Genomic DNA, 288,358 nt, shown 5'->3' on the forward strand with positions numbered 1-288,358 from the left:
AATAAAAATCAGGTTATATCTGAAGCTTGACTGGCAGATTTGTTCTCATTTTTGTCTTAGGTAATTTTAAAAGAAAATATTTATTTTTTTTTACACCACAAAGAGTCCCAACAGTAATCCTGAAACATTACTAGGTATTTTAGAAATACTTTAATTACATTTTTTCCACTTTATGACCAAGATGAACACTCTGTCTAATCTGGTGTCGAGGAGAGTTGTCACTCCTGAAACAGCAGGATCCTACAGGATCCAAGTAACATCTGTCAAATAGGCATACCCTCAACCACTCTACAAGCAAGCAGAAGGCATAACCTGGTAGCCACATTGGGCTCTTCTGATACTCCTCACCCCCTGCACCCTTCACTCCTCGAAAAATTTTAGAATTTAATGTAGACAACGGCATCTTTTCTGACTGCTACCACAGATTTACTGCAAAGCCAGGGAACTTTTTACTTCACTTTGCTCTCACCCCTTGAACAATACCAAAGGAAGGAACTGGACCTCTCTGACTCAGCAAAGTATAAACTTAAGACCAGACTAGTTTTCTTGAATTTATTTTGTTACTATTTAAAGGAGATGAGGTTTCCATCCTCCTTTCAAATTCTGTTATCAAATATACAGAGTAAAAACGTGAGCAGCAGCAGCAAACATGAGAGACTAGCAGCAAACAACTGAGAGACTAGCTCTCCGACTGCACAGGCACATTGCACAGATATCACGAAACATCTAACAGGCAATTTGGCAAGAAAGAACATTATTGGAATGAAAGACAATACACAGAAAAATGCATCAGCATTTTGAGAATTGACATTTTATCTATGCAGTCATCAATTCTCAAGGAGTTTTTTCAGGTACAAAATTAACAATGAATGAATCAATATGTAATTCAGAATTAGTTTCACAATATGTGGCTTTGATTTTATAACCATGAAGCAAGGCACATTTTAAAAACATGATTCTACATCAGTTACATACTGGAAATTACAGTTAATTCTGAGAGTTTGAGAAACAGCACTTCATTCTGGGACCCACAGCCTAATTAACGTCTATTAGAGCAACAGCTACTTCAGATACCTCCTACTCTGACTTTTGAGTTTGATGGCAGTTTTACTAGAAATTTAAGAGGTTATTTGATAAGGTATTTTTATACCAAAATATTTCAGCAGCTAAGCATAAAATCTATTACATTTAATTATCACAATGTATTTGTCATTTTCTATAAAATTACTGAATAACAAGCTTTCTGAGAGGTTTAAATCACTGTTATTTTTGCACCATGTCAATAGTAGTGTTTTGTTTATGGAGTCATTAAAAATGGTAATACAATATAAATAAAAACATGGCTTCATTCTCCTATGGCTCAGCAAGCAGAGCACAAGTCAAACTAAACTGTATGCTTTACTCTCACCCATTTATCCTCCTTGTACTTCCCCTCGCTTTGTCCATGAATCAGGCAAATTACTGAGTTCAAACTGCAAAAATTTCTATAAAGAATCGTGTTTAATGGCAGTGTAAGCGCTGTTGTGAAGGATCCTGGAAGTGATGACTGAAACAACCCTTAGTAATAAAACAACTTAACTTCAAAGATATTTCAAAGATAACAAGCTGTCCAAAATCTAACTACCTACTATCTAACTACCAAACCTCCTACCAGCTGCAATTTGTCACTGCTGTCAGTGACTCTGGGTCTTTCATACAGATGGCTATAGCAAACCAGTGTTCAAAGAGCATCCAAAGATTTAAAAAAAATAATTAAAAAAAAATTCAGACCTCAAGGTTCCGCATTTACTGGAAACATATTTGGGGAGACAGAAAGAAATCATACCCTTACCGACACAGAATTTTATTTCTCTCCCCTAAATCACCTCCCTCTCATGACCACCTCTAGTGCTACAGAAATGCTCCACAAAAAGGGATGCAGCTGATAAAAGCAGAATAAAAGAGACTGACTTTCTCTTTGAGAAATCAGACACACATAACAGCAAAATCATCTGGTTGTCTATCTTAGAGTTACTCTCCTTGAAAATATCTGGCACTGCAGAAATGGTTATGAGCATGCCCATGCTTTTCTTTTGTCTTATTCCACTATTTGTGGTACATCTATTTTACCAAGTGCCACTAAACGGATGACACAAAAACAAAGATGCCCAAGCAGTGACAGTCAGGGATACTCTTATCCCTCAAGTTTATTACAAACCACACACAGCTTTCTCTGGAAAGCAGCATCAGAAGAATACAGAGTAGATTTCAAAAGAAGAGAACTTCAACAGGAATGCCAAATGAAGTTCTATTTTAAGCTTCACCACAGAATCTTTAATATTCCAATGCCCTTGGGCTCAAATCTGTCAGGAAAAAAGCACTTCTACTTTTAAATTTTGTAATTTTATCAAACTCAAAAAAGGAAGGTCTCAACAGACCTGTGTTTGATTGTAGTATTCCAAACCTAGGGTTTAATCAATTCTCTTACTCACTCTATGGTTGTATGCATGCTAACAATAAAACACCATAAAGCTAAAAATGAAATGACATACTAAGAAAAATTTTGTAGAACAGTTTGAAAATGGGGATCCCTACTTGCTACTTGAAGAAAGCAAGATACTGAGCAGAGATATAAGTTGTAGTTTGTACCTACTGTATAAAAAAAAATCCTCTCTAGTCAACAAATCTCTATCTGAAAAATTAATCCAGTTTTAGCTTATGGAAATTAATCCGGATTTAGCTTCTATTTCCTACTTTTAAAGCAGTGTACACAAACATGTGTTTTTTTTTTTTTTTAACTCCTCAAAGTTAGATAAATATAAATAAAGCTCCCACACAGGATGATTTTCAGAAATAATTTCCAATGTGAGAAAAACCTGTTACTCTATGGGAAATTAAGGACTGAAGAAAGGGAAACCACTCAAAAGAGTGCGTAGTAGTATTATCCCACTTCACTGTTATTTTCAGTTTTGCTCCCTTCTTGCATATACTTGTGCAGAGGGTACAATAATTAATTCTTAACTTTCATGCCTACAAGAAACAGCTTTGCACACTGAATCACAAACTTTAACAGAGTTTTACTGAGTGAGTAACACTAACCCAGTATTATCTGGGACCCAGGATGTGTCCCGAGGTGTTCAGAGACCTCTGGCAGCATCTATTTCATACCTCCTACAGAATAACTTGGGCATTCAGCGTTGCTATCAGATGCCTTTGCAGCCTGCATGCAGGGCAGAAGGGGCTTCTCATGAAGCTGTATTATTCTCACAACACAACTGCAAATTCATGGAGGATAGAGGATAACCAAATGAAAATAAGTACCACAGATGGGAAAAAATACTACCCCCTACAACTTCAAAGGACAGAGGAATATGGAACACCATGCACAAGCCAAGCCCCTACTCCCAATACATAAAATTCCTGAAGCTGAGTGACATACAGAGATTTTTCTTTTCTTCTTTGCAACTTCAGTTGTGGCACACTTTTGTTGTTTGCCATTATGGAATTTCTATGTAATCTACCTGATATTTATAGACTTTTGAGATCTCAGTACTATTATAAAAGTAATTCTAAATTTTGGACTCTAAGCACATGATAACATTACATCCATTAAGCCTCTCTTAAAACAGCTCAGTCCTCATGTACCTACTAAAAACACATTAGAAACGAATTAAGATGCAAATCTGCTTGAGCCTTATTTGGCAGATGTAGGACTAAAAAGTTGGCACTGCAGCCTCTGTGCCCATTGCATTCCTTCCTTTCTGAAGTTTCAGATAAGCAAAGCATTTTGCAAGGTTGTGTTACAAGCCAGAAGATTCAAGGAAGTTTTCAAAAATTTTTTTATGTTATCATTGAAGAGACATAAGACTAAGGCACTTCAAAATTAAATAAAACAACATGGAGAAATGTTTGCCTTCCCTGGGGACAAAACTGTCAAGAAGTCTCCTATTATATTAAAAGAACACTCTTGCACACTTTTATAGGAACTACATGATTTGATTCTTTCTGCAGAAAACTTGTTACATTTCCGGGCCCACCAAAATAGAGCCTGCTATACACAAAGTCTTTGATTTGTACACCTGGAACTGAGAATGTTCCCTTTACAAGAAGCCTGGTTTCCCCTAGGTTACATGTTCTTTCTTGATGAATTGCCATGGAATTACTTATTGCTTTTGAGAACATCTGTTACTGTTCCATCTCTCAGAATCACACACACATCCATTTCTAGTTGTCACATACATGAGAAGTCTTGAAACTTCTCTGTGCAGTGCACATGTCAGGAAGAAAGAAGGAAAGGAAATCTTGAAAATTTTATAATCATCCTTTGATATTGCTAGAAGCTATCTACAACAAAGAGAACGAAATTCCTTCTGAGACTATCACGGAGAATAAAAATACATGGAAGAGGAACAGCACTAATTTGGGCATACAGTGATCTCACACTGTCTTACATCATATATTAATTAATTTGAACTTGAGTACAAATTCAACTGCTGAATTAGTTCTTGCTGTTTCCACACCAACTGAGCAATTCTGTGTTTCAGTGTTAAAGCCCCAGGTTGAGCGTTAATTAAAAAAAAAAAAAGCACAATAGGTAGACTTTATACAGAAAAGATTTCTTTATAAAGAAGTCAACTCAAGTTATCTAGACACCTAGGTTTTTTAAACATGTGACATGCTCCTTTATCACAGCCTTACCAACTAAACCTTCTTAACATTTTAAAAATAAACAAGTGTCTGAACTTTAATGTCTGATCTTAGATTTTTTTTGCCCACAGTACACAACAGTAAATTATTTGTCTTTACTATCTATACAAAATAGTCACACTAAAAAATCTAAAATTGATCACAGACATTTATGTTGTTTATAGTAAAAAGAAAAGCAAAATAGGAGTAAAAAAGATACCTTCACTCTTCTACCACTTCTTCCCATAAAACACAGATCCCGAAGTGAGATCTGCCACTAGCTGAAGAGTCAGTGAGTCAGATCATTTGAGGAAGACTGTTCCAAGTGACAACAGCTCCAAAATACATATCATATATCACTAGACGGAAAAGAAGACGACTACGATACCCAAAAACTGCATCTAACATGCTACTCAGGCATGTACTTCAACTACTAGCATGCTTGGATGAAGAAAAATAAAAATTTTGTCATTCATAAGGATCTACTTATCAGCTAATTTATCTACATTTGGACAACTTCCACTTGAAATTAACTGAGGCTAGATTTTCAAAACATAACCTCATATAAGGAATTCTCATAGGAATAAGCACTCAAAGTCTCCTGGACTGTGCCTTCAAATCCTCAACATACCCTTGAAAAAAAAAAACAAATCCAAACCAGCACTGAGTACCTGGGACAGGAATATTGACCTTGTCATAAGCTGAATCAGATGCTTGAAGTATTAAGTCCAATTTGCTGCCAACAGTGCATTCAGCTCAGTAGAGTAGCTCTGGAAAAACATTACAGGACAATGTAGGTTCTCAGCAAGAGTAATGAATTGTTATTTCTGCAGCAGTAATGCTGAAGGGTGCCTGTGAGAACTCTGAGCCCATGTAGCAGCTCCAGGATAAAAGACCCACCTCCTATTCTGGGTAACTTCAAGGAATAACAATCTTGTTTGGCATTCCAAGTAAACTCTTTTGTTCCTTTCCTTGGACACCATTCACAGGTTTCTGTTGCTTTGTTTCCTTAGGTTTACAATATAAGGATTTATTAATTCCTGCTGATGAATTACTCAAATTTGATTTTAGATATGGTATGAGAAAACAAACAGGAAGTCTGGGAGAGAAGAAATCCATAGAATATGGATTTTATCTTAAAAGGAAACAGGAGAAATTATTATGCACTTTTTACCAGGAAACCAAGGAGGTACCAAACCAGCATAAAAAAACCACATTGTTTTTCCCCTGTTCTCTTTTGAAGACCAAATTTGTAGCATATTAGACTGCAAATCTATTTTACTATTTGCATGCCCAATGTAAATTGGTTTTATCCGTTTGTACTGCCTCCTTATCACGCAAACTAGCCTAAGCCTGTTAAAGCTGAAAAACTAAAATGCTCTGTGATTTCAACTGAAGAACGCTTGTAACATCATATTCAGTAATACTTTTAAACTTGCTACCAGAATTTCCTGAACTGAATGATACCCGGTCCTTTCTTACTCATCTCTACAACCTGCAGAGGCACTCCATCTTGTAGTAGAATTCAAAAGCATTTTTTTCCATTTTTATCTCTCACGGAAGAACAGCAGGAGTTTTGAACATACTGAGACAATTTCTTAAAGACTCTCTGCCTGAAAAAACAGACATATGCAGTAAGCAGACTATACATGCACTCCAGAAAATAACTGCTGACACTCATTTTATGTTATGAAGAAGTAATAACGTGAGCCATTTGACAATAAGACTTGTTATACTACTAACCAAAAAAGCCCTCACAATCTCACAGTTTGTTCTGTGCCTAAATACCAAACTCTAGAGTGCTCTCAGTGTTTTAATTTTAAAATCTTGATTAAGATTACACTCTCACCACAGTTTAGCAGTAATATATGGAAAAACAGTTATAAGTAGATGAAAATCTCATTTGCAATCTCATTATCAACAGAATAGTAATTGCTAAAGACAAAAAGAAATCTTTCATGACTTTCTAATTTTTTTTTCTAAATCCTAATCTATTACATTGATTCAGAACAAAGAATACATGGAGCATACACGAGCTTTTGAAGGATGGTTAAGTAATGGCATCATCTTTATAGATCCTCATGTGTCTGTCATGTCCTGGGCTAATAATTAAAGGAAAAGGTTAAGAGAGTAGGGAAAAAACAACAACAACAAAAAAAACAAACCAAGGAAAACCTCCAACTTCTATGAGCTCCATCAACTTCCCTTATTTCCCTCCCCATAATTGATTTCATAATTGATTCAAATTACTAATCTAAGGGGTGAAAAAATGATACAATCTTTTTACAACGATGCAATGCTCCTATACATTTCGAGATTTTCAAGAGCCTTGTTTACATTTTCTAGACAGTCTTTGCATCCCAACAGCTATGCCTTTCATCCTTCAGCCACCTGGTTCTTTGGTAGAAGGTTTTACCCAGCTTCACTGGATGGCAAAGGGTTAAAAGAGGTTTTGAGAGCAGTTGGCTGATTTTGTGATGTTCTCCAGCAGCCTGAACAAACAGGAAGCCCGGAAATGAGTGATAATTGTTAAATAAGAGCTCTTAAAACACCTGCTTAGCTCTAACTGCTAACTATTAAACCATTATAGCAAGTTAAAAACAAAATCCCCCAGAGAGATTTCCACCTGTTTTCTCCATCTATTTTCTTAATTTATACAAGAAGACATTCAGAAACATCCAGTGGATCTGGAAGCATAACCCCTCCTTGAGCAAGCTCAACCTGGAAGGCCGTCACACTCAAGCACCCTCCCAAGGTGATATAGATACATCTCTTTGCTTTTCAGAGAAATCTATGTTTTTAGTCAACTTGGTGTTTCCGAAGCTTCCACCCAAAGTCTTGTTTTCCAAACACGACTGGTCTGCATTTCTCTCCTGGAGAGAATTTGTACAGTCATTCATCCTACATGACGAGGAAGTGGTTTTGCAGGAGTAGGCCATTTTGTAAGGCAATTAAGAAAGAAGGAAAGGATTTTCAGGTCCAAGCTGGAAAGGCGTGGACCCTCCCTGACGTTACACTTGGTGGAAAGGCTTTCTGTATTGTTGTAGTCAGGAATACTGGCAGAATCACAACAACGTGGTTTTTTAAACCCCACAAAATTTAAAACAAAATAACCACCCCCCCCCCAAAAAAAAACCCTATACAGAAAAAACAATCATTAATAAAATACAGCTTTTTTGGATAAAGGAGTATGAGCATGAAACAAAAATTATATCCATTTGGACTGGTGTCATGAGTGTTAGCTCCATGCTAACTGCCCTCTTCCTAGGACCGTGCTTTATGTGAGAAGAAAGAAGAAAAAAAAGAGAAGAAAGCTTCTTTATGATTTGCATGTCTGTATATATCTTGTTTCCTAAATAACCTTAACAAACCAATTCTGAGGACTAAAAAGGAAATTATCCTCCCAAACTTCAAATAAATAAACAAACAGATAAATGAATAGGGAGCTAAGAAAAAAGGTAGCAATTCATTCACTTCAAAGAATACCTGCAATTCTATTTTCAAAAATTATCTCATTTGCAACAAATAGGCCTTCCATACACACAAGGTTGTTTACTCCAAGCAGAATTCATGAGTTTTTTTGTAACCACATTGGTTTTCAATGAAAGAAGAGTTACAATTTAATCTCCTTTTTTCCCCAACAAACAAACTTGTGGAAAGTAACAGAAAGCAGCAGATGATTCAAAAAAATGTAACAAGCTCATCAGGACTTGACCATCACTAGAATGCTAGTCATTTTTAAAAAAGTTATTAAGTGATAACTTTTCAATAATTCAACACAACTCAAAATACGATTTAAAAGTTAGAATTTAAAGTAGAATGTATATTTTAAAAAAAAAATCAAGTGTGTTACTACAGCAACTTGGAAACACTTTATTAAACATTTGTGCTATTAGTCTAAACAGAACAACTTAAGCTGCAACTCCAATCCAAAAACCTGTTGGCCCTGTCAAAGGTCAATATGAGACTAACACATCCAAGAAGACTTATCCTTCCCAGAAACGAAATAACCAAAATCTTTCCTAGTTTTAGTTTCATATACTTTGTTACACATAAAGCAAATTGAAAAAAGCTAATATGAGCAGTTCTAGTCTACAAACACAGAACAGTATAAAAATTATAAATGGGTGACTATGTGCTTAACTTTTTTACTAAAATGAGTTTTACTTTAAAATCCTTAATTTTCTTCCATGATTTTGTTTAATCCTTCCCATTAGGAACATCTACAGCAGAAATCAGATTTAAGAAGAAAACACATGAAATAAAAAAGTCCAAAATCACTGGTCTAAATACACACCTAATTCCACATGCCACCAAAGAAAACCAAATTAGACCTTGAAATGCCTAGCATACCTGACTGCTGCAAGGTGTTATATTTCTTAGGAGGCTGACGTATAGCAGAGAAAACCTCAGACACAAAAGACACAGGAGAAGAAATAAAAGTTGAATGTGAATGCTATTTCTCTGCACAATATTGTCCAATGCCTTTTCTTTCCCACCTTCTGCCATGGGAGAAGAAACTCATGTTTGTCCCAGGTCTTGAGGCTTTGACTTCCCACAGCATCTGCAGTGGTGCTTTGCAGTTTTTCAAGGGAAGAGCTGTTGGGCCTCCAGCTTTTGTAGCAGCATCAGCAGCACCCATGGGTGGCTCTGGGTCCCTGTGCTGTCTAACCACAGAAATCCAGCTGAGGTGTGGGAACGTTGTGGCATTCAGCACTCATCACTGAAGTGAGAGCCCTGCACAGTGCAAAGATCACAAGGATCTCTTTCCCCACCACTACCACCTACAGAGCAGGAGTCCCAGCAGCAACTCAGTGCAGCCATGGTCGGCACTTTGTGTGAGGCTGGAAGCCCACTACTGTCCAGGGAACTGCCACTACCAGGGGCAAGCATAGAGTTGCACAGCCTAAAGCTACTACAAGAGGTTGGATCAAGGGCTGTGACAGATATCAAGGAGCTGGTCTTACACCACAGAGGACCAAAGCATAGGATTTCATTGATGAATCCCATCAGGTGCCCAAGAGCCTCTGTCAGCTCTCATGGGCACAGACTTTAAGATAACCTGCTCCTCAGACAGCTGAGGCAGCTGGCAGGCATGAACCTGTATCTCACAATTAATGCTTCTTTCTTCAAAAGCTGTACTTCAGCCAACAAAAGTCATTGCCACCTTGTATAGAGGTACTGCTGCACACTGAACACTAACTACTCCAACCTACCTTGTTTACTTCTCTGCCTGTACCAACTCCACACCATACCTCTACTACCTCATGATTTGTCCTCCAGCCATTGAGAATGAAGTGCATGAGACCAATTAACCTTGTTATCAACCCCCACACTGCAAGAAACTCCCACTGCTCTATTAAGCTGTATTGTTGGATTGCTGGCAGCACCTGTGGGTGTCTGACAGCTGGGGACGGGACTTAACTCCTCACCTCCTAGGCGCCATAGGGGCCAACCCACCCTACCACCAGTAAGAAATGGTAACGTAAAAAACTTGAACAAAACCCCAAAATTAAAATGTCCCCCAAAACAAGCCTGGAAAATCTCCTTGAAAGCCTGAACAGACGTACAAGCAAGGGTGGAGCAGGCAAAGAATGCTTAGTAATTAAAACTGGCTAACACTTCTATAATATTATCTGATGCTCTATACTCTTTTCTGCATTTTCTCAAAATTTCATGTGGTAGATCAGTCTTGACAAACACAAATATCTCTACTTTCTTTTAGCTGCAACAACTGACATATTTATGTATATATTTGATGCTTTACAGCCACTGCAATATTTCTAAGTTTTGCTGTTCCAGTAAAGCATTCTCTGGCTTATTATGTAGCAATAACATTTTTCAACCCAATTTTCCTTTCATTGAAGATCTGCCTAGAGAAGGACAGATGCTTTTAAAATTGCAGCTTAACTCCTACAGACTCCTATTTCAACAGCGCCCAGTGATTCCTGCTCAGATAAAACTTATGTGAGGCCACATAAACCCTGCTAAAATGTAGCACCAAACCCAACGCCAAAGTACAAAAGAAGTGGACACCATAACCCTGTGTCTGCAGTGTGTCCATCAGTGAGTCATCTCATCTTTACTTATTACAGTGCTAATTCATCTCAGGAATTTATTCCTCTTCAATTTCTTCTTTGTTATGCTCTATAATTTTTATATTAACAACTGACTGGCCTGGGGAACTTCTCAAAAGATAAAATGATGACAGGATGCTTTTGTGCTTGCGATATCAAACATAGTTTTCACTATCAGACTAACACTAAAAGGATATTTCTCACATTAGTCAAAGTAAATTCAATAACATTTTACAGGAATACTAATATGAATGTACAAATAAAACTTGCTGCAGTGGGAAATAACCAGGTCAGAATTATCATGCACTTTCTAACTGTTCTGCATTTTATTTATCGCTTCAAATTGCAGTCATCTCATTTTTTATTAAAAAAACATTTATTGCCTTTTTCAAAGTGCTACCTCCATTATGTGAGAAACAGAAGTTTCTTAAGAAATTTGACTCTGCAGAAGAACTTTCACACTCCAAGTTTAGAAAGCGTTTCTAGTTCATGTCACTAAATACTTCGTAGAGGACATAAAAATTACATTATTGATTATTCCTCAGAACCCTGTGATTAAAAACAGGATGGATTCCTATGGCACAGAGAATTCCATAGAAGGAAGTAATTATTTGGAAAATTGTATCAAAGATGGAAGTACTGTGTGATAATAAAATCCCTGAATATTTCCTACTTCTGTGCTGTATGCATCTCTAAATCTCTGATAGATTTTGGTCATGTATCAGTCCATCATATGTTGTAACAATCTGATGTGGAGAAAACATTAACAGTATTTTGTTTATAAGGTTAAACTCTGACCTAATATTAAAAATAAAACATTAGTGGTATTCATGTGATTTCAGCTGCTGTTGAATACAGGCAAAAGCTCATGAATTTTTGCAGCAGCACCTTCCCCAACCTGGTTCACAGACTGTTCTCCAGGTTCATCAATCAGAAACAGAACATGAATTTTGCAAACTGCCAGGCAGGCTATCAGGCAGGGTTAACCCCACCTTGACAACAAGCATTCATGAACTCCTTATCTCTGCTTTTAGCACTAGTATAGAACAGCATTCCTTTTCAACCCTCCCCCCACAGCACACTCCTCCTAATTGCCAGTGCTCTACTTTTTTTTCAGCTCGTAGAGAAAAAGAAAAACTATTCAATCTAACACTTTTATACAAAGGAGTGGTATCTTACATTAAGTTCCTTGCTGTGCCAGGCTTCTTTCACGGTATGCACAACTCAGGTTTACAGCTGACAGATGTTTAGCAGGGGGAGAGAGTTACACTCAAAACCACCAACCACTGTTAGGAAAACATGGTTCTCGCTACCCTGTTGGTGAGTACTCATGGAGAGTACTGAGAGTCTTAGTTCAGATACTATTTAGCATGTGAGCTTGTGTTACATAACTTATCCTTAAAACACACTACTTGTCATTTTACTGGAAATATCACAGGAAAGAAACTGCTGTTTTGTTAAGGTTAACCTTAAGGTTATCAGGGTCCATGCAGTGGTAAACATACCAATGAAAGGCTGGCTACTAAGAGTGAGAGTAAAAGGTCTTCAGTTCAGAAGGTCATTTTCTCACTACAATGTTGAAGGGTATTTGGTCTACAACCACTTGAGCAAGGATGCTAATCCAGACTGTTGAGATGGGGCAGAAAGCTGCTTGCTGGTGGGCAGGCAGAAGTCCTTTTAGTTAGGGCAAAATATTTAAGTGAGTTGGGACTGTATACCTGTAAGCAGAGAGCCTCAGGGCTCTTGTGCTCAGAGCTGCTGAGCCCAAGAAGTTTTGAGGCTAGTGGCAGAAATGGCTCTCTCACTGTAGTTGCCACTGTAGAAAAGCCATGGAAGTCTACTACATTATTTTAGATTTTTTTTTTCTCTGTATGTTAAGTCCTGCAAATGGAAGCAAGGCTCAATTTACAATCCCTACGCTTTTTCTTTTTCCAGTGGGTACTCAAAAATTCTGCCTTCAAATACTTTTAAAAAACAAACTGCTTCTTTCATAGAATTAAGACGGTTTATGTAGAGTCACAAGTGTTAAATTCCTTCCTGTCCTTCTCATCAATATATTTACTGATTTTACAGACCAAATCCTCCCCTTGCTGCTTCATTATTCATAGAAGAGACAGAGGATGCTCCTTGCCATTTATTTCTGCTGAACAGCAAATATTGTGCTGGTTTAGAAATAGGTCCATGGGAGCAATAATAAGAAAAAGCCAATCGCTGAAAGCTGAAAAATAAGTGAAAGATAAAAGGGCTGTTATTCCAAAATCAATAGCACTGCTCCCTAAAAGGCGTTCTACACTGAGGTAATCACATTTGCCGTGGTGGAGCTGCAGCAGCTGCACTGTCCAGAGGGTTTGCAGACGGGTGCTGGTGCAGGTCAGCACCGTGTGCAGGAAGCAGTGGGGGAGTGTAAGGGGGCTGCAGCAGGGCAGAACAGACTCCACTGCCAGAGTGTCTGTTAGGTTTGCTCTCCCAAAGGCTACCTGTACCGCACAGATGAAATTCCCTGGCAAAAACGTTTGGAAAGGTACTTTGCAAGCTTGTAACCTATGGGATCACATTCTTTTTTTTTTTTTTTTTTTTTTTTTTTTTTTTTTTTTTTTTTTTTTTTTTTTTTTTTTTTTTTTTTTTTTTTTTTTTTTTTTTTTTTTTTTTTTTTTTTTTTTTTTTTTTTTTGTTAAATCAGCTCTTGCTCTGAATCCTTATATTTTCAAACACCACTGAAATGAGTCATTGGAATTGAGACTTCTGTAAGTCTCTGTGTATTTCTCATTTAATCTGGATTTACAAGCTATATATTATACTCCCATTAAATGCTTTCTGGAAGTAGGAACCTGTGGATATCCTATTCATGACACCACAACAAACATACCAATACCAAGGAAAATTATTTTTGCAAATTCTGCAGAATAAGACTTTTTCATAATGTAACAGTTTCCCAGAGCCACCTGAGATGGTTAGAGGATTCAGCTATTGCTATAGGAATTATTGATTCCATCTAATAGAAGGCTGTATCTACAGTCCTTGAAATAGTTCCAGAAACAACCTTCACAATGTGTAGGGGCAGATAGAAGGGAAAGCAGCTGGTAGGCGTTTTCAGCTTTTTCAGTGAGCCACAGAAGAACCAAGTGAGACAGGGAGAATTTGGAGTATTTTCTCCACAACAACTCTAGGCATATGAGTGGAGGATACCTGTGGTGATTCTGTGGGTCTGATTCTGAGCCATGTCCCATCCGAGATGAAATTCCACAGTACACGCACAAGAATAAGAACAAACCTCACTGAAACCTGCATGTAATTATCGATGCAGACTTATTATGTACACTTGAAAGTCATCTTGAAAGTACATGAAAAATAATCTTTTAGGAACAAAATTTTTCTCATGTTCATTTTTTACCTTTATAAGGACAGGAATTCCATGAAGTGAGAAATACCAAAGAAGTATGTTTCAGGAGTTTTGCTTCCTTTTATCAAACATTAATAAGCAAGATTTAAATTCTACTCCCAAAGAACAAAATCAGCAGAAAATCCAGTTTACCATTAGTATTGCTGTTTAAACACCTTAAATTCAACTGCAAACAAGAGAAGGGATCAGGATGGAAAGCCTGTTAACTCACCTAGAATGAAGCCTCATTAATGGATAAGCTTAGATGCCTTTGATAACACTGTTAAAATTCAGCTTTAAAGCTCTAGAACGACTTTGCAACTTTAAAACCACAAAATACAACACAGATCACAGACGACCACTTTACTTATGTTGCAGTTGAACTAAAATTAATTCAATATAACTAAAGGCAGCTTTTTTTTTCCACAATACTTACTGACAGGTGTTGCAATGTAACAAACTTCAGAAGCCAAGTCCAAAATCACAAGGAAACCAATAAACATGCACACACAAACAATACTGAGAAAGACAGTCCAGGCTTGCAAATGGCACTTCAAACCATCTACGAAAATAAATGCCATTCACCATACTATGTGTTGTGAACAATATATACTTCTTAAGACCCTAGGATTGGTTAAATTAGATATTAGGATTATTAAATTAGAAAAATTTTAGACTTAACAGAAGTGAGCAAAGCTTCAGGCTGACTCCCTCAAAAATTCCCTGATCCCAGCACTTTGTTCTTGAGGTTCCTGCTAGCTTTGGCTTTTGGAAATTCTCTCCTCTGATGGACATGCACCCAGTCTTCAATTTGCATGTGTCAGTAATAATTATTCTCATATCTTAGAAAAATATGTTCCCTGACTTCGCACTGAGCGAATTTTCTGAGACTGAAGTAGAAATTTTAACTGATTACAGAATACATAGGGAGTGGTGGAGTCAGTTTTTTGCTTGGAGATAATTAAATTTAAGCACCAAGACAAAGACTGAAAGTTCCTGGAAATTACAAGGCAAAAGGGAATAATCATTAACAGGGAAAATGGGGAGGGAGGCAGAGCAAAGAAGTCATTTTACCTCAGAACAGCTCACAAATAAAAGAGAAGTGGGAGCTCATGAATTTCCACAAAAAGGAAATGGAAGAAGAACGGGATCACTATTATTATTTCAGAAGATAATTATTTATGCACATGGTAGCTATAGCATACAGATCTTTGTAATTTCAGAATTTATTGTCATAGTGGAATCTACGCACAGCAAAACCCTTAATATATTGAATGTTCCCAGTTATCCAATTTCCTTTCCCTGTATTTCAGTGGAACAAAAATTTTGTAGACAGTAGGCTAACTTGGCAATGTACATTTGAAGAAATATGGACAAAGTTTCCAATACATCATATTCTACTAAACAGCACAAAACCAGAAACACACAAATGCACAGTAAATAAGAGAACAGATTCAAAGTTGCATAATGTTTCCTGGCTTTTTTTCAAAACAATCCAGCATTGACCTAAAATAATTTTTCATTCTACTCTCCCAGGTTCAATACAAAATCTCAAGACTAAAAAACTGTCTGGATCAAAAGTCATTATTGCAGATTTTTCATGTAGTTGTACTACAATTACATCTCCAGGTAGGAATCTAAGACTTCTCTATGGTTTACTAATTATCTCCAAGAGATAAAATTCTGCCCTGCTTAAAAGTTCCTCTCCTGTAATCAAGTACAAATGTTCTCTGTTGTGCTATTTCTGCATCCCACGTGTTCTACTGGAGTTGTTCCTTGGCACCTGACATGGCTCTCTAGCTCCTTTACAGAGGTGATCACAACAGACCAGAACGTGTTCTAATTCAGCTTTTTATCTCTCATTTTCAGTTCTATCAGTGAAAGTCCACCTACACGACAAGTGGAAGGCAGCTCCTGCGGTAGCATTGAGTGTTCAACTGATGGACATTGTCAAAAGAAAATATATGGGCAACACGACACCTGCAGAAGTAGGAGCACCAATGTCTTGCTGAGCTCGTATAGAAATTACACTGAAAGCCAGGAGTTCAGTGCCTTCTGTGTTTCCTTCTGAAACTGAACATACCAGTGTCAGCACGCAAAATCAAAGAAGGAGAAAGATGTTTTTTTAAAGGCTTCGCATATCATCAAGGCCAAATTTTCTAATACATAACACATAGATGACACTTTCCAGCACAGCTGATCAGTGCACCAGACAATAGTGAATAGGTACAATTTAAAGAAACTATTCAGGGACAGTATGGGTGACAGAATAAGGTCTTGAGAAATTAAAAGAATTGCATAGGAAATGTACTTATAATTAGATATCAAATAGGATGTATCATAAAATACATGAAGTGCAATATAATTAGCCATTCCAAAGTTGCAGTAATTTTTCCTGTTTATATTGTTTATTTCTGGATCTTGCATTACACATTATTATTATTCAGGTCATTCAGCTGCTGTCTTAACTATTTAATATGTGTCCTTGCAGACATACAACGAGCAGCAAGAGGGTAACTCTATATGAATAGTAATGAGCTATGGAGCAGTGATCAGGGAAGACAAATTTCAGAAAGAGGGAGGGGGGATCTTTGAATAGCTAATATACCTGAAAAATACGTGCTCAAGAAATCAAGGTCGTGGTTTCTCAAGCCATAAAACAAGGTAATTAAAGTAGGTATGCAATCCTATTTTTTCTTAGAATAAAAAAATAGTACCTTGGGATAAAAGAAAACCACACTAGCAACAAACAGAAAAAAATGTCCCTCATCTCAGTTTTTAGTAGCAGATAAGAGGAAATGAGATATTTGAGTTGCCGATGTTACTAAGTTCTTGATGAAAAAACATTCATCCTGGGAAAGGAGGTTATGAATAGGAAAAATACCCCAGTACACTGCTATTCCTAGGCTAAGGGATATTATATATCCCTTATAACTTCTGGCATATTTATTTGCATATGCAAAATCTCTCTAAAAAAGAAAAAAAAAAAAGAAAACCAAGCTCAAGTAACATTAGCAATGTAGCTCTAAAAGCATAGAGTGTAGGATGGATTGGAAAACCTGCAGGAAAATTAAAAGGAAAACTTTGGCAGATGGTCTGAGCTAAATTTTGTTCTCTCTCAAAGAAGTTTTTTCCAGAATAATCAAGGCAGTAACTTCAAGACACCCATGTCCTCTTTGAGAAAGAAGATCAAAGAAGGAAGACAGAAATTATTCCTACTGCAATATATCCATAAATGTTTGTCACATTTTTGGGGAATAGCTCCTTAGAAATACAGAGGGATTTGAAATAGGGACTGAAGAACAACTCCTCCTTTTATCAAGCCATTTATTCCCTTTAATACAGTTTTAATACAATAAAGGGTCTGTTTAAAAGATGCTGACAAAGAAAAGTATGGCAAATAAACACAGACTTATAGAAATGCAATCACATACTACTCTTCACATGACATATATTTCACATATAAAAGCAGAGGGAAATAATATTAATAAAAGAAATAAAAGAAATAAAATTCAAACCTTTTTGATCCTTATTTTCCAAATTATGCAAACGTTAAAAATTGCAAGTATTTTTGTCAGTTCTCCATCTTAATAATGTAACAGGACTTGCTGATAAAGTCTAATTACCTTTTATCTCCTTAAAAATTATTTACTTTAATCAAGACCATTGGCTACTGACTAACTTATTTTCACACTCCTTATCAGCTTTGTTCTCTTTTCTCTTGGTTGCAGAGTGCTATTAAACACACTATTTTAGCATTTAACAAATTTGTCCTAGGAAACACAGAAAGATGAAGGGAACATGGTTTAGAAACCAGGACAATATTTCAGAAACATTGTTCTGAGAACAAGAATCTGTTTCCAGCAGTAGTACTGCTTCTGAAATATAAACCGATGTGATCACCCAAACTAGAGCACGTCGTATCTATCAAGCCTGGATGACAACTGACAGTAAACAAAATACAGCCTTCACTGTCTTTGTCCAGAAGCAGTTACAGTCTGCAAGAAACAGAATGACAAGAAACACTGGGAAAGTTATCCAAAGAAATAATATGAAGGTGCCAGGGTCATTATGAAAAGGAACACAGCCTGTGAGAAGGCTTAAGGTTACAGAGTTTTACCAAGAGTTTCATCCTCAACTACAGGACAACCTGATTCTGCAGGGCTAAAGAAACAAATGGAAAATGACAGACACATGAACTTCAAATGCCACCTAAACAGATTAAGCTGAAAGGTGATGAGTACATGGTTTTCACCAGTATCCAACACTAATGCAGTCATTTATGTCCTCTGTATACTTCAGCACTTGTATGACAGCCGCCTTCTTACTCCTCCTCTGTTGCAGACATTATGGATACCAGGTCCTAGACCAAGTTTTCTCTTATCTTTACCTTTCACATACTACAAGTAAAATGTGAGCAGTACTACCACTATAACAAATACTGACCTATAATAAATGTCTTCTAATTACTCTGAAGTCATGTTCCAAATAAAGAAAGCAAAACATACAGTGCTTCTTATGAGCAAGCTGAATCCAAGACATTCATCCCAAGCCAACTCAATACTTTGAACTTAATAATTTTCCCTATCCAAAACCCTAACCTTCCCAAAACACACCATAAATGCCTCACCCAAATACAAACAGTAAGAAAGGGCATCAACAGTGACACAGCACTGAGCACAAAAAACCCCCAGCTTTACAGTACTGATTGGATTGATGAAAAACCGACTAATATACTCAAGCTAAGAAAGATAATTAGTAGTCAAGAGTATTGAATATTATGAAACCACATGGATTGGCCTCTTTTATGGATTGTATAGGTTTTCAGAAAGACAGGTAGCAATTTGCTTAACAAGAGATATGTAAAGCATTCTAGGCCTAATTCAGTTCATTGCTAGAGGATTGGGGGAAAAAATGGAAAGAGAAGAAAGAGTGATAACACTGACACTGTCATAACTATCACTCTGCTGTTGTTCTGTGCTTTACAAGCAGAGCAAGGGTAGACCATGTGTTAGAGATTTCTCTTTTTGCACTTGATTCAAAGCCGTGACGATTGGGCATGAGAATTAACTAAAACCGTCACTAAAATGCATTTAGAAGTAATGCTTAAGTTCTTAGGACCCTGCATTGCTAAGCTGCAGACTGATGACTAAAGCAGGGAGATTATTAAATGCTATGATTAAATCCAAGAAAAAAACCTGCTACTTAGCCGATTCTAGCCAGCTACATTTTCAGAAGAAAAAGTGTAACAAGGCAACAAGAGCTGAATATAGTGTTACAAGGCAACCAGAAAATTATTTTAATCGGGTGTTATCCTATCTCCATTTCTATGAACTCCGATTGGGCCCTGATCTGAAACAAGGGAGGGGGAAAGGGAGAAAAAACATTCTGGAAATCAATTTATCCCAAAGCTTCAGCCAATCCTACCTTCTGCTCTATTTCACTGAACATTTTCAATATGTTCTTACACATATATCGAAGAACATTTTCAACATGTTTTTGCACTTGAAAAGCAGCTTGAAAAGAGATGTATTTTTCTGATAGCCTTTATGAGTATCAGAAAATTGGCACGTTTGAAGGCTTAAATTCATCTGCGTATTGCAGAGGCACTGACACAGTAACATTATCCACACAGGCTGTAGCATAGAAACTTATTCTTCCTTTGACAAGGTACTTTAGAAGGCACCTTGTAAAGAGCCAGGTTTGGCTGTCTACACCTGCAAAATATTTCTGATTATCCAGCAGTGCATGCAAGAGTAACTTCAGCAACGAAAAAATGAGGTTTTCCACACAGTTTGGGTAAAGAGAAGAACTGCTGCACATGCAATAGAAACATACGTTATGCCTCCAAGAGAACTGCTGGATAACAGTCATCTAGAGGGAGGAGCATCTGACAGGTCAAAATCTTCACTCCCACTAGATGGCAATATTGGTTTTTTTGCCAGTGTAGAATATGCTCTCATCGAAAGGAAACTGCAGTATTTTTCATGGTTTCCAAAGTTGCATTTTCTATTTAAAAAAAAGTAAATAATCCAAACCAAGCTTTAGTAATCACAGGAGTAGGGGGAAAAAAGAGTTTATAATATATACAAGTTAGCCAACATATGCATTAAAATCTAAATAAAGTATCTAAAAAAAGCACTAAATTAATAATAAATGCAATATACACTCTTAAGGCTGCTAGGCTTATAATTAGAATTACATCAAATTAGACCTTCAATTTAATCCTTAACCACTATATCAGCACATTTAAATCCTGCAGGGGAACATCTCAATTTACTCTCAAACAACCTCCTGTGACATTAAGCAGGAGCTTAGAGCAGTATTAAAGAAGCTTGAAATTAAAGAGTGCTCCAGTCGTAGCCCTCATCATCTGAGAAAGGGTCACAATGACGCTAGGTCTAGAAAGAGCACTCTGATTACTTAAAAAACAATAATAATAAAAAAAAAAGCTAAAAAGTAAAACTTCCCAGTTTTTGAAAGAAACCAAATGTCTTCATGCATACACATGAACCAAAATGCATGAAGACTTGTTTCTAAATTCTTCAAATCATTTCACAAACAACAATTTTGGAAGGTTTTATGTTACCCTTAAAAATATTCAAGTAAGACTAGAGCTAACATAGAAACCTATTGAAATCATCACTCAAGCACAAAAAAAAAAAAAAAAAAAAAAAAAAAAAAAAAAAAAAAAAAAAAAAAAAAAAAAAAAAAAAAAAAAAAAAAAAAAAAAAAAAAAAAAAAAAAAAAAAAAAAAAAAAAAAAGAGACTCCATGCTCTTTGAAAAAATGCTACAGCTTAAAAAAGAAAATGAATTTTCCATTGTGAACAGTTAAAAAGTAATAGCCAGATGTCAGTCATCTTGTTAATCTCTATGTTTAACTCCGCCCTCTAGCATTCGCTGAAGAAGCAGGTACAGACACCTTGAGAACACAGACCATGTGTTCCATGCCACAGGGACACAGGCAGCCCAGCAACAAGGACACATGCAGCCCCCCAGATGAGGGATGACATCCGGGGATTACAAACCCAGGACTTGGAAGAATCAAGTCCAAGGTTACACTGACTTGCATTCCTGTGCTAATCAACAGCCCTTACTTACAGACTGGAAGGTGATGAAGAACGGGGACTGAGCTTTGGAAAATAAATGTTCTATGAGGTGATCATACCCTACAACAGGGGACATATTACAATACTAATCCCAGTTACACAGCATTAGGTTCAAGAGACCCATTTCTGGTATACTAGAATGCTGCTACATTCTAGAGTTTAATCACTTGCAGAAAGCTTACACTCTTGTTACAAATAAAACCACCAGCTCACAACTTCAGGTACGTCTTGAGTCCTGGACTGAAGCTATTTCAGAACATGAGACAGACAGTCATTTAAGTTCTATTCATAATTTATTACTCTGCTTTGACAGTAATCTCATTACACAACTTTCACACAATTGAATGAAGCTTGATACAAAACCATTGCTCCAAGTTACTTCCCAGATACTTTCCATTATGTCCAGTCTTGAACAAGGCCTTGAAAAAAAAAAAAAAGTGAAAACCTCATGGATCCTTTAAACAGTGCCAAAAAAAAAAAAAAAAATAAAAAGGGAGAAACGTTTAGTAGCAGTTAACTGTTTCAATCTCAGAATGGCTTACTTAAAGGTTTTGGGAAGCATTTTGCACATTATCAAAGTATCTTCAAATTACAACTTAACTTATGTTCTGGTAGTGGTAAATTGGTTTCCAGAAAAAAATAATTTATGATCAAAATCTTGTTTAAGAAATGGACTTTCCCCCTTCCCTTCCCCATCCTTTTTCCTCTCCTCTCCTCTGGTTTATATTTGCTTAGCATATGAGAGACACAGAAAAAAATGCTCTCCTCTAGGAGCAAGTAGTACTGTCACACTACTTCCAATCAGCAATCCAGACAGGGAGCAGAAATTACATGCAGGGTAATTGAAAATTGCTCTCCCTTTGGGCAATCTAACTCCAACCCAATATCCGTCCACACAAACCTGCATGCACATACATGTCTAATTTACTGTGTTAAAAATAGAATTTAAGAATATTGTACAGCTTCCCAAGTATTCTTAGAAAGTATTAAAATTTTCCCAAAGCTAGGTTTTATGTGAAAGAAAAATGTTTATATTCGAGGAAGCTTCCATTTAGTGCTCCCTCACGAATTCCCCACTATCTGCAAAAGATGCCCAAATCCTACAAGGTTGGCTTCACAGCTTTTAAGTACTAATGCCAAAGGCAGTTCACAAATCCGTAACTGACAGCACCAGTCAGCTCCCTAACAGTAATGGTGACATAGAGATCTGTCCCAGACTGAGGATCTCCTTCAACAGAATTAACCTAAGTGCCTTCATAAGGGCATGCAGTATTTTACAACAGGCATAACTTCAAGACCATATTATACACAACAAAAAGGAAATGGTCTTGTCTCCAGCCCTGTATTTTCCATCAGCTGGTGGTGCTACAGAAGATCATGCTCCAGTAAAGCACAGAGGCACTGACACACTTCATGAAACCAAGCTTTGTTAATGCTTGTGAAAATGAGAATCATCATCAATAACACTACTGGGCCACAGTAATCCAGTCTGAAATGTGAATGTCATTCTGGACTGCACTCAGACTAAGGGTAAAGTATTCAGAAGTGAATGAAGGTGACTCAGATGTACCCATGCCTATAAAAAAAGCTCAAATGCCGTCCTATGTAACACTGACTTTACTCATTTCCCAAGGAGAGGATTCTGCAGGAGCTGTCAGCACTCTGCCCAATGAAGTCGTAAGTGATACTGCTTATGCTGCTGTCACACAGCATTGCCCATCAGATGCTGTGCTATGCAGGTATTTAAAATCAGTTAGTCTCCAATTAACCAATCAATACTCTTCTGCTGCTTTTCAACTGCATAAATCTCTTCTTCCTAGAAACCCGATAATAACAATGGACTGAGACATACTTGAATATTCTGGGTGATATCAGACATCAGGCACAGCCAGACACAGAACTTTTAGGTTTAGAATCCAAACCAATTGTTCTGGCACGCTCCATTCACACACATCACGGAGACCAGTCATTTCGAGTATATTGTTGCATACTGCCCTAGCTTTACAATCTGTCCTCTTTCTTACCATGTAGCAACCATGTAGAATACCCACCCTCAGCTCACACAGTCATTGCTACCACCTCTTCCTAACATGTTAATAACACATTGCTCTCTTTGTTTGGTGATTAAGGCTTAGAGTCAAAACCCAGGCACTTGATAGTTGTGCCAAATATGTGATAATTTTGTTTTAAAGGCTAAGAACACCCACTGTGAATTGACTGAATTTGCCAAAATTAATATTTTATTCTCACAATAGCCATATGCTATTCATTTCTACCTTAGCCTGAAAACAGCCATTATAAATATAAAGATCTCAGTAAAAACATTTTCCAGCAAATTAAAACAATTTATTGCACTAATGGAGAAGGGCAGGACAGAACCTGTGAGGTCAAAGAAAGTCACTAAGCTTTACTTTAGAGAATTCAACAGAAAAAAAAAAATTATCAGAAGTATTCCAAGGCCAAAACAAGAGCTTGCAAGCAAATCAGAAGGAATGTAGGTGAGTAAGTCGCTTGGATCAACTTGGTTGCAAAGAAAACAATCTTATCATACAGAGCTAAGACAGATTGGTCAGCAAAAGGATAGAACACTGCACATGAGAGTCAAGTTTAAAACACTCTGTGTTAGGTTTTATTGTATTGATACAGAAAAGTAAATGCAAATATTGTCCAGACCCTTAAAGAGCAGGCAAATCTAAACAGTCTGCCTTCCTTTCTTGAGCAAATGTAAACATTTAAGGCAGAACCTGCTTCAACTAAGAGCCAGCAATCTTTCCTCCATGTTTTCTTTGCTTGCTCTACACAGAAAATCCCAGAGACAGAGAGTGCATGGGAGGTGGGAGGGAGAGTTATGGAAGCAGAGTGGAAAGCAGAAGGTAGGGAAAAAAAGTTCATTCTCTGCAGATAGCCCAGCCCCAAAAATACTTCCATGCAGTCACCTCTTGAGCTGAAAGGAAAGATCAGTCCTCCCGCTGTCTGCATCCCTGCACCTCCCACACATCAAGAACGGAGAAGGACAGAAGGGTAGAAGCAAGAATTCCAGTGTTACCACTGCTAGACTCAGCAGTAATACACTCATTAACTTCAGCAAGGCCAGGATTTTATGCCAGATTCACAAACAGATCATTTATAAAACTCCAGAACAGGTCCCTAAACTATCTGTCAAGGAAAAGCAAGAATCTGATGAGATAAATTCCCCCAAGTCTGTTCTTTCTGTATGAGGTTTTATTTTATTTGGCTCTAGCTGTAATGTATTGCTAAATGTCATTGTAAAACACAAAAAATATTCATTCATAAATATTCAGTAACATACTGAACTTACAATGAACTACACTGGCTGCAGCAGCGAATTTAACTCACAACACACAGAATCCTAGAAGCCACACAACTAGATCTAATTTATTTAGCTGCTGATAAGGCAACAGTTAAACAAAAATAAAGTAGATTCTTGCTTTTAGAACTACAGAGCACATACTAGTACAACAGGCTGGTTGCCAAACTACAAGGAAGGTACTCCACTAACCTTCAAGACCTGAAGCTGTGGCCATAAACAATATTGGCTCTTTTACAGATGTATCTCTCCAACAGATTCCACCACTACCTTCACAGCCCCTCATTTTGTTTTCTCTCCCCATCACACACAAAAAAATCCAGGCTGTTTATGAGGCGAGGGATCTCGTAAAGGCAAACGCACCTGATAATAATGTCGGGATGTTCAGTTGGGGGGCAACTGAAAACACGCACCTACCATATGCAGTACATTCTCTGTTGCAGTTGTTTGACTGCAAGGCCTTACATGTGCAGGAACCAGTTCAACTGCTGCACAAAAGGAGCCTTTAGGTGTGAAACATCGGCTGCCTGAGGACACAGAACTAAGGTTTGAAGAGGGAATCACGTCACAGAAAACTAACATGAAAAGTTGGTTACTCAGTGACTGACCTCCTTATGAGGAATGAGTATCCTTCTAGTCCAACACTATGGACTGCCTGGATGTTTGCAGGAAAAAGAGATGCATCATCTCAAAACAGGGAGATTCATACTCTGAAAACAACATAAATTTCACATTTCTATCATGTAAAATGAGGCCTGGGTGCCACAACTACAAAAAACAAACCAACAAACAAAACTACACAAAACAAATCTCTTCCCAATTATGTTCCAATCACAAGGGAGTATTTCCAACTACTGTCTCTCCTAAGTCCCTTCTGAAAAACCGGCACTGGAAGAAATACAGGGAAGTCTTGCTCACAGGAATACTAACATCTGTTTCAGTAATTGGAAAGTTTACGTTTGCAGCCTATCAATTTGAGATAGATGCTCTGGTGGCTTCTAAAACAGTCATAACAAGGTTTCAGGGATTTCACTCTATCAGAAACTACTGAATAAGGTATTTTTTTATTGATGTTCTTATTTTGATACTCATGAAAAAATTCAACTTTTTCCAGCTGATAATGAAAACTGAAGTTAGGGATAACGAAGATTCAGGGATAACAATGACCTATTAATTTACTGCAAAACAAAAGAAAGATCACTTTGCTTCTTAGTTGAGGGATTTTCAGCTCTGCATTTCTGTTGCATCAGTAATATTTTGGAAAAATGAGATTCACACCAGGTATAAATCAGTGCAACTCTAGCAAATTCCAATGGAATTGCACTGAACTCCACATACCATAAGCCGTTCTGTGAAGCTGCCAAAAAGGAGAGAATGGAATTCAGCTACAGAACAGTTTGGCTCATGTTGCCCTCATGGGGAAGAAAATGTGCATGAACACTCCTCTTCAAACCCAGGCTAAAAAGGCAGGACAGAGAACGTTTAAAAGCTAAGCCCAGTTTACTCAAAAGTGACAATTAAGGAGTTTCTGAACTTTTGAAAAAGAAAGACATTGGATTTATAATTGTAAATGCTAGAAGTGGAAATATGTCTCTACTACTAACAGATTCTACCTGAAAATAAACATAGGAAAATAGCAGCAGCAATCATTATAAAGTCCCTAAAGAAAGCAGGGAAGAACTTCCTTTTCAGCAGTTACCATTCAAATGCAGAACACCTTTAGCAGCAATTTTTCCAAGAACAATTTTTCAGTTGTCTTACTCTACTTCATACACAGCTAAATCCCAGCCCCTAGTGAGAGTGCAGATGGCAAAACTGAGGACTTTGGAAGGGAAAGAAAAATGGTAGAGAAAGATATTTTTTGAGTCATAGCCAAAATTTTACATAAAAGGTTTTTAATTTCCTTGTTTTCCTGATTCAGTAGTATAGTTGGTGGCCCACCTGCAATCATTTTATATACAGTGTGTTTATTTTCAAAGGTACGTGAATAGAGAGTTGGATTTGTAAAAGACAAAAACCAAAATTCTCCTTCATACAGGCAGATTCGGCAGATTGGGCGTAAGGCTGAGGTTGCTGGAGGGAGGGCAGAGGGAGGAAGTGTGCAACCACAAACTTCGCAAGGCTGAAAGAGCATTTGCTGTATGCAGCAATAGTAGATAAGAAAGACAAAGAGACTTCTGCTTCTGCTGGTAAGCAGGTTCAGTTTACTACAAGAATACAGAATCACAAAAAAGTTTCTCCACTTTCATTTGCCTGGTAAGGCAAAAAAACACCTCTGCTTTTAAAAAAACTGCCCTTGAGTATGTTCTGTCCCAAAACCAGGCAAGTGAGCCTCAGCAGAGAATTGTACAAGCCACTTTGAAGGAGATATTCCCCTTCAGAGATAGGCTCAAACAAACACCCCAAATCTTCTATTTAAAACCCTGTATCTTTGATCCTTCTCCAGGCTAACAGTGCTGTAATATATGCTGCCCTGCTGCAGAAGAGGAACACCTGGAAAGATATCTGCAGAGAGGAGAATCTGTCACAGAAGGCAAAATAGCTGTCAGACCACACTGAGTTCCACTTCCATGCCTTGCAGTGCACTCACAGTGACAGGAGGCAGGCCTGTCTGAAGGCTGCAGGATCATCACTAGCAACAGCTTAACACAGTTAAAGGAATCCCTTGATCAAAGTGAAAGCAAGTATTCCTGTACACTGAAACTTTATCTTCTTTTGGGGGCTCTGCTAACTCCATTTTATATGGAATGCTGTGTACTATTTTGAAAAATGTATTGCTTTTCAGTTTAGTTGGCTACCTCCAACTTCAGGAGAAGAAATATTTCTATATTCTAAACAACAAATTTACTCCTCTACATAAATGACCCTATTAACTGACAGTAAGATCCGTGGCTGTTACGTTTAGGGTTAGACTTGACCCTAATTTCAGCAACACAGGCAAAGAATTCAAACAAATCATCAGGAACAAATATGCTGCAACACTTGAACCACTATGAAAATTCATGAGAAAAATTCCTACTTGCATCTTTTGGCCAGTTCCAAATAATTACACACCACTGCCTTTTGCTCTGTAAGTACTTATCCTATTACTTGAATGCCTTCTGTGAGGAACTCTGTCAAAATTTATCTAAGTCTAAATTGTATCATCCTGTTAACTTGCTATATATCTCACTATTTGTATATCTAAAGCACTTCATTAAACTGGAAAACTCGTTTTTCCTCTGCACAAAACATAGTGATCTGACTTAGACTTAAGTCTGTTTAGGCATTAGAGAAAATTATTCAGATGAAACCATCCAGACTCAGTATTGTAGTTAATTCTGACTGGGGGCATTTGGACTTCCCAATAGCAATTCCAGTTAACTCAGTAAGTCTTCTGCAATATATGCTTTCTAAAGAAAGAAGAAGCTGGAAGGCAATGCTTTAAAGGGGCTATGGGCACAAAAATGTTTTTTCACTTAGTTGGCTCAATCTGCTTGACAAGTTATGAACAGATGCTCCATATCTTCCCAAAAGTATTTTACCAGTGACCAGAAAAGTCAATTTTTCAGCAGACAAAACATCAGCATCCAGAGGTGAAGACCAACCTCTTTTAGAACTGTTCCCCTTTGAACTGGAACAGTCTGTTCAAAAACAGATGCAACAATCACAGACAGAAATATGGACCATTAAAATAAATGGAGGCTATTTTTCTTTAGTCTGGAGAAGGAGTTTGAAAAGAAAGGAAAGGACATAGAAAAGAGGAAGAAACAGGAACATCAGAAAACAGTTTTAGGAGAAAGGGGGACAAGGCATTTGCTGTTCAGTGATGGAGCAAAATAAGGTTGTGACTGTCATAAGGTTGTGACAGGCCCAGCATATGGGCCCAGTTTATCTTATTTTGCGTCTATGAGGAACAGTCCTGATCAGATCACCACTTCTCTACTCCTACAAATAAAAAGGAAATGAGAACAGAATCACAGAATATCCTGAGTTGGAAGGGACCCATGAGGATCATCAAAATCTAACTGCTGGTCAAACACAGGAGAACCCCATGTGCCTGAGAGCATTGTCCAAATGCTTCTTGAACTCTGTCAGGCTTGGTGCTGTGACCACTGCCCTGGGAGTCTGTTCGAGTGCCCAACCACCCTCTGGGGAAAGAACATTATTCTAATATTCAACCTAAACCTCCCCTGACACAACTTCAGGCCATTCCCTTGGGTCCTGTCACTGGTCACCACAGAGAAGAGATCAGTGCCTGCCCCGCCTCTTCTCCACATGAGGAAGTTGTAACTGCAATGAGGTCTCCCCTCAGTCTCCTCTTCTCCAGGTTGAACAGACCAAGTATCCTCAGCTGCTCCTCGTACGGCTTCCCCTCAAGGCGCTTCACCATCTTGGTTGCCCTCCTTTGGACAGTCTCTAATAGCTTAGTATCTTTCTTTTATTGTGGTGACCAAAACTGCCACAATATTCAAGGTGAGGCTGCCCCAGTGCAGAGCAGAGAGGGACAAACCCCTCCCTCAACCAGCTGGCGATGCAGAAGAGCACAGGGCTCAAGAAGGAGCCCTGTGGAATCCCACTAGTGACAGGTCGCCACTCTGATGTTCCCCCATTCACTATCACCCTCTCTGCTTGACCCCTGAGCCAATTGCTCACCCACCACATGATGTGTTTATCCAGCCGTGTGCTGGACATTTTGTCCAGAAGGATCCTACAAGAGACAGTATCAAAAGCTTTACTGAAATCCAAAAAGATTACATCAACTGGCTTCCCTTGATCAGCTAGGTGGGTTACCTTGTCATAAAAGGAAATCAGGTTGGATAAGCAGGACTTTCCTCTCATGAAGCCATACTGGCTGTGACTAATGACTGCACTGTCCTTCAGGTGTTTCTCAATACCTCCCAGAATAATCTTCTCCATAACTTTACCAGGTACTGAAGTGAGACTGACAGGCCTGTAGTTCCCGGAGTGCTCCTTCTTGCCCTTCTTGAAAATCAGAATAATGTTTACTAGCTTCCAGTCAACTGGAACTTCTCCAGATTCCCAAGAGCATTCAAAAATCATTGAGAGAAACCTCATGATGACATCAGCCAGCTCTTTAAGCGTTCTCAGATAAATCCCATCAGGCCTCACAGATTTAAAGGAATCCAGCTGGAGCAGGAGATCCCTCATCCCTCACAACTTCAAGGTCATCTGAGAGTTTATTTTGCACTCCTGGGCCTCTAGCTCAGGCCATTGGGACTCCCTTAGCACATCACGAATGTTGAAGACAGAGGCAAAGAAAGCATGAAATATCTCTGCTTGTCTATATCCCTGTTTGTGAGGTGACCATCCTCATCCTCTAACCGACTGATGTAATTTCTGCACTGCCTTCTGCCTTTAAAGAATTTAATTTAGTAATAAATAAAGTCAATGTGCATGTCTCTGCCAATACCTCTATCTTGCATGCCTCTTCTTAAAAAAAAAACCAAACCCCGCTTGTACTGCCCCCCCCCACTCCAACCAAACAATGCCACAGTCAAACAACTTCTTTTCCAAACTGAGTGCCCACTTATAATAAAACATGCCAGTCCACTAATAATAAAACTTGCCAGTTATCCAGCCCTCTTCCTACCTGGAGATCCGCTGATTTCTCAAAAGCTCTTGATCTTTCATGAGAACATGCACCTCAAATGTTCTTAACTTGCCATCCAGCAGTTAAATTGCACCTGTAACGCTCAGTCTTTTTGGTCAAGCTTGCTATTTGATTCACTGTGGCCCCAGAGGCAGGATACAGTCCCACAGTTGGGACCAAGGCAAGCCAAGGATTTGCTCCAGGATTATCCCACACCCACAGGAAACCACTTCATATCTGCTCCACACAAGCAGAGGCACAGCAAGTTCAGCTGGGAGGCTCCAGAAGCCAGCAGTGGCCAAGTTGGGATATCCCCGGAGTGAATGAGGAGCAAGACAGAATCAGGGTATAACAATGGGTTAACACAAAACAGTATTAACTATCTCATTAGCTACCAGGTGTTAACAGGCAAACTCTACATTCAAGATCCAGACAACTAGAACTCATGGGTATTAAACAACAGTGGTGATCTTTTTTACCATTATCATCCTCTAACAGTGAAAGAAAAAAAATCTGTTAAACCTACAGAGATTACACTTGGAGTCTCATCTGCAGTTTCTTCTACAGCAAATAAACCCTGCATGTGTCCCATTAGAGACTATAAAACACAGCTCAAGGTTAACAAAACAAAGGTACAGTGAAGAAAAGACCACAGCAATTTAAAAGGTATTTTCTCTGGACCTCAAAAGGTTAGGAAAATAGCCAAAAAAATTGCTGAAGTCCAATTCAGCATTCTCCCTCATAGTGTACGTTGCCTTTCCCAGCACTAATTCAGATCCCCCGTAAAGGCGACCTATACAGAATGAAGCATTTTTCAGAGAGGGCAGATTTATGAGAGCAGCCTCTCAGGGTAGTCACTGTCCCAACAGCAACAGGTAGAGATTACTGTAGTCGTGCTTCAGCCTGAAAAGGTGTTTTTTCATGAGGCTGAGCAAGATTTCAGTCCCAGCCTAACAGAACTAGACAGATATCGCGAAGTGTCGTCATGCTCATTGGTCTGCCCCACCCTGCAACATAATCTTTTCTTTGGTAGTAGTGGGTTTTCAGGAGTATCTGTTATCTGAGAGGTTCTTCAAAATTCGATAGGGGAAAGGAGAGAGACTGAAGATAGTAGCAGAGAAGATGCAGCGAGGTAAACTCCTAATGCTTCCCAAAGTGCATACCACAGAACATCCTACTGTTAGACTAAAGCAAGATTTCAAAGGACATGCAGACAGGGTGAGACACAGCTGTCTTAACAGAGGGTAATCCTTCACGTCCAAATGAAATTTTCTTTAGTCGCTTCTACTGTGTTAATATCTTCCTTTGCAAATTTCAGTTTGGAGATTTTCCCAGTTCTCAGTATGAAACATGAGCCAAATTATTCACATTTCCAGGCTACTGCAGTAACTGGATTCCTACAGAATATCAAACCCTGCAATTACTAACGATACCTGTCGCTCTAGCCCCACTGACCAAACTCAGAGCTAAGCAGACAGTCAGTCAGCCATTCCTGCTACTGTTTGAAACCGAAAAAAATATCTTTCCTTAAAAACATAACTTTTATGCTGCTGCCTTCTGAAAGCAAAAGTGAACACAAAAGCATAAACAAAAAATCATGTTAAAGCAGTGACCAAAGAAACAGAACTTTGAACAGTGGTTTAAAACAACTTTCTGCGGTTGCTGCACGTGTAGCCACAGCAAACACAACACTGGCTGAGGTTTCTAGTGGTCAAAAGCAAAACACAACCAATGACAAGAGTTTTTACATGAGAGCTGGGCACAAAATTATGGGTGCTTGGTAGCAGCCACATGATAGTTTAGGTTCTATAAAAAAGGCTCCCATCAAACCGAAGAAACAGGCTGTAAGACACACCTTATTTGTTGTGTATTTTAGATTATTTTATTTTAAAGCTTGTGAAACTTCAGAAATGCAACATTTCTTTGTTTATCTTGTGCAACTGGTTGCTCTATACACAACGCTGATACTGTGATGTCCATGAAAAACTGAATTAAAAAAGCAGAGTGTTATGTCTTTTTCCTCAAACAAGTCCAGTTCTAATTTACCTTTGGTCTGGTTTGGTATGAGGAAAAAAGACTCATTATGTTTTGTTATCAATATCCAACAGTACGGAGCAGCACCAGTGAAAGAATCTAATAAGGCCTCTTCTAATCCCTAATTCAGACGAGTGAGACATAAATATTTTGTACCTGCATTAACAGTTACCTGCTTCTCTGTCTTCTTTTCTCCCCCACCTGCTCACTATTTGTACACAGTGAAAAGTAAGGTATGCAGCCTTTTTGCCCAAATCAAGTGCAATGTGTATTTGAACAGGGCCGCAAGGGACAGTCAGTACACCAAAAAAAAAAAAGAAAGGTATCATCTCTAGCTAAACCATTTTACCAGTAATTGACTTAACTGGAAACTAAAAAACCTGCAGACAAGAAATTCAGTCAGACCTGCTACAAAGATGTGAGTTATGCTGTTACTGTGTCACAACTGTCAGTCAGAGACTATGTCCTATTTCCCAAGGATTTCTGCATAAACTACAGAACCTGCACTCTAGGGGGTTATGCAATATATACAGCTGTGATGAAACCTCCCAGCTTGGCCTGAAGAGTTTAATTCTAAGATTCAAAATCATTTAATGAAGATGAAATACAAATTGCATCTTTTAATGAGTCTTCAGAAAGTACAATGTAATCCCAGCCTATGAGCTGTTTGGTCGGTGACCTCGCTATGCAATAGATAAATTTTATGTTGATTTAATACTCCAATTGCAATAGTTTCACACTGAAAGATTTAGAGCCTTGAAGACATCGTTAGAAAGGTTGCTCTGCATTCAGAAGACACCAAAGACTCCTGCAACGCTGAGCTCTGAAAGAACAGCTGTGATTCCCATCTGATCAGACAGCAGGTTCAGCAATTCACTGGCCTCTCCGTGTAAACCAGGTGCCAAAGTTAATTCTATCAAAGTCAATACAGTGGTACAAAACAGACCCTAAAATTTCCAATAAAATTTGCTTTCATGCGGTACAAGAGATCTGGCTGTAAAATTCACACAGCAGTTACTTAACATCACACATTAAGCAGACTGGTGGTCTATTTCATAATATACCCAGGCTGTTGCTAGTAACAACTGCCTTTCTAAAGAAGGCACCTCTTTTAGGAACAATCACAATATAACCTTAATGCAAGAGAGCTAAATTCCTCTTAACACTAGGCCCTTGGCAATGGATTTATATTAATTAGCATTCCTATTTCACATTTGTTCTGTACAGAGGAATGGGATGGGGGGAAATTTTGGTTATCTGCACTGAACATCAAACATCTGGCACAGTGCAGGAAAAGAAATGCAACATGTCTGCAGGAAGAACAAAGGATAATGCAGGTGGTGTAAAAGATATTTCATGAAAAAGGAACATTAGAAGCCTACACATGCTCTTCTTGTGCCCTTTCAGTCCCAGTTTTGACCATCAGTGTGGGTGAAATTAGGCCTGGTTTCACAGAAAGAGACTAAAGTACATATATTTGTTCACTCTCTCTGTTAGAGAAAAATCCAATCATATCCTTAAACACAAAAATAATGCCCTGACTAGACTCATAATCTTGTTTTCACAGAAGAGCAAATAACCACAACAGTTATTCAATGAAATCATTATAAGGCAGGAATACTTCACGGGATGCAGATTGTCTTCCCTGTGACTATGGCAACATACACTGTAGGATAATATTCAGACAGTCTTCTTCAGACATCTAAATTTGGGTGCCTGTGTTATGCACCTACTTTCTTTATAAAACTGGTTTAGAGACAGACACCACTTCTCTGAGTTGTTCTGCAAAAGCACACTTAAACTTACTGGCTCCACAGGAAACTTACTATCACAGTTTAGCTCCTAAATGAAACTCCTTAATAAAGAAATTCTGAATACCTCTCCTGGCTGAATAGCTGCATTTCCGCCTCTAATACCAAAGCTGGTCCTCTTTACGTCAGTGCAGTTTACAAAAAACCTTTTTTTAACAACTGCAACTGGAAGAAAATTATACCCAGAATTACAGTACCTTGTTGAACATACCTCCTCCCGCAATCTTAAAAATTTAGTTTGAATTTTTCTTCTTGGCAACAAAGAGAGATTCAGGCTGTGGATGGTGAACACAACTTCAAAAGCCTCCTTCATCATGCAAGTTTGACTAGTATATTACCACTTCTTTAAGAGCCAAGAAATGCATTTTCTGTCTAACATCAGTAAAAATGTTTTCCATTCATTTTATTCAGAAGCTATCACAACTGATGAAGAAGATACAGAAACATACAGATAAGGCTCACATGAAAGGCCTTATCTTTTCCTTTAGTCAAGGTCCAGATTCCTTTGATAGGATAATAGAATATTTTTTTGTTATCTGCACTTCAGCTCCATCAGCCCAAAGGATAAACTTCATTGTTTTATTTGAGGTTAGCAATAAAAAAGGTCATGCAGAACGAAGCTTGTACATTTTTAAAGAATGCTCAATCTTTAGACAACCCTCTTCTGTTTTCCTCCACAGGGTTTAATGCCCATTGTTAATCTATATAAACTTTTATGTGTGTTCATCCTCATGGTACCTGGACATTGTACTAAATCAGAGACATAGACAGTGCAGCTTCCTGTGGTGTAGCTAACTCACGCTTGAGTTGGTCGGGAAAGCCAATGAATTAAAGCTGTATTCTGCTTATTTCTATGAGCTATTTTGATCAGCTTATGTTTATTACTTTACTGCCTGTATTATAGCAATCTCAAGCAGACTTGCCTAATGTTGTACAACCTCACATTGTATTTCAGTTGGTGGGTTCCACTTTACTTCAGTAATTTCTCATTTTCACATCAAAGTTTGCAGCAGTGTGCTACAAACAACCCACATCCCAGTCTCTCGATAAGTGGGACTCCTACACAAAAGGAAGACTAGCAGCATTGCACATACTAGATGGGCAATCTCTCACCTACTTCTCTACTTTTTGCCCTCTAGAGGATCAGCTTCCCAGATTCCCTTCCTCTGTTTCTAGTGTAGTGCCAAGGCCTAGATATTCCCAATGAAAAAGCCACCAGTTTTCCACTTGCCGACATCAGTTTTTATCAGAATTGTCAAAGACTCACCACTGAAGGAAAACATCATGAGGAAAGGGAGTTTCCTCTATAAGCCATCCAATCTGATCCAGTTTCACTGAAACTGTTGATATTATAAATCTCGTAACAAGTCATAACTGCAATACAAATCCTCTTTGCTCCAGGGATGAGACTTGCATAAACCATGTTACAGATGTCACAGGAATTTGCAAATGTCCCTAGAGAAAACTGAGACCCACTTTCCAGAATTTGTATCAAAGAAAAATTTTCAGCATGTACTGTTAAGAGCATCATCTAAATTTACCTTCCATAGTGAAGAGAGTCAAAACTACTTGCTTCCTATGGTAGAAAAATATAGTCCCAGCATAGAAACACTGAAATAGATCTAAGAGTCACTGTGGAATAGAGTCCCTGTTTACATAACAATCTGGGTTACTTAAGCGATTGGGGAATCTGGGAAAGGATGATGGTTACAAATACTGAAGAAAGTCCTGAAACAAGGATTTTCATCGGTCTGAAATAAAAAGGCATAAATTAACTAAAGTAGGCTGCCAACTGGCTCTGAATGTGACATGCTAGTAAATACAATAATGAGTATTTGTTCTTTCCATTCAACGTATCTGTACTCTTGTATATTTCCAGGTATTGTATCATAATTCATCTAGATGTTTAAAGTTTTATTCAGCTTTAATAATTAAGTTAGATTATATTTTTCCTCATTTTACAATCATGAGTTTCTGATGCCCCTACCCAATTCTTTTTAAAATCAGAATAACTGTTAGAAATGCAACTTTTATGACCCATCTTCTTCAATCTCTATTTTATTTCTTTCATTCCTACCCTACCTCACTTTTTCATAAAGCATTACAGTAAAATTATTATACACCTGGATAATCCACTCATCCTAATCTACAACTTTCCCAAGTCAAAGCAGGAGTTAAAACAGCTACAAAGCAATGGAAAAAGAATGTCAGTCTCAGACAAAATCAGGATCGAAAACTTTTGCTAGGTTTTGTGCATTTTGGTCTTTACATGAATTCATTTGTAAGTAAAACTTAAAAATACTACAAGTCTCTATGAATAACCCCTGGAGGCAACGCAGTAGGAGGACTAATTGCACTTATTTACAAAAGGCAACCAAATGAACCAACTGTCATGTAGAGGTTGGGTTTAAAGCACGTCCTTTTCAACCTGCCAACTTTCTTCTTCACAAAGAATCTCAACCCCATGTCTTTTGCATTTAGCATGCACACTTCCCAAAACTCTGATCAGAAAGATTTTGTCATCTTTTTATAATATCTGCTCTTCACAGCCAACTGTCTCTTCCTGGAAAGAAGAAACAACGCAAAGCTACACTGATTTCCTCTGCTCGCTGGGTGTGCAGGATGCCAGACACCACCACTGCCAGGAGAATATTTTTCAGAGAAAAAAATACCGTAGGTGAGTGTCTCTCACTTGCATCTATCTTAGCTTCATGCTTAGGGTTAATGAATTTACATACATTTTATCAATAAGTCTACCAAGTGGGGATTCTTAAACTGTACTGCATCATCAAGTAAATGCTTGATCTGTCTCTATTTTCTTAATAAACTTGGTTTGCTCTTTTTCAGCCTGCAAAATTACCAAGCGCTAAGACACCATGGTGATGGGAAAAACAGAAAACATCAAAACAGACGGATTCTGTTCTCTGTAACTGAAATGCAAATTCCTTGTTTCACACAGGAGATTTTAGTCAGAATGACTACGTAGACACAAATCTTCCCAAAGGTAGGTCTTGTGAATGAACAGTTATGTAACATAAAGCCAAGCATTCCCCACGCCCCAAAGATGCAAAGACAAAATAAATAGAGAAAGGGGAAGTAGGAAAAAAAATTTCTATATAAAAATAAACTGAGATCAGGTCATACTAATCTATGCAATCAAATAATGAAACAGAAATACAACGTGTTCTGGAAATTACAGTTGCAGAGCCATCACCGATTGTACTCAGTGAATCATTTTTTTCTCCAAAACTGCTGGAGGTCAGTCCTACTGGTAAGTTTCATGAGCATTTTAAAGGACTGGCAAAACAAGCAAAATGCCTCAAACTTCTGCCTTTAAAGTGACACAGCTATACCGCAAGCACAAAAAGCACCATACAGACAAATCAAGTGTAGTTACTTGGGAAGAAGTTCAAAGATCAATTCAGCATTGCTTCATTTGTGGGATTTGTTAAAATGCTTTGGTCCACACAAGCTACATGGAAATTTCAGCTTTCACCTGTATGTTCTTTTTTTAAGTTTCTACCCTTCAAGCTCCTGTCAGGAAGACCAAAGTTTGAAAACACAAGAAAAGAAGTCTTAAAAGGTCTTCAAAAACTAGAAGACAGATAAAAACTCTAATTATTTAAAACTTACAGTGTTTAGGGTCATCACATGTTCTTTGCAGTCTTGACTTTGAATTTGAGAACACAGATTAGAAGCAATATTACCATTAGTTGTAATATTAGCAGTATTTAACACAATGAAAAACATTTCAAGCAAAATTGTCACCCTTCATGACACAACATTCATCCAGCAACCATTCATATGGCCTTCAATAGATACAAAAGCCAAACCTCCTCCTTTATATTTCCCCTGAACAGCTGGAATAAGCAAAATTAGACAAACACAAGCCATGAGGGAAAAGAATTGTCACTGCAAATTACTGAAAGCTCAGAGCTGCAGGAGCCTGTGGTGCCATCACCCTCCTTTATATGGAAAACTTTCTTTTTCCAGTCATTCAAATCCAGTGTTATTGCCACACTCCAACACGAAGTCTTGCACACAATGTTTTGCATGCTGGCTCAGAATCTCTGTAAATAGCTCCATACACAAAATAGTTGAGCCATCTCATACCCTGTAGGTGGTAAATTATTAGGAACTTAAATATATTGCAAGTCATGTCCAATATTGGTTTACCCTCAACTTAGCTATGCAGCTGTCAGCAGACAAGCCACCAAGTTTGCACCTCTGTTGCTGCATTTGTAACTGTGTCAACCAGCATCTGCTAACAAGTTTAGTCCCCTAAGAAGGATTTAAAATATTTTATCACATGAATTGAACATTTTATCATGTGGATTTCAGAGTAATATTCCTTTTGATTTGCATGCAGCTTGAAAACACGTCTTTCAAAATCTCTTGCCAACAGCCTATGAAAAATGGATTTTATTTCAGGCATCGAGGACTGTTACTGACAACACAACAGTGTTTCAGCCTGCTATAAGAGTTTCCAGGATCCCAGGTTTATCTCTCAATCTCCACACTTCTTGTTCCCTAGCAGCTTGTGCAACTCACCAGTGATACATTTCTCAGCATAGGTTGTCAGTTCTGTACCCATCCGCAGCAGCGTTTCCAAGTCACTAACAAAATGACCTGATCAGCATCTGTTCTTGCTATGCCCGTGTGCTGCCACGACATTTATTTCTTTTTACCATGAATTTTTTTTCACTTGCAAAATGATGCTAGGAAGTTCTAATATAACATGCAAAAAGGCAGGTTTTTCAGAAGTAATATCCTAAAATGGTTTCAGTGGCTTCTAATTTTTATCTATACTTCATTTGTCACTATGAACAACAGGGTAAGTGCTTGTTTTACTTTTGATCCTTTATTTTTACCTCTCCTTTTTTAAGAAAAGCTCTGCTATATATATAGCATGCTACTACAATTGGTTTTCCCGTGCTATTATGAACAGTTCTGGACTTATCTGCATTTCTAGCTTATCTGTACACTAGGTAAAAATTAATGGCACATTACATGAAATTTAGGGGATTTTTTTTTTTTTTTGTACATTAAGCCTAAGATAATCTTTGATATGGATTTAATTCCAGGATGAACTGTACATGCTGATGATAGAAAGCAAAAGACAGATCATGTTTCCAAGAAGACAAGAAGATGCTGACATGCAAGATGTAGGAGGAACACACTCAGGAAAACACTAAGAGAGAACACAGACGATGGGTAAGCCAACAGATGCAGAAAAGGCAAATCTTACATGGTATTTACAAAGATCTGTTGCACACAACTATCACTGCAAATGTACAGGAGAAGACAGCAGATCAGAGCCTTCATCAAGGAAGGGGCAGGAAAAGGTACTGCGCTGCAAATCACTGTAGGCATGGCTAGCCTTCCTAAGCACGGCACGATCTCCCCTGTGTCACTGTGGCTCACTAGCTGGTATCAAAGAGGAGGAAGAGGAAGATAACAACCCACCAACCACCTGTCCCCTCTGAAGCATCTGGTCCCAATATTTTAAGAGAGCCTCAAATTCAAATTCCCAACCGTACAGGCAGATCATCTCCTTACTCTCAACCACCCATTCAGAACTACCTCTGCCTTTGTTTGAATCGTTAGGACCTACGTCTGGTAGCAAGGACTCAGGTAATTCAGAAACGTAACATATTTTTCTTTTTCTTCGCTTCAGAGGAGCTGTGTACAATATTACATCATTATAACACATACAAAATGTTCTCTTTTGGTTGTACCCTGTACACAAAGCCCCTCTTAAGCCACCTCATACAATGGTTAGTGCATTGCACACTCGTAAGACAAAGAAATAAAAAAGTTACCCGCATCTCTATCTCATTAAGCACTAAATGCAAAAGCATATTCCGTAACTTCAACACTGTAACCATATATCCCTACAACCAGCAGAGCACAGCAATCAGCTCAAATCCTTGCAACGCAGTTGTATCATGATATATTTGCATTGAATGTCATGTTCCAAATTGGAACTGGCAAGCATCTTAGCCGCACACAACAATGCCATATGGAGTTACATCTGATACAGCTCGAGCAGAACTCCCTTCCTATCCAGAATACATCAAACAGTGCCACAGATATGATATGGCATTTAAATAGTAAAAATGCGGATGTGAGGGCTAAATTAAAAACGTGTTGCATATTAGAAACCATTTGCGCACTAAGATAAAAAAAGGGATTCACGGGCTTTTGGCAGCAGTATTTACAGATATGTAAATAACCATTTTACTTACCTATATGTCAGCTTTCTGAAAGGAACAATTATGGGTCTAAAGATGCAACAGCAGTATTAGCACAGAGAGAATAAGCTCAATAAGCAGCAGAGATTTTGTGGCAAATGGATACAAGAGGAGCTGAATATTAGAAGCTGTGCATCCAGTTAGAACAGGATGCAGGTCTGGCTGTCAGAGATGGCAGCTCCACTTCAGCCACTGCTTTAAAACTCTGCAGACATGAGTTTTGTGCTTGTGCAAATCAGGTTCATGGCTCACGTTTTCCACTTGCACAAACAGCTGAGAAGTGTGTGTTCCCACCAAACAATGTCACTCAAAGGGAAAGAAAAGCAGTTCAAATCTCCAATGTTACTGCTTCTGCAGAGCCCATAGTTAATACACTTGCAGTGCACTGTCGCTCTCAGCACAGTTCAACCACTTGCTGTCAAGAAAATTAAAATACTATCAGTTATAACCCATTGCAAGGATTCTGTCTTTCCAACACCAGATCACTTGCCCAATTTCCACCTACACCAGACAGCCATCAGGCAGAACAACTCACCACTGTCTAGAACAGAATTTGAGAGCTATCATGTCACTGGAGTCCTGTTAGCAAGTGACTGGGCTGCCCATCATTTCTGGAGAAATTGTTTTTCAGTGGAGGTCACCATTCAAAGCTCCAGTGTTGCTCAACAGAACTAAAAAGCACAGTCTCCCACTTTTATGAAGGAGTAGATTACTCCAGAAAACCAGACAAATAAGGTTTTGTCCCAGGATCATTTAAACTACTTTTGGGATTTTTTCAAATTAGTATGTGACATGATATATACTTCAAGAACATGAAAATGGATCAAGCCCTGAAGGTTTTTCTTCAGCTCAGACAGACTCACTAAGGACTCCACTGGGAATGCATGTTGAGTGAAAACAACAGGATTCCTTCAGTAGTTTTCACTTCCCGGAGCACACTGCTAACTTGTATTTGCAACCTGTTTTCTGTGAAAGTCTTCAAAGGTCAGAGCACTTCCAAGATGTCCTCTTCTACCAACACAGAAATAGGCATTCCTCAGCCCTTAAACAAGGTGACCACCTACCTCAGCCTCTACCTGCTCTGCAGTAACACCAGCCCTCAAGCACAGTAAAACTGAATCTGCTGCATGTTTTCAGAGGTCTTCAGTTAAAGCATTGATGAGATAACTGTGCAAAGTTCAGCAAAAGCTCAAAACATACAAACAAAAATTCTTCGAGTTACTTCCTAATTGTCATTAATGCTATAGCTTCAGGTATTCAAACCATTCAGAGCATCTAGAAAACACAAATATTATATTTTACAAAGCACAGCATGTCCATGCCTGCCAAGTCCTGAATTCCCACAATGAAGCGCAGAAACTGGCTGCTCTGAGGCATACTCCCAGGGCCCAACGAACCAGACCCACCAGGGCCAAAAAGCCAAAGTACAATAACAAATTACAATACATTTTCATTAACTTCATCCATGTCAAAGGTACTGCTGAGTACCTGGGCCACTTCTAAGCAGCAACCCAGGGGCAGCAGTCAACCTAGCTAAGATCCACTTTGGCCATGCCGCTCACTAGCACAGGGATCGGTGCAGGAACCCCTCAAGACAAGTCTACAAGAAGATAAGCCTTGAATGCCAGAACTCTCACAGGTCCTTTTCCACATGCTCTATCCCAACAGTTGGTTTCTGGCAGAAACATCCTGCTGCCTGTAATCAGGTTTGCATTTTTCAGGCCACCCAAGCCACTCCACTGTGCCTGATCAGTACCTGCAGTGGAGGCAGACTCACCCCCAGTGGCTGATCTTTCATGCTGGTCAGTGCTTCATCGACACTGTGCAATTTAGATACTTGAATTTTATCTTTTTTTTTTTTAACATGGGGACTCAAGAAATACATAGGAAATTGCAGTTTTCTGCACTTGTGCTGCTTGGTGACAATTTTGCATTTTTGGACAGTTCTCATCACATGCAGCCAGACAACACAAACCAGTGCAATATTAAAACCCAACCTTCTAAGGCTGCTATTCTGACTTGGAATATCAGTAGCAATACTTCCTGTGTATGAAGATAGTTTAGTGTGAACTATGGGTGTGTTCAAGATTGTAAAACAAATTAGAACAAAATTTGAGTAAGAACTTTCCGCAAGAAAGGATTCCCATGAAGCAAAACAGTGGAATAAAAGAAACTCCAATTTCCATGGGAATGTGAGCCAGGTGTAAAACAAAAATGTGCCAAGTACAAGAAGGTGCCAGCATATAAAGTTTATCAGGTGATCGTTTTCACACATTTAGGAACTAATTGCATCATAAAATATGTATTAGATATAACTTGTCTGTGCATGAAACCCTTTTGACATCTGAGTAGTTATCATTGAACCATACCTCCTTGAACAAATTTTAACCTAACTTCACTTCCATGCAATAATAGCTCTATGAAAGTAAATGCAATCTGTAAATCTCACAGAAGTTTTACCTTAAAATACCAAGTCTTTGCTGCTGAATTGCTTTAGACTAGATCTGACATCTCCAATTTTGCTGACTGATGTAAAGACCATATAGCTATATGCTAAATCAACAAAATTATATTAAAGTATGTTTGCTTGTAGCTGCTGCTACATGAAAAGACAATATTTGTGCTTGCTGGTTATAAATAACCAGACATTTCCTAACCTTCAACTGCTAGTAGGTCAAAACTACGACATTCTGACACTGCCAGCAGTATACACAAACTAAGAAAAACAGAACAAGGACCTAATGGTCAAATTCTAACTTGTAACAGTCTATTATAAGCAAGTAACAGCAAGTCAGGAGTTTTATGTGCCATGTAAAACCCTACTATCCTCAGGCAAGCCGGGTAAGCTTTTCAAAAGCAGCTAATGGTTTGGGATGGCTCATATATTGGCAACCTACAGGAGGAACTGAAATGGGCTTGATTTTCAGAACATGAACATTTACAATGTCCTGAACAACGTCCCAGTTTGCCAGTCAAGCTTTGGTCTACCAGCGACAAATTCCTGCAGCTCAGGAGCAGTTAGCTAATCACTACCACTCCCAGTCCTGTAAAGCACAGCTGTTAAATATGCACATCCAGAATAAAGTTTGACTCCAGACAAGAGATTTTTCTTTCCTCCCTCCCCACAGTGGTTTCAAAAGACTCAGAAGTCCTTAGCAATATTCCTGTGTGAATTTTTACAAGCAGATGAACTAACACGAGCTACACTGGGAATTGCAGTCCAGAAACACCAATAACTCGTATTTTTCACTGCAGCTCTCATTTATCTCTCAGATAAAATCATAAAGTTTCCCAAATCTATAATTTTAGTCACATAAATTTCAGAAACCATGTAAAGTTTTCATCCATTGGTCATCTTCATCCTTCTTTCAATCAATAAATCATCATTTAATTTTATATATATCATTTGCATATGTAATAAAGTTATCTTGGAATTTAAAATTGCTGATTTCACTTTCTTCTGCTGCATTTCATAACTTCATCTGCTATGCTACTAGTATTTTGATCCATATTTATAAACAAATAATTTTCCCAGAATGCACAAGTGATTTAGATGTCTAGGTCCTATTTTCTAAAAGAAATAAGTGGAGTGAATATGGATCCCTAGATGATGAACTTCTCTTGCAGACCTTACCCACAATTATCCTAAAAGTTTTTGTTCCCTGCTCAGCCTTGCTGCTGTTTCCAAAAATCCTGTGTAATAGTTTTCCTCCATTTCTTATCTTTTCATTAGTAGACTACTTGTATTAGTGCTTGACTATAGGCTCAAACCAAGCTTGAGAGCTTCATCAGACTGTGTATGTGTTTGTACAGAGTTTAGAAAGAGGTAACGGAAACCATAACCTCTCTGCGTCACAGAAATCAGGCCCAAAACCCTATAAAAAACACCAACAAAATTAAACAGGCAAGGTGCATTTGAGAAATCATAAAAGTTATCTCTGGAGGTTGCAGGAATTAAACTCAAGCTGTTAGTTTCTCAACTTGTTGCCATAAATATTTTTGGTTGCCATTCTCATGTACTATTTTCACTTAAGCATGCGTAAATCTCTTTTGCCTTGGCAAAAGCCCTCAACATAATAATAACATGGCATGAGTGAAAAGCTGTCTGTAAACTCCCTGCATCTTTCCCTACAACCCGCTTGTCCTTAAAGAGAGATGACAATCTCACCTTTATCGAACACAACTGCCCAAGGAAAAACTGAAACGAAAAGTTTTAAAAAATCACAACATCTCACCCACTTAATTTATTCCTGTTTTACTAAGCAACATCTGGTCCTCTTTGTGTTGAGTATACATAAACTAAAAAAGAAATCCTAAAAGCTGCATCTAGCTATAAGTGTTTTAGTATCAGCACACACATATCCAAAACACTTTGCTAACGAAGATGGCCAAAGCCTCAGTCTCATTCCCAAACGAAAAGTAAAACCATTTGAGTGAAAGATTCTCAACATACAGAGGGTAGCTGCTCAGTTCCTTATTAAGAAGATAATGGCTAACAAGCAGGTAGGATTAAGCTGTGCAGAATCTGTTGTTCTATTTTTAGAATCTGCAGCCCCAGGCTGAATGCTGAGGTACTGCGAATTACGTGAATTATGCTAACATGCTCCACAGTTGCTTACTAGGCATGCTTCCCATTATCTAGACAGGATAAGAGTCTAAAAGAACATCTGTACAGGCTGAATGAGAGCCAAGACCTCAGTGGATGATCCAGTTAACATCAACTTTTTGTTAAAATTATCTGGACTAGACATGCTGTAAGAAAACTAACAATTTGGGGGATGTTTCTTCTCAAAAGAAATTATTTTAAAAGATAGTTTAGAAATGCCAAATAAACAAACAAATGGCATTCTGTTCACTTTTGGCAGGATGTAAAAGATAAATAATCTGATCATGTGGAAAAGGAGCTGACTTCCAGTATAAATACATATTCTAATCCCTTTGTGTTGTAAAAGGAGAAAACGAATAGGATTTAGGTCATATCCTCTACACTGCAGAGAACACTGAGAGATAGGCCCTGCATCTGACTTCCAACACAGCCTCTCTCCCCATGACTGTAAATGGGCCCACAGTCAACTCATATCTCTGCACTTTTCACAGCGTAAGACTGGTGATGCCACCACTTCTCCCACAGATGCTTTTTCATTTCAGAATTCAGAGCAATGCTCATCACTGGACACCTCTACTCAGATCACTCAGGATACGTATTGTTACACCTCAAGTTCGGATGTAGAGTGGAAAAAGTTCCTGAAAAAACTTCCAGAACACAGTAGGGCCTACACAAACTCTAGTAGGAGAGATGAAATTCAGTTTGGTGGGACTTGGAAGAAGCCTTGGAAGAATTAAGAGACTGCCTAGAACACAGGAAGCAAAAAAACATCTGTTGTCAGCAAGGACTAGGAAAGCATCCATCAGCTCTACCAAACAGGCAGTAGGAAAAATATAGGACAAAAAGAGCAGAGAAAAGAAAAGAAGCTTTCACTCTAAATAACCATCATGTTACATAAGGGAACAGACAAGTTTGATAAGCTGGATGAAGTTCATTTGATTCCCAGTGAATTGCCATCCCTATTTTCAGGCACAAAAAACATAAAATAATTCTTTTCTTCCACAGTGGCTTCACAATACAATTTATTTATATGAGAATGGTAAACACCAGAGATGCTTATTTTCATCTATTGCTTGTGGGAACTCCTCCAAAAATACAAACAAGTTCCTCTGAGCAACTTCACAACCTTTTTCAGCATTGCAAATGGCACAGCTGATCCAAGACTTAAATTTCTAATACCGCAAAGCCAACTCTTCACTGAGCTGGATTTGCAACAAATCCTTTATATCCAGAGGTAGAAGTTCAGCACAACATTTTGTAACATTTGCAACTGGGAATCATGTCCGTACCATCTATATCCAACGCTTACATTAATTCCCGTCTGTTTAGATGGCGTGGTGCCTACTTTGAAGTCTGCTGAACGTGGTCTCCAGGACACAGATGCCAAGAAGTCATAAATGATTTTCGTGGCAACACTGTGGAGACCATACATATTGCAGGAAGGCCCTTTCTCCTTCTCATTTACATGGAAGCACTGTTGCTAAAGAAGCTCAACCGCACTTCTTCAAAAGACAGAAAAAAATGAGTGGAAGGCGACAGAAAGACTAACTTCATGGGCTTCTGGCTGCCAATTAGACCATGCTGCTGCAGCTATAATGAAAAGATAATACAATACAAATTACCAGTCGCTGTCCTCCTCACTCTGCAAGTGGGCATGAGAAGTAAAAGCAGAGATGAAAGGCTCACTAGCTATTACAGAAGAAGATAGCTGACAGAGCCCTGAACATACATCAAAGCTCCAGCTCCAAGGAATTGATATTCAAAAGAAATGTATTTCATAGGGCTTTTTATGTCTGGCACTGCTTCATGCAATCTGTTAACAAACACGATACATGGGAAAAACACACACACTTACGAAGGACTGCATTTCAAGAACAATTTTCAACTTATGAATATGGAAAATTCTTAGCATAGCGAAATGGAAACAAGACCGTGGTCTCCACATTATGTTAACTGATCCAAGATAGAGTAGCAGCATCTGAAATCCCAGCCTTGAGGAATACTAAATGCAAGTGCACACATTGTTTCACACTACAGACTGGCTAAGGAAGCTAAGAGAAGATTTGGCTGAAAGCAAAGATCATGGCATAGCAATGTCGGAATTTTAAAGTACACTGAAAAAAAAAAAAACAACAAGAAAAAGAGTAAAATCTGTTAAATATTAAGGACATATTTCAAGTAGGAATTTTAACAGTGAACAGAAGAAAAACACATCTCTCTGCATGAAATTCATTGGTCTTGTCAGATACACACAACAACAGCATCTGTGTCATCCTGTGAAATCACTCCTTTTAAATGGCATTTTGCAGATGAAACACAATTTTTGGCTACAGTCTTATGTAGTTTTGAACTGAACTTTATATCCACTCATATTTCCACACACACAAAGGACTGACTAAAACACTAAATGAATTTCATGCAAGATGTGCCTCAAATTAAAAATAAAAACTGGTATTCCAGTTGAATTCAAGAACTGAGGAGAGAAGCACTGACACTTAGGCAGCAGCAGAGATGAGATGGATTCTCAGGCACATGGTGTGACTCTTAGGGATGGTCCTGCGTGCAGGGCTAAGGGCTGGACTTGATGATCCTTGTGGGTCCCTTCCAATTCAGCACATTCTGTGATTCTATGATTCTGTAGATCACTTCAATCCTCTTCAGATAAAACACATGGTAGTCCTCTGCCTATTTGTCTGAGCACCCTCTTCCATTTAACAGAAATTCGTAGATAAAGTATTTTCAAGAAGGTGATAAAAAATAGATTGAAATTTTGCAAAACCAAGACTTCTAAAGTACAAAAGGTAGATTCCAGAGAGATGGAGGGAACCAGAGATAGCCTGAATATCTTTGAAAGACTAGACAGGTTTAAAAAAAACAAAACAAAACAACAACAACAACAAAACAAAAAACCAACAAAAACAAACAAACAAAAAACCAAAACAAAACACAAACAAAACCAAACTAAACCCAACCCAAATCTCCCAACCTGGATGGTCATGAAGTAGATCATATCTCTGCAAGTACAGTCAGGCCTAAAAACACTCCCTAGCCTCAGAAACATCAATCAGTATAACAGGTGGCATAAACATACGGTACAACTAAACAGTCTGAATGACTTGAACAGCACAACCATAGTCTGAGTGCTGTGTGTTTCTAACTGAGACATTTGTCCAAACTTAGGAGAGGTTAAAAAAAATGTCAGAAGCAAAAATATGTTTCAAAGATTAAAAAGATTTTTGTTCCAGCTTTCAGAGGTGACCATCAGAAGCCAAACAACATGTAATTTATATAATTAGGCAAGGATGGAAACAAAACCAGTGCCCTCTTTCAATGACACTGAGAGACACCAATACATCAATTAGCCAAGGATATAACAAACTCAGTTTTCTATATCCTGGAATTTTCCTATCTTAGTTGAAAAAAATTATTACTTTCCATCTCCAAAACAGCCCTTCCATCTTGCCACACCATCAGGTCAAGAACACTCTTCCTTAGCTTCCCTCCTTATGTGACTGGAAGCTTCTTTCTAACTTGCAATATTAATTTTACTCATGACTACTATAAAACTTGCATGTGACGATATTATACTCTTTCTTTGATAACCAAGGTGGCATAAGGACTAACATTATTTAAGGCACGGGAATGCAATTATCCAAGAAAGTGTTGTCCTTAACCCCATGTCTGCACCACTTACATATTCTACTGACCAGTACAGAACTGCTCTGACTGGCAATGGGCTTTGGTGCAGATTCAAAATGAGCTTGAATTCATTATTCTGGATTTGGTATACTTCTCTGGCAATAGGGATAGACTAAAGTCCAGCTCTATTTACAGCAGAAAATTTCCAACTTGCTTGCAAATTTGCCAATTAACAATTCTTGTGTATGTAAACTCACATGTTTATTTGAGCTATGTAATTTTGCCTCTCTGGTGAAACTTTTCAGATGATAATGACAAGTATCTAAAATTTTCAAACAATTCTACATTTGTTCCAGCATGGCTTGAGATGAAGTTCTGTTCAAGACCTTTAATTTCTTCAAATGATGTTTAATACCATCTTATGTGATTAATTACAAATGAACAGTTTCTTACTGTATTTTAAGGCTTAAAGCTATTTCAGCTAATTACCGAAATATTCTATTAATTAGACTTTAAGAAGAACTTTATTTTACAGATACTTGACATTCAAAAACTACAGGACAGTCATTCAGCTCTCTTCATTTAAAAATATTGATTAGCAAATGCCTTAAGAAGTAGAAGCAAAAGAAACCTCCTTCAGGATTATAATTTTTTCAGGAGAAGAATCCTGTAAAATGTTACAAACAGGCAGCTTAATTGTCAAAGGTACAGACTCATAGTATCAGACCTTACTTACGAATATGGCTCTTATTCATATTGTTTTTATTGAAGTTGTATTTTCCAAAATGCAGAATACTTTATGAAAGTGTTCTGCACTAGTTATTTAACCAACCTGTGTAAAACCAATGCTCTGATCTAAAAGAAACATATGCTGAATTTTTATTTCAAGAAAAATGCTTTTTGTTAATTTTCAAGGTGAAGTAAATTAAAATATGTAAGTATACAAAAATGTTTGGGGTTTACGTCCTCACCTAGACAGAATAGTAATTATTCTAGCTAGAAATTTTCTTTAATCTGTGTTCTCTTCAAACAATAAAGTACTTTCCTGTAAGGATCAAGGGCCTTGAATATCTTCCTTCCAGTTAGAAGTTTCACACACAGAGATGTGTGAAAGAGATTGAAAATATCAAAAAGAGCTCATTGTTCAGCTAGCTGATACCAAATGTGCCAAGAGGTTGAAAGCCCTTTCTATGTGCTAAGATATTTTGTGCCACCTCAAATTCTTCAAAGCATGCACAATCACTCCCTTAGAAAGAGATGTCCAGCATCAATTTGTGCAAGATGTATTATTCAGCATGATTTCCCATAGTGAAGATGTCTCAGAAATGTGTTTTTTGAGTAGCACAGTTGTGTCTCATAATTTTCATGAAAAATCCTTTAAGAGATGGCATGTGTAGTAATCACTGGGCTGTTACTGAAAACATCACAAGCTGAAACAGCAACTGCTTTTATATGGCAATGAAGAATCCTATATATTGTTGTATAACCTTCCAAAAGACATTGTAATTTTATAAGTCTTCTATTAAAAACCTACGTTTTTAATGAAATAATTTCATATTAGCAAAATTTGCCATGAGAGAGTTATTGTATTATCACTCCTTGCATAGTATTACCTCTTCCTACATTCCAGTCCATATTGGCTTTTGCACTGGGCACCACTGTACTCAATCTGCACCACTTAAGCCAATAAGAATATTGCTACTGGGACTTACAAACATTTCATTTTTGCACCCAAACACGTACAATATAACAGTTACACAATAAGGTACAAATGTGACAATGCAACATACCAACAAATGTAATTTCTACTCTAAGTACTTCTTCCTCATTGTCTTAATGTGCTGTTACAACTGGACACTATTGCAATAAGATGCCCATTGAATCCCACATATTTTCACAATATTACAAATATTATTCTCTTACCTTAATTCAACAAGTCATTGAAAGTCAGTAAGCCACACAAATACAGATGAACTTCAAAAGAACTAGTATTATGACCTATACTGGCATTCCTCAGAAAATGATGATGTTAACCAATAATTTTCTCTTGTATTACAAGCCAGTGGTAACAAGAGTGTGGTTTGACATATCATGCTACATGTAACTACTATGGTTAGAAATGCTTGAAAACTTTCAAAGAAAATTAATACTCTAATTAAGTTACAGATTGCATCATTACAGTGAGATAAACCCAGAAAAGTGCTTCCAGAATCTGTATTGTAGAATAAATAGGTTCCACACTAGAGTTCCTTTTTGGAGAGTGGCTTTTATGTAACTGTTACATAAACTATATATCTGGAATAAAAAAGAATCCAACCATTCCATACAACTGACCAGTATTTATTAACACTTTTGCTTATGCAAATAACTGTTACTGTATCGTTTTATCCTAATAAGGTATTAAAAAGATTAAACAGAAGAAATGTTCACTAGTTCTGTGAATCTACTTTCTTATGAATCCAAGTTTTCCAGAGTACACCAAAAGTGTCCCAAAGCGCCAGAAAATAGACATAAAAATTAGCATACTGAGATACCTCTTTTGCTACCCACCTATCTTGCACATTCGAAACAGAATTTCAAGCAGCAATTTCTATGCATTGGTTTGCTTAATATGTCAGCTTAAAACAGCTTAAAAGTAGTGCAGTTGTTATTTGAGTAAGCATAATCTTAGATAAGGGAGCTGCAAGACTCAAACTTGTAACAGCAAAGAATGCACAAATCATCTACCTTCTGAAACACCTCTGAAACAACTCTGCTACAGGATTACAAGTGAACAAAACGTGATTACCCTGCTCTCTTCTCACTGCCAGCAGAAAGGCAGAAGACCTGCACCCTCTGTGTGCTAACCACGCTATGAGGCAGTGACTGGTTTTAACCTCTCAAAAGCTCTATGTGCAAAAAATATGTCAGGGAAACAACTTCATTAAAACTTTCAGTTTAGAGGACTATTTTAGGGACATTACAATTGGAACTGATTGTAATCTGCTGGGTTGGTATAAACCCAAGGTCTCCACTGCAAGCAAGTCAGTATAAACACTACACTATTTTTTGGCACCACTTCATGCACTCCTACTCTGATTCCTCCTCACAGTTGACAACCTTCTTTTAAGATATGCAACACAGCTCTTTTTCAAGGAGCTTAAGAAAAACTTGTTATTAATTGTCATGGTTTATTTCTTGAAGGGTGACTCCTCTATGTCCACTAAAGCCAGTAGGAATATTTCCACAAGTTCATTCTACTCAACGTAATTTGATATGGAAAATATTAATTTAATTTATTCATAAGGATTTATTTAATGAATTATTGACACGGCCTTTCTGTCTTGAGAAGGAGATCTGGGACAGAAAAAACAAGCTACCTGCCAATGCATCTAAATTTATCAGCTTAGTAATTCTGAGTGCACAGTTCCCTCCAATTCTGCAAATTAGACCATTTTTAGTCATAGGTGTTCAGGCAAATTTCACAGCTGTGAAGTGTTCCTAACTCAAGTCAAGAATGTCTAGACCTAGGTACACTTTAAATATGAAAAACGGGTATGTGAAAAGACAGTAAGGGTGATAAGTCACCCCAGCCAAATCTGATACTGGGTGTAGAGTAGAAAAAAAAATCGACGGAACCATCCCTGAAGGAGCAACACAAAGGACTCTATGGCAGTAGCTTTCAGCTCCCGCACAGCTGCCCTATTGGCTTCCCAAAGAACCTACCAGTTCAGATTGATGAAGGGAATGCAGGGACAAAAGCACAACACCCAAAACCTCTTTTTGCTTCTGCTTTACTTAGTTAAAACACACAGACAGCAGAAGCAACTTGTAACGGAGCATTTTTGTTTCCAGGATCCATTATTTCACGTTTACCTCCTGTACATTCTCATATGAAATTCTGCAGTTCCTAACAACTCAGTGGAAATTACAAATCGAATTCACTGACAACTATGCTACTGCAGATGTTACTTTTCAGAAGAATAAGAAACCTGATATCCATAATAATTAAAAGTTCTCATTTGTTCGTGTTGGCAGGACTTGGACGCTGTTTTTTAATATAAAGGGGAAATAGCTGAAGAACTCTGCTTAAAGAATCTCACAAAAGCTTCAAGACAGGAAATTAGGAGTATTTTTAAAATTATTCTATATATTTATGTGAGCTACTCAGCTTTACCTTCTAGCACAAAAAAAAAAATGTATCTCACCAATATCTCAGCATATCTAGTAACAAAGAATCAATGTGGAATCCTTCAATACGAAAAGTGGTAAAAATGAAGAGTGAAATCCTGGTTCCACTGAAGTTCAGGCAAACTGCCACTAATCAAAGGAAATCCTCAAAACTTTGCTACTCATTTCACTGAAAATAGAATTTCACTCAATATTTTTCTTTTTATATTCATATCCGTGAAGGTGTACTTTTTTTTTTTTAAGTTTCTGCCAAAATAGTTTAGAACACAACAACATTATTTTTCACTTCCTCCCTCACCAGGAATTTAGAACCTGCATTTACAGCTTTACCATCCTAAAGGTTTAACACAATTCTGCATGGATGCATCCTACATCACATGTTCTATGGGCTATCTCTTGCAGTTTACACACTTTTGCAAGCTCTGCTCCTCACAGACCAGCTTCACAAGAAACCTTGAAGAAAGAAAAAGTATTTTAGCGTAGTTTGGGAACACAGCAACAGAGGTTGTGCTGGAACACAGTGAAACAGGGGAGAAGAGGTGAATACAAAACAAAAGAAGCAGAAGCAGCTTACAAGCAGTACACTTGGTCCAAGCAGAGAATGAAACAGGAGACAAACATGAACACTGGACCAGGAACACAAGAAATAACACATGCTTTATACAGTGTCCCTAACAAATAAATAACTTCCTTTCGAAGAAATACTATGGTATCTGGTTGCAGTGCTCTCAGCAGTTGCTTTCCATGGACAAGATTATCATATGATTTAACTGAACTCATAACCTGCTATGCATGTGCAGCAAGGAAGCTTAGGTATGTTACTCATCATTCTGAGTCACATCAAAATTCTGAATTAGACTACTTTCTGAACATTACACGTGCATTTATGCTTGCTATTATCATTACACACTGCTGCTAAATAACAAAATCCATAATATCAGAGTCATCACCTAGAATCTTAAATGAAACCAGGAAAAAACTCACAATCAGAGGTTGGGCATCAAGCAATACAATTCAGGTTCTCAAGGGGAACAGATGGTGTTATTCTTTCACATGCCAGCGACAGTGTTGGAGATTCCCTTCATTGTTAAAAGATGCAAATTGAAGAAGAAATTAACCCAAGCTCTAGTGTGAACAAGACTATCTTAAAAGATGGCATTTGGCTTCCAAAAAAACCCAAAAAAATTGTATCAAGAAACTGAGTCACAACTATAAAAGGTACTAGACTGGCAGCCTCAAAATTATTCAGATTCTTAAATTATTTAAGCATGCAACAAACTTCTAAAAAGGTCACTGTTTTCTAGAAGTATCTTCTTTTAGCATGCAAGTATGGGACTCCCGCAAAATTAAAAGACTCCTTAATGTAAAAATAATTACTTCTAGGTTAAATTCAAAATTAGGTAAAGAGTTACATAAAGAAGCTGAAATCAGAGGACAAATAGCTTTTTCCTGCATTTCATTATAGCAATTCATCTCTGCTCATTTTGGTACCTTAAAAGAAGATTTGATTAGCTTAACTAGAACATAAGTACAAAGGATCATTCATAAGATAGCCCTTTTCTGCAGGCATTATGCCTATGACTATTGGTGGTTTTCTGTAGAAATTTCTCTTAGTAAGAATATCCAAAATCCAAAGCCTCAACTAGAACGTCTTCAGAAATAGCCTTGATTAGGTTACAAATGTTTATGTTATGATATTAATAAGAAAGGTTCAGATATCTGACTGTGCCGCTTGAAATTTATGATGATTTCCCCTAGTTTGGTTTTAGTATACCTACCCCAGGAAACACTGAACTGGTGCACCAGTAACTCAGCTCTAGGTATATGTGTCAAAGAAATTAATCCTCTTCCCTCTTTTAAGCAAGTTTTACACCAACTAGTAAAAGCTGTGTAAGACTTGGCAATGGGTCCTTCCAAGAGCACACCTAGAGTTTCAAGAGCCTAAAATCAAAGACTACACACGTTACAGTGTGCAAGATTATGCTCAGTCACACCCTCACCACACCCTCTAATGTTTAAATTCAAACTGCCTAAATTAAAGGAGCTGTGTAAACATGAACTGAAACTTGCATTGTGTGGGTCTAGGTAAGTCTGGAAGACTTACCAGTCACAGAACATCTGCGTAGTTCTTTCTATCATCTTATCAGCTACAGTAGTAGAAGAGTCAGTATCAAACAGTATAAATGCTTGTATTGATACATAACCCAGGAGAATACAGGTTTGCCTCCAGCATCCAATGAAAAGCTTGCCAATGACTGTAATATCTGGCTTTCTGATGTAAGGCTCTGACCTCTACCTCTCATGTAGACATCTGACTTCTCTGCAAAAAGCTAAAGCCACCTCAAAACTTAGCTGAACCTGTCCTAGACATCCATTGTGTCCACCACACACAAGAGAGTCATTTAAACTTGTTACTGCTTGTATAATACCAAAGTAATGGATTTTTGGCGCCCAGACCATAACATCACTTGTACAAGTAACAGTAAAAATTGCAATACTCGACATCTTGGAATTCAGGAATTAAATTCTTTAATTGCTTCTTTTAATTGCTAGGGATGAGTAAACCTCAGATAGGAGCCAATTAGACATTCCAGTTCATAAGACTGAAAACACCACATCAGCGACTTCTAGAACTTGAAGAGAATTACTGATACTTTGATGAGACTGTTCTGCAGGGAAACATCCCATCTTCATTCTTCTTTACAGTTACTCCACCTGCCTTCATTGTTTCTTTTTCCACTTCTTGTCTTCTGCACACCCCAGTGTCAGAGATTTACCTCACACCACAGAGAAAGTAGAGAATGCATGCATATCATCTGATGCGACAAAATAGATATTTTCTTTGCTGATACGTGCTTGGAGCAGATAAAAGTGATCAAGGATATGTGAAACCTGTGTACTACTCAACTATTACACATTAATCTCTCTCTCTACTCCCTCTCAAGTTAAACTATTTACCAGAAAAAAAATGGGTATCATGTCATTTGTTCTTTGAGGCAGTTTTTGTTTTGTTTTTTGTGTGTGTGTGTGTGTGAAATGCCTATTAAAACGATTCAGGGTTTGTTGGGTGTTTTTTTGCTTATATATTACATCTGTGGCACTAACTGCTGCACAAAGCTGGTCAGAAAACGGTTTCCCTCCTTCTTCCTGTTAAAATTTCAAACTTGTTCTACCGTGCATTAAGACTAAACCACTTGCCCTTAGGAAGACAAGAGAGATTTGCCCCTGAACAGTAACATGGTCGGGCTGCTCAGATGTGACACAGAATCCCACGGTCAGCAAAGAAACACGGCCTTGAAAGTGCACTCCTGCATGCCATTGAACCGCTCCCATCACAAGCTGCTGGCTGGGAGTGGTAATTCCACCCAGGACCTCATAAATATTTCTGCTTTGTAAATTATGTGAAAACAGCCACTCTACTGAAAAAACTGCAACAGATCAGTATTTCCAAAATAAGAACTGGATTAAGAAAAATGTCCTCACCAGATGGAATAAATAGGATAGGTTTGAGGTCTCCAGCTTGCTGATCTGGCTTTCTCTTGAACTTGGGAGTGCAAATCATTAGCCTTGCTTCTTGGCACAGCTGCAGATCTGAAGTAACAAGCTACCTTTATACTAGCAACCTTTATATTAGTCTCCAGGTAACCCTGACTGCCAAGGAATTTATAGCTTCATTCCATGGACAATGGAAACTACACTAATGATTTATCATGCTATCATCCAGGCAAAATTCGTCTTTGGCACACACACCAACACCCACAAGCGTTTGACCAGCTATACAGCATGACATGGGTATGGCATTTTATATGTGAATCAAACTGCAGCAGAAAAACTGACAAGGATTCCCACACCTCTCTAGGCTACTGACAGCAGAGGTATTCTGCACACTAGCATCTAACCACAACTGCTAAACCACCCAACCCAGAAAGGATTTGTCTCTCTCTACTCTCCAGCTAAAAAAAAAAAAAAGGTAAGAGAAATATAGTACCATGCATGGAAATACTCAAGTTGGCTGGACACTGTCTGGATGTTTTAATTAAAATAGCATACGCTGTACATAATTTCGTATTTTATAGACAATTGGACCTATACAGCATATACGTTAGTGGCTTGGTCACATTGGTTGAGCTCACTAAACAGTGGTTACATTGACAAAACTATGCTGCAATGTGGTATAAGGTTTTCTAGGCAAAATTTTAGGATGGCTACATTTAAAAGAACAAAGATAGGAATGAACTAAAACCAAAACAGTATCAATGCTATACTACCAATATTTCTCAACCCAAACAAACATTAATTAATAATATATAGATACGTGTAATAAGAAAAACATAAAATACATGAAGACGTTGCTATTTGGGCCTTGCAAATCAAGGAATCTCCTCTTTTCAGTTTTATATTGCTGGACTGCTTAAAAAGCTAAAACAGTTCTTGGCAGAAATGAAGCAGTGGAAAGAAGCAGAGCATTAGCATTCACGTGAATCAGTCAAAGACACACAATACATAAAATTCTATAGAGTGTGCTATTTGGCTTAGAAATTTGCTATACATAGAAAATACGTATTTTTGCTCATTTAGCGATTAAACATTTTCATTTTTAAAAAGTGAATTGGTCAGTACCCCTCTCCTAGGTTCCTAAGACTTTTTCAAAATCTGAAGTTAACATTGGTGCAGTGATCTTTACAATGAAAAATATAAATAAATGTATTTTCTAATATGTTGCTCAACATATTAGTTGAGCAATTTAGTTCTTATTTGCCAAAGAACAAAAAATACAACTTTATAAGGCTTATTTTTCAATTGTCTTCACTTCTTGAAAAAGCAAGTTTTAAAATAATCCAAGTGTCCATTGCAAAGGGTTGTTCCAGGAATGCTTTGAACAAAAGTGCAAATGATATGAGTTTTAACTCATACATCTCCATCAGAAGGAAATTTCGAAAGCTAAATGGCAAAAGGGTTAATCTTCAAGAAATCACATGTCCCTAAAAACAAGTGCTCTCACAAGGACCAGTCAGGAAGCAGGGAAGGCAGGCTGTATAGTTCCCCAACAACCAGCATGAAGTTAGAGCATAATACTAAAATGTCCATTACCATAAGAAGTTGCAGACAGCTCTGCAGGTTGTATGTCCTGAAATGGCCTCTCCCTGTCCAATCTTCCCCCAGCACTTCACTCCCCACAGCCACAAAGGGACCAAGGGATAGGTTCACTATCATGCCCCACTGCCAGATAACTTCACTGCGTCTTTCTAAAGAGCATGAGAGATGGGAGCTGCTTCCTCACTGCATTAGTCCCCAGTCATGATCTGCAGTAAGAGTGTATTTCTCACAGCAGCCCTGCCGTGTTTCCTCTCACTGGTTTCCTATGGGACTGACTCAGCAGCACCTACCACGGCAAGGCTTCCTCTCAGAGTTCCTCTAAACCCTTATAAAGGAAGAAATCGTGGTGCAGTAAGAGGAAGAGTCTGTTTGGTAGCACTCTGGTTGCACCTTTAAAGCCTAAACCAGCTTTGTTTTGAGTCACCGTAACTATTAACCCATTTTCATTTGGGGTTAATATGATTCCTTACTTTTCCACCAACCAGCAACTAATTCCCGTGGAAAGATACTAAACAAAAGATAATGTTACCTGCCTCCAAGTAAAGCACCATATTACAGTGTAGCTCCAGGTTCAGTAAGAAATTTACATTTTTTTGTGCCAAGATAGAATATCAAGAGGTGAATTCACCATGACACAAAAATTACACAAGCAGCACTCATCTTATTTCTCTTCCATCTATATTCAGCCTTTTCATGCTAAAAAAGGTAACACAACATGAAAGTAAAGGGCACAACTAACTCCAATACAGCTATGTTTTATTCCTCCTAAACCTCTGGCTATGGATGAGTAGCACTGAGAGCCATTTTAAATTCCCCTGCTACCTCTGCTCACCTGATTTGCTAACCCTACGGCATAAAGCTGGCATAATTTTTAGAGGATTTCTTATTACTAATACCCCAAAATAAAAGTATTCAAATTAGAGAAAAAAAAAAGGAGATAGGATGGGGAAAGATATATATAAACAAATCTCTCTGCACTAAAGAGTAAAATACTATTTGACAGACCATATGGCTGGCAGAGTATTCTTCTTGGAAGAAAATCCTCAAAATACTTCAGAAGCCTTAGACAGGTTGAACACCCACCAGCCTTCCCCATGCCTCCTTCCCTTTCTTCTCACACAAGAGAAAAAAAAAAATTGGAAAAATAAAATCCTCAGCTAGGCATTAAAACAAATATTTAATTGGACATCCAAATAAAGCAAATAAAACATTGAAAAAGTGCAATATTTGTAGCCTGTGTGCCTACCAATCAGCATAACTCTCCTACAGCCAAACACCTGGGGGATCATGCACTCCCTGTGTGTGTAAATCTCTGTGTACCTGGCCAATGCCTACTCCTCCAGCCTGCCAAGCAATTCCCCCAAGCCCCTGGGCGTGGCCAGAAGGAAGTCCCCCTTCTGAGAAATGGAACACCTTTCCCTTCCATAAATCTTTCTAAAAGCTCCAGCTTTCTTCCAGTAGCTCCACTTGCTTTGGCACTCAAGTGGTAGCAACTCTTCCCAGTCACCAGGTCATATCAGCCAACATCTTTGTTCATGTCTACTTGACACAGTGGCGCCTCAACCGCAACGTAGTCTCTGTCTGCCTTGTACAGACAAGCCAGATGAAGATTCTGGTTTCAAAGCTGTAGCTTCAGAGTAGTTCCACCAGGTTCTAAGACACATGTAAATGCAATTGCTGAGCTAAGGGGAATCAACAACACTCAGCATCTTACAGAGCCAGGCCGTATATGGCTGTTCTTAATATGGTACTTCGTAGTTTGCTACTAGAGACACATAAATATTTTATTTTTGGATTACAAGGGCTGCAAACAAGGTATGTCAACTAATGTCAAACAGAATAGCTTTACAAATTCCAGGAAAGTTACGCGCAACGTTTAGACAACACATACCCAACAACAGGCTTATTCGTAGTTACAGTAATAAGAGACGAGACATAATACTCAAAATAAATGACCCCATTGGAAAATTCGAGGCACATTACTATAATTAAGCTAGAACATTTTCTGCACAGTCATATTACATAGACTTTTTAAAGTAAGGTTTATATCTATTCATAAATTTTGGTATTGAGACACCATAAACTTTATTTTTCCAATGTTTTAAAATACTATTCAGCTCTGTACCTCAATAGATTAATTTTTAATTACTTTTTAAAACAATCTGGGTAAAACTAACTGTCAGAAGTTTATTAACTACAATGACACAACATTGAACTCGTATGAGCAACACCATAGTACCTAAAAATGAGTACTGTCTGACACTATGCCTACATATCTCTCACACAGGGCTATAGCACTATCTCTCCAGGTATATGATTGTCCAAGCCCTTACTTTGATTCAAACTTTGATATTTCATCCCCAGTCTATGAATGAAGGCAAAAACTGGCCTATGATCAAAGATCTCTAGTGATGGATCTGCACTGTTACTGCCCGCAAGTGTCAGCATCTACTATGACACCTATGTCACACTCCCTTCTCCTAATATACCTGAAAGTCCAGCAGGATTTTTAATTTCACTACATTAGGGCTTATCAGTTACATTTATTTGGATCCACTTCATTCACTTGTTTTTGAAAAATAGTTTTCCTTAGAGGAAAATTTTCTTATATATTTATTAGATCCTATATATAAAAATAACACAGGTTTTACATCATTAGCAGCTGCAAAACATTTATAGGGAAATTTACTTACAAAACTATTATTTATTCATTTTCTTGCTCAAACAATGGAATGTTGCTCTGTGATCTGTCACTGGCAAGCTTTTAAAATCAAACATTAGAAATACATTGCCTCAGGTTAAATAAAATAATCCAGCAAACTAAACAAAAGCAAAAGCAAAAACAGAGCAATCTCAGCAACATATGCCATCTTCATCCTTATCTAGCTCTAGCCAACACCCACTTTGACAAAGAACCAGAAGAAAAAAGTAGGCCTTGCCGTATGTCCTGGAGGTTAGCAAATCTGGGCTGTAAAACAGCAGGAACTGGCAAATTCTCGAAGTGCAGAGTCCTAAAAGAAATGCCTGCCAGATTCTTCCCTGTCCTGCTCCAAAGAGGTTTCAATTCAATGCCTTCCACAGTCTGTATCTGGTAAAAAGGCTGTGTTTTTGCATGCATTTAACAGCAGTAATATTCAGTATCCGCACAAAATTGTTACTGCTAATTCACTCCACCACAGGCTGAGCATGGCATCATACCTGCTAGAATCATGAAAACATTTTTGACTAGTTCTCAAACCTTCCAGATACTAAGTGCTCTTTCACTGTCTTTAAACTGAAGGCAGAGAGAGAGCACGCACAAAAGAAAACGGAGAAAAAAAGTGAAAGCAAACATATACAAAAAGTGCCTATAGAGCCAAATTTTTTTCACTGTGGAGTTTCAAATATTCACCACTCAAAATTCAATCCAGATTTTCAAAAAACCTAAGCCCCAGCAGTTTCTATTGTCATATTTACGATTCGATAGTTATGCAGATTTTAACAATCTAATCAGTTATTTAGTTAACAGCTAATGAACTCTACTAAAAAAAAAAACCTCTTGCAACTTAAAATTACATTTATTTGCATAAAAACCATTTCAGCAAAAACTCATGATATATATTTTGCAAGGTCTTGCTACTTATTTTAGAAAATATGATAAAATCTCTCAGAGTTGGGCCCTTTTTTCCACAATATGTCACTTTCCACACAGCTGTGAGAGGATGAATTGTTGCAGTGAAGTTCATGGTAAGGATGAGATTTGGAGTAGAGGAATTCCTGTTCACTGAAGGTCATGCGTCAGAAATACCCTTTTCAGTATATCAGGCTTTAAAAGGACAACACCTCACTTCCTGGTCTGAGCTGAATCTGCTGTGAATTTTCAAAATAACATTGATGCGTTTTTAGCGGTTCAATTTGTAATGGCTAAATCTGCAATTAAAAACCCCCAAAGCCCAGCAACAACAAAAACAAGGCTATCATCCTGTAGCTGGCTGTACTTAGTCTCTCTGCTTGTGGTTTACTTGCAGAAAACTTCAATAAAGGAGGGATTGCTTTATTTTAAGGAGCGGGGCAAAAGTAGTATTTTCCCAATACAATCTGTTCCTATTTATCTTCACACAAACTCTGTGAGAAGGGAATATAAAGTACTTTTTAGTTTTAATATTTGGTTTATTTGAAAACCATTTCATTTTGTGCTGGAGCACAGAGAGCAGAAAACAAAACAGAGAGAGAAAAGAGAGCTATGACTATATTTTCTCCACCCCTTGCCAAAAACACTACAAAGAATGGAAAAACAATGTCTCACTTCAAAACCCAGAACTGGTTAATCAAAGCAGTCGATGATCACACACCACAGCTGGGAAAGAATAGTTTTCAATCCATACTGTACTTACAACTGCTACCTCTGGCAGCCTCAGATAGAAAACAGGAACCACCATGCTCCTGTCAGAGGTTTGCAGAGCGAGGAAATCTTCCAGCAACCCCCACAAAACACACTGAATCAAGGTGCAAGAAACCTCCTAGTGGGCAACTACTGAATGGCCAGAGCAGGAAGGACAGGGTAGTGGCCTAACCCCTGCTTAGCCTCCATCTAGCCCATATTTAGACGCATCATCACCTGAGGATGAGGTACGTATTGGGGCTGGAGGTATCAGAAAAGACTACACAATTTTGTAGTTAACATACTAAGGCCTTGGTGCCAAAGATTCAGTTGTCTGTACAAGCAAATTTCATAAATCATCAGTGTGGAAGAATTTTGGTATAACCAAATAACCTTCCAGTACATCTTGTGAGTATAGTCTTTTAGCCCAGGTTACAGGATCACACTCACACAGACTGGTTCATTAAAACCCCAGTGGTTTGTACATGGCCTGTGATGATAAGCTTATCATAAGCACTTTGGCAAGAATACCAAGGCTCATTTATCAGGGACATGCATTTCCCTGGGGTAATACTTAGGTACTTCAGATGCTACTTTTTTTTTTTTTTTTGATGTTGCAATTATGATCCCAGTTTTCCTCTTCCCCCTCTCCCTACTCAGGCAACACCATCTAGCAGGACCAACAGCCTGGACAGCTTTTATTCACACTCTCCATTAGAAAACAAGGTGGTGAGGAAAGGAGGAGGAGGGAGCTTTACTCATTTAAGAGGAGAAGGACTCAGTTTTCAGTCAGACCTCCAGATAAGCACTCAAGTTTTAAAAAAATCTCCAAACAACATTCCACCCCTGTGCTCCATGTTACCTTGCAGGAGATTTTCTCCCATGTGAAACCTTCCCACAAGGCTTCCAACTCATTTGTCCTCCAGAGAGGGGCTTCAGAGCCACCAGATGACCCAATCCAAACTAACTGAGTTATCACTATTTACTGATTAATCATCTTCCTGAGCTAAAAGAGAAGTAAGAGTTGCAGAGAGCGTACCTCTTCATCTATCCTTTATTCCACAGATGCTATGCAAAAGGACAATATTTACCTGGCTCTCTTTATTCTTTAAAACATTTGGGGGGGGGGGGGGGGGGGGACACAACAGGAACATTTAGCCCTAATGTTCAAAACCAACAAAGGTACTTTTAAAGCTCTAAAGCTGATAGTCTGCAGGACAAAAATATCACAGTTATTTATTCACTTTACTGGTAAACAAACAAACAAAACAAAACAAAACAAGATCTTTCACAACTTTTGATGCCTACAGGTCTGGCTTCAGGAAAGGCAGTTGTATTGTCTGTTTGATTGATCACTTTTAGTTGACTCATTTTGACCTGATCTGTATACTGAAGAGAAAGATTTGGTCTGGCCTTTTCTCAGAGTAGGCAGTCTCAAGCACATTTATTTTTACACTGAGAACCGAGAGATTCAAAGAACAGCCTGCAAATGTTTCAAAGGAAGTTATCCTTATCAGTACTTTTCAGGGGAGTCCTGTACACTACATACTTGGGATCAAGAAGATATAACAGGCAGTCTACAACCTAAAGGAGGTTAGAAATGCAACTACCAGCACAGCTCCCCTCTCAGCATTGCTTTTCAGTGTTAAGATCATCCTTTAGGTAAGGTGAGAAAAACTGGCTAAAAAATACTGACTTATCCCACATGGTGATGTCATGATTATGAAATATTGACCTCTAAAGATTTCTGTATATTAAAGAATATACTGTATTTCCCAGGCTTGTCCCTTGCATAATTTCCCAGATGATTTGCATCATTGCAAAATGGGAAACACGGCTCCCCAGATTTGACAGGTGACTGCCTCCCCCTACAAAGAAGTAACTCCCCTTCTTGCTCACTAAATTTGGTATAGACTCCCTGTGGCCTCCCAGAAGGTGTCACCATGGACCAGGTGAAAAAATCTGCCCTAGCAAACAATCCCCTGGCCCAAAGAACCGTAGCTCAGGATCTGTACTTTAGATATTTCCTGGGTACTGTCATTCCAGAGGCACGGAGGCAGTCTCCTCTGGAGCATAAGAAAGGCTCTGAAGCCTCGTGATTAATTAAGCATGGTCAGCTTGACTCTCCTCACAAAGAATGAGGAAACAGAGGTAGAAGAACCTGTTTGATGAAACTTTGAGCACTGAAGCCCGAGGCAGGAGCTTTGGTAGAATTAAGCACTGTTTCTTTTTCCTCCCCTTTGCCTCTGTTTATAACCCATATACTGGCAGGGTCAATGAACACACAAGTTCTATTGAAGTCACAAAAAATAGAGCAACACACAACTCCTGGGAAAGGTATAATATAATCAAAATTCCTTTAATTATAGGTGGATCCAAGCTTTCTATACAAGATTAGCACATATTTAGTATTTCAGAAAAAAAAAAAAAAAAAAAAAAAACAAAAACAAAGGAACCATCCCTCATATCTGTCATGCCATTAAAAACTTCAGTATCATTTCAGATGAGAGTTTGATTTCTACACACCGCAATAACCAGATGCAAAAATTTTAGCCACTTGCTGAGCATAACAGCAATAAATTATGAGAGGACTGAATCAGTCTGACTGTTGTATGTACCTTTCTCAGTTCATTCTTAGAGCATATAGATTTCCTTATGTAACTTCTAAAAAATACTGTAAAGAAACAGTTTCCCCTTAAGCAGTAAAGTCTCATTATACCCACCCTTGGTTCAAATAATGCCAACAATGACTGCAGTCATTGGTAGCAAATTAACCTCATAGGGACAGTAAAGTATGTACTAGTGGGAGAGGAGTCACTTAATTCAAACGTCCAAAGCTCTGAATCTCCATGCATGACATGGTGTATTGAGGTACCAACACAACATGAATGGTTCCACTGAAAGTCAACACTGTGAAGGGCTTTGCAATTCATCTGAAAGTGAAGGACTACAACAGTACATGCTTCCCTATCCAAAGGTCTTGGTTAAATATTCAATACATTCATCGAATTGGTATTCACTCAGGAATTTATTGATGTAAAGTACTACACAAATTTGGCATTATTTTACTCTACACAGGGAAACCATGTAAAAATGCTCCTAAGCACGACAGCAAAAGGATCTTCATTTTGCTGGTAAGCATCTGGTATTTTGCTTCACCCTCTTGATGTCTCATTTTCATATCAGAGTTCTAATTAGTACAGCAGACAAACAATGCAAATGTAGAAGTGATACAGTCCCTGTAGATCAGCTTCTATCTTTACTCAAGTGCTGTACATGTCTGTGTACATACAGAGCACTGATGAGATGCAGTGCAAGCAATATTGGCAGTTAAAAAAAGCTGACAGCAGTAACCTAATTTTACCTCAGAGAATAGTTCTAATCTTAGGACTTGATCCTGACAGGAACCAAGAACCACAAACTTACTGGAACTCAAGCAAGCTCAGCATTTCATTGGAGACACTCAGCACCTCACAGGTTCAAATCCATACTTTTTAGAAGTCACTTCCTATTTGTCCTTTGTTTACCCTGGCTTATCCTGAACAGCGAGGCTTTCCGACATAGAGATAACTTTGGAAATGATTACTCTCATATTCTTTGATGATTTCAAAAGGCAGGAAAGAATCTCTCCCCTTTCTGAGGGCCACCCAGCTGAAGCAAAGAACATTATTTTTTTCAGGCATGTTAATAAGAGCCAGTAATAACTCAACTGTCCTTGAAATACCTGACAGAACTTGCTTTTGTTCTTTGTCAGTAACATATTTTGCTTCTGCATCTGCTGTCACACAGTTATCTTTCAGAAGACCCTAAAAGGGGAGGCTTACAAACATCTTCCAATCAATATAACCTCTTTCTATGACACATACGCACTGCCTTAATGTGTTTTACCCATCATACCTGTCTCACACTTGGATGGAGCCACTGGGAAACACAGTGTAACAAAGTAGGTCTTCAAATTAGGCTTTCTGGTGATTAAATATGTTAACTGTAACTAAAGCTGCTACCAGTCTCACTTTCACCAGGGGAAAAAAGAGATCAAGAGAATACACAGGTGGTGGAGAACGGCCTTTCCTGTCCTGATTCCTAATAGGAAAGAAGATCCAGAACGAGTTGGAAATATATAGCCAAATAAAAGAAGATAAATACTTTCAACCCTTTGCTTCCTCATGTATTCCAGTTATTCTGAGCCAAAACCTTTTATTTAATTTTTTTTAAATCAGGCTAGGAGATTTGATAAATGCAGTCTGTCGCCATGACTCTGCCAGGAGCAAAAGTGAGGTACTTCTCAACTGAGGAGATGCTAAGAGCAACCAATGAGACAGTCATTGCAAGAACCACTGGGAGAGTAAGGTACAAGAGAGAAGTGGAACTGGAAAAGCAGTATCCCTTAGAATAGTAGGATTAAAGCAAAATAGCATTGAGCCTGTGGTTTTGAAAATGCAAGCCCTGGGATGTGAGATGAGAGCTTCGGGGCAGATGACATTTTGAGGCACAAAGGAGGTATATACCCAAGTTCTTTGATTACAGCTCTTAGCAGGAACCTAGTTTGTAAGCAAGGGTACTTTCAGGACAGCTGGGTACCCCTCCCATATGCTCTCTTTTCTGCTGCTGAGATATGACAGACTTGAGATGAATATCTAACATGCTACTTGCATATTTTTAAGAAGTGAGGACACAAATGTTAACTTCATGCTGAAGTGATGATGACTGATCTCACATTGTACAGTGGACCTGCCAACAATATTAATAAACAAAACTGTATTTATCTAGTATTCATCTAATTCCAGTATCTATTCAAATATTCTGTCTTTTAAAAGGTCATCCCTAGTCAATGTTACTTATCCAGGAAACTTAAGACATCAGGAGAATTTGAAGATAATTGGTTGTATCTGGGCACCATGTCTTTTCATATTTCCTATGCAAGAAAATTGTAGCTTCTCTGCAGTCAAAGGTGTCACAGTATTGTAAGCCTTCAGTAGGAAATAAAGCAATTAACATACTCTCTTAAGCTGCTATTCTACTTGAATGTCATAAGCCACATGCATTTGAAATACAAAGCAAATCCATAAGAATATTCCAAGGGTACTGGTTTTCTGCTGTAGATCACTGACCAGTGTACTGTAAAGTCATTATTAAATTTTGGATAGGCAAATAGAAATGCACAAGTTGCGAGTTTAAAGTATGTTCTCATAAACAGATGAAAACCCTAAGTAACTGGAGCCTTAAATTCACCACTTTTGGAATCCAATGCCTTCAGCTTCAAGTAATACCACATTCCCATCACTGGCTACTTTTAGTACGATCAGCCTTAGCAATCCACATTTTAAAACTTTCTGTAGCATCTGCACAATACCTTTCAGAGGAGAGAACTCTAAGTAAAAAGCTTTATTACACTTACAAGTCCAGCTGTTAAATTTACAGTGATCAGCGAGCTCAATACTATCCACAATATCAAGCAACCAAACAGAATGTCACTTCTTCGGTGCGCAAGGATGGCAATGGGTATGTTGCATCCTTACCCCCACTTCATTTGAGCTCCAAACACAATAAATAATAAATAACTTTGCAAAGCAACTCTGTTAACTAAACTCACACCTCTTTTTAATTTCCCCAGAATCTCCCTTCTTCAAATTCATAAAGCCCCAGTTTCTATAATCTGCATCAAATTTATTCCACCCAGGATCAATCCTGAAGCACACTATGTTAACCCCAAGCCTTGCCTGCATATCCGGAGTAGTGAATCTGTGGCTTTTTCAAAACCAGGGACAACCCTGTGTAAACTACACGCCAGCAGTTTACCAGGCAGGCAACACCAATATAATCTCACTGCATATGTTTTATAAACACACTCAGGTGTTGGGCTATAAGGCTTTGCTGCACTGCACAGCTGTTCCACAGGACACACCAGCTGTACTTACTCCCTCTTCACACCACTCGAGCTGTAGGATCCTAAGCCTTTCCACAAAGACGAGGCCCTACAAAATGTTAAATTAAATGTCCTGTTTCTTCAAATGATTAACTCAAACGGAAGTCTGATTCTGATACTTCCACCGCAAAGCTGACAGAGTAAGACAGTAATTCTTGTGCCATACTTCTGGGTAACATGGAGAAATACTGTTTCTACATCCATTACATTTCCTCTTAGGAGTACTGTGAAGATGACTGTATTCAAGATTCTCTGGACTCAGATATTTTGCTAACGAGTTTCATTACTACCTGAGACAGATAAGATCTATGTATCACTACACGTAAACCTAAAGCAGACAAAGGCCTCTTTTGGAAACACTGATATAAAAGGTTGGATTATTAATTTTATAAGATTTTATACCTTATTATGAGGTATTCACTCATTATTATGAGTGAATGCCCATCCCATTATTTCCATTACTGATACACTCATTTGTTTGAAGGAATTATGTGAAGGGAAATCAAGGCAATAATTACAGAAGAAAGACGAGATAACATGCTGTATCACAAAGATGCAGAACAACTAAGTATGTTACAACTTGTCTGACCAGTTCACAGCATGCAAGATTATAATGAAGTTATTACACATTATCTCTCAGCTCACTAAAACTTCAGACCATAATGCAACCAGGATCAGGAACACTTTGTGCACTGTGAAAATTAATTCACCAACCTTACCTGTTACCATAAACACTAAAGAAAACCAAGCAATGCTGCTGATGGTTATTTTTTGTTGGGACCTGTTATGACATTCTGAAATTTCTATTTAAATAAAGCCTGCTGCAAAAATGATCTTCCTTATTTGTATGAACTGGCCTATAACAAAGTGGCTCCACTTTGTTGACCATCAGTCATATTTACATGTTCCTTGGTTTGACACACAAGCTTCAGCCTCTTTCTCTGCTGACTCATGGGAACAAAAACACTCTCCCTTAACTACTCAGAAAACTACTGCTTCCTCAAGGGCCATCAAATACATTTTTTCAAAGTTGCAGTAAGATGTAATTTATTTTTTTTTGCATACTTCTGTCCTGAAAAGCATAGATTTTTTTATTTTGTTATGCATTTTTCACGGCTTTTGCAGGCCACTTCTATCTTGATAAACACACCAGCCCACTCCAAAAGTTAGATAACTTTTCTTATGTTACAGCATAAGTTCCTCCTGGAATAAACTATAAACTTTCTGTTTCTACACAGCCTAACACATTCTGAGTGTTATCAAAGAGAAACTAATAACTCTACATTCAAAACTGTCCCCCTGCCAGAATGTATGCATCCATGTTCTGACAAGGTTTCAGCACTTCAGTCCTGTCTTACTGGGATATCACTAGCATCAAGTACATTTTCACAGGTGCATAAAATGTCTCCAAGATGTCATACTGTTTGCATCATAAAGTTGATTAACTGTGCATAAATCTTATATATAGGGGTTCTACAGATCAGCATGTTGCTGCTAGGAAGCAGATTTTACTTGTGAGTCTACAAATAGGGTGCAGGGCTGATTCACAGTTGCTGGAAGAGCTGCAAACTTTTTGGCTGTTCTACAAAAACATTTGGCCTGTAATATATCTTGCTGATCACTGCCACAATTATGTCCAGGTCTCAAAGAGAAGAAGCCCATACAGTCCAGCAGGACACTGCTGTAGGGAGAAAAGGCTTCACCAGAGCTGCCCCAACTTCTCGCTCTGCCTGCCTTCCGTTTCAGTCAGGTGCTTTTTTTTTTAACCTCAGTCTTCCAGGAAAAGCATGAGAGAGAAAATTACATTCTCACACTTAACATCTGATTTTAAATCTGATTTTAAAAAGGCTAAACTTTAGAAAACACTAAGGATTTTGAAAGCTTTATGGTATTAATAACACTGTTACAGCAAAACAGTGCACACATTTTAAACCAAGTATAATGGCTATAACATGTCAGAGACTGTCAGTTCGATGTCCAGAGTACATTCAAATAAGGCTAGAGATCAGTTTCATTTTATTTGTTCAAATATCCAATTATTTACTAATACAGTCTTATTAATGAAGTATCTGGGAGGAGGGGGAAGCTGAAATGTTAAGGCTTGGATTTGTTGAGTTTTTTTAGTAATATCACTTCCAAAACAACACACACATAGCAAACTGAAGAGAAGGCTTGTTGCTCAGAACCGACACTTCTGACCAACGTGTTCATAAGCAGTTCACAACACTCACTTGTACACAGTGTAGAAGCTGAGTTTACTATAGATATGATACTGAAATAACCACTGATGAAAAAAACAGTTGGATAACACTTTCAAAAGGCTACTGAATCATAAGCCTAAATTCTTCATGTAACTTTCACATATCTGAAAAATTTACCGTAGGTCTCAATTTTGAGAAACACAAGTTCAGTATTAAACACGGAAGGAACTCATTTCCTGGTGATATAACTAGCTAGTAGCACAGATGAATCACTATGTATGCAACCTAATGATACACATACTCTCAACAGTTTCAGCAACAGAGAACATCAAAGAACTTCCCATTAAAATCAATATAGGAACATCAGCTTTGAATCTGTATGCAAGACAACTTCTGCTCCGTCTGCCCTCCAGTCATTAGTGGATGGAATTCACTACAGAATTACAATTTTTGTTTGTTTGTTTAAGGCATATTGATTTTTGCTTATTCACACATCTACTTACCAACAAACAGAAAAGTTTCTGAGTTATTTGCACTGCTCTGGGCTACAATGAACAAAGGTCAACTGCACGTGATTTATTTTTTATACCATACTACTGTAGTAAAGTGAACACCTTTTGAAAACAGGACCCCACATTTCTACTAAATGATGTATCCAAGAAGGTAACACGCTATCCCCTACCCAAGGCATCTTGTAACTAAGGAGCAAAGCAGGTGCGAAGAATGAGTGTAAACTGGCAAGAAAAGAGCACCTAAAGAGATCACAGGGACTTGTCTAGGTCGTGGTGTCTGGGTTGCTAATGCACCACAGAATTGCTAAAAATAAGTTTATCTGAATTTTTATTTTAAGACTTTTTACATGGCCTTATAAAAATGCATATGCAAAGCTACCTCCTAAATATGATCAGTAAACTAATACTCTTTTTAAAGTTCCATATATATATATGTGTGTATGTGTATATGTGTATATATATATATATTTGTGTAAAGGTTATCAGAAAAATCTACAAGATTTGGCTCTTTAGGTGAAAAGTGCTGTCACTTGCTCTTGATTCAATGGATAACACTTCTACAAAATCATTATGAGGTGTTAACAAAATCCTTTTTTCCTCTTTCTTCCTCTCAGACCCTTGACATGGCTCTGAGAACTTGCTGGCACAAGAAATAAAGGTGTGGGATAAAACTTAACAAAGCTTATCTCAGCCCAGTGACATTAGTACACACTGTTGCCCCTGGATATTCTGTCTGAATTTGATTATTGTACTGGTAGTGCTCTAGCCCACCTACTGAGAAAGAAAAAAGTTTGAATGTAATGTTACAATTAATACCAGCTTTCGTACAATTATACAGAAAAAGTGGGTCATCCCAAACACTCTTATAGCTCCATGGGATACACAGAAACAACTAGAAATTTGGGAATCATGGACTAGATCGTAAGGGATGTCCCTCTAAACCTGTCAACTCCTTGAAGAGAAACACCACTATATGCAAAGCAAAAGGATCTTCAAGTATCTCTAGCAAATTTTCCACTATTGCCTCTTCCCTTGAGATTTTGATTTAAGGACAGCAAGCAAAGCTGAGCTGAGAAGTTGCTGTTAAACAACTGCCATAGCCTTTCACATTGGTAAGCATTTTCCTAATATTTCTTTTGGCTTCCCCAGTCTGCCTTTTTGTCTTGTGCTTGGACTGCAATCTGTTGAATACAGAAACCATAATTTCTCCTTATATAAAACAAAAATACCAAACAATACTAGGTATTTTCCGTGATTAGGAGTTCCTGAAAATCCCAACAATCAGTTTCAACTAAAATTTTGTAACAGTGTTTCCACTGCTTGGGAGAGTCCAGTTTTCATGGATAGATCATATTCCTTCAACACCCCACTGAGTCTGCTAAAACCATTTTGCCTGAAGTTCAAAGCTACCATATTACATTTATTCCTTCAAACACTTCTGTAGTATAACTGACTGGAAACTCAGTGCGTCACTCCTGACTGAAAATAAGCGCTCCGACAGCCACCAGTATAATCAGCTCCCTGCTGCTTGCTGAGAAGCACAGCAGGGACATGCTCTGGGTGACAGCGGCTGGGCAAATGCCATAGAACTTCACACACTGGAGATGCTTCTGAGTCCTACTGATATGAGGAGCTTACTGGTCCACCAGAATCACAAAAAAAAAGGGAAGGCCTCAGACTGGAGGCAAGTAATAACAAGAAAAAATGAAGGAAAAGTTACAACAGACAGCTGGGACTTGAGTACAAGGTGTAGCAACTTGAGTACAAGGTGATAGTGGTAGATTAAGGAGAAAAGTGGGCCATGAGGTCAAACGTCCAAGAGGCGCCAAGGCACTATGGGGTTACAAGGAAGGAAAAAGCAATGAAACTCAAGAGGAAAAGAAAAGAAAAAGAAAAGATTCCTCAATAAATCTGACTACAACCACTTAAGAAAGAAAACAAAGTGGACACAGCATGAATGACTTTTAGCCTTTCTTTAGCCAACACATTCTCAGACATCGTTTTCAAAGACAGTGGATCAATCTCACCTTGAAACACAGGGACGTCGACAGATGCCTCAAAGACTTATGCAATGGATAAATTCAATCCCAGCAAGAAAACTGTACTTGCAACAGATCCATACAGAGATCTATAGCAGGACATTTCATTCACGTAGCCTGCTAATATTGCCAACATCAAAATCTTATGCAATATTTTAAAGGTCACCCTTTACTATCTTGAAGCCAGAACAGATAAAGAAAAATGGAGAATGGCAGCATACAGACAACAGATGACAAAGTGGAAACTGAAAGAAAACAAGGAAGAAGAAAACACTACTGTCTTGCTGGATTTTAATCTGTGAGACAAAGAAAAGCAATTCCAGGCATTTCCCCATCACCTATGCAAATTATGCATCAGTCTTTCCTTCAAGTTTCCACCACCATTGCATCTGCTGCACTGCTGCCATATCAATCTCTAAATACAAATATTAACACTGTCAAAGCCAATTATCTTTTAGTAATACTGAAAAGGCCAATGTACCTAAGACTGAAGAGTTCTGAAGTGCATAAGAAATCCCGGTCCCTCATGATAAGAGGCTTGTAACATACTTATACTCTTAAACACTGAAAGATACTAAGCTGGGAACACTAAGTATTAAGTTTCCCTACTCTTCATTCAAGATACAGAGATACAACGATGGCTTGCTGTTCAAACAGTGCAGACGTGAAATTTATTTGGTAGCATCTAGCCATTATTCATGCTTTTTTGTTCCTGCCTGTGATGAAACTGCCCAGCAGGACACCAGAAACAAGCAAAATGATTCTATTGTCTGGAACAATTAAATCAGCTCAAGTTAGCCGATATAAGGCAGAAATGGCTGCCTGCAAGCCTCCGATGGAACCAAACTCTGCCTTTTTTGATTCTAAAAGCAATGGTCTTTCTTTATTTCTGCCCTTCAGCAATTCAAGCCCTACAGAGTTCAGTGGGGAAAAACTCTTAGAACTGTGTAGCATTTCTCAAACACTGCTTCCAATAAAATAAACATTAAAACTCCTGTTATATTTAATGGGAACATGCCAATATCTCCAGGTTTTTTAGTTGTGCTATTCAGAAATATGTGAAATCTTGGCTTCTGTAACTTCTGTTAAATCATAGCAATGATAATGTAAGATTTTTTAACTCTTGCAGGAATGTGAGAGGACACTCAGAAATCAATTTTACTAGCAATTCAAGCTAGTGACTGTGAATAATGATCAGAGTAGATAATACTTTTGCAGAGGTTTTAACATCATATTAATTTGCATTTTCTTCACTAAAATATAGTGCAAAGTACATATTGCCATGAAAGTTACCCAATCTGTAGAATTGCTTATTAGCTTTACAGCTGCAGTTTCATATTAATATTGCTGAATATACTTTTTAAATTGTCTACTGACCGCCTGCCAAATAGGAGAGTGTTCACAAACACAAGGTTAAAAATTTTTGTCAGCCTTCTGTAATGACTGCTTTGCCCCTAAACAGTTAAAACCCCTGTAACTGCTAAAATTTCACTCAAAAGGACGTGCAAAATAACCCCAGGTTTTGCTCTGGATAGCTTGGCCAAAAGGCTTGTTCGATCCCCCACAACCCAAACTGGCAGTTTTCCAAGCTGTCCTTGGACTTCTGATCTTACTCCATATCCAGACAGTTCCAGCTCTACCTTTCCATACGGATAGAGGGAAAGTCTCTTCTCAGTCCTCTCTGACCAAAAATTTCCTATTACTTTCACACCTATTGTTTCCAAAACCTCTCTTAACAATTGGGGTGAGAGAAAAGAGATTAAGATAGCACTAGATAAAGCAGAACTGAATTCAACCATCCAATTCCAAGCAAAAATGCTCCTGCCTCTAACGTTTTACAAATTGTATTCACAGCCTCACCTCAAGACCTGAAAATCCCCCAGAAGTTCATTTAAATGAAAGTTTAGTTAGGGAGTGGAAAATAATCACATTTAGTTGCCAAGTCCTACAATTACAACTTAAAACGAGCCCTCATTTTGGCAACATTTAAAGATTTTTTAACTGGGAGGACAGACATTTAGTTTGATACTAGAGAAAAGCAGAAACAAGATTTGCATATGCAAGGTTGCCATAAGAGTAATAAACCAATAAGAGCAAAATACAAGTAAAGGATGTTGTTAATGTTATTTATTCTCCATTTTCCTTTGGAACACAGGGCCCTATTGAGGAAAGAATTTAAACACAGGCCTGAATGAATCCAAGTGAACCCAGTAAGATCAGTGGTTTACTCACAACCATGAAGTTCTGCATAGTGTCCACCTGAGATGGAATAATGAAATGCCCTGTCTAAAAACTGGTACGAGAAAGACACGCAGGAATCATTTTCACCCCACTTAGACATTTCCTAAAGTCTAGATTTGAATCAGTACCTTTGAAATAGACTCTGTTTCTGGTAACTTTGTTCTAACAAATACTTTCCAGAGTTTGGTACAATTATTTTCACTATGCGGAACTTCGTATGAGTATTGCTATTAGCAGCAATAGCATAAGATTCTGATCAGAGGTGGGATCAAATCCTGACCTAAAGCTATGAGAATTCAGGGCTAAGTGAAATGCATGCTCCACTACACACTTTTCATGCCCTAAGCAATTTTTTCACATCTGAAGTGAGACTTCAAAAGCTATACACTGAGCAAAGCAGGCAAAAACAAACAAACAAACAAACAAAAAAAAAAAAAACACCAAAAAAAAACCCCAAAACCCCAACAACAACCAAAAGCAGGTCAGTGAGCAACATACGGCCTTCAAGTAGTCAATTTGCCTATGCCAGCTCATCCCTGTCTCCTACATGTGTAGCTTTCTGCTGTTGCCAAAAGGGCAGTTGGAGTACGTGGTGCAGCAGCAACTATTCGTTATCCTCCTCCAGGTTTCTCTCCATGCCTCATCTCTTCCTTTCCCCACTTTGCCCTTTCTCTCTCCCTGCAGTAACAACCGCAGAGGCAGCATTTTCCCCCTCTATTGCTTCTCAGCAGGCTGGGAAGCACTGCAGGTAAGCAGGAGCGGTTAGGAGAGAACATTTCTAGCAGGCAGTAGGAGTAGATTTATGCAGCTGTAGAAACGGATTGATACAAGATAGTGGGTGAGCTATGTGTGACTGTACTACATCCCCAGCAGAGAGGGAAAAGAGGAGGCGCAGGAGGGAGACAGAATGGGGGAGAAGGCAAGGAAGATCCCTATCTGTACAGAGTTTTCTCCAAAATCTCCTAGCTCCCCTTGTCAATCACTCACCCTCACAATTACAGAGTCTCTGTGAAACCCTGCTGAGTCCCTGTAGATGTCTCACCTTTGTCCCCCCAAACTGACAGACCTTACTTCGTGACAGCCTTGTCATGCAGAAATGTATCAAACAGGACAGCAATTTCCCTTTCATTTCAACAAATATGCTTCCAATAACAAAGCTTTTCAGCAGCCCATGAACCGCAGTTTAGATGAGATGTAAAGTTTTTGCAAGCAAAATCCTAGGCCTTTCAACACCACCAGAACAGATAAATTCAGCCAGTAGATGAAAATAAAAATGAAAATGTATTACAGTCACACGCTGCCAGCCCAATGCCAGCACTCAGCAGTGTACGGCACAAGCAGAGGTTACCGCACAGGGTGACCTCCACTAAAATGATGACAATTGCATTCTCTGTCTGCCAGCTACAACAGATCACCTGCTGACTGAAAGGAGTTCCCATTCCAACAACAGAAATGGCAGTAATAAAAAAGGAAAAAAAGCACCTAATGAGTCTTGCCAGTTAATTCAGATTAGAGGGACCAGAAGGAGACAGTATGACTTCTCACATTCATGGACAGCTCACAGGACCAAGGACTCAGAAGAGCTTTAATCCCTCCCCTCCTACTGCCTTTCAGGTAACATTCAGAGCTCCAATAACCTAGGTGATTAACTGTGCTGACTGAAACTTAAGGACCCAGTCCTTCCAATATGAAAATGTATTCAATAGTACACTATAAACATTACATAAAAATATGTAACTCAACAGTTCAGCAAGTATGTAAAAGAGTGTACTCCTTCCACATGCCATTTCCCATAATTTATCATCAACTTGCTACTGAAATATTGCATTAATTCATAATAAACTTCCTTTATGCAATGGTGGCGCAGTTGCATGACTAACTTCACATTGAGAAAATGGAAATATGAAAGGATGCTTTTCAAAAAGTATAATGTTTTAAATTTAGATCTTAAGAGGCAGCACTGAAGTGAAAAAAAATGGCATGGAAGCTATTTTAGTCAAGAAAAGCTCACTGAAACCTACGTTTTATTTTTTTCCTGACAGAGATAGGGATTTTTTTAAGACAGCAGAAAATTAAACTTGTTTCATTAACCTAAATATAGCTGTAAAATATTTTCAGTGGAAATAGAGGCTCTTCTTGCTAAGCGTTGCGATGTCCTGACTGATTTAGTGAGTCCTGCTACTCAGCCAGAAAAACGATTTCTTAGGACGACTCAATAGGTTTCCTCGTGTACAGCCTGGCTACTGGCTAAGACCCTTAGATGGAGTCTTTGGCACACGTCCAATCCCATTGATTTCATCTATCGTCAACTCTGCAAAGTAGACTCAGAACCCATACTACCAATCATTGACACATATAAACACTGATCATGCTAATTCACCAGAGTGCAACCACAAGGCTAAATATCAATGGAATTTTCCTTCTTGATCTCAATTCTACTGATTAAAATGTAGCTCCACTGCCAATTCAAGTGAATCATTTACATATGCCACATGTAAGAAAGCTAGATAAAGACATACTTTATTATCACCTGAATTACCTAACTTAAAAAAATATATCCAGAGCTGTCAAGTTGCTAGCTTGTTTTTCAATCAGGACTTGCAGCTTGTTTATTGTTCTGTATTTTCTGTTTTCCAAAGCATAAATTCACTAGCATCCTCTTGAATACTTGGTGCCATTCTGTATGACATTTTCTGCTCTTGCAGAAAAGCCTGTAATGTCATAAATCCAAAGTTCTCTTTAAAACTGCAGCGCAGCCATGAATAAAAAAATCTGCAAAACTGACACTTTTACTGTGTTATGTCTGTATTGATGCACCACTGGAAAAGCAGCCATCTTTTTATTGTCACTATAACTATTTTAGAAACCCAAACAAATATTTTATATTCCTCTTACAAAATCCCTACAAAACTGTACATTTTGTTGAAAAGCTTCTATCCGGTAAAATCTGAATCCTCGTTTCAGGGCACAGCTTCGACTAATTTTCTTTTTATATATATACATATATATATATTTCAGTGAGTATACCTATCATAAGCTTAAAAAACAATTTTGCAACTGCTGAACACTCTGTAGATGAAATAAACCATGATTGTGCCTATCTATTTGGCTTGTGCTAATACAATAGATGCTCTCATGATTTCAAGCTTTGTACTTGTTTATCATTAGTGTTTCCACTGTAACCATGGCATCAGTATATAGCACAGGCCTAACAATAAGAAAAATATCCAGCATTTTCCTAAAAAACTCATCTCAGAAAAAATACAAGGATTTGCACAATGGGAAAAGTCAATCAAAGCAGGTGAGTTGGATAAAGAGAAAAACAGTTTCTTTTCAGGGAAAAAAAAATTATTGTTTTGTGAATATTTTTTCATTCTGGACTTCTTACAAGAACCTAGAAACATAAGCTTAACCCTAGAGCAGATACTATAAAACAAGCACTGAAATTTCCTTAAAAAAATTCATGCGGTATTATACAAGATCTAAAGCATTAAAGCTATTAATATATTGACAGTATATTAATATATTGAGCTGTTCTCAGCATATGAGCATTTTCTCAATCCTATTTTAACAGTGACAGTCCAATCCTGCAAAAACTATTGCATCATTCTGAAAGTAAGAAGGGGCAGCAGTGCAATTATACCAAACACACTCAGAGAGTACGTGTACCCAGTTCAAACTTTCAGGACTGCTTAAAGGGAACTCTTAGAATGGCATAAAAAGACTTGATGGTCTTAAAGTGTGTTTCTCAGGTTGCATTTATTTGATATTTTGGGCAGTAAGGAGGAATGGGTTCCCGTGATTGCTGCTTTTAATATGCTTGTTACAAAGTTCAGAAAGAATACTACAAAAATATCTGTCTTAAATGCCAAGAGTGAAATGAAGGAAGTAGTCCTCTTATTAAACAGAAAAAACTAATTGTATTGTACCAGCAGATCTTAGTCTAACATTGGTTTAGGCCACGTGCATTTTCCTTGTACTGTGAAACCCATTCACTTTGCAGACGATTCCTTTTTCAGGTTTTAATATAGACTCCAGACACTGATGAAGATATCAATAAATCTATTTACTTCAGTATGGACTCTATATAGAGATGTCATGGCCACAGGCCTTATTTTAACTCAATGAAATCAGACTAAAAACCAGTGCGATTTTGTAAGAGTCAGTTCTCTGGAGGTCCTTATCTATTAACAATTCAATAAACACACTCGGTATTACAATTACGGTGACACACACAGTAAACAAGAAGACTTTGGAATGGATAAAACACAATCCTATAAATACTTACCATCCCACCTATTCTAACTGCGATACAAGGAGGGTGGCATATGCTGCCTATGTACCACATACACACAATCCTAACTAGGAGGATTTACAGTACAAAACAAGGTAAGTGATGCCTCAGAAGCTGCATTATATTGAGCTGACTAGTTACGATCCACTGCCATGTCCTCAATTCTGTCACATCAACAGACAGCAAGCGTAGTCACTCCCTCATCTCCTCCCACCTACTGAATGCTGGACAGCAATGAATCCGGGTGCAATAAAACACAGCGTTTATCCAATTCAGCTAAGTAGTTCCTCATAGGTCACAATGGGCCTCAACCTGTTAAATTCCAGTATTTATCTAGGCAACGTGTTCAGACGTTTGAATTCACCTTAAATACCAGACCCAGGACGCACCCCAGCACACCAGTCCTACCAAAATTCAAACTTGGCATCTGGAACCTGCAAGGTCCTTCCAGATTTGGAGACAAACTCACAACATGTACCACGCACAGAAAGAAATACAAAATTATTCTTCTGTCACATAAAAATCTGTGATGATGTCCTCATCCCACTGGTCTCAAAGATGAAACCTCACTTCATTTCAGGAGAGCCCAAACTTGATTATCATTCAGTCCAGGTAAAAGATATCTGCAATACTGCTGCATTTGTCTTTTCCTGATATGTCTATTTTTCCTCTGTCTATCACCCACTTTTACCATCTGAGCTTACTAATGCGCAGCTTTTACAGCATCAGAATAATCTAGATCCTAATTATCAGAATGCAACACATAGGTAGCAAAAGTGAAAAATATGTTTTGTGCAAATACAAAAGTTTTAACAGCAAAGTTAATCAGTTCTTAATCAGCAAAATCAGAGTCTATCTCTTTCATGCCTTTCCATCATCCTGCCATCTCTTTATACCACTGCATTAAGTAAAGAAGCCCCAAGGAATACATGAAACTCAGAGCTATTAACTCTCAGTATTTTTACTTTGGTCCTGGGTTCTTCGTCTGTTTGACGAAAAAACACTTCCCTGACTAGTATCACTGACCGTGAAAAACAAATACATAAAAAGATGAGCATATATAATTTCAGAAGGCTGGTCAAAGCAGGGCACACTAAAAATGAGATGAGCAGCTACTATTGTTTTATTATACACTTCATTTAAAGGATATACCATTTAACCGTTCAACTGCAGAAATGCAAAATGTGCATATTCACGTTTCCTGTTTCTTTATTGTTTGGTTGGGTTTTCCCTGTTAAATCACACTACCTGAGTATGTCAGACCAAGGATTTTCTAGCTTTTTTGTACTCTCACTGAGGCACACTAGCCTCTGGATCTTTAAGAGCCTGTAGAAGCTGTTAAGACACATTGTGTATACAGACAACAGAATTCGTCTAGTTGGGCCTAAATTCCACCAGGACCCTTTTATCAGTCTTGGGCATCTGAAGAAGCATTGCGTTAGATCCATGCATAAAGGTGTCGATCATCTGGGGGAAGGAAGGAGGAGCATCAGCGTTGATGCAGTGAGCTCTCAAGTGACACGAAGACCCTGAAGTGTCTCATATCAGAGGTCAGGTCTGGATTTTTAAGGCTCATCACTGCCAGGCTAATCAAGAGCATTTATCTTGAAATGATGAAACTCGTCTAAGTGCTGCATCTGGGTTTTGTGGTTATGTTCTCTATGGATGCATTTGGTTGGGGTTTTTCAGACACAATAAGACAACTAGATTTATATTTATGTAACATAATTTCAGAAACTGAAATGGCAATTACAAATCTCTTACTTAGATTCAGCATATTTTTTTTCTTGCCTCGCCTGTAGACCACATGCATTAGTTATACAGTAACCATGACTATCTCAGTATAACAAAGCATGGAAATAATGAAAAGCCTTCAGAGGCATTACATGCCCTTGGCAACCTAGCTCTGCAAGACAGATGTTGCATCCAGAGCTGTGCCACTGAAAATCATATGTACATGTATGTATCCACAGCGTGAGCACTTACCCAGTCCTCGAAGTGACGGCTCCCGTTCTGCAGCAAGTCCTCAAACTGTATAGTGCAGTTAGCTACAAAATCGTCGTACCCGATGGGGGCATCATGGAAAACAGCCATCTCTATCTTCCTGCCATTACAAACGTCGGTGACAAATTCATCGTTCCAAGCAGGGCTGTTGGTCTTTTGCTTGGTCGAGGTCTGCCCGATCCTGGAGTCGTCCACATTGAGGGCGATGTAAGGGTCCAGCAAAAAGGTCTGTGGCCTGGGACCCACTGCATGCCTCAGAGACCACGCTGTGGGTTTCAGATTCACCGCCTCGCAGATCTTGATTTTCAGCAAGCCATTGAAAACCACCATGGCTGGATGGCTGCACTTTTCCCGGGATCAAACACTCGCTCAACGCACTCGCACCGAGAGGGAGGGAGGGAGGTCTCGCCAATAAATAAGAGGGCAGGTCTGGGAGCGGGGGAGCAGGGTACGGTGCGGGTCTCTTCGCCTGGCTGTTGCTGTTACCTTTGATTATTTAGCCTTTGCTCTTGCGACACCCAGTGAATACATTTATTTTCTTGCCCGTGTTTCTAACGGAAAACAAGGGAGGGGGGCCGCCGGGGAGGGGGAGGCGGCCGCGGCTGCAGGCACCCCCGAATGCAATCAAAACCCAAGCATAATCAATCCGGGGGGTAAGCAAGAGCCTTCTCCCTTCACCCAGACCATAATCCTGGATCAGTCCTTGCAGAGGAAGCAGAGCCGCGATCCCGGGCTCCCGCACACGCCAGTCCTGCCCGTGCGCCGCACAACAATACACACACACGCATACACACACACACAGAGACACACACGCACGCACTCACACACACACTCACACAGATCAGAAACACCGGCCGACCCACCAGCCCTGCCTACAGCACAGCCTCCGCTCAGCAAACATCCACCCAGGGACCTTCCATCCGCGCCGCCGCCCGCAGCCGCCCGTCCTGCGTCGCCGCCGCCTCCTGCTCCGCCGCCGCCAAGGCCGAGGACCCAGCGGAGCGACCCCCGCGCATGGGGGGCGCCGGCAGCGGAGCGGAGCGGCCCGCGCGGGTCTCGGCGGGCTCCGGCTGGGCGGCCGCCGCCCTGGCGATGGGCAGAGCCGCCACCGCCTCCCTCCCGCCTCCCGCCGGCCGCCCCCCGCCCGCCTCCCGCCTGCCGCCTCCCCTCGGCCGCCGCCGGCCGCCTCCCTCCGCGCAGCCCCCGCCTGCTGCCGGTGCCGCTCCGCCGCTCGCTCCAGCGCAGGAAATGCGCAAAAGACGTCAGTGTGTGTGTGTGTGTATGTGGAGCGAGTGTGCGGCGGCGGCAGCCCCGGCCGTGCCGGGTGTGTGTGTTTGAGTGTAGAAAGTTTTGCCTGTTGGGGGAGCAGCGCGGCCGCCGCCAGCCGGGAACGGCGGCGGGGGTCGCGCTCCCCGCGCCGGGCTCGCCGCTCCTCCACACCCGCCGGGCGGCTTTCCGCCGGGGCCACTGCCTGCCCCGGCCCCGCTCCGCCTCGTAACAGGGTAAAGTGGTGAATTGAACCAAGCGGGGAGAAAACACTCTCGGGCGCCTTTATTAACGTGCTTGACCACCGAGGTCCTGGCCGGACCGGGCGCTTCTGGCGGAAGCCCCTCGCCCTTCTCTCCGTGATCCCCGGTACCCCTCTGCCCCAGCCTGACGGGCAACGACCCCCCCACCCCCGGCCTTGCCCCGCCGCCTGACATCGCCGAGCCCCTGCCCGCGTCCCCCCACCCCCGCCTGCCGCGGCGGCGGCGGCAGAGACACCGCTACGTCAGCGGGGGCCGGGCCGGGCCGGAGGAAGAGTTTCCCCGCGGTGTGCGAGCGCCGGGAAGTGCCGTCCGCCGCCAGGGGAAGCGGCCTCCCGGGGCCCGGCCCCGCCCGGCCCGGCCCGGCCCGGCCCGCGGTCGCCCTTCCCCCGGCCGGGAGGCGCTGCCTGGGTTGGGACAGGAACCGCCTGTTGCCCGCCCGTGTCCCCGCGGCGGTGGGTCACTGCCAGCCCCTTTTGTTCGCTGCGGATCACCTGGCCCGTGCGAGCCGCACCTCAACCCCCGGCACCTCCGAACTGCTCCGAGCTGGCGCTGAGCGGGACACCGCGGGCAGGCGGTGGCCACTGCCCTGCAAGCGCACTGAAAGTGGGGAGAAAAGAACCCCTCTGAAAGGGTAAAACACATACTGTGTTCTTGAAGGTTATCTGCACATCATTAAATATTTCAGCAATTTTCATCACTGTGGTACCGAATACAGTATGAAATGACTGGGAAGCTTTATGTAGCCTGACTTTCTCCTCGTCAGAACAAACGTACTCGGGATTGAGATGGTTTCCCGTGTTGAAAATTATGACTGCCTTAATTATTTTTAGCTACTGATTTTTATTTTTTTTTTTTTTTTTTTTTTTTTAAGTGAGAAAGTCACCAGGAAATGGATGGACATTGCCCTTTGATGGGATTTGAATTTGCTGTAAGGGAAATTCAGAAAAAATAAGAGAAAGGGTCAGTCCTGGCACCTGGGAGAGCAGCTGGGGTTCTTTGAAGATTCAGGCAGTATAGAAAGAAGCTTAATTGCCTGGATCCAGTTGAATAAGGAAATAAAGAATGAGCACCCAGTCCTTGATCTGGACCTGATATTCCTGACTGGAGAGGAAAGAACAGATAATTATGGATTTCTGCAGGTAATGGCTCAGGAGGCAGATGTTATATTTGGAGCTAATGAAACAGCTCCAGTATCTGTGCTTCCATAGCAGTTTCCAGATAGGAGATGTGGTACTAATGAAACCTAAGGGTCACGAGAGCATTTGCATTAATAGAAGACAGACTTTCTGGTGCCTGTTGCCACTTAGTCTACTAGTCAAAATAGAAGTACAGTAAAATCTCCATGTTCATTATCATCCTGACAATCTCCAAGTAGAATCGTTTGATACAAAGCTGTGGTATGGAGCCAATTATGGGAAATGTCTTCCTTCGCAATTCAGCCTTTCCTAGGCTCACAGCAGCCGTGACACATCTATCATGTCATTTATGAAAAGGACCATAGTCACAGGCCCCACCAGAAATGCAAGAAGCACCTGCTCCTTTCCTCCTACCTCCATTCACAACCTAATGCATATAATAGTATGTATTAAGCTGTCTTACAATGTGTGTCAGAATATATAAATCTTTCATCTGCATGTGTTTGTGTTGTTTCTCAATAACAGCAACGTAAAAAATATGCTCCATTTCCTTAGATATTTATTGGAAAACATAAAATCTGTGCTGATATACTGCTTAATTTTTTTCTGTTTATTTTTAAAGAGATCTGCAACTGCATGTATTCTGTATGCCTAAGGTAGGTAAACAGAGTCTCCATGGTGAGTTTAATGATCTAGCATCTCTGTGAGATCACACACGCACATTACGAAAGTCTGAATGCAGACAAAACACAGCATACAAAACACTATAAATAAGCCTTATATTTGGCTAATTACATGTAGAATCTACTGCATACATAGCTAGGCCCTGATATCTAATTCAAGCCATCTGTACTTTTCCATGGACTGAATCACGCTAAGGTTTGTTTTCACAAATCATTTCTTCTAAGAGTAAATGTCTGCCAGCATGAATAAGCTCATTTAGGATCAAACAGCTCCAGCCTTACATTGCTTAAGAAAATACAAAAACCTTGTACTGTTTTAATTTATTTTTAGATTTTTTTTTAATTATTCTTTGGGAAAGTATATCTGTGTCAAAACTTATGTCACTAAGCAGTTTTTAACTGAAGGACCCTGGAATAGTATTCTTAAAATCCAGTAACTCAGGTACATAGAGCAACATTTCAATGCTTCCTGCAAGGTTCATCTAAAATATTGGCTCAATTGTCTCAAAAACTAAGTAACAGACAGCAAAAAACATTCCAACTGCAAGTACCATTTTTCACTTGAAAGGTTTTTAAATATTTGTTTTCAATCAAATTTCTGTGCATTTGGAAGGATTTTGTTCTTTAAGAGTTGAAGGACAAATGCTATTCCTTCTCATTTTCACAGAGAGGCCAAGAGAGGAAGATACAGCACATGCAGTATTTCTCTGGCAGAAAGGCAGTAAGAAGCATTCCAGATGCATTTCTGTGCTCTGTTACAATGGCTACAGCAGAGTAGTAAACCATGCCCTGTAGTTTAATTACATTTTAGGTATTTTTCCCAGCTGTGTTTTTTTTTTAAAGGACACAGAGGGCCTGCAGGGTACCTAGACTCAGTACTGGTTAAGGAGATCTATCTGCTCCCGAGAAGTAATTTTTGCTGGTAGAGGCCCCCTTGCTCAGGACTCTGAGACCAAACAACCTTTGCATCGGGGGCTGCTCCCGACTTGTGCTGCTCAACTGCAGGAGCGTCTGCGTGTTGGTGTTTGACTCTCTTTAGTGTTGCTTCAGTCCCACCTCTAACTTGACAGACAACTGTACTGTTACAGTGTCCTGTAAAGCTGTAAGGAAAAGACTCCTGGGAGATCATAAAAGCACGGACTAATTGCATCAGCTTCTATTTCCATTCTTTAGGAAAGAGACTACATCAAACTGCTAACTCATAACAACAATGGCAACACCAGCACGCAGTCACCTGCAGACAGCACCCTCCGAAGGCACACTTTTACTCCCGCAAACCCCTCCCAGACGTGCCTGCCCCATTTCAGGTAGAGTGGCGGTGGCCGCGGCAGGGAGGGACGAGCAAGCCGCGGGCAGCCTGTTACCTCGAGACAGCTCCTGACCTTTCCCTGGCCTGTGCATCCTCAATAGCTCTGTGGAGAAACAGCACTATCTGGTGGAGAGAGGATGTAAAGTCCTGCCAGGAGTCGCAATAGGCTTTATTCCATTACTGCAGCCACAACTGCAACTGGTTTTGAGGTGTGCTTGCTCAAGGCTGATGGATGGGTTGACTGGGTTTTCCGGAGGATTTATTTTTTTTATAGTCCCGTTAGCAGAGGAGTGCATCTGGCTGAGCTTTTGCAAAACTAATGCTTATGTCAATTTCTAATGCTTTCCTGAGAAACTCCTCAAACCCTGGAGAAATGTCAGCAAATTTTCAGGCCTTTCAAGTTCAGTAATATGAAAGAAAGAGAGAGGATTTTTTGTTGTTTTATTTTTAAAAAGAGCATAATCTCTTAAAGTTATAAAAAACAGATACATTAGGAATAAAATCAGGCCTGCATGCAGGAGAGATTTTCAGAAACAACTTCATGTAAAGAATTAAATAAAAGCCAAACCCCACATTATAAACCCTGTGGAAATCGAGGAACTTTGACATGAATATGTTCCAAACATCATATATGTGAAGATGTTCATAAGTATATCCTCTGAATTCCTTTGAACTTTGTGGATATACTTGTGTAGCAATAGTTGAGTGTTAGTAGAATCAGTCCCTTCCTGGCAAGAAATCAAAGATTGCTGTCAAATGCTGACTATCTTTGAAAGTCAAATTATTATTTAGATATCTAATTTTGGAGGCGCGGTTATGAAAAAAGCATCCTCATGAGCATTTTCACTCCTGTCATGCTGCAAATGATCTTTAAGGGTATACCAATAGCTAATTCATCTTTTCTAAAGATAAAGAAAAATCCCAGTCTCACTGGGCTTGGTCCAACCTCCAATTCCATTCCAAGGTTTCCTTTCTGTCCAGCCAATTTCCTACTAATTTATTCTTCACTTGAAAAGCATGTACCTGAGGAAGTTACTTAAGGCACTCCCAATGTTCTCTGTGAAATGTCTCAACACAAGAGATCTTGTCAATGTGTGATTAATTAGCTCTCCAACTCTTTCTAGTGTAATTATACTTTTGGTACTCTTCCCAACCTCTTTTAAAAGAACATACTAAACACTAGCTCAATGTGTTAGTTTTCACTGGGAATAAATCTCTCAGAGTACATCTGCATGGATTTGCAGCTCTAGGGTAGCTGGTTCTGGCAGGCACAGGGACATGGTGACTTCAATGCAGTGTCTACCAGCCAGCCTGTTTTCAGGTATGCACCTGGTTTGCTAGCCAAGACTGAAAACCATGATATCATACCTTCCTAGCAGTTCTTATCTGAGCTAGATAGATCGCAGCCAGTTTAAGCATATCTGCATGTGCTACAAAAACATACCACCAGTTGCAGAACATATGCTTAGGTCACTTCTAGGCTAGAGATTTCTGGCTGTTAGGCAGGGCTGTAGAGCGTATGATCCCAGACAAACACAGCTGTGCCAAGGACTCTCACCACTGTCAGTTTTTTTAAGTAATATTTTATTGCTTGTGGATGGCGATTTTATTTTATCGATACAGAAACTTTAGCACTGTAGATCTCTGTGGTAAAATACAGCAGTACTTGTATGGTGGATACATATCCTGATTATAAAAATAGGCTTCCACTTGGTCTTGTAAATGTCTCCTCCCTGCCTTCACATGAGTATGCTGGCAGCATTCACTGTGGGTTTGCTATTTGCAGGATTGTTCCTGTTCTATATATGGAGTTGCTGGAGAAACTTGTGAAGGGTAAAACCCAGCTCTTATGTGTTCTTGGTTTATCAGCCCTCATCTTGAGAATTTACAACAGTTTTCTGGGGCAGGGAAACGTGGAGTTACCTGGCATTGCTCAGGACTATTGTAGGAGTCCATTGATATTCAGACTCAGTGATTGGGTTATCCTTACTGGAAGTAATTTTGGGACAGAATGACAAGGAAAGAATTCTGGAATGGATCAGAATACAAGAGTATCCCCTTCCCTGGATCAGCCTCTTTTCGAACACTGGATGAGCCTTGGAAGATTTTTTTGCTGAAAGTATAGTTCACTCTCTGCATCAGGACCAGAAGAGGACAGGAACTTGCCTTTCCAGGCTATTGTTTTCTTGAGCAGCATGCAGAAAAAAAACCCCACAGTATCTATGCTGCTTGAATGCATTATTTTGTATTGTATCAAAAACCAAACCAAACTGCAAGGACAGATACTTTTCCTTCCTTTCTTCTCTACCATCTAAGCAATTTCAGGCAAGAAGCAAGTGTAGTCTAATCCTTAATGTGATTCCTTTCATGATAGGAAAGCTGGTCCTTGGATTGTCACAGACCCACAGACTGTATTTTGGGGTCAGTTGTCAGTTATCCATGCTCCTGTTAGCTTTTGCTGGTTTTGCTGTTTTCTTTCTTTCTTTCCATAGAGTACCCAAGTATTGTTGCTTCTGAAAACTGTTCTTAATTTGAGGTGTACTTCCCCAAAAGAAACTCTGAGGGAATCTGAATGTGTTTGTGTCCAGGAAACAGAATTGACTCTGTTTTTTTCATACATTGCAGGAGAGCAAGCCATACAGCATATGGCAGGACACAGCATACCAGAAGAACAGGCTAGAAGAGCTTACTGTTCTGCTGATCTATTTAGTATGAGGACACCACAAGAAGTTTGAAAAAAAAAAAAAAAAAAGCCAAACTCCAAGTCTAGACAACTTGCTATTTACATGCCTAGCCATCACTGGATGTAGTAAGGTTCCAGAGAAGAGTGGCAGTATGTTTGCACTTTACTGAAGCGTTGCTAGGATTCACCCTACTGTCTTACTCAGAACCCTGTGCAGGACTTGAAACATCTGTCACTAATATATGGGAGACTCCGAGGTAAACTCATTTCACAGTTGATAAGTTGCAGTGGATTATTAAGTGGGCCCAGGTGTAACTATTGTTACCAGCTTCTGCTAATTTTTTGATGATTTTAAATTATGCATCAGTTCAGAAGTATCAATTAAATGTAAGAAGAACAGGCTTTTCAGAAGTAGGTATTATCACCACTTTACAATGCAGAGGAATGAGAAAGAGAATGATTAAAGGGCTACATTTTGGAAGTGCCTCTGAATTTTGAGTGCTTTAATTGTAAAATATCTGACTAGAGATATTTTAGGTATCTCAAGTTAAGTGGACAATTTTGAGAATTTACTCCTAATCACCTGATTAAAATCACATATGAAGTCATTAAAAGAGTCATTAATAAAACTGGTATCTTGCTATTCCTACAGCCTTCCTCTAGCCTTTTCCCATGATAGTATTCAAGTAGTGAAACATTTTAAAATTGATAAACTAAGGCAGAATAAAGGTGTGATGTAACAATTTAGATTATTTGCAGTGTTGCCACTCAGGACATGTAGGCCATGCTGAGCTGTATTTTTTACTGCTTTCGCTGATAAGTTACAATGATGGCCAAAGCTCAAAAAGGCATGTTTGTGCATAGCACTATACAATTTGAAATGTCAGGATTCAGGGCTCTTCAGTAGACTTATTCCTTTGTCTTTGGAGAACTGAAATGTAGTACACAGCTACACAAGTATTTATATTTATGTCTTTGAAGTTGCAGAAGCCTAGTTTCATTTTCTAATATAGGTAGCAGTTTTCCATTTTTTAAAGACATGGACATTCCAGCAATGGTTGTTGCTCCAACATACTTCACATAAGGAAGGGAGTCAATGCTGGGTGAAACCTTTGAGGTGTGAACTGACAGAGATGGGTTTCCCATGAGCTGATGCCTAATGGGCCTCTATTGGCAAACACAGGATAGGAAACAGTTGACCACTCAACTGCTGTGACTCACTCATGGCTTCAGAGTTCACAAACAGAATAAAGGCACAAAGGCTTAAACTCCTCCACAGTTTATTTTACTTTTCTTTCTCCTTTTAGTGTTTGTGGGTGTGGTTGTAAGTCTGTAGTACTCCATTTTTCTTCTGCATTTACATGCCTAAAACATATCCACCTCACTATATGTCCAGCTAAGAGCTTCATCTCTTTTTCTTAGTCCTTTCTGTTCCAGGTTGTAGAAGCTCTCAATAATGCAAAGAATGTCTTCCTTCATTGTAATCTCAGTTTCTTCTAACACAGCACAAGAGGGGCAGAAAGCAAAAGATATGATCCCACAAAGCAGAACACTTGCAGCAAGATAGGGCATGATCCACTACCATTACATACAGGTAATATGTATGAGCCTGAGCAAAGTGCTACATGTCTGAATCAGTGCTACTTAATTAGTAATTTTACCTCTGTAAATTCATAGCTATCTACAAAACTTTCACACGTCTATCCTCAGAGCCCCCTCTTCACTTTCATACTTTTATTTTAGGATATGAGAGCTATTCTATAAAGACAAAGAAAAATTGTGTTTCATCTAACTGAAAAACAGGTTTTCTTTCTCATGCAAATCAAAGAAAACAACAGGTGTTTGGTTTTAATTTTATCTAAATAATTTCAAAAATGTCTCTAAATTTATCTTTGTTTAACAAATACTTATTAAAGATATCTTCTATCATAAATATTTCTGCTTTTGGACATATCAGGTAATTTGGGGCAAAAAAGAAAGTACCATAGACTACAAATTTTCAGTATCTGAAACCAATCTAGTTGTCAATCGAAAATAATCCATCATAGACGCTAAAGTTTTCATATGAAAACCAGTTTGTTTGGTTATTGGGTTTGGGTTTTCTTTTTTGTTTGACTATTTTTTAAGGAAAGCAGACACTCCAAAAGAAATGTGTGGCAATTGACTGCCTTCATCTAAGTCTCATATGATTACAGTTATTTCTTTTTATCTGAATTTAAATAAACTAATAGAGGTATACTTGCCCTGATGCTGCTCTTGTAAAATCAAATAGGTAACCAATCCAAAGTAGGCCTGCTGACTCTTAATAAATCCAAGATATGACAAGTTATAAGAGGATTTTTTTCCAGGTAGTTTCAATGTTAATTAAAAAGTTAAAATTAGATTAATTACAGTGCTTCTTTGGGAAAAAAAAAAAAAAAAACAAACATGGTGGTGGGGTTTTTTTTTTAGTTTTGATCATAGCTGTCAAAATAATCTGATGAAGATATAGATCATAATTATAAGGGCATGGCATTTTTCTGAAGTATTATTCACAAAAAATGTTTCCCATCTCTAGTATTAACATAATTGAAGGAGTCTCTTGAGAGCTTTTCAATATCCAGTATTTTAACATTCTGTCTGAGTCTGAGAAATCCAGTATCCTTCACTCATCCCTAGGAGAAGAGAAAGCAATTCAATGCATCTAGAGGTCTAGTGTGGTGCTTTAAAAAAGCAGCATAGAGAAAATACTAACATTTCTGCTTTTGAATAACTCTACTATTTTTGTAGATATCACAGTCCCCACACCTTCATTTTTCATAAAATAAATAGTTAAAAGTATATATCTATTTATTTAATGTAGTACATCATTGCCTCAGTTTTGTTTTCCACTATTTATTTGTTTCGAACTGTTTATACTGAGATTAAAATGTCTTTGTATCCCTTTCAGAGTAACAAGATTTCTGTTTTGTGCCTTTATGCTCTGGTTTGTATTTGATTTTTTTTTACACTAGATTTAGCCTGAGGAGAAATGTTGCCGCTTTATTTATTAGGACAAACACATATTTATAAATTAAAGAAGCAGTTTCTTTATGTACCTCTTCCTCCAACATGTGGAAGTAGCTTACACATGCTCCAAAACAGAGAAAGCTGCAATCTGCAGTAAGGAGTCTTATGGAAGAGAGGAAGGAAAGGGGGATTAGCAATTAGGTTAAAAACTGTAGTAAGGTCTCATAATTAGCAAGTTATTTATTATCACAAAAACAGCTACTATCCAGTATAATCAAAGTAATTTAAATTAAAATTCTAGTACATTTTTCATAGCTTGTGCCAATGTATTTGTAACTTTACAAAATACTTTTTTTTGACTGAAATTTTCTAGTTTTGCCTAATGTTTTTATATAAAAGTTTGAGTAATATAATTCCAAACATTTTTAAATTATGTATGGATTAATAACATAACCTTTTTCAGACATTTCAGTAGCACATTTTATGCCTGAATATTTCAATAATGTCATAGGACAGAAACATCACACCTACTTTGTTCTGGGGTGGTTTTTCTTTTTAGTTTGGTGTGATCTAAGAAATGCTAAGCCTAGAAAAATTAGTTTAACTATTTCAAAGTTTTGAGTTAAAAATGAGAGGTTTTCCTCAAGAAAACTTTGTCTAGGTTTCTCTTTCTTCTCTCTCCAAAAAGATAGAAACTGACAGTTTCAGATACACTAAGATATCTAAATGTTAAAGTTCTGGTGTCTAAGGATGATGATGCCAAGGTCATAAGGCAAAGCTCCCATTTTACTTAGCACTTTGTAAAGGTACAGCACAGTACGGAGATGCAGTGGATTCAAATACTTACCTCTGTTATGTCTTTTGAAAAAGCTCAGATGTCTTCTGCTGATTCAGAAAGTTATCTGATAATTGGATCCACATGAGTATCTATCAGGAAAACAGACAAGCAGAAATGAGAGGCAGTTCAAATATTTCAAGTCTGGCTTTGAGTTAAAACCACTGAATCTTACTTCATCCATCAGGTCATTAATGGAACAGTTCAGGTCTTTCACTGAAACCTAATACTCCTTACTTTGGGAATACAAGTCCACTGATGAGAGACAGCATTCAGAAAGGTGTTTGAAGTTGGCAGGCTGTGACATGTTGCCACTCGCCTCTTTCCATAAGGACAGTGCATCACCATGTGGAAAATCAAATATGGATGGTTTTCTTTATTATTAGTGGATTACATGAAGTGGATGATAACATATTTATTGCAAGCTGTCTGAAATACCCTTTATAGGGATTCTTTTCCCAGCTTAGCAGGTGAGCGCTTATTTACCTCAGGAGACAACCTGTATTCCTATCACAGCTGTTCAGAAGCCATGAGGCTATGCAGTGAAACATATGTTCAGGTTAAAAATGCGTCTGTAACTTCAGCAAACTGCTTCAGATTGAAAAAAGGACATGTTGTGCATACAGCATTGTCTGAACTGGTTCTCCATTTGACATAAGGAAGTTTAGGGAGTTTCAGCTGAAGATAGGGGAGACTAAGCAGCAGCCAGTTATTGGGCTGGAAAGGCACAATGCTCCATCCTCAATACATGGGAAATACAAGATTGATTTACACTGCACGACTGAAGTATACATGTTCCCAGGGATTGTCCTGGGTAGGCATGTTTTCTAGATTTGTCCTTCAAACAGCTATTGAACGTACTTGCCCATATCCTGCTTTACAAGACAGCGTCCCAAAACTCTCTTAGGAGGGCAAACCAATATTTATTTGGTTCTATGGAAGGCCCTTCCAGACTCCACATGCAACTCACTCAGTACAGTTTTTTAAGCCCTCCTTTAATAGGCTAAGCACTGGGACCTGCGTCTTTGTGTTTCTCTTTCAACACTGCAATTCAATTTTTTTCACGAAGACACCTTATGGAAAAATGTTTCTCAAACTGGGCAGAAGAGGTCCAGCTAGATACACAAGGGGGGAGTAGTGGGAGTACTCTTTGATATCATGGATATAACTGAGATAGTTTTGTGACACTGGGTTATTGCCCATCAAAAGCATTTATTTCTCTTGCAGAAGCAGCACTGCTGAAGTAGGGGTTGTTGCTTGATGTCATTTTGTTTGGCAACAAGTTGAGAACACAAATATCTGCACTTTTGGGGGAGCTGATGTTGAATTGCTGCAAACATTAAAATACAAAGGGATAAAACAAACAAGTTAATACAGTTTTGTTTCCCATAGTGATTCTTTCTTGTTATCTGCTTTCTTGTCACACTACTGTCAGGCCTAATAACATAGGCGTCAACTTCTACTCTGAATTATCTTCAGAATTTGTCTTGTGGATCTTTTCCACAGTGAAATCTTCAATCACAGCCTGTCCAAGATACAATGGAGCATCAGCCTGCTTTTTCAGTTATGACAGATGTATTCCCGCACCGCTTCTGTTCATTCAGAATCTTGTAAGGATTTGTGTAGGTTTTTGCCTAAAACAACATACTGGTTGCTCTTATTTATCCCTGTTCACATAAACTCATGCTGTTGGTTTTCACTTTCAGGTTCCCACGCAGCCCGTCCCCACACTGCCAACAATGGCTCCTTCCTAACAAGGTGTCAACACCCTTCTCTGATCGCTGACTCTTAGAAGAAGGAAAAACCCCTTTCTTGTGTTTTAATTCAAGTACAGAAGAGTTTTTCCTGTGCTGTCCTTATGCCAAGTAGCTACCTGAAGGCACTTACCCATCTGCCCATTTGGCTTCAGGCTCAAAGCTCTTCTTTACTGTGACACCTAAAAACACACAGAATACCAGCCTGCTTTTCTCCTTTCTATAGCTTGGTAGGATTTTGCTCCCTGATAGCAGCTTCCAGATCTTATGGTATTATAGAAATAACAATAAAGACCAAGTCAGCAAAAAGTATTTCATAGGAATAGAATTCTCTTCTTCTGAAAGGTCCACATACAAAAGAGATTTGTGTAAATAATATCAGACTAGGAAAGAAAAAATAAAAGACTTTCAGACTCTTATGTAGGTACCTTCTGTACTTCTCACTTGTGAACTTGTTAAATCCCTACCAAAAAAAGGTTTAAAGGATGAGCAGCAGACTTTCTAGTTTTACCAGTAGTAGTGAGGAAAACCCCCACAGTTTATGGGCAATAACTCTTCTCCTTTACTGAATGGCAGAGATCACTGTAAACCTACCTTTAAAGTATTTAAACAGTGTCCCTTCCTATAGCAGCATGGTATTCAAGCTATTTAATATCACCTTCCCTCTCAAAGATTGATGGCACATTTGCTAAATTCTGATCTGATCTTCCATCAATTCATCTATCTCACTTTTACTATCCATAACAGCCATTTGAAAGAGACTATTTTTAAAGAGAGTTTCAAATTAATAAATATTGTCTACAAAATACAGCCAAAACCCCCCATGGTCTCCTAAAGCCTTTATTATGCCTGTATAAATCCTAACTGTAACATAAGACTAACAAAAAATTGCATTGCAGTATGTTTGGTGAAATGACTAGTGAAAGGTGAAGTGGCCAGCTAAAATGAGAACTAGGCAGCTAATGGAAGAGTACTTTATTTAGGAATGTGAGGAAGTGTAATATGCTATGCATATCCTAAATTAGGTCTTGTGGCTTTGCAGAGCTATGACTGCAAAGTCATCGTGTGTATATGGGTGAGAGTTGGCAAATAGCTGTGATGGAAGCTCAAAGTTTCTCTTTAATCTTGTAATGTGTTCACTGGTATTTTATTTACAGAAGCAATTACTTCTGGCTATATATAGTTAGCTACCGTAATAGTTATTTTACAGAAATAGCAACAGAGTTTTATGTGTCAACATTCTCCATTCACTGGAATTTTTGGAACTTCTTGTCAGAGAATGAGTGACCTGTGATGCTGAAGGATAACTGAGAAATAAAAGCAACTATTTTCTAGGTCTGCTAGTACTATTAAAGCTGAGGTTGCCATATCACAGTTTCTTGAACCTAACAGCATTGGTTTAAATTTAGCAAAACTGAGACATTACATATGTTTATGTTACTTCCAAAATTTTGGCCTGGTTACAAAATACTGTGCACACTTTGAACTGAACAGATATTGAGACTGAGTCTGCAAGACTGATGGTAGTTGTTTAACTTCTCCTGGGGAGGGCAGAAAGGCTGGATCTAAAGGGAAAACATGCCTTTCTCTGCAGCCGAGAGCTGCACCTTTCTGTCATCTAGGATCAGGTCAATCCATCTCCATCTGCAGCTCCGCTGAAGACTGTGGAATTTCAGTCAGCTGATAAAGGCCTTATATGACTCTTATTTTCATCTTTACTGTTGTGTGGATTTGGCCACACACATAAAAGCCCTGTCTTGGGTTTTAAAGCACCAGCTTGCTTTGGGAGATGATAAAAGAGAGACAATAATGATTGAGAAAGAAAGAATATCTCTAAACGATAATCTGTATCAGGATATCTAGTACTACGACTACATTTTGACTACACATAAATTTTCTTGTTTCAAAATTATCTGCAGATTGCTTGGTTTATGTGTGCCTGTATAAACTGTCATGCCAGTAACTGACCCATAGTGAACGTGGCAGACATCAGATACTGTCTGTGCACTGACTGGAACTGCTCAAAATTTTTCTGACAGGAATTTTTCTGTAAAATCTGGCATTCTTATCCATTCCCTTAATGTGCTAATGCCTGAGCATATCATATCATAGTCATTGTTTATCCTCACAGAACATTTTAGGAAATGTTATTAGTAGCCCATTTTAACAATGAGGAACCAAGGCACAGAAAGAGTAACACATCGAAGGTCAGACAGGACATCTGTAGCAGAGGAGGAAATTGAGTCTGAGATTCAGATTAATGTTCCCTAGAATGCAGCCCTTTTCATAGCTTGCTGAAAGCATCTGATCAATTTGTAAGCACTTAAGTTGCAATTTGAACAGATGGGAATAATGGACACATTTTGAGGCCCCTCCACTTGCCAACATCATCTCCTCTTTTCAGAAGTGATGGACTCTGTCCCTGTGTAACAAGACATGTGGCCTCATGAGTATTGAAGGTCCTGACCCGGGTGCTTCTGCAGAATCAGCAGAGGAAACTGGAGACTGATCTGTCATTGAGGCATCCTAGTTACATACAGAAAATTGATAGGCATATACCTATCAATTAGCTATCATATATATGAGGTAAAATAAAGAGGAAAAATGCTTTTATGTGGATAAGAGTACAGGAATAATATGTTTGATAGTTCAGTGGACAACTTGAAGTACTTTAGTTCTGATTCTCCTGAATGTGACTTTTTCCAGAAAATTCTTGCAGCCTAGAAAAAAATTTTCCATCCTCTTAAGCGTGCTTATTGACAGAAATCAGACCTCTACAGAAGCAAAATTGCTTTCTATCAATCCATAGGTCACCTTTGCTTCTGATTCTGGAGACCTCCTCTTTGAATTGCAGTAACCCAGGAACAATAGTCTACACTTCAGTCTAAACACCTTTTCGTATCCTTTAGCTTCCTTCCAAGACTTTATTCTTTTTCTATTCCTTATGTATAGACATATGAACATCTAATAGATCTTCCTGAGTAATTTTGCAAAACAGTTGCTGGATCAGCTGGGAGAAGAGCTACACTATCTTCCCTTCTGCAGATGGACAGTTAACAAATTGCATATGGAATACCAATGGATTTAGAAGATGCTGATACGGTTCTTTACATTTGCACAAGGCATGTAATTTGTCTGTGCTTTTGACTGTCACAACAGGGAAACAACAAGGCTGTGAGGATAAATACCAGTGCTTTCTGAAGCAATTGAGAAGCTCTTCAAGCACACTCTGAGAATAGGTACTTCATCCTATACGTCCATAGGGACTCTGTGTCATAAGGACCCTGCATCATCCATACACAAAGCAGAGCTGCTGTAAGCACATACAGAGCAATTGCACAGCAATGATCAGTAGATTCAGTCAGTAGGTGTTGGACCAAGAAAGTTGCTTGCAGGATCTCCTTACAAGTGGACCTTAGGTTCTGAGCATAAGGAACTCTCATTTTGAGAAAGCACCATGGTCAATACTGTGTGGGGCACTCATAGTCTGCAGTGGTGAAGGTCACATCAATTTTCTGCATAGGCAGTTCATAGGCTAAAGAGAGGGTGTAGCTGTCTGACAGAAACAATGAGCTTTCAGTAGTGGAGAAAGTAACAGTGACATGAAGTTTCCATTTACAAGTGCTTACTACTACAAAAAATAAAAAGTATTGGTGCTTTGCCCCGCTGACAAGTAGAAAATATAAATATAGTGCAAACGATTTTGTGGCAGACCTCTGCTTCTGCTGATTGACAGTCTCAGATCAAATGATTATTTAGTACAGATCAGCCATATCACTGCTGGGCACACAAGTGTTTAGGAGTCAGAGGCATAGATGAGGATGCAATCACACTGTATTTTTTTGTACAAACGGAGGCAGTGAGATAGTCTCTTTCTTGCAGATCTATCAGTTTAAATATAAGATAGGAAAAAACAGAAGAAGACCAAATCAAATGGGTACTAAAAAAGCACTTTTATTGTCAAGAAAATAGATTCAACACTGGCCATGTTCTTCTAGGCCTTGTAGGCAAAAACAAATTGAGGAGGCTTTGAAATGAGCCTTTTTTTCTTTTTTCCTTTTTTTCTTTTTTTTTTTCCTTTTTTCTTTTTTTTCCTTTTTTCTTTTTTCTTTTTTTTTCAGATACTCTTCCATCTTTATTTTTTGCAAAAGGCTTTTTCTAGTTATTTGGGAAAATACTGCTTTTTATTCTGCAAGGCCCTGCAGACAGGTGCAGACAGACACAAGCAAACTCTGCTCATGCTCGGAGCTGCCCAGACATATGCTAGCTTCTGTCTAGAAGATGTAGAGTCATGCTGATGTGGCACCATGCCCAAACTAACATACCCTGCCTCTCAGCAGTGTTCATTAGCTTAGGTTCATGCAGTTATCTTGCTTCTGGACTGGGGCCTTCCGGTGTCTGACAAGCTAAGTGCGCTGGCAGAGCTCTCCTGCTTCTCTGGCCTTCTCTATGTACACATACCTTTATGTCATTACACGTTGTCACTTTTTGTTGAGAAATGGACTGTTAAAAATCACTGACTCTCTTTTTCCAGTTGTGCTCCTAAGGAAACTTTTGCCAGTCTGCCAAGATGATGAAAACATATGAGAATCTCATGGTTCAGCTCACACCATCACCAAAGCAGCAGTAATGGCTGCAGAAGAAGCTAACTCATGAGCTGCCAAAGCACCGAGGTAGGAAACAGGAGTATGGATTACATTCTTTATGAAGCCTGAGTACAGACCATACAACCCTCAGCACGTTCCTGCAACGTGGCCAAGAACCAGGTTGCACTTTCATACGGTAAGCAATCCAGCATCTGCCCCAAGTGGCAAATTTTTGGGAACACTGTGAAGGACTGGATTTCCTCCAGTTCCCAAAGAGGAGAGAGGAAGACCCAGCAGATTGTCCCACTGGTTCATCTCCCTTCCTGACATTTCAGGTGGCATCAATTTTCCAAATCCCAGAAAAAGAGAAAGAAATGCAGCTATGCTGAATTCCTTCCCACTGACCACTCTTAGGACACATCTCCTACACTAAAATGACAAATTTGACTGGTTTTATGTTGAAGTATGTGTACTGTGGAAAAGACATAGGATTCAGTCCTCACTGGTAATATAGGATATGGGAAACTACATTCAATTTATATTTTACCTGTCTATCAGATGTAGAAAATTGCACTCAGTAATACGAGAATGTTGCTGAGAATGCAACATGAAGGACTCAGTGGGGAAAGGGACCAGCCAGGTTGCTCATCAGATTTTAATTCTGCCTCCTTTCACTATGCTAGTCTCACAATTTTCCATGGGATGTCTCCATTCATCAGTAAATATTTGCGCAAAGGGCAGTATAAAGATTACACAAGGAGCTCTAAGCGTGCCTTTTTTCTTGGTTTTGCAGCCTAAATAGTACTCTTTAAACACAGCTTTAAAGAAACCAAACATATCAGACACATATATTTTTACAATAACGTTTATACTAACATATGTAGATGAGAGACTTCGCTGTGGTTATACCTTGAGTGTCTTTTGCAAGCAAGTATACACTTACTTGGTCCAGTCTGCAGACTACTAGGAAGCTGAAGCTGCAGCTCATGCATTCCATTAGCAGGGCCTGTTAGCTGAGGTTTAGAACTGCACTAGCTATGGCTACACAGCTTTTGCCCAGCACAGAGCACACGTGGATCTTTTTCTTGTAGGAGAGCACACACACAAACCTTGTGCTGAAGAATTTTTAAGCTGAGCTTGAGAAAGCATTCTATTCAGGGCAATACTGGAATAGGCTGACACTTAAGTCCTTCTGAAACCAGAGGGGTAATCTGTGTTTAAACTTAGTCCTATGCTTTAATCTGCTTTTTTACTATTTTGTTATCCTCAACAGAGATAAACATAAGCATGTGCTTTCCTGAGTGGAGCTTTGAAAACATTAACATGCAGCACTTCAGACAGTGATTTATTGGTGTCAAGTCTAGCCCTTATCGAAGAACAATAACATAAAGAACAAGCATTACATCTAGGAAATTAGAAGCTATTTTGCTTTGTAACTATATCGCATTGCATTAGAAAGTAAATCCTACGCATGTAAGAGAGGAAAAGCCCTTGTATGATTCAACTAATCTTACTGAAAACTATCCAAATTAGGGAGTTTCAAATTTTATATACTTGAATTTACGTCTGGTTCCTTCGTTTGTGCTGAACTCTGAAATAATTGGGTGAATGTCTTTTTTACAGGTTTAGGGAAACTTCAGTCTTAGTCTTTTTCAGCAGGGGTCACTATAAACAAATCTACAAAAAACTGCCAGCATAGAATACATATGCCAATACATATACTGATTATAGATAAGGAACAGTGTCACTGTAGGGTAGCATGAGAAAGAAATCCCAACATTTATATATGGGTAATTTCTTTTAAATCAGTTGTACAAGCTTAGCCCATCCTTACAAGAACAGTGACCTAATTTCAAACTATTAATAGAAGAGAAATAAAGTTGACTGCTGATATGTACTTAGACATAGGAATTTTAATGCAGTACATCAAAGGAGTCAGATGACACAGGCAGTATTTTTATATTCTGTACAGAGCTGCACTCTAAGTATTACAAAATATCATCAGAGCAAGTATTTAAATATGATTTTTAAGGTATTTATAGTCACAATCTTTTGTCCTTATATACACAGTGCACTGCGTTCCAATATTTATTTAAAGGTTGTTTTGGCACAAGAGTAGGATATGATCTGAAATATAAAAAATTAGAACCTTATCCATTATAAGGACAGTGTTTCATCTGAAAAACTGTCTGATGTTCTAACGTGAATTCATGTTTCCTAGTATTACACTAAATTATCCTTTGTTCAGCTCTTACTAGGACAAAACTCCAAGTGAATCATTTCTGAGCCTGCAAACATTTACACACTTAATTACCTTTAAATATGTGAGCAGTCCTATTGAGGTCTGTGAGTCAGATCCTCAACTTGTGTAAATCACAGACCCTATTTAAATCAATAGAGCTGTGACAGTTTATATCAGCTGAAGTTTTGGCACCAGAGATACAACCCCATGCTTAAAGACAAATATGAGCAGAAGTCTTTCTCCAGGCCTCTGAAAACCAAAGAGGTCAGGTAAACTTCACGGAGAGACTGCATAGAACATTATTGTGTTTAAAGTCATTCCACACACTTATTATAACTTTAAACACACATTTTAAATGTGTTAAACACACATTTACTATAACGTCAAGATGAAAAATTATGAATTATTTAAGTTTATTGCACCTTAGTTACATTGAAGATGTTGCCTTTCCAAGGCTGGAGGACAGCTGGCTCGTCGTTATGACCACAAGTTACAAATATTTATGATACAAAGCAGAAGACCTTTTAGGGTAATGGAAGCTCAAAAGACGGCTTTAATGTAATAGCCTACTTGCTCCACTCTTCCAGTGATGGCTCCAGAAACCCGCAGCCATTAAACTTAACGCACAAGATATGGACTTCACAGGATCCTTGCTGAATGTAACTTAGTAGGTATGGATGAAAAAGGAATAGGTGCAAAGACTGCAGGGAAACATAACCTTAGATGAAACTTTATGGCAGATGACTAACACTTGGATGCTTTTTCCAGCACGAGAGTGTGAAGGCTTATTAGGAAAGATAATGCAAGTTCTAGTGTCCATGAGTAAAGGAACATGAGCACCCTGTGTGTATTGGGATCTATGTGCTCTTATCCGCTCCGGGGGCTGAAAGGGCATGTATTTATTTCTGTGTGTTGTGCAGTCACCTTTGATACAGTATCTCAGCGTCACACAACGATGATTTCTGCTTCCCAATACCCCTGTGGAAAAAAAAAAAAAAAATTGCTTTTTGGGTAGTAAAAGCAGTGGAAACGTTTCTAACGCCCTTTGAACTCCCGCCAACCAAGAACTGAACCCAGAGATCTTGCACGGCCGCCCTTTGTCCTTGGTTTAAGTGAAAAGCGGCTGCTGCTTTCGCTCCGGGGACGTCCCCGCATCCCCGTCCCCTCCACCCCGCTCCCGGCGAGGCGGGTCCGGCGCTGGGGGGCGGTGTGAGGGCGGTGCTCGGGCGGTGCCACCACCGCCCCCTCGGTCCCCGCTTCCTGCAGCGCGGCAGCGCCGCCGCTTCCTGCTCCTCCCCGCGGCGCGCCGGGCGGGCGAGTCGGCCATGGCCGCGCTGGCGGCCCTTTCAAACGCGGCAGCCGGCGGCAGCAGGGGGTAATGACCGGGGGAGCCTCCCGCCCCTTCGCCGGGACGGGGCGGCGGGTGAGGCGGGGCGGGCAGCGGGGCTGCGTTGGCCCCGGCGCTCTCCGTGCCACGCCGCGCCGGCAAGAGAGGGGCTCGCTCTTGTCTCGGTTGCCTAGGTGGAAACGAGCCTGTTCTTTTCCCGGGCCTCCGTCTGCGCTCCCACCCCCGCCTCCAGGCCGAGGGGACCGGGGGGACAGGTTGGCATCACCCTGCAGTGGTGCCCGACCCCGTTGCGAGGGAGTGAGAGGGACCGGGGATGCGGGAGACAGGGACACCCCCGGGGCTGGGCTGAGATGGGGGGGCGTGGGTGTCCCCCCGCGCTCCCGCCTGGCTTGGGGCACGGAGGGGCTTGTGCGGTGGCTCACTGCCGTGGTCCTGCCAGGGAGCTGATGCCCTTCCCGGGCGGGCAAGGTGACGTTTAGCTCGGTTAGTCCTCCTTCTTGAGTGATGCCAACAGACCCGAGGAAAGCAGGGTGTCGCCAGGGGAAGAATAGGGCTTTCAAGTACATAAAAGTTTATTCTAAGCTCGGTCACGTTTCTGGGCCAAAAAGCAGCGATATGGGTGGTAGTGACTCACCAAGCAACAAACAGTGCTTTGCTCTCAACTCCCCTTTTGCCTCCTAGGCTTCAAAATCAGTATTTTGGTGTGATAAACTCTGCTGTGGCAGTTACCATGCAGAAGAGATGCGTGTTTTCTGTATCCCTTCAGGAGTGAAGACATCCCACTTAATTAAGCATGATGGGAGCATTATTGTATATCTGGTTTGGTGGATTGGAGAAAAGGAGCACATGATGTGGCAGTCTGTTGCTGTATCAGAAGCCCTATTCCCCTGGCTTTGGATAATATCTGTCTTCATAGCTGGTTTGAGATAAGTGGATTAATGAAAAGGCATGAGAAGTGTTGGTGCACACCCTTTCTTGTGTAGTCCTCATCTGATTTGTTAACAGGCTGCTGCATAACACGGGTTGTTCCTCTTCTCTGGTGGGACCACTAGTTATAGGAACAGGCACGGAGTAGAGTGTGCTTTCTAAGGCCTTGTGTGCTTTTCTAAGGATTTGTGTGTTTTGCCTTTTTGGTGGTACTTCTGTAAGTAGTAGCAACAGATAGTATTCCTACTAGTCTTATACCTTTGCCTTTCCAATTAGCTTTGGGGACTGTTTTGCTCTATGTCCCTCTCTTTCTTTCTGGTTGCAATTTTCCAGTTAGCTCTGGAGTCTCCTAAATGGTGTCTGCTGCTCCTTTCTCAGGCAGGCCTGACTGGCTTTGTGCAGGAAAAGTCCTTGGAAATCTGTACCAGCTTCTCTGAGAAAAAGTGTCTGGAAGTTCTCCAAGATTTTAACCTCGAGAGGATTACAGTAAGTTGGATTTATCTATTCCAGTACAACTCAGTTGACCTGATAAAACTCCAGAGATAAAACCATGTCCATACAAGTCCCTACCATTGGTCTGCATAGCACTTTTTTCCTGTATCACTGACAGTATGCTCACACTTTGATTTTTTTCTTAGAATGTTATTGTAGCATGCAATGGGGGTGTCTTAAAATGATAAGCCAAATCAACCTATTGAGAGCTTCTGTATATCTACTGAAGTGGGCCATTCTGCTGCTACTAATAATGGTCTCAAATTCACTCGTCATGTGGGATTTGTACAGTGCTTTTCATGTCCTGCCCCAGGTGCTTCATGTTATAATGGAATGGTTTGGCTAGTGCTGTTACGACTTAAGAAGCTGAAATGTGAATTTCTGTTATCCTTGCTCTTTTATTTGTGATGGAAAAGCTGAGGCTGTAGGACAAAGTTTGAGGAGCATCCTGCAAAGAGGAATTTCTGTTCTGGTAAGGAATGTGTTGCTTTAGATTAGCTGAAAAGGAGCCTTGGAAGTTTTTGTGGCCTTTTCAGCTTGAGAGGACTTTCTGCAGTTACTGAAATGAAATTAAATTCCAGGTATATTTGTGATGGTGGTGTGTTTGTTTGGATTGTTGTATTTTGTTTTGTTTTGTGTTTTTTTTAAATCCTGTGCCTTCAGGTAGAAAAATTGATCGAGTTATTTTTGGTTCTGAAAATTGTTGATGGAACTTCAGAACAGGTGTATGCTAGTGAAGGAATTTTTCTGGGGAGTGGAGAAAGTGGGAGGGGAGTGAGGATTTTTTAATCTAATTACTTGTAAACTGTTGGTAAACTTCTCTTTCTGCAAGCAGTTGCTTATACCACCTGGATTCACATGTGAAGAAATTTACTTTTAATTGGTTGTGCCTTTACATGAATAGGGAGATTGAAGAGAAGAGCAGTCTCTAAATGAGATTTGGATTGCTCCTTAACATAATAAGGTCTTTAAAGCCTCAATCTACTTATATTCTATGTGCAGCCTAAACCTATTTGGGGAGACCAAAGAAATGATTACTTCCTTACTGTATCTTTAATGCATACCCATGTTAAGATTCTGTACAGTAAAGTATAATAAGACCTACCCTGTCAGTTGTCTTTATTCCTGGTATGACCCAACACCAAACTACACTGGTCTTATTTTAATGAGTAGCTGATGGGCAAGGAGAAGTGTGCTATTTACAGCTATCAGGAGAGTGGTGTGCAGCTCTACAGTGGATGCAGAGAATAGAAGTGGTGGGAAGAAAATAGCTGGCAAGAAAACTGATGCCGTACTATTTGGGGAGTGGACCTAGCAGATGTCTTCATCTACAATAGCAATGATTTAAATAGTTTCATCTCTTCTTCACCAGACAGCGTAATAGCTCTTTGAAGTTTTGAAGAACATGCTGTAACTGTTGGGTTTTGTGGAGAAGCAAGGCTTTAGTGATGGCTGACTGTGTTTCAAGCAATGATGCTGTCATTTAGGATGTGGACAAGCAGGTGGATTTTGATTCCCCTGAACAGGGGGTCAAGGGTCTGATGTGAAAGTTGAGCACTAAAGTTTCAGACTATTGCACAGAAGCCAAAGATCATATGTGGACAGGTGTGAAATGAAACAGGAATTGGGAGCCCAAGTTCGTGGGCAAGGCCAAAGTTTCCAGGGCCTAGCTCATGTTGCCTGCCGTGGAAGTAAAATACTGTTGGAGAGATGAGTAAGAACTGTTTTTCTCAAAGAACGGCATTGTTTAAAATTAAAAGGTTTGTGATTACATACATAAAATGAGAAAAAATATGTTAGCTAGTGTTATTTGGAAGTTTTCTGGTCTCAGATGTGAGGAGAGCTGCTGGAACAGAGCTTGTAGGAGTTCAATATGCCGGTTGGCAAGCTAGTGAAATCGTGCACCAGCTGGTTGGATAACTTGTGCACAGCATTGGTTACTGCATGTTTACTTCCTTCAGGTGGTAAGTACAGGAAATGCCAAGCAGTGTGAACACCTCTGATAAGGTACAGCAATACTAAACACAGACACAGGAAGAGAAAATGTTTGCTCGCATCTGACAGTGGTATAAATAGGTTATTCTTAATTTTTCAGCTTTGTAATTGGCTCTTCTGGTTTTGGAAGGGGACATAGATCTATGCTAGAAACCTGTAGTTTCTTTCCTTGGGGGTAGAAGCCAACTCTCACTTTGAGTATGGTTAACTGAAGATGACAGAGAAGGAAAAGGTTTCCCACTGTGGCAAGTATATCTGGAAAATATAATAGGAGAGAAGTGGCCAACTTCACCTGGCTTGATCCCAGCATGCTGTGGGAGGGTGAATAAAGCTCTTCTGAGTTCCCTCAAGACGAGGCAGGAGACATGGGGGACCATATCCCCATAGAAGCAGAGCATGTAACTGGCAATAGCTCGTTTGATTGCCTTCTCATGTAGTCAGTGCAATCAGTGTTGTAGATGCCCCATGTGGAGCTTACCTGCGTTTGCCTGTTTCTTGAATTTTCCTGCCTCAGTTCAGGGACTGTCTCTAAGCTTTCTAAAAAAAAAATCTGTATTAGTTATCTGTCATCATCTGTGGCATTTGGACTTGTTGCTTTTTCATCCTCTTCCCTGCCTCCCCCTCTGCAGTGAATCACAGAAGGGCTGTTTTTCTTAGTCATTAACTGTAGGTGTTTGCACACCCCAGCGCAGGCATCTCAGGAGGAAAATTTAGCAGACAGCTGTCTGGCAATTTGGAAATAAATCAGAAGTACTTTTGTGGGTCCTAATTAAAAAAATTATTTTTGTAAACAAAAAAGTATACATGTAGTAACAATAAGATTCTTTTCTATGAATAAGAATTTTTTTTTGTTGTATTCAGTATGAGAAGGGGAGGTGGTTGTAACTTATTTCACTGCAAGTGACTTTTTTTTTTCTTATGACACTCTGTTTTTGATATTTATCTCACAGATGCTTTTTTGGTATTGGCTTTTATTTTCATCTGTAGAACTCCATTTTAGCTTCTGACCATGGCTTGACTGTTCATGTAGAGCAGAGAGTTACTCTAAGTTTTGTGCTTTGAATTGATACCTTACCTTACTTCAAATTAACTTTTATTGCATATATAAAAACCTTTAACAGCAAAGTTACCACTCTTCTCAAGAAGATTTAGTAGATTAGTAGCGTAATGAAAGTTGGAGTTTATGTATATGAGGCCAGTCCTAACTCACTATGTGCTTGTAAGAACTGACACTATTGATGAGTTGGGACAGAGGACAGATTCTCTGTTGATCTTATCTTCTTTGATCTTGTGGATCAAACATGTTTGAAACTTCTCCAGATTTCTAAAGGACTGCAACAAACACTTCAAAGATGATCTAATGATTTTTTTTGAAATGGAAAATCCAAGAAATCAAATAAACAACAACCCCAAACATTGAAGCACCCTGTAAAGACTTAGCTGTATTACACATCTCTTTCTATTCTATTTCGTGCTTTCCTATGCCATGTTTGTATTGGCTATATGGTTGTTCTGCTTCTTTCAGTGCAGTTTGAAGACTAGTAGACTTGGACTTAAGGATGTAGGAGCAAATACTGCTCTGTTCATGAGGAATGTGAAAAATTCCTGGTTTCAAAGACTAAGGAGCTCATCTCCCATTCTTGTGTTGATATGGAGAGTTAAATAGGTCATCTGCATTAGATGTCAGGAAATACAATTAAGTTTATAAAGCAAATGTTACTCTTGCCACAGTCTTACTTAATATACCAACATAAATGTTGAGATATTTTGAGACACTGCCCTTGGCCACTTGAGGTGAGAGTGAAATACTGGTGGAAAAGGCCTTCCAGATGAGTATTTCTTTCTACCTGGACTTTTGGGTAAGCTCTGGAACTGTCATGGTGATATGCTGAGTGTTCAAAACTGGCAGTGAAATTTAGAATAGTGTTACTTAGTGAGGGGGTTGCTGACCTCTGATGAGAGACTGTGTGCTATTGGGTTTTTCCTTCTTACTTGCAGTGATTCACTGGGTAGCTTCCAAAATTGCCTGGAACACTAAAGAATACCCATTTAACTGGATTAGTTGAAGAAGCATGACGGATATAGAAATTGTAACCTAAACATGTAGTTGGAAAACAGTGAAAGCTAACCATTTGGAAAGTGTGCCTGCAAAGGAATGGATCAGAGATCCATCTGGCTTGGTTGTTACCTAATTTTGGAAATCTTAGTGTTACTGTTTTTTGTTTCTCCCATTCACAGATTAAACTGTGATATAAAATGGAAACATTATTTTCATACCTCTGAGGTAATGAGAATAAATAACTAATTCAGAGCTGTGATAATGACTGTTCAGGTATAAAGAGCAAAGGAAAACGGAGAAACAGAGTGGCTGGATGAGGTTGCAGGTGTCTCAGCACTGACAGTGAAAAGACACCTGGGAAGCTAATAAGGTGCGTAATATTTATTGTGTTCTGTGGAGATTTGTGATTTTGTGTGGTAAATGTGTATTCTAACCAGTCACATAATGGAATTTTGGTCAGTGGAATAGCACAGAAACGCTGACCTGTTAATGACCAAGATGACTGGTACATGAATGTGTTTTGCAAGCAAGGTAACAGTGTTTTTTGATGTGGGCCTCTTACCACTGTGGTGCTGAAAATTGTCACCCAAATTTTTTTTCTACTTTACAAGGAAAACTTGCTGAAAGCCATTTGTAACAATAGTTGTACTACTAGTGCTTGAGCCAGAAAGAAGTTTGATTAAAGGGCGTTTTGCTCTTAAGTTAAATGGCACTCTGCAAAATACTTATCCACTTTGTATTGTGCAAACATGGGACTTTAAGGCTCACAGTGGTAAGGCTGCATCAAAGGTCAAGGTACAAAAAGTTGGAGAACACAATGTGAAGAATGATGAAATTTTACTGGATGGGGTAAAATATGCTTCTGAGTTTTATGATTATGGAAATAACTTATGATTTTCTTTTTTTTCTTAAGTTTTTTAAGTTTTGATTTTCTGGCAGGTAAAATTTTGAGAGTACCTAAAAATTTTTTAACTAAAACTGATAAATGTGATTATTGAAATTCCCAGGCCCAGCTACTGCCAAAAATTCTGTAACTGTTTAACTGAAATACAGCTATTATAGGTATGAAACTTGGGTCAGGAGAAAGTGTATGTCTTTCATTTTCACTTTTGGTAATTGTTTTATGCACTTTCTATATACTAATGAGCAGCTCATTCAAAATAATAGTTTTTCATGTGCACACAAGCAACGGATAGTCTTTAAAGGTGAAATTCTAGATCAAAATGGACAATTGTCTTGTCCTGTCCCATCAAAACTGTATGTGAGCTCACTTTACTAGATTTTAATTCGATTTGCTGTGCTGTTTAGATGGATTGAGGAAAGACTGGCATAGTATTTGTGACACCCAACAGTATGTTTGAGAATCAGTACTCTTTCAGCTAGGGTAGCTTTACATGCAAACCAACTAATTACCTCCATGTGAAGAGAAAAGTAGTTTGAGAGGTTATAGTGCTGGTGTGTTTGTTTGCTTAGTTGAAAAGATGGTTGAATGTGTGCTGCTGTGGCCTAAATTCTTGGATGCCGAGAAATCCAAACTCTCTCTAGAGGAAACTTTTGTGATTGGTGAAGGCATTATGAGGGCACATTTGGCAGTGAGTTAAAGGGCTGAATAAGAGAATACAGCTTCAACCAAATGTCCTATTTCTCTCTTCTTGCCTCTGTTTCAGATGTCATCTCTACCAAGGAGGGTGAAATCTGAAGCCAAAGCCCTTAAATCAGAAGAACTACCTTCGTTTCTTAATTCGTAAGATCTTTTTTTTTCCTTAGGATTTTTTTTAAAGGTTTATGCTAAGTGTGAGCGATGGCCTAAGAACAACACAGTTTCTGAGATTGATTAGAAGTTTTCATGCACACATCGTCAATTATAAAACACAAATTACTTATGCTTCTTCATGCTCACGGTGAAGGTACCGTGAAAGGGAATTGCCAGTTCTCCAAACAGAATCAGATGTGTACACATCCCCAGAATTAGTTTCATAAAAGTAGGTAAATTGTTCAAGCCATTAGCTCTGCAGCAGTGTGAAAGACCTGTATTTGTTGAGTCTGCCTACCTTTCTGGTAATTTTTCCCGTTTGCTTTCTTCCGTGCCAGAAAACTCAGACTATCTTGTGCGTGTGTATTTTTTATTCTTATAGGCAATATTGTTAATTCCTTTGTTTTTCAGGAGCTCTGAATCAGAGGAGGAAGAGGAGGAATGGGAGCCAAAAAGAAAAATCACCAAGACACCTTGTTTGCCAAAGAAAAAAGAGGCAAAAACTAAAAAAGCTGCTGTTCCACGGACAGCTGGGGCCAAGAAAATGGTAAAGAAGGTAGCAATAAAACAGGAAATGGTGAGTATCTCTGAGCAAGAGACACTTAATTACTGGGGTTGGCAAGTAACTTGACCAGAATTTTTCCAACTCTGGTTCAGTTGGTTGCCTGAGTCTGATCAGCTTGTATGATTCCACTGTTCCTGTAAATATTCAGTATGTTGGATAAATGTGACTTTCTTATGCATTGAAGTGTCCATGATCTAAGGGCTGCCTTGAAAATTTTGGCCAATGATAATGGGATGTGGTTTTCCCTGGAGATCTTTCGACAGTGTAAATAAATAATGCCTGTATTCTTTCTGTGATATCTCTTGTTTCTGTATTGCACCTTTAACGTCTTCTACCTTTTCACTGGGTGGGTAGCACAAAAAAAAAGGAGCCTGTGCTTGTTTTTTCTTGGATGGCTGTCCAATACATTTAGGATTACAGTTTTAATTTTATTAATATTAAATGTTACTTTTTTGGAAATCACTTGCTTCTGTCAAATACTAACAACAGAGATCACACCATGGCAGAAACCAGTCCTTCTGCCTTCTGAAGATGATCTCTTAGGAAATTCAGGAAAGAAGGTGTGGCTTGTCCAAGGTTAAACTGTATCTTGGCAGAATGAATCTCAGTTCCAGTTCCCATGCTGGGAACCTAACTCATTAGGAGAGTGCTTACCTGCCCTGCTCTTTCCTGTTTTGTTGAGATGAATGGAGGGAAAGACTGTAGGTCAGTGTCTTCTGAACTGGAGTCCAGTTAAATTCTTTCCTACATAATTTTATTTGATCTTTTAAATCACAGTTCTGCTGGGTGTGTTTGTATAATTTCTCCATGAAAGATATATTTCAGGTTATTTGATTTCTGGCTTGTCATTTCACTGCCAGACAGGGACATCACTCAGAAAAATGATGCCTGGTAGAAGTCTTTCTAGATTTTAAATGAAATGTTGAACCACTTTGTAATACTCAGTGCTTAATATAGTTTCAATGTCTTTTTGGCAGGATGTGTCCTTGCCCATTGCACCTGTAGAAGATAATAGAATGCAACTTCTGACACTTAAGGAAGAAGATGTAGGCACTAAACCAAAAAGTTTAAATCAAAAACCAGAAGTGCCTAAAAAGATGGAAACTAATTCATTCCAAGGGAAAACCAAGAAGAGTTTAGGGAGTGATGAAAAACCCTCAACAAGTGTTCCTGTAGTGGGGAATCAAGTGAAACAGGAGAAATGTGAGGAGGATTTTGCATTTGATGAACCACCCTCTAAAAAGATTAAGTTGAATGCATGTCCTGAAGGAAAGCCAGTTAAAAATCTTGGAGGCAAAAAAATAAAAGAAGAATTTGAAATGAACTGGGATATTGTACAGGTATGAGATCTTTTCTGAGTTATCAATGAAACTATTTTGAACATAATTAGCATTTAGAATCTTAACATAAAATTTCAGTCCTCTGAATCAAAGTAGTCATTTAACCTCTGCTTAAGCTGTCATAATACATGTATAAATATAGATGTTTGGTTGGTAACTGTTAAAACTTCAGACTTTAGCATTCTGGTATTTGTGACTTAGGCAGTTTCTAGTACAAACCCTGTGACAGTTTGCCTGTTTCACCTTTGTCAGCACATGGATTTTTCTGTGAGTGTACTCAACTGAAACTCATGCAGGAAGGGAAGCTGAAAGATTTGGGACGTCTGTGTGCACAAGTTCAATTTAAGATTTAGTTAGTGTGAATTGTTTCGTGGTAGAGACTCATTTGAGAGTGTTTATGGTCCCATCACGGAGGAGACCGCGTTCCTTGCACAGCAGTGACATCAAGGGAGATACCGTCTTTGTTTTTGTAGGATGTTAACTTTGAAGATGTTCAGGTGAAGACAGTTTTAGGATAGCTCTTGTGCTGGGAGACTAGGTGTGGTTATGGAAGATTTTAATATGAACAGTATGGGAATAGTTAGAACACATTTTATTCATCTTCCTCAGTACTTGCTGCTTAAGAAGACAATAAAATTTTGTTCAGGAGTTTCCTAAAATATTGCTGGAAATACAGATGGAGAATTTGATCCTTGTGTATTGCTACTCTAAGAACAGTAACTGTGATTGCACAGGTGTTGTTATATTTTAGGCTTCAGGATAAAACTTTTGAAAGGCTTTTTTATCAACCATCTATGGGATTAACAGTAGTGAAGTGCAAACAAACTGTGACAGTTAAAATGTTACTAAGATAAGCTGCTTATATAGTTTTTAATTGATTCCACATTGATACACTGTAACTTTAGAAAACTCAATTTGTACAAAATCATGTTTAACTTTGTGAGATTTCGTTCATCTTAGTAGTATTATGTTAGTTTCCTATTATTGGTTGAGTGGGATTTGGATCAGCTCTGGCTTTGTGGGTTTTGTTTGTTTAGTTTAACCGTGATCTATGTCAGTGTTGGCTTAAAAAAAAACAACAGTTCTGAGTTTTCTGAGTTGCCATGTACAGTTTATTGTCTTTCTCTTTTGTTTGTAATTTTGGTTTTGTCTTTGTTCTGTTCTCCTTCTTTTCTTTTACTGTGGTTACAAGTTTCTGGAAATACTGGTTTCTGCATTTCTGACTGAAATAGTGGGTGTGGTGGCTGGATGCCTGACATCCTCTCTTAGGGAGGACAGTAGTCCCCATTGGCGAGTGGAATATTCTGAGAGTGATTTTGAATGTTGAGTGAGAGGCTCTCTAAAGCAATCCACCACCTCTCTTAAATGTGTTTTGTTTCTTTGCTGTGTTTCCTTGTTTTTATTTTTCTCCTTTGACAGGCCTTGTCAGAAATAACTAACGTTGAGCCGTGGGTATGTGCAAACTTAATTAATCTCTTTGAAGAAGAAAACACAATTCCTTTTATTGCTCGGTATCGAAAAGAGCTCATTAATAATCTGGAGGCTGACGCTTTGCGAGAAGTGCAGCAAACCCTGGAAGAGCTACGGTAAGTTAGCACAAGGAAGTATCGGGGTGGGAGGTAAGTAACAACTGACTACCGCTTCTGTGTCCTTCTCTTTGGCACTTTTTACACACTACAACTATAGAAGAACTTAAAAAAAAAAAAAAGTTTAAAACTGAGATAATTATGCTTGATACCTGTCTGGGATTTTGTTGGTTTTTTTTGGTTGGTTGGGTTCTTGGTGTTGTTTTTTTTTTACTCTAAGTAGCAAGAAATCTAGCATTATTAATTGCCAAAGAAAAACTAACATCTTAATTTCCTTGCAGTTTATTACAACTGCACAGAAAAAAGCTTGTACTAAAAGAGTGGTTTATAGTTGCTGGAGATATGTAGCCAGATGAGATGTAAGCTGCATCTTAGAAAAAGGTCTTGGAAAAAGATTTGGTAAGAACCCCTTGGCTCCCTGATTGGAGCAGGGAAGCCTCTTGCAAAGAGCCCTTCTTGAAGTTGGAATGTACCAGGAGAGCAGGCAAAACTCTCCCAGACCATTGCAGCAAAGAAATGATTAGCAAAGCTTGTTGCAGTGATGGGTGAGACTGCTTTTGTTCCTTCTTGCTTTTGGGTGGCCCCATGTTCTTGAGATGGTAATTGCACAGACTTGCCAGCTCTTCGGTCAACATGGTGCCTTCCTTCTTGTACACCTCGATATCCCCTATCAAGAGATTTTTTCCAAAGAGGGAAGGTAGCCTGAGAGAGTTCTCGTCTGAACAAGTAATTTAAATAACAAAATACCTCTGCTGCTTGCAGTTGCTCATGTGTATCTTAGGAGTTCAAATCTGGTACCCTGTACTTGATGCTGCAGAACTATCTGTACATGAATTGGAGTAAGTGCTCATCAGCCTGGATTTATCACGGGGCCTTTTTGTTTGACTTCTAGATCAGTAATCTTGTAGAAATGTACATAGCAGTATTGACTATCAGTATTGTTTTTCTTAAAGTTACCGCAGGTTATTTTGATATAGTTTTGAACTAATTGGAGAAAGAGAATAATGGTTAGAAACTTTTGGATTATCAGACTTGGATTGTTGAGGATCAGCATGAGATACCATCTTCAGGGATTCCAGAGATTTTCAGCAGTGTGATACACAAGGTCACAATCAATAGACTTTTTAATTCATTGTGAAATGTGACTTTAATATTAATCTCTTGCATTTTAGTACTGTTGCAAAGAAGACACATACAACGATACAGAAGATGAAGAAAGAAGGGAAATTATCCGGTGGCCTTTTGAAAGCATTACTGAATTGCAGAACTTTGGAAGAATTGGACCATGTGGTCAGTACTCTGATCTCTTTCAGGTCATCCTTAGTTTAAAATGTAATCTTGCATAACTAAACATTGCATAATGTCAAGTACGTAGCATGACTGAAATATTTTCTTGCTTTTTAATTACTATGGTTCTCTTTTTTGTTATAAGTCTGCACCTTATAAAACTGGGAGCAAAGGCACCAAAGCCCAGAGGGCCAAGCAGCTGGGATTAGAGCCTGCTGCTCTCTGCCTCCTGCAGAATCCTGTGGAACTCAATCTCTTTTCTTACATTAGACCCAATACCAAAGGTAAGTGCTCTTCTATGAGCAGTATTGTCCTAAATGTCAGAAAATATTTTTAAGAGGGAAATTACTTAAATTGTTCTAGTGTTACTGGACAACTTTAAATTCAACAGCACTTTAGGCAACATGCGGTATGAGTTTGCATTTAATGCCATGACCCTCCAACCTTTCCTCTCTTTTAGTAAATAGTAATAATTACGGTATAAAAGAGACAGAATTCTGGAGAGCTTACAGTTGACATCTGTATTTACTGGTAAGAGAGAGGGAACTGCCCCACATACCTGAAACCTCTCCATGGTTCTACTTGAATTGTTTCGTTAACAGTCGATGTTGATGGTACAAGAGGCTTATGCTCATACTCTGAACTGAAGGAAATGTCATCCAGCAAAGCATCTCTTAATAAAAACTGACCTTGATGATTGGGAATGAGCAGGAGAGTTTTTGTTATTGAATGACTGTAGGGATTGGAGATGTGATCTCTGAAATTTGACCAAGAACTTTTAACAACCTAATTGTCACATATAGACTGCAGAACTGTGTGTCTTTGTGGATGCAGTTATGGGTGAATCTGTAGGGGGCAATCTCTGACAATAAAATGCCAAGATTGCTGCAGCCTTCTTTATGATGTTAAAATAGAGATGTACTTCTGTTCTTCCCTGCCCCAACAGATACCTTTGCAATTTCAACGTAAAGGTACTGAACCTCCTTAGTAAGGCTGACTCTTACTCTTCCCACTGCAGTTTATTTTCTTTAAATATTGCTTTTAAAACTCTGCTAATTTTGCATTGAAAATCAGTTACCAAATAGTTTGATTTTTAATTAACTGTATTTTAGCATATATTGTTACTTCATACAGCAGTATATTGCAGCCACGCTTTGACTATTCTGGCAGAGCCTAAAGAGCCAAAAAAATCCTCATGGTTGAAGTTGAAATAAATTATTTAGAGTATATTCAGAAGGAGGTGCTATTTGTTGCAGCATAAACATTAGCTTTTGAAAATCAGTACACTTATTTTTAATTTTGTGCTAAAAATAATTCTGCTTAGGTTTATATAATGGTTTGCATTTGAAAGGCCTCAGAAATTATATACATCTCTGAACTGGGTCACTTTTATCAACTTGGGAGCCAGTTTGACAACCTATATACAGTTTGAGATCAGAGTGAATTTGCAGTGCAGAAGAGTTTTCATCAAATCTTAAAATTTCATTCTTTCAAATTCTCTGTTTTTCAACTTATACTAAAAATAAACTGAAATAAAAACAGCAGTTCATTTTTCAAAGCCAGACCTTGGAAAGTTAAGGAAGCAGGCTCACCAGAAAATTTAATTCTGCCTTTTGGTTGTATGAATGGTCAAATACTTCTCTAATTACACAAGCATGCGCTGGTATACACAGTAAAATGCCCATGGAAATGTTATGATTATTTTTTTAATTCTGACTGGGTTTGGCTTATGCTATCTCATTCAAATTCTCTACTAGAATTAAAATAATTTTGCCATGCACACTTGTGGTACTTTAGTGTCTTAATTCATTTTCAACTTGATGCATGTCTTAAAATTCCCTTAACTTTGTGTTTTGACATTACTTTTACCATAACTTGTAAATGTAAGGATCCAAATTTTATAACTTCTGATAAGTTCAGGCATTTAATAATATATTCTTATTCTCACCTTTTTTTCTTTCTAGCAGTTAAGTTTAGCTTCCTTGTCTTAAAAAAGGGCAAGATGAATTTTTTATAGTGTGTAGCTTTATAGCCCAATAAGAAGCAGGATTCTGGATTTAATATAATGAATAGCTAGAGCTATGCAATTTTTTACAGTGGTGTTAATAAAGCTCTTTTAAGATATTGGTAGTCCATCAGACAGCAAAATGAAAAATAACGTGTGCTGAAGGAGACGGTTAATGCTGCATTTGCAAGCTCTAGGGCTCTTGCTTTTTGCTCTAAAGCATTCGTTACTTATTGTTGCTTCAAACAGGGTTAGATAACATTGAATTAAAATACAAGATGTTGGTTTTATTTCATTATCTTCTGGTTCTGGTCCAATTCAACCACTGTGCGAAGGAGAATAATGTGCCACTTCTTCTGGCCTTTTGAATTAAGGGATGGCTCTGCCTGTTGGAAATTACCTGAATAATTCTGTTATCTCTTCAGAGATACGAAGACATTTATAGCTTCATGTCTTTGAAGACATTTTATGACTTCAGTCCTTTCTAGGAGGGGTTGACAGTATCTTGACCTCAAAAGTGTTGTTGTGCAAACTCCTGATACAAACCAGTGGAAATATAAAACTATTACACAGAAAAAAGACAGGATTGCCTGCAAAGAATTTTTAGGCAGTTTCCATATCAGTAGCAAAATGTGTAGACTTCTGTTGCAGTCACTAATTTTATTAAAATTTCAAAAAATATATTTAAAGATCCAACTTTACTATTGTAAATAATTAATTTAAATCATCAATGTCAAGATCCATTAGCATCAAACTCAATAAAATGAGAGAAAAGTGATTTTCTTGTCATTTTGTCTTATGATACTTCATTGCTCACTTTAGGCTTGTTAAAAATATAATAGTTTCAGATGTTTTGGAAAGGAAGTTTAGTTGATAACAAAATTTTAATGAATTAGGAATCTTTGAAACCTCTGCAAGTCAGTCAAATATCTTTAATCAGTTATCTTTCAGCTTGTATGTATTTTCTTAGTGCCTATGCAGTTGTGTAATTTTTTTGTATTGGTTTTTCTATAATATTAACTGTATATTATATTGACTGTATTCTATAATTATTTTTTTCTAAGGGCTTGCAAATATCCAGGAGGTAGAGACTGGAGTACAGCATATTTTAGCAGACATCTTTGCTAAAGATAAAGATACATTGGATTTTATCAGGAAACTGTAAGCTTCATTCTTACTTTCTAAAATTTTCTGGCTACATGGTAAGATTCAGTCTCCTAGCATGCTGATAGAGCTTTTTTTAATGACATGTTACTGTGAGATGTAGGTCCAGTCGTGTGTACATTCGTTAGCTCTTCTGCCTATCTGGCTGTCAGTGGAGGGGAGATCTGCTGTAGGCATGGTGTGATGCCGTGACTCCCAAAGGATGTAAAATCCTCTATGGCTCTGCTACAAATTCAGCAGTTCTCCCTTGCAGTTAGTGACTCATACGGGAATTTTCCATCCTTGCATTTTCTTCAAGCTGTAACTTTTCAGAGGTACATCTGTTTAAGCTATTGCTCCAATAGCTGACTTGACAGCAGTCAGTGTAATTAGCATGCAGTGATGGTTGATTTTGGCATTGGTAGTCAATAAGGCAAACAAATATGACTGTTTTTAGAGCAGGAGTTACTGATCCTTTAATTGTGTTAGCTGAATTGAAGTTTTCTTGTATTACCTGACTTCACTGTTGCCATGTCTGGGGAATTGGTATGACAGAGTAATAGCGACTTGCTGTTTTCTCTGCTGTGTGCCATCTGGGATGGAGAAGAGAACTATCAAAGAACATGCACTGCCTTCAGGGCATGCAATATTGTTTTGAGTCAGCAATGTGATAATTTCAGTGAAGGGGTTGTTTTGTAAAGGATGTGCTGTTACTACCTGACTATCACTTTGATTCTTTTGACCACTGAAAGTTCCTTAGTGTAATAGTCAGTGCTTTACAGATGAATCCTGTGGATCTGAAGTGTGTTGTATGTATGGTAATCATGAGGAACGTTAAGGAAGCTGTCTGTTTAGGATCCTTGTTACTCCTAAAAATAATGAAAACTTTTATGGCTGTTAAGTTCTCAGAGCAAGAAATTAATTCTGAGGTTGGGTAGATTCACGAGAGATATTGCATTTCTATAAAATGGAGAACTACTATAATTTTATTTTTTTTTATTTGCAACTTCCCAAAATTTGTTGGTTGGAGTTTAACCCATAAGTGATGAAACTGAAGTCCCAGTGGTGGCTTTTGAGTATCTGTTCCCTTCAGGAGTAGGGCTGTAATAGCTTTTTCTGAGGTCTGCTTGAATGTCGTCTTCGTACATTCCAGTCAGCAAAAGTTATGTCAGTCTCAGCATTAAGATATGTCATCCAGTTCTGCAGGTAATTAGAGTTAACATAATCTGTAATTGAGCAGATTCCAAACTTCATTTTTATTTAATATGTGCAGCAATGCCTTGTTACAAGTTTCATGCTAAAATACCTTACTAATTAATATCTGTTTCTTCTATTCAGATGTCAGCAGAGGTACATTTCCATTCAGTCAACCTTGGCAAAAGTGTCATCCAAAAATGGAAATGAAAAGGATATTAATAAATTCCAACTGTACCATGAGTTTTCTTGTAATATAAAGAACATTCAGCATCATCAGGTACAACTTCAAATGTGTATTTTTTTCTTAGAATTTTAACTGTAGGAAATGTGACTTTGTTTCTGAATTTTGTTGCTTAAAACTGATGCTAAAGATACTGTCCTTGCAGTAGAGGTAGAGGCTTTCAAATTCTTGAAATGCAGGACTAAGCTGTTAATCTCTGTTTTAAGAAACTGAGCAAAGGACTGTCATTCAGTATGCCCATAATGTAATTAATTTTCATTAATTATCATGGTTTATGTATCAGATAAATCCATACCGATAAATCAGTGTTGTGCCCTCCCTCCTTCCCTTCTCCTGGTGACAAGTGCATATCAAGAGTCATTGGGCAGGGGGATAAAGGCTAAGCAATGTCACGTGCCCTGTGGGGGTGAGACTGGGGTAGAAGTGACATAGTAGGAGAAACTGCTTGGTTGCAGCATAGGAATTTGAAGCAAATGTAGATAAACTTATTTCCTTTGGATGTTTGCTGCAGCACTGAGTCAAGAGTGCTCTGACACTAAACCTGACAGGTGAAACTGGTGAGAAGTATCAGGAAAGGATCCAGACAAATGAAATTAAAGGTGACCTACAAAAGCAGCTCAGGGGAACATCCCATGCGCTACCCCAAAAATGGGTTTGTTTTGCAAGTCATCAGTATTTGCTTTGGTGAAACATCTTTGGTTATCGTAGACTTGTATAACTAGATAAGGAAATTAAGGATGAAGCAAACTTAGTAGCTGATGATGGCTAGGCTATCCCTTTTCCTGAAGTTCAAAGGCTGAAGTGTGATGCACTCTGTGCAATTGTCAAGATCTTTGAGATAATTCATAACTAATCACCAAGTGAATTGTCTCTTGTTTTGGTCACACTAGTTAAAAAGAAAAGACCAAACCACCAAAAAAAAAACCCAAAAGAAAATCCCCAAACCAAAACAAACCATAATACAACATAAAACAGACCCTCTTGTTTACTTCTAACTAGAAATGTCCATTTCCTTTAGAAGGCAGTTATATGCTCTCATTTTTTCTATGCTTTCCATGTTAAAACAGTGTGATGTTTTGAAGTAATAAAGGATTTTATTGCATGTCTTGAAATTAATTTATTGCAAAAACTATGTCACGGCATGGATGGGCTACTTTTTACACCATTTCCCACCCTCCAATATGAAAGGTGTTAGGTGGAAGGCTAAATAGCTGCTAGTGATTTTAATAGACAAGTCGTCTGTAGATGTTTGAAGAGGTACCTGTAATTGTTTTCTTTGGAGTAACTTTGAACATTTACTGTACTTATATTGGTAATTATTTGGTGAAAACTTGCTTCTAGGGGTCTGGGAAAGTTGATAGAGCAGTCTCTTGACTACTGTGGTGACACTCACAAAGGTTTGTAGATTTATCAGGAGATTAGGTGCTGTGCTGTATGGATTTTTTGTGTGCTTTACTATCGAAGGAATACTTAGACTATCAAAGACTCCTTAGTTTTATCTGCACTGACAGTGGTGAATACTGAGATATGCAACATGTTTTGGGTGTATGATTATTTCCTGGGTTGATGCTGTGATTTACTTGTCTGAGGCATCCTTTTATTTTTTACTTAAGAAAGACTGTTGCTTTATTAGAGCCAAGGCTAGAACCCATGTTTGCCAAACCTGGTCATCATTTTGTTCATGTGGCTGTGTTGTTTCTTACCCAGGATATGTCCTTAGTTTGTCTGTTTGATATTAAGATTAACTTGATTTGGTTTGGTTTATTCTTCCTTGTGTCTGTTGCTAACCCTAATGCCTCTTTTGTTACCTATTCTGGCTCTCTGGTGATCATAGCTGATTTTGCAGCTGGTAGTATTGTAATAATGGGATATTTTTGCACATGTACCTGGTGTCTTTCATCTGTATAGGACTGCTATTGACTGTTCTACCACATTGAATATTTCTGTATTGTGAATTGTAGAAGTCTGAGTTGCTTGTGCTTTGCTGAGGTTTCAAGGCTCAAGGTATGGCAGGGCTCTTTTGTACTAATTGAGGAAAAAATGCATTTTATGATAATTTCTGACGTCAGAATTTGCAGAGTTCCCTGTTTTGTAAATATACTGTAACTTTTTATATCTGTTTTTGGTTTTTTGTTTCTTTGTTAGTTTTTCAGTTTCCGTCTTTCTCCCTTTTTTATTTTGAAAATGAAATGAGAGAAAAAGTTGGTTTTGGTTTCTTTTATCTGCCATTTCTTCTTTAAGTTTAAACCCAGGTATTGTACTTTCAAAAGTCTTTCTCATTACCTTCACTTTCTTTATCAACTGACCTTATTCCTCTACTGGTGCAAGTTGCCATTTTTAAATTTATTTTATTTTATTGGGTTATGACCATCCTCTTTAGTACCTAGAAGTCTTTATTTTTTTCCTTCACCTAAGACTTTGAAGAAATACTTCCTTTTTTTGCATTTAAAAACTGGTAAAAACATATTCTTTTAAGAATAGAGTAAAAGTTGGCTTCAAGCGAAGAAATTCTCTGGTTTCTCCCCTGCTTTCGTGACTGCCTACAGACAAGTGTTCTAAATTCATTTAGCTGGAGGCAAAAGTCAGCTTTAAATCACCTCTTTGCAGAGTTGCAAGTACAGGATTCCATAAAATACAGTGCTCAAACTTGTCATCACTGGAGTATGGCAGTGCTAGTAATCTTAAAGATCTGAGTAAAACTCTAACTCTGCTCTAGTTTCCCTATGTGTAAAGGGGGGGGACAGTAGCCTAGCATGTTACCGTAAGAGAATAAGCTGTACCCCCTTATGACCAAAGCATGTGCAGCTATGAGGGTGCCTTGCAGAGTGTGTTGCAGTGAGTTAAGCTGCTGTGCAGTAAAGCTGCAGCTCAGTTCTGTCCCTGCACACTTCATACGTCTGTGTTATTTTCTGTGCCGTCGTCGTTCTGTGTGCTGAGGCGTGCCGCAAAATTATCGGGACTGGCGTGGGGTTGACTTGTTTGACTGAAAAAGTTAAAATACTGAAACTAAAATGAGAAAAAAGTGGTTATTTTAAAAGCCTGACTCCAGATTTTGACGTGGTTGGGCACCTGTGGGCGTTTCCAGCTGGAACATTTTGCTGTCAAGAGGTTCAGCCGCAGTTACTTCCTTTGACAGCAAGGAGAACCTGACTCGACTCTCCTTGGATGTAGTTGAGTAGCTCTACCAACACTGTCATAACTAAGAGAAAAGAATTCTTCAAGAGTTTATTTGAATTTTTGACTAATTGTAAACAGTTCAGTGTTTATGTACGCCTTCGGCTTGTTTTCCTCTATTTGGAAATGACTGAAATGGTGGGAGGAAGAGAATTCATGAATAAAGTGTATCGTTTGAGGCAAGTGCTCTATTTTCAATCTCATACTTAAAAAGGAATTGGGAATTAGAAGTCCTTGGCAAAGTGTGCAAAACTTATTGTGTGAGTCTAAGTAAATCTGCAACATAGAAGAGAGCTGTGCAAAATGAAGGATGTCATATTTTTATGATAAACAGAATAAGGTTTGACAAACTTTGTGTATAGATCAAATTGTTGTTCTTGCTTTCTCTGAAAAATGTATGTTGTTTTTAACAATCTTGGCCCTGGATCTGTTCCAGTCTTAGATAAAAACAGTCTTTTTCCAGAAGTGAAGACTGTTTTGTGTCTAGAATGGCCATATTTTAACATATTACTTAAAAAACCTAAGCAAAACAAAAAGACCTTTATTATAATAGAGGAAGAATTGAGTCATTCCTTCTTAATTGAGCATTTATTAGATGATAATTCTTCTCTGAATGCGTCACTTAAAACAGGATGGGCAGTTTGTTTAAGGATAAAAATGTAAATAATATTGGTGACTGCATTAACAGCTGGTTCAAGTTCAGGTGACTGACACATTCTGCAGATGGAGGGCCAGGAAACAAAATGTGATGCAAATATTGACCCTACTAACAGCATGCTGAATGATGACATTATAATTCTATCAGATACATTCTCTGTTGTGAGCATCATTTTGATTTCATTTTCACTTAGCATTTAACTTTCTCTTTTTAAAAAATAAAATCATTTGATTTGTTAAAATGTGTCTTTCTAATTTCTACATGAGAACATTTGCTTTGGCAGTAAAGGTACCAGATGCTATAATATTTCACATGCAATCTTTATTATTAGCTTTGTTGTTCAATGATATGTCAGGCCTGGTATGTCACAGGAGCAGTAAGGCCGAGGAATATAAATTGGTACTATGTCCTGGAGTCATTTTAAACCATTGTATTTAACATATGTGACATGTCTGAGTTAGCTAGTGATTGAATTAAAGTTCATGATTGACACAGAATGCTCTGTTGTGACAGTGCTCAGGGCCTGCTACATACAGCAACATGTGTAGTCATACAGAATGTCAACTTCCAGCAGGTTTCTTTTTTTTTGTTTGTTTGTTTGCTTTTCTACTTTAAAATACTTTGAAAGGGAAAGGGAAATGTAAAGATGTGGCTTTTATTTGTAGCTGCTTCTGACTATTATTTTGTTTCTAAAATCAGTGAGTTTTCTGAATACTAAGGTGAACATTCAGTGTCACCATAGTGAGATTAGACTAGTAGTTACCCACCAGTATCCTCCAGGATCCACCACTTGTATTGTGGTGCTGGTTTTAAATGTAGAGTCACAGACTTCCATTTAAAATTAAACTCTGCATGCAGGTAGCATGAATGCAATTTAGCTTTAGATCATGACTAGGCAGTTATGTACATGAGTTTCTGTCAGAAATATGTGCATATGTTTTAATGCTGGAGTGTTAACTTGAAGGCTGTATCTACAGTCTTTTCTGCTATTTGTGAACTAGTAATGTATAACTCTAAATTTGTTCTCATTCAGATTAAGCTGAGCGCCTTTGTGTCACAAGTTCCGATCCATAATTAATTTTAAATTTGGGTTGATCTTGGAAATCAAAATGAAACCTGAAGCACAGGACTAACTTTGTCCCTCTCCAATCTCTAGTTCTGATTGGAGTCAGTTTTCAATTATTTTTTTGAGTTTTAATTTGTGTTATTAAATAAGATTATTCCCCCAGCTAAATTCGTGCTGTTTTGTATTATAAGTGTGTTTAAGATAAACTGAATCTTGAGATTGCAGACTCTAAAAAAAAATATGATTTGTTACACCATGGCTTGATTTAATCTGTGTTTAAATTGTGTATGTTATCTGTACATGCTAGTACTTTGTGAACTGATTTACTGTACCACCATGCTGATTTGCTACAGAATGTCAAGCAAGCGCGTACACAAATGTTGATAAGTTTATCTTTTGGATATTTTGTGTGTCATCTGTCTCTGCCATTTATGTTTGCACTCAGATTCTGGCCATTAACCGAGGGGAAAATCTGAAGATCCTGACAGTGAAGGTCAACATTCCTGACGGGGTGAAGAATGAATTCTGTTGGTGGTGTGTCAATGAAAGGTCTGCGTGGATACATATATTCCTACACAAATCTCATTTTTTTTTCCATAGACTGCTGCATACTGAAGTGTACCTCATATGTCTTGTTACATTAAGAGAACAAATTAAACGAATATTTATTAGATTAAATGAAATTAGCTAGTGGATAATTCTTATTTTACATTCCCAACTGCTATAGCATTATGCTGAAAGGATCATGCCTTGGGGTATATTTGTGAGTTCTGGCACCATTCTTAAAGCAATTGAGTTTTTTTAAAAATATACTAAGGCTGATGAAATGTGAGTATATTTTCAAATTGCAATATGCATCACATCCAGTGGTCTTTACTGAAAAAACTTTGTAGAATCCAATAGGATATACTTCGGACTTCGAAAAATAACTTGCTTGATTACGGTGATTAAATAGGGCTATCTTGGATTTTAGATCAGTGAAGTACAAAACTTCAAGTTTCACAAATGTAAGGAATCGCATGTTTAACATGACTACCTTCAATGCATAATCCTCACATATTGTGCGAACCATCTCTTACATTTTGATCTCTGATTGAGTCAGAAAACTGGGCTCTGAAGACTGGATTCTTCTATTTTTTACTGATTTGCTCTTACAAGTTGCCTTTTTTTTTTTTTTAAGCCTGTAGTGAGGTGTTCATTGTTGCATAATGTTTAGTTTTTTTGTAAAAGTTTATGTTAAATATATGTTGTTTTGTGCAATATCTCTGTCAGTCTTTTTCTTGGAAACTGTTCCTTGATGTCCTCTGTTGGAGAATATCATGATTCCAATCTGTGCGTCATCCTTGCATGTATAAAAGACAGGTTTCTCTTTCTTAGTAGTTTAAGATATTGGACATTGTTTTGAGGATGTCTCAGAAACTCCTACCTTTGCATCCTAAAACTGAATAACCAAAAGGAGGAAAAAATTAGGAAAAAAAATGCACCTTTTAATGTATAAAACTGAATACTGTGATACCGATTGAATACTGTGATACTGGTTCAGCTTGTGGTTTTTTTTCCCAACAAATCCAAGAAATGGATGTGGAAAAAAATGTTCCTTTTCATTGTAGAAATTTAATAGCGGTGTTTGCTCTGAAATGGAAGAATAGGGCTCTGAAAGAATTAAAGTATTTGTTTGGCTGGAAAATATAATACGATCTAAGACTAATAGTATGTAACTTTTTTTTTTTTCCCCAGTAAACTATCAGTATTCATAAACACACCTTTTTCATTCTAGTTTTAGTACCTATAACAGAATTTCTGTCCTCCCCTCAAATGAATATTCTGTAGGCAGGACATGTCTGTCAGTCTTGCTTATACTGCATCTATGACAGAATTTGGAAGCACTGTGAACCACAGATAATGGAACAGCTTGTCACTGCTACACAAATAAAAGTGGGATGTAAATTGAGATATTTTTGGTTGATTACACTTTTGTGAGTCATCCTGAGATAAAAAGAATATTGACCTTGGGAATGAAACTGCTTGTTAATACTCAGCATTCATGAGTCTATATATGCTTATGGCTTTTTACTATTTAAGGACAACTTCTCCACCATTAGAAAACTTCTGAAGGAATGAGTTGAGTAAATCTTGGTGCATTAACATCTAGGACAGATTCTGATCTTCCTTGTTAGATTGACAACTGTGTTATCAAACTGACAAATAGTAAATGTGTATTTTGCCCTGCAAGCTTTGAAATCACTGTCCAAGGGTGGAATTTGCATTATTTTCATTGCATTGATTTACTGGTGAGAGCAGAAGGTTAATAACTTCTGATTGAGTCAATGGTTTCAAAACTTTGCAAAGGAATTAACTAATTTCCTGAAGGTTACACACGAAATCAGTTGCAGAACCAGAAATGCCACCTTGCTACAGAGTTTGGCCAGTATTCTAACCACAAAACAGGATCACCTACTGCCTATTGAATTAGTAGCAAATATTCTGACTTTGTGTTCTTCTGAGACAAATTTTTTTAGCATTAAGTGTCTCTGCAATAGAAAGTGAGTTTGGAAGACTAGAGTTTATCATTGCGCTGAGCTCCAGGTAGATGCTGTCTAAGAATATTGCAATTTTTTTTTACAAGTTCAGAATATTTATTAGCCTGTATAAACATTGGTGTTTTCTTTGGGAAGAGGTGAGAGTCTGTTCCAAAATGGGGTTACGACCTTGAAAATGAAGCTTGATGCTTGATAATATTTTTTTCAGTTTCCAGTCAAAATTCTCACATTCTGTGTAAAGTCCATACTATGGACCTTTAAGGCTTGCTTTGCCTGTGGTTACTAACTTGGTACTTGTTTTCTATAATATCTTGGGGGAACACAAAGCTGTGCTGTTTCTCCTTCAGGTCTAAAAACCTAGCTGTGGTCTTCCTGGAACAGTTGTTAATTAATAACTAGTGGTTCTTGATGTGGGCTCTGTTAATTCTGTTGATGTATGGTTTCACCTTCTGTGGTATATCAGTTGTCTAAGGCATTTATGCTTACGGTGGTCCCTGTTGTGAGCACTTGCACATGGAGAGATGATGAGCAGAGTAAGACATTATTCATATGTAGCATTCCTAAATAGGGCATCTAAAGTCATATCTTGATTAAATAACCAAGAAAAATCCATTTTTAGGGGGAGGCTTAATTACGCTGCTATGATCTTTAAAAATGTACACACATGATTTTGCTTTGCATTTGAAGCAAAGTGAATTTTTTTCTTCTCTCATGAAGTACTGCAATAATTAAAATGCAGCATTTACTGTAATGGAACTTACTGCTTGGATATTTTTGCATTTGTGGCAATTTCTAACAGAATGTTGCCTAAATAATTTTTACTTATATGTAGGCAGGTAATAAAAATAAATGCTGTGATAACTTATTTACAGAGGAAAGGTTTGTTAACTGGCTTTAGTGGCTGGAAGAGCAGGGGAAACAGCTGCCAGATTTCCAAATTCATTCTTATTTGTGCTGAGGATAATTTCTGGGGGATTATAGTCAAACTTGCCACCTGTAAAAACGTCATGTTTATAGAATGTGATGGCAATAAGAGGGTTTAAAGCCTTTGCCAGTTTTATATAGGTATGGAAAGAGTCTCCAGTTACAAATAAGTATAATAGAACTATTTGCAAAAACTGTTAGCAAAGTGATGAGGTCATGTGGCTAAGCACTCACAACCCTGAATGTTGTAAAACTAAATAGTGAGTTTAATTCTGCTCCTATGTCTGTCTGCATTAACACAGCATTGACTCGATCACACATTCCTGATCTGTTATGTGCACAGACACTTGGAAAAGCTGTTTCAGGAAATTGCAGATCCCCTTAAACAACTGAAAAGCTGTCTGGATAGGAGCAATTTGGGATTCTGTGTGTTTCTGAATGACTGCAAGTAAACAAAGGCAAAAGTGAAATTCATTCTGGTTTTGCCTGGACATGCATCTGGATACATTATGAAATGACCATAATTCTATCTTTTTGCATTTAAAAGACAAGCCAACCAACCAAAAAACTTACCCAGACATGCTACAAAATAAGTATGTATCTCACTTAACAGTTTGGGACTCAGGCATATTAAATACTACAATAATGGAAGAAAACTGACTGTTATCAATATTTTTAAAAGTAATAAAGGTGGACTTTAATAGAAAATATTAACTAGTTATTTCTGTTTCAGAATAATGTGTCTGGTTGCTTCTCCTCAGTCTTGATCTCTTATTGGGCAATCCTAGTGAGTCACTTCTGCTTGTTCAAGGACTCACACCCTCCATTCCCCCAACCCACATCCCCCCAGCCCCCTCCTTCATGGAACATTGCCTGCAACAAAAAGTTCAATTAATTAAATATTAATAGGCTTTGAAACTGAGGTGTATTTTACAGGAAAATTTGAAGTAATTGTCATTATAGTTATGATTACTATGCATTCTCCCTAGAAAAAGGAATGCTTTAAAGAGTTTGGCCTAGAAAAAGTTGGGAAACAGTCCTGTGTTTGTTTGGTATTGTTTATTTCATTTACCTTTTTGTATAATATTAAATACACTTCAAATATATCAGCAACAGGTAAAAGAAAAAAATAATTTGCAAGTTATTTGGCTTCTGTGGCTTAAGAATTGCTGCAAAATTTGTAAGATTTAATTTAGAGTTTGAATAGAGATACTCAAAGCATTCCAAGTGAAATTTTATTTGAGTTTCATTAATTGATATTCGTTTAGCTCCTAAATTTCCATTTGGGCATAGTTGCCTTACATCAATATCTCTGCAGTGACACTCACAGAGGATGTTTAGTAATTTTTTTAATGTATTGAGGAATAGCAAATAATGCAACCCTAATGGTAATATGTAATCAAGTTCTTCATTCAGTTGTTATAAGCTTTGACTTTTCAAAGGAAAGAATAATGGATTTTTATGTTTTCTTTAAAACATAAACTATGAATGCATTCTAATTCCTGCGAAAAGATAAGCCTGTCCCTGTTGTGACCTATGGGCACATGGACAACTTCTCATTACATTCATATTTAAATCTGTGATTTCATTGCCTAATTATTGTAGTAATTCTACAATTTATAGGGCATTACAATGTAGAAATCTTTTTGTGAAATTCCTTTTTAGTCTAGATGTTCGTGTATGTTCTTAAAGTGTTTTTTGATTTTTCTTGTTCTAATCTTTTGCAGATGGAGACCGAAACAATTTTTAAAACCAGAATTTATGAGGATCCTACGGAGTTCAGTAGAGGATGCATATAAACGCCTTATACATCCTCTTCTCTGTAGAGAATTCAGGTAAGCCCAGAATAAATCTGTGCTTTCATATTATGAATTTTTTAAAAACTCCCTCCCTAACATTTTGATAGATTATCTTTTATCCATTTGAAAATATCAGCATGGTTTTAATCCTCAGTGCTTACAGAAGAAATGAACTATGTAGTCTTGGTTCTGTAGATTCAATTTGTGACCCTGTGCACTTTGGGCTACAGTAGAGAAATGATCTTTCTGTGAAGACATGTTACATGTTTATGTACTTGTTACTTGTACATTTATCTAATAAAGTTACTGTATTACCGGAATAGTTTTATCTTTATCCTTGTATTAGCATAAACCATTATGTCACTGATTTTTCCCAACATCTTGTCATATCACAGCAACAGTACTGTCCATTACATTGTTCTGACTCCTGATCTTTTACCTGTTTGAAAGAAATCAGCAAAGTGTTGTTGTGGTTGGCAGTGCCCTTCATGTTTACCAGCTGCACTTTGTGGTAAACTAAATGGTCATAGTGTTAGTCTGTTACCATTTTGTTGGTACTATGGTGTCTCTAGAGAAGTCAGTAAACTTACTTCTGGTAATAATGTAGCAATGATGTCATCAGACAAAGTGGCACTTGTTAAAATCTGTAATATTGTTCTAAATTTAAAGGAAATTTAAAATTAGTATCACAATAACATGAATTAAATAGGGTGTTTTATGGTGTGGCATAGGAAGTGAAAATCTTTAATATGTCAAAGTCTACATTCTAAAAGCATTATGTTCTAATGGCTGTTTATGGTGTGATTCTTCTCATCAATACAAGAGAAACTCTTCAAAGCATAACATGTTTCTTTCTGGCGAGGCTTTCTGATATGTGACCTGAATGTTCATGCCTGTTTTAAGGTAGTTCAAAATTGAGTTTATCAAAGAGACCCTGTTTCTTGGACCAGAAATGTTGAAATGACTTCTATCAAAATCATGTGTTGGCTATTCAGTATCTAAAATCTGCCATCACATTGTGAAATACAGTTCTTTTGTACGTTACTGGGTGTGCTTTTATGTTTCTGTTCAAATTGGAATTGTTTTCCTGACTCTTTCATGAGCAACATTCCCTGAATGTTCTGTATTCTAACCATCTGAAAAGAACTGTCAGCTCAAGTTTTTAACAGCAGATATTTCTGACGGCTTTTGGGTTTCTTCACTGCAGTATGTTGTGTTTGTTCATTGCTTTGCAAGCAAGATTGCTTCACCTCTTTTGATTAGCAAGCCTGGTTTTTTGCTAATGAGAGTTTCACAGATTTCTGAAAGCGCCGAGTTCACTTATTTTTTTGTGATCACAGTACGTGTAACTACTCTAGGGGAGGCTCTATGTCTATTATTTGGCCAAAATGAGGAACAGCTCATGATGGAGGGTCCAACTGTTGGCTTCTGTCACGTGGGAGTGAAAGTAGTTGTCATTCCTAGTCATTTCTACAATCAAACTCTTAAAATAAAGAAAAAATACTTACTTTTTAGTGGGGTTTGGTTTTAAGATAACTAAACAAACTGACATAAGGCTCTTTTGTTGTATTTTTGTTCTGTGGCTTGAACTACAGATTGTTGTGGCCTGTGTTGTGTATAAAACTTGGAGGAGCTGCTGCAGCAGAAACTGGCTGAAGGTTTTCTGTACTCTTAATCAAAAACTAAAAAAAAAAGCTCCCTTCCCTAGTACTTTTATTAGATGTAGCTCACGAGTAATAAATGCAAAGAATACGAAGCTTGCTGCCTGTTCCTAAGTGGATGTCTGCTTAGGGTTTTACTCTTTGTGATAATTTTGCATGATTGGTGGTATTTGGTTAGGAAAAGCTGAAGCATCTCCTATAGAGAGGAAGGCAAAGCACCTGACAGTAGTATTGCTGGTTCCTGACCACTTAACTCTTTATCCTTCTTTTATTCTCTTTTTGCAGACACCAGGAGCTGATTTTTAGGACTTTTGTGAAGGACTGCTAAAGTATTCAATGCCTCCTTTTAGTATTAATATTTCCAACCCACCCCCTGCTGTTCTTCTTTCTTTTTTTATTATCATTAAATGTTGGAATGCAAAGTTTCCAAGAGTGTATAGAAATTGCTGGTGCTTCTAGTGATCAGAAGAATGAACTTGCCAGCAAGACGGTTACCTTATTTATTGTTTAATTTCCTTTCTTCCATTCTGTCAGATGTCATCATTTCTTGTATCTGGTATAATAATGTCCAGTGTTGCTTTTGGCTCTTTGAAATACGTTTTACCTTGTTGCAGTACTGCATGGAATGATTCCGTCAGGGTTTCGTGCAAGTGATGTGGCACGGACTTATTTTTTTTAATGGATAATCCTTTCGTAATTTTCCATGCTTTCTTGCAGAGAGTCCTTTCCTCTGTCTTCAGGGACACAAACATTTCTCTGTATATCTTGTTTCACACCTGAAGCTAGTTTGCAGATATTTTTCCACGGAAAGGATTGCGTCTCAGACTGTATGGAAGTGGGGAATTTTGAATCTCAATTTAAAAACTGCATCTTATAAGATTGAATATAGAAACTAGTAGGTCATGATTAGGCTATTAGCTTTTATTACAATATACTTGTTAGTGATATTCAGTCTGAGTGCTTTGTAGAATTAAGGGCAGGGACTTAAAATCCTGACTTGATTGATATTTTCTCATAATGTAGCAACTGAAAGGTTCTGAGATTTTTTTTTTTTTTATTATTATTTCTTCCCCCCAAAATAACTGTTTCTCTAGTGCTTACAGAGGAGGACTGCTATCTTCCTTATATCTCTGTCATATTAATGAGAATTGTCACAAATTGGAAAAACATGAAGCTGGGCATCTTGCCATTTGGATGGAACCAGTAATGCACTGAAAAAGAAAAAGAGATTAGATTGTCTGAGGTAGCTTCATTTTTTTCCCCTCAAAGTATCAAATGATTATCCCAAACATGAAACTAAGGGCCAGTACTTAGGACAATAGATCATGTAATTGATACAAGTGTTGAGTGAGAGAGAGTTAGAGAGAAAAGAGAAGTCTATATTCAAAATTAAAAAATACAGGATATTATGTAATAGAAAGGACATTCCCCCTACGCACCTGGCAATTTCAGTAACATTTCCTGTTGCTATAAAAGTTTCTGTATATCCATGCCAATTTTAAACATGATTTCCATAAGGCACATGTAACTAATAGCATGTGTTTAGGGATAATTTTAATTTCTACACAAGTCTCCCTTCACAGGTGGACTGATACAAATTTGCAGCGTGGGAGGACTTGGCCTTGTGACCATCTGTAACCCTTTATCTCTAGGATAGATGGAAAGATAGAACTTGACCTGTCTTTGTACAAAGCCTCCAGTCCAAGGGGGCCTCCAGTCCAGCCTTCCCTTGTTTACAAGCCACTTTTAACCTTCATTTGAATGCATGGGTGACTGGTTGAATTGTTGTTACATGTGTGTATATACTGCTGTGAGGCTGAGGCATTTGCTTTTGTTTTCTCTGATTTCTCATGAGTAGCATCTAATTGTTGTGTCCCTGGACTCTCCCTGCAAGAAGCTCATCCTGTGGTTTAGGTTATTTTTTTTCTAATTTTTTTAAGAACAGGAGAAAGATGCTCTAAGAGTGAATGATCAGGAAATGCAATGGCAACTGAAAGTCAGTGGAATGAGTGTAAAAAGATGCTTGCAAGGGGAAGTAGTTATTTTTATATACAAAACTAGTAGGTCTGAGCTGTCCTGCTACAGAAGAGATGCTTCAGTGCTGTGGAAAGCAGCTCCACATAAATGTCAAGTGCTCAAAAGATAAGATTATTTAGTTAAGGAATCAAGACAAAACAAAGAATCCGTGATTTAGCTGACTTTTATTTGGAATATGATTGGCCCATTTCGTCCACTCACCAAAAAGTAGGAAAACAATTCACTGGAACTGGAAAAGGCCCAGTGAAGGGGAATGAAGTGTGAAATAATTTCTCTGTGAAGAAAAATTGATTATGCTAGGGCTCTTCAACTTGAGAGAGAGAGGGCTTAGAGATGAATGGCGTGTGAAGAGTGGCACAAGGTTTCTAGGGATACATTTTTACTATCTTACAGTGAAAGGGGACATAATAAGAATCACCTTCCAACCAAAAGGTGGCAGCTGTTTACACAGTTTGCGATGGACCTGCAGAACCTGCTGCCAACAGACTTGGAGACAGAATACTGGAATAGAGGGACAACTTACCTGACCTAGTGCAATATGCAGAGTGTCTGCTCTTTGTTGAGGGCACATTTGAATTCCTAAGGAGTCTTGTAATACCTGCATACCCTTCACTACCTCACTTTGAATTGTGTCTGAGTTAGTTTGGTATACATGATCCAGAAACAAAATGCATGGGAATATGAGAGCCTCTTGCTGTAGCAGCTTACCTAGGGAATGTTCAATGAGTTGTGTGAAAGAGAATCTAGACCTCTCTCTAGACTACTTTCAAAGAGAGATGATGATTACTAGTTCTTTCTGTACCACTGTGGGTTGAGACAGGGCTGATCTAGTTGTTTGGTTGGATCCTGGGCAAATTCAAGTCAGGCTGTTAAGTTCTTTGAAAAACTGCGCAGAACAACTTCATATTACATCATCTCAAATAGCCTTTATGAGAGTTCTTTGAACTATCTGTAGCTTGTTGTGTCTCGCACTGATTGACCTACACAACTTGAGTAATTTTCCCTGCCCCATTCTTAAAGGATCAGCTAACTTGAACACAGTTTTTTTCCCTTCAGTAAAAATAAACCCAGATATTACTTTTTTTCAGTGATGGATAAAAAGAAAAGGGAAAATAAGGGCACTGGCTACCCTTTGAAGTTATATGAAGACTTTACTGGATTTCTTTTTATTTGCTAATTATTATCATTATTGATAATGTAATGCAGTTGAAAAGGGCAATGAGTACCTGCAAAAGAAAAAAAAAAACAACCAGGTGATGAATATTTGTGTCCCCGTTACTTTTTCAGTTTTCCTTTTTTATGTAAGATGCAATATTTGTCCTTATCAGTCATTGTCCTGCTGGCCACATCTGACAAATAAGACCTTGTCTATCCTGTATGCCTTCACTCAACAAGACTGATTTGTTTCTCATAACACTCTGCTGTAAGTGTTCATGCTTAAAGTCATCAAAGTCAAGCCTTGCTGCACTTTTTTTTTTGTTGTTGGAGAACATAACTTGGAAAAGAAAGTTATGAAACAGGAAACATCATGGCCCCATCAGTTTTCTAATTTGGTTCTGAGGAACCAGACTCTCCTCCTAGAAAAAGCTCAAGTCTGCATGCTTCTGTGATGACTGTTAAATAATGTAATTCATAGACAAAATTAAACGCCTCATGAGTCATGGTGTGTTAGCAGTTAATTGAAGAGACCCTTCCAGTTTCTCTCTAGTACCTCTCAGTGTAAACCATCATCCTTTTTTTTGCTGGGTAGTGATTTTTCTCCCTAACTGTGAAATTATCATGATTTCGATCCATGCCTTCTTCAAATCCACTTCTCTTTGCAATTAGGTATCAGCTTTGATAGGAAACTGTTCTTTGCTCAAAATTCTGAGTAGATGTTTTAACATTAGTTGGTATGTGTACATTCTTGTGTTTCTATTATACACTTTATATTCATTGTTTCTTAGGATAAGAATAAGGTTATCATATAGCTGATTCTTTTTTAAAAAGGTGTCAATAACTTGATTTGAAGTTTAATATTTAATTAAAGATGATGGAAACATGATTGGAAAAAACCTTACAACTTGGAACGATTCATAAGTGCATTTGAAAACTAATTGAAGGGAAATTTTATTTTATTTTATTTTTTCCATTCATCTAAGATCCAAGCTGACATCTGATGCAGAGAAAGAGTCTGTGATGATGTTTGGGAGAAATCTCCGGCAACTACTTCTGACCAGCCCTGTGAGGGGTCGTACTTTGATGGGAGTAGATCCTGGCTACAAACATGGCTGCAAGTTGGCAATTATTTCACCAACCAGTAAGTTTCAATTCCAAACATTTTTGAGAGGACTGATAAAAATTTATTCATTTAGAGTAAAAGATAGTTTCAAAACCAGCTTTTTTATCTGGTTAATTTTTAGTTTTTTTGTGAAACTTTTAGTGTTTTCCACATGTCCTGACATATGAGTTCCATTCTTCGGCTAGGTTAAGGTTAAGTTTCTGTATTCCAGTGACTTCTTTGGTGTTATTAGTCCTCTCTAAAATAGAATTTAAAATGCCTTCTCTTCCTGAATACCTGTTCAAATAATTGTGCCCCTCAGTAGTCAGCAAAGTGAAGGCCTGGCATTTTTATTGTTCATGAAGACTTTGAATTTTAGTATTTTCTATAGCATTGCTTTTTTCATGGGCAGTATCTTAGACATGTGGACACTTTTATCAGCCCCGGTTTTGTTTAGTACTATGTGTATTGATGTGAGAAGTCAGAAACACTGTATTTGCAAAACTTAGTTCAGATGTAGAACAGAGCCTTTCCAGTTCATCCTAGTCTAATCAGGGGATACATACCTCTTTAGGCCCATGCAAAAATGAAAGATGTGTTCTAAAAACTTTTAAAGGCAATAAAGGTAGGGTAAATGGTTATTAGCTTTCATTGCACTGTAAGCTCTCAGTGCCAGTTAATTCAGTTCTTTCCAAATGTTATAGATGGGATGATTGCAAGAGCTGGCACTGGAAGTCCAGGAGCTCTGGAACTCCAAACCTTGAGACTTCGTAATTTTCATCTCTCTTTACTGGATCTGTAAAATGTATTACACTAGAGCAATAAATATTTTCTAGTAAATTGTTGGTTCTCTCTTTGATAATATAATACATTTTGTTTCCTAATATGACTAGATGCTCACCATTTTTTATGTGGATATGTCCACAGGGAACTAGAAAATGTATTAACTTGTTTTGCTTTGCTAGCCAAAGCCTTCTAGTCCTCTGGCCACCATACATTTCTTATATTTGAATACAAAAATCAAAGGGAAAGATGACTTATTAAGAAGCTTTCTTTGTGGAACATCAAATTAACTTAAGTAGTTCTGCAGGATATAGCTTTTGGACCTCTGTGGATTTTACCAAATGGCTTTGTCTTTGATTATTCTAGGTCAGATACTCCACACTGATGTAGTTTACTTGCATTCTGGTCAAGGATTTCGTGAAGCTGAGAAGATCAAGAAGCTTCTGCTACAGTACAAGTATGCTAAAGGAACTTACACTTACTGCTCTTTCCAAACAAAACAAGCGTCTTCACTATCTAAATACTTGCTTTTGGGTGGAATAAGAATTCTGCTGATTTAACTGAAATTATTCTTTTTTTTTCATCTAGTTCAGCTTTTTTTTTCTTTTAGTCTGTGTTCATGCTTTTATACTATGTATAGGTTAGAAGCGTGTGAAATCAAGGCATGGCTATGGGTAAGGCTGCATGCTATGAATGTATCCCCATAAAGCTCTGTCAATTGATTTATTTTTAGGAATAGAAATTAACATTCAGCCAAGGAATAAGTTTAGCCTTATTCTTCCAACCCCCACACCACTCATTGATCTTTTCCTGTTCCAAAGGCCACATTTAGTTTTTGGAAGAGTTTTATTAAGCAGAGGAAATCCTGCACAGGTAGATCTCCAGATGGAATTGCAAACAGGGGTAGTGTGATTAAAAGTTTATTGTGTCCAACTGTTTTGGGATCCCTGTGGACAAACATCTGGTCTACTGAGTCAGCTGCTGAACTGCCACAGCATACAGTCCAGTTTGTCTTTAAGCATTAGACTGGCTTTAAACAAGGTGATTTGATGGCTGACTGGCTGTGGGGAGGGCAACCAGAAGGAATGACCTTGCAAGCTATTGCAACTACAATATTCCCATTAGGGAATTAAGACGGTGATTACTTGGGCTTCTGCCCTTTTTCATGACTCATACCGGACGAGGGATATATGAGATGAAAGTGTTTGAGGACTGTAAATAACATTGCATTTATTAATATGAAGTATCATTTTTGGGTTTTCTGCATATATTACTACTGTAAAATTCCATTACAAATAAATGAAAATTTTGACTCATTTCATGAACTGTCATGCTGAAAACACGTTAAGCACAATGCAGTATTTCTAGCAATATGTTCTCATTACATCTGGGCCTTGTGTTACCTAAAATAGGATGTATTTGCCATTGTTGTGGATGGAATGCTATGTATGAAAAAGTTTAAAAAATGTTTAAGAATAATTTTCCTTTTTTTTTTTTACCCTGCACAAAGCTGTAGCACTGTCGTGATTGGCAATGGCACAGCCTGCAGAGAAACAGAAGCTTACTTTGCTGACTTAATTATGAAGAAATATTTTGCACCACTAGATGTTGTTTACTGGTAAGATCCCTTTACTGCAATATTCATTTGTCCAGCATATTTTAACTTAAGAGGTCGTTTTAAAGGTAATTTGTTTAAATATTTCTTTTTGTTACTTCGTATTTGAGTCAAGTTTGTCCCAAACTTCTAGCCAAAGAAGAATGGCTTTAGTTCTGGAGCATGAAAGTAGTTCTCCTGAGTCAGTGAGAGAGACTCACTGAAGCATTTTATTTTTTCTTCCTGAGGTTCACTCTGTTGTTATTATCATTGTAACAAAGTATGTGAGAATAGCAGCACTAACAGCTAAGGACTGTTTGGCATTGTGTGTTTATGTGTTGATAAATGAGGTTTAAATGCAAATGATAAAGCTTCTGTTGTGTGACTATGGTATGGAATGCTTCCTAATCCTATGGGTATTAAATGGTCTGGAAATAAATATTGTGTTAATACCCAGTAGAGAGTAGTGAAGTTTATTTATCCTTTTCAACCTTCAAAGTTTATCCATTAATTTGTTGAATTTGAACTAAAGTATTCTTCTGTTGCTTTGGATGGAAACTTTATTATATCACTTTCTTTTCTCCCATGTGGAACTGCTTTTATTTGCTATAATTCACACCTTTATTTTTTTCTAATGCAATTTCTGTTGATTTACCTTGGATTATCTTTTGTGCTGACATTTAACAACAGTATTTAGTTGTCACTTCTTAACATACTGAAAGAAGTTTTCTGTATTTTTAAAAAAGTTTTGGCCTTTCTCTGTTCAACTATTGTATACATTTAATGGTGCCTTTTCTTCATAAATTAGGAAATGATCTTACAGGTATGGTTAACAAATTTGTTCCTACTAACTTATTTAATTGCACTTGTTCTTTGTTTCTAAGATTTATAAGTAAATTTGCAAAAGATTTGGTGCTTAAATCACTCTTTTATTCCAGCAGACATAGTAAAGATTTTCTAATTTTATTTGCAAAAGAAGGAGGTTATTCAAGCTTCTGAAAGAGTAGGTGTCCTCTTTCCAGAGTCCAAGGTTATTGGCTGTAGAGAATGGAAAACACTTCATTCTGTGTGGATTTTGGCAAATGTTTAATTTTGCCTTTGTTCTCTTCATTTAGCTTAAAAATCAATTATATTACTATAAGCACTTTGTCTTTAATAGTGATTATGTTTATTGATCAAAAACTAGTTTACACGGAAAAATTTATGTAATACTGTGATGGTTGTGTTTCTCACTGTATTTACCTTTTTTGATTTAATATTTTCTCCCTGTTTATAATTCAAGATTACCGAATTTTCAAAATAGTAATTAAGCTACCAAGTTCTTGGAGCTAATAAAAGCTCTTGTGTAATAGGAATTACTATACATGCTGTAAGGCAGAAATCGGGTTAAGATGTTGCTTGCTTTTTCTAGTAGTGACCTATAATTTTTTAACCTTTCACTTTTTCCAAAACTTGTTGTATTTGTAGCAAGAATCTACAAATGCAGTTGTTTAAGTTGCCCAATTAATTCCTGGAAGTGAAAATTAAGATAACGAAAAACACCTTTACTTTACTTATATATTTATATTGTTAATGGTTTTCTTGTACTGTGCTCATATGGTGAAGAGCTAGTCCCTACTTCAGAATTTGTATACAAAGCACTGAGGTACTGCAAGTTAAAAAAAAATCAGAAGAATGTCATGCTATAGGTGACATTTGGGGTTGTTGAACTTCCTATACTGCTGTCTCTTTAAATTTATGTATGTGAGTTAACAAACAAACTGGACTTGCAGTCCTTTTGTTTCTCTTCACATTTTGTTAGTCTCTACTGAGTTTGTTAAAGATCAGGGTTCCCATACTGCCCTTTCTGATAAACTAGTTTTGTGTTCATCTCATTGCTTTATCCAGTGTTGGGGTTTCCAAGCCACGCTGCTGAATTCTGCAAAGTAGCTACTCTGTTTTCTTTCCAAATCCAGGAAACATTAACCTTCTTAGTAACAGAAAAGAACGATGGATTAGTCCAGACATCCAACCCCACTTCTGATGTTCCATTGAAATGCCTGAAATTTATGTAGTTTAACTTCAAAAATTTAAGTGATACTTGCTAAATGTGGAGCAGTTAGTACAGTGTTATTGTTTGAGCAATAGGTGACAGTAGGTGTGCTACACTTTTTGAGGGGAACTATGAAAGATGATTTGGAAGAATATGCTCTGCTTATCCCCTGTTTTTAAATAATCAGGTCCCCCAGATGCTTTCAGATCACAAACAGCTTTTCAGTTTCCACATAACAAGTCTTCTCTTGATTATGTTGTTTCCTCATGATAGGAGAAAATACGAGCCTGTGTTTATACATAGGCTGAATACAGATCTCTCATCAGTTCTGTGGAAATCTGTGGTATGCTTTTGGATGAAGTGATCTTTATAAATTGTTTTTCAATTAAAACTCCTCAATAATATTGGGATCTGTTCAGTAATGTTTAGTTCAATAATGTTCATTTTTAAAGAAGATGTGTGTCAGCAGATTGCAGTTGTAACTAAAAAATGGATTTGCAAATCAATTTATTGTTTGAACTGTGGGAAAAACAAAACAAAAAAACCCAGAACAAAACAGAACAAACCAGAAACCCTCTAGTACTCAAACTGGAACAAAATGAGTCAGTTACATCTAACATGATACCATTTCCCAAACCCTCAGTTTCTCCCAGTGATGAAGTGAGCTGAATGAAGGTGGAAATCCTTGCCCAGCAAAACACAGCTCATTGCTGTGTGCAAGTGTTAGAGAATTACCTATTGTATTTGTGTTTAAAATCTTTTTCCTTAAAGAAGTAAAGGGGCTTTGCAGATGCAGCTGGATTGTTTTATAGTGCTTTGAAACCAAAATCCTGATCAACTTAAGTTGTCATTCAGAAAGGTGGCTGATGGAGAGGTGCTACAGACTTCGATTTCCTTGGCATATAAAGCTTGTCATGTAATACTGCTTAATTTTTTTTTTTGTTAGAAGTGGAGAATAGGGCCAGGAATGATTATAAAACAATAAAAATATGTTCATCCTTTTATGTCCAGTTCATCATATATAACTTGGAATCATACATTTCCAGGGAAATAAGACAATAATAGAGTATTTAATTTCAGAAAGGTGTGTGCAGTTGGTGCACACACAAGTAAGAGGTTAAAAGTAACCAGATAAACACTTAACTGATTGCTTGTATGTGCAGTACAGGCTGAAATAGTCTCTCTACTGCTGAAGTCCTCTACAGTAATTTTAGAATTGTGAAGTTTTTCATTGGGTTCAGTATCCGACCCTGAGGAACACTTGACTACAGCCTTAACTGAGAACAACATTTCACCACGTTTTTCAGTTGTGTGGCGAGAATCAAATTAACGGATTCTCACTTGAAAATATTCTACTTGTATCGGTGTCAAAAGATACTGAGAAGAATTATTCAAAAATAATTTTAATTTCTTCAGTTTGTCTCAAGAATGTTACTGTTTTATTTGATAACTGGTTTGTCTTTTTTAGTGCTAATAAATATATAGAAACAAGCAATTAAGGTAAAAAAATCCTCAACAATGGTGAATACAAACTGTGTATAGTTTTGCTGAAGTTTTCCAAAGGGAAGACAAATCAGTCAAGACAGTAGTAGGAAGTGAGGCATATGACATGATTTTTCATGTGGCTTTAAAACCTGTCTGAACTCAGTTTGACAGTTTTTGACTTAAAGCAAATATTTTTCATTATTTTTGTAACTAACATGCTTTCAGATAGATACACCCAACCTAAATAACTACATAACTTTTTTTTCTTTTTTTTTTTTTAATGTAGTTTCCCTTTTAGAGCTGTGTTTATTGACTTAGATTAGGACTGGACTAGATCCAGGGACAGTCATATCTAGTCTTCAGGTTTTTTGTTACAAATCAGTTTTTGTTACAAGGTTCAATAAATATTCTTGATTATTTATGTTAGTTCTATTGTGAGTTCTTGCCAAAGATACATTGTATTATAACCAAAACAGATGTTCTGGTTTAGACAAGTGTATTTGTTTTAACAGGACCAGAAATGTAAATGAAACAACATTGTGTTCAGCATTAACATGGCAGATGATGAACTCTTAGGATTTCATTGGCCTTTTTGGATTAAATGAAAATCTTGAAAAAATATTTCAGGAATCTGTTTTTCTTTTATTGCTGTCAGTTTTAGGCATCTTGGAAATGAAAGCTATCTGAATGACAGGTGAACCATGCTAGAGCAGGACAAAATTAACAGTTCCATCTTCATATTTGGCAAAATACAGTCACAATTTTCCTTTCAGCCTCAATGGTTTTATTGTCACAATACGAACATTCTTATTGGTCTCGCTTTTCTTATGTGCTTGTTACATTAATGCATACTCAGAATAACGTTTCAGCTCATATTTAAAAGAAAGTTTGGTAACTGTCATGAATTGTAATTGTTTTCAGCAAGCAGTAAAGAATGCAGCCAGACAAGTGTGTTTTTGTTGTTGTTGTTTAGATGGCTTGGTGTTCAATTTCTCTTCTACTTGTTTTTAAACTTGATACAAAATCCTTTTCTGCCACTTACAGCAAAATCTTTTCTTTCGAGACTTTATAAGCAATGTAATTAATAATTTACTGCTGTTTAAGTTCAAACACTTCTGTACTGTGACAAATAGGGGAAAGTCTGTAATGTCTTGTAAAGTTCTCATTGGGTTTTCTTTAATGTTTAAATTGTCTGCTTTAGAATACTTAGAAATGTTCTGCTAAGGTAGAATAGGTCTGTTTTAATACCTTTTGAAGTTGGACCTTGGTGGCAAGAAATTGATTTAGAAATGTTTGTTCTACGGGATTTTAGGTCCGTTTGTATTTTATAGGTGTCTGCACATGCTTTAAATATCCTTTTCAATTTAAATGTGTGTTTTATGTTGTTGAATATCTACATTATGCTCTCTCAGCTTTAACAAATGCCACTTTCAAGTTCTATGCCTCTACATTTCTAATGTTACACTAGCTTAATTCCCATTACTTTTCTGCTTCATAGCACTCACAGTTTGAAAGGGACCTAACATTTGGGTTCACATTATGATAATTAGGTTTCAAAGCAGTGTGGGGGGATTAAGATGTCTGAAGTCTAGTTGCCGAATAAAGTTCAGAACTACTTGTAAAACTTGTTTGAGTGGTTAACAGAAGTGGTTTTATTTATTCAGTGCTCATGCAGCATTAATCCGTATTTCATCAGGTACCCACAGTGCTGTAATTCTAGATATGACCTTGGGACTTAATTTACCCCATCTCAGTTTTCCTTATTAATGTGCCTTGAAAGAGGTACATGAAAGATAGCCAACATCAAAGCACCTTTTCAAATAAAGTGGTTGATATGAATCCTCTGGTATTTAACACTGTCTGTCAAATGTTTCAGCTGGTTTGCATCCTTTTACAAGCTATTGCTTGCTGCATTAATGCAGTTGTTTCAAGTCCGTTGAGAATACAAAGGGGGTAGGGACATGTGAAACTATTCCTATTTCTTTTTGATTGTGTTTTCTTTAAGCTGTTATTTTTGTCTGTTGAGCTATATAACTCTACTGATGACACATTTATGTACGCTCACCTACACACCTTAGGTCATTAGATGTCTGATAGAGAAGGTGGAAGGTAGTTTAGAAAGTTTTGGCTAAAGGAATACATGCTCAGCAGAAACAGTGCACACATCTGAAATGTGCACTGAAGAACCTTTGTTCTACTTTCATCTCTTTCAAGCTCTAGTGGAGTCATGAGAAGTCCTAAATAGTGAAGAAATAATTTGAGGAACAAACGTTTAAACTGTGTGTGAAGTCAATGAAAATGTTTTAATTGATGTAGTGATATCTAGCCAAACTGTCTTCTGTCCCTTACTTAAAAGTTATGTTCCGTTTTGATTATTTACCACAGCTGAATGATCACACACACTTCAACTGAAAAATCATTTTGTGTATATTTATATTTGGGAGAGACGGTCCTGTAACTTGGAACCAAACTTTGCACAGAAATGACATCCTCCTACTACTCTTTTTTATTCATAACTTTGGGCAGTAATTTGTCTATTGTTCAGCACAACATGGACTGAAACAAGTGTCTGCATTTAAAATAATATCCAATGTTTGTTCCTGATGTATCCCCAGACTAGTATCGCTGAGCCAAACCCCTATTATATTCAAAAGGAGAAATTCAAGGCCATCTTTGGTTTTGAAGCAAAGATTCCCCTTTGCCCCAGCTGTGGATGCCAATACCATCTCTAGCCATATTTTTCTGAAGGAGGGGCAGGAAATGGTTACTCAAATGAAGTTGTGGTGGGGCAGGTGAAACAGGAGATAATAATTTCTGACTTGCATAGTGTGGATTTGAAATGTTTTAAAGCAAATTATCTAAGTGATACATTGACAATTACACAACTGTCCTTGATATTTCAAAGAAATAATTCATATTTTTCAGGATGAAAACAAGGACTAACTGGGAGTGTGTCAATGTAGTTAAAGAGATTATGAATTCCTTCAAGTTCAGGAAAAAAGTAAGATGTATATGGAGTTTAGACTCCAGCCATGTGAAAGCTGGGGGGCAGGAAGCAAGTGTAACTAGCAAAAGAAATCTAAATCATTGGGAAGAAGTCCATTTTTCCAGAACACTGGGACATGTCATTTGACTTACATCCAGAGGAATCTGTGGGAAGATCTTGGGTGATGGAGGAAAGTTATTCGTGCAACTTCCCATCTAAGAGAAAATCCTAATAACAGTAATATCAAGGAGTGATTTTAAAAGTTGTGCTCTCAATATGAAAATCTCTTCAGACCTTTAAGCGACACTAAACAAATAGAAGAAAGGGAGGTTTTTAGAATGGAAAGCCATTAAACATGTGACAACATGTTCACGGGCAACTTTGCATTCTCTTCAATTAGGAATGTGATGGTTTCAAATATACTCTTGCAAATCAGAAAATAACAGTGAGAAATTGGTCACAATAATTCTTCCCTTCCTTTGTTTTGTCACAGAGAAACCATTTGTTATATATAGAATTGCAAAATGACATCTCTATTTTCAATTTTATTTTATGTGTCCCAGTGAGTAGTAAGTTGTACATAGACTATTTTCTTGTAGACCTGTCTTATTTTCAGAAAAATAAAACATCTTTTTACGATAATCAGCTAGAAGTCATCTGGTACTGAAGTACAACGGAGGTCAAGTGAAGAGGGACAACCATCCAAAAATATTTGCAGACACAGAACAAGAATATTTTGAAAAGTAAAAGGTTATTGAGAAAGGCCAGAGAAAGAAGATGAAGTGAGCAAGTGCTACTGTTTCTGCATTGAGTGTGTCTATCAGTTCCCCTTGGGGGCAGTTTTGGAATGTGTGTATTGCATATGGTATATTTGTAGGGCAGGAGGGGGAGTTTGATTCCTAAAACTTAATTAAGACACAGATTTTGTCTTAATTTTAATGTTCAACATAGAACTACTAAAACTATAGTGTATTTGAGTGTGTTTACTTCAGTAGTAGAAGTCTTAAAAGCTTTTATCACTTAAACTTGTGTGCTGGTTGGTGTTTCCAAAACTTGTGTGCTGCTCGGGCTTTCCAAAAACCCTTTCTTAAGGGCTTTCTGTGATGACAAAATTACTCTGGCCTGAAGTCTTTTGTTCAAGGCTATTTCCAAAGCCTAGAAATCAAGAAGGTTTTAAGAGATTTAAGTAAGATGATTAGGTCTAAAGTTTGCTCGATTACTCCAGTCAAAACTAGTTAATTTCGGTGTCTGATATTTTTGAGAGGGTGAGATACCTAACAGGCTGAAATTAAACTTTTTATTTCAGACTGAAGTAATTTAGATTATCATTTAAAGTGGCCTCAACTTCTGAAGTTTTTCTATGCCTTTTGGTCAATGCCACAAGGTTTTTATCAGTTTAATACCATGGAAAGGTTTCCAGGAAGATCTTTAGTGGAATGAACATAACACAAGATGATGGTATTAACAGACCCACTTCTCCTAGTTTTTATTTGGTCCAATATTCTTTTTTCTCAGAAGAGTCACCAAACCACTCTTCATTGCACAGTGGCTGTTGACTCCTTCACATGATGTGTGGATTATCAGTAAAGATACTGAGGGATGGAACTCTCAAGTTGTCAAAAGTTGTGCTCAGGTCTCTGTGCTGCGTGTGCCATCTTGTACTTCTCAGCAGAAGAAGGCCTGGAGCCTTCTGTTAAGAGGTGCCTGAGTGGTTGCCAGAGTCTAGGGATGGCTCAAGGAGTACAAGAAGCTTGAGGAAGTGGGTAGCTGGTGGAGGAAGCAGTGCAGAAAGAATGAGAGTGCAATCAGGGAGTAAGGGACAGGGCACTTCGAAGGTGCTTCCTCTAGGCAGACACACTTGATGTACAGTCTGTGGGAACTTCGTACAGTTTTGAGCATTCCTTGTCTTTTTCAGTGCAGCAGGTTAATCAAGAGAAAGTTCCCTCTCTTTTTCCGTAATCATTTGTGAGCATGAATGGATAGTGTGCAGTCCAAGCTTAAAACTGAGGTTTGGATTTAAGCTGATAAACATAACTTAATGCTGTGTTACTGTAATTTGGTGAACATTGGAGAGGGCTTGTTACGAACTTGGTATTGATACTGATTTCAAACTGATTTCAGAAAACCTTACGTTTTTAGGTGAGCTACTGCAGCACCTTTTTAAAAGCTTCCAAAATGAGCACGTATGGTTCTGTGTCTTTGTAGTTCTAGGTGGCTTTTTTTTCTTGAAAGAAACATGTATGGTCATTTTCTTGTAGTAGAAATGGAATGTAATCAAATTTGGATGTTACCTGGTTAAACATAGTGAAAGAGATTAGTGAATAAGCTGAATGATGGTGATTCTTTGATGTATTTTTGATTTGCAGATCATTGAAATTTGCTGGTGGCAGTGTAAAAATCACTTCAGGGACTGTAAACTTACTTGCAGTGGCCTGGGTTCTTCCATGTCCTTTGTGAACCCCCTGGAAGTAACCTCTGAACCACACATTGCAAACCACTGGGTTTGGACCTGAAAACAACAAAAAGTAGAAAGTATTTAAAATAGGTGACATCCTACTTCTCATTTGTATTTGCTGAATTTTAATCATGGGAATTGAATTATGGAAACTTCAGTGTGGTTCTTGTTACCCGTATGTGCATTTTAAGCTGCGGGTCTTTACCCATTGCCTGGATGAAATAGCATTGCTCCATGCTAGTATGGTATTGCCATGCTAACAAAATCTTTGACACTGAAAGTGAATGTAAATTAAAACCATTGAAATTTTAATTTATGATCCGTGTCAGTATTGCCTTTCTGAAATAAGTGATGCTTGTGGCATTTGTGATATTACTCTGTTATCCTTCTCATACGTAAAAACATATGTTTCTGATATCTCTTGTGTTTTAAGTGACTGTGTCATGAAATTGATGTGGCAATTGGTAAATTTTCACTAGTAAAGATTAAGAAACTTCATTTAGGCTCCTCACTATGTAAAGAAGCTCTAGCAGGAATTACTTGTGAAATCCTGTCAGGAGTTAATTTAAGTGTAAGCATACAAATATAGTGTGATTAATGGTGAGAGCATCCAGATTAAAATTATACAAATACAAGATGTATCCTCTGATTTGTGAGGTACTAAGACTGAGTGTTATTGCACAGTCAGAACTGGTTGTATATTTGGGTAGTGTTTTGTCTTCAAGTAGACATTCTGTAGGAACCTAATGAAGAAGTAAGTATTTTTCCATTTGTGTGAGTTTGCCAGTAATATGTTTTTACTTAAGTTGAGGTTCTGCCAAACTTCATACCTATTTGTTTGTAAAACCACATTTGCTATTCTGCATTTCAGCTCTTACTGATCTTCCTTTACTGTTGTGAGATGTGATATATGGATTTATTTATTTCTTTAAGCTTGCTGTGCTAGTATTGCTGATGCTGATAGCAGAAGCTTAGGTTAGGCAGTTAGGTTACATTCATCTGTCTAACATTCTATATTAGATACCTCAATTTCAGTGTCTTCTGTCAGAGATGTACCTTTGGGATGAAATTTTTCATCCTAGATCTCTACTGCAGTGTACGTTGCATGTATTTCTGAACGCTTATTAGAAATGTTTAAGAAAATAAAGGAGTGAGTGTATGCCTAAATGGTATCATTAATGGGCAAAACTTTCTTTGTTCTTTGAAGAATCGATACTGTTGAGATCTAGTAAAAATAGAAGTTTGTGGGCAGATCCAAAGTTTGAATAGAAATCTCCCTCTGAAAGTATTTTTAAGTTTGTTTAGAGTAGTTAAACCTCAGGAAATTGACGCTTGTAGATCTGCTAGATTGTTAGCAAACAAGTTCCCCCGGTACCAGGAGAACAACTGCTAAAAACCTTATCTAAAAAGAAAAATGCCGAAATGGCTTGGATTTTATGGAGATTTGTAAATTAACCATTAATGATCTCTAGGTGTCTGATGGCCTGAGAATCTTCCAGGGCTGAAAAGCAAATGCAACTTGCCTAAAGCAAAGGCTCTACTTTCCCTATGCAGTTACCTAAAATTGTGGTTTTTATTCGAGATTTCAGGCTATTGGCTCTTAGAGGCTGTCGGCAGTGCAGGATTGAGAGCTACCCCTGTTGTACCTTCACTTGGAATAATTCTGTGTGATGCTGAAACTGGGGCTTGTGCTTGCCTGGGCTCATTTAACTTATTGACGAAGTGCATGGCAGTCTTCAAAGCTCCATGAATGATTTTGAAAGAAGCTACAGCAGCAGGAGATACTTCTGCTGTTTTCAGGGCATGAGAGGCAGAGAATATAGGCGTGCTGTGTGTCTCCAAAGGACTTTGAGTAGGTTATTTCAGATTGAAAAGGGATTAGATTTAGATGACTGCAGTGTCATACAGTTATAACTGAAGGTGCCTCTTGAGGATAATTCCTTTCTATAACTGGATCCCAACAGTTTTGTCAATGATGAGTAAGTGGCAGGAAGGAGAAATGATCCGTTTGTCATGGTGAGTGATAGAGAAGTGAGGAAGAGTGCTTCTGAAAGGAGAAATCAAAGTGCACAAGCTACATGAAGCACCTTCTTCAGTACCAGGCCCTTCTGGCAGCAACAACTGGGAACAATGGGCAAGTGTAGGGGAGAGGGCAGAGAGAGAGTAATTCTGGCTTTCTTGTTGCTTTTGACTTTTGGGAGGAGATTTGTGTTGCTTTGGTGACTTCCTGTACAGTTGTAAATGTAATCATGTCCATCTAGCATGTTAGTTATTTGCTTTCCTGCTAACCTCTGGTGCTCCTGGAAGCTCCTGTATGCTCACACAGAAATAACGTTTTTACTTTAATCTTCTTTGCATTTGCAAGTAATACCACAGTTGGATCAGATTGTTTTATGTAGCAGCAAATGCTATTCAAAGCTCAGTTGTCTGTGGATGTTTCTAAATAAAAAACATGGAGGTGGGGCCAAAGATGTCTATCTGTATGCACTTATAGTTATTGCTTATAATAAATTGGCTTTTCACGTAAAACTTCTGTCTCAAACCTAATTAACTTTTATATTTTCTTAAACTTATTTGGCAGCCAAGGCAACATGCCTACTGCCTGTTCAGTTCTTTTATTGGGTTGAACTACCAGTAACATTTAGATAGAATACGTTTTGACATTTGAATCTGACATAAATGTTTCAGGGAAAGTTTAGACATGCATCCTCCATGGGTGATTCTCCTGTCAGCATTAGGATGTTGTACTATAAATATAGTTTGTAAGTGGGTTTTCAGTAAAATCAGTGATGCATTTATTACTTGTTCCTGGTCTATTTTTTCTCATAGTGTAAAACCACAGCTTGAAGTTACTTTGTCATTTTTTTAATTGAAGTTATTTTCTAGGAGTTAGTTTGTCATTTTTAAGTAAATCAAACTGGATATTCCTGTCTTACTCCTCAGTGACTATCTCTGCTAAAGGAAATGTTAACTCTAATCTTCTGCTGTAAGAGTAGATAGAAAGAGACACTGTCAATTTGAATGTTTTAAAATGAAATAATTTTGATATTATGATATAGTATCTTTTTAATATATCCTGTTTCTTTCACTAACAAGAGGAATAAAATACTTCTAAAAGAATGTTTAGTTCCTTTTAAAGGAATGCTTAAGGCTGTCCTCTTCACTATTCTTCTTGTTTACCCCTGCTTCAGTAGGCCCAGGCTGGCTCTTATTCTTTTGGTGGAGAAGGAGCATGTTACCCCTCCTCTGCAGTGGATATGAGAAATACTCTCAGGCTCATAACAAGCTGACCAGTAAAAGTCCTGGAATGATCCAGTGCAGACCTTGGTCGTGTTGTTGCATGTGATAAAACTGGTGTGCAAATGTGAGCTTCGTGCTGCTCTGGCTCGGGGCCGTGGAGACGCTGGCGGCAGCAGCAGTGCTGGCCTGTCTGCCAGGGGCAGGCTGAGGATGAGGCTTGGCTCTGCCACCTTCTGCACTAGCCAGCAGAGCTGAGCAGGCGCCTGAGGGCAGGAGATGCTCTGCTGTATTAAAGGGTGCTGCATATCCCACCCTGGCATATGTTTTCCATAACCCCCTGCAGGAGCTGTCTGCATCAGGCAGAGCGCCTCCAGGCTCTGCACTGCTGCGCTGCCATGGAGTCTCTATCAGATAACCTCTGGTTCTCATCTGGACAATTATTGTTTTAATATTGTGCTGTCTTTTCTCCTATACCCCCGATCTCCAGATTGTTGAGGTTTGTTTTGTTGCTTTTGTTTGTTTGTTTTAAAATCACAGCTGTTATTTATCAACTGCAGAAATAGTCTTAACAGTTTAACATCAGACTTGAAATTAAGTGGGCCTACTCTGTTGCTGCAGAAATCAGCAGGGCACACATTTCCATTCATTTAATTTTCAAACAATTTTAGGATTTTTTTTTCACTTGCGGCATTTGAGGAAGCTGGAATAGTTTAGTGTATTTTCAATGCAGCACTGTTTTTGAAAGCAGAGTGTGTTGACTTTTAAAATCTCCATTTGTTTCTCAGACGCTGTTTCAGAGCAGATACGTGCTTTACTGAAACATATACATGGTGCTAATTTTTTAAACTGCCATTAAAAAAATCCTCTAAACCTCAGGTTAATAATATCAAAACCTCAGGTCTTAGCTACAGAGGATCCAAGTGTTCCTGTTAATATGTAGAAAGTTTTAGAGTCTCTGTTCATGGAAATATTTGAAACCTGACTGGACACACCCCTGAGCAACTTGCTTTGGTTCCCTCAGCTTTGAATGAGGGTGTTTGACCAGCCAATCTCCACAGGTGCCTTTTTGGCCATTGTGATTTCTAGGCCTTCAACAGTTTCCAAAAGCTGAAAAAATCATTCCAAGACCCTCACTCTTCATTGGTGGCTTTTCTTGCAGCATCCAGATGTTGTGTGACTGACCCACTACTTTTCAAATGTTTGTAAGAGATTTTCCCATTATAAAATGGGGGGTGGGTGCATCAAAAAGATGGCAAATGTGGTTAAAAAATGCATATTCCAAGATGTTTTTGGTCAAAATATATGTTGATGGACTCATGAGTAATTAGATCTATAAATATGCTAATGAACGTTCACACCATTGTAAGGTATTTTACTGCTAGAATTGCAGGTGATTGAGTATCTAAGAACTGTGTAATGTATCTGTGACTGGAGAAGCACTTGGAAAATTGTGGTGTAAAAGTAAGACAGGTTAGAAATGAAGCATGAGAAATTTCAGTCCAGAAGAATTTTTTTTTAAATGTTTTGTAGCTGAATTAAAAATGTATTTTAAATGAAGTGGTCTTTCAGCATATGTTTATGCCAGTTCTAGTGATAATTCTCATGGAAAGTCTCCAGTGTGGATCTGTCACAACCTAAGGGAACAAAAATTCCCTTTTAAGAGAAGGGGGAAAATAAATATAGGACCACCTAACTGAACTTTTACTTCACTAATTCCGGATATTTATTTTTGTCACACACTTTCCCCCGTTTGGTTACAATCTTACTAAAGGAGTTTGTTGTCAGTAAAAACATGCAATTCATCAATCCATTTCAAGTTTATGTGGATTTGGTCATTATTTTTATTTATGGTTTGTTGGTTTTTTTCACTGAGGTTGATATATACTTCTGTTTGTAATACAAAATGAGAAGATATCCACTGTTATAAATGGTTAAAGGATAAAAAAAAATACACCTAATGTTTAGCTCACTTTCATTTGGAGATATTTTGGTCATATCAGCATCTCTTAGTGCAGATGCCTGGCGGTTGCATAGGATATCAGTAAAATAATAATATTTAAAACTATGACAATGAGGAGAGCAGAAAAGACATGAAAGAACCCTAGAGGCTTAAAAAGAGAAAAATGCATGATTTAATAACAAGGCATTTAATCTACTTAGGTTGCTCTACAGGCAGCTGAGTACATCTTCCTACCTTGAAATCTGTCTGAGAAAAGTAACTGAGCTATTAGAAGTGCTTGTTAAGGTTAAGCAAGTGTCAGTTGATATTTTTTTTATTTTTTTTATTTTTTTTTAGTTTTGCATGAAAAATGTTACATTGTTCTGAAAAATAAGAACTTCTTAACTTCCTTGTTTTTTTCCCCTCTCTGTTGCTGTAATCCTTTTTATACCATAATGCTATAGCATCTTCATAGGGGATTGCTGCAAACACTACACTGCTACCTCTCTTTACAACCTTTTTTCTGATAAAGAAGAACATTTTCCTTGATGGGCAGAAAGGAACACTTCTTGATAATTCTCTGTCTTGAACAGTTATAAACTAGATCATGAGAAAATATCAAAGCAAACCATTTTTCCTATATTAACTGAAAAAAAAAAGAAACAAACAAAAAACCAACAAATGAGGTCTTTAAAAATTATAATAGCATTGTTGTCATTAAATTTGGAGGCTATTTTTGCATTTATTTGCAAGTTATTTTTGAAAGATAGCAGCATATAATTTTTATCAGGTCTCCATGAAGCACTTATTACTTTATATAACATTTGTCTTGAGTATGTTGAGCTGGAGAATAAACTCAGGAGGTGAATATATCTTCTGTAAACTAAAGCAAACAACTTGGTTTTTTTTAGGTGAATTCCAAATCAAAGTAAACTAAGAAGAAACGACATTGCTAGAAAGATGTGGTCACACTTTTTCTTAGTATTTGATACCTCAAAGAAGTTTTCCGCCAGCATTTATTCTGATTCCAGAGTTCTTAATTTATTTTGAGTTTCTCTAGGTGGAAAACCCGGGTACTTCATAGTTCAGTAAACTGTGCCAAGAAGTGTCTGTAGGTTAAAAAGATTTAACATGATGTCTTCAGGGACCGGAGAGGAGCAGCAGCAGAGGATCTGCGATTCTCTTGCTGTGTGCAGTGTCTTTCTGCATTGCATTGCCTTGCCCAACCCTTATAGAAGGCGTATAGTTGACTCCAGCCTTCTCTCCTGGATCTGTGCTGAGGAGAGGGTTTGACTACCGAGGAGAGATTGAGTACTGAGATCCAGTGGTATTGTAGGAAAGGATGAGGGGGAAACAGAATAAAGCCTGACTCTGACCAAAGCTACAGGACAGAATTTCACATGAATTGGGGCTGTGGAGGCTGCACAACAGCAGTGGCCAGGCTGCCTCCCAATTGCCCAGAGTGAGCATTAAAGAAAATGACAGTTGCTGGAGGCACCATTCTCCAAGAAGTATTTTTCTCCATATGCTGTGGTCTTGTCCAGTTATGCTCCACTCTGGGGTTGAAGTCTCCGTTAGAGTTAATGTGACTCTAAGCTCCAGCCTTTGGTCTGGATTAACAAACTGCATTTTAGCCACAGCAGTTGCTGGGTCTGTGCTGCCCTTTCTGACAGATAAAAATGATTCCCAAGAGCAATCTTAGCAACTCTATATTCATATAGCACGTTCTTGTAGCCTTTCTAGGTAATTTCAAACTGCTTGTTTTTGTGTGGTGTCTCTTAATGAAATTTTTGTTTGACTAAATCTGAATGCTGTCTGACAAATAAGTTGGTTGAGAGATCTGTATTTTCTTAAGAACCCAATGGACTCTCTCCCTAATGGGTCATTTGTAGTTTTCAGTGTCCTGTGTCCCACAGAAGAGTGGTATGGGTGTGACAGTGCATGCAGTAGAGAAATGTTTTGGTTTGAAACTGGAACAGACTTGAATCAGACATCAATTTTTCCCCAGTTTTATAACCTGTCAGTGACAACGCCAAATACAGATGGTACTGGCAAAGTCTAGGTATTTCTTTATAGGCATTTTTAAAAATGTCTTATTTGTTTCCAAAACCTCGGTGTGTGATAATGCTTCAACCTGAGTTACTATGCATGAACTACTGAGTTTCCAGGGTTTTACCCTTTGCCTCTACTGTTTCTGAAAACAGCCAGGATGGATCTTATCTCTTGCAAGATCCTGTGTAGCTGAAAGTGGGCTGGGTGCAACAGCAACTTGGCTGTTGCAGGGGTTTCTGCTTGACTGAACTGAGAAGAAGCTGCTGGCAGGACAGTGTTAGTGACAGCCTTCTGCTCTGGAACTTGCAGCTTCCTTTGGTCTGTTGTGTTTTGTGGTGTTAGGTCAAGCTTGTTGGGTTCACCAAGCCCTTGAGAACCTTGAGGGACAGGGGGTAAAAAGCTGGTCATTGAACTCCTCAGTGTGCAACAGCTTTGCTAGGCTTTTTGGGGAGAAGCATTGTCTTCTTGGACTGTTCCATGTTTTTAATGTATGCATCTATGCAATTTAATTCAAGATTTTCTATAAATATATGAAGTAGGAGTGTTTACCATCACCTAGTGCTTTTCTTTTTGAAGCCTGGCTGCCAAAACTGGTTGTGTTTTGTCTCCCTGTGCCTCTGTATTGGGTAGAAAGAGTTTAGGTAAAATTTTGTCAGTGTTTGGCTATGTTTTTTTAATTTTGCACGTATGGTTTGTTCCCCTGAGTTCACTGGGATAATTTAGTTGTGTAAAAGTGAGTGAGCTCTGGCAATTGGTCTTGAAATTATCAAGTGTAAGAAGCATACCCACTTTCACGCCTATTACATTTTTAGAAGTGGACTATAGAGCTTTCATTTTCTGTGTCAAACCTGAGGCCTTTTTTACTGTCTTTCCTTTCTTCTAATGTCAATTGGTTATAGACAGTTAACTTTTGAACATATTTGAATACAACTAATTTTCATTTATTCTGTTTAGATTTACCTTAATGTTGTCATATGGTAATCACATAAAACGTGCTTCCTTCTTTTTAAACCTTTCCTCTTGCACTAAGGTAATGTTGATTCTACAGCATTATCCATATTATTGCAGTTTCTCTCCTTGGCATTGCTGCAACAAGGAGAAGAGCAGTAGTTAAATTTTCTCTCAAGTTCCTACTGTACTACGGTGTTTAAAGTAAAAATAAATTACTTGACTACTTTTTAGTTGGATGGCTAACTTGGAAGTAGATTTTGGACCTGAAGCTCAGATTTTAAAGCTCTCTGCAAGAGCAGAAAGGAGCTTCAACTCCAGCTGCTTTATGAGCAGTGACAGGACTTGTTTTCTGAAACTGTCAATGAAAGCAGTGGGGGCAGTCACAGGTGACTGTCACCTTCAGTCTTGAGACATGCCACCCTAGGTCTTTCACTTTTCACTGCAGACGTGGGACATGTATTTCTTCTGGGGATGAATCCACAGCACCAGTTTTGTTCTGATAACAGCATCTGGCACTAGATTGATTTAACAGGCTATGAGGTTTGCTCTTTTCAGATATGCGCTTGTACGGCAGCTTCTGTGCGGCTCTGACATGGCCACACGCTACTGTTGTTTTTTCTGCCTCCTAGCACCACGTGTGAAGCTAAAGCTCTTTGACACCTGCCATTTGGACCCTTTTCTTACTGAAAAATGTCATCGTTTTCAGACAAGATGAAGACAGATATCTGATCATTCTTCCCTTTGCAGGGATGTGCTGAGGGCATGGTTCATACACTGATGAATAAAGGATTCTAGGCTGTAGCTATACAGTTAGTTTTATTTGCTTAGTACAGTAACTAGTTCTTGATTTGGGGGTTCATAGAATTTTATTTAATACAAAGGAAATTTAAGCATGGTAACTCATGTTTGCAAGAATTCTCAGACCTGTTTCATTCTGCTGCAAGTAGCAATTGTCTTACTGGTTTAATGGCAGGAAACGTCACATCACTTTTTCTTTGGGAGGAGGAATGATGGTAGTTGAGGAATTAAAATCAGAAAATTTTGGATTCTTCTAGTTCTGTAATCAGTGAAATTTTTTGAGGGATGTGTTTTCTGCATTCATCCAAATCTAGAAGTTAGTAGAACTGGGCTGCATTTTCCAAAATAGTAACATTTTTGAAAGGAGAAGCTTTTAAATTCTATGCACCAAGTGCTTTCCCTGTGTTTTTGAAACCTGTTTTGTAGTAACAAAGAGGCAATCAGGTTGCCTGGCTCAGAAGATAATTGTCCTTACATTTGAAATATCCTCTTATTAGGTTTCATTGCAGGAAAAGTGCTCTTAGAATGTAAAATCAACACACAGGCTTCTTATAGACTCCAAAGGAGTGAAAGTCAAAAACATTGGGCTTTTTAGCCCTAGTATTTCCCAGCTTGCAGAGGAGTGGGTAATACTTCAAGGCAACTATTTGAATAATTAATTTTTTAATATACTTACTAATTTTCCAGTCTTTGTCATGTATTTCTTCTGACATTAAAAAGACATAGGTCTTTTTAATTACACTGGCTTTCAGTTCTTACATTCCTTTAAATTTCTTATAAACAGACATAGAGGAATTCTTGCATTTTATCTGATGTTGAAAGACTATAATTTGGTATCAAACCATTGAATTTTGCATGTTGTTCTTCATCTGAAAGTTTGTACTTCAATTCTATGGGGAAGTTTAGTTCTGTGTAAGCATACTAGAAAAAAATGAAGTATCATTCTAAGACTAAGTGCTATTTTAATATAAGTAATTTTTAATTATCTGAAGCAACAATACAAACTGTGATTAGAGTATCTCATTAAACATGGATTAAAACAGGTCTAATTCTTTTCTTTTGAGCAGGTTCTAAAGATCTATACTGTCCACCAGGAAAGCCATCAGCCTAACTGGTGCTAAATACCATTTATGGCTGACCAGGAGAGAAATAATCCCTAATGCAAGGATGATTAGCTCAAACTTTTGCCATTTCAGAAACTGCTTTATAAGGTGCTTATTTATTGTTCATGCTGTAGGGTCAGCAAGCTGTTTCAAAAGTAGGGTTTGCAACTGAAAGAAGAGTTAGTGTTAGTCTGTGTTGAAAATTGCTGCGCAGCAGAGTCCCTGGTTTGAAATAATGTACTAATTTTTACTTTAAAAAGTAGATTGAGTTGGTCGAGACCGAATTCTCTTTTTCTTTGCATGGTGTAAACTCTAGTAAACTTTGTGAAATACAGAGCAAAGTTATTCATGCATGGGTGGAAATATTGACTTTTTTGTTTTGAATTCAAAATACTAGTTGTAAATGGAAACTTAAGAATGCAACTGAGCAACAATGTGAGTCTGTATCACTGCTTATCGTTTGATGTGCTCTCTGAAGACTCTTTGTGGGGTTAACTTCTTGTGTGCTTGGGACCTCTGAAGCAGGAACTGTATGTTAAGACTTGTGGTGTCCCACCTGCATCTAATTGAATAGCTTCACAGTGAGTCACTATGAGCCTTTTTTGTAGTATTTTTGCTAAAGACGATTATAACAGCCTTTGTCCAGTGTGACTGATTTTGAAAGGTAGAATTCCATATAAGCAAAACTTTTATGATATGGAGTGACTTTAAGTTTTGAGTGAAGCAATGAAAACTTGATGAAAATTCCTTTCCTGCCTAACAGAATATTTCAGTAATAAAAATATTTTACAATAAGAATATCTCCCAGGTACTAGATATTGTTGAAATTTAAAGCTAATTCTTTAGATTATTTAAAACCACAGATGAATTGTGTCTTTTTTGTCTTGATTCTATTGAACAATGCTTGCTTTCTAATACAATCCTTTTTTGTCCTCCTGACATCTTCCTTTACCATACCACTAGCTTAGGAGCTGGGGGAAAGACCAGCTTTTGAGTTTAATCTCATCTATCAGAATGAACAGGCTTTTAAAAAAATCTCTTTGGTCTTTCTGTTCTTTGAATGCATTATTCAGAATATACCAGAGCCTTTTAATCTTGCGCTTCCATGACATATGTTCCTTATGTGGAAAAAAAGAAGCCGTGGCGTAGCTGTGTCAGAGCCAGGGTCTGTCAAGCCTGGTGTCCTATTGTTCCTGTGGCAGGGTGCGTGTGGCTGCATAAATCACAGCGTCCCCTCAGCCTGTGCCGGACTGCAGTCTCCAGTGGGCTGCAGTCGTCACCTCCCCGGCAGAAGGAACTGTGCTGTGCACACAGCATGCGGGTGCTGCGGTGCTCACGGGCCCAAACGTGCATTGCTAGGAGCAGCAGGTAACTCTGCCCAAAACCCCAAAGAAACCTGCAGCTTGCCGTGGGTAATGATGAGGAGTTGGGAGGGGCTGTCCCAAGTTGCTCCTGCCAAGTTGACGGGAGAAGAAAGAGCAAGACAAGTCAAAATGCAAATGAACGGATTATTGCCGTTTCCTATCAAGAGCTTCTTTGACCTCCTCTGTGTGGCTTTCATTAGTCATCAAAAATGGGTATGTAGGGAGTCATATAAGAACAGATGCAGGCATCTTATTCTCTAGTGTAGCTCTGAACCCTTTTAGGTTTTAGGCTCTTCTGGAACTAGCTGTGATTTCTGTGTTTTCAGTAAGGCCCAATGGGTTTCTCATTCATGAAACAGCCCAATCTTCTTTTGAGCATGCGCTTAATTAAGTCTTCCCGGCCCCTTCTTACTTTGTTTTTAATCACTGCATCTGTCAACATAATTAAAGATTGGTATGTTCCAACTGAACTTCTAAATGTAACATTCTTTTCTAGCAAATATTTTACCATTTTATTTAATTTTATTTTTCTGTCCTGGATGATTCATAAGCCAATTATTTTAGAAAGTTAACAGTAAATAAACCTTTGACCCTTTTGTACCGCTGTTGTTTGGGGGAGCCTCTGGCTTTTGTTGCCACAAGTTTATGAAGAATGTATTTATCAATTAACATGTAAAAGGTTGGGTTAGAGGAACTAGGCACAATTACTAAATTTGGATTGTGAAGGGAGTTATTTTGACAGATTATCATATTATGACCAAATATTAATATCTTGGCCCATTTTAAGGTTGACATACCCTTTGCTTTAAAATGACCATAATTTTCTTCCAAGTAATAAACACCAGACTCTTCTTTCTACTGGTATTGTTTCTTAAAATTCTGTTTTAAAGGATTTAAGTTGTAAATCAGGGATTTGGAGTTTGTAGAAACAGTAAGTTATGTACAGTTGGATAAAGTTGCTTTTTCTTTCTCTGTATCTTGTTAATCCTGTGTTGAATTTGATTGTGGAGAAATTACCTCAATGCAATTTAAGAGTCTTAAATGTTGATAAGGTTCATGAGAATGTCAGGAAGGTGCATTCATCTTTAAACCCACAAACGTCAAGCCTGATATCCTTTTTTGTTTTACATACATTAGATTTTTTCTCATAGTTTTGAAAGGCTTTAGAGTAAAAATTTACTATCTAGGAAACTTGCAAGTTTTAAAAATTGTAATTTAGTTAAACAACTGTTGGTAACTAAGTTGTTATATGTAATTTTTAAGGTTATTCATTTTTGTAGGTATGTAATAGCTTTGAATTAAAAAAAAATTCTAAGTATTCTTAGTAGTTGGTTTTTTTTACCTTTTACAAGAAAGGCTTTTTTTCCTGTAGAAATTCAGAGATCGGAAATCTGAATATTTTCAAATCAAATCGTTTTTTCAGACCAAATATATAGTACTTATTTAAGCTGAGTAAGAAAATTACTTGCTTTAGTAAGTGTTAAAAGGCTCTTTAAAGTATTTCGAATACAGGTGGCATAATTTCTAGCATAAAGCTGAAGGCCCACCAGGTGGTGCTGGTGGAATATATTTAATGTTGGTTTAGCTACTTAAAATGTGTCTTAACAAATGTGAATGAGGTGAGTGTAGTATAGGAAAACATAGTTTCTGTGCAACAAGCTTGTTTGTACCATTAAAAAGAGTACATTGTAATATTGTGTAGTGGCTTTGTGATTTGGGCACTTTTCATTTTTAGAAGTTGGATATAGATGCTGAGGAAAAAAACTTTATGTGGGATGTCTGATGTGGGAAGCAGACAGTATGGAGGCATAGTCCCAGACTCTTTACCTGTTTTGTTTTTTTTAAAAAACTTGACCATTCAGGGAGTAGAAGCGTATCGTATCATAACCATGTGCTTGTTTACCTACTACAGATTGACTTTAAAAATAGCTGTTTAATAATGCTGTTACTGTCTACATTTTGGTCAGCGCAAGGATTTTTCCTCTAACACGATGCACAGAAATAAGGGTCTCATGAGGGGTGGAGGAGTCAAGTTTTTCAGGTTTCCTATATTATGTGACTTACGAAGTTGAAATAGAAACAAATACTGAAGGTACACAGGGTTTTAGATACAATTTCACCAACTCTTATGAAGCCTTAATTGAATATTGTATCCTTTATTAAAAGGGGGAGATTGAAGAAAAATGTGGACTGTGCAGTAGTTAGAAATAAATTTCTGTTGCCTACTCATTTGAACAGATTTGATTTTGTCTTAATATACCTTACATATGTGTAGTATTTGAAAGGCACGATGCAGAGCATTTTGCAACATTGAATTAGCTTAAATTGTCCTATAAATCATCCACCTTTTCAAGAGCATTATTAGAACTGGGAAATAAACCAAAATGTCAGTGAACCAAAGTGACTGTCTCCTTTCTAGTCAAAAAATAAAATCCAGAACAACTGCTGACAATCCCCAAACCTATTTTGCTTATAATCTTAGTATTTTGACCAAGCTAAATGTTTTAGCACCATATGTGCCAGTGTCACATTAGTAACCACCTCACTAGGTAAAAACAAGCTAAATCAAACCATATGACAGCCAGTAATAGTTCTGTAAAAGTTTGGGTTTGACGATGGTTGAATGAATCAGAGGGTGGTTTCTTTGGAGTTTGTGGCCTTATGCGTTTAATCTGGGTAACAAATTTATTTAATATCTGGGTTTTACTGTCTTGGGTGCAGCAGTTATGGGGTTCTGCCTGAGTGAAAATTCTTCATCCCCTTTTCCATGCCTGCCACACCAAATACTTCATAGAATAACTGCATGCATCTACAACACCATCTCAGAGTGGTTGTCAAGTATCCAGTGTATGCTGCTTCTGAAAGTGCTTTTTAGATCTTGTTCTCTTGCTTGAAATAATTCTTTCACTTGGCTTCCCGTCTTCTTCTTGTCCCAACGTGTAAATGTTTTTACTCTTGAGGAAAGGAAATATGCTTTTTTCAAATGTTTCTGTCTCCCATCACGAGTTTTAATTTTATTTATTCATTTTAGCAAGTTTTTAGCAATTTTATTTATTCATTTTAGCAAGTTTTGTACCTTAAAATTTGGCACCATTCACATGTAACCACAGAATGACAGCATTATTGCAATCCCTCTGCTTCTGCAAATTGGCAATGTAGCATTAATGTGAATCAATAAAATGTCAAGTGTGTTAAAATTCCCATCTAGGTCACACTGGGTTTTTTGACTGCACAAAATACTGGGAAGGGATCAAGAAAAAAACTTTATGCAGTAGTACAGTTTATAGTACAGCACTGTAAAAATGCGTTCGAAACACTGTTGTGGGTTTTTTTGTTTTTTGTGGTTTTGTTTTTTTTTTAATAGAAGTGTATTATCAATATACTAAATCTAGAACTTGCGTGAGAGGCAACTTTTGCAATCTGGTTGAATACCAAGATTGAAGAACGATTAGTGAAAAGCTGTTAGAAGTGTGTGCTAACATGTGTGGTTTTTTGGAAGCAACATCCAAAAAGGGAGAGCTTGCCAGATGCTGCCTTTATAAGGTGCGAACAGGTTAAGAAATATGTTCTGCTGCATTGTTCTTTAAACTACCCGTTCATCAGAAAAATCAGTTTTATTAGTCTTCTGTCAACATCTTTGTTAGGTTTTTGTGATATGATCTTATTTCTGAACTCTGTGATGTGAATGTTTTATGAATGTCATTTATAGTGAAGGAATGCTCATAATACTGAATCGTTTTAAAAGATCATGTAAATAGTTTCATTTTCACTTGCCCTGTTCAGCTGGTCTGAGGATTTTTTCGCTCTGTTAAACTAGTTGTTGGAATGGGTCTGGAGTTACACTAATACTAAAGAGAACAGGATTTTATTCTCTGTATTTATTGAAAGATCCAGTCTGTCTGAAATATTGAAATGCTCTTTCGACTAACTTTAAAATCTGTCTTGTCTGCACAGCACTTCACCAAAGTCCAGTTTTGATTAGGGAAAGGGGGAATCTGCACAAACAACAGTACGAAAGTCTTACCTTTTGTATCTGCATTTTACACTATTTACTGTTACTGTGCTCAAAACACTGAATGGGAATGTATTTTACCTCTGAGTTGTTCTCCAGCTTTTCCTAAAGGGAGTGGCATCTCAGTATCAATTTCTTTATTTAGAAATTCAACCTACTAAATGTTCTAAAAGGAAAATTTATAGTCCAATTTTAAAACAATATAAAGCAAGTTAGGGTTTTTACTGAAATGTCTAGGGTGATGTTTTCTCTCCTTATGACAAAGATTAGGTTATTCTAAGAGAGGCAGAATAAAAGTAAAAATAGTTCTGAAACTGATAGTATTAACTTCCAGTGCATTAGCTGTATGATGTCGTAATTATCAACCTGAAATTCAAGTTCTACTGAAGTTATTCGAAGAAATATACTCTTGATTCAGTGGTGTCTGAATTTCACAGCTGAAAATAACTTACACTAAAAACTGGATTGCTGTTTTTCTCTTGAGTGAAACTAGGGCACTCGAGGGTTTTTTAATTACGTGCCGTGATTTGAATTGGTGAGTTTATCATCATTACTGAGTGAGTTTGAGGTGTGTGGTAGATACATGAACTGTAGCTTAAGTTACTGAAGACATACAGTCTGTGTTTTTCTTTGGGGATGGCAGTGAGAGCGGGGAGAAGACGGTATGAAATGCCGCTGAGGAGCGAGCCGCAGCTCTGGCTCAGTCTGCGTCAAGTTGGGGTTTTTTGAGTGTTTTAGGCAGCTGGCTTGAGACAATGTGTGTGCGTGCTCATGACTTGGATTCATGTAATTGTTTAATGTGAGACTTTAGAACGTAGGTGTTTTTAATGAAATAATCAGGTAGGGTTTTTTATGTTTATGAAAGCTGGTTTGCCTGTTTACTTCTGGTAACCCTTGTTTCTTGTGTTAATTTTCTCTTCTGTAAAGATTGATACAGAGGCTGATATTATGTACAGTGTGTATTTATAATAGGGCCAGAATTGAAAAAGAATAAATGTTGCAGGTCAGGGAGGGGTATTCTGACTTAAATGGAGATCTTCTACTTTGTCCTGTCTTACTTCTGTAAGTATTTGGTTGATTCAAGATATTTTTAAAACATGAGGTGAGGCTTTAAAAAAAAAAAATAAATCCCAAATATTCACTTAAGTCACTTCAAAAGTCTTTCAGTTGTGTTGTTCTGTTGTGTGGTGTTTTGATTATTTGCCACTTTATTTTTCAGCATTGTCAGTGAAGCGGGAGCATCTATCTACAGTGTCAGTCCAGAAGCATGCAAGGAAATGCCAGACCTAGACCCTAACCTAAGAAGTGCAGGTATGAAGAGTATTTCTTTTTATCACCTTTCAACATGGAGCTCAAGGGTCAGTTCTCAGAGTGTTTTGTTTATAATATTAAGTATAATAATAGTCAAAAGTAGAAAAAGTTTTGGTTGTTTTGTTTCTAAACTTTAATCCATCTCTATTTCACATTTGAAGTCCTAGGTATGCAAATTAATTACATCATCTTCTTCTAACGCCTGTAAAGTAAAGATCCTTGAGGATATATTGCTTCAACAGCCCAGCACAGGAGAATTTATAGCGATTAATATAAACAGTGAATTGCATAAACTTTCATAGCTTCACACGTCCATGCCCACGAGAACTAGACCTTTCCTCTCTTCTCTTGTCCCATGTGCACACAAATGTCTCTAGAAATAATTAAACCATTCAAGGGCTAGGAAAAAATGTAGGAGTGGAACAGATTATTTAAAGGTGTGCATCCATTGTGATCACTGGAATCTTCATCTAGCTGATATAGTCCTCAAAGAAATACTGTTTAGTTTTTAAAAAATTATTTACTTCAGCATAAATTTCACTGAGGTATAATACTGCTCAAGTTCTTAGAAATGTGCACTTGTAGCCACTATTATAATTTTCAGTGTTTGGTTAAACAGTCGTCTTTAATGATCAAATTCCTGGCAGCTTTGTCAGTGTCCAAATTCTACTCATTGATTTGGTTTACTGGTTGACAGCTGTAAGGGTAGGTTTGAGGTTACTTTTGGATTACTTCATTTACGTGTTTTTGTGTATCTTTTTGCATTTTTTTTTTTACCTACCTACCTTTTTTTTTTTCTTGGTTTTTCTGTAATTTACTGTCATTCTCAATCAAATGTAGCATATTGGAAAATGCAGCAACACTAATGTATAAGTCTTTTCCAGTCAAAATTATAAGGATCTTAATTTTAATGTTATTCTAGCAGGTTACTGGCCTGGAAATCCTTTGGAGGGTGTAGAAGTAGATTAGCAGAAAACAATTGTGTAGTTATGTGGTAAAACTTCCTAGAATTCCCTATGTTCCCCTTTCCTTTTATTTCCACGAAGGGTAAAAAGTGTTAACTCAATGTTTCAAGTGAATGTTTTTACAGGAATATTCTTGAAATGTTTATATCATTTGCAAGACAGGCCTCTAGGTTCTTTTTGCTTGACTCTTTTTCCTGAGTGCGAACAGACTCCATTATGATTATTTCTTCCCTGGGCGACAGAGGTTTTGAATGTGTCATGGTATGGCCAGAGCAAATATTAGACATGTGATGTTTCTGTGTTTGTGACAGAAGGCTTTCCGTTGGACCAGAATTTTTTATGTTGCTGATTTATTAAATGTGGGTTTAGAGTCGATGGAAATGAACAAAATAACACTGAAAAGAATGGAAACTAGTTATATAAAATTATACTTTTCCAGATATACATGATTTTCCTTTTTTTTGAAGTTAATTTTTAATATTTCAGACACTTTTATTTTGTGTTGTGCGTCAAGTACAGTAAATGAAACTAAAATTTTTAATATATGACCAATTTCAGTATTAATTACCTAGAGTTCATAATTACTCCATTATTACTAGGATTTGCTTCAGGCATAACCTAAGTGCTGTTGCATCTGGTTTGAAAAACATCAGCAATTTTAACATGCTGTAGCAGTCCCACAGAATGGAGAGAAACTGAAAAAGAGTAGGATAGAAAGTGCAAAATAATTGCTTAGTTCCATGAATGTTGGCTGGTATAAAGCTGACAGCTAGAACTATATTTATTACACTTGAGTCTTTCTAGAAGTTATAGATTTTCTTCCCGATGTCTTCTGGTGTCAAACTGTAATTAGTTGTGCTAAAACTGTACATGTTTTCTTAAAGTTGAATGTAAAAATCTGACATAACATTTGAGGAAAGCATTAACTGATGTTTGAGGGTTTTTTTGCAAACTTTTTTCTCAACTAGCGTTTACTTTTCAAGTTTTGATTTTCCTTTAATTTGCAGCAAACAGAAAAGTGACATTGTGTCAAAGCTGACTTGCTTTTTATTTTAATTGTTGTGTTACATCATGTCAGATTCTGTGCTTACATGATAGCATTTAGTACATTAAGGGAAGCTGACAGCTGCATGATGAAGTGTGACATTTATAGTTAAAATAAAAGGTACAACTGACGTGAGATATCTGTGATCTTAACGCTGTTTGCCACTTTAACATTTTACTCAACGCCAACTTTATAGAAGGATTTGAGTTTGTTTTGATTTGCACAGGTAGGCCTACATTTGTCCATTGGGTACATAAATGTGAAATATTAAATAATGCATATTATGTGTCATACTTGAAGTGGTGCTTAGTGACTATTTGTAGTACATTTTCACTGCATACAGAGAAATAGAAGACATCAGTCATGATAAAAAAATTAGCTTATTAATTTCTCCTTGGCTGAATGTTCTATATAGGGGAAAATCAACAACCTTCAATATTTCTTGTGAGTGCTAATTTAAGGTATTAGTTAATCCAAGAACCCAACTGACTATTATTTTTTTTCTTTTGAAGTGTCTTTGAAGGTCATGGATCATGTGGGTTAGTAATAAATTGAGAAAAATCTCATTTTAAACTAATGATGTATATACAAACTACAGTGGAAAGTCTTTATAGTCATCCATAAAGCACTTTTAGCCAAAATCGCACTTGCTTGGAAGAAAAAAAAGAAAAAAAAAATTGCTCTTTTCTTAAACAATTTGCTGTTACCTGCAGTGCAATGAATGAACAGGGTCTTTCCAACTTTAGAATTGTCCTGAGTATTTCATGAAAGTGCAGAAGCTTCTGTTCTGCTACTCCAATTCCTATGAAATGTCGTGGAGTGGAACTCAGCTAAGTAGATAGTAAAGAACTTGATGAAACCTAGTTACTTGTGTTTGAGTAGAGTGAGAAGCTATATATTTGCTTCTGACAGTCATTGTAGGATTAATGAGCAGAACAGCTATTTCTCAGCCCCACAGAATTAGGAGATAAGAGGCTTATAGGCCAGAGCAATAAAAGGATTTCCTCCTTGATAGGCTGAGGAAGTTGAGCTGCAGCAGATTAGGAGGGTTCTGCCTAGAGAGGAAACCACTGGAGTTCAGTAATGGGCGTTTGGATGAACCTGGGGTAGGGTCTGCAGTCTGACAGAGAGGAGAATGCAAGGTTTCAATGAATTCTCCTCCCCAAAAGCTGTGCCTACAGACAGACTTAAGATTGGGATGGAAGTTTTTAGGGTAGAGTGGACACCATAAATAGAGTACTTTGCAAGCTGGAAGTGTTGATCACCTTTGTGAAACTTATGTTTTATGAAAATGTGACTGATCAAGGCTTTGTGAGTGCCTGCTCTGAGGTTGTAATGAGAGAACTGCAAGACTGGGTGGTTGACTGCAGTTCTGTTTTGGCTCTGACCATCCTCTTGGAGAAGTAGTTAAATGTTGAATTTGGTGGAGTTTTTATAAAGCTGTCAAATTCCTGTTTATTTGGCTGTACTGTTCATTTATTGGAACCTTTTGTGTGTCTGTGTGTGTTGTTGGTTGGTTGGTTTTGGGGATTTGTTTGTTTGTTTGTTTTTTTGTGGGTTTTTTGTTTGTTTTTTTTGTGGGTTTTTTTGTTTGTTTTTTGTGGGTTTTTTTGTTTGTTTTTAATTTATTTTCTTAGCTACCATCAGTACAACACTTCATGTTTAACCTTTGGTTAGTTTTTATTCATGATGGCTTCAAGTAAGAGTTATGCATTTGAACTTGTCCATAAGATATTCTGGGTTACTTTAGGTTTCTGTGATTGAGACTTGCTTGTGCCTTTTTTCAGTGCAAGGCCAGGATGCAAGTTTCCATTTAAAGGAGTCGTAACAGTTCACTGGGTATGGTACTTTGCCTTGCAAATTTACCAGTAGTTTGCTTGCCATTAGTTAGTTATCTTTCATTATCAGAGTGCATGAGACAACTGTCTTAATGTGGTATTCTTTGTATAAGAAAGAAAGCTAAACTCAGTAGTGACAAGCATTCCTTTCTCAAATAAATGGACTCCATGACAATCAGTGCAGACCTTTCTCGGTTGCTGTCACTGGGCCTGTGAACTCTGGAATTAAATGATTTTGCAAAGGTAGGTATCTTCTTTGTTTTACCTCCCTCCTGTCATATGTAGTTTTGCCTAAGGGTTTATTTTGTTGTGCAGAGCCTGTATTCCTCACAAAAATAAGGTTTATGAGATGGGAATTAAAGGGAGTCAGTGCAGGTGTCAACACACAGACACTGCCAGGTGTCTTTCTGGTTTGTTTTCTCTCAGCGCTTCTCCACTTCTACACTTCCCTGTTGCAAATGCTTGTTGTCTTGAGCAAGTTGGAATAGACAGAAAGGGAAGGCCGTGGAGGGACAGGGGAAGTATATAGAAAGTGTCAGCATGTATGAATAGTGTTGAAGGAGTGGCATACAGAAGTATGGAATTTATGTACCTTCTGGATGCCTGGAAACTTGACAAGGTATGGTCAGGTAGCGAAGGTTTTGTTGTCCTTAGTATGAGGAAGATGCACCAATTGTTTGGCTTGTACTCACAACAGATTTTTTTTCTTCTGCCTCCTCTTCACCTCTTGAAGTGGATAGCATAACGAAATGAATGTTGCTTAATGACTAAGAATCAGAGGAAACTGGTGAATTCTAGTGAAACAGGGGCCTGATGGTAGAGAATTGCTATGAGGCAGTAGTCATGCTAGGATTTTACTCTGATTTTGATATAAACTCAGTTATATTAAATGAGAAATGTCTTCATTTAATTAAATAATGAATTATCTTACCTTTTGAGGTGAATTCTCTGACAAATTAGCAATCTTTTCTTTCTTTCACTATTTAAAAAGCAAAATAAGAGCTGAAACAAGAGCAGCGTATTTGGGCTTGTCTAATGCAACATCTCCAAGAAATGCTTCTTTTCCTCTTGAACATGAAGGACTGGGGTCCTCTGTCGAAACCACATAGCTGTGTCACCCAGTTAGGAAAGCAACAAATGTAGATAAAATATTCCCCAGAGCTACTTTTTTGTAATAATTTGAAAAACTATGAGGGCAAGCATGTGTCTTGTGCTGCATGCACAGGTATGATCCGGTATGGAAACTGTGTTGCTTCTAAGGGATGTTTTCTGAGGATAAAGCAGAATCTGAGAGAGCCAAAGGTCACGCAGCACGTCTTGCCTTAGCATTGTCAAATCCCATCTGCTTGTCTCCTCTCCACAGGGCAGAACACATTGCATTATTGTACGCTCAAAGTTCAGCACAGCACTTGCACTTTTCCTTGCAAAAGAAAGCCTTGTAGGCTTTGAGGGCTTGTTAGAACTTTGAGACTGTTATGCTACAGGGTTTTATTCCCTGGGGTCCTGTTAGAGACATAGAGTTCAGAGCTGTCATACTGGCCAGCAAGTAGAAGGTAGAGATTGGAAAAAATGTAATTTCTTTTGACTTTATCTTAAGGAAAGTAAAACAATTTGATGATTAGATGTGTGGGACATAGTGCCTGGATGTCTACTTGAGCTAATTTCTTCATCTTCTTAAAAGAGCACTACTACCCCTTGGCTACTCAGGAGAGAAGGTCATTTTTCAAAAACTTTATTGGTTTATTTAGTCTTCTGGTTAAACCCTTTGCACTGCTGTCTAAGTGGAAGCTTTCTTCTACAGCTAGCTGTAGAGGATTGGTGAAAGTTCCACAAGCTTTCAGAAAAGAAAGTAAGCGCTGAATTCTTATGCATTAAAAGTTTTTGTCAGCCCAGTGTTTAGATGAGTTGTGTGCAATTACAGCAGTACAAAATGAAATCGTATTTCATCTTGCATCTGTTGTATTCTGTAGCATTTAAAAACGAGTTAAATTATACCGTTAGAAGCAGGACATAGAGAGTCAAACTGTGATGATGAACCTGCAGTGATTAGAAGCAAAATGGATGGTGAACAGTAGTGATATGTTACAGATGAAACCTATTAATGATAGTAATATTAAGAAACTAAAATAATACTAGTAGCAAGAATTAATTCTTAATTAATAATAATATAAATAATTAGTAATAGAAACAAGAGGGTCTTGTAACTTCTCTTCCCATAGGACCCAGTTCCTGCTGAAGAGAAGAAGCTTATTTCAAGGTGTGGGCTAGCCTCTAAAGTTAAACAGAAGTTATAGGAACTCTGTGGGTGATTTCAAAATCCAGTCCCTAGCTGCCGATAGTATGGCAATGACTGAGCCTCCTGCAGTTATGCAGGGACACATGTGCCTGCTTCAGGACATTGAAAAAGAGAAAAATGGGCTCGAATTGCCCCAAACCAGTGACACAGTGCTGAATGGGTTGTGACATGGGTGTTAAAGATGTTTGTAGTCTGTATTTTCTTGTTCTAGACTAGAATCTAATGTTTTCTAATCTATGGAAACTTTAGGGTATGTGGGAGAGGTGGTATATAATCGTTAACACACTGCTTATCAGTGCTGTATTTCCTCTGAAGCTGTACAGCACAGTAGCGGCCTGGAATAGATGAGTTTGATCTATAATCTGCTAGCTTTACTTTCTCTGGTAAAGCCAGTTTCCCTTAGCATAAAGGAGCTATGAAAACCGTTTACTTCCCTCCCTCAGGATGTAGCTCTGTGCTTGTACTGTGTCTGTGTATTTTCCTTTGAAGGCTTTGTTACTTCTTTGAAGCATGGAGCTAGAGGAGCAATGAGTACCTGGATGCTCTTCAAGGAGTTTTGATTTCCTTTTAGTATTGTGGTATGATATGTTACTCGCCAAAGCTGCTTTTCTTACTGTAGGCATAGGAAAGGACATTCTCGTCACTTATGAAAGGTTAATAATTGTTTTTGGTGCAGATGATTAGCTTTTGTAAGATTAGAACTTCCAAGTAATTTTTTACTTTTGATAGTAACAATCATCAATGGTATGGTGATGCAGTTAGTACGAACAGTGCAAATGTGAAAAGGATGTTGATGATATTTTCAGCTGATGATACCTTTTCAGCTGATAAGTTGGAAAAAGACTTTTTTTGAGTTTATGCCATCTTGTAAGTCTAACTCATTTCTGTGACAGAAAATCACATCAGGCTTCAATTAAATGGTTACATCTCCCATCTCATATTGGATAAAAATTGATACTATTCTGTGATAGAGAAATTACCAATACTTGAGAAAAGTAATTTTGAGAGTGTTTCTAAGAAAAAATACTGACTTTAAAAAGCTGCATTGTAATATTCACTTGTCACATTTTTCTCTTTAAATGTATTTCTAACTTTCTCTGTTGTATTCAACCAATCTCTTTTAAAGATTTTTGTAGTAAATAAGTAGAATGTTGTCATTCATTATTTCATTAATCTTAGGCAAATAACAGATTATCAGTTTTATGGAGTTAAAAGTAAACTAAAATGTAACCTTTTTAAAACAAAAACCTGCTCACTTGCCACAGAAGAACTTTGGATGAAATGCAGCTGTTGAGCAGTTGCTTAAAATAAATTGCATACTTTAAACCCACCAAGAAGATATATGAGGATTCAAAACTGTGTCACAAATCCTGACCTACTGAGAAAGAATGCTTAATGAAAAGACTACTGTACGTTTCACTGTATCCTTTGCAAGGAGGGTGAAACTCAGGTCAACAGGATAGAAAGCTTCCAGGACTCAGGAAACCTGAACAATCGATCACTGAGTAAACATTATTGCAGATACTTATGGGGAGTAATTGATCTTGAACACAATAATAGGCTTTATAAAAGGATTTGAATAAGTTGTAATGTTTCCATATCTACTCTGGAATGATATTTTGACAGTAATTACATATGCATTTGTGAGTTAGTCTCTGATTACCTTAATAGATTATTTTTTTTATTGCATTGACAGTGACGTTTCAACCGAGACTTTTGAGGTGCAAAGGTTAATTTAAAATAGGAGAGGGGTGAGTTACTTGGATGTTATAGTAGCATGTCTCAGCAAGAATAGAATACTAAAGTTTTATAATAAAAATATAGAATGATCTCATTTATGACAAAATTGAAGTTGAACTAATCATTGCTTAATAGCTTGTGATTGCCACATATTTGTAAAACTATCTACTGCCTTCACATCTGGAAGCTTCATATTGTTTCAAAGCACAAAAAAGTGCTCCTACTCATGGGGTAGCTAAGCTGTCACAGTTATTGACTGGCACACGTTTTTATCCTTATGTGAAGGCGTGTTTAAAAGAAGGAGTGCCATCATCTTGGACTTTTGGCCAAAAATGTTTTTCTGCTTACAGTGACAAGTAACATTTGAATGCCACCGTAACTGAAAGAAATTGCATTTTTTCGTTCTTCCACCCATAAGCATTTCTCATTTTCACTCTTTCCTTATCTAAACCATTGAGTTCTTACATAGAATAATGCAAAAAGAGAACTTTTCAATATGTTATTGTCTGAACACAGAAGTTGGCAGCCTGCCCCCCAAGTGGGCACAATACTTGAAACCATAATAAATTTTATCCAGTTGACAAGATTTCCAGCTGCCCTTGCACCCTAAATAGTGTGCGTGTCTGATTTGGGTCTTAATGATCGCTTTAGACCTGTTCCATTACTGAAGTGAGGCAGATAGCCTAAGAAGTTAGCACTAATTCTTGGGTTTTTTAGAGCTGGCAGCTGATGTGGCCCTTATATGGATACCATCTAGAGAAATAAATGGAAGGCTACTGTATTGTTTCTTCCCCTCACTGTTGAGAGTGAACAGTTTTTATGATGTTTAGTCTGAAAAGATTTAGCCTGAAAACTATTATCAGTATTCCTGAGTGAAAACTCCCCTTTTTAATCTCTGTGAAAAATGATATCACTTGCTGTAGAAAGTACTAAAGGAACAAAGTTATGTGACATGTATGTGTGAGGAAAATAGTCTTAATTTTACATTTGTCAATTTGAAATTAAGAGAGATAAGATCTTTTTAAGACAGGAGTAGAGAGATGATTAGGTGTGTTTCCAGCTCATGAGGGCACATCTGCTCGTTAGCCATTAGGAAACAAAACATTTTAATGTAAATCCTTACTTTCTGTGAAGATGAGACACTGAGATTGGCATGAATTTTGCAAGCAAATCTTATGGATGCTTTTTGCCCACCACAATGGCATCTTCACTGGTTACACGCAAGTGTGCTTTACTGTCTGATGGGTTTGTCTTATCAAATAACCCAAGTGTGGAGTGAATAAAGACTTCCAAGCAGTTAAATTGCTTTTCTTATGAAATGCCAGAATATGCTTTCTGTAACCTTCATTAATCCTTGCGTTTGGATGTGAAGTTCATCTCCACTGAAGTTGGAGGACAAGGTAGACCATCCTGTCCCCCTAGGTGTTAAAATTTTACATGAATTAACTGTAGGGAAGCACAGAATGTTCTCATCATTCCAAGTATTGCAGTAATATTTTCTTCTTAATTCACAACTTGAAGCTTTAAGTTTCTCAAGTGTGCAATTATTTTCAATAGAGGGTCGTGTCATCCTGATCTTAACACCCTGTTTAATATTGAACAGAGGGTTTTTTTTCACATTTTACTTAGATTAGCATATTTTTAAGAATGGCATCTCATATTTGACCATGTGGATAACTTTTGAGAAATCTGAAATTCTAGTTTTGTCCTGCATGCCGTTATATAATTTATTTTGTATTTGCTTGAGCAAAAGTAAAGGATGCCTTCATATCTGCAGAAGTGAGAATGCATTACCTGTTTCATTGTTAGCCTTCTAAAAGTGCATGGTTTCTAACAATTTTTGAAATGTACTTCAAGCATAAAATCAAATAGTTTTAGGCAATACCCATATTAGCATAGAATAGGTCCATATGAAAATCAAATTTTATAGTCTTGGTTTAGATTTTAAGGGGAAAATGTCAGACCATCAGGTTTTACTGTCTCTGCTCCATAGGAGTAGACCTTGCACTCCTGCAGAGCCCTTGAGATTTCAGTAATACTCTTGCTTGTATTTTAGAAGTCCAGGCACATGGATCAAATGGCCAGAGTGGAGCCTTGTTGCCCCCTAAACAGACCTGTGTGTTGCAGTGTGCAGCTACTCCAGCAAAGAATGAGAGGATTTGCCTGTACAAGAGGCAATAGATGCTAATCTTGACTGAATTTCTGCTTAGAGAGAATGTGGACAATTCCTGCCTTTTTTTCTACTAGGCACTCTTTGATTTATTAATTTGAAAAGTTCTGGAGTAAAATTGCGGCTTTAGTGGGAATTACGCAGGTCAGCTATCCTGCTGGTATTGGCCATAGGAGATGCATCCCTTAAATAATATAACTGACTGTTAGCTGATCTTCATGCGTAGATATTGTAACTATTAGGCCTGATCCAGGAAAGCACTTAAATGTCTGTGTAACTTTATGCGTGTGAATAGTTTTGCTAGTTCCGCTGGGAATACCGACATGCATCTGTGCTGAAGTGCTTTGCTGGACCAGGTCCTGCGCCTCCACGGGAAGCCTCCAAGGGTACGACGGCATTGTCAACCAAGCTATTATGACAAAAAGAGTCTAAATTTTATTTTTTAATTGAAGGTTCCCAAGAGAAGTTTATGCTTGGAAAGTTTCCTTTATCAAACTATCCATGTAGTTGTCTATTTTTAAAAGATGTAATGAAAGGAGATGGGGACAGTGAGAGGTAATTGGTCTCAGCTTATCTGAAATGCAACTTTGAAATGTGTTTTGCAATTAGGTAGGACTAAAAGAAAATTCTCTATTCACTGTATAGCTATCAAGCAAGCTGAGTTTAAGGAGGGTTGCTGAAGAAGTATAGTACCTATGTATAGGCACCAATGTGATCAGAAGAAATATATAGTTATGTTTCCTGGTCTGGATCACCACTGCTTTCATCTGTGCTTTGTTTCACTTTTGTTTGTTAGGTGGTGGGTGATAGGTACAGCTAGCATTTCAAAGTAATTAATGTGAATTATTGTTATAGAAAAGTGCTTATGCAGTAAGCTGTACTTGTGTAAGTGATAACTGCTGTACTTACACTGGTTAACCTTTCGTGATTTTTTTTTTTTTTTACAAGAAGGCATATATGGTTGTCTTTCACTTTAGAACTACTCTATCAGAGAAGCAAGCATATCAAATGTCACCAGCACAGTGCTTTTTGACCCTAGCTAGCAAACTGCCTTTGTCAGCATGTTAAAATGGATAATAAAGGATATGAAAAGTCTTGCATGACCGAGCAGTGAACTTCACGTTAACTGTGCATTTAGCAGTGCAGATCTTTAAAAATGAAATCTCTAGTGCAGCATTTAATTGCTAAACTTTGCAGTTGTGGTTTGAGGAGCCTGCATAGCCAATAAATGTTAGCTCTGGCTACTATTTTGGCTTCAAGTATCAATGTTTAGTCAAGTTCTTTTTTGAAATGCTGTGAAATCTAACACTCTGCAGTAGTGATGGTTGCTATTTAAATTAGGGCTGCAAAGATGGTTAAGGATCTGGGGCATGAAGAAGAGAAAAGGAGACTCTTCTCAGAAGGTGCGCTGTTAGGACAAAAGGCAATGGGCACAGATTGGAACACAACAAATTCAATCTGAACATGAGAAAACATTTACCTACTGTCAGGGTGGCCAAACACCGGAGTGGATTCACCAGACAGGTTGTGGAGTCTACACCCAACTGGATGTGATCTGAGGCAACCTGCTGTAGCTGACTCTGCTTCAGCAGGGGTGTCACATTAGACAGCATGTGTTCTCAAGAGGTGTGTCCAACTTAAACACTTCTGTGATTCAGTAAAGTGCCTTATAGATGTAGTTATAAACACATATGATAATTATACACATGTTCATGTTTTTATATATGTGTAAAATTAGCTAATGACCCCTTGAGATACTTGCAGTTGTCCTATTTGAACAATGTGTGTGTGGTTGACCAAACTACTGTGCCCGTACATATTTACTCCTGACTCCTGTTCTTCCTTTAACACTCTCTTGATTTGCTTAAAAATATATTTAAATGTAAAATAAATTTTAGGAGATGTGTATTGAAGTTACTAATGCCCTGTAGGGTTGATTCTGGACATAGCTTTTAAAGGATCACAGCTTTCTTGTGTCCCAACCCATTTCTCTTATTCTTGCACAAGTGCATGTGGTAGGAAAAGCAGCCTTGACAACGAGATCTGGCATTGGGTTTGGGTTTTTTGTGGGGGTTTTTTTCTGTGTGTGTGTGTGGGGGGGGAGTTTTTGAAGTTTTTTGTTTTGTTTTGTTTTTAATTTTTTATGATATGGAGGTATAGGGGTGGGCTTCGTACTGAATACAACACAGTATCTGCAGAATCCAACGATGGCTGAGAACTGACATTTGCAAATTATGCTTGGTTTTTTTTGTTTGTTTGTTTCCTGAGATTTAGGTAAGCAAAGGATTCATTAATAATTGTAGGCTTCAAAAATGAAGTCTTGATTCAACATTTCGATTTAGAAGACCATGTACTCTTAAAGGCATCAGAAATGTTGGAAATTGCTCTTGTTTTTCTAAATGTAGTTAGAGCAATGACAGGTTGCAGATTTGCAATTGATGTGTTTTGTTATAAAGTTTAGGTTAGTAAAGTCCAAGAACCATTTTCAAAGTTAACACTGAATTTTATGGTTGAATTAGATAAATATATAATATATAAGGATAAAATATATACCTTAGGGAATACTATATTAGATAAACAAGTCTGTGAAGTTACTCCATTATATCTCTAGATGCTTATTTGTTTCTACATATCTGTGATTTAAGGTTAAGGGTTCTTACCTAGTTTAAGTGCTACATATGCATTTATTATGGATACATGGGAAAAAGTATAATGTACAGTTTGAGGTATTATCTCTTTGGCTCAAAAACTTAAATGTCACAATTACAGTTTGAAATCTCCTTAGGCCTTTGTTTGAATTACTTAAATAACGAATTTGGTTAATAAATATTTGATGTCCTGCAAAAAATGTATTATTGATTATTTCCAGGTTTAAAAGTAATTAAGTATGTAGAAGATGTAAAAATTTAAATTAGCAAAAGCAATTATATGATTTTGGTTTCTCAGATGAAATCCATTACTGTTTTCTAATTTTCTTTTTCAGTTTCAATAGCTAGACGTGTCCAAGACCCATTAGCTGAGCTGGTGAAAATTGAGCCCAAACACATAGGAGTTGGAATGTATCAGGTAAGATAATACATATCATTTAATCTAAGTAATATATCATGATATAGAGCAACACCAAAATACTGCTTTAAAATTGTCAGCTAGCTATGTCTCTGTTAAAAGGCATTTGTAGAGTGGATAGAATGGTAGAAAATACTTAAAAGTCATAAACTGCCTCCTTTTTTTAATCCCTACTTTTAACGATTGTGATTGAGACTCTGAAATGGCTGTAGCCAGATGTATAGTCTATTAAAAACATCAAATCAGACAAGTAACCTGATCTGTAAAGCTTTCTCTTTTTTGTATTGTTACAGCATGGGGTTTTAGCTCTTTGTGTAAAATGCAATGAGATATTGATCCTCCATTTAGAAGCCACTAATTTGTACTGTTAGGTACATTCCTTCTTAGAAGTTTGTAATAAAAGCACTTGTTTTGAAGTTTTTCATTTAATAAAGTTAAATTGGAAAATGTTGGACAATTCTGATTTTTCTACGTTTTTCTAGATTATTCCCGAGAAGTATTTTTTACCTCCAAACTCTCTTGACAAAGAAAATTGTATTGAGAAGTGGTACATAAGTTATTGTCATTTTATAGCATATTGGCATTGATTCAGGAAAGCATTTATGCACGTGCTTAAGTCCCACCAAGTAGAGAAGCAAAAGAAAAAAAAAAAAGAAAACTTGGCATGTGCATTTTTCTATATTTTTGAAACTATAGAATGTGAGTAAAAGTAGAACTGTCTGGATCTTTTCTTTCAGGTAAGTTCATGAGAGTTAATGGAGTAGAATGCAATTAGCAGCCTAGAATGCTTTACTACCACTTCTAAAGGTGGTGTGACAAAGAAAAAGTAGTAAGAAAAATATTCGAGAAATGTATATCCTGTTTTGTTTTTAAGGAACTGAGGTCAACATTTTAGTTGGTAAAACTGCTTTTGTAAGCCCTACTTGTATTGCCACAGACGATAAAACATACATTGCTTGCTAACAGCAAACATATCAGTAAACCTGACTTTAATACCTTGGTATGAACTATACCATAGTGGGGTTTTTTTGAAAATTAGATTGAAGGGCTGAAATACTGTAGATTTCTTTAACATACGTATCCAGATTTCAGTGGAAATGTGCTTTAATGGTGGCGGTTATAAATCAGGGGGTGGTAATCTAGCAAAAAGAGGAGATTCAATCTGAAGCATAGTTGGTTTTGTTACTTGTGGAGGCCCACTGCTTTTATTTATAACAGTAGCAGCAAGATGTGGAAACAAAAATAATGAACAGCAATGCAGGTTTTTTTGTTCATCATTGCTTTAAAGAAAAAAGTATTTACCAAAAATCCCCCTTGAAATGCTATGTCAACACTTAGAGGAGTTGGTTGATTTTCTTTTTTACAAAATTTTTAAAAAATCAATTCCAAGATGAAATATTTTACTCTTTGAAGTATATGGTGAATTGTTGAGTACTAGGAACTTTCATTGCTGTGTCTATAAGGTATTGATTTAGGTGCACACCATTTCCTTTGGTCCACACGGACATTGTACAAGCATACATTTAAAGCAAAAAGACATGGAATAGTTGGTGCTTATACGGGTTTGGGAGCATTGTACTATGAGTTGAATGTTGCAGTGAACACATTGCAAGAGTTTACTGTGGTCTCAGAGACTGAAGCTGGCATCATCTGCTTTACACTGATAGAGAACAGAGTAAGTACCGTGTTACTCACCCTTTCAGAGAAGTTTCTTGGACCACTGCTGGTGTGTTGGAAGTAAACACCCAACTGCGTTATTTGTTAATGTCCAAATTGGTTATATGAAAAGTTTCAGAGAAATAATTCCGAACAGCCTGACGGAGGTAGACCTCAAATACTGTTCATTCCCAGCTATCTTCATGTTTAAGTCTTGTCAAGGTTTGAGTAAATCCTCTGAGGTAGACAAATGTCCTGTTGGAATTCTGAAGAATCACCACAAAAGCTATAATGTGCTCGTTCAGAGATACAGACATTTCTGAAGTACTAGATCTTTATGTGACACTACTGAAAGCAGATTCTCACTCTTGAAAGTGAAGTCAGAAGGTCTGCTGCCCTTTGGGTATGACACCTCTCTTGTGGCAAGGGAGGGGAAGGGAGGAGAAGAGGAATTATACTTTTATGATTTGTCTTCCTTCAGAGAGAACAGTCACTTGCTGGTGTCTCAGAGGACAGGCATGGAAAAAGCTGTTGTGTTGTACAGGGAGTCACAGAGCAACAGCTGATATAATCCCTCAGATAAAGAGTATTTCAGGCACAGAATTTTATAATCTCCAAGACAATTTGAAAGGCTTTATTACATTTTAATTTATAATATAATTGCTGGCTGTGGCTTTTTATTAATTTCTGGGATGAAGTATGCAATGTGCAGTCTAGATCAGAAATATAACAGGCTTTTCACAGAGGTGGTTGTCTTCTTAGCCTGTTGTAACTCTAAACCTAGCATTTAAATATGACCTTTCCTTTCTTCAGCACCCTGAAACTGATATTTAAGCATCTGACAAATCCAGGTTTTGTCATTCTTGTCCTGAAGGAGAGACAGAGATTAGTCTTTAGGCACAGGCAGGCTGAGACTGTGTGCTGCTGCCAGCGACTCTGGAAACTGTGGGCACAAGCAGGGTGGTGATTTCTTGAGGGCTGGTTGCACACTGGCTGTGCTTCAATCAACATGTGAACTCCCTGAAGAAGTGATCCTGCCTTTTCTGCTACTCCCACCCAAGTGCCCCAATCCTTTTGTGGTGCTGGTAATGGCTACATGGTGATGTGAGTTGGCATAAGGGAAGAGCAGGAATGCATGGTTTGTGGGGGAGCAGAGCTGGGACTGCTGCCTTTATAGCAGCCTGATTGACTGGAGACATGGCAGTCCCAAACTGCTCTGCTGTAAAGGCAGTGGCAGAAAAAGTGATTTACATCTTTTCTTAGAGGTTCAAGTGAGAGACTGGTGAAGTAGAATCTACTGGATTCTACTGAAGGCTGTAGCTTTTGCCATGAGTCTGTGGTATAGGTGCATTTGTGTGTTCAGGTGAGTGACCAACTGATGCAGGAGCTGCTGCTGTTGCTATCAGCAATGACAGTAGTGCTACAGGGAAGTGTTCATGTGTTAAATCTGCTGCTCCCAATATGAGCTTACTCAATGTCTGTGGAGTGTGTGCCCCACCAAGGGTACTGTGTGAAGGGGCTGCATCTTCTGTAGCTGCTGTTTCCATGGGATTTTGCATCCTTCCCATCTAATCCCTTGATACTTCATATACATATTTGTAAGAATATTGATATTCTCTAATTTTTCTAGTGCAAGTTTTCCAAGCAAATCTGCTCGCTTGGGTGTGGATACTTTGTATATGGAAATACAAGTTTCCAGGTAGCAGGAGATCTGTGTAAATTGAATGCTATCAGCTGGGATTTGTGTTTACTTATTTTAGATGGAAAAAAAAAATGAAGCTTGTATTTGACCACCTGCTTTTATTCTTATTTCAATGTATGATTGTGAGTTTGTGCACTGCCAAGAAAATCAGGTTTGTCAGAGAAAAATAAACAGGCCCCGGATCTCCTAACAGGTATTTCCTTAAAGAGAAGCACAAACTGATTTATTAGGGCCTCTCTCAGACTAAATTCCAATTGCCTGAAGGTCCTTGTCTTCCTTCATCTTTATCTCATTAGGAAAATTGTTCTTTCCTCCCAGACAGGAACCTAGCCAAAATTAATTTATCACCTTCAGGCCATATTATTATGATTTCTTCTGTAGTTGAACATGAAGATGATGCCCAGACTCTGCCTGATGCTGAATATGTTCGCCTTGTCACCTCCCCATGCCAGTTCAAAGCTAAACTCCTATCTGGGAAGAAGCAGTTAGTGGCTCAAGAGTTTATTATGCTGTAAACAGAATTTTGGCAATGAATTACCATTGCAGTTGTAATGATCTTGGAAGATGTAGATAAGAGCCGAGAACAAAGCTTCTTCACAAAGATTGTGGTTAGGGAATTGAATTTCAGAGCAAAGAAAATGAGTAAGACAACAAAAAAATCCTTCCTCTCAAATGGAGACCCAACTTTTCAACAGTGAGTAAAACAGCACTAGCATAAACTTTCTGTCCATAAGCTCATCATCATAAAGAGGGGAATTAAATGAATATACTTTTAAAAAGTCAAAACCTGAATCTGTATGGTAAAGCAGAGAAAGGAGAAGTAGAGCTAAGGGAGTATGTTAAGTCTGGCTGGTCTTCTGATGTTCAGTTGATGTACAAAATCCCTGGATGCTAAAAAAAAAAACCAGTAACCAGTAACCTCTAGGGAAAGAACTAGGTGGAGCTCAAACTCATCCATAACCTAAGAATGAAATATGTGGTCTTTGTTGAAGGATCAGAATTTTTCATGAATTGTGTATAATATTAAAAAATGTGCACCATGTCTGATCTCAGCATCCTATTTAGTCTTTATAATTTCTGGAATGCAAAAACCTGTTCATAATATATTTTTGTGTGGTAACATCTTCACTGTTGGTCACATTTGGAAAATTAGCATCCGAAAAGGATGTAAGAGATAATATATGTAGTTCTGTAACCTCTGAAGTCAGAGGATATTTGATTTCAGATGTATCTGGAACATTTTGTGTCAAATAAAATCTGTAAACAATACCTTTAAGTAGCCATTTTTTCAGGAAAAACCCCCACAAACAGTTGCACTAATTCTTAGTTTGCTTTCTATATAATGCTGGAAGGTTCTGGTCAAAGAGAGTTTCATAAAGCCTAATCAGAATGTCTAATAATAAATGATTCTGGAAATGCCTTTGCTCCTCTTGTCCATTTTCCTTCCCATGTTCCTCTAGTTATTGAAGTGCATTGGTTTTGCATTTGATTATTACCTGCAGGATGTTTTATTATTTCAGTTGCAATTTGATATGCCTTTTAGGCTTGAGTTTTTCCCCTGAAGAAGATGGGTATGTTTTGTTAAATGACAGTGCAACTGTAGGGAATGCTTTTAATCAGATATACTTCCTCCTTAATTGGATCAGTTGTCTTAATTATGGCATTGCAGGTATAAACCACTTCAAAATCTACAGCCAGCTAGTTAACAGCGAGGCATGTCACTGAAGGTTGTATCTCAGTTCCTGTTGGAAAGGAAGGAGGTTTTTTTCTTTCTCCTAGTAGGCTGTGTAGAGTGCTGTCTGCTGTCTCAGGCCATCCCTGCATGGGTCCTTCCTTCCCTGCCTCGGTGCAATGAGGGCAAACTGGTAGACGGCGGTGGAAGGATGTTATGGGCCTCTCCTACACACGGCTGAAACTGCATGTAGCCCTTTGAGTTTGTTACATTTTTTTTAATCGTCTTCCTCCCTCAAAAGATGTATGTGGCATCATCACTGCAAAGTTTTTCTAAACATCTAGTGTGTGCCTGTGCAACAGGATGTTAGAAGGTTGTGGCATTAACCTCAGTTTTGACAGTAGTACAACTTAAAATTTTATCACTTCTGTGAATGCCCCTTGTGCACATGATTTACTCGAGACAATCTGACTGTATATTTAATGCTGAATAGCTACTAGATTTGGAGATATCTGAGAGCTGAACTATAAGTACATTTTAGAAATACAGGGATCAAAGAGGAGGGGGGGACCTCAAGGATATCTCTGAGTATAACGAGATACAGTTGGGTTGGCCTGGTACTCCTGTGGGCTGAACAAGCCTATGCATTATTTCTGTTGACTTTCATGCAAGAGAAGCTGGCTTGTCTCTTGCACTGCAGGTATTTGTCATCCTGTTTTTACAAAACCCCAGCAAACAGATCTTGTAAGCTTCATCCGTGTAAACCAAATGTTGTATGGTTTCTCTAATAATGAAAACTTGAAAATTTATGTTTAAATAGGGAGCTGCTAACAGAAAGAAAGCTGTGAAATAGTTATTGATTGCAAACAAGAGTTGTCAGAATCCTGACATTGGCCATTGCAAAGAATCAGTGTGTGGTTTAAGAAAACCTTTATCTTTTTTCCTTAGAACAGATATACAATTTTTAAAGGTGAAATGTAAGAGACTTTGTATCCTTCTTGATATCTGATTTTTGGTTACATCTCCTTCATGTAATATGGTTTTATTTAATAATATGGAGCAAAGTATGGGAGCTGACTGATTTTTCAGACAAAAGTGTGCATTTTTCACTGAGTATTTAAGAAGTTTATTTTACTTGTTTCTTTTTTCCTTTTGATTGCCCCATAGGGTATATGAATAGTTTAGGTATGTTACTTGGATAGCATAGGAGAATCACTCATGTATGATGTAAGAGTATGGTGACATCTGATGTGCAAGAGTATCTCTTTTTTAAATCTCTGAGATGTGTTTGTCAAAACAGCCTCAGACTTGAGCTTGCTTTATTAAGCTTATTAAAACAAATTTGTGTGGGTTTTCGGCTTACATTTTTTGATTAAGAAAATGGGATGTCTTATTAGGTGAGCAGTGCTTTATTTTGCATGATTGACACAGCTCCTGTAGAAACTCAGTTCAGCAGGAACGTTGTTTGCTGGTCAGAATTGTAGGTTGCAGGTTTCAACATCCAGTTGAACTGCTTGTCTACAAAAGGCTTCAATATTCCTTCTGTATTACTATACTGAATTTACACACACAGTTAGGCAAAGAACCGAACCTACTAGGATAAAATTGCAGTTTTGTCGGTTTGTTTCTGTTTTTTCTGTAGTTTAATTGAAATGATGACCTAAAGAGAACCTTTACTTAAACAAAGCAAAGTCTAAGGATGAGGATACCAATGCTCAGTTCTGTATATCTTCCAGTAATCAGACCAATTACTAATGAATGTGACTCCTTTTTGGCAGTATGGGGCAGCTGGTTGATTATGGGTATGTCTTAAGTTGAAAAAGCTAATAATAGGAAATGTGTGGTAGACTAGAATCTGGCTGAAAGAAACTGGCTATACTTATATTAAAGAAATTTTTAAAATACACTAAAGGGTATGTCACCATTATTGTAAATAAAAAAAAATATAGACACTGGACAAATTCTGGACTGCTTATGTATTGAATCTTGTCTCTGAATAAACTCACTGGGACTTTTAAGACAGGGACATGCAGGATAGTATTTCATTCTGCTCTTAGCTCTGCTCCTCAATAAAGGAAACTTAAACCTCTCCTGTGAAGCCATAGTCTCCTGCAAGGAGATTATTGTCGCTGAATGTTTTTGCTGCATACTGCAAAAACATTGATTGCCCTGAAATTTATGAAAAAATGAGAGAAATTTTAAGATTTAGAAAAACTATTTGAGGACAGGGTGTGGTGGCTTTATACCTATAAAATATTCTTAAGGGCAATCCAAAAACCCAGTGTCTTGTCAGTAGGGAAAAAGGTTTATTTGTTTATTTATTTAAGTGGATATGTAGCTGGTGAATATGTTTGTGCTTAATGCAGGATTTTTAACACTGAGCAACTTATGAAGTCCTTACTTGTCCTTTAGTAGTAATGAAACATTAGCTCTGTGAGGAAAGCAAGCAACAGCAAGAGCAATATGTGGGTTTTGCCCAACATAACTTTTAGAGTAAATTATGTGCTTTTCATTTTGAAAAGTGAAGCCCTGTGAATCAGCCATCTGACATCCAACAGGAGTAAAATCTTCACAGACAAGCTTTGTCAGGGAGACGTAATAACCCCATAATGTTTTTGAATGCTTCCCCACCCCACTCAAGTAGGTGAGCAAAACTTAAGAATCCTTTCCAAGTAAGTTATACCTCTGGCAAGTTTGTGTAATTTAATCTTCAGCAGCAGTTTTCCTGACTACCAGGGATGGTTTATATATTCTGTAACTTGGCAGTCTCTCTGGTTGCGTCTACCTATTCTCTGGCTGGCAAAGAGAATGTTCTGCCAGCAAAGCACAATAAACATTTGCTAGTCTGTTACAGCTGGTTATAACAAAGCAAAGGGATATAGAAAGAAAAAACAGTTATGTTATTAACTATTTTAGGTAGTACACTGAATATATTTACTGGCATGTCCGAGAAAATGTGCCAGCTCAGTGAGGTGAGATGCTGCCCCTTTAAGGAAGTGAGGGAAAATGTGTGCGTGTGTATTTACAAAGAGTGCAAGAGCACAGAGGTATGACCCCATCTGCACATGTCACTCATGAAGCTGCCCATGGACTGCATCTCTTTTCACTGCTGTCACCAAAAATGCACTGTAGACAGCATTTGAAAACTTGGCAGAGATGTGCTTTTGTAAGCAACTTGAACTGCAGGTAAATTTTAGACATTACTGCTAATAATCCCCCTCTCGCAGTGTTGCTTTTTGATGTTAGAGTGTTTGTGTCTGCGTAGGTAGAGCTGCTGACATTGTAGCAAAAGTAGGGAAGCTCCAAAAGTGTTGGTATACTGAGGTGGGATGATCTAAGGGTGTTGATAGGAAACAGCTGCTGGACAGATTTACCCTCCCTGTCATTTTGTTTCTGATTGCTTAATTACCAGTTCTCATGGCAGAAGTTTATTAGGAAGTTTTTTGTCACCATATGACAAGAGACTTGCAATTTGTGTTGTAATTGGGTTAAAGCGATGTGTGTTACTGTTCCTGAAAAAAAGGTGTAAAGGTTGTTTACTCCCAGACCAACATAGAAGTGGCAGATACAAAATCATGAGCAGGATTGCCTGGTTATAGGGTACCCTCTCTGCAAGCCTGTGTAATAACCCTAATTCAAACACAGGCAACCTGACTGATGATCCATCCAGGCAGATTTAAACTTTTTGAAAGACTGTTCTGACATGGGAGCCAAGTGTCAAAAGGAGCAAAATGGGAGTTCTGAGGCTGGGATTCTGCAAATTGGCTTGATGTGGCTTCTTTGTGCATTGGATTGGAAACTCTTGGAAACAGAAAAGAGGATGATAATCTGCCTTTCTAAAAGAATTTTGATTGAACAGCTTCTGAAAGGTGTGAGATGTTGTTGGGTTTCCTGTTTACATTTCAAGTGTTTAATAACTTTAAGTGAAAATACACAATTTTAGCATTGAAAAATTGTTCACTCCTTTCACATAGTTTCAGTTAAATGTTCATAACTCAAGTTCTTTGCATTTTTTAAGCAGTCTGAAACAGTGTTAAAAATACTACAGTAAAAAACAGAGCTGCAGATTACTCATGGTATTACCTGTATCCATGATGTGCTATTTGTGTTCATGAACTTGTATTTCAGGCTCAAACATTCATCTTTTATGTGAAGTAAGTTAGTCTTTAAGATGCTGTGTTATGAATTCTAGTCAGATTTTAATGTAAATATTAAAATGATAAAATTGCTTAAACTATTACCCTAGCAAAAGCATCTCTTTAGTGTTGAAAGTCAGGTAAGAGTGGCAGTAGGGATGTGAATCACTTGCTTTGAATGTGTGTGGGGCCAGTTTAAACATTGTGAATGTAAATATTATTTGTTGGTGGAATTCCATAGTCGCTGCTTGCTGTGCAGTGGTCATCTGTTGCATCTGTTGTTTTGGTTTCATGAATTAACAGTATATTCATTTGACTCATGAGTAAAAATACTAATAGTACGGTACTTTTGAGTGGTTCCGTGTGATTTCATTGTGTGGCAGCTGTTGACTTGATATGCAAAAATCTGAAATCAGCAATAAATTTGTGCTTTCCTTAAGCTGGAGACCAGAAGTGGCAATGAACATTCTTATGATATTTTAAACCTATAAATGATTTGTTAATATGTAGGGTTCTAGTGGTTGGTATTTTTTCAAGTAAGAACTTGATATGTTTTGCAATGAAATACATGAAATTTTTTTCTTTTATTTTTATGGAGTTTGAGCAAATATCTAATTATGGAATGCTGCAAGAATTATTGCATAGGTTTATTTAAACTGTGCATTTATTTTTCTCACTATTTACTATGAAATCTGAGTAACTGGTAAAATTCATACATTATGTTTACCTTGTAATCTGGTGTTAATGTACATATTAGTTTTACTATTGGAATTGTGATCAAATTTTTCCTCTCTCCCTTAAAGTAAGATGAATTTGAATTAATGTAGGAGGATTTTAAGTTAGTGTTGCTGTTGCTCATAATAATTTTGTGACAGTGATGTCATTCAGTAGACATCACTGAAAACTGTCTCTTTTCACTGAGACAATATAACAAGCAAGATTTCTCTGTTTTGTAATTTGTTGCTTTTCAGATTTTTATCTTGCTAATAACACTTATCCTAACAAACAGTTTTGAAAAAATAATTTTAGAAACTAAAATCATGTTTCACTAGAGAGTGATTAATATCTGTGACCTTTATTTTTGTATCAGGAACATAAATATACACTTTTTTTTGTGTCAGTCATTGTCTAAGATTTCATCTTTCTTCTGCTTTCCATTACATACCATGAATTATATGAAATTAATTTAATCGCTACTCCAAACAGAAATTAAATGTGCCCTAATCCAGAGTTACGTTGTTTGCTTTTACAACTGTAAGTCATAAGTAATTAATTTTCCTTGGAAAATTAATTCACTTACCATTCCCAGTAGCATCATATGTTGACACAGGGTTATAGATAGTTTAATATTTTTGTTCAGCATGTTGGCTTCAACTTTGGAAGACCTTAAAGCAAAACAAATTCAAATTTACTCAACTGTGTATAATTCAGGGTTATTTAAAGTGAATGTTGTCTTTATTGCTGTCAACCAGCTGACAATGATGATTCTAAAATTATATTCAGTCTTCCAGAAAACTAAAGTCTATGGACATATGTGATTTATTTCTTCAAAAGAAAAAAAAAATTGTTTCATATCAGACATTTGGATAACAGGGCCACTGGAATGCCATCAGTAGTAGAAAAATTCAGCTCCTTGGAGAACATAACTGTATATTACAAAGCCTGGGGCTAAGTGGCTGTTTTGTTTTGTTTTTCAACGTACCTCATGTTGCTTGAAATATTAGTAGGATTCATTATTCCTGTTGCACTCAGAAATTTTTAAGTTGTCTTAATTTGGAATGTTGCTTTGTTTTCTATATTGCCATGTATAGAAGGGCATCTCATTACAGTGCCAAAGGGTGTCACGGACACTTGTGTGGGTGGCTCTGTTGCTCACAGCTGACTGTCCTGCAGAAATGGTATTGAGTACTGTGGGCCAGAAGTCTTCCGGAATGAGAGGCAGCTTTTAAGTTTAATCTTTCAAGTTTACCAGGAGGACCTCTTTTTTTTTTTTTTTTTTTTTTTCCCCCCCCCCTTTTTTTTTTTTTTTTTTTTAATTCTGTCCAGCTCCATAAAACATGGTGTTTATTACTTTGGTTTATTTTTATTTATTCAAGTCTCCCGACTGAAACTCTGGTGATGGCAGTGTTGCAGTTCAAACAAGGAAGGCTTATTTTACAAATGTTCCTTTGTGGGTTGGTGGCTGCATTTTGCCTGAATGCAGGGGGTCGGTATCAGTGGCATTTAATTTAGAATTTTGGGGGTGGAAAATAGAAATTGACATTTAATTCCAGTGTAAAGTTACTGCTAGAACAGGCATAAAAATATTATTGCATTAGCAATCGCAGGAAGAAAATAAACTATGAGCACATTAACAATATACAGTTATATGACAGACTTGTATAGAATAGAGCAGTAGACAGAAGAAAATACTTTTTCAGATGCTTTTTTCACCACAATTTATTTTCATTAAGTAGAGAATGTACAGAGAAGTATTGTACTAATAGAAATAGGTCCTGCTAATAATTCCAGCAGAGGTGAATTCATCTGTATGTAGCAAAGTTGTGTGTAGATAAATATTATCGCACATCTCTTATACATACATGTGTGCATATGCAACACCGCTGAATGTGTTAACAGAGTTCTCCATTAAATTCTCTATCTGTTGCTTTCAAATTCAATTATTTTGAGTTTCCTGAGCCTACCTAAGACACTTAATGCTGCTGTGTGTATCTATTAACGCAACAGGTCTCTGTAGCTGCTGCTAGCTGTTTCATTTTTATAGCTTAATTACTTGCAGAAGACTTCACTCTGATATTTAAAAATACGAAGTCTCCTGTGAGGAAAACATCTATCTGGTGAACTGAGTTTGGCCACATACTTTTTGACAGTCACGTATATTACTGAAGCAGCGTCCTACCTACCGCACCGAGCTGGGCTTGTGTTCCTTAGGGGGGCTTGCCAGATTTAACAAAATGCAACTCTTGCCGAGCCTGCAACTGTTGTGCGTTTCTTCATTTGCACCTACTCTGTCATACGGTATACTTTCCATCTCAGGAAAACGAGAAGCAAGAACCAGCTCTTCCCTTTTCTTAACCCTTTCTGTCAGAGTTTTTTCTGATTATGCTAACGAGCAGGAGGATGGTAACACCCTGCCCCACTGTATCAGCATTCTCACTGTACCGTGCTCTGGTACTGTGTTATCTGCGTAATGCATGTAAAAACGTGTTGCCTGTGAAAAATTTTGGGAGCCAACCAAAAGCTGTTGCTGTTCTTACAAATTTCTTGGCAGTGGGAGTTTGTGTTTTTGTTGGGAATATTCTCATTCATTTATGATGACAGTGATTGTCTAAATTTGCAAGAAAAATGACGCTAAAACAATTATTGTTTAAAAAAATTCTGCAGAAAGTATTTCTTCAGGCAAAATTTTTATTTTGAGCTTGACTGTAGTTTTGGATTAGATAATTTAGAGTTGGCACTAATTCTGAAAAAGACCTTGAGCTAGGATGTACAATAGCAAAAAGCCCAAGAAGCATGAACAAACACGTACAGTGTCTCCTAGTGTGAGTGCCTGGCTCTTTGGAGGCCACCAAGTCTACAGTGATTGACATGCATTCTGGCAAAGCTTTTTTTTTTTTTTTCCCTTTTCCTCCCCCCACCCTGCAACAGTGTTGCAGTCAGTCAAAGTGTATAGACAAAGCTGAGTGAATACCAGTTTCCCCAGTACAGGGGCTATTTTTTCAGGAAGTCTAACTCAAACCAGATGTTTTGCTTAGACCTAGAGTTTGTTGCTGCCAAGCATCTCATCAGAGGTCAGAGTTCTGGGCTCAGGGCCCTGCTAGAATTCTTTCACAAATTGCTATTCGGTGAGGTTTTAATCCTAATGGAAAGAATAATGTGCTTGTAAAATCTGCAGTTATTACAAACACAGTATACATATTGTGGACTTCAAATGACTACATATTTCATTCCCATAAACAGGGAATGCAGATGAATGCAGTGTGTAATAGTTTTAGACATTCAAACTTAAACCAAGTATATAGTTTATACTACTGTTAACCATTTGCATTCTTAACACTCCTGTAAAATGAATAGTAATCTTGACTAACAATTGGCAGATCAAAACAACAAAAAAAAAATCTCCAGCATGTTTTAACTTGTAAGCTGTTTCCTGAAGTAAATAGTAAAGGCCTCTGAGAATGTTCAAAAACACTGCTTGCTAAGGCACTGTTTGGCACAGTTTTTCTTTCCTTCTTTCCTTTTTTCTCTCTTATTTTTTAAATGGCTCAGTAGCAGCATTTTGTGGTCAAGTTAATCTTTCTTCAAATATTTCTTCATATAGCTAATTATTCATCCCCAAAACCTCAGCGCAGACTATCTATACTTCAGCTTTCTTAAAAACAAATGCTGGTGATATAAAGTGATAAGAATGAGAACTTACTATGAAACATCTTGTTGTATTTTTGTCTTCTTGTTGGGAGCAGTACTGATAAATTTCTCTTGTGATTCTACTGAAGTTTGAGTGTAAGAAAAAATTCTCAGGTAACTTTGATAGTGTGCTGCAACCTGTAGCTAGAGAAATATAGCTTGATGCAATACGAAGATCAAGATTTGGGATATCAGAAATTAATTTATTCTATAGAAACAGTTCTATAGTGTGAAATTGGATGATGTAACTGATATCTTAGTACAATGACGTTAGAGTGATAAGTTGTTTCAGTTTTATCTTGTGTAGCATCTTCTTTTTCACTGAATACTACTGAAGAATCATATGTTGTTTCCAGCTCCTCCAAGTTTTAAGTCTTAAATATGTTCAATTACATTTAATATAACTATGCTGTTTCATCACATCCTAATTGGTGATCTTTATGTAGCTCATGTAAATGTGTTTTCTCTTTGGTGAAAAGCATAACTTAAGAAAAAGGAGTTAATGTTCTCTCATTTGCGTGATGGTCATACTGATAGTCACGCTGGGTAAATATGTACAAGGCAGTATATCTACATTAATACTCTAAACTTTCAAACATACTGAGGTGTTCATCTGCTGTGCAATTTATTCCTTTCTTACTTGTTTATAATAAGAAAGGTGCATATTGATATTACAGTGCAGGTGTTACCTTTTGGGATGGGGAATCCTATATACTGGTATAACTCTCCACTGAGCCTCCGTGTTGGCTAAATTTGTTTTGTGGCATCGAATGTGGAGATTTCTGAAACAAATCACTGCTACATCAGTCCAGTTGTTAAATAAGAAATTGATGAAGATGATAATTTGTCCAGCAAACTTATTTTCAGAGATGGTGTGCATCTTTCAGAGAATAGGGAAAATGTTTTTGTTCCTGCTGTATTCTTTAAAATGGAGAATGTGGCCAAAGCGATATTGGTAAGTTTCTTTTCCATTATGGTGTACACTTGTATAAATATTTTTCTTTTGGTTTATTGTATAAATGTGACTTATGTTTGGATGTACAAAACTGAATTAGAAAAGTTGTGTTCTCTCTGTGGGTAGATTATAAATTTTAGCTTTGCTCTGTTAGAATCTGCATTTTTATTAACTGAAAGTATTTAAATTGTTTACTAAACACCTAAACCCCCATAAAGACATGCTTCTTATATTGCAAGTCGGATGATCTTGGTGCAATCTACTGCCTCAAGGTGAGAAAGTGAATATTAAATGTGTATTGAAATTAATGCATACAACTTAATCATTCAGATACAATGAGAAAAAGTGGAGAGAAACTGCAATCTTATAAGAGAAGCTCTTTCATATTGATGAGTTTCCATTTGCCAATAATTCTGTCATTTGTAACTTGAATCATTCATCACCCCTGCAAATGGTTCTTTCAAGACATTATTTGCAATTTTGTCTTGTGTTTTTGTCCTTGATGTTGTGAAAATGACCGTCTACTGTTACAGGAATGAAAAGAGATCTCATTCAAACATCTTTTGTGTTTCCACTTTCAGTGAAAAATGTTTTTCAAACCTGCAGCTGGTTATTTCTGCAGGAGTTCCCACTTATATTCAGGTTTGATTGACATTTTGAAATGGCAGCTTTTCATGAAAAGCTGTTAACTTGTAGAATTTGGTTATGGTACTAAGACAGACTGACTTTGTTCTACTGTTGGGGCCTGTCCAACCTAAACACAATCCTGCATCTGAATTTAATACTGCTACTCAGCACAGGGAGCGTGAGCTTTTTTTCTCTTTTCATTTTTCTTTTCTGTTTTTTTTAACACTGGTGCTTCTGATGTGTTTTTGAACCTGACCTGATAGGTACTCATCTTGATAGCTTCTCTGTCAGTAATTGGATTAATTGGCATTTCCATTTCTCCCTCTCCTGGGCTAGCTAGGTTTGTGCTTGGCTGTGTCGTAATTTCAGTGATGGAATATCTTTTCATTTTACATGATGAAAATAAGTGGAAGATGTTTTTTAATGAGTGTACAAATACTGCGGTGTCTGCCTCAAGATAAAAATTACTATCTGCAGCCTTTATTACTATTTATTTTTGGAATTTGGGGTGTGAGAAAAAAATTAACAATTTTTCTGAGCAATGATTATTGATTTAATTTCTAGTCCAAAACTGAGAAAGCAGTGTATAACACAATTATTCTGCTGTCAGCTTTGCTGAGTTGGTCTTTAATATTATGTCAGAAAGCTGAAAGAAGGAGAGACATTATGCAAAATCAGTTACACTATGCATTTCTTGCCAAGTTTCTAAATAAGGATATAAAGTACCCATATACATTAGCTGAAAGGGAAGAGGAATATTTTTCACTTTGAAAGAGATTACTCTTTACATAAGGGATCTGAAAAAAGCGGAGATCCAAGCATCCTGGCATCTGTCACTGGATGGATGGTCTTACTTGAGTGTGAGGAGTAAAACATGAGGAAATATTTGGGATTTTCCTCAGGTTATCTGTACAGTCCTGTAAGAGTAAATTTTTGGGATTTGTGTTTGGGAGCATTTAAACCTTGTTTTATAAGGATGTGAGTAATAGTGTAACAAATTACAAGTAATCATAGGTTGTTGAGATGCTGATAGATTAAAAACTTATTTTCTATATACCATAGTTAGAATTTCTGATCATCTATTCTCTTAGCTAGTTAGTTGCTTTTATAAAATCTTCCCTGTAGATTTGCACCTACACATGGTGATACACAAACTGATAGATTCATCCAACCCCATGCCACTGTAGTTTGTTTAGATGCTGAGGTGGTAACGTGAAATATGTCCTGCTTATGCTGTGTCTGCAAACGGCTTGAAGGTAATTTGTGATTTGGCACTGATATGGCCACAGTTAATATTAAAAACCATGTGAAATAAGATACTATTTGCTTAATCTTTTTCTTTAAAATGACCTGGACTAAGTGGAAGTGAATGTTTTCCAAAGTGCCTGTTCTGTAGTTTCTGAATTTTGAAATAATTTTTGAATGCTTGCAAGCTTCATGTGAACTTTCAAAGTAAAAGCATTCTAGTTGCTACCCAGACATTACTGTTAAAAACTAATACATGCCACCACTATCCCTGCAAGCAAAGGCAGGATACATGGGTACAAGCTTTTTGATATACCCTTAAGGTCACTGTGAAATACTAGATCAATTGAATTAAATGGCAAACTGCCCACTGACTTTAAATGGAGCCAGGATTTTGCCCTTTAACTCTATCAAGCCCTAAGGGCAAGCAGATTTCATTCTTAAACAGCCCCAGCGTGGCAGTGTTTCAAAGGAAAGTTGAGCTGTTGTGAAGTTTGACCCGAACTGTGCAAAATGCAGAGGGCAGTACCAGGACCTTGAACTGCACTTGGAAATACAGGGGTGCAGGTAAATGGCTACTGTCCTGTTGGGTGCAGTGAACGTGATGACTGTTTTGAAATGCTGTCTGCCATGTCATTTGCTATGGGAAAACACTGTTTTCATGTACTATTGTTTGCAAATAAACAGTCTTTGTTTAAAAATGAATAGGAGAATGCGGAGAACAGATGAGAGTAACCAATAAGCTGCCGCTTCACACTGTTCCCATGCATTGTAACACAGGTGGGATTTTTCTTACAAGTAGCCAGCAATGGGACTTAACATTTAAAATTGGTAACTTGATTTTTAGTTACATATTTAATAGTAACTTTTGCAGGTATTCCTTATTTAGCAATCAGTGGTACATTTTCAATAATGTGTATTGTCATTTCATATGATGCCTTTTTTTAAAGAAGGATATGTAAAGACAGAATGTTTATCAATCAATTAAGGACTGAAACACTAGTGATTTGCAATCACAGAGATTGTGGCTTGCAAGTTAAAGGTTCAGTGAAAAATGTTATTTTCAACCAGGTAAGCATACATTCAACCTTCAAACTCACTTGCTTTAGAAGAGCAAGTGTTATTCTTATTTGCAGTAGTTTAAGTGCTGTATGTTATTATCACGGAGCAAAATAAAAATTCTTTTGTGAACTTGGACTTTTTATGACACATTTATCTGGGAAGAGGAATTAAGTAGCCTTGTAACACAATTTTTTCCCTCTTTCCTCTAATTAGTTGTTTTAAGTGATGATGCTTTATTTTAATTTTACTTCTCAACTTGTATAGAAGTGCTGCTGGGAATGGATTCTTGTACCTATTTGCTCCCTTTAGGTTAGCATAAATTTAGACATTACAAAACTCAAAGTAGGTGCATTGATAATCTGGACATTCTTTGTAAATGTTAAACCCCTCCCCATCTGTTTGATTATTTTTCCCCCAGCCTTTATTCCTGCCTTATAGTTGTCCTTCATTTTATTTTAATTTATCTGATGGATGCAATGAGCTGGAGGGGAGGAGTTAAGGAGATGTTATTTCTGTTCTGCCCTCTTAAATTTGTCTCTTTAGCAAAAGAGGTTTATGTTAGTGACAGATTCACTTATTCCTAAATTATAGAGAAACGCTACTTTTAATTAAGACTGTTCTAAAACAGTGTGTCTGCTCATGTTCTCAATCTTGTCTTCTTAGAAAATGTAAGTTGACTGGGCTGACTTCTTTCTCTGCAACTGCTTCTGTCTATGGTGGTGTAGTAAAGCTTGTTGATGGATGTTATGTATTTATGCTATGATGAATGAATATGTTAGGGATGTCTCAAGTAAATCTGGTTTTGCCATAGCTTTTCCTTGTTTCTCTGAGGGCTGCTGTTAAAAGTGCTCTATTCTGAGTCGTGCTGTCACAGAACCCAGGCATTTTACTGAAAGCACTTGTGTGGATAAGAAATAAATAAAATTGCCTTGAAGTGTATGCAAAATAGTATGTCCATACTCTTTATTTTCACAGCATTCCTTCCCTCTGTGTGCATGTCATTAGACTGTCTCTCTCTTTTATCACATCCTGAGATCTGATCCCATGTCTCTATTACTAGGTACCATATAATTTCCCAGCTCTATTTAGTAAGGCACTATGCTTCTGCCATAATCTTTCCGGAAAAACCAGTATCCCAAGTAAATGGCATATCTTAATGTGTTGTTGGGGTTAGTTATTCAGGGCTTTGAGAAGAAATTTTCTAAGGCTTCTATCTCTTGGGGTATCTGCATCCTGAATTTGAGATACCTTTCAGAAGGGCTTTTTTCCATGAGTGGTTTTCTTTTTTTTGCCTTTTTTTCTTCCATACCATCCATAAAATGCAAGGTACATCACTAGGACAAATAGAAAATAGATTAATATCTAAATTATTTAAATGCATGAATGCTTTATGAAACCTTCTAAGTAGTTCAAAATAATAGTGATTTCCATTCACTATTGTGAATGTGCATGTGCAATAATCTTCTGAAAATGTCAGCGTGGTGACATTCCTGATATCTGAAGATATCAGCAAGCTGGAACTGTTCTGTATTAAACACACTTGTATGTGACAAATGAGTTTTGTTGGTGAAGTTTCAGTCTGCTGTGTAATAAGTTTTGCATAGCAAACTGTTTGCTGAATTTATGCTTGTTTGTATTAGTAGCTGTTGAAAATATTCTAATGCTGCACCTCCCCAAGCAAACTCTTTCAGTAGCTATGACTTGAAGACAGAATTTCAGATGAAGTAAACGTATATTTTAGTGTGATGAGGTACAGCATGTGCAGATTGGAAAGGGAAGAAATCTGATGAGGTATCCAGTGCCTTTCTGTAGCTTTAGAATTGAATGATGGAGAAGGCTGAAAGTACTTAAAGAACATATTTGTGCATAAGCCATCATAAAAAGCATCAGTTGTAGCTTATTGTTTGTTCAAAGTATAAATTTCAAAATGGTTGATGTGGCTAGAAGTGTTTTCTCTTTGTTTGAGAAACATTTTCAAGAGGAAGTAATTGTTTCTCTCATATGATGTGACTTAATCTGTGTGAAGCTATGTGCAATGCTCTCTTCTCATTTTCCTAATTTACCTTTAATTCAGTATACTTTGGACCAGGTTTCCATACCTCATATGTAGAGGTCTTTGGTATGCACATAACTTGAGCCATTTGGATGTCAGCTTCCAGGTCTCTTTTAGAAGTGTACATGAAATGATAAAAATCTGTTCCTCAGAAATCCTATCTAACTAAAAAAACAAAACAAAACCAAAAACAACCCAGCAGCAACAAACAAAAAAACCTACCAACGCCCAAATCCAAGTAAAGGCCATTTTTAATTTTTTTTCACATTGTTTTACAAAGACAGCATCTTAGGAATATGCTTAACTGAAACAGTGTGAGAGGCATTTGCCTTCTTTGATTGTTCATGTGAGGTGGTCCAATTGATGTTGCTAGCAGTTAAGTTGCAACAGGAGAACTTGTGATCAGTTTTTGAAGACACTTTTCCCGCTGCTAGGATTTGACTGTGGTATTATAAGGTTTTGTTTTCCAGGTTCTTGTCCAGACCTTAAATATGTTAGTCTGAGGGGACAACCTAGTTAAATAAAAATCTTGATTCCTACTTCAAAATAACTTAGTGAAAGAGGGCAGCCTAATTTTTCTCAGTGAACTGGTCGTATGAGCACTTGCTCTGAAAGAGGACACAATGGGTTCAGTTATGGCATTTTTTTTACTCCTTCTGTAAAAAAGACAATGGTTTAATGAGATGTTGTTATTAGTTCTGAATATCATTCACTTCAGAGGCTGTGTTTATAATTGGTTTTTACATTGATGCATAGAACAACTCAAAACAAAGATACAAAAACATCTGTAAACTGACCCTGGGCCAAGCAATCAGTGAACATAGTGATGAGTGCATTAACATCATAAAATATTGGAGAAGCAAAATGTATGCTATTTGCTTCTGGGTAATGATGCTTGGGTTGCAGTTGGGAAATGAAGAGTTTTGATCCTTTCTGTTTCATTTACTTCTTTTTTAGTTTAAAAGAAATTAATAAGTTCTTGTGAAATTACTAAGTTCTTGATTTGTCATCTGTGAAACTGGGACTGTTCTCGGGTACCTGTATCAAAGTAATGTGAAGATTAAAGGTTCTGCAATGTGTATGTGACTGTGGCAGGGGAGGTTATTGCTATTCCAATTTCACAATATGCTACCAAACCCACAACTGTTACTGTAAGCAAATATCTCCCAGAAGTTTGGTCACCTACGGGTCAAAGTAGCCCGAGTAAGTACACCAAAACCAAAAGTCACCACTTTGTTTCTCTGCAGTACCAGCTATGCATTTTCTGCCACTGAAAGTTAGAAGAAGTTAAGAGTACTTTGAATGTTTTTTATGAAGTGACTTCAGAGTTTTTGAGAATGCAGTACTCTAACGTGCAGATTTTCTAGACTCTTAGAAACTGTATTTTCCTCTTCACATTCTTGACTCCCGGTGCTTTTAAAGAGTAAAAAGTAGAGTGGTATTCTGAAACTTTTCCTCTGGTGCTTTGTATTTTGTCAGCCTTGAACTTTTCTTAGTTTTTGCAATCACATGGAAAGCTAATATTCTTCTAAGTCTGCTGAACTATCTACCATAGCTCCTGAAAATTTCCTATCTCCTGCAGGATCGCCTTTTTACTTAAGTTGAACATAAACTCAGTATTCAAGTAGCTGATCAGTAAACTTTGGTAGCTCTTAATCTGAGTTATTTAAAAACTGTCTTTTGGTGTTCTTAAAATACAAATTCTATACAGAAAAAAAACACTGAATAATAATTTATTCTTTCATATTTAAAAATTCTGAATTATTTTACTATAACTAGTTTGCCAAAGCAGGCACACATTGAATAATCCTATCTAATAATTTGGTTGATCCATGTGGTACCTCATCTCTTAACTCCCAGTCCTGCAATGCGCAGATAAAACTGCTACTAAACTTTTGTCCTTGATGAACATAGAGGGACATCAGACAGTGATTTCAGTGGAGCAGGCCTTGATTCTGTAAGTCATAAGTCATCTGCAAGTGGTGAGAGACAGAGATAAATAAGTGCTGCAAAGTCAGAGGTAGTTTTAGTTCTGTTCTTGCTCGATAATATACCAGCTTGCAGTTGTAAATGTTTGTAGAAATAGAGAACCCTATTCCCCCTACCTTACAAACGTTATCAAAACCTGAGTCAGTAGTTGCTTTTTGAATTAAATGCTTTTGTAATCGGAATTCATAAAGATAGCTGTTTTTAAAATTATGTTTTAGGACTTTCCTAAAGTATTAAATCTTAAGTTTTCAAATACTTTATTTCTTATTTTATTTTTTGTTTTTCCCAAGCTTGCCTAAAACTTTAATTAGGTTTTAGATCCTTTATAAAATAAAAGAATTTTCAAGGGAAATAGTGATCGGATTACTGATTTGCAGTTAATATATTTGTATGTGCAGTAGTTAAAAACTCTGTAACCTGATAAGTATCTTGTAAACTTTGTAAGTCAGTGATAGTAATACAGTGATTATTTACAAGTATTCCACTAGAGGATACCTAAGAAAACTTTTTCCCAAACATTTTTTTTATAACTTTGTTGCACTAAAAAATTATACATTATTTTACACATTTACAAATAATTTAAGTACTGTATGTTTAATGTTTTAAAGAAACCTTTTGAAAGAACTTCCAGATCTCAAATATAAGTAAGGGCTATCTTATGAGCCTACAAATCACAGCATCTGTCAGGGATGCTGATAAAATAAGTGATTTGTGCTTTTTCCATTCCACCTGCTGAAGTCTTATTTGGTTTTGAAAAAATATGGATAGTGCAAGAGTACTCAATTGCTTTTTTTTTTTTTTTTTATGGGGTAGTACATGCACTGTTCTTGTTTATGCCATTCTACTAGTTAATTTTGATTTCTCACTTTTTATATTACGCTAATCACATTACTAGTAATGATCATATACTGTCAATAGCCATGGTGGTTCTGAAATGTTTGGTTTTGAGAATGACAGAAATGTTTGTGTTCTTGTTCACTTGTAAAAATTGTCATTGAGAGCTTAAGTTTTTAGTGCTGACAAGTTAGCACAGCTCATTTATTATTGAGTTCTGTCAACTTTTCAACCTCCAATGTGCAAACATTTTGTTTATGCTGTTTATAAATATGTACTAGATGTACTAAATATATGTCTTAATGCAATTTTTATTGGGCTTAGTGCAGAACAGATTTTTGAAGACACAAACTTACTACATCTTACTGATTTTTTTACCCGATTAGTTACTTATGCTTTTGCTTTAAATATGCGTTGCTGTTATATGTAATGAGTGGTGCTGAAATTGGTTTCATTTATCAAAGATGTGAATGACACAATGGATGCTTATGTACTCTGCCTGTCAAATCCATAAATGCTGGTAACTGAGCTGACTTCTGTTTTTCCACATGTTTCCTGGTTTTCTGTCAGCTTTCAGTCTTCCACGGGTCATTCAGTCAACACTACTCTGAGTGACTTTTTTGAGTTGCCATATGTCAATCACATTTATTTTCTCTGCTTTTTAATAAGCAGAGAAAATAAGCTTGCTTTATTTGGTTTTGGCTGTCTTCTGCATGACAGTGTCTTGCATTCTATTTCAGTCCTAGCTGATTTTTGCTTTTAGCTGGGCTGTTGTAGAGGTTGGGGTTCAAGGGGGAAGGAACTCCTGATGAAAGTAAAGTAGGAGCCAAACAGAACAGAGGGAGATAGCAGTAGAATCTGCAAGTGTTCTTAAAGCATATTCTATTTGAACTGATCTGCTTTAAAAATAGAAAAAGGTAGGGACCAGAGAGCTGAGGAAGGCTGAATTTCCTTTATGTTTTTTCAGCAAGCATTTTCAGGAGGTGGTGTCACCTTAAATAAAAACCTTTTTTTTTTTTTTTCTTCTTAATTATATCTTGACTAATTCTGTTGGTGTGGGATTAAAAGAATGTGGAATTTCACTGTTTGGCATCTACATTTTTTCCTAATGAGGGAATGCATATGTCATTTTATCAAATACATTCTCAGTGCATTGCTGATATGAGTCACCTGGCGTGGCAGTTGCTGAGTGTGTTTGAATACTAAGTTTGAGAAAGTCAGTGAGCACAAGAAGTTGCTTATAGGAGACCCCTAGGATACAATAAAATATGCATCAACTGTACTAATCTTTCCAGGAGATACCCTTAAATGAATTTTTGTTTTTGTTGTAGTTTTTAAGAGTATTTCAAGTACCATGTTCCTTGTTAGAGATGAACGAGAGAGATCCCAACGTGTCTTCAGTGGAGCTGGAAGAAGTGTGTGTATTTATGTCCACTCTTACCAAGCTTCTCACATCTCCTGGGGACTCCCTTTGCTGTGAGGGAGGCTGGCGGGAACTCTATACCCAGGAGCTGCTGTTCCTCACCCATCTGCTGCAGGGTGATGGATGGTCACTGACTTCAGACAAAACTGAATTCCCACAGATGAACAGACTCACTCAGACTTCGTGACTTCTGTCTTGTCCCTCTAAAAGCTATACAATTCCTTCTCCCTCTATTAGTGTGATCTTCCTTTTTTCTCTTTCTCTTATCCTTCATCACTCTTCAGGAAAATCTCCAATTGAATGTGTTGCCTTTCACCCATGTGATCTGTGAAACTCCACTTCTGACGGTCCTTATAATTATATCCACCCTGTATTTGTAGAGCTTTAAGAACTCCAAAATACATATTTGGACTGAAATTGAAATGTAAGGCTTTTCACCATCAGTAATTTGGATGATCACCTCTACTACTTATTGGGGAAAATGTCCTTCTGAAATCTCCATGAATTATGTGGTTGTTTATAGTTACAGTTCAGATCAGCCTCTTGGTCACATAACAATATGCATTGGAGAAAACTGGTATCTGCTCTGGAAAGAGGAAGGTGTTTTTGGATGTATGTCATTTGCTACTAGCTTGCACGTATGAAAGAACCTAACTTTAGACATCAGACATGTCAGCGGTGGGACTGAATTTGTGTAACAATCTTAGCAGTATAGTACGAGTAAATATAAGATGAATTCCAGCTACTTGCAAGTAACTCAAAGCATTGACATGATAAACTGGTACTTTTTTTTTTCTTTTTAATGTTAGAGCTGACGGACTTTGTTTTTGTTCTATTATTTTCTTTGAGAATACAAATCCATTTCTCTCTCTTGGGATATTTCAGTGATAGTAATATGCTGTTAAAATAAACAGAATTTGGATTTTTGAAACAAGAAATGAAAGAGAGTTAAGTGCATACAATAACAATATATCCTATAACAGTATAACATTTGGAGAAACCACAAGCAATCTTCAAAAGAAATACTGGAAGTTAGACCCTTTTATCAAACATCAGAGGGATAAGCTTGTTTTCTTAGAATCTAACTGGAAGGGATTTTCCAGTGGATGCTAGAGATTAAAACCCCACTCCTAACCTTTGCAACTTTTCCACCTGGCATGTAAGGTGCTGCCTTTCTTTTTTTTTTTTTTTTTTTTTTTTTTTTTTTTTTTTGTAATTGTGGACATGAAAAGGTGCATCTCCTTAGACTATTTCTGCTACATTAGTCCTGCTGTACTTAAGGGCTTCTTATGAATGCATTTTGCTTTTGTGGTTTCACAAGCATTTGAAATGCAGTGAATTGTATATAGGTTACAGCACTAGTAATGTTTTTCTCTTTTTTCAATTTTAAAACACATTTCCATGGGTTGAATCTCTGTAAAATAATATAGTTTTGAACTTTGCTTTTGAACTTTGCTGTTGTCCCACCTAATTTCTCTTCCAGTAAATGTCATTCAGTTTGCACATTTTTTAAAATTAAAAAATAGTATTATTTCAAGAGGCATGTTGGCTGGTCACACACGCCAATATTAAAATTCGTGGATACAGAAGTTAATGGTAGGTACCAACAAAATGTTTTATGGAGTGTTAGAAGTGTTTCAGGACTTACTTAGACAGAAAAAAGTTAAATTGCATTTACTTTATTGAAGGCTGCCTTTGCGGATTCAAAGGACGAGTGAGGTATAACTTGATCAAAACCCAAAATAGATTGTCTGGCCTACAGCTCGGTCGTATTTAGAATGAATACTGATCTTGTTATAGTACTGTAAATACTGAGCCCGGGTCAAGAACCTGCAGGTTGCTGCCCAGACTTGAGGACTCATCCCCTGCCCACTGCTTTCTAACCAGCATCGTTAGGTCATGTCTGCACTGGATTTGTAGGCTCTGCAGGGTATGAATAATTCCTGTGCAACTGTGTTGGAAGGTGACTTGCTTGACTCGTGGGCGTTGTAAAGTAATAACGATGCACGGACTGGTCACGTTGATATCTGATAATGTTTGTAAATGTAAAATAATTATTTAAGAATTGCTGTGCAGTAGAATTTTAAGCTGTTTGCATTTCTCTTTCAGAGACACATGCAATCATACCATACTTTCTGTAATTGTGATGTTTATAGGGAACCAGGAAAAGGGAACCAAATGCATTGTAATTATGTGTATTGTTTTTGGTGTTGGGGGGGGGGGTTAAATTGCTGAAAGTGAAGAGGTTGAATTTGTAATTTACTTGCATGTTAAAGCTGCCAGTTCCAGTCTAACACTAGTAATCTAGTGTTCAGGCAAAGTTAGTGTGCTGATCCACTGTTTATGCTCATGTAGATGGACTGAGTACAGCCTCCAGGCTTCATGTGAGCTGTGGTTCTTTGACTTGATAAATTTGCCACGCTGATGACAAATGTATTTTTACAGTTTGTACTGCTATACTGCTAGAAATAACTGAGCTGAGAGGCTATTTAAAATACTCCCTTCCTTTTATATATCAGCAGGTTTTTGAAACTGGAAAAGGGCTTTCAATTACAGCTGCAGTAGCAACCTCTCAAGGAACAGATAGGGTTTTAATAATGTTAATTATTTCCAGTGAGTGTTTGTTACTCTTGAAACTGAGTCAAACAACAATCCTGGTGTCCAATATTTCTAAGGCAGATTAATTTCTTAAGTCCTCCTCACAAAAAGCTCAAACCAAACAGATGTCTAACTACTTGCTAATATTATCTGTGAAGTAAGGTGGCTTTGTTTTCTGAAGAGTGATGATAAACAAAAGTTTGTGAATTTGCATTGGACATCCTGCAGTTTGTGTCAAGTCCCTTATTTCTGCTGGCCTTAGTTTCCATAAATTGGGAGTATCGATGCTTTTATTGTTTGAAAATCATCATATAAAATTAAGTCTCCTGGTTCAGATTTACTGTTGCAACAGTGCCAATATTTTAATGGTAAATTAAGTAGTTTCTGAGTATCCTTTTAATATAACCTTAGTAACTTATTTGCGTGGTAAATTCAAGATGTTTGGAAGTTGCTCCAAAGGACATGCTCCTACTTGTTAGACATAGCTGTCAGACCACCTTGACTCTGAGCTTAAAGACTATACTTAATAGTTCTAGCAGGAACACCCTCATGCATAAGGGTACATTCAGAGTCAGTGTTCATAGGAGAGTGTTTTATTTAGAAAGCTTTGCAGGGGATCACAGGGGATCAACTGATGCAGCAATTTGCCATGGTGTGTGAAAGGGTTGTCAAATGCCGTGCAGCATGAAGTTCTGCATAAGCTCACTTTGAAAGCAGCCTTGCATTTTGAACTTGGGCTTTATTTGTGCAGGTTTTATTCTGATGCTCTTAATGCAACAGTTCATCGTTCCTGCCTTTACAGACCCATTGTAGAGAGTGAGTAGCGTGGTGTATGTGTGCCTCTAGTAGTGTCTGAATAATCTGATAACACCTGAGTGCATATAAATAGTACACAGAAGTATATAACACTGTCTAACCTCTGATATTTGAGATGATGAGTGAAACTGTTGGAAAACTGGAAAGCACACTGCACTTACAGTTTTCTGAAGTGTAACCTGTTAGCTGTAGGACATCTTGGCAATGGTTTTGGGATAATAATTTTTTAACTACTTTTAGAAAATAAGTGCATAACTCTTCTCTGTGCTTTGTACCAGTATAAAGAGAGGTCTAGAAATTTCTTCATCATAGCCGAAGGAAGCTGTGATGGCCAGTAGCTGCTTCTTGGGAGGCAGAGTTGCCAGGTGTAAAGTTTTCCTAGCTTTTGCAACTTAACATTATTCGCTAGCTGAAAGTATCTTACTTCTGTGAGGTATTGGTATCTTAGGGATTGTTAACTTAGGGAGTGGTTTATGGTTATCCTATTCTGTCACATCTGCCCATTCACTTTATCTATGCCTTCACATAAGTGTTGTGATTTGCATTCCAAGTCGTACAACTCTTATGTGTTGGAGTAATAAAGAAAAACTTATGCATGTCTCATTTTATTATTTTAATGATGACTGGCAAACAGCAATAAAGTAAAAAGATTCAAATCATCTTTGAGAGACCTAAGAACTTCTTGTCTTCCTAGCAAGAGAAATATGCAGTTTTTCCAAGATGTGTGTATTCTCTCATGTGAATTTTACACAAACTATTACATCCACAAAATTCAGATCTTGATCTTTAGGTAAATGCCAACTTTGCTTTTGGAACTGAGGATATATGAGCACTGGTCTTTCTTCCACTGTCAAGAGATATTTCAGGATACTTAGCTTTTGGTTGTGATATATCCTTTCCTTGGTTTGCAGGGAGTATAGTTGGCTGAATTAGTATCTAGGTTCACTTTCCACAGGCTGGAATAAAGCTTCTGCTGGATCAAATCTCTTCCACAGAACTGCTTAGAAAAATTAGGTCAGATCAATGGATTTCCTTCTTTGCTGCGCCTTATGCTATAAGGCATTGTGGAGACAGTGATGGATGTTTCTGTTTTGAATCATGTAACTGCATGTTGTTCCTCCTGAAGAATGATCATGTTAATGAATGAGACTAAAACCTAGGGAAGCATCAGTTTAGTCATCTCTTTGCCACTAGATATATTTTATATATTCTATAGACTCTATATACTTTGCAGTTGGTTTAGACCAGATTTTTTTTTTAGAGGTGTCTGAGAACTGCTACAGTAAATGGAACTTGTTAATGTAACTTGTGAAACTATATCATCATCAACTTCCAAGTACTTTGGAGTCAATAGCCTTTCCTAAAAGCAGAAGGATTTTTCCTCTGCATTTTTTTCTTCTTTTGTCTTCCTTCATCACAATGAAAAAAAAAATGTTAAATTGGTATCTTTATCTTACAATGAGCTTCAAATTAAAAATTTAGTGAAAAACCTAGCACAGTATTTGGCAGCTGTACTTGGCAGAGAAGAGAAGATGTGGGTGTTGTTTCTCAACAGTTTATTCTGTTTCTTGTGCTGTGTTATATAAATACATCCTTGCAAGAACGTTCATGAGAGGTGGAAACCTGTAGCTCTACTATATTACACAGTTAGTGCCAGGAGGAGGAGGGCACATATAGAAGATCCTCATTAAGAGAAGCTACATCTTCAGTAAGTCAGAAAATAGAAATACTGAACTTCATTTAAGGGTGTGGGTTTTTATTTATACCTCTTTATTCAAAAAAGAAGTTATTGTGTTGTAGTAGCAGCACTTTAGTGAGTAGAAACTGATGTTTGGTCTGCCAAGTATGCAAGTAAGCTTTGTGGCTGTAAGACCAAGACTGTGCAAATGCTGGTACTTACATATGTACATATTTTTTTGCATGCAAAGTTTATATAGGAGGAGTAATATTGCAGAAATACAAGCTTCTTGTTTGTAAGTAACTTTAATATGTATCACATCAAGAAAAATACATCACATTACCTGAAATAGGGAGCTACGAAATACATTGCCTGAAGTTTTATGATTTTTGGGGGGTTATTAAGCACTGTTTGATGAACTACCAGTATTAGTAGATTGAGCTTGGTGCTACTGGCATGTTAAACTTAACCGTGAAATCTTTAAAAGATCTGAATGGCTTAGAAGGTAAAACAAAGTAGTGGAAGAAGTTTTTGGTGTCTTGGCTGGGATCCAGCTTGATGTCCTAAATGAATGCATCATGCAACCACAACAGATCAACCCAGATTTACATGAGTGATGTATAAGAGCCCTGAAGCTAAGCCAACATAGTGATTGAATTAGCTCCTGCATTTAGAGAGGCTTCTCCCTCCAGGTCAGACTTCTAAGCACTGGTGGGCTTGTGTGGGGATCTAGCAGTTACAGGCTGAAGTATGCCTACATTTGGGAGGAAAAGAAATCTTAGAGCTTCAGAACTTTTAACTTTGACAAGTGTGACTGATTTTCTTTTCAGGAGAAAAGTGGGGAAACACTATGAACAATACTGGAAAAACTGGAAGAATTTCCATTAGTGGTGCTTCGGTCAAGGACCTGCCAATCTTCCTAGAAATATCTGTTCAAAATCTAAAACATTCTGTTGCTATGGGGTTGATACAGACCTTATGTATTTCCCACCTTCATACAATACCTGGCTTGTTCTTTTAGTAAATAATAACTATACCTTTGTGTGATACTCATAAATTGGAAAATTTTGCAAATGTCTGTGTGTGCAGGAGCAAAAGTACAGCACTTGTGATCTTTATTTTTAAAATATTATCTTACTTTTAATAAACAGATTTTATAAGTAAATAAATGTCAGATTAAAGACAAGACATAGGGGATGACTAGAAGCATTATTCCTTGTAAGTAATCATGTATTTAATACAGCTTGGTTTTACAAGATGCAGGGAAATACGTATTAAAAACAGTACAGGGACATGAAGAGTGTCTTTATTCTAGAGATCTGTACCATGACAAAGATGTTGCAAAGAGATACTGGAGATCTTCTAAAAATATATTCTACAATTCATCTTTTTAACTAGTACCCTCACATAAGATATAGATAAGTTCCAGCAACTATTTTATTGATGTTAGTCTTGTTTGCAGTTCTTATTTATTTATGCTTTGATACTTCAGTAACCCAGTATCTCCATTTTTGTTTCTCAGCATGATGTATCACAGACCTTGCTCAAAGCAACTCTGGACAGTGTGGTTGAAGAGTGTGTCAGCTTTGTTGGAGTTGATATTAACATCTGCTCAGAAATACTATTAAGGTGAGTGAAACATTTTCCTATTCCAGTAATTACATGGCTCTGGATCAGAGAGTCTCTGTTTAGTCTGCCATCTGACTCAAGCTCAGCTGGAGCAAATGGCTCTTGTGTTAAACTTCCAATTACATGAAAATGACACAGTAAGACAGTATTTTACTGAATCATTAGGAGTCAGTTTTTAAGGGTCTGTGTGATTCTCCAGGGTAGGACTATTCTTCAGAGAAAACCAGATATTTAAAAATTTTGATCCAACACTGCAATTTCAGAAAAATGTGATATAATTAATTTGTATTTTTACACTGAGAAAGGGATTTTCAAATGTACTTTCTGTCTCTTAGAAGGTATTTTTATAGGTACTGCTAAGTGGAACAGGTTGTAAAAGTTGGGCGAGGAAAGGAGAAAAGAAAAGATTTAAGGGGAAACTGTTGAAAAATTTATCCCTTTTTACTGATTCTTTTTTTTTTTTTTTTGGTAGTTATGCCATGTTTACTTGGAAAATGTTCTGGACTTTATTTTTCTTGGTTAGAAATTAAAAGCTCATTCTTTCTTGAACGTGAAGAGTTCACTGTGGTTTAGATGACAAACTCTAAGAAGAGCAAAATTGTTGGTATCATCCTCCATAGTATGAGGGGAAGAAGAGGAGTGTTCAAAATCTTGGTAGTAAAAATTATATTGGGTATCAAAGTTAGGAAAAATGTATTCTTGCTAGCTCTCTATTTTAATCTTTTAGACCCTTTTTAATCTTTAAAACATCTTTTCATATTTTGAAAGAGTCTCTCTATTCATTCTGGGTTTATATTTTCTCTTCCATATTCTTTTTCTGTATGTCCAGCCCTTAGCCTGATGTCTGATTTCTTCTGTCTTACCTGCTTTCAGATTTAGATCAATTTTTAATAAGAAAGCAAGCAATGCATTTTCATTCATAGCATCATAGAACAGAATGATAGAGTATGCTGAACTGGAAAGGACTTATCAGGATCATCAAAGTCCAACTTGTGGCCCTGCACAGGACATCCCAAGAATCACACCCAGTGCCTGAGAGAACTGTCTAAATGCTTCATGAACTCAGAGAGCCTTGGTGCCATGATCACTTCCCTGAGGAGCTGTTCCAGTGCTCAGCCACCCTCCGGGTGAAAAACCTACTCCTGATACCCAACCTAAACCTCCCCTGACTCAGCTCCATGCTGTTTCCTTGAGTGCTGTCACTGATCACGAGAGCAAAGAGATCAGTGCCTGCCCCTCCATTTCCCCTCGTGAGGAAATTGTAGTACTGCAATGAGGTCTCCTCTCAGTCTCATCTTCTCCTGGCTGAACAAACCAAGTGACCTCATCTGCTTCTTATAAGGTCTTCCCTCTAGACCCTTCACCATCCTCGTGGCCCTCCTTTGGACAGTCTCTAATAGCTTCATGTTCCATGAATAAAAGCCTACATGAGCTCATGCAAGGGGTGAGCATTGCCAGCCTTCTCTGCAGGGTACAGCTATAATGTGCACTTCAGGAGAAACCATCAGCCTGAGGTGCTGCAGTCTCCACAAACCTGTGAATGTGGGGTGACCCTGTCCCATTATGGTTACAGGTGGCAACCACATTGAATAAGTACTTTGTGTGGTTGAGTTAACCCGGCTTACAATGTTTATGTGCCTGTGCCAGCATCGAGTTCTGGATCTAACCTGATCCTCAGGCTGTTCAATTCTGCTGTTCTGTGTAGGTGCAGTGTAAGTTTCCTTCAGACGTGCAGCTTATGAAACTGTCACCCTAGCTAGATTGTACCATGAGCAGGGCTTTCTGCTTGTGGTTTCTGATACTTCAAATATACTTCTTGACACATATTACACATGGAAGGGATGACAATGCTACAGTATTTACATTACTGGTGAGTATTGTGCTTGAAAGACTTGAGATCATCAGTGGAAAATTCTACGAACTGTGTGATGTTCCTTTGTCAGTGTAAATAAGCCAGATTTCATAATGTTTCTAAGAAATTTTTGAAGAAAATTCCATTCCTAATGATTAATATTCTGACTGTGGTTAAAGGTGTGTCCCTCCAATTTAATTCTGAGCTTTCACCAACTTCGGATTATTTTTTTAACTTTTGCTTGAGGATTAGAATAACGGAAAGATTTTTTTTTCTTTTTTTCCCCTGAATTTTTATGATTCTTGCTGGCTTTGCTGGTGGTGTTTTTCTGTAATTGGTCCGTGCCATTCCGCAAACAGGTCTCTGCTGCTGTTGACTTAAAGCGGCGTCATCTGATATTGAACCTAGTGGGTGACATTTCCTTCTCTAGTGCCATGAGTAACTGCCCACGAGAGCTCATTTCCCTCTTTCTATGATTAGCCTACTCCATACACAGAAAGTTGCACTCACATGTACATACAAAAAATGTGCAGCAAACCCACTGGTTCCTGAAGGAACTTGGCTAACTACTGTTGCACTTCATAGGTAAGTTCTTCGCCAAATCCAAGTTACCCTCAGAACAACTCGAGCAGCTTGTTCCCAGCTGCTTTTCATCTCAAGAGCAGCTGAGAGAAAAGCAACAAGCGTTGTAGATGGGTTGAATTGTGTGAGGAAGGCAAGCTGCTCCCAGCCACTCTCCTTCTGCATAGCAGAATCAGCCCTTCATGTTGGGGCAAGATATTTTGGTAGCAATGGAAGAGCTGAGAAGGGGCTGTTCATACAGGAACAATTTATCTGTCCTGAACTCTCCTCCCACGTCTTTTCCTGAAGAGGGCAGCTGGGGGCAGACCATAAGACATGACAAATTGAATTGCCATTACAGAAATAGCCAACAGATCATAAATTACACATCCCTGGCTTACTAGTTAGGCACGTGCAAAACCATATTGCTGTACTAAGTTTTGTTGGCTTGAGTGGATTCCTTCCATAGAACTAAGAGAAGGGATCCTTTTTCAGATGATGCCTTTGATCTGGGTGACTTTTTGCTAATTTCTTAGCAGTTTTTAAGTTTGGTCAACCAGTTTTTCTACAGAAACGTGTATCCTTGTAATGGATAGTACTTGCATTAATGACCATTTGATGTTAATAAAAGTATTTTGTAAACTTTTCTCTTAGACACATTGCAGGACTGAATGCTAACAGGGCTAAAAATATAATTGAATGGCGAGAGAAGAACGGACCGTTTATAAACCGAGAACAGCTGAAAGAAGTTAAAGGTTTGGGTCCCAAATCTTTCCAACAGTGTGCTGGCTTCATCAGATTCAATCAAGAATATATAAAGACCTTTTGCAGGTAATAGAGATTTTAGCAATTCTGGCTAAATTATCCAAAATAGCACAAGACAACTTTTTCCTCTTTTCTGTTTTGTATTCAGGCTTGAGACTCGAGGAATCCTAGACCCATGTACTCTGAAAGATGAGAAATAAACTTGTTGAAGTCAATGGTTGAAGACAGTTCTTCCTCTGAATAGTCATGACTTATTAGCCTAGTCCTCTAAGTCCAGTTTTCAATAAATATGTAAATGTAGTTAAAAATTCTGTCACTGAATTGGTAGAAGAAGCTTGTCATGCAGCAGTATTGGGATCTGAGATATTAAAATTTTAGTGTTGTGTTTCAGACATGATTTAGAGATTTGTAAATTAATAATTTAATTTTGTAAAGATTGTTTGGCAGAACATAATGGTAGTAAACTAGTGCAGATTTTTTGAGAGCTTCAATTCCTTAACTTGGAGAGAGGAAGTTGAATAGCTGCCTGGATCAAACTCTGTCTTTGTTATACTCCTCTACCTAGTAAGCGTGATGCAACTGCCGTCTGTCTCAAATATGTGAGCTCAGTTTTTCAACAGTAGGTCGTGCTCATCCCTGTCATCTCATTCTCTAATTCTGTACCAAGTCTTTTCCACTTGCAACCATTCTTAGTGATCCTCTTGACCTGAATCCTTCCTTTCTACAACTGAAAATGCCCTTTCTAGGGCAATTTCTCTTCTCCTGCCTTTCTCATCTCTCCTTCCAAAATAAAGAACTAAGAAAGGGCACAGTGGTAGCACCGCACCCACCCTTTTGCCAGTGACTCTTCTCAAAAAATATTTTCCTGGGAAGCACATGCTGTTTTTTAGCCAGCCCAGTGCTCAGAAGCAATACTGTATTCCCAGTTGCTGCTGGCCAAACAGCACAGGCGTAACTTCCAGGCAGGAGGTAGGCACATTAGGACTGGCTTACTGCCCAGGTGGAAGGTATACAGATTGGTTGCCCATCTGGCAGGGAAGCATATGCTGCAGGCCAAATGGTGCTCACTGTAAGCACCAGAAGACCAAAGAAATTGCTTCCAAGGCTGTATATGATCGATAGGTCTTACCATGTACAGATGTGTTCTAGTGGATGCTGGAATACAACAGAGGAAGAAAGGCTGATGGCTTTTTATTCCCTGCAAATATTTACTGGTGAAATGTGAACATTGTTTTGGATTTTTTTTTTTTTTTAACCTTGTTGGAGCATGATTCTGATGTTAGTCGGGTTCCATAAAACTTGAGAACACTGTATAACCTGAGAAATGAAGTTTGGGGCCAAATAAAGCTCCAACACCATCGCCTCCAGAACATTTCTTGTGGGTCCAGGTGACAAAATGAAAACTTTTGAAATGATTTTCAAGAAGGTTTCATTTTTGTCCTTTCTAATCATGTTGGCGGCTATAGAGTGTTGTATGAAATAATTTTTATGCTTTCTACTTAAGTTAACAAATAGTGGTTATTTTAAAAATTGATATGGAAAGAGAAAGTTAAGTCTTCATTTCTGTCAACAGTTGATGCGTAGAATCCAAAGTACCAGTGCTAGTTCCAAGTCCTTTAAAGTTTTGTCCTCCAAAAGCAGGGACTACTTATGATTTAGGAAACAAAAAAAGAGGCACGAAAGGAGTGTTTGCAGTAGGAGTCATTGATACCTTTACTGTATTCTGAGCAATTTTTTTATTTAAGAGAAACTTCAGGGGAAGAAGTGTGTAGGTTTCATGCGTGGACACTGGCCTAGTATCATCTTCATTGAGAATGACATGATCATTTTTGATTTCTGGCAGTAGTAAGAAACCTGAACTTGGAAGTCGTGCACTTTTGACAAAAGCAGGTGCTCTGAGTAAAAAGAAGAGTAAACCAACACCAAGTGCCTGGCGACAGCCCAATCCTTTGGACCAAACTTGTATTCATCCAGAATCCTACAACCTTGCAATGAGGTAAGTAGTGGCAAAGCTTTTGAAGCATTGACAGCATCAATTTTTTAAATGAAAGTACTGATTTTTCAGTCTGCTCAGCTTTTTGAGACAGGAATAATTGTTTTAATTTGATACTTTGTCTTTCTTCAAGAAGGTGGTCTGCTTCAGACATGCGAGCATGTATCATTACTATTAGCCTTTAAAATTAAATTCAGATTTTGCGAGATCTAATTAAGATGTATATATAAAGTTCCCACATACATGAACACCATGACTGTTTTACTGAGCCGCTATGATTGTTTTACTGAGTGACCTTTGGCTAAAAGAAGAGAATGGTTTTTGTGTAAGTCAGAAAAAAGTAATTAGGAATTCATGTGTGCCTCTGGTTAGGCTGTACTGTGGCTGGTAAATCCTACTATAAGCTGTGATCTTTTCTGTCGGCCCCAACTGAAATTGAACTCTGCTTTTCCTCTTCAGAAAACATTATCACCTGCCACAAATGAGCGCATATTTATTTTTAAAGTGATTGCTACTGAACAGGTTCTTTTCTTAAAAAGTACTGGAGCTAGTTTCACCAGTAGCCACATGCTTTAAGATTCTAATGATCTCTGTTGAGAATACTATACCTGAAGAAACAAACTCATGCTTCCTGTTTATAAACAAAACCATCCTTAAACCTCAGAGAACTTTGCTGAATTTTTGAATTCATGAAGCTTGAGTCTTTACCTGAAAAAGTTGTGCAGGACCTTGCATTTTCAGGACACATTCCCTTCAGTGTATGCCCTGTTCTCTCTTTGTGTGTGTAGGTCTCCATGCTCTTCTTTTGCTGCTAGGCATGCAGTGCACTTTTGCTTCCATCCTCTCCCTGCCACAGTTCATCCTTCTTTGTGCCTGATTCTAGGACCACCATGCAATTTCCTGCTAGAATCCATGCCTGTTGTGCAGTTTGTAGGTAACTGGTTTCTCTTTTTCCATGACCATTTCCTTTTTTTTAGTTTTGCATCAGCATTTTTTACTAATTCTTTGCCCTGTGCATAGCTGTGGGAAAAAAATCAGTCAGGGTCCTGATCTTAATGATCTTATGCTTGGTAAATGGCTTATAAGATGAACGTCTTGGTCATCCCAACTGGAGATATTGAGTTGTGTGAGTTAATGTGCAAAATGAATATAAATTGGTTATTCAAAAATAATTTTGATTTTCAATATTGAGTTTCATTCAATTTAAATTTCAAGTACTCGGGTTTTGGTCTTCTGCTTTCCAACCCTAGTCTGCAAAAAAAATCATCAGTGAACTGTTCACAATGTTACCAGCTTCACCTAAAGGCTGATGTGGAAAGATTACTTCGAGTAGCAGAGAACTGTATCCAGTTAATGGTGGAATACTACAGGAATTTACCCACATACAATATTGTCAGAAAATAAAGAATTGGTACTTTGTTTCCAGAGCAGCACAGTTTATTTTACATCTGAAGCGGTGAATGAGATTATTATCACATACTGTTGAAATTTTGGAGACAATTTTAGTATGTATCACAGATCATGTAACTGTGATTTGGAATTTGACTGGGAACCCAGGATTAGCACTATTAAAAAAAATAGAATAAAAAAAAAGTAATGAACACAGCTTTTACATCTCAGCCAAGATACTGGTTTGAGTCACAGACTTACACATGTTTCAGGGAGGAGGCTGGCACCTACTGCTCAGCCAACATTGCTTAGAAAGTACCTTGCTGATTCTTCAAATATGCTCAAGTCCAACCTCCTTGGACTTCTGAGCCATTGCAGAAGCATTACATGGCTAAAGACCAGTGTTACCTGTCATGCCACCTCTCTTTGGCTAATGCAATTATTTTACAGTAAGTTTCCAGCTGTGCCAGTGTCTCTTTGTTTCTCACCAAACGCTGTCTTCCTAGACTGAATTTTCAGGGGAAGTATTTAGGTCTGTGCTACAGATATTGTACCATACAGAGTTTTTTAGGGGGGGTTGGTGGTTTTTTGTTTTGTCTTTAATGCAAAAGATTATCAGTTGATTACAAAACAAATATAATACAACAGTTACAATATTTGTCAATGAAATACCAACACTAGTAAGTGTAGCATCTGTCTCTGTAACTAACTGAAACAGTCTTTTCTGTTTTCTTTGGTCTCTTTTGTCTCTGTTGTCTGACTTCTTACATTTATGAGTACCTGTACAAGTAGTGCGATGTTTGGAGAAAAAAAGTCTCAAAGTGCTTTCTGGGCTTTCTGTGAATGTACTCTATGTTAAACAGTATTTGTATTTTTTTTTGCTTTTCTGGCAATCAAAAGACAGTTTCCTTAAAAGCTTGTTAAATATGGAGATGATAGCTTTTATGGTATGGATTGTATGAATATGCTGCAACTTGATATCACAAAATGGTGTGGGGAAGGAGACAAATATCTCTAATGTTTTTTCATTGCAAATATCCCTTTCAAGAAAAGAAAATATAGCTCTACAACAAACTGACAAAAGCCAAGAAGTGTAGTATTAAAAATTGACACTGGTGACATAAGGGCTAAATATAAACCAGGCATCCTCCCCTCAAGCAACTAATGCTATAATTTAGCAATGATTATATATCTTAAATGACCTTTCCAAAAAAAAAACCCCAAGAACAACATATGAGCTGTTAAGCTTCTTAGAACTTACGAAAATGGCTTTCCAAACCTTCTTTTTCCCTGCCTAAATATGAATTCAGAAAAAAATTCTGCTAGGAATTCAGACTCCACAGAGGAGTCGGTCCAAAGCATATCGGTGCTGTGGACAAGTTTTGCTGACAGGCGGTGGAGGGGAGCGGGCTTGTAATTCCTTTTTGCTGAGCCTACATTCATGAGAAAGCTTTTGAGAGCCTGAAGATCAAATCATGTTCGTGGTGTTGGTCTGAGGTGTCTTACTGAAATTAGCCAATATCTGAAGAACTTTTTTAAATGTTAGAATTAAAATAGGTTAAAACTTAACTGGTAATTCTTATATCCTAAATTAAACTGCATGAGAAAAATTTAAACTGTTAGAAGTGAGTTAGAATCAGTATTTAATACATAAAATTTTAAACAAAATACATTTTAAAGGAGTTCTAGTACTTTACTACTATGAAAGTATTTATTTTTTCTTCTTCTGTGCTCACACAGAACTATGTGAGGGACCATGTCAGGTTCACAGGTGCTGCAAAAGGGCAGAATTGTTGTCTTGAAGGAGATGAACTGATTTAATTCAAGGCATCAAAATACAAAAGGTACAAAAGGTATTTTGTACCTCTTGCCACAAAAATTAAGATGTATGGAATAGCTACTGCGTAAATGAGTCATAAAGGCTTCCTCATGCAAGGTCTACCGCATCTTGCTATGAGAAACTAGTTTGTGAAAGTTTTATTGGATTAAAAGTTTTCATGGAAAATTACATTTATTTTAAAATTAAATAAGCCAGTGATTTTTATCCATTGCTTATAGCCAAATTACCCAGAGGCAGCAGTCCACATTACAGATTTATGACATGCAAAATTATCAGTTTTAAACCAATGTTTTTGAGGGATAGAAATTCACCAAAATTTGAAACCACTAATTTTCTTTTTCAGAACTATTTTGTATCTTGAAAAGCCAATCCATTAAAAAAAAAATATGGTTAAAAGAATTACTCCCAAGTGGTGATTTTGGTTGCCAAACTTCAGGCTAGAGCCAATTTTTATGGCTGAATTAGAAACCCCTGAAAAACAGGGTTTTTATAATGGAAACACTGATGTAATCTTTACTGCAGTGGCACAAATGGTGCTGGCATGATTGATTTATGGCATTTAAGCATCTTAACTAAAAATCTGTACAATTTCTATAAAACAATTGGAAAACATCCTACTGGTGATTTAACACGCTCTGCAGAAGAACAAAACATTTTTGTTCATGGTTTCCACGCTGTCAAAGCTTGGCTTTGTCATGTTCAGTGATCAAGCTTATGAATACCTCTAAATATAACGAATCAGAATTTCCTAAAAGTTAAATAAAAAACCTCAAAACTTTATAGACAGCCTATTCCCCTGCAAAGCAGAACTGTACTTTAAGTTTCTTACAAGTCTATATGTGAAAACCAGTTTATAGTGGCAGAATCTTCTACAATCACCACAATTAATACAATATGTAGAGCATATCCAGTTTCTTGGTACATATTGTAAAAGAATTGGTAGGAAAACCAACGAAACATTTAGGAAGTCCCCAAAAGTTACAACCAGGTTATGCTTATAAACCAAAATGTTGGAAAGAAAATGCAGTGTTCTTTCTTTGTTCTGTCAGTCTGCTGGGTGCTGTTGGTTTCATATGACTGAATTTTCACATTTGCTGACTTTTTTTATTTAAATCTCATAAAAATACTTTTTGCTAAAGGTTGGCACTCAGAATGTGTTTTTGCTGCTCAGTTTGCAGCATCTGGCAGACAGGTTGTATTTTAGCCTGACTTAGAAATATTTTGCCAGATCTAAAGCTCTGATTTAGAATAATGCAGGTGAGGATGTTCCTCGGCTAATTACCCAGGTTTAGGACCTGGCCTGGTGGAGGAAAGTCCTGCTCACAGAGGTTGGTTATGCCTAATGAGAAGTTTTTGATGTATTGAGCAGAGTGACTTGCAGTGAAGATTCATGTCTGTGAATGCTGCTTAATATCATGTCATGTCGTGTGATGCTGTTTGGTATCTCCAACAGGACTTCAAAATAGCAGGAGAATTCAGCCAGCACTCATTCATGTGTTTTTTCTTCCCTGAAGTTAAACATCTTAATTTGTCACTCATTTCGGCAAGGGATTTGTGTTGAAAACCTTTTATATTCCACTGTAGGCAGATCAGTCATATTTCAAATATCTCTGGTGTTTCTAGTATTCTGCATGGGTGAATATAACAGCTGATCCATAGTATCTCATTTCCTCTGCTGAAAAGCTGCATTTGCTAGCTTTGAAAGCAAATACTGGCACATAAGAAAATGCAGAAGGAAAACTGTTGATGAGGCCACCAAAAGAAAGAGGACTTCCTCTCCTGCCCTTTATGCAACTGGACACTTGCCCTTTGATGGCATTTCCAGCTCTGTCAGGCTGGCTTGCCTCTGATCAGGTCCCTTAGTTGTCACTGAGCAACTGAGGCAATGCATAAGAGGAGTAGAAGTCAGGGGGAATAGTTACTTCGTGTGGTGTTTGAGTAATGAAAACAAATTGCTCTATTCTATTTAATAATGTAGTCTACATGAGAATATTTTACAGAGGATAGGAGTTGTTAGTGTAGTAGGATGCCTTTCCTGAAATTCACTAAGTCATCAGAAACATCTTTTGTCCACTTCAATGAGACTAAAGTTGCATGTACACACATGTGTGTATTTAAACTATTTAGTGTGCAAAATAATACTTAATAAAGTATTAAATTTCTTTTTAAAAAATCTTGGAAAAGTGAAGCTCAGTCAATTAATGAACCTTTATCATTATTTCTAATAGGAAATGGCTAACCCTAATTAGGGAGCACACTTGCAGAGTTAGGGCCATTAAGTCTAATAAATAATAAAGCATATTCATCACCTTAGAAGGCCAGTTCATTCACAAGGATTTACTACTAAGCTGGATTTTTAGAGGGCATATTTTTGAAAGTTATCTTGTCAATAAACAGAAGAGCAGAAAAGACTTTCTCTGCTATCCAATAAAAAAATTTTAAAACTTTCATATGATGTAAAATACAGTTAACAAGAATGATTAGAAGAACTTAGAAATAACGAAGAATTATGCTCCAGTTACACTATAAATACTAGACCCATAAATCAAATGGTACTTTTTTAATTTGTTGAAATTTTTGGAACTTACATAATTTCCCACTGGTTGCATTTTAAAAAAAAATATGGGGAAAAAACTCCACAAGACCCTTTTAATGGAATTATCTCCTATAACTGTAGTACTAGTTCTTTGTGGATAGCTAATCATGTTTTACTATTTTGTATCTCGGGTTACGCTCCAGTTATGTGATATATCGGTAGTCATGAAAACAGCTAACAACAGTGTGCCTAATGGTATGGTAACAAAGTGGCTGTGCTGCACTGTAACTGTGTCTGAATTTCTTTTCTGATTTAGAAACTCATTCTTTCTTAGATTTATACGTTAAAAATGTCATAAACTGGTGGTTTTCTGGCCTTCTGCATGCAGTCGAATATTAATAATTTATGCATTTGGGGAAAAAGATATTGCTTAAATAACCTTGTCTGGCTAAACCACATAAGCATTTTTAGATACATTTGAAACTTTAGCTTTCTGTGTCTAGCAATTAATTACAGAGAGTAATGCACAAATATTGCTTGATATATAATCTGCATCAGTAGTCAAAAATTGAGGATCTGTATCACTGCTGAGAACAAGGGCAGTCAACATCTGCATTATTCAAATAATGCTTTTGCACTTCAAAACATTACTAAAACATAGATGTCTGCATAATTTGTTTGCTGCTGTCATAAATGTACATTTTACCTAACAAAGTGCATGCTGATGCAAAGTTGTTTTGTTTTCAAAGTGATTATGTTGCTTTACCATTAATTCATGTGTGCACTGTGACAAGATGTAATGGCATATCATGTTGCTGTAGTGTAATGAATCCAGTACTCCCAGCTCTTAAGTCGTGTTGCTGGAAATGATTACATAAAACAGAAATGACTGTGACTAAAGCCCTTGCAAAGCTTTAGAACTCCTGCACATTATAAGAAGCTTTTCAAGGAGGGTTAGAGTAACTTCTTAAAAATTTACTGGAGGCTTCCCTTGGTAATATTTTTACTCTTTTCTGACTGTTTTTTGCATTCCACTGAAATTTGCATTATCTTTTAAGCATTGCAATGGCTGTGCTGTAATTTTGTGCAGATGTGTATGTTAAGTGAACATGATGTGCTTATTTGTTACATTTATGCTACTTTTCTTTCTTTATCTGGGTAAGATGGATGAAATTATGTATTAAATGAAAACATCAGTGACTTATCCATGACCATTCTCTGCAGGTCTTGTAAGACTGCAAATATTGCTTTTAAAACTGAGGTGGTTGTAGAGGTTTCTGAGTATCCTCTAAATCTGAAAACCATAAAACTCAAAGATCTAAACCAGTGAAATTTCATTCTGTTCTGACTCTAAGACTCTGTCAGCTTTTATCTGAGTTGATGTATATTAAGCAGAAAGTTCACTATTTACTCAGGTACTCAGCATTTGAGGAAGTAAGAGTAGTATGTCTTATAAAAGTTACCTCACTTCAGAAAAAAAGTCTCTTCTTTCCCATTTCTGTTAACTTTTCTTTAGGTTTTATCTTTGTAGTAGGTAAACATAGCACTTGAACTACTGCAACATGTTATTTATTTCATGTATGTAACCAGGAAAATACTTGAAGGGCTTTCATTTTTGCACAGAACATTCATGTTCCTGTGCTGTGCAGCTGGAACTGTCAGTTACAAATTGGATAAGATATTTCAAGGACTGTAGTGAGATAGTTTAACTTTACGAAAGAACAAAATATGTAAGTTTAGGGAAACCTTTCTTTTCCCACATGACCATATCCCAGACTTATTACTGACTATGTCCTTTTTTTTTCCTGACTTTGGAGTTGTTACTCGTGTTGTTGCTGTGACCTTGAAATAACTCTTGAAGGAAGTTGTTGGGTTGCTTTTTTTAATAAGGAAACATTTAACTTTGTTCTTAGCAATGACATTTAAAAATAGAAATGATCAATATAATGCACCACTGTTCAGTCAGAGACGTGGGCTTTATATTGATTTTTTTGGTGTTTTTTTTTATTCTAAGTGCCCTCAGGCTATGTTCATTTCAGTGAAAATGATACATTAAATATATAACTGGATTCAACAGTATTTTTAAAAATAACTGCATCTGTAATCACTAAGTTGCTTTAATTTGGAAATACTTTAATACATAGGTTTTACCAAAACCTATCCTAGAAAGGTGAGAATTAGCAAAGTAGAAATAATATTGGTTCTTATAAAAAGTATTTCTTCTGTGTGTATGTACATGCTGGGCTCTGTTCTGCTTATAATATATACCTCATAATTCTGAAATATTCTTGACAAACTGCCTGATTCTTAGAGCATTAAAATTATGTAGAAATTGGTGGAACTTCTCCCATACTTCGACTTGGGCAGATGTTTAAGCATCACCTTCAGATAGGGCCAAAATTTTATTGTGAGCAATAACCACATTAATAAGTTATTTGCACAACTGTAATTGATAATGTAGGGCCCAAACCTACCACTCTTCCCTAGATGAGGAGTCCTTTTTGATATCAAATTGATAATTTGGGCTTTCTGGAGGGTGGTGGTTGCAGAGGAAGGAACAAAGGGGCTGAAATATCTTTCATGAATAGTAATTGAAGGCTCAGGCACCTGGGTTGTGTCCTGTTTCGGGCTGGTTTTCTTGCAGTGGTGTGCACATAGCACCATTCATTCTGATTGCATTATCCTCACATTTGTCAGTTCTGTACGTAACAGGGTTTTTTAATATATGGTGCTGACTGTTCCATGTGGTTGCATTTACTAGTGGCCAAACCCTCCCTGTTACTGATTTACAAAGTGAATGCGCTTCTGCGAAATTCCGATGGTGAGAAAATGTTACTTGGACGTACTCAAGCTGAGTTTCCATTTGAAGTGAAATAAAGCCAAGTATGTGAATGTCAGCAAACTTGTTTATAGGGGTGGGTGGTAAAGCATACATTATTTAGAAGGTTGAGTCATGAGGCTGGTCGGGTTTGTCATGTTACATCTGGCACGTCAGTCAAAGCTGGGGCAGCTGCCGCCTGTCACTAGTGCTCTGGTGTGGCATTGTCCATCCATCAGTGTAAGCAGACAGCAACCCCCAGTAGTTCTGGGAAGAGTCCTTCACCTGGACCTGTGCTCATTTTCAGTATTATCATTGCAACCACTTATGGTACTCTTCTGAGACCGAAAGAAAATGGCCTCATAGAATGGCTGATTATTTTTATATATATTATTAGATAAAATATTTGAGTAGTAGTGGTGGTTTTTTGTTCGTTTACAGGAAAGAAATGCACTTAATATTATAAATAATTTTGCATTTAATATTATAAACCATTTTGCATGTTTTGTTATATACCTTGCTTCAAAACCACCTTAAACTACTTTAGAAAGTGCTGCCAGAAGTTGAAATACAGTCAAAACATAATTCAGTTAATCCTGAGAATAGCAATATCCACCGAGTCCTTATTAATTTTCTTCTTCATACATTGCCACAGGAAAGATGTGTATGCACTAAAAAATTTAATGTGAAAATTATGTCTATCACTGTTAAATGCAAATCTTTGTGTTTGAGCTACCAGTACACTTAAATCAACATGCTTGCACTTGAACTCAATGTAGAAGTGGAAGTCCTGACAGCCAGTTGTAGCAGATGTTACATCCTTTTAGAACATATGTTCCTCCCTGTAGTGAAATTAATGGACATTTTTAAGCTAAGCTTTGCCTTATGCTCAAAGATGAATTTTGTGATTTACTGAAAGTCAGATATTGCTTTAATTATGTTTCTTCAATTTATGTTTTCTCAAAAAGAAATTTAGTTCTGTATTTCAGTCCATATAACTTTTTATTGCTCACCACCTGAAATAATCTCAGTTGGGTTCCTTGGGTTGAAAAAGAGAAAACAACAAAACAAAATAAAAAACCCCACTGGGTCTCCTGGCAAAAGAAATACTAGCCTCGGGTTTTGATAAAAAGCACAGCAGGTATTTTTTGGGGGGGTGGGAGGGAGAGAAGGTTGAGTACCAAGGGCTTCTGCTTTCTTAATGGAGCTGGAATGTCTCCCACCAAGTGCAGGGCACGAACCTGCTGGTCAGCACTTCTTTTGAGGCTGGTAGTTTACACCTGTTGTGCAGCAGGATAAGGATAGGAAGGAGGGATCTCTTTTAGGAATTTGGAAGGAACATTTACTTGGACTCTGCAGGACAGGGTGAATAATTCTACCTGTCTGCTGTGGTGGAGAACATGGAAAAAAATATGCCCCTGTTCAACAATGAGAAACATGATAAAGCAGGGTAGAAGAGGCTTATTCATGGTGAGATGCAGATCAGGGCAGCAGGACAGATAAATGAAGCGTCTACTGAGAGAAGAACAAATTGCTTTATTTAGTACAATTTGTCCTGGCTTCTGTGAGCTGCATCCTCGTTTTCGTTAGTTGATATCCATTAAAGTCTTGGTGTATGTTTTTAAGTCCATCAGTGAAATAAGAACGTTTATTCAGTGATAAATAAACATTGTCTAAGGCATCACTGCTGATAAGGAGCAAGGTCTGCATACGAATTTTTGTCTTCTCTGTGCTTCTCTGTGCTTCCCAGATGTGTCCCAGCATGGCAAAATTAAAAACTGCGGTAATTGTGTTTGGAGTTTTTCTTTTGTTTAAAAAAAAAAAGGGGGGGATCACAGGTCAAGTCATAATTATTTTAAAGTATTTCTTTTCAGCTTTTTATATGCCAGTCCAAATTTGTCTCAATTTGCAACGTGTGTATATATGTGACAATAAGGAAAGATAAGTGTATTTGTGGTGTGTGAGTACTTTGACTTGATGATTACCTAGTTTCTGAAAAACTAATTGTTCTTAATCACGAAGTTCATAGACAAGGGAAGTATTTTATATGAATTGTTTAAGTCAGGTTAAAGATTCTTCATATTAATTTAATATTTTGAATGTTCATCGTTGCTTAACTAAATGGCCATTCATTTTAATTTGAATGAGAGTGACAATAAAAATGACTCATAATAAAAATAGAACTCTCACTTATTTGTAGGGAACTTTCAGGGTAAAAGACATCTTTCAATCATAATGAAATTTGATTTTATCATGAGATAAAATCATTGGTCTTAGGAGAGATTTACACTTGAAAATTTTGCATCTAGTTTCATAATCTGTTCCAGAAGATACATGAATACAGATAAACTCTTAGTTTTGGTTTGTGTCAAATCAATGATGAGTTGAGAGGATATGGACTTGAGAAACTGTTCACTGTTCATGTTTTTTATCAAAAGTTTTGTTCATGCATCAATGAAAAAGTAATTAAAAGCCCTAAATAGAGCAAAGGTTCAGTTCCCACTAAAGGATGTTTCTAATCTCTCTATCTTTGCTTGAACTTCTCAGGTTTTTATCTTTGATTGGAGGAAACGCAAATGACATAGGAAAACCAGATATGCAGCAAAAAGTAAATGTGGTAATTCAAAGGGAAGGACTGGAAGGCACAGCCAAAAGACTGAATACCACAGTGCACACACTGCAGCTGATTATTGATGGTCTGACTCAGCCTGAAGGCTACGACATTCGTACAGGTAAACCTTAGTTTGGAAGGTTGTAATCTCAGTTTGATTGTTCTACTTACCAGTTCTAAAACAGCACATTTTCTTCTTCTAAAGTTAGTAGTAGATTTTCATGGACATGAAATTCCATTTCTTTTCTCAGGCAAGGTAAGGGCTATATCATAGTCAGATGTTTCTTTCCAGTTCTGTAGGTAAGGAGTGTGAATCCTGTTTAAATCACGACATTTTCAGCCATAGGAAGGGGAGTTGTATGGCTGTTAACAAATGAAATAGTTTCAATATGTTAAATCTGTGCTGATTAAATCTGTGTTGGCTCTGCATCACAGAGGGGAATGCTGAGACCAAGGTGAAATAGGAATCAAGTTCTGTGGAGTACTAGTGTAGTAGTACTGTGGAGTTCTGTTCTTTTATTGAGCTAGTTCTTGGAGACAAGTGTAAACATGTGGCTCAAGACCTAAATTTGGTTGAAACCTTCAGTAGTACTGAACAGTTTGAGGTGGAGGAGAAGAAAGAGGAGGTAAGTAATTAAGTAAAACATCTGGAGATGCTGTTGTTTCGTGCAATTTAGAGCAGGATTCTCTTACGACAGCAAGAGATAAAGGTAGGCTGTGAAGATAGAGGCTTGTAATAAATAATAAACTTATACTTAAAAAACCCCAAACCAACATTTCAGCCCCCCTCTTTTGGGTTCACTAATAGTTTCTGTGCATATTTTATAAATAGCTCCAACTAGCCATCTTGAAAGTGTGAATTTTCTATGTCTCAGGTTGTTTTGGTGGTTTGTATAATAGGATAGATATTAATATAGGGAGACATAAAAGAGAATCCTCAGTGAAAATATTAATATTTTGCTGATCTAGTACATTCAGTATTGCTTTAGACAGACTCTGTTACTGGAGCCTAGTTCATACTCTTGTACAATTGTATGAAGTTCTCTATCGAGAGTTCTTCCCACGGGGTGCAGTTCTTCACAAACTGTTCCAGCATGAGTGCCTTTCACAGAGTGCAATCCTTTAGAAACAGAATTTTTCAGTGTTGGTCCCCAATGGGGTCACAAGTCCTGCAAGAAAACCTGCTCTACCGTGTTCTTCTCTTTCCATGGGTACACAGGTACTAGGTGCCAGGAGCCTGCTCCAGTGTGGGCTTCCCAGGGGGTCACAGCCTTCTTTCAGGCAGCCAACTGTTCTGGTGTGGGGCCCTCCACAGGCTGCAAGGTGGATCTTTGCTCCACTACGTGCCTCCATAGGCTGCAGAGAGACAACCTGCCTCACCATGGTCTTCAGCAGGGCTGTAGGGGGGTCTGTAATCTGGCGCCTGGAACTCCTCCTCCTTCTTTCCTGACCTTGGTGTCTGCAGAGCTGTTTCTCTCATGTATGCCCACTTTTCTCTCTGGCTGCAATTGCAGGGTTTTTTTCCCTTTAAATACGTATCCCAGAGGCACAGTCATTGGTGGGCTAGGCCTTGGCCAGCAGTGAATCTGTAAGCAAACAAAAGAGTAAAGAATCTTTCGGTCACTAGCTACTATACAACACACTTCTAATCCCCTCATGATAGTCTCTTACCATGGAGTTCACTATACTCATTACTCCATTAATCAAAGCCTTTTAAAGTGATTAATAAAATACAAGAAATAAGTTGTTTATCACAAATGAGTCTTTATTTTAAAAATGGTTCTGAAAGCAGTACTTGGGACCTTAGAGCTACCTTGGGAGGAGTTCTTAATTAGAAGCTGTCATCTGGAAACAACTCAGAAACCTTAGAAACCCTTTTTCTCCGGAGTCTTATTTGTGTTTCTTGTTTCTTACAACAGATTTTGATAAACCTGACTTCAAGAGGAGCATAGTGTGCTTGGAAGACTTAAGTGTTGGTACTGTTCTGACTGGAAAAGTTGAAAATGCAACGCAGTTTGGAGTTTTTGTTGATATTGGTGTGGGAAAAGCAGGTTTGATTCCAGTGCGAAACATAACTGAAGCAAAACTTTCTAAAGTGAAGAAGAGAAGAAGCCTGGGCCTAGGTCCTGGAGAAAGAGTTGAAGTTAAAGTGCTTAATGTCGACATTCCTCGACTGAGGATAACGTTGGACCTTATTCGTGTTTTATGAGAGGGTTTTCAATGATTGAGTGTTCATTTTAAAGGTTAAGTAATGTCAGCAAGGTTCTGGAGATGGAGGTGTTTAATGAGAGTGTTGAAACCTTCAGCTTTTTTTTTTTTTTTTTCTTAATTTAACAGTTTTTCCCCATTTCATGATTCCTTTCTGTTAATAATTGGGGGAACAGTTTTTTGGATTACCTCCAAGCAACCTTGTTATTTTGTCTGCAGAACAAATGAAATTCCAGTGGGCTGTCAGACCGATCTCTTATCTGTTGTCTGTGCAAGTTCTGCTGTCTTAATCTTTAGTCAGTACTACATGAGCAGACACATTTACAGCTCTCTTTCCAAAAACAGCCATTCAGTTTGCCTGTTTTGTGGTTGAGAGTCTCAAAGAAGGCACCTAGGAAAAAAAAGTGATCTTTTTAAACTAGGTGGTCATGACATTGCTTCAAAAGTAGGCTGAAAAAAAGAGCATCTGCTAATACTATTGATGGTTCAGAAATATTCAGCTTTAATTTATTTGACCAACACTATTAGGAGGTCTGTTTACCTGTATTGTTTTTGCTTTTTCAGTTATCATTAATTAATACAGTTGGATGTACCTTGGAGTTCGAAGAAGTTTTCTCAAAGGTGTCAAAAGACATTTATGTTGTTCTATTTGTGTGCAAAATAAAAACACTTCTGATCATATTTTGTTAGTGTACTCTTCTACAAGTTTTAACAGTCCTAATTATCTTTCTTTCCAACATGTTCTCAATCAGTAACACTTCAACTTAAGGATGCAGCTTGTGAGGATGCACTTGTCTCACCTTCTGAACATTCTGCACTTTCCTGAGCCATGATACCAGGCTACAGCCCATGGTCTGATGTTGCTCTGTCTTGAATTCCTTCAACCTGACATTAATGTTTTTTCCATCTTGGATATAATGTATTTTTCTGCCTGTTCTGAGTGGAGAATAATTTTTCAACACTTGTTTTCACAGACAGTGTTTGTGAAGGCATGATTCTCTGTAAAAATCATTTTGCTGTTGTAGATGCTTGAAAAGCTTTTCTAGACTTTTGTTTTAGTAAGAATGCTTACTGTTTCCTGGTAGGAATGCCTAGCACGTGAGGTTTGTTTCTTCTGACTAGAAACTTTTTGGTTTTGTGGTATTTTGGGGGTGTTTCAAAGGACTTACCACTTCAGTCAAGTTTGCAAAGGACACGCATAGTGGCAGAATAGTCTCCAGCAACAGCAGGTATATGTGGCCTTTCCAAGGGGTTTTTGGTGTGTTGCATGTTTATTCCTTTGCAGTCAAAAAACTTGCCTGTAAGTTTGCAGAAACTCAGGTCTACAACAGATGAGCACAAATAACACCTCTAACAAGTGTCAGACATCTTTGGTGACAAGGTTCCTAACTACAAATGACCAAATGGCAGTGCCATGGTTTAGGATTGATATTCTCCAGTTTAGTACTCCCATTGAAGGCACAGAAGGCAAAGTAACTGGTTGAAATAAGAAAAATTTGCTGGAAATAGCAATGAGGTAAGAAAAGAAACAGTAACAGCAACAGTACTCATGACAGAGGGTACAAGAAAAGAAATTATTCACACTTAACATGCACACACCCCCACAGCCCACCTTTTCCCCTATCTCCAACAAGAGATGATACCGGCTGGCTCCCTCCACAGTATTTACTGGACTGGAAGGAACCCCTTTTCCTTGGAAGAGACTCCCTTCACCCCCACCCCTGGCAATGAAATGGTGGTACAGAATAACCTCTGTTTCCTAGCCATGCTCTCTCCTGGTTACTGCAAAAATTAACCCTGTCCTGACCGGATCCAGGACAAGCTGTTGGCACAGGGTCTATGTACTAGTTAGGAAAAGGTTGGCATGATTTAATCTCCGAGCTCTGTGCTTCAATTTTCAAAATTAAGAGCCAGCTGTAGACAGTGTATTTTGGAAAAAAGGCAGCAGATCTTACTAGCTTCACTGCATTTGTCTACCGAAGAAAAGACAACCATTTGCTATTATGCACAAGCTTGGAATCATGTTTTGCAGACCTTCAGAAATTTTCCTGTAATACTTCTGCAAGGTCAATTTTGTTGGTATGAATTTAGAAACTGTGATACCATGTTACTGTCTTGGAAAGCACAGATGCAAAGTAGGTTATACATTCACTTACAGTGGTATCTCTGTTGATCTATGTTCTGCTGAGCTTTATATATGATACCTACATATCTAAGCACTTAGCAAATGAACTGGATTTGCTTGACCTTCTCTAAGAAGAGGATAAACTTGATCTCCAGAAGCTCAGTTCAATGGATAATATGAAGAGTATTTTCTCTTTTTGTACTATTTTTTTTTAATCCATAATATCATGAGGCCTCTAGCATCTTGTGTATTTTTATGTATATCTGTTGGATGATCATAAGATTCTCTACATGCAAGACATCTCCTTGAGACTATTTTTCTGTTAACTCACAGGAGGTTTCTTGCTTACTCAAAATTCAATGTGCATATTCATGTGTAGTTTGGTTACTCCATAGTGGAACACAGAAGCTCATTCTGTGTCATCACAGGGACTGTAGGAAAATATCATCTCCATTTCTTTCAATTTGTTTAATCACACCAAAATGGGAAGTATATGACTTTATGTCATATGCCTTAAATGTCTGCAGCTTTGCAAGTGTAATGTCATTATTTGTCAGCTATCACAGTGCCTAAACTACTTCCCACAAAAATATTTTTCCATTGCAGTTTCTTTCTTTTTTTGCCAGAACACAGCAGTTAAAACAGTCTAATGAGAGTCTAACAGAGATTAAAATGTGTGCATATGACCTTCTTAGTTTTTGTCAAATCTTTGGAGATTTAAAAATTATTTCTTCTTAATCGATTTTCCTCTTGAATTCTTGTGGTTTTCAGATTTCTGACATAAAAGCCTCAAAACTGTTTTCTCTAATTCATCTTCCCCCTTAGTTGGTGAACCAAGAAATTTTTTTCTGTCTGGAAGTTTTTTCTCATTTGAGATGCAGTCCAGTCTTTGAAGCAAATTCTGTACTGTTTGATGGTGATGCCTTCAAAATTTTAAAACAAACAAACAACCCCCTGCTTCATCCCGATCTTACTTAATTGCTTTAAAGTACAGTTTCTTAGGAGAAGAATTATATATGAGTCTTTAAGTATCATTAAAAATTCTACTTTTGCCTTAAGCGGTAGATTCCAAGGCATCTACACATAGTTCCACCTCTCCCCAGAGAGAAAATCCAACCCCATTGATCTTGGATGACAATCTGCATTTTTAGTCCCACCCTCACTCAAATAGTCTGGTATTTTGCAATCACCTTCCCCTGATACGCAGACCCATAAGAAGAGCTTCTAAAGATTTCCTGTGCTTCAGATATTACACAAAGGAGAAGAATTCTTGTACTAAGCAAGATGGCACTTGTATGCCTGGCTCTAGTAATGCAAATCAAGAGTTTAAAAGAAGCCATTTGTTTTGGTTTTATTCCTGCCTCAGGCAGTTTTAGACAGCATATATCAATTTTCCAGAAAGTTGTCAACCTCAGGAATGATTTAGTATGCTGTTAAACATAATAAAATCAATAGGAAAACAAATAGAATTTCCATGAGGAGCAGACGGTTGGAGAAGCTTGTCCATATGGCATATAGACATGCTGGAATTTGGGGCTTTGTGGGGTACTTGTGTTAGAAAAACTGCATACCAACTGAAAGTAATGCATAATTCAGGGGAACAAATAATCTAACAGCTTTGTGGTAGTGCGTCTTGAACTTAGTGTCTGTGTTTATTTAACAACAAATACACTTAGAAACTCTGTGCCTGCAAGCTAGAAACCAAACATGAATCATATTTGCTTAATTTCAGAGCTTTTTATAAGGAAGCCTTACCCACTGTGAGGTGAGTGCTGAGTGAGTTCTTGGTTCAGTCTGAATAGCACCTTGCTTTTCGAGCCTTCCTGAGGGTAATTTATGTAGCTACTTAGCTTTGCTTAAGGACATCCAACTTCAAAATTATCAATCCTGTAAGACAGTGGATGGAACCACTTGCTTTTGCCAGTCCACATTACTCCCTTTTGTTCAAGGTTTCCTAAAGAGCTGTGAGGGAGCTGGTGTGTCCTCAGGGCTATGTAAAATCTAGACAAGTCAGTAATTCCACTCCTCCCAATTAGAGATCACCTAAAGGTTTGAAAGCACCTCAGTTTACTGGTCCCAACTGCTCCTCACCCTCCTCATGGGCATGTAGAAGCTGTAATCATTTAGAAGTGTTTCATTTTGAGAAATCCTTGTGAATCCATGCTCTGTAAAGCTTCACAAGTAAATGATGTGTCTGCATTGCTTACAGCAAACCTCAGTGAATAGTTTTAGAGAGTTTTGGTTGCCTGTCTCCAGTTTAGCCTGCAAATGGTCCCTCTGGTGGATGTTGCAACTGTGTGCTGGCTACAGGTACCTCCTGGGAGAACGGTGTTGGAGCATGCTGCTTATTCACAACTGTTCCTAGGACCTGACCATCTAATCCATGTTGAAACTTTGGTTGACTATTTTTTCAGATGGATATAAGTCACTTGTAACAGGTCAACCTGTCCTCATAAAACTTTTCTGCAACTGATAACAATTTGTAGAGACCTAGAGTTGAATAGCAAATCATAAGAAGTCTATATATTGCACCACAAACTGTACCACAGCTTCTATAACTTGGAACAGTCAAAATTCTTCAGTTCAGGAGAGACCAGTGCTAGAGAGTATTGTGTCTGTGTGAGCTTGCACAATGGGGATTGCTGCTTTAATTAGATCTGTTGTGTTTCATGCTGTTCCTTTAACTGGTGAATCTCCTATGGATGTGTTCTAGCTGCATCAAGAATCCTAAGAGATTCTCCACTGTCTGGAAATGAGAGAGGACTAGTGGCCATGCCCAGAGCACAATGAGTCATCCCACTGAGAATTTTAAATCTAACCAAAAGCTCAGGGTAAAGCCCTTAAATCTCATCTTACCTGCTCTCTGTCCCTGACCAGATCTGTCTAGATCTAGGAGATAGCAAGCTTTTGAAATTGGCTGCCTTGCCCCTTGTTTCACTAGTTAAAGCTTTTACCTTATTCAGCTTCTAGAACTGAAGATTAGCTCACGTTCTACAGAGCAGTTCAATTAACTATTATTTATATTTACTTGTTTTCTCTCCCTCTCTTGTTATTCTCTAGAAGAAACAACAAAGAGAGGAATATTTAGTAAACTGAGGATCCCATGGTTTCTTTAGCTTTATTGAATCTGGTTGAGTTCAGGCTTTTAATTGTGGAGACGTTGTTTGTCTTGAACAAGGAATCAGATCGCCACCTCAGAAAAGTTAGTCATAGTGTTATTTTCTCTTTATCTTACAGATCCATTTATCCTACTACACTTGCATGTTACTAAACGGAAAGTGTTTTCACTATGCAATCAGCTAAGCTGGAGTTTTGCATTTTCATATCTCATCAGCAGTCTTGTTTCTAGTAAAGACTATGTCTGCCTTTGTGGTCAAGCAGTGAATTTTTTTGCATGTGACTCACAATGAGGTATGTGGAAATAATGTTATGAGAGGAACTATTATGCTTGGGGGTCATTTACAAAGACCGAATAGAAGCGAAATCTTAGGAAAGTATTTTCACCTCAGAATTAAATGCGTGGAATTGCTTGGCAGAGAGCGGAAACTGCCACATACCAGAGGCTCTGTATTGGCACTGTTGCTGCTTTTTGTGTGATGAGGAGAGGGAGGGACAGGAAAGGGGAAATGGAAGGGAATGGAGGGATTTGGGGAAGAACATCCTGAAGAAGTAAGTGGTCTTATGGGAATGGATTTAAGATGATGAAATGCAAATGGTAGTAGTGTAATGGTAATGTAGTAGTAATAGAATCTGAGGCTGGTTGTCTCCTGCTTCCTGTACCTCACATGAAGATAAAAAACTAAGTATAAGTATTTGTTATAGCTAATGGAAATTTCGTATTTCATATCAGTGCCTATTGCTACTAAAATGTAGTGTGGAACTAACTGGCTTCAGTGGGAGAAACATGAAGTATGAGCTCTTAATTGATTTGCTTCTCATTTGGCATTATTAGGAGTAGATCAGTCTTTGCTCATCTGCCCTTCTGGCTGAGAGCATGCAGCTTATGTGTCACCCATCGACATATGATGGGAGTGAAAACCAACATAATTTTTACTCATTTATACCCAGCAGAAAGAGTCCTTGAAAGACTAGCTTGTCAAAGCTTTATTTGATCCTTTGAAATTACTCTGTGGTTATCTTTAATGCATGGGAGGGGTGATGAAGAGCCAATCAAAAGCTGAAAATAGCAGGAAATCCAGCTGTTTGTATACTGGGTTGAATTTCTTTTTAATGCACAACATTAGTGATTTAAGATCTGCACTGGTGTTTAACTCTTTATGTAAGCACATGTTTTTTACCTCTATAGGAACTAAATCTTTGCTTACCTGAAAGACCATCTTTCCCAATGTGCTTTGTGGTTGAGATAGTTACCTGGTTTTAAATTTGAGCCTGTTCTCAGGATGTTGTCTCTTATGGACTGCCTAGTTTAGAATCGATACACAGTAGCCCAGGCATGTTAATCTTCAATATGTTTTATGGGCCCTTGTGTTTTCTGGGACACACAATGACCGATAATGTAAGAGCTGAAAGAAGCATCATCCAATGTTTACTGTTGATGGAATCTTAGGTTTTTGTGTGTGATGATATGTGGACACTCTTCGTGGAAAGGAAGAGCAGGTAGTAAAGCTTATAAAATTAATTTCAAATTTTGTGTCATTCGTAAAGTTTATTAAATGAATTTTGTGTCATTCAAGATTACAGGAAAGGAAAATGTCTGCCTTGGCAATAGGAAATCCTTGACAGTATCTGTCACGGTCTGTTTCCCACATTTCAGAGTATTAAGCTTCTCACTTGGATCAAGTTGCAGCAGCGTGTTTCTTGGAGGACCAGTGTCACTTTACATGCCTTCTGTTGCTTGCAGACTTGACTGGACCAGTGACAATCTGACCCTTTTTAGAAACCAGCAAAGCAACAACAAAAAAATTCCCACCTATGGAAGTGGAACGTCAGCTCATCTCCAAAACCAAGGTTGCCCACAGTTAAAACCCTCTGAAACAGTTATGCTCCTTTTCCAGTTAGGAGAGGAGTGGCTTCTTCAAGTCTCCTCTCTCGTCTTTGTTGAACAGAATATGGCTGGTTTATCATCATTTCTCTGTGCTAGTCTTTTTCTACCCTCCCCCTCCTTTTTTTCTTTTTCTCTCTAATTTGCAGTGAATTATTCACTTCTGGGCAAACCAGAGCACTGCAGAGGTTTATTTTCAAATGTAAGTACGATTTCATAATTTCAGCATGTGTTCTACGTCCTTTAAATGTAACTTGTATCTGGGATGTGCTGTGAGAAATACTAGAACACTTTCCTTATAATCAGGGTGAGAGTTACGGTATTAACTGATTTGGTGGTTATGGGATCACAACTGTGTGGGGAAGGCGTAGCACTCTACAGACTGTCTGTTCAAGGAGAACTTCTTGATATTGTATGATTTTTAAATGAGGAAAAAAGTAATAAAGGATCAGGGCTAAAACTGACAAAACAGGCACCTGAAGGTTGGGAAGAGTTTATGCGTGTCCTTTGGAATGCTGTTCATCTGCATGAAGCAAGGCATGGGTTCCACAGGAGAAATGTTATGTGATTACCTCATGTGAGGTAAGGCAAGGCCATGAGTGGTGGTGTGTTATTCATAGCATAACTATAAAAAGCCAAGGGTAAGTATATAGATGATATTTTCTCTAGGCCCTTTGCAGCCTGAAGGAAGGTCTTCCAGAGATGTTATAACGTCGTTTCCTGGCATGTTCTTAAAACAAGAGACTAAAAACTGCATAGGACCAGAAGGTAGGACTGAGTCCAGTTCCAGTGGGTTCAATCTCATTCTATCACAGGCATCTCATTGCAAGATCCCTTTCATAAGCTCATTGAGTCCTTTTTTAAAACCTATTTTGCAGTTGTACCCAACAGAAGCTAATTATTGTATTCTCTGTATGAAAAGGAAATAGATGGGGAGACTCCCAAGCAAATGTAGACCCACTGTTAATGAGCTGGGATTTCAGTTGGACCCAAACAGTGTCACTGTTCAAATGGAATGTACATAAAGGTAGTGAGTCTCGGTACAGGTGATGCTGTGTTTTGGCAATACCAGCTTCCTTGTCAAATCCTCAGAAGCTAATGGTGTGGGCTATAAAAGTAGTGTTAACTACAACATTAATGTTGTTGGTCTGGATTTCAAACTGAAGCTTTGCTGGTCATAATAAAATGAGGGAGCCTGAATTTGGAGGCAGACTTTGTTAACTTTGTATTACATGTAAGTAATTACAGCATTCCAGGAGCTCCTTTGTATTTTGAGGACTACAAAAAATGCATATTGTAGCTGAAAATGAATGTCCAGTACTCATTGCAGAACAGAAGTATAAATATGTGTGGCATCTTTTTTTCCATTATTTAATTGGTAAATGATGTTCATAGCTTAATCTATTTTGTATATTTATGGCTAACTGCTGGCAAGACAAATATAAATATGTCTAGGAATAGGCGTAATAAACAAGCTATACAGAGTTTTAAAAATACATATTTTTTGGTGATTTTAAGTGTAGGATGGCTTTGGTCAGCAGAACTTCACTCTGCCAATCAACATGACAAGTAATACTTGTTCATGTTTCATTTGGTTGAGAGTGCAGATTCTTAGTTTTCTACTGGTGCAGAAAACAGTGTCAAGGTTTTAGGCTTTGTTTTATTCAGAACTATTTATGGAAATTACTCATTTAAAGAATTAATTAAATGAAGGTGCACCTTAGTAACATCTACTCCAGACTCTCTGGGTCACTTTTCTAATTTTTTCTTTTATCCACCCGCTGGCTTTAGCACTTGCAAAATTCCAATGTTGCATAGTTCCATAGTTCTCTTAGTAGCATCCTGAGGGAGCAAAGCTCATCTCAGCAGCAGAAATTTAGGAAAGGGTGAGGGGGGAGGCAAAAGACAAAAGTGTACTGTGTTATTTAGGTGTGTGCAGTGTTCTTGAGGTATCCTGAAGAAACACCTTTGTTATTTTTTTATTCAAACTCAGCTGAACAGTATTTTTGTTCAAACCCAGCTGAACTAAAAATAATTCTTGAAGGAGCTTATACTAATGAAATAGGAAGATTTTGGTAAGTAAAATGTTATCAATACAGCAGAGATTGACTGTTCATCGTGTCTGGTATATATTGCTTTGTCTAACAACTTGCCCCAGCAGACTTACAATTGTGCTCTCTCTGAAGACCCTCCCAGCTGCAAGGCCTGATTGACGGAATCTGTGGGCAGATGCACTTGCCAGACTCCAATAAAGATGGGGCCTTGGGAAAATCTAAGGCAATTATTGACGGGCAGCAATCCACTAATCAGACAATTTTAAAATTAATCCCACAGTCCCTTACTGTATTAGCTTTCCTTCTTGTTTGTATTTATACAGCAAATTCATGACTTCAGTGAATACTCTCCCTTCCAGCCCAATTATGTATCTCTGAGGGTATTAAATTAAAAACAGAAGAAATATTGAAAGTGGCTTGCAATTAGTTTCTTTAAAAGGTAGTATGGCACTTGCAGGCTGGGGTTCTTAATATGATGCTGGATAATAAAAGTAAACAGGATTTTTTTATCATACAAGTAAGGCAAGTATTCCTAATATACCTTGTTAAAAAGCAGCCTATATATGAGAGAAAAAAAAAGTTATTTGATTTTGGAGTTTAATTATATCTTCATGAAATTCTTCTAGAGTAACTGACAAATCCACAGTGTTTCCAAATAACATAAATAGATTTTGGTTTGTGCATCTTGAGTTATCTTTCCCTTGATTTATTTTGATCACTTTATAATAAAAAATTGCATTGCATTTGATAGTTGCCTGCCTTTTAAATGAAGACTGATCCAAACAGAACATTTCTTTCATCTGGAAATCAAATAAAGAACCATCTTTATGGGGTGACTGTTTAAATGTGAGTCACTGCCTAGAGTCCTTAGTCTTGTACTGTGTATCTCATTCTTTTAAAATTTGGGAATCTGATTCTTGCAGTGACTGAAGGATTGTTTCTTCAGATCTGAACCTGAAATGAGTAACCAAAGAGAAGCATCACTTTAAAGGTATTGTTTTGCATCTTTGCACTGCTGATTAGTGTTGGATTGGGAAGTAAGAGCACTGTGCACTTCTACTGTTTCCCACATGCAGCAGAATTCATACAATATTATTTTGTTTATCTGTGATCAGTTTACTTTCAAGTACGAGGAATGAAAAAAAAAAGAGTCCACTTGGAAGTCAATGGGTAAACTCAGTCTACACTTGGTTTGGAGAGTAGATGGTGCAGTGCGAACTGTAAAAAGTGGAGAAAGCATTTCCAGGTTGAGAAAGTGGTGTGGCAGAGATTTGACTGGGCAGGCTTAGGCTCGAACCCTTCTTGGGTAACTGTTGGGTTCAGCCAATTTCTTTGTACCTCAGATTTCCATGTGTATGGCTTTAAGATTTCCATCCTTGAATGAATGCTGGGGGGGAAAAAAAAGTGATGTGCAAGTTTTATTAAAATTATAGAATTGGTATAATTTTCAATTAAAAATAAGTAATTCTGTAAAGGACAGCAGCGCTGGTTAACTCTGATCTTTTTAGTAAATTTATGTGGGGCTGATGAACATAGTTACGTTTTCTTCTGTTTTGATTGAATGAGTAGTATCCATTTTGGGCTATTGTAATCAGTCCCAAGTTTTAATTGATTCACAGACATGGAAGACTTATGAGGCAATAGCTTTACCCTGGGTGAACTATTTTCCAATTACCCAAATGATCTTTTTAACTCTCCAGAGCTGTGCGGTTGCTTGTCATGGAAAAGGGCTAAGGTAACATACCCGTATGGTGGATACATTTAGATGAGAAGACAGGTTTGGGAGACACAAGGGTAAAAGTTCCTGTGCTTCTTTTATATTCCTGTGTCTAACAATGTGCCTGTGATGATGCCAAGCTGCCTTTCCTAGTGCTAGCAAAACCCAGGATGGAGCTACTGCTAGCCCTTGTTTTCTATTACTTTTATTTGATTTATTGCAGGAGTTGTTAACACCCCATAGTTCTTTGAATAAAATAAAGCAAGAAAACCTATGAGACTCAGCAACAACATAAGCCAGGGAGTCTTTTGTCTTCATTATGAACTAATTCAACTGTTGATTACCTGGGAATCAACACCTCCATATGTAACAAAAGATACATTCTGTGAGTAAGAAGCTCCATAAGGTAACAGCTCATGCCATGTGGCGTATTTCAATCTGGCTCAGGAGGATAAAGTGAAAAGTGGGAGGCTAGCAAACAGAAAAGATTATCCAGCTTTCCATCCATCCTCCTGAAGACAACTCTTAAAACTAATCAATTCATCAAATAGATTTCACATGAAATGATTAAAAATTGTTTTAAAATCACAGATCTCCTTAAGAAAGTAATACTTGATGAATTAAGGTCACTACTCAGTGGTGATGCTGGAGCTTTGTCTTTTAGTAGGGGGCTGAGTTTGGAGTCCTTTCCTAAATAAAAATTTTAGTAAATGAGTGCAGCCCTTCAATCCACACCTGCGTAGAGGGATCCTCCTTAGAAACAAGTACAGTTCAATTTCCCTGCTCACACTGCAGTTCAGCCAACAGATTGTGCTTCTGTTTGTGGGCATTCCTTTGTCTTCATTTTATATGTGCAGGTGGATTCAGACCACTGGCTTTCCATACAGCACCAGCTGGCAACAGCTTTTGGCTATGGTTGACCTGGGTTAAGTTAGAACTGATGACCAAAAAGTAAAAGTTGATGTTACCAAAGCCTGAGGTTATTGTTGCCCTTTAGGGGTTACCGGTTCTAAAGCAACAGCAATTAGGTTTGTGTGGCACAATGAACAAAAATAGAAAGTGCGTTCATATGGATAATGTAAAGATTAAAGCCCTTGCACTCTCAGCTGCACACTGAATAGCTTGGTTTTTTATATGCTTTTAAATAGGAGAGCTGCGTAACATGACCCTCTAGTTGAAAGGATGCAGAATCGCTATACTCCCATCTGGATTATTACATTCAATTTAGGCCACATGAACTCCTGTGCTGAAGGTGTACATCTAAGAAAATGGTTGTGAATTGAGCGTGACTTGCATAAAAGAGCAAGTTGCACCTATTCGTTCTTGAAAACCATCTGCTTTTAGTTAAAATCACAGTTGGCTTGCCAGCCAGCCATGGGGGCCCCATCTTCTTTTCTGTATCACCCCACATTCACATGCTTAATATACTAGTAATTTTATTATGGAGCTGTGGTCAAGACTCTGTGGCTAAGGTTGCAACCAGGTTCTTTTATAAGCTCTGTTTTTCGTCTGCCCCACTAGGGCTTTCACTAAGAAAATTGACTTGAAAATTGGCAACATTCACTCTGCACTTCATATCCATATATTTACATTCTCAGGCATGTTTAATTGTCATGCTCCCTGCTTTACTACTCTTTCAACTTCAATGTTAATTATTGGGCTCCTCTTAAAATTAAGCCTTTTTTGGTGTCTTTTAATTATAATCAAGCCCTAGGCAGCTGGGTTACTACAACCACTGCGTATTACACCGTTCTCGGTTGTGGCCCTCAGTTGCCTTGTTATGGCTTATTTGTAGACTGGAAGCTCTTTGACTTTTTGTTGAATTTGTTTAAGTATGTTGAGGGTCCTGGTCTACAACTCAAACCTTTTCCTTTAACTGCATTAAAAATAAGTGGTAATAAACATCCAAACAATTTATAGATGCAACCTGGCTCCAGTTAAAGCTGATGGCAGAATTTCCACCAGCGTCAACAGGATTGGGGCAGCTGTGCCTCTCCTTTTGTAAATGATCCTGGGTACTAACTCAACCTGCCATCAAAACTAAACAAGTTTTCCAAGCATTGTTTCCTTATCATTTTAAAAATTTGAAATCACCATTTTTGACAAGATACTGAAAGCCTGCACACATGAGTGTAGAGAGTATCCATGTATCAGTGTTGATCACTTATAACTGGCAAAGTTTGTTTTGGAAATTATACTGAATGTGAAGTGTAACTTAAGAAGTTCCTTATTTTCTGTTTAAATTTACTTTTCTCATCACTTTTAAAATGAAAATCCAGTCTTGCTCACAGGAGCTAAGTAGTGGTAGAGGATCTGCAAACAGTCAGTTGACTTTGGCACCAAAGTCTGTATTTCAAAGTGAACACAGTTTAGAGCAGGGTGGCCAAGTCTCAATTTAAAATTCAATACCTGTTGTTATTCTAGAGGAGGAGGAAATTTTTCATATTCAATCTGTTCCTGTTTCATGCAATTTCTGAATAATAATTTCTGACTGCGTATAGGAAAGCTGTCAAGAATCCTGTATCCAAAAGTGACTTAACAGAATCCAGTCCTCTAAAAGTTGAAATTTTCACACTCAGCATCCTTGGTGTATGATTCATTATTTAGATTGAGCCAGGATCTTCTAAATTCTCTAACTTCTCTATCTTTTTTGTTTTGTTTTGTTTTCGAAGTTTTGCCTAGATTCTATAAATACTTAGGCTCTGTAGTCAGAGAGGTTTAAAACTGATCCAAGAGCCCAAATTATCTGCAAGAAATAAGTCCTTTAATATTTTCAAGAGCTTTGACAAAGATAAAAAAATTTAAAAACAGAGGAAAAAGAAGAAAGTCTGCTGCTAGAAGAGGGAAAACCTATTAAAATAGGGCTAAGAGGGTGCTGGTCAGGATGGTAAGGAGAGATAAGTCTAACAGGAAGTGGGGGATGAGGAATGGAAGATGTTTTCAGGCAAAGGCAGAATGGATAGACATGAATAGTCCTGACAATGTTAGTTGGTCTCTAAGACCTTATTTTAAAAATCTCAAACTTTTTTAAAAACATGTAGATTTTTCTGCCTCTTCCACAGAAGTGGTTTATGTACTTTTTATCCCTGTTGTGCAAATTTCTCACACTTGCAATGCATTAATTGTTCTTATTGTAAAGTACAGTATCCTTGCCTCTGAAGTATAAATTCACATCCACTCGGGGAAATGCTTGTCCCTTTTTCTAACAGAAGGAATACAATTCTACTGTAGGTAAAGATGTTGTGTGAAAAGTCTTTGCGAAGCTGATAGTCTCAAAAACATAGCATTTAACCTGCCAGTAATACCAGTCCAAAGCAGGATCTGTCCTATGGATCTGTGGTATTACGTGTGTTCAGAGGAGCCAATTGCAGACCTGAGACCACAGTAATTGTAGCTTCTAGCTTTAAACAGATTATGGTATTGTTAGTGATCCAGCGACAAACTACACACTTCCCAGAGAAGTTCAGGAAGAGCTTGGGCTGTAGTGGTAGCTGGATGATTCCAGGAATCTCTCTTGACCAAGGAACTCTTGGAGCAGCACATAGAAATTGGCTAGTCCTACTTAGATCAGTACAACTAAATAGCAAAACTATCTGGAAATGTCTTTTTCAGACACTGTGTTGTTCACTCCTCTCATCTGAGAGGCAATATGAAATAAAACTGTATTACTATTAGTCTATTGATTGAGCTGGTGCATTTCCTCTCAAGTTGTGCTTTGTTTTATTGACTATGGGAAGTCTTAACATATTCTTTGACAACAAAACTCTGCAAACCAAGAATCTGGGATATCTTTATTGCAAACCTACCACAGAGAATTGTCACTAGTCTATACTCTGCAGAGAAGGTTTGAGATAAACAAATCTCTTTAAAGATCAGGCCTTTTAGGAGGCTACACAGTGAAATCTGCCTCGTTAGTTTATTTGTATGTATTGCAGTTGTAACCTTAGTGGTGCATACATTAAAATTCATGTAACTTAGTATGATGTTGTTTACTAACTTTATGCAATATTTATCAGTTTAAAAAATCACTCACATTATGTTTAAATGCTAATAAAATGAAATCCCTTAGCAGTCAAAGGAATTAGCCCATATATGAGTGAAATACCAAGGCAGGTCTTGTTATTTTTATGAAACTCTGAATAATATAAGTATCCAATTGATAAAATTTTATTAAAGCTGACAGCCCTTAAGTGATCTAAGTGGTAAATATTGAAATGAAGTTTCAACAACACTGCAGTACCAAGGGAGGCCTAAGGCAGTAATAAGGATTAAACAATGATTTAATGTTGTTCCTTGGGGGTAGGGATTGTTGTTTTAATGGAGAGCAAAAGCTCACTTCCTTCTAAATAATTAAACTGTGATTTGAGAAATTGATCTAAGGTAGTTGTAGTGGTTTGTTAAGTCCGAAAGAGATAAATGAAGGCAAAGTGTCCTGGGGCAAGGGGAAGTCAGGGGAGAGTAGTGAAGAGATAGTTTTGCAGGATAGATTCATGACAAGTGTCCCTCGGGAAGGGGGAAGCTGGCAATGAGCATATTTTATCTTTTATTTGTAATGTAAACAGACTTGTGCTGCCTGAGGCTGGATAATAGCTAATGAGCAGGGGGTTTCTGTGGGGTGCAGATTTTATTAGCACAGCTTATAAAAAAAGGAGCTAAATTAAAAATGCAGTGTCTTCTAGATAATCCGATAATCAGTGATGCTACAGGGAGCACCTCCACCTAAGCAGAGTGAGTGTATTAGCATATGCCTGTAAAATTTCCAAACAATTTGTTCAGCAGTTTCTGTGAGATGAATGGGTTTCCCATCTTCACAGCAGAAGATGGATTTCACATAATAGAGCTGAGTATTTTGGGCTGCTTTAGGAATGCAGGAATGAAGGAATTTTGTAATGTGTTTCAAATCTGTCATTTGTGTATAACCAGTGGGAGACTTGGCCAGAGAACTCCTCATCATATATGCCTCTTGGGTGATTGTAACAAATGAGATGACAGCTAGGATGGTGGTAGAGATGGGATATAAGTGGAAAAAGGGAGAGAGAAAACTCTCCCTAATTAGATAATTGCTTAAGGTAATTTCCTTGGGGTTAACATGATACACAATCCTGAATAGTTCTAGACAAATGACACAGAGCTTCCAAAATTGTAGTGGTTGTTTTCCAGCTAACCTCCCTTCTCAGTCTCTATGCACGTAATACTCTTTAGAAACACAATTAAATTGAGTTAGCATCATAGAAAACACTGAAATTCCCCCTTCTTACTGGAAAAGGCTGGCTATTGGTTCAATCCATGCCTTCAGGGGTAGATACAAATGGGCAGGGTGCTTGTTGTTGGTTCAGAATAATGTTGCATTTGGGCGCATAGAAGGAGGCATAAGTTGAAGCATCAAGAGCCCCTGAGAACACATGCCACTGTCAAACAAAGTCTTGTGACCTCCACTGCCAATGCCTCCATTTTTCTCAGCACCTAAGGCACAGCTCAGAAGGCAAATTTAATACAGAGCATTAATGGCAAAAGTCTTCTAGAACTTCAGTTTTTAAGGTATCGGTAGTTTTCATCAATAACAGAAAAGGATATTCCAAAAAACACGTGACTATCAGTAGTTTTTGGACTTAATAAGGTCTACCGAAAGAGGAAAAATTAACAGAGGTGTCCCTGCATATCTCACTCCAGACTGTAGGACTTGGGGCTAGTAGTGTTAAAGCTATGGTTGCACAGGCAGAATTATGTCTTTGACTCACCTGCTCCTCTCTGTGCAATAAAATGAAGAAATGGAAGTGAAGTCAAACCATGCAAGCAGAGAAGTGTGTATAAAACATTTTTTTCCCCAAGCAGTCTGGTTTTTGCTGTTCTATTTTGTATACTGTAATTAAAGGAAAACTTCAGGACCACCCAGTGTACAGGCAAGCTTCTTGTTCCCAGCTCCTCAGGCTAGGAGAGAGAAGGTGTTGTACCATGATCAGACAACCACCGTTGTTATTTACTGATGGCTTTCCATAAGTGCTAGACAGGTTGAAAGTTCTAGTCTACGCAGTTTCCGTGAGTGTATACCCCTTGATGCGCTAAAGTGTGCACTCCAGCTATCTGGGTTCGGGTTTTCACCAACTGTTCAATCAAATGATTGGAATCCTTCATATGTGTGTACCCATCTTCTGTCAGAAAGAATGGAAAATATATATATTATTTTTTGGTATATTCATCTGTCAGATTGAATTTGGGTTTGCATGTGTCCATGCTGCTTTTTATTTCTATTGGAGGACACAAGGCAGAAGGAATGTCTTGCACATGAAGCGAGAATATGGTAGAACTAAGCCTTGGGAAATAGGTTTATCTTTGCCATGGGAGTTAATTCCGTGGGCTCAGCCTGTCTCTAAGAAGACTTCTGTCTCCTTAAGAGGCAAACTCTATTGAGGCATATTCATAGGTATTCTCCTATGAGCTTATTGTAGTTATTGGGATTGTCAATAGGACTGAACAGTAATGTTGGTTGAATAACTAGAACACGGTAGCTTATGGTCATGTAACTTAGTGTTGTCGATTCAGCTGATTTGGAACAGGCAGCATTGGTCAAAATGAGTAAGTGAAGCATTTTACAATTAAAAAATTATATTCTGATCCTCTAGAGAGCTAAGACATCCATCTATTTCAGTTGACCAGAACTGTGCTGTGGATCAATTTGGAAGTGTACCCAAGGTGAGACATAAGATATCTTTTCTATGGAGACCCGTATTTTATAATTGGTCTTCTGTAAGAATACAATTCAAGTTCTTGGATATCACAACTCGGCATTTTATAATGTTTATTCAGGGAGAATACTGCTTTGTTTTAGATTATCAGGTGGTGCGGATCACTAATAGAAACATGAATTTCAGCTAATTGTTTGCTTATCAGGGTGTCAGCAGACAGTTCCATTCCATGCTTCCTTAAGAGCTACCATGCAAGTCGTGTGTCTTTCTAGGCTTCCATTTGCCATATCTGCAAAAGAACTAAGAGCAGTGCCTTTCTTACTACTTTGTTTAGGCAATCACCTCTTCAATGCAGTAAGTGTCCCGTTCTCTGCATCTGAAATGGAGCCAAACTAAGAGCTTGAAGATGAATGTGAAGAGCTTTGTCACTGTTGGCTTAAAACATGTTATTGCTATGGTCAGATTTCTTACAACAGCTTTTTTGTGGCAATCATTGCTATATTTTTACTTATACATAACAAAATCTTCAACTTGATGAAATGGCAAAAAATGTCACAGTTCATTATGCTACAAAGTATAAACAATCATCAAACAGGTGAAAAATACATTAAAGAAGAATAAAACTTCAAACAGGTTTTAAGTAGTTCACTTTTATGTTTTAATAGCTCTTTAGGAGCCTGTAAATAGAAAGTCAATTGGATTTCAGACTTGTTTCCATAGTTATATTACACACAGGGAGTATTCAATAAAACAAATCTTTTATTTAGTTCCCGACAGGTAATTAAAATGTGCCTCTGCATTTTCTTTTCTGTTACAGTAGGAACTAATATCAAAGATTTCTAGACTTTACAAGTATTCACAAATATATTGCAACTTAATTTTATCTTTTGGGCTGCAAACCTGGTGCTAACTGGAAGTCTTTAGTTAGTGGAAAGTTTGAATCCTGTTTGGCATTCTAAGCCTAACATTTCTTTTTTTTGCTGCAAAAATTTGCTCTCGGCTTCAAAGACCCTGAGTCCTGTTTACATGTTTTTTGAAGTAATAAATCATGAGCAGAGCCAAATATATAGAAAAACAGCAACTAGAAACAAAGCAAATTTAGAGAAAAGGGGGGGGGGGGGAAGATACTGTTTTAACATTCCTGAAAATATTTGGGGTGTGAAAGAAGGTGCTCATGAGGGTTAAAGTAGTATGAAATTATTTGAATTCTTAGTTTCAATGAAATTGTTTCTGTTTCAAGTGTCTGAGATTTTTCTAGGTACTGTTCCACAAAGAGCCATTCAGTGCTGCAGTGTCTTTACTATATGTATTTTTGGAAGTTTTAGAAGACAACATCTGTGAATGTCAAAAAAAGGTAGAGAGACACTTCTTTTTACTGCTGACATGCTACCTGGATCAGTCTGGCTAAATCACAAACTTTCATTCTTTCAGTGTGTTTTTACAGGATTGTATGTGGTGGCACCATGGGGTTGGATTTCACAGCTGGGGATCATATAAAGAATAAGCTGCCTTTTACCAGCCTTACCTTTTTTTTTTTTTTTTTTTTTTTTTTTTTTTTTTTTTTTTTTTTTTTTTTTTTTTTTTTGGGGTATATCATTGTAGTCTTTTGCCCTTACAATGTTTTAGTACCCACTGTAGGGTATGGTGTAGGACCAGCAGATCTACCAGGACTAGAAGTAACTGTATCAAAATGCCTAAATTACTTTCACAGGAAACTACCTCTGTGCTATTCCTTGTGTATCTCCCAGATACTTGGAGGAAAACTGCTTTAAGAAGGGCTTTATCAGTTAAAATGATTAAGAACTAAACTAATAATAAAAAGGTTGTCCGTAGCTTTGCGTGTGGTAACTTTGTGACAGATTTCTGATGCCTGCCTTGTCATATTGGCTACGACTGCCCGACTGCACGGATAACCAACTGCCTTGTTTTTCGGGAATGCTAATGTTTATCTAAAACCACTGTAATTTTTCTTTGATCAGGCATACTTTTCTGGTGTGTTGGGTGGACCTTCCTGTTAGCAGCACTTCTATAGGCTCAAAGCTATATTCCACAGCTCTGGACTAGCTCAGTATTACTGGGGACATTTGATGGACACAAAAGGGAAAGAGTGGGCTCACTGGGGTTGTAAGAGGTACTGCTGGATAAAACAGAGTCAGGAGAAATGGGGTGTCCCAACCCAAAATAGGAATGCTATATGAAGCGATTTTTCCCTTCCAGATGGCCATGCCTAAACAGAGGCAGCAGCGTCCAAAGGGAAGGATATCAACTTCTCCAGGATTTCCAGCTTGGGCTGTTGACTACTGTAGGTCTGTTGAGTAACGTGACTAGTTATAGCTATTATTTTACATACAAATGCATCTCTGTCCCTTGCTAAGGCTTGACATTAGGCAGTAGGCTTATGTTTTATGAGTATTAAAATATCATAGCTTTAGTACTAACTTGTACAATTTCTGGTGTAACTCCCCCACCCTCACTTGTTCTTTTATGTTAAGAGTTGGAAGAATGGTTACAATCTTTATTGTCCTTTAAAAGTGAGCTTGGAGGCATTATTATAGAAGTGGTGTAATCTCAACAGAATGATAAGATTTGCAGTATTACTGATGGGCTCAGTTAAGCCAATAAAATTCTAGAAAAAAGCCTAAGCTGCAGGAATTTACAGGAATTTATGAGTTCTTGGCACAATTGGGAGTAACTGTTTCCATGAATGGCCATTTTATCAAAAAGAAAAATCAAAGTTATGTAGCACAAGATGTTTGCTACAGTGGAAAAAGTCTTCTTTCTGGATTACTCTTGGCTCTATCTGTTGTCAGAGCTAATCACACTGAGCAGTTCATCTGTTTATTACCATAATTTTATATTTACAGTATGCATAAATACAGCTCTTTTTACATTAAGCCTGATAGCTGCTTTAAATGTGTCTTTTATCTATCACTCTTACATTTCTAACCCACTTATTGCATTTGCAGATACTGCAACAAATTTATGTGTTTTATAAACCTAACAGAATGCCTTGTGTACTGATTGATGGAAAATCAGTTGCTCAGTTGCCGGGCAATGATTGATTTTCCAACACAGCTGCTCCAGCTGTGCTACAGATGCTATTTTTTCTCGGATATCATGGTGTTGTAAGCTATTGAATATGATCCTTAATTGTACGGATCTCTGAGAAATCAGTCATTTCAGCACTTAGTGGCCATTTGGTCACCATCTTCAGCTATGCTTTGTGTTTTTATCTAGTAAGCTTGCAATCAGCAGTGCCACATGGAGGTTGCGTTGGCATACTTCGCAAGAAGCTGGTTTGAAATCTGTGACATAAGTAAATGCTTGTCACTAAAAATTAAAGTTCATTACAAAATGCTGTAGCCAATAGCATGTGCCGATGACAGCAAGCCTATTTCCTGGAATGCATTTCAGATTCCAGTATTTTATTTCAAACCTTGCTCAGCTATGTATGACTAATAAATAATAAAGGAAAGTATAACTCAACAGAAAATTTGCAGACCTTCTTTTGATCTGCGGAAGGAGACTTTGGTGGCTTGGCAATCTTTTAGCTGACCTTCATAATTTAGTTGTAGGCTGTGATTTGGCTCCACTATCAGTTTCCACAGCGGCATAAAATATTAAAGCCAAGCAATATCAATAATTCATACTCTTATGGCATCAGAGATATCAATGAGAGGAACATTTGGATTTGCTAAAATTAAAAGTGCAAGTCTACTGAAGGTACAAGTGCAAGCTTAAGGCTTTTAATGCTCATTATGATAGAGGAAATTAAGCCAAGTCTCACATTTCATAGAAAGAGGAGCTGTAGTTGGTAGGTGTCCTGTCATTTGTAACTAACCTTCTATTCACAACATAATAATGTGTCTGGTTGCTAAAATAGACTAGTGGCAGCCTGTCTCCTTTTCCTTACCTTTGTCAAGAAAAGCATTTCTTGGTGCTTTCCCCCTGGTATAAAATCTGATTCTCCTTAGAGATAGTTACTACTGATACTGGCATTGTGGTGGTTTGCACAGCGGAGAGAACTCAAAGCTGGCCATGGTCTGGCCTTACAGCTGGTTTTGCCACGGGCCTGTAGGCAAATCCTTTTGTTGTTCTGCATTTAATTAAAAGTTTCTCAGAAGAAATGTTGCTCAGTGTCTAGTCCCAAGAACCTCTGATTTCAGTGGGCGGAAGCACTGAAGCAATGTGATAGGAAGTTAAAATGCAATTCAGTCCCACTCCAACTTCTAGAAAATTTTTCTTAATGTTTCCTCTTTAAATATTAACTTGATGTCTCCTTTGTCTAGTCTTGTCTTCTACTAAGCACGTCTAAATGGTGTAAAATGCTAGATGATTTAATATTCTAGTAGACTTCCATGCAATAATTTTTGGAATAGTCATTTATACTTGCCTTCTGTGTTAAGGCAGTATCCTCATGCCTATCCATTTCTTCAGAGCTGATATTTTTCCAAAACAGCAATAAAAAGTCACTCCACTTTTTAGTTAGAATCCATACCTTTCAAACCTACTCTATTAGAGACATTTTAGAATAAATTAATGTTTTTCTTCTGTAAGCTTTTTTTTACAGTACCTTCTCCTTCAAGAGAAAGGCAGGTACAAGACTCACCTCTACTTCTTTTCCTTTGGTAGCTTGCTCAGTTTTTCACCATCTTGCAATTGGAGAATGCAACTACAGAAGGAATCTCGAAACAAATTTCCAGTGGAGTTGATAGTTCTTATTTTAGAACAAACTTTCCTCTAACTTCAACATTTCCCTCTTTCTGTATAGCTAATACTGAGCAGCTCTGTCATTTTTGGATTTCTGTTACAGTCAAGTAGGCAGCAAGCTGTACTCGCTGCAGAGAAATGAGAAAAGACATGATTTCCAGTTGCAGTAGTGTGATGATATTTGGGTAAACACTGAAAAAAAAGGTGAACTGTGGCCTGGGTTGTTCTTCATTTAAGTTTGTGCATGCTCATGTCAGGCATACAATAGGAAGATTCACCTTGAAAATTTAGGTTTGTTTCAGAAACATGGGAAAGCTGTAGGATCAGGCTGCAAGAAGGCAGCTTTGGCAGTTATTCCTGAACAAACGGCCCCATTCTTCTGGTTTGGAGGAGAACCTGGAGGGAAGTGATCTTAGCACTGCCATTCAATAATGATGTTGCAAGAGAACAAGGTAAGAATGGGATCCTTTCCATTGCAACATGCCCTGTCGGTACATTAAAGAAATTTTAAACTGCAGATGAGCATATGTCAGGGATACTTTCACCTCTTCAGCTAAACCTGTAGGTTGGCTTAGGTTATTTACAGATAAACAGGTTGTTGAAGAGAAGAACCTCGTCTTCTTGAAGCTGTGACTCATTTTTGCCCTTGGTGTAACTCTTCCCTGAACCTCTCTGCTATTTTGCTGTGAGTGAGGACTTAGAGACCTGACCCTTCTGCTGTTTTGTTTTCCTCTTGGTAGAAATGCTGATCTTGCTTTTCAGAGGATGTTGCAAACAGACATTTCCTGGCAATAGAAGAAGAAATGTTCACTGTGATCACATCATCATACAACTTCACTTAAACTCCCATGTTGAGTGTGGAATCTTATTATGCCTATTTCTGGTGAATGACACAGCCCTCCACTTTCACAGATCTGCTGCCCTGCACTGCATGTAGTCTGTATTGATGGAGCTCCAACAGACTTTGGTTCTGGGTTACATGGGGCATTCTTAATACTTCTGAGATATTTCTCATCTTCTTTTAAAATTTTATGTATTACTGGATTCTTGCGGGTTTTTTTCATAATCTTCTCTTGCTCTTTGCCATCTTTTTCCAGTCACCAAGTAATGAGGCCATCATAATGGTAAGTGTATCTCAGTACAGCTTTTGCTGTGAACTGTAGAAAGCAAGCCCTCACTATTCCTCCTGAATGCTGCTTAGTAGACCCAAATTTATTACCTTGCTTAGTTACACATGTTGTTATTCAGTGCTCTTTTTCCCCCTTTTAGGTCTTTTCCAACTTGCCATCCTCCTTTTCTTGATCACATACAATACATCTAGTTTTTTGTCCCAACTTATATAGTTGTGATGAATATTATAAAAAATATCATGATTTTACCCCCTTTTCAGACAAAGGCAATTCAGACTGCATTGTGTGAAAGACCTATCACTACTCTCACTTACTTCTGCAGTAGCTTTGTGTTGAACTTCTTAAGCTTCACAGTGGTTCTAGAAATAAAAGTCCCATAGCTCATGAAAGAACTTGAATTTCAACTGTGTTCCTTTTATTTTATAAAAGGATTTCAGTTTATTCTTTTAAATTTAGCTACAAATTTCAAACATGTTGTAGTGTTTTCTCTTTCCTTCCCCACCAAGACTAAGCAGAGGATTCAAGCTACTTCCAGCTTCCAGCCTTTTTCCTATTCCTTTTGGGATTTGTGACATTGGAGATGTGTGGTGACTGCTGAGGAAATTGCTCTAAGTGATATTGGAGTAATTCCCCTTCATTTTAGTAATAAAGGTTGCATATGTTTTATGAGAATAGCACCCCTGCAGTACAGAGAGTTGCTGTGATCCATCACTTTAAATCAAGAAATCATTTGACACGTTTATTTCCTGAACAGGAAGTGTTCTGTCAGATCAGCTGGAAACCCTGAAATCGGTACATGTTAAGATGAAAGTCAAAATAGCAGATGCTGTTATTTTACTGGGCCAGTTCCATTTTTCTAGGAAGGCCACTGTACCCTGGGGATGCTGAAGAAGTATCTCTTTCTTCCTTTTCAGAATGTATATGTCTGAAGAAATTTATTAAAATAGAGATAGTCATTAATAATTTTTAGAGGACTGTATAACTCATAATTATGTGGCAAAATCTGATCCAAAATAGAAATATACTTCAAATGTATCATTTATAAAAGTAGTTTTTGCAGGAAAAAACAAACAAACAAACAATTGAAAAAATTTGCCATGTTATTTTAATGAGTTTAAAAGTATATTTTGAAAATTTAGTGCAAATCATAGTTGACTCATAAATATATACACAGCAAGACCAAAACTAGACACTTTGAAAAATGCTGGTAAGCAGGGAGGTGGCAAGAATGGCCAGTTGCACTTACTTTGAAAGCATCAGTTGCACAAGAAACATTCCACATAGATTGCAGGCATTGAAGGGACTTCCAGACACACTGCTAGTTGAATATGTAGAAGAACTAACTGAATATTGTCAGGTTAGTCATCTTCAGCTTAAACACTGCTAATATAAAACCTATGATGGAGATGCGTAAGCTTTGCACATCGGCTGCATTTTTATTGGCCGTCTGCAACTTCAAAGGCTTTCCTGCTCTAAAGCCCAGGCAGGTACCCTGGGCTGCCCTCAAACCTGCCTTTCCTGGCTTATTGATTCTCAACATGGCTTTACCTACAAGTCAATGGATTTGTTTTCAGTGAGAAATTATCTTGCAAATATGTTCTCATCGAGCTGCTAAAGATTTTAAAAATCTTTATGTTATTAATAAGTATGTATTGCTGTTTTCCTCCTTTGATTCTGTCTGTTATTTCACCTGTCAGAGACCTGTGTAAGTAACAGATGCCTGAAGTATTTTGACAGGGTGTTTGTTTCTGTTTCCAGCATAAAACTCATGTGATGACAAGCAGATAGTAAAAAGAGATTTGCCCCAAATGTGCGACAGCCCCACTTTTCCTCTTTGCTGTCCCACTTGAAAATAAGTTTAGTTTATTACTTTGGCACGTGCCTTGCTTAAAAAAAATTCCCTCCCTGCCCAGGACCGGGGAATCCTGATCTTCCCTCTTTTTGAACATTCTTTCTCAAGATTCTTCATGTGGTCAGGATGAAATATTAGTGCCTAGAAGGAGTATTGTTGAATATATGAGGTCTGTCAGTTATCTTGAAAGCACAACTGTTGAACATCTTGAGCAGTTGAGAAGGAATCCCTGAGATATCTGCTATGCTTCAGAAAGTCAAGCACAGCAGGTATTTCTTGAAATTAATTTGAAGAGCTCATCTTCAGAGTTTTCTGTGAGTATCAAAAGCAAAGATATTGAAGCATAAAAATGCTTATGCTTGCTGTGGCTTGATTCTCAGGTCATATATTCAGTAGAATGACTCAGTTATTCAGACAACTGCACTGAATTTCAGTACTGTAGCTATGATCAGTATCTAATATTCTGCTCATAGTGTTTGTGAAATAAGCCCATGTTGATAACCATATAAGAGGAACTCACTGTATTTTTAAGTTTTCATGTATGACTTTTGTCTTTATAGTATCTTTGCCTGCACTACCAGCATTTTATTACAGAACTTATTTCAGTGAAACTCCTTATGGTAAGCAGTACCTCACAATCATGCCTATGTGTCTGCAGCACTTTGGAGCTTCTAACTTGTTCATACCCTGCAGTGGAATAAGGTTTAAAGATGTTTCAAGGAGCAGCACTCAGGAAGCAGATGGAGTGCTTCCCCCCATGTCTCAATTAAATAACCCATCCATTTTCATATGATAAGATGACTGTTGTCATATGGTATTAGCAGCAAAAGTTTCTTTACAGTACTGTGGATGTACCCAATATGGGCAGGTGGTATCTGACGCATTACACTGACGTGTTGGTCTGCACCTCAGACTGCAAGCTCTCTGTAGTAAGGCCTGTCCCTTTTTATGTCAAAGCAGCAGCTAGTCAAATGGGGTCCTGAGCTGGGATGAGGGCTTTAGATACTCTTATAAAATAGTGTAGTAAAGACCAGGTTGTTGAAACTGAAAAATACATTAAACATCCAACTGAATTTCCTCATTGTTCCCTATTCTTATGAATAAAAACTTGGCACAGCAGAAGTGTATCTGCTTTTCTGAAGTTTTTGTCCTAAAGTCTGGGGATTAAAGTACAAGCAGTGAAGGTTTGCATGACCACAAAGAACATCTTTGCTATATGTTTTCAGATGAACTGTCCCCTGCCTGATTAAGTGTCAGCACTTTAGCTGGCCTGCAAGATGTTTCAGCCCCAGTATGTTTAATGTTCGTTTTCAGGCATAAGCCTGCAGATAAAATCAGTTCAAAATCTGTAAGTCAACATGGCAGAGAGATTTCAGGGCAGCCTACCTGTCTGGACATTAGTGAAGGAAAAGCCCTTTGAAGTCACAGACGGCCAATAAAAATGCAGCTGGCATTCAAACCTTAAATGACTCCAGCACTGAGCTTTTACATTGCTGGTACTTAAGTGAAGGCCAAAAACTTTCAGAAACTGCCTTTGAATACTGGTCCACAGTAAACCTGTGTACCCTAAAGTGTGACTGAATACCATCACCCTCATTTCCCTGTCAATAAAAACAAATTGTGGAAAGCTCTGTGCTGCTGTCATGCCCAGGGATGAGGCTGGCAAGTTCCTGAAGGTTCTTGCATGGTTCTTTTTCTGCAGGGCAGGACACCAGCTGAAGAGTTCCAGAAGGTCTGTTTGTACCAAGACTGAGTAGTCACTGAGAAAGAGCTGGGTGAAACTTGTGCTGATGTCTCAGAAGTGGGGATGAGCATTTTACATGCTGACACAAGTGAGTACTTTGGAATCACAGAACCATAAATCATTTAAATTAGAAAAGACCTCAAAGATCACAAAGTTCAACCATGAACCCAGCACTGCTAAGTCCACCACTAAACTGTGTCCCCAAGTGCCACATCTACATGTCTTTTGGGGTTTTTCTGCATTTGTAAATTGCCTGACCATTCCCTTTCTACAGGGTGACACGGCACAAAAAGTCAGGAGGGAACTGAGCTCCATTTCCCTAGGCCTGCAGTGGGAACTGGAAGAGTTGGTGTGCTCTGTCTCTTGATTTGACCTCTTGGTGGATGCAAATTCTTTCCAGGGCCTCGTACAGCCCCCAGCACAACAACACAGGGATTTCTGAGCTTACTGGCACAACTGGAATATAAAGACTTATGAATGAAGTTGGGATGGCTGGCTTTCAAATAAAATTCAAAATTGCCCCCCAGCTTTCTGAGTTATCCATGTTTATTGGCTCTTGAACAACAAAAAGAATTAAGGTAGACTCATTGGATATCCTTAAAAACTTAGTTAATTTTGCCTTTCTATATGATAGAAGGTAATGTGTCCATCCCTAATGCTAGATGGACTTTAAATATTGTTTTCCTGGCTTAATAAGGTATTTCAGGGAATCTCGAGTAGACTTCCTTTTCCTGTGGATAGGTTTAGAGGTGGAAAGGGTGGGGGGGCAGTAGACAAGAGTGGGGGCATAAAACTGTTCTTTTTTTGTAACAGGATCATGGTATGGAAATGGTTGACAACCACTGCAATTGGATTTTACAGGGAAATTCGAATTATCACACTAAAAAAGAACCCATTTTTACACTCACAAGTCCTAAAATAGCATGTCATGGGTGTAAGCTCTGAGCATTGCCTGTGCTTGGCCTCAGGTTAAGCTAATTTGGAGGAATGATAGATAGAATTTTATTGCTGACATTTGGTTTGTTTGGATTTTTTTTTAATGACAGCTGTTAGCAGCTGCTTAGTGCTTTGGAGGGTTAGAAATAGCCTGAGCACAGCCAGACCGGTGAGCAGAGTTCAGGTAATGCAGTAGTCAAAGATGGATGGGCTTTGCCATTTTCTCTCTGAGTAACCCCATATGTGTTTGAGTAGTATAGTTGGTTTTCTTGAGAACCGTGTCTAGTGGAAGGTGTCCCTGCCTATGCCACAGGTTTTGGAATGAGGTGATCTCCAAGACCCCTTCCAACTAAACCATTCAATGATTTCCATATAATTTAGTCTTTTATCCAACTATAGATTGCATAATTAAAAATGTTTACAGAGGTTTTCCTCTGCTTTTTTCATTCCATTTGCAAACTTCCTGTGTTTTGTATGTAGTTTAGAATCTTGTCTTTCAGAAAGAAAGTAATTTTAAATGTTGTAGCTACTTCTGCGCCTCACAAGTGAGATCAGCTTCAGCTTAGTACAATAATTTTATTCATGTGGGAAAAATCTCTTTACACTGTGTTAAAAGCTTACCTGATTAGATTCTAGTTTTCAGTAGAATGAATAAATAGTAGAAGAAAAATCAAGCATTGCTAATTACAAATGGTATGCATTACTAGCATGGTAAAAACATGCTGTTCTGAATAAATGCATCAAACATTGGATTAAGAGTGTAGAAAAGCATACATGTTCAAATCTTAAACACATCATAATTTTAAGTGTCCACAAGTGTTTAAAAAGTGTTGGTAGGAATGAGCACATATATCCATTCACTAGTTAAATATCATAACCTGTTTCTTTTCTAAACACATGCGCAAGGGAACAGAACACATTTAAGATGTTAAACACATTGACATGTTTACAATGTGTTGCAAGAAAGTGTTTAACTTCTTGCGCTCCAAAGTTAAACACTTTGGAATTAGAGGGTTTACTAATTCTACATTTATTCAATGTGACTATCACTTACTGACACTTATTGGATAAAGTTTGAATGGATTCAGAGAAGATTTAAAAAATTAATCGGGGAGGGAGGAACACTTTGGCTTTGGAACCTTAAGGGAAGAAGACATGAGTTAACAGTTTACAGTGTGCTGTAGTTTATGCATATGCCCCAGTGAGCAAATAATTAAAAAAAGAAAAAATTGACCCCAGATTTATGAACTGTCCCATATCTGGTTAATGTAAATACTAGTACTGATCACTAGTTCAAATTAGAGGTCAAATTAGAATTCATTTACAAGCTGCACTAAAAATAACCCTTAAAAATTAAAACCAAATTTTAAATAAAACACCATCTCATTGGCCTCCAGGATCACAAAATTAACCCTAGGATTCCTGGATCAGTGGAGTTAACATGGCAGTAGAGCAAGGGCAGGGTGGGGAGGTAACACTGCTAACCTCTTTAGGTGGGATTTTTTAATACACAGTGTTCTGCCCTAGTTTTCTATTTTGTTGACCCGGATGTGATGCTTTAGGTAGTTAAACTTCCGGTTACTATAGAATCAAAGATATGCTTAGTACTTTTAACTGACTCTGATTTGCATGGAAGTTGATGGGGGAAGCCCATTTGGTGAAGAAGATGCATTCTGCCCTTTCTGGTGCAAGCTTCTGGAAATTCAGTATGATGCTGTGCAGGAGCTGAACCTGCAGATTGGGGATTTGTCAGACCCCAGATACAGGAAAAGTGGTTCAGTCCCACTGCAGGCACCCCGTGGTCACCTGCACTGACTCCAGGTGTAAAATGAACTATCAAAATGCCTGAGTGAAAGCATGGAGCTCTTTAAACCTGTCAGAAATGGAAACTCCCCAGAAATGTGGAGGGTAGCTGAAGGCAGCTTAAACAGCACTTTGCTGGAGCTTTAGGCAGCAGGTGCCCTGGTAAGGGAAAGCAACTGGAAGATAGCCTTAGTGCTGACATCCTTTCTCATAATGTTTATAGGCTTAACTTTTGGGAAGAGAAGGGTAACTCTTGCTCTGTATGGTATACATTTGGGAAGTACTGCATTCCATAGCAACCTTCCTCCCAGACATGTGAACGATGAGAATGATGGAGATTGTGAAAACAAAAGTGAAAAATCAGTGTAACTGATCTCAGGTTAAGAGCTACGTTTGGGAAGCTAAGCTACATTTAAACCGAGTGATGGATTCTCCCACGTGAGGGGTCCATCCAGCCATAGTGCCTGGTTTTCTTCCTATAGATGTAATGTGTGTTCTTGGTAAGACACAAAGTAACTGCTGGAGTGATAGAAAAAGTCAGGATTATAAAATTATATCATCTGAGGTTAAAAACCGTGGATTCCAAAGGCAGCAGAAAGCAATGGATATCAGAATAAGCATAGCATGGTGAGTGGTTGATGACAAAACACAATATCAAAGGAGCTTTTCATAGGAGCAACAGGCAGTGTTGCAGCAAAAAAGGACTTTCAAATGAACATTTTAAATTCTACAGGTCCATGAGGCAAGATCGCACCTGTGTAACACCAGAAAAAAGCAACATGGTTTTTGGTTAAGAGGAAAGTTAGTCTCACAAGGCAGTCTTTGGAAAATGAAAACTAGCAGTTAATAACAACTTGGAAAACTACAGAGGATGGGACTTTCAAATTTCAAGTGCAATGAAACTTTTTTCCAGGCTGTGCCAGATACCATGCTACTGAACCTAGTCCTGAAGGTAGAAGTTTTGCTTAAAGGCAGTAAAGGTGTTACAGGAAAATGTATAGGAAAACACATATGAAGGTCATTTAGAGATTTGAAAACCTCAGAGAAAGGCCAAAAATGCTTTTTATTGGCCTCAAATAACAGTCAGTTTGAGGAACGTGTTCAGGCCTGTCTCTGGTGCCAGAAATATAAACCAAGAGAAGTGGCCTGTGTTGATGGTATAGGAAAAAGTGGCTCCAGAGGCAAAGTAGGTGGGTTTGTTTGGTTTGGATAAGAGAAGCTATGTAGATGTTCTAGGATATAACTCTGTTTTTTATGTGATGACATTACTACAAGGTGTATCTGAGCAGAAGGCTGTGAACATTGATTGCATTTTCATTAGATACGGTAGGTATAGCACGATCTGACTGAGCCATGGCTTGATCATCACTGAAGTGCAACCACCACTCCACATTATTCCCAGTCTCCAGGCTGGTACGAGTAGGTACTAACACAATAAAGCATCTACTGAAAAAGATTGTAGGGTCAGATTCTGGTAGATATTTATCACATCAGAAGGGCAGAATGTGCTAGTGAGGATGCAGTTGTCTCCACTGACATGAGACTGCATGAAACATCAGAAACACGTGGTGGTGTCACCAAAGGTTGTCCGTGTGACAAAGCAAAAACTTGTGATTCAAGACCCCTGAATCAACATGTTCTTTTTGAAAAGAGATGCCCACTATGTTTAATATTTCATATTCACCATAGTGAGAGCAGACAGTGGTGTTACTTTACACATCCAGCAGCAGATAATAGGCAAACACACTTCCCAGAAGTGAGAAGGAGGAAAGCAAGGGCAAGTGTAGCAGGATCAGGCAGCCTGACTTTGAATTCCTGTTGTATGTTTGGCCTGTGCCTAACAACATGAATTCAAACATGGGATGGGAAAAACCTCTCTCAGATTCCTGGGCTCACACAGCTGTTTTCTGAACAGCTCGATGTTTGTCTTGGGGAAAACAGTGAAAACAGAAACTGCACTTGCCTAGCCTGCTACTGATTCTTGCAGCTTGTGGCTTTCAGATGCTTGTTCTGATGTTTCCTTCTCTGAGAGTTCTTTCCACAGAGAGCAGATCATTAGGGACTCCTATTCTGCTGAGCTTCAGGCCATTGAGTGCTTTGGTTTTAGGTCGAGTCATTATTTGAACTACAGCATCTTCTGGTTAACAGCAGCACCCAGATAGTCCTACCCTTTCTGAAGACACGTGTCTGATCTGTCTAATATTTTTTTACTCAAGAGAAAGACCAGAAGAGTTGGTCAGGCTTCATCAATTTGTCCTACAAGAGGTTACCTTGGGTTTGCAAGGTAATGCTGAACCCTGTCCCTGAGTGGTTGGCAGCTGGTAGTCTCTCTGACATGCAGTTGAAGGCTCTGGAAGCACCAGATAGCACCTATACTTTTTCTTCATAGCTCTTTCAGGTGTTTCTGCTGGCACAGAATTGACAACAGGTGCAAATCAATATAAAGAAACATATGGAGAATTTTTGGTTCAGTGAAGATTTTCTTGCAGAAAATGTGTCAGTGACACTACTAATTAAGATGCTACTTTCATCTCATGCACTATTTGTCTGTTTAACGAGTTTGAAGGAAACTTTAGCATCTAAACATATGGGCATAAGTATGGAAAGAAAAGAAGTTACGTGTATCAATACGGAATGAAATGGATGATGTTTAAAGCTCGTGGGGATAACAGACTTACTAGCTGTCAGCAAGATCAATTTCTGAGGAAGCAAGGGAGTTGGGATTTTTTTCATCTTAGCAAAATTAGATCACTGAGAGAAATGGAAGCACATTTGTTATGAGATTATGAGAATCATTAATTTCCCAAGTTTCTGATTTTTCTGGAGTGATGAGTAATCTTTCTGTGGAGGGCATTTGTGTGAGTGAAGAAGGGAATCAAAAGGAGTATGGCAACTTGCAGTGAATTCCTTACAGGAATGTGAGGAGTCAACCATAAAACAATGCTTCCCCTCAAGACCATAAGGCTAGATCTACAGGAAGTTGTTAGTCCCAGATCTCACACGTTCAATAAAATGGTGTGTATCAGTCTAAAGAGTGGAATGGCATTCCTGAAAGACAACCCTGGTGGTAAAATCCCTTTCCAACCAAATTAGAAGCACATGAACAATGAGAACAAAGTTACTTAAAGAGTATCCAAACAAAAATTACACAGAGCACTTTTAATACTCAGAGGATGTTTCTGCACTGGTATTTCTGTTGGAAAAACCCTAGAAGTAGAAAAAAGAAATTATTTTTATACATCATACTCAAAAAAAAGACTGGCTAAATTGGAAGAGAAAGAAATAAGATAAAAAGAAATTTTTAAATAAAATCAATTTAGAAGTTTTTTAAGATAAGGCCAAGAAATGCCTTTTGCAGTCTGGAAGTAAGAAAATCCCTTCAAATCTTTAAGTGAATTCCTGCTCTTCTTTTCCTAGGCTTCAGTCATTGCTTTCAAGTGTCCATTGCCCCCTTGGTCAGTCAGATGATCCAGGTAATTTGATAAAACTGTAATGTTTTCATCATAATTTCTTTATACTATATGTTTTCTTTTGCCCACACATTTTAACAGCAGAGATTTTATGTCTATTACTGATTTATTCATGATAATTTGAATATAATCCATGTTAGTGCACAATTCCTGTTGAACCAATCAATGGTAGCTCCTCCTCAATACAGGATGAGTGGGCTACTAAGTAGTAGCCTACTAAGTAGCCCATTGATCATATGCAAAACTAATGAAATATTTGTGGTACTGATTGAAATTATTTGCAAAAGTTTATAGATATCCTTTTTTTGGCTAGAATTTTATTTTTTATCAACCATGTTCATAATGATACTGAAAAATAGCCCTCGTGCACAGACTTTATTTATCTGTTTTATCTGTTTGTTGTCCAGCTTGTTTAATATCAGTATGATAGGGTTTCTGACTTGGAACTTACCCAGCACTGCAAAATCTGGTCTAATTTTGAAAGGTATTTTTAAAACATTTATGTCCCAATAGGACAATTCATAATCTCAAGTTACCTTTTTTTTTTTTTTTCTGCCACACCAGTGGTGTGGGTGTCGTTTACACTCATCCAGCAGTTTACAGCAACTCTCATATTGGCACGGGCTCAGCTCCCAGCTAATTGGCGCATCAGATTAAAGAACAATTCCGAAGTGTTTGCATGGAGATAAGGAAACCAGTGATGGGTCACTATTTCAGTAGCCCGTAATTGTGAATATTATGTCATGTAACATAAAAGAAAATTGTGTGATGTGTTTTAACAGAGAGTAAAGGACATAAATTGTATACAAAATACTCTCAGCATAAGTTCCCTTTAACTGCTCATTTCACTCTTGCATGGCCTTGGGTAACCTGACCTTCTTAACTGCCATATTTACAGTAGAAATTTGACACTGGACTGATTGCAAATGTATTTCTAATGGATTTTCCCCAGAGATGTTTCAATAAAATCTGGTGAGTACCTTTTCATTGCTTTTTGTATTACTTGTAAAAGTGTCCTTCTTAGAAGCAGCCAGTTTTAACAAATGATCATTGGTTTGCCTTTTATTTGTCCTTTTATTTCCTTGCTGGACTTTGTGTTCTTTGGAATTTGTTTTAGTAATGATAGTATAAAGAGTCTGTTCCAGGAGACTCCTCTTATTTTTAAAAAGTGACCCTAACTTACAGCTTCTCGTAGTAAATCAGGCCTTCAACTCAGGACATCTTTAAGAGGACAGTCAATAAGCCTGAATAAACAAGTAAAATAAAATCAATTTAAAAATGGAGGGGTGGAGGGGAAGGATATCTGCAGTTTTGAAGTTCATTATGCCACAAAACTCAGTGTGTGAATGGCAGTATTGCCTCTGTGTGTCAGCAAAAAGTTGCAGCTGGTAGCTGTGATACAGGAGAGCACTAGCCTAAGTTGAGGCCTGATGGAAACTTGCGCAAATCATAATTCTAGGAAGATTTTGTTTGGGGATGTTGGCAGATCTGACAACACAGAAAAAAAGAAAAAAAAAAGAAAGAAAAGAGAGGCTAAGAATCTCTCAAAAATACAGTAAAAATCAACTGTAGTGGGATGAGATTTGAACTTCCAGGAGGATGGAAAGAACCCAAAAGAGAACAGAGATGGAAATCTTTGTAGACCCTCTTGTAAAATAAAAAGAAGAGAAATATGAAAGGGAAAGCTGTAGGAAACTTTAGAAACTCTCACTGTTGGGTGGAGAAGTCATGCCATCTGAGGGGACAAGAGTGATTTCAAAGAGGTCAATGGGAAGGAAATAAAATGCACTTGGAGATGAGCTGGGCGACTTGAAGGTGAGGAATTGCTCCATAAAGACACTAGTCTGCCCACTTTGAGGATAAGGGGCTGAGTTTGTCCCCATCAGCCTGAGTGAAAGAATTTTCCACTACTGGAAGCTCTGGGGGAACCTTGTGGTCTGACACTGAAAAGTGTCAAAAACGTACAAGTGGAAGGTGCCTGTTGGTACCAGAAGCAGCAAGGCACTTGGGTAATCTCCAACTGTTACATACTAAACCTGTGTGGAGCCAAATTCTGCTCTCAGCTTACCTATTAAAACCAGAAGATTTACCAGGTTCCCAGTAAAATTCCCACAGGCTTACACGAGCAATGTAGCCGTGTCGCTGAGACCAGAGTTTGGCTCTGGTACCAGAAGTGAAGAGCTCATACTGAACCTTCAACACAGAGAAATTAATTTAGCTAAGTTGCCTACAGCTTCCAAAGAGGGTATAAGAGAGAGTGAAAATTACAAAATTACTTGATATATCTAGCTCTGGATAGGAATGTGTTGTTCTGGAAGTTGTTTTTTTTTTTACAGAATGTTTTTACTGACATATGTGTGAATCATGCTGTCTATATTAGTTTGTTCTTTATATTTAGTATTTCTCCTAGAAAGATCCTCAACCTGTTTTTACTTAAAATTATTGTATTTCTAATTATCTGTCTTTTTTAATCTCAGTCAACATCATTCATGTCAATCACAAAGAAGTTTTAATTGAGACACTGTTGAAGGTTAAACTTTGTGAGAACTTGGGGCAAATAAAAATCTTTAAGTTTGAAAACATTAAACCATTAAAAGTGTTATTTTTCCTAATGTAGTTATTAAAATATTTGAAAGGCAAGTATTTAAACAACTTTTGTTTCTCTGATATTAAGATTAATAAATATTCTTAATTTTACAACATGAAGCTGAATAGAATCCAACATGCATTTTTTGAAATAAATATATCTCTTTCTCCAGTGTAATCCAGAGAAGTACCTTCTATGAAATATTTATACACTACATCACCTTGCAGAGTTTCTGGAGAAGAGAATGGCACTTTAACACTGAGCACGATTACACATCAATCATAAGGTAAATGTCTTCCATCAAATGGGACCTATAATGAAAGGTTCTTCAAATTTATTAAGACAGCCAGAGGGATTCCTGTAACAAGGTGCTGTGATGAAGCCCACTGCTCAATTCTGTGTTTGAACGATGTTTCCCTATCTTCCAAATTTTTTTACAGTTGTTTCAAATGTAAAAGCCCAACCCTAAAGAGCGCAAAGTGTTTGCTGGAAACGTGCAGAGCACTTTCAGTCCACTCCAGGCTCAGCTGCTTACAAGCTCAGTCTGGACTCAGAAACTTCGTACTGTGCAGTAGCTGGCTGTTTCAATAACAAAAGGCTGTTATGCAAAAACTGCACTGAGATCTTTTGCAATCATAATAATGTTTTAATACTTCCTTTGCATTTCTGAGAATTAAAGCTATTAACCTGTTAATGAAACTTGAAGATATTACCCCTTAGGTTTTGTAAATTTTAATATTAATTTTATCACAATTAATGAAGACAATGCCAGGATGGTGGAAGAAAATGTTGTGATTTTTTAAAGTGAAAAGGAAGTAGAATATTTTTATAAAAATCTGTATCTGTTAATTAGGTTTCTGGCTGCTTGAGATCTAATTTAATGTTGTTGTTACTGCAGTGTTTACTGGAACAGCATGAAGAAATCCACTCAATGCCTTTGATTAAGGGCAACAAACAGCAGCAGCAAACTTTTTCTTTATTTCAGTGATTTAAGTGAAAAAATAAAGATTCACTGAACAGGGCGAAATTACCAGAGTCCAGGATTTTTCCCATCCTTTCCCCCTCCTTTCAAACAGGGGTTGTGATCATCTTTTCTGTTTTCTGCAATCTTAGATTAATGGATAATCTTGGCTCACCAAGGACTATACGCTGGGTATTTCATTCCCTGCTGACCGTGTCATCTGGTGTGTTTTTGCAATCCTGCTGTGACTTGCTCATATGCTGGATAAACAAACTTTTTTTCTCATTTTCTTTCTGCACTCTCCTTGTCTTTGAATGGTCGCTTTAACTTGAATGGAGCCCTATAATGGATCTGTACATACTGTTGTAAAACTGCTACTGGATTATAACGTTGCCACATAAGAAATGTCTTGCACTGATATTAACTTTTGCTACCCACATTTGTAAGAAATTCAGCAGGCAAGTAAATGGCTTGTTCATGAGCACCTTCTCTTGGAGAAACTGTAATATCTTGGTGGTAAGTTTAGGAGAAATTAGCTTCTAAACACAAGATTTAACCAAACCCCAAAACTGTAGGAGTGGAAAACTCTTTGGACTGTTGCCATTTTTGAAAGGAAGAATATGGGTCAGTGTTCATGCTTCAGGATAGATTGGATAGATACTCTGTGCTAGGAGGAAGTATGCTTATAAAGGATTTTCCATAGTTATAAACTAAGCATAAAAAATAAAGTTATTCTACCCTACAGCATTATAAATTCAGCTGCTTGAAGAAACTCTAAACCGGTGACACTGGTCATGCAAGTTGCCTTGTCATGTTCTGTATTTCTAAATGATTAAAAAATGCCAAAGAAGGAGAGATTGTCAGGTTATTTAGAGTAAAGTCATTATCTTAGCAAATTTTTCCCCTTGCTCCCGAGGCTCCTTCCTGTCTCTGAGTTAATAATGTTTTTAAATTTAAGAAACTGATTGTGACAGATGGCTCCTATGTACAGTTCTGCGTGTGTGTGGATGTGGGTGCGACACATATGCTTGTGGATCTCCAAAACATATAAGGAAATGCGATTTTTGCATTGCATGCTTTACTTGGGTAAGAAATACAAAACCAAGCCAGTGTCAGTTGAACATTATTTTTGTGGCTATATCGTATCACCGGTGAATGTGATTAACAGGGAAGGTGTTAGTTCAGGAACCTGAAGGCTATAAATTTTCTGTGCAACAAAGAGAGAGTATAAGAACCAGAAAGCAGAGCTGTCCTGCACTGACTCACTGTTTGTTTTAACTTTCTTTAGGGACTTACAAGAGCCTGGCAGATCTAGCTATGCCGACTCTGTTGGCAAAGATGTTCCTAAAAGGTAGGTTTTGTAGTGCCTCGAAATAACTAGCAAGGAATGGGGTAAATGCCATGCTAAAAGACTGCTGCATGGGGCTCTCTGCTACTTTGTTTAAGACTTCAGTCACAGCTGGACAAGCAAGTCAGGTTTTGTGACTTTAACTGTGAAGCAAGTGATTCATCTTCCAGTCCCCCCAGTTCCTTGGTGATGGTGGGACTTCTTGTTTTGAGCCTAACAGTGAAATGAGAGAACAGTAATATGCATTATTTAGGAGGAAAAAGAAGGACCTCTAGCCTTGCCTGGGAGCTCTAGCCCTTCAGCAGTTTGATGGATGCAGGAGTGATTTTCCTAAACTTCAGGGCTGAATTTTTAGCTGTGTTTCAAGTTTTAGAAAAATAATAATTGTCTCAACTTCCTGAGTGGCTCTTCCTTGTCCCCAAGAGCTCCTTTTCTTTTAGGAAAATCCTACTAACTATATTTTAATTTAAATTTGGGACCTGATCTTCCACTGGTAAAGTCAAGGGAAGCTTAGCACTGAGCTTGTCAGAGTTCAAGAAGTGTTTGGACGATACTCTCAGGCACATACTGTGACTCTTGGGGATGGTCCTGTGCAGGGCTGAGAGCTGGACTCAATGATCCTTATGGGGCCCTTCCAGCTCATATATTCTGTGATTCTGTGACACACAGTCAGAAATCCTGTGTTTTGCAGCAGTAGGTCTTATAAATATTTGCATGTAATAAATTGTTACTTATGTATATATAATTAACAGGCTACGCACCTTTATTAGTTATAATTTCAGGATACAAAATCTGTTTCCAGGATTTGTATTGCCCTTTTAATCCATCTGTGGAAAGCAGGTGTCTGAACATAAGTCCAGAGAGATCCCAGAAGACATCTTCTTTGATCTTACATCATCAGAAGCTATACAGATACCAATTTTCAGATTTCCTATTATGTTTTCTTTATTGTATACTATTCTTCATATTGCCCACTACACCATGTCTTTGGCTGAGTCTGATTTCTTTTAAGATGTGTTTGTTTTATATATGTGATTTTCTTTCAATATTGTTTCAGTGATTTTGATAACGACATTGTGAAAGAGATGGAAATAGTCCCAGCAAGTTCTGTCAATCCTGCACAGACTGATTTATGCTCTTAGTCCAGATCTGCCAAACACATATGTGGGTAACCTCAGTCCGAAGCAGAAAACAATGCACTCAGTGCATAAGACAAAGTTCTTGATGCTGATGGGAGTTACTTTCTGCTTGTATTTACTGTTGTCTTATTGAAATACTTTCACAATATTAGGTAGGAATATTTTCTGAGTGAGATGCACATATGCAATTACATTTATTACCCCCCTGTCCTTAATGAAATAAAACCTATATTAAAAAATAATGAGGAAAAAATATTTCTATAGGTTTGGGCTTTTTTTCCAAACTGCTTTCTCCATTAGTCTTGGAAAACTGCTTACTACACAAGGTTTTTCTCTAAAAAATAACTCTCTGACTTCATTCTGACAGAAGCATCCTCTAGTGTGAATCAAGCTTCTTCAGGAAGGAAAGGAGTGTTTAGGGGGGAAAAAAATGCTTCCTGGAAAAAACTAATCAGTATAAAAGGGAAATGGTCAGCAGCATCTGCATAAATTTTGAGGAAAAACTGAAGTAATCCAAATGTGTAAGATATTTTTCAGCAACAGGAAAGCACATTATTTTTCTCATTCATGTACACTGCACATTGTGCTGCTCCTTTCGCGAAGCTGCTTTGATTTTTTTTCTTCCTTTTTAGTCTTGAAACATTTGAGAAAGAAAAAAAAAAAAAAACAAAAACAGAACTGGAGAGAGTAAGATAGAAATTGAAAATGCATGCATATGACACCATTCTTTGTCTTTGCTCTTCAGTTAACTTTACTGACCTTAATCAACAAATTAGTCACAGGGGCTATGGCAAGTGCAGGTTTACTGTGCATGCAGGCATCTCTGTCATTGTGGTGAGGTCTCACACTGGATTTGCAGGCATTGGAGGTCTCTTTCTGATCTCCACGTCCAGAGAGGGGGAGAGGATGGCAACAGGGCCAAGCTCAGGTGGGGCTGCATAGGTCTTAGATGCTTTCTGAGGGATGGGAGCACCTTCACTGCACTGAGTCATCACCTTCAGCTGCTGTGAAATGTCTGCTGTATAGAACTGGAAGAAGGCAAGGGAGACTGAGAATCTGAACAGCACTGACAATGCTTTTGGCCATGAACTCTGGAAAATTTAGAAGTAAAAAACCCTGCTCCGGTGACGTGACTTTCTTTGAGCTCTGCCCTGGTGTGCAATCTTAAGGAAGTCACTTTTCTTCCAAACTTCAGCTGCTGTCCTCTTCTGCTGCCTCTGCTCTGATTGCAGACCCCATGAGAGTGGTGCCGTAGCTCCCGCATACCTAGCACACGTTGCAAGGTGGTTCTGGCTCCTGCTAAACCTGGAACCAAACCTGTTCTTAAAAGAAGTGCTTCAATAGATGTATTTTTAGAAATCTGAAGGGTGTAGCCAGTGGTGTCTCTGAGTGCTCCTAAGTTTGCATCCAAAATGGCTCGCTATTTGACTCTGCTGCTCTGATTGTGGTTTAGTTTTTATCATCTAATCCTACTCTTTTCATATGGGAATTGAAAATTACCCAAATACGTGTTTCTCAAGGCACACCATAATCATGCAATTCTGGTTTCTATCACACTCTTGAAGGGACATTTTTTGATCTCACTCCCACCCTGTCAGGCAGGAAGGGTTTGCTGTGGCTTTGTAAGCCGAAGCAGAGAGACCAGGAGAGAGATGGAGACTGCAACTCTTTGTTATACAGAACATGGTTATTTTGGTGCCTTGCCAACAATGCCAGAGTACCAACAGATGTGGCATAGGTGATTAGACCCTACACAGGTAAACAGAAGAAAACTATGTGGGTTATGATATGGCTATATTTCTAATCTTTGGTTAAATTGCTAGAACCCTAAATAAAATCCACCCACCTGAAAATATCTTGCATTTGCTGTTTTCCTGGGTTGAAAATAGTTTCCTGAGGGAGGTGCTTGTAACTTTGGTAGAAGAAGCCAGATTATTTATTTTTAAAAATAGCTTAAAGAAAATATTATCATTTTTGAGGAAGAGCAGCAGTTACTGGTAGAAACATGCTATTACTGGCTTCCAGATTTGGAAAGCTAGGCATATGGTACATCACTTCTGATGTGTAGTATGTTATCCTTGACTATAAAAAGTCAGGGCTAAGCCCAGGTAGGAGCAGTGGCTGGCTTTGGAGGGCCTGGAGAGACAGGCCAACCTGGGCTGTGAGGCTGGAATGCTTTTCCATGGTTGTGTTTCCCTGATAAGGTTACTGCCTGATTCTCTGCTGTGGGTCAAATGTGCAAAATACCACAGCTAATCAGGCTACTTAACTAAGATGAATGTCTTCACATTTTTTTAATCTATCTATTTATGTGTATTAAAAGATAATAAGTGGTAAACCCTGCTCCCGGATCAGAAAGTGCTGTAGCAGAGTAAGCATAAGACAGGTCTCTGTGCCAGGGGAGCACTGGGTACGACAAGACTTCCCACTCATCCTGCTCCCTCTTCAGCTGTGCATCCTCTCTGCAGTGCAAACCTCAGATTTGGGAGATTTTTCAGGGCTACTGTTAGTTCCAGTGGGAAATGGCACAAATGTTATATAGAAAATTACATGGTAGGGAACTGCTGAGTTTTACACATTGATTTCAATGGAGCCTTTCATACGGCTGAAAGACCAAAATGTGATCCTATGCTTTACTTTCTCTTGGATGTAACCTAAGAGGAAAAGTGGGAGACTGAACGTTGCCTTTTAGGAATCTGGCCCTTGGCCTTTGATTTTATTCCAGAGCGGAAGTAGCAATGTTTGCAGCTCCCATGTTACCGGTGTGTATATCATTCTAGACAGCCACTTCTTTGTTTAAAGATGCTTTTAGATGTAGGATTGAGTATATGGAGTGCACTGATGTTTTGCCTTGAGTTTTTACCCATATACTCGCAGGTCTGTCACGGCTGTAATCTTCTGTTGATGCATATGTTTCTGGTCTACAGGCAGCCTTTCACAGCATCGTTAACTGCACTGTGCTCTTTCACAGAGAGCCATGGAAAACACCTGCCTTCTACAGCTGCCAAGTTTTTTTTTTTAGATGTAGTCTTCATTGCACTGTGCTTATCTTTTATACATATATACATGCATATATATATATATATACACATGCCTTTATATATACCCATGAATACTGTCATGAAATAATAACAGTGAATCAACAAAAACCTTTAATGTCACTGCTTTTAGTCATTTCATACTGTGAATTTATATAAATTCATAGTTTTCAATAACAGATTTTTTTGAAACTCATGATGCATTTTAATGAGCAGTAAGAGATTAATGAACATGTGCCTACATTACTCTGTAGTGTATGTGAATTCATGGGTCCTTTTAGGCATAATTTTAAAGAATTTTAAATTACTTGAGGGGGGGGGGGGCAGAACTTTTTTTTCCATGATGCAGAATCTGACTATATATTTGTAGGGATAAGAGAAAATGTTAGACAATGGCAAATGAATGCATACTCCTGAACAAAAGGCTACTGTGTTAATGTGTAAATACTCTAGTATGTATTTGCCACGGTAAAATTGCAGGTAAGGATGGAGGAATGCAAAATTAGGCATGATAAGTCCTGGGCAGGTGTAAGCTCTGGTGAACATCTCATAGACCGAGAAAATTTGGTTTGGTGAACTGATCTTTAAAGGGAAAATTCTGCCTGAAGATGGAGAACAGGTTATCTTGGAAGGGGTACTTTTTCCACTGGCATACAAACTACCAGTTTTCCAGTCCTAGTGTGAGAAATAGAAAAGCTCTACTTCATCAGGAGGAGATCTGTAGAGCCACCAGTCCTCTGTTCCATCAAAGCAGCTGATGCCCAGCAGCTCTGCTGCTGGGTAACAGGTGGTATTAAAAGGTTCTGCTGTGAGATACCATGCACACAGCATGTCTAAAGGCCAAAAGTCTCACTGCAACTGCCATCTTGGGAAGGATGAGAAATACAATATTTAGGTTTTTTTAATGGCACTTCTCTTAGCTGGACTAGACAAGTCATCCCAAAGACAGGGGGCAGTGAGGAAGAACGCACAAACACAAGGGTGGGAAGTATTGCATGCCACAGAAAATTGCCACCTTTTGTAGCAACAATAGCAAACACAAGCTTCCTTTTATTTTCTTATACATTGTGGCTTTCCATACAACATTGACATTACTCTGCTAGGAGAGGCTGGTGGCCTCAGAAAGCAACTGCTCCAAGTGACTTTTTGCATTTGCTGGTAAGATGCTTCCCATCCAACTGTTCTGAAATGCTTTCCTATTTAAATACAGCCCCAAATCAGCCATTTACAAGGAACTGTCTCTGAGCAAATACACACTGAGAACAAGCACAAACCTGTAAGTTCCTCTTGATCTTGTGAAAGCATTTCAAATGGCTCAAAAATGAGATGAAATAGCACACTTTGAGGCCTCAGAAGTGGGGTTATTTAGGTTTCCAAACACATCTGTTCCTGCTAAGCCCTAGACACATCAAGAGATGGCATGGAAATAGTGTCCCTGAGTTAAAGCTGAGCAGCATCACGGAAAAGCTAGTGTTAAGGGTAGAATATTATTAAAACAGGAGTTTGTCAACCAGTATGTTGTAAGCTGTGATTACCAGGCTGCTAAAAGCCAGCTGCGAAGGTCCTGTAGAAGCATCCCCTTGGGTAAGGAGAGACAGCTCGCTGAAGAAAAAAGGAGCTGTCAACAGGAATAGTTAATGGAAAGGCTTGTGAGGGTGCAACTTCTCCCGCAGATCGGGTGGTGACATTTCAGAGCCATTTCATCAGGGGAGGGGAGTGAGATGTACAAGGCAATGATCTTAGAGCATTGTGATAGCATTCCCTAAAGGGGGAAGGAAAAATGAATTAGATCAGTGATCTCTCTGAGCAGAGCTGCCAGTTGTTAGCATCTCTTAGGGGAGTGCACAAGCCAAGATGACACTGCTGAAGGAAAAGGAGAAACCCATTTGTCTAGATGTAGTAATGCATTATTTTGACTGTACCTGTGCTAGTGGGCCCCTGTTGCAGGAGGTCAGAGCTTGACAAATACTTATTAAACAGTCCCTTTCTGAAGATAAGCTGCTGCAGAACAGAGCAGATAGGCAGGACTGAAAGAGTTGTTTTCCTCAAGATAGTCCATGTGGAAGTGTCAGAGCCCTGTTGGTCTCTGATGCTGCCCCAGAAGAGGGATCAACAAGAAGAGCCCTCAAAGTTTGCAAAGGTGTCATTAGGCTTTAAAATACAATTGCAGTCTAGTGTCCCTTATTACCCTGTAGATTCGGTGTCTTACAAATGTAATCTGAACTCATGCTTTTTAATGGAGTCTATGCTACTAATCACTTAAAAACCAGTGTTGTTTTTTTCGCTTTATAATGAGACCAAGCTTTTTATTTGTATATGGATGGAGTTCTGCCAGAAAGGCTTATGTCAAGTGGTTTCATTCAACAACCTGAAAACTTGTCTCGGCAGGTAGAGAGAAGTGGAAATCATGCCCTTGCAAAGAATGTAACTAATGACTCCACTTCTGTATGTGTTTTTTTTCCAGGGAGAAAACTGATGTATAAGTCTTCAAAAGTGTGACTCAAAATGAGACAAAATTTTCCTAGCCCAAATGTGTTTAAGTGTGTCTTAAAACATAAGTTTCACTTTGTGGGACCACCATGCATTACTGTATAAAGTTTTATGTGCAATAATCAATAATTAATTGGGAAATTTGTGCTGGAATTTTTAGTAAACCGTTCATGACTTTAAGCTATCTTGGTTAGAAAATCAGAAAACAGTTTGCATTTAACTTGGAATTTTAGTACCCCTTGACTTCAGCAGGCTGTAGACCAGCCCCAGAGTGATAGGATATTTGTGCTGTGCTGAGGCTGGAGTCTCACCTATTGGGCGATGTCACCAACATTTCCTTGCAGCCACTGCCTGCAAGTGTGACTTCGCCGTGTCAGGCAACTCTTTAGGCTCTGGCAGAAGTCAGTGCTCAGTTGAACTGTTACAAAGGAGGTTTTTCTTGGCAGAGGCACAAGTTGTCCACATTTTCTGCTGACCAAAGTGAGTTTGAGTACTGTCCACCCCTACCCATGACAAAGTTCAGGACCACAGGAAAAATGTCTTGGGGCATCTCAGCTACCTTTGATGACAGTGACAGGAAAAGGACTGATTCTGCATGATTTTAACATTGGGATTTTTGTGCTGCAGCTTGCTGTGGAGATGATCCAAAATACGTAATAATGTTGGGTGTACTTCAGGGTTGTTGCTAAAGGAGGGGGCTGGCACATTTTAGGAAATTTTTTTCTTCAGACTTGGCTCCAAGGTGGGAATACAGTTGCCTTTCTGGACTTGGGTCATCTCCTCAGCAGCCACATCTGCCTTTTCTCACAGCAAGTCAATGGTTTGTTCCAGGAGGGCAGCAAGGAATGGCAGGGCTTTTCTTCACTGCAACACATTCAATGCTATGCTGAGTTTTGTCATGCCTAATAATTGAGCTGATTTGGCTTTTCAGCAGGATAGCAGTGGTCTGAAAAAAGGAATTAGTTTAATACCTTATGACAGAACTAATGTTAACACTTTTCTTTTCCCACTGGCAACATGGAGCGTTCATTTGGCCTTGCCACTGCCAACAGCTTTTCCCGCTCATGGATTACAGCCTTCCTTCTCTGTGAACAAAAAATGCAGAATCTCTCCCTTTCTTAAGCAGGGAAATGAAAGAATTAATTCCTAGTGATATTATAAAGCTGGTAAAGATCACCAACCATGAGAGATGAAGACTGCAGTATCTTAGTAAAATGCTTCTTTGAAGAGATGTTTCTAAAGCAGATTGATGACAACCAGGAAGCTGAAAGACTATCCATTCAAGAAAACCTAACATGACCCTAGATAGAAGCCATTTTTTTTTTAAAACTAACTGCTTTTTAGTTTTGATTAATGACTTGGCACCAGAAATCGGACATTTGACAGCACTGTATCCACTGTGGGAATGAAGATCACTGGCAATCACTGATGCAAAATTAAAGGTTTAGAGTAATGACCAGGCAAGCCAACTATTTTAGTTTATTTTGTAGTTCTCTGTGTGTATGGAAGGAACCAGTGATGCTTATCTGACAGCTGCTCAGTCAAAGGCTTTTGTGCTCAAAAGCATAAGTTCCAGCATGAGATCAAATCTAGACATGAGCAGAAATGTTTCCATTTGTGATCATGTATTTCAATAGGAAGCATGTTCTGCACTAGGTAGGAGATTTTTTTGGAATGTAGTTGATGTCAACAGAAAGTAAATGCAATGAACAGTATTTCTTCTGTTTTATAAGCAAAGTACCCAGCAAGTTCTGAGCTCAGTTTAGTGCAGAATTTCTTTTACCCATATTATTCTTTGCAGAAGCTAGCTCTTTGCTAATTTTCCTGAAGAACTAAGTCATGAACCTTAGATCTGAATGCAGAAGAGGAAAAAAGTGGTTTTGTAAATGTTATAAACCTATGGCTTTAGTGAGTGGTAGGTGCTGAACTTTCTTTCTCCTGGCTGGGTCAGACAAGAAATCCACTGTCAGAGTGCATCCCTGTTTGTAGCCATTTTACTCTTTACTCACATTTTGCTCTAATCTTCTCTCAAGCGTTCCTCTGCCTTGGCATGACATGTATGTGTTAAAATCATGTAATGGATGTCCAGGCCTTGTTGTGATCAGAACTGCTGTGAGCTGTTCTCCAGAGAGTCAGTCTGTCATGAAAAATCTCCTCCAGGTAGATTAGGAATAGCTCAGCAGCTCACTTCCCTCTTCCCATCAAATTTTTGATGAAAAGGTGAGTCTGAAAGCTGCCAATACTTATAGTTTTGTATTCAGCTGCGCTGTCTGAGGATGATATCAGTTATAAGCACCGAAAGACCAAACAAAAACCCCCAAAAAACAACAAACAAAAAACCCAAACAAACAAAAAACTGAAAAAAAGAAAAGAGAGGGAGAGAGAAACTTTGTGCTTACAGTAAAACACAGATATTTTGAGCTCACTCTTTAAATGTGGGAGGAAAGGAGTTAGGGATTAATTGGGGAGTAGAGGGTGTTTAATGGAGGTTTTTCTCTACTGACTACAGCCAAGATCTCTCAAGGCTCATAAATTTGACTAGCAGCACTTTTGTTTCTGTTGTTACTGAATGATATGGATCACTGGATAGCTTTTTTCCTTTTTTCTCCTTTTGTTTTATTTTTTTCAAACTCTGTCATCTCAGATAAAAAGGAACTGCCAGACTAAAGAGATCAAAATAGTCAGGCTTATTTTGGGTTTTTTGTATGTCTCACCAAAATCCACATTATTCTTCATGGGTATGTTTCTTCCTGAACTAGCAAGGTTTCTCCTTCATTATGAAGAATGTCTTGACAGTTTTCTTCTAGAGTGTTTTCTGCCAAGTCAGTTTATAAACTATAGCAAGACCAGCCCTTGCTGATTCTACAGATTTAGCCCACGTTTCTCTAAACTGAATGGGCTGTAGCCCCTCCTGGCTGAGCCTGGTGATGAATTGAAACATCCAGTAACTACAGATTTTGAACTGATGAAGTTAATCAGTAGTGAGGAAGAGAATCTGCAGCTTCCTTTTCTTTCAGAAGAGAAAACTATATCTCCCTCAAGAGGCTCTTTAAAACCTTTAAAATAAAGTTTAGGAGACTGAAGTGCCATTAATTAATCAAAATCAAAGTTCCCAGCACAAGGAATGCTGCTGCTTCTGGGACCCATGTTTGAAATCCCAGGCCTCATTTGCAGAAGCACCTGCCTGCTGTGTCTTGGGGTTAGGTTTTGTCTTTTTTTTTCCCTATGTTTTATGATCATGGTTCATCCATTGTTAGAGTTATTATTCTGGCATTATTATTCACTGAAGGGAATATTTGAAAGGGAGATGATGTTTATTGAAGAGAAAATGCTGATCTGCTCTTCACAGTTTTAAGGACACATATTCAAAACAGAATCTCCTTTTAAATTAACAGTCCAGTAGAGAAAGTTACCTCTTTCAGGCAATTACTCTCCTGAATTTTATTTTTATTTTAAGAGAACTATTTGAGTTCAATGAAAAGAAGCAACTATTCTGTTCACAGATGTGTTTCAAGAAGATTTGGGCATTTAGGGCTTTTTTGTTTTGTTGAGTTTTGTTTGTTTGTTTGTTTCAATTTTTTTAGTACTTTCCTAGCAGACTTGTTCTAATTTAAAGGGTATTTCAGAAGTTTTGCTTTGCCGCCTGCATTTCTATATGCTTCATGCTTTTTGGTAGGAATCTCTCTAACAGATGAACAATGTAATTTTTCTTGTCTGCATCAGTAACTGTTTTCTCCAGGTCAGCTCCTCACTGTTTTGTGAACGTGCAAAAACTCTTGGGCTTAAAAAAATCCAAATACTTTGCTAACGTTGTATGTTTAGACTCAAATTAAATAAGAAGTGAAGTGGAATATGAGGTATTTTTAATCAATTAATATGTAAAATGTAAGAAGTGCACTATGAATTATTTCTTTATACGATCAGACACATGACACTAGGACAGGAAGGTCATAGCTTCAAACAGAGAGACACAGGACAGCGGGAGATTTCCACAGCTCATTTAAAATAAGTTCATAGTTTTCTGGCATCTCTTGAATTTTAGATCTTGTTGCCAAGGAAAAGACACCCAAACCTTAAGGACAAGCGAGATTTAATATTTGTTGTAGCTTTCTGAGCTTTTTTACTAATTCCAGTGTGTGAGCTTCAGTTTTATTAACAGTTTACCTATTAAATTGATATCTATAACTCCACTGAGGAATTAATGTTCATTTAGATGTGCAGCTTTATTTGGTGTTAATTTTCTGAAACATTTTAGGCATTACTTAAATGTTAGTATCACCTTCCTGTTCAATCTGTATATTCGCAGTACAGTGACAGCGACTGCTGCACAGTTTCTTCACTGGGGGACGGGGTGAGTGTTATTATTAGTAAATACTTAATATCAGCCACGTGCATTTTAAATTCTCCATTGTTCCCTCTTAGACATGCAGTTCAGCCATGGTTTGTGATGGCATGGCTAATGCAAACCACCAGCCAGTGCTTGAGCTCTTGTACAGTGTGGACATGAAGCATCGTTAGTTGCAATAACCATTTAAAATGACAGAAAATGCCTGCCTACCTGCAGGCTCTGTGTTGTCCCTCTTTTCCTCAATTGTGAGGCTGTTTTAGGAATTTTCAGCGAGAATTTAGGAATACCAACTGTGGTGGCCAAGTCCCTTAAAGAAAGCAGAGGAAAAGGCTTTTTTCTTTTTTCATGAATTAATGTGGGGACCCTCCTGGTTATGAACCACATCCATATCCTTGCCACAGAATCAATAAGGGTCCAGTGTTTAAAAACAAAATTACTATGTAGATATGGTATGGAGGTACTTGCTGAGGTGTGGGAGGAGGAGAAGAGAATGAGAGCAATCTGACAAAAATACTGCTCTTAAAGGTTTCCATATCACGTGCATAGGAGCTGCCTTATGTGAAAGCAAAGAAAAAAATGCCATCAGAAAGAAACAGTGCTTTGTGGGCATCTTGCACACAAATACATCTGTGCACACATCTGTGCTGGAATGCAGACATAGATACAGATCATTAACAACTATTTTCTGAAGGTGATCCAGAGTATCAATCACCTGAATTACTGTAGTAAAACCTGCCTTTTAATGAAACAAAAGTGAGACGTGAAAATAAAAGGTAACCTACTTTTAAATGTTTATAGAAGATAAAGGTTTAACCACAAGTCTTTCATCAAATGGAAGACAGTAGGAAAAAAAAGTTTAGAAAATGCCCTTTGGCTGCTCTTTACTGTGTGGTGAAACCTCACAGTATCTCACCTCATATACTATATGGGCCCTAAAGGCAGCTGGAAATGTTTAGAAATACGTCTATTTTGGAACATGGCTGCCTCTCTATCTGTTATATCCAGCAGTGTTTCAAGGAAAGGAGATATTTGCTTAAATGAAAAGCCCAGACCAAAGTGTGAGATGGTAAATGGTGCTCGAGGGTATACAGCAGTCTAAACGGTGCCCTCTGTTAAAAGAATCAGCCACCTGACTGCTCATTAGTTAGCAGTAAATAATGAGGAATAGCTTGAGGCAGGAGCTCAGAAGTGCAGATGTCCCAAAATATTCACCCAGTTTGTGGTGTCATGAGATCTGTAGTGTCGTACGGTAAAATACACGTAATCCCTCTTCTGAGTGAAGTAAAGGATTTTACAGTCTTTGTGGAGTCTAGTAATTTCATATAATCTTTTCAGTGAGGATATCAGCAAAGGAGAAGCAAGGTTCATGAGATAAGGCAATGACTGCATAATTTCCCCCTTCCCTGTCGCATTGCACACCGAAAAGACATTTAGCAATGTGCGGACACCCCTGGAAATTCCCCCATATGGATGCTGCCTACTCTTCCCTCTCAAAAGGCAGTAGGTGATGAACCTTGAATTAGACTAATAACAATTCTGAATTCCTCAGATGGCTCCTGTTGTTTTAATGGGAAGACCAGAGTTACCCTGAAAGAGAGGGAGTCTGGGTGAGGAGGGTGTGCAGTGACAAGGCTATGGGAAAAGCCCATTCATATTTAGCAGTGATGGTGCCATTGAAAAACACTGCAGAGATAGAATGGGTTTGAGTAGAAATTAGTTTGAAAATCCATGTACAGTTTTAAAAAAAGATTGTGTATCTTTTCTGTTAAGAAATTTTTATACCTGAGAGACTCTTTCTATTAGTTCTTTAGCAAGTGTGGTTTTCTTTCTAAATTTTAGGTTGCTTTGGATTTTACATGCTTCCTAAGGTCAGAAGGAATCTATTGTAAAGTTGTTATGAGCATTTCAGTCACAAAGAAGCTTCAGTCCCATTAAATTTTAATGAAACTTAGTCTTCTTCCCCTTTCTGGGGATTCCTCCTCCTTTTTTTTCTGTTTTCACCAGTTTGGTTACAGCTCCCCAGTTGTTTCAGGTCACATGAAGCGACAACCTTGGGATGAAGATCAGAAGGAAGACTTAAGGTCTGTTCTCCATAGCCTGCTTGATGCAACGCCCCCTGCACTGGTGAGTAGGCAATACCTTTTGTCCACTCTGTTCTGGCTTCTCTCCATCTCCTTGACCCTTTGGCAGTGCACCAGAGCTCAGCCTCAGGCTCCAATAGGTCTCACCTCGTGTATCAGGTGTCATATCATACTCTCCTTACGGCTCACAACATCACCTGCCTCAGTGGTTCTTTGATGTGTCCAGCCTAATCTCATACCAGACAGTCCCTGCAAAGGTACCTGCAGAGGAAGGTACTCCAGGCAGACTCAGATGCCACGGCTGTTACACGCTTTTCAGTCATTGCTGCTGCAAACACTGCCTGGGGAGGAACTCATCGAGGTTCCTGTTTTTTTCACGGTAAGTTTCTTGCCTCCTCCTTGCCACAGTCTGTCTCTACTTGTGACCTATTTACTATGCTTTGCATGTTAGCTATCTGAGATAGGATGCTGAGCTGAACCCCCCTTTCCCCTGCCTTCTTACCTTTCAGCACTGTGTCAAATCCTGTTTGCTGAGAACTTTAAATGTTTTCTCTCTGGTCTGAAAAATTAAACAAACACTTCTTGGGATCTACTTAAATCCCATAACCAAAGGGTTTAAATTAGAAAGTGTTTGGTGGAGGAAGAACTTAAAAATGCAGGCCTAGACTGCAAGTCCAGGTTCTTTCTTTTGTTCCTGCATGCCTCTCATTGATCTCATCATACATGCCAAAGGCAGAAGAGATGGTTGCAAACAGGTGGGGAGCTGAGCAGTAGTGAGAAACCATGTGGAGAGGAGGATGGTGAGTGTTCTCTACTAGAAAGGGTTAAATCCAGCTATTTACTCCCAGTCTGTACCAAGCTGGGACCACCCCAGTTCTTGATCTCTTCTCCGCTGCTGATGCTGGGGTACAGTTCCCAACTTGGGTCCTGCATATGCTCTAAAGATTGTGCCTGCCGTGGGGGACCAAACCCAAAGGTAAAAGGCATCTCCACCAAATGACCTCTGAGCCCAGGAAAGGTTGCTGTGGTACTGCTCTGGGGACTTTATTCTGTGAAACAAATGATCTATCATTTTTTGTGACTGTTAAGCTTTCATTTTCTCTGTTTCTCTCTCTGTCATACATTTACACGTATTGAAATTTAAAAAGAAGGAGCAAGTGGAAAGAGAAGCGGGAAATCCAACCTCAATAAACTCTCCATAAAATCCACAAATTAAAGGCAAGTACATCATGAAAGCATATTAGTCAGAGAGCTATAAATTCCAGCAAATTGATTGTCATATATAATCAAAAACATACTATAATATATAATAAGTTGAAATAAATACCGCAAACCAACCTCAGGCTGTAAATGTTTAAGATTAGTCCTTCATACCACATGTACCTGAGGTATAAATAAAGCAAGCAGGAAGACTTGAAAAAAGAAGAAAAAAAAAGAAAGGAAAAAAGGTGTCTGTTTTAAAGATGGGCACTGAAATGAAAATGCAGTCCCTTGAGCTACATTTAGACATGGACTGCAAGTCAGTGGATGGCTTGAACGGTTTTCACAGCACAGATGCATTCTCGTGCACCACTCAGCAGTGACCAGTCTCCCCTTCTTGAGCTGGACCCATAGAGAAGCTTCAAGTGATGGTCCTCAAAGAGTGTGTCCTACTTGCTCTGTGTGGAGCTGACAAATGCAGTGGATGGCTCTGACTCAAGGGTTGCCTTGAGCAACCAGCGTGGTAGTGCCTTGACTTGACTGGAAGTGGTTGTAGACCATTGATGGGACTCTGGGCTTCAGTACAGCTCCGGCCATGTCCCAGACCTTCCTGTGTTCCTTTGGGTGCCCATTTTCACCCACAACAAGCTGCACACCTCCTGAGGCACCTCAGTTAAGGACAACCCCATTCACAGTGATGAGGCACCTTCAGGAGCTACATCATGCTTTATGGTGCTCACCAGGACCTGCTAGATGCTGATGGGCTGGTGAGCTTCAGATCACTTGTCAACTTACTGTCTACGGTCTTTTAAAGCAAAATACTTCCTTTAACCTTCAAAGTTAGAATATGGACCTAGTAGACCAAAACCAGCAAAAGCCTGTATTTAATATAACCGTGTGCAATTGTTTGTATGTGTAATCTGAAGTGATCTGATCAGGATTCCCAGTGCTCAATGCCCTAGAAACTGGCTAGAAGCAGATTCTTCTTTATATAGGATATATTCAGCATTCAGCACTAGTTGCCTAAGGTGCCTTCCTGCCTGCATTATTAATATGGTATATCCTATGGTTTCCAGTATCATATATATGGAATTTCTCTTCTCAAATCTTGAGCAATGTGCATCTAATCCTCCAGCACAAAAGATGTTCAGAAGTCATGGTTCTGGGCCTTCTGTTTGATACCATTTAGCTCAAAACAAGGAATATGTGATAAGTAGTCTAGTGCATTATTAAGGACATAATTATGTCCAGTGGGAGAGGCAGTGACTAAAATGATACTGAGAAAATGATGGCAATGGTTGGCAGCAGGATAGGGCAACGCAGGGTGGCTGGACTGAAGGTGCCAGCCCTAGTTCCACATGGAGGGCTCCCAGCTCATCTGCCTGAATCCACACCAGGGACAATGCTGACTGGGAAGCAGAAATCTGCTCTCAGCTGGTGTTGCAGAATGGCTGGTGCAGGATAAATGAAATCCCTTGAGTGGAGGCTGGTAAAAGGGAGTGTGACCTCACCTGAACTGGCTGTGGGCATTGGCTGTACTATGTTCCCAAACACTTACCTGAAATGTTAGGCGCTTTTCATTCACATGGAGCCTGAATTGCACCATTCTGTCAGTAACTATTGCCAAAGCCCTTCAGGTGAAGATTGACTGGAGAAGCGTCCCAAAGCTGCCTGAAACCTGATACTTCCTTCCTGGCAGGATTTGAGTCACACTGTCAATAGCATGTCAGTGCAAAACGGAAGCAGCAGTGTTTACAAAATTACCAAATGGACTTCAAGTTAAACTCTGGGCAATTTGTGAAACAGCTTTTTTTCTCCAAGCGTTGACCAGTCTCATGAGATTGCTTGCAGGTGAATGCTCTGTTATTCTTTCTGGACTGACTTATTCTAACATCATGTCATTTTTAATTGCTTTTCTTGAGAAAATATGCTTGCAACTCCATCCTGTTAGCCTCCTTAGAGTGCTCTTGATGTTAACCTTTTCTCAAGGCTGCATTCACCATTCCTAAATCATACGTATAGTTTTACTGACTTCAAATTAATTGCTGCAGTTGGGAATACAAAATTGCATTCTTTGTATGGTGTGTGCCCTATAGTATTAAGCTTTGGGCTTGCATATAGCACAAGACTGAATGGCACAGGCTTGTTTGTGTTGTGCCCTGATCTGTGAAGATTTACATGCTGTACATATTTCGAGAAGTCCTCCCTGGGACTGCAGACAGGAAGAAAACGTTCAGCACATGCCTAAAGTCTCAGAATCAGGACTTAAAATGTTAAATCCTACAGCAAGAAGGAGAAGCTTTTATTGCAATATACCCTAGGGGAGATGCAAAGCAGAATGGAGCTTCCCATCTGCCAGTGTAGGATCTGCCTGCCTTGCCTGGCTAGACCCTGATCCTCCCTTCAGCCACCACAAAAATGGAAGATCTCAGTGTTCACAGTCCAGGTGCACACATCCCACTGAGTTCCTGAGTGGGTGCAAAGCCCTGGCAGGCATTGGTTCCCTCTGCTTTATCATCACCACTAACCAGCTCATAAACCATGTGCTATTTTTAGCAAACCCAGCTACTGCTAGTGGACTGAAAGTATATCAACAAGTAGCAAATGTGAAGCTGGAGGAGAGGGCAGGAAAGTATCCAGAACTGAAATGAATGTTATCACCAAGTGAGCAGGACTCCTTGCAACAGGATCAAAACAGCAGTTTGTCAAAAATAAAAGCATTGCTGCCAAAGTTTATGAGGAAGAAGTATTTTGGTTATACAATGCTTATCCCTTTTTTCCTTTTAGTTTGCACCCTTAAATGCAAAAAGCAGATCTACAAACATCTAATGTTTCTTCAAAACACTATGTAGTGTCTAGAAAACTGAACTGTCAGACATGCTTGTCATGTACACATATTTTGTTATTAAATGTGTTTAGGCACGAATTTTGGCAGGATTTCTTCGCAACTCTCCTGAACTTTTCTTGACACCTTTTATGGCATGTAATACATCTGCAACTCAGGGCTTGGTAAGCCTTTAACTCTTTAATTATGAGGCTAGAAACTCCCTTCCTAATTACTGTCCTATAAGCAACATGATCTAATTCTCATGCCAAAGCCCAGAAATTCATGCTGTAGGCGCTTCACTTTGTTCGACTGCCTTTTGCTAATTTTGTTGGTTTTTTTGCTTTTTGCGGTGACAGGAGAGTAGTGTGTGCTCTGCATTCTAGCATCAGTGTGATCCTGGAGCAGTTTGCAATTGCTTGCTAGCTGACCTGACTGTGTCTAACATTTGTCACCTTTTCTAACACAGGACAGCACTCAGCTCTCACACAGTGCACGCTGTTTGGATCAGGTTTAATTGGAGGACCAATTTCCTCCTGTAAAAGGTTAGGGCTTAGTATTGGTGACTGTGTAGTACCAAGTGTTGCCAGAAACCTCTTTCAAGGAGAGTGGGACTTGTATAAATACTGTAGGAAATAAAAGAACAAGACTCACATTGCTGATGTATCTAATGCCACATAAATCCCATTTTTTCCCTACAGGGAAACTGAACTAGAACCTGGCTCAGTGTCTTGCCAAAGGCCACAAAGGATATCGGTGCTGGAGAGTGAACAGGCCCCACCAGTCCTGCCTCTGTAGCCTTCATGCTATCACTTTGAAAACTTCATTTCCTTCTACTGGACTGATTTAAAAGAGAATAATGAAACAGGGAATTCTGCTCTTTCTGTTATGACTTGAGGGAGGAAGTTAGAAAAAAGTTTGACTGATGATTTAATTAATTTAATAAAAGAGGAATTATCTACAAAGTTGGTTTTGTGAGGTTTCTGTAGAAACTATAAATTATGAATACATTTTACTAAACATTAAATTAGGAAACAAAAATACAGCAAACTAAAAAAATACCTAGAAAACACTTCCATCTTTCCAAAGTGTGAGGAAGTCCTCATGCCATACTCATATCACACAATTTTATATAAGCCTAAATATAAATAAGCAAGTATATTTTGCCTTCTTATATTCTAAACAAAAAATGTGTACTTCATTGTGAAATATTTCCTTTTCATATTTGTTCAGCACTTATGTGTCAAGTTGATCATCTTACTAAAAGATTTCTGTTCTTCCTTAAATCTGGAGTTGCTGCTGCAGCCCCGTTAGCCAACAGCATCCTTCTGTAGCCTTTCAGAACACGTACAAATGGCACAAGGTGTTAAGAGATGCAGGCCATGGGGCCAAGAAGTTTAATGATGGATTTATTATTGAAAAGTGTATGCACTTTTCTGAATACTTGTTGAACTTCAGGCTCCTCTGAAAGTCTCTGTTTAAAGAACAGAGTTAAATATTGAAATAGTCCATGCAATCTCCAGAGAGGAACCCAAAGGACATTTTCTGGATGACAAATTACAGAAAATTTCCAAATCAAGTTGTAAACTTTCTCTCCGGGTAAATAGCAATTGTCAAAACCGTCACTGTTCCCTAGGTTTATACACTGAAAGAGAGAGAGCTTAAACTTATCAAAATTCCAGACGAAAAGAAATTCAAACTTTTGTATTAGTTCATACTTGGATTTGAATTTAATAATTTGGACTGATTTTTGTAGCCATACTGGTTTTACAATAGCAGCTTTCTTACAAGTGTGTTTTTCCAGACTGATAATTTCTGATAAAACTTTCTGAGGTTCAAGATCAGCACCACCTGGAATCTTGTTTAAAAAAAGCAAAGTATTTTCCTACCTCTTCCCATGCAGCTGAGTAATTACTTTAAGTTTGATGTCGTTTTGTTAAATGGCATTGCTTCAAACTCTGTGCATGTCAAACAGCAGAAAGCTAGGAGAGTTTGAAAGGTTATCGCTGTTTCTCTTTGAATTCCTGTGTAGTGAAACCCTTCGGAGATGACTGCCTACTGCAAATCATTGTTTGACAGCTTCACTCAACTTCAGGACTTGTCAACTCAGGGGTCAATCTGACAGCTCTCAGGCAATAAAGTAAACAAGGGATTTGGAGCGTCAGAGAAGGAATGCTTAAAATCATTCCTAATATTTCTCCTATTCATAACATGTCACCAAGCCAGTGAAGTTATGAAGGCAGCAAGTCTAAGCTTCTTACGCATCCCAGGTGGTGTTTGCAGGGTAAGGGAGAGCTTGGGGGAACCCTGGCAACAGACTTCCACCAGGTACCATCCAGATTTGTTCCCTGGATGGTGTTCTTGATGATAATGAAAACTCTTCCAATGGACATTTTTCAGATATTTACGTACTAGTCTGAATTAAAAGGCGATTCAGTGTTGGTGGAAACAGGGCCTCATTTAATAATTGTTCTTTAAAACAAAAGAATGACCACTTTACAGATTTTTTTGTTCAGTAGTATAGTTAAGAGATACTTCTTTCACAGCATCCAGGAAACCTGCAGACACTTGGGCTCTAAAAATGCTCAGATGAAGAATCTGTAATGGTGCTGGAACCTGTTGAGGGTTGATGGCTACATGGATGTCACCACTTACATCCCTCTTTGTGGACTTACAACATAGCAGCACATGACCTAACAGGTCCATTTTCTGAAACAGTCACTTTTATGGGGCCTTTTTGGAAATAGTCCTTTTTTTGGAGAATGCTGAGCCCAAATTTTCATAATCTGACTTTGCTAATGCAATGCCAGTTGAATGCCCAAAATTATTAGCAGCTTTTCAGAATGTAACCCAGTTCTTTGGGTATTTTTCATTGTAAGTTTCAGTATTTCTATCAGGGAATAATTTGATTCAAAACAAAGTATAGAAAATCTTACCTAATTTTTAGATTAGTGTGACTGTTCCTTGCACATCTATTTTGAGAACTCCTGCTGCTAACACACCTAGAGCTGACCCCTTTGTTAACTGTGTGGCATGTGCATGACAATAAATTACCTGTTGTCATTAGTGAAAATGACTAATGGCCCGTTAGCCTTTTAGGATGTTATTTAAAAGTAATTTTTCTAAAAGAACTATATTCCCTCTTGAGGTAGCTTGACTTTTTTTTTTTTTTTTTTTTTTTAAATAACTCCATTAACTGTTGCTGCTCTGTACTATTATAGGAGGTTTTCTAATTACAGTAGCTGCTGTGCAGCAGTTACAGTTAAATTTTCTTTAGAATATTGTTCTACTAAGAACACCTAACTGGACACCCAACTCATATGAATCTCTGTAGCTGTGTTTTTGATGAATTTAATCTACTATGGACTAGCTGTAATGTTTAGGGATTCTGTTAAACATCTTCATTTACAATTGTGTTGCAACTCCGTTAATTCATATTTTAAATTGAGCCCTGAACAAATGCACTTCAGCAGCCACTTCTGCTTGCTAACAGATTAAAGGCTCTGAACCACGCGAAGAAAGGAAATCTTTATAGGTTGCTAGCTAATGATTGTTTTCTTTGCTGTTGAAGTCAGTGAATTGAATTGTAATGGACTGGATTGACTCCACATACGGAAATTACAAAGAACAGGATCATTTTTTTACGGATGAAAATTTCAGCTATTCTGAAAGTCAGCTATGCACTTCAAAATACTGGACTGCCAGAAACTATTTTAAACTCTGATAGGTCTTTTTTTTAGCATTATATTGCTTGCTTTTATATTTGTACTGTACTTTGCATTAGCAGCTTAATAGTTGCTATAAATGTAGTTGATTTGACATCAGACCTGGAGGTGCCTGTAGCATCACAGTGAAGCAGCATGTATTGCTCCATGACAGTATGGAATACTTGGTCAAGGACACACAATGATTTAGATTCTACCAATGTGCAAGCAAAAATTGATTAGAAAAGTAAAGCTGCGGCTTATGCTCTTTTGCAGTGTTCCTAAGGCTTATCTACAGCCTGAGCTGTATTCCCAGATTTGTCTGTCACTGGTACTGACATGACAGACTCAGACACATCAGAGCTGCTCAGACTAAGTAGCAGAAGGGTAAAGTAAGTTTCCGCCACTAAAACTGCTCTTACTGCACAAAGCTAGACAGAGTGATGTGAGTTAATTACTGAAACACGAACAGACAGGACTAGCTTGTTGTAATACGAAGCTATCAAATCACAGCTCTGTTAAACTCTTCAATGTTTTATCATGAACAGCTGTCAAACTCTTATAATTTCATGATTAAATGCAGAGTGATTTCCTCACACTGTTGCCTGTAGCAATTTTTTAGATGGAAGTGGTCTTGGTCATATTTACTTAAAGTGAGCAATGATTCTGTGTGTGCATATCTATAAATGTGTGAAAAAGCACAGAACGGAGGAAATAATTCTCAGATCTAGATCCATGCATGGTAGGAGACTGACTCGTATGTCCTGCCTTTCATCGTGCCCCTTGGATGGCAAAGGGGTAACGCTGTGAGCACTGTTAGAAATCTGTGTTAAGCTACGTAAGTGTAATTCCTTTTCTCCTCGTGGTAACATCTGTGAATAGTGTCTTCACTATTCAGAAGAAATGACTTACAAGTCATCTATTCCTGTAGAAAAACAGAATGAAAAAGAGTTATCGCTGATTTGTACATAGCCAAATTTGGGGATGAGAGATTTTAATTATTGCTAAGTCTCTCTCATAGTGTTTCCATGTGGAGGAAAAGGTGTGGGTCTTTTGCTTCTCTGGGAATGCCTGGGGCTGCCCATGCAGAGTTACAGAAGTCATCTTGCACTTGAACAAAACTAGGTGAAACAAGACGGTCATTAAATTACTTAAAACTCTGGCCACCAAGAAACTTGTAGGCTGTGCCTGAGAGGCGCTCACTGTCCCTCCTGGAGTGGGCTGGGAGCCAGCGACTCAAGATGTGTGGAAAGTCCCTGGATGTTTCATTTGAACTGAAATTAATTCCCTTGAAAATTACTGCTAAACAACAGGTATTACAGGCTGAAATAACCACTGAGCCCCTCTTTGCCATAGTGGATTCCTGCCAGGACAGGATTTCCATCTCTTGGGAGATATTTCATATCAGCCTGAGGTCTGGGACTCTTTGGACTCGTGGCTATATAGATTTGCTTGTTTAAGATTGTTGGTGTTTGCCTTAAGTTTTTAGGGAATAAAATAATAATAATTGTAAAAACCTTTGAAGAAAAGAAAACTACTGCTGGAGTTTGTTTCTTTTGGATTTCCTAAAAGAGGTTTCTGGGGAGGGCACCTTCATGACAATATAATTAAGCAATGAGACATGACAGCTAGTCCTTTTAGGGTTATTATTGTATGCCTAAGGTGGCATTGCAGGCACGAGGCTGAAGGGTGAGTGGCTTTAATCACCTATTAAGTGCCATAATCCCTTTGATGCACACTATCTGGAGTGACTTAACAAAAAGGAATTTATAAAGAATATTAAGAACAGACAAACTGGTGAATGCACTAGGTGTGAATATTAATGTGGTTATTACGTCACTAACAGACACTCAAAAAGGTCTATTTGTGTCAAGTTTTCATCATGAAAGACACCCCAAAGGAATGATTTTCAATAAGAAGCAAAATATTACAAGGACTTTTTTGGTGGTTTTGCTTTTTTTCCTCCTTAAATATTTGCCTTTATACTTTAAGCATAGATCACATGGACATTAAAGGGGATAAGCTCATCCCTACATTACAGATGGATAAAAATGCAGATGGCATGTGATGATACAGTGCCTGTCCACAGCAGGAAAGTCTTACCGTAAAATCCAGTGTTGGGTGATTCACAACCCTAGCTCATTTTGGTATCCTTGGCTGGCACTCTGCTCTCCAGGAATGCAGTTCTCCTGAAGGAGAGAGTTCCTTCATACATCATGTGAAGATCAGTGGTGTGGTTTCCACATCTGTTTCAGCAAGTAGAGCTGGGAATTGAACTGTAGTCCTCAATGGCAATGCAGATGTAGATGCCGAATTGCCAAGCTACTTCATCAACCTAGTAAAATATTTTGATTGGTTTTAAAGGAAGGGCATAAAACATGGATATTTTCATATGAAATGGGTTATGGAAAGACATCATTTTTTAAAAAAACATAATTGTGGGATTTTTTTTTTTAATGCAAAATTTTGTGTTAATGTGCTGCTAAGTGGAGAAATCCAGTGCCAACATAAATGTTGGTTCATCATATTTACAGGTCTGAAAATGTTTGCTTTTCCTTTGCCTCCTTTATGTGTATTAAAACATTAAAATAATCATCAAAATGTAAATATGAGAGTTGAAAATATAATTGCTCTTTGCTGCATAGAAAAGAGTATTATGGTGAATTGGTCCTTGTTTGAACTTAGGTTTGCATATTTTGTGCTGTATAGAAAAGGCTTAGCCCTTTATTTGAAGTCAGTTTTGAGTGTGTAATTACCATGCTCCAATTTCCATTTGAACAATCAGGGTTCTCCTGTCGACCCTGTTTGAGTACACGGGGGCTGAACAATTAGAAACTTCCTGTTCTAAGTGCATGGAGGTTGTGGAGATTTTGTTTTGTGAAAGAAGAGGGATAAAAAATGTAAACCTGAAAATGAAAATTGATGAGAACTGGACTTGTGTTTTGTTTTACCTTTCAAGAAAATGTATAGAAATGCAGCATAGCAGAGCTGTTGTCACTGGTTCCCTTCAAAGGAAAAAACCCATTAGTACTGAACAAAATATATTCTTTGAACAATATTTGATGAATTAGACTTTAAAAAGTCAACACAATTCCTCTAAAGAAAGGGTTAAAAAGAAATCTACTAAAGTTTCCCTAGGGACAGGATAGTCCAGTTTTGAAAAAAAAGTAATTGTTATGTTAGTAATAGGATATGCCTTAAGCTTGTTTTTAAGTAATTTTCTTTACTGCAGGTTGAGAAACTTTCTCTCTGTCGCGTTCCACGCGGTTGTTCTGGAAAGGAATAGCAAAGCTGTGCAAGGCTTTGCAACAAAAAAACTCCTCTTCCTGTAAAGGCAAGACCCTGCCAAAATAAATAGGGACATCAACAAATTGTACAGAAGGTAAATTCTTTTACACACGTGTGTATGTATTGTATATAATGTGAATATATATATATAATGCATATGTATCTATGTATTTACATGAATTTGCATACATATTAATATTAGGAGAATATATGTTCTGCAACCTATAATAATCAATGCAAGCTTTCCTGGAAACAACTCTCAGCACAACCCCGACAGCTCACAAGTTCATCTTGTAGAATCCTGAGATGGAGGTTAATGTGCTGAGATGCAAAACCTAATTTCTTAATCATGATTGAGTTACCAAAAGCAATACAAGCTCTCGATGCCTGAAACAGCCAGATGAAAATGGCATGGTCTGGTGATTAGAAGGTTTTAGTAGGAAATAATACTTTTCTTGTCACTGGGCTGCGCTGGCAGAATGAGCACAGCAGCTGGAACACATATGCAGAGTGTTTACTGGATCGACTCTTACACTTTCAGACAGAAGGAAATCCTGTGCAGGATTGGAAAGCGCAGAGAGCTGTCACCAGGGAATAAGCTGTCTGTGTGTCTCCATGAAATAAAAGCTGTGTGGACCACAGACCCTGCAGTGGGCACTTCCTGCCCCCTTCACTGCAGCAGCTCAAGATTGCTTTTTCTTT

The 288,358-nt window shown here is 37.9% G+C and overlaps 2 protein-coding genes across 5 annotated transcripts in view; one reads left to right on the forward strand and one right to left on the reverse strand.

Annotated features, from left to right (window-relative positions):
- Window positions 1-82,410, reverse strand: part of LOC114058900 (protein kinase C epsilon type-like) — a gene marked incomplete at its 3' end in the record, with an annotated part of 98,488 nt that extends 16,078 nt beyond the window's left edge. Inside the window, exon 1 of the mRNA XM_027886725.1 lies at window positions 81,323-82,410. Coding sequence (XP_027742526.1) covers window positions 81,323-81,670 — 348 coding nt within the window. The remainder of the gene's footprint in view (window positions 1-81,322) is intronic.
- Window positions 82,411-102,359: 19,949 nt separating this feature from the next.
- SRBD1 (S1 RNA binding domain 1) lies at window positions 102,360-226,106 on the forward strand. 4 transcript variants are annotated; one of them, XM_027886729.1, is made up of 23 exons: window positions 102,360-102,460; window positions 103,739-103,846; window positions 108,158-108,276; window positions 109,574-109,650; window positions 110,071-110,236; window positions 111,202-111,564; window positions 112,984-113,150; window positions 114,323-114,440; window positions 114,583-114,721; window positions 117,507-117,603; window positions 118,924-119,059; window positions 124,367-124,470; window positions 129,113-129,220; window positions 135,024-135,181; window positions 136,292-136,382; window positions 137,436-137,543; window positions 163,156-163,247; window positions 176,285-176,367; window positions 206,743-206,849; window positions 209,917-210,093; window positions 211,871-212,023; window positions 223,151-223,335; window positions 225,134-226,106. In XM_027886729.1, exons 4-23 carry the CDS (start codon window positions 109,574-109,576, stop codon window positions 225,421-225,423), a joined length of 2,919 nt encoding a protein of 972 aa, XP_027742530.1. In that variant the 5' UTR covers window positions 102,360-102,460; window positions 103,739-103,846; window positions 108,158-108,276; the 3' UTR covers window positions 225,424-226,106. The 4 variants fall into 4 exon arrangements, with proteins under 4 accessions (XP_027742530.1, XP_027742528.1, XP_027742531.1 ...); XM_027886727.1 differs by having other exon boundaries at window positions 108,180-108,276; XM_027886730.1 differs by lacking the exon at window positions 102,360-102,460 and adding an exon at window positions 102,628-102,730 and having other exon boundaries at window positions 108,180-108,276.
- The last annotated feature ends 62,252 nt before the right edge of the window (window positions 226,107-288,358 follow it).

Source organism: Empidonax traillii, unplaced genomic scaffold, assembly GCF_003031625.1.
Source record: "Empidonax traillii isolate 1590-97213 ecotype Southwest subspecies unplaced genomic scaffold, ASM303162v1 scaffold193:size819438, whole genome shotgun sequence".
NCBI lineage: Eukaryota > Metazoa > Chordata > Aves > Passeriformes > Tyrannidae > Empidonax > Empidonax traillii.

Excerpts from the sequence above, each read along its gene's own strand:
- SRBD1 (XM_027886729.1), top strand. The coding sequence starts at position 109,574 with ATGTCATCTCTACCAAGGAGGGTGAAATCTGAAGCCAAAGCCCTTAAA. Across the intron at positions 110,237-111,201 it reads TAGCAATAAAACAGGAAATG|GATGTGTCCTTGCCCATTGC; the intron begins GTGAGTATCTCT and ends TCTTTTTGGCAG. Across the intron at positions 124,471-129,112 it reads TGGTGGTGTGTCAATGAAAG|ATGGAGACCGAAACAATTTT; the intron begins GTCTGCGTGGAT and ends AATCTTTTGCAG.